The 288,358-nt window shown below is 41.2% G+C and overlaps 1 protein-coding gene across 1 annotated transcript; it reads left to right on the top strand.

The window, feature by feature from the left end:
• Window positions 1–134,490: 134,490 nt before the first annotated feature.
• Window positions 134,491–267,347, top strand: LOC126259831 (heterogeneous nuclear ribonucleoprotein A1, A2/B1 homolog). Its single transcript, XM_049956875.1, has 3 exons — window positions 134,491–134,648; window positions 147,720–147,873; window positions 267,141–267,347. Exons 1-3 carry the CDS (start codon window positions 134,634–134,636, stop codon window positions 267,248–267,250), a joined length of 279 nt encoding a protein of 92 aa, XP_049812832.1. The 5' UTR covers window positions 134,491–134,633; the 3' UTR covers window positions 267,251–267,347.
• The last annotated feature ends 21,011 nt before the right edge of the window (window positions 267,348–288,358 follow it).

The following is a 288,358-nucleotide window of genomic DNA, read 5'->3' as shown; positions in this document are numbered from 1 at the left end:
AGCCTGTTCTGTTGACGGTGCGAATGGAGCCGTCTACTGCTTATCACAGCTGGGTCCCCAGTTGACAGTAACTGCCAGAAGAAAGACTGCTCCTGCACTGCAGAAGCTGTGCCATTAATCAGTAACCCACTAATTCGTAGTTCTGTTCTCATCACCCTTATAGGCTGATCACGTTCATAGCAGTTTGTAGTAACCGTCTCTGGTTTGTGAATAGTATATTCAATGCGTGTTGGCTCTGTGAAGGTAGGGGTGCGGCGTCAGGTCATCCCGAGGCAGTTCTCGAGCTCCTGCTTTTACTAAAAACAATTCTACGTGACATACATCAGAGTCGCTGTGGATCACTAAGGTCGGGCATGCCGTGATCTGCTCTCTCTGACAGTGACAGTGTTTGTCCTCAAACATTGACACATAACTCTCCCTTTCTTTAGAATGTGAATGTACGAGGTTTAGAACTTAAATAGTGGCAACTATTTATTCACAACCGATACAAAAGAGTTACATTTTTGCACCTGTTATTGTGCTTCAAAGCAGTCACCAGCGTTGTGTAGAACCCGTTGCCAGCGATGTGGAAGGCGTAGTATACCGTTAGCAGAGCCTGTTCTGTTGATGGTGCGAATGGAGCGGTCTACTGCCTATCGTCTCTCTGGAACAGCTCTGAAGCGAATGCCACGAAGTGGTTCCTTCATTTTCGGAATCAAATCAAAGTCACAAGGACTTAAGTTCGGGGAGTATGGTGGATGGTACAGTACTTCCCAGCCCCATCGACCGAACAGAGCAGCAACAGCTTGCGCTGTTGGCGCCCGAGCATTGTCGTGCAAAATGATGGGTGGATTGCGCAGAAAGTGTCGCCGCTTCTTTCGCAAAGCTGGTCGCAGGTGATGCTCCAAAAACGAACAGTAATACTGTGCATTGACGTAATGCGTTAGGGTAACACCATCACAGTCGTACACGAGAATCACCATAACTTTCACCATACTGGGGCTCTGAGGCACTTTCGACTTTCGCGGCGACCCATAATGACGCCATTCGTTGGATTGGCGTTGCAGTTTTGGCTCGTACGATGTGGCCCATGTCTCATCCAGTGTTACGATACGGCGTAAGATTCGACAGGCAGTAGACCGCTCCATTCGCACCATCAACAAAACAGGTTCTGCTAACGGTATACTACGCCTCCCACATCGCTGGCAACGGGTTCTACACAACTCTGGTGACTACTCTGAAGGACATTAACAGGTGAAAACATATAACTCATTTGTATCGGTTGTGAATAAGTAGTTGCCACTATTTAAGTTCTATCCCTCGTATTTGGTGTTTATAATTAATGTGTAGCTACTCACGGAGGTCCAGAGTGGAATGCAATTATCATATGACAGCGAAACTTGGTAGATAAGCTGATGTGTTAATGTGGAACCGATTTACGCTGGGAAGAATTAGTCCCAATTTTGGCCACCAGGTGGAAATCTGGCGTTGTAGATTGTTCGTGTGACGGGACGACATCCACTCTGTCATTTGGTAAACCATAACGCGAATGAACAGCATGGTCATCAAGAAGAGAGACCGTGCACTGTTAGTGAAACGCCGGCCGCTGGTGGCCAGGCGGTTCTAGGTGCTTCAGTCTGGAACCGCGCGACCGCTACGGTCGCAGGTTCGAATCGTGCCTCGGGCATGGATGTGTGTGATGTCCTTAGGTTAGTTAGGTTTAAGTAGTTCTAAGTTCTAGGGGACTGATGACCTGAGATGTTAAGTCCCATAGTGCTCAGAGCCATTTGAACCATTTTTTTGTTAGTGAAACTGTTTTATGTGAACGGAAGCAATTACAATGCTGTACTGAGAGAATATCACCGACTGAAATTCTGAGGAGAGGCCAGATGTCATTAAATAGTTTAAACAAGATGATAATGAAATTCGTAAACAAGGGGAAGCTTGGTGTGGCACCTGTAAGACGAGGTGTCGTATCCGTGTGTTAGTTACTGACGAGAATGCTGTTGCTGTAACTGACCAGGCAGCATGTGCTCGGGTAGAGCTAGAGCTTGTGAAGTGTCACGAGAATTGTGCATCCCCTGGTCAATAGTGCAGAAAGTTTTTCGGTCTATATTACACTAATGTCCTCACAAGATCCTGATGGTGCAGCCGGAACCTCAGGGTCCGTATCAACGTTCTGAATCTTCCCTTTGGTTTCTGGTACAGATCAAAGTTGATGACATGTGGCCGGGCAGTATACTGTGAAGCAATGAGACGCATAACGAGGCAGTGGCTACACAGGACTGTCGAATTTGGAGTACTGTTAAACCGCGTTTTGTGCACTAAGAGCCATTGCACTCGCTGTATGCGGCTGTGTGTTGAGGATTCACAAATACATTTATTCTCGGCCTGTTCTTCTTTGAAGAGAACACACACAGAGAGCGTGTCAGGTGTACCGTGACATCTGCATGCTATCGAGACCTCCTTGTACAGCATGTGATTCCTGCTTTGAACGAGCGCAACTTTGTGAAAACCATTGTTTACCTATAAGATGGGGGAATATCTCAGGTCGCTCGCCCAGTGAAAGATCGGATTAATGCAATCTCCCAGAGTTTTTCCAGCTGCATGGCCCGCAAGATCACCTGGTTTGAATCCATGTAAATTTTGGCTCTTGGGACATTCAAAAGAACTTGTTTACAGGGAGCACGTTGCTCAGATCCCACCGGAGCTGCGGCAAGTAACTGTTGATTACGTCGTTTTACGGATACAGCATATCATCTGCTTCTTCAGTGCTTATATTGAATAAACTGTGTGAACAGCAGTTAATAATGAAATCAACATTATGCTTTACTCATTTGTTTGAACTTTTCTGCCCATGTCCCATTCCTAATCCGTTACATATGGAAACACCGCCAGATTTGCACCTGGTGGCCAAAATTGCAACTAATTTTTTCCAGCGTAAATGGTTTTGCATTAATGCATTAGGATATCTACCAAGTTTCGCCGCCATACGATAATTACAGCCCACACTGGACCTTTGTAAGTAGCTGCAATCTAATTATAACCATACGATGCTTCCACAGTCATTACCACTTTACTGTGTAAGTGTGGACAGTGAAACATTCGTGACAGAATAACTACAATCTCTGCCCATTTGCTGTAACTATGTATTTTAGTCGGTTCCTTATGGCTTGTCCATAGAACAGTCAAGAATTGTTCGGTGGTCAAAAGTGTAGGGCTCTACTGCCCATATACTGCATGCTGTGTTGCCTCCACTCCAACTTCTCCTATGCTGTCAACAAGTGACCGAAGGAGTTTTGTCACAGATTCTCTAGTATCTAACAGATATAGTCCTAAGATCACATTTAATAGCCTACCACATGTTTCCAACCATCCTGTCTTACAACACAGCAGCATGTGTGATATCAGATCTATTGGTCGGCATAACGGCTACCGTAATCACCCATAGGAGAAGTGTAGTCCACGGTACTCTCACCGTACTTTCTCCAACATTCCCCTCTTCTCGGCCTCAAGGTGTAAGCGAATGTCTTCTCCAATGTTCGTATGTCGTTCCTCACTTACCTCTCCCTCCGGTTGCTGATTCTGCAACACGCCTGTTCCTTCCGCACAAGTGAGGCGTAATTCTGCCAGAATTATGAAATGCATCATGGTCGTCCTTCACAGTAATACCATCTGGGGAAAGGAAGCCATAATCACACTCGCTCCCCCCTCTTGGAAAGACCAGATACTCGTGATCCATCCACAAACATTATGAATGGTATAAATTCTTCCATTATGTTAACACATCTTCATCTTAGTTCATTGCTTACAAATTAAACACTATGTCGCTTCTATTGCTACAAAGATAAACTCTATGTTATCCATATAGCTACAAAATACATTAAATAAATCCTGATAATAACAAACAATATCACAAGAAAAATAAGGAAAATTTCACGAACAAGAAATAACCTTCCACAATGTTTCCCGTGGGTCCTTTATTCGTATATAATCAAAAACCATGAACACCTTCAAGATTCGCATGGTAACCTAAATATCTATTTTTGCAACCTCATTGTGTATGGGTTGATATATGCCCTCCCCCCTCCCCCTCCCCGGCCTTCTTCCCAAGTGGTGGTGCTAGTATCAGTGGCAAACCATCTGGAGCACCTTTAAAAGGATGAAAGGATCCCAAGTGGACAATAGTTGTCCATGTTGGCAAATGCAATTTAACATTTGCCAGCGACACCTCTACTACAACTTGGTATGGCCCCTGATGCCATGTGATAAACTTCTCCATCTTACTCTTCAGGATGTACAGGTTAGTTAACATCACCCACTGCCCAGTCCAATGCTCAGGTAATTTACCACTTCACCATCCAGTTTTCTCCTGATGATCGATTGTCATAGCGTTCATCTGCTGGACTCGCTTCCACACATCCTTCAGCGTTCTAGCAAAGCTCCATATAGCTTCCCCATTTTTCTCCATCTTTGATTTAAAAACGCAGCTGGTGAAGGCATTTTCCTTCCATGCAACATGTTGAACGATGTGGGATCAATGCAGTCACGCAGCTTAGAATTTCACTCTACCAAAATGTATGGTAAATAAACATCCCAATCATTATAGGTACTATTGATGTAATATCTCAGCATTTTACCAATTGTTGGGTGAATGCATTCAGTCCCATCAAAAGGCTCTGGATGCAGTGGGATAGTTCTTAGTTTACAAGTCTATAACAGGTAACGCATCTGTTTCATAAGATCAAAATAAAGTCAGTGCCTTCATCCATGATCATCCTCTCAAAGACACCAAACTTCAACAACCAGTTTTTTACCATTGCTTGCTTTGCTGTGCAAGCTTGCTGATCATTGCAGCTTAACACAGGAAATTACGTACACAAACCAGAGTGTACCAGTTTCCCATGGTGTCTGGTTAAATGGACTTACGACATCCATTCCACTCATCTCGAATGGCTTGGATGCCTCTGGTGACCTCTGAAGGGTCACACACAGTGGTCCACATCCCCATGTCCTCCTTTTAAGGCTAACTCTTGTTGTGCAGCAGGCACTACAATGTATGCCTGAAAAATCGATTTTGATACATAACAATCTACCATGAATGGCGAACTGCAGCTATATTTGGCATAGCTTGCAGTATGCGTCAGTAATTTGAGCCTTCTGCCATTCAGTAAGTTTTCCATCAAGTGTCTGCATGACACAGAGGATCTGCTGGCGTTTACAGGTAACATATGTAGAAGCAGTCACATGGCCGCATTTCCGGATAGATCAAAAGCTATAACAAATGAACAAATTTTGGTTAACCGGTGAAGCAAAGACATAAAGGATGTATCACAAGGACATGATAACTGCATGTACATTACAGTAGACAAAGGAATATGTGATGCATCGCGAGGACTTGAGGAATACATGTACATTTCAGTAGCTTAAGGAACGTCTCGTGCAGCACTATAAGAAACAGAATAGTGTGAGGTTCTTTCACGAGCAGCTGCGTGGTTGCAGAAGTGATATGAATCAGCGGACAAGTTTTATTGACAAGATAAAAAAGATAAATGTTAATAGTTATGAGCAGATGGGGAATGAAGTAATGAACAATTTTCAGGAAACAGAACATACAGCCATGGTTGCTTTCCTAAGGGGGATATGTCACATTGTATACAAGAAATACACTAAGTGACAGGGTTTCTAAACAAAAGGGGTGTTTTCTCCAGATTTAAAATGTTATAGATGTGGGCACACGGGCCACATTCAGGTGAAATCTCGCTAACCACATTGCAACAAATGTGGAGTAGTAGGGCACCAGGAACAGAATTATAGAAGCAAAGAGTGAAATGAGCAAGAGCGAGGGAATCAGTCGTTAAATAGCAATAGAAATGCCATATCCCAATAAGTTTAAAAAGATGAATGCAGTGTATGCAAGTGAAGAATATTGCTTAGTTGGCGTAACAGATGGTACAGAGAGTAAGCTATTATTGGACACAGGTCTGGATCTATTGGGTAAAAGGTGGTTGAGCCTCCAAATTATAGTTAATGTGGGATAAGTTCATGATTCTAGGTTTTCACATTGGAGCAAAACAGTTCCGAGAGAGTATGTAAGTTTTTCCCCATGTAGATGAAGAGTACTGCACAATCCTCTGGTTGGATTTCTTAAATAGACATCATACAAAAATTGGTCTCTTACAGTATATAGTGGAACTCAGTTGTACATTGTTCTGGCTGGGAGAGACTGTTGCCACTGACGCCGTACTGTCGCATGGTTATCACGTGTGAAAAAACTAAAAAGTGTACAAAGTCATTGACAGGGCACAGAGCACAAGAAAATTGTTTTGAGTGAGCTTAGGCACAGAACTGCTGACCAGTGTCTTATCTGTGGTAGAGAAATGAGAGGAATATGAGAAATTAGATGCTTCACGATGTTTTGTATGCAGGAGTGTTTTACACGTACAAGAAGTAGATGGTGAACATTTTCTTTCTATCTGCGTGGATAATTTCAAAACCAATGAAATGACTTTGGCAAAAAGATTGCTAGTTGCCAGTTTGGGTGTAATGGATGAGAATAATTTCGACATGCCAAGCGTGGAGCTTAGCGGTAAGTGAACAGCCAGTATGGCAGCATAAGGTGTGAAGGTCGATCATTTGAAAGAAAAGTATTGAAGATCCATGGAGATGGTATTAGTAGAGTTCAGGGACATTGCCAACAACACCCGTAACACAGCATAGGATTCTCACAGGGGACAAATCGTGTTTACCAGAAACTGTACAGAATGTCCTATCACTTACAGCCAATAATGGAAGATTTATTAACCAGTAACTGAACGATGGAATGCCGGCCGCGGTGGTCTAGCGGTTCTGGCGCTGCAGTCCGGAACCGCGGGACTGCTACGGTCGCAGGTTCGAATCCTGCCTCGGGCATGGGTGTGTGTGATGTCCTTAGGTTAGTTAGGTTTAAGTAGTTCTAAGTTCTAGGGGACTTATGACCTAAGATGTTGAGTCCCATAGTGCTCAGAGCCATTTGAATTTTGAACGATGGAATAACAGAAGAAAGTAATAACCCCGCGGGAACACAAGTCGTTATTGCACCGAAAAAGTCTTCTGATGATAAAGTACAAGTTTTTTAAAAAATTATTGCTATTGGGACAAAAAATGGTAATAGGTCCTTATACGATACCAAATATTGCAGAGACCCTCGACAATTTGGGTCAGCGCAAGTACTTTTCCGCAATGGATGTAAAGAGTGGTTACCATCAGTTGGAAGTAGTGTTAGAGGACCGACCAAAGACTGTTTACACTCCCTTGGGGCCTTTACCAGTATCGGCAAATGTTGTTTGGCCCATTTTAATGGCATCTGCATGAACTGTTAAGGGGTTTAAAGATGCATGAATATGTTATGCACCTTAATTCCATTATTGTGTTTTCGAAGGATATGAAGGAACATGCACAAAAACAGAAAGAAAATTTCAGTTTGCGATCTACATGCCTTACGCCATTTTGTGTTAGGAGAAGTGAAACAACTGGGACACATGATCAGCGACGAAGATCTGAGATTGGTGCATCATAGTGCATAGTTCCCTGGGATCATAGATAAGGAGCTACAGTTATTTTTGGAATTAGCTAATTACTGTAGGAAATTTGTAATGGGATTTGCAGATATTGCATGACTACTGTAGAAGAGGTGTGTAAAATTACAATGGATCGTTAACTGTCAAGCAGCATTTAAAAAACTGAAGAACACACTAACAGCTAAGCCAGTGTTGGTATCTCTGAATCACGAAAAGGAATTTGTTTTGTCCTGTGACGGAAGCAACTAGGTGACATGGTGAGTTCTAAGCCAAGAAACGCAGGGTAAAGAACACCCAGTGGCTTATACATCAAAACTGAGTAAGGCTGAGAGGAGTCACTCGGCCACTGGAAAGGAAATGTTAACTTCGATATACAGTGTCACATATATTAGATGTTATGTATGCAACGAGAAATTCAAAGTGTTAACAGACCACCCATCATTAAAATGGTTGTTAGGTTTCAGGGATCCATCAAGAATGCTGACTTGGTGGACATTGACTCCAAGTGGATTTAACTTTCAAGTAATTTACAAACCACATAAAATACATGGGAATGCAGGTGGACCGAGCATGTGACATTTAACTGGTGCTAACTAGTCACATGGCATGCTGTGACTCAATAGGCTGCACTGTGTCCGCTTCCCTGGCTGCATGCAAGCAAAATCTTTCCTAGTATTTCCTCTGAACTGTGAAAGATCAGCAATTCCATAAATCTTCACAAGCTCTGCATTGAAGTTGCTATTACGGTCAGTTTTCCCAATCATTTTCTTTGCACATGACGAGGAAAGAGAAAAATAATAAGCCTACTTTCACCACAATGTATTGTTGAAGCTGCGAACTTGAGATGGCGATGATGTTCAAGATATAGCCACCTGTATCAGCCAAAAACTTCTGACACCACCTGTAGCAGCTACAGTTTCAGGATGTATGCAGTTCACTAACCAGGCCATGGTTGCAGTCGTTTGGAAGCAGCTGTCAAGCGGTGATCCGTCATAAAATTATTTTTGAATAATCCCTTTGCTTCAAAACAGGCTCCAGCAGCAAAAACAGCACAGAGAAGGCGGCCAGTGGCCTGTGTTTGTGTCAGCAGTGATCCAACGGACAGTGAGTGCGTGGTGTCTTCCTTCAGGTGATGCCATCGGCTGCGGTGTTGATTCAACAATGAAGCCAAGTGGCGTCCATGGAACATCTAGTGCTCACCACTAAGTGCATGAGGCCAAATTCAAACTGCTACCCACAGAATGGATGATGATGGTGACATCTGCAGACACAAGGCGATGAACAAGAGCAGTATTCTCCTACCAGGGCGGTGACGGCTGGGCAGCTAGGTGTCCAATGCTCAAACCCTGGTCCACCAGGTAGGCAACTAACAGCAGATGCCAGTCACCCACAGGATGGCTCACCAGTGGCAAGGCACCAAGTAGGCAGCATGCTGACTTATCACAGGCAGTGGCATGCTGCTAGAGAAGATGGTGACAAATAGGTGACTCGTCTGGTGTCGAAGACTCGAGTGGACTTACTCTCCCCCCACCTATGTCTGAGATTTGATAACTAAATATTACAGTGTATCTACACATCAAAAAAGTTTTACATCATCCCGGTTCCCAGAACTCCATAAGATAGACATTGATTGTGAATATTGTATCACAGACACAGTCCCTTCGGTTGTGCACAGATGTCATTAAAACTGCCCAAAGATCTAAACAACCATGCATGAGCAGAGCGTATTAGACGGAGGGGGTCAGACAGCCGATCAGTCCCAGTCATTCCACCACGAAGGAGGTACACGGCTCGTGTTGTCTGTAGTTCAACCATGCCTAGACGCTCACTACAGCGGTTCGATCGCGTCCACATTGTTACTTTGTGCCAGGAAGGGTTCTCGACAAGGGAAGTGTCCAGGCGTCTCGGAGTGAACCAAAGGAATGGTGTCCGGACATGGAGGAGATACAGAGAGACAGGAACTGTAGATGAAATGCCTCGCTCAAGTAGCCCGAGGGCTACTACGGCAGTGAATGACCGCTACCTACGGATTATGGCTCGGAGCAACCCTCACAGTAACGCCACCATGTTGAATAGTACTTTTCGCGCAGCCACAGAACGTCGTGTTACGACTCAAACTGTGCGAAATAGGTTGCATGATGCGCAACTTCACACCAGACGTCCATGGCGAGGTCCATCTTTGCAACCACGACACCATGCAGCACCGTACAGATGGGCCCAACAACAAGACGAATGGACCACTCAGGACTGGCATCACGTTCTCATCACCGATGAGTATCGCATGTGCCTTCAACCACACAATCGTCGGAGACGTGTTTGTAGGCAACCCGGTCAGGCTAAACACCTAAGACACACTGTCCAGCGAGTGCAGCAAGGTGGTTCCCAGATGTTTTGGGGTGGCATTATGTGGGGCCGACGTACGCCGCTGGTGGTCTTGAAAACTGCTTTAACGTCTATACGATACTTGAATGCCATCCTCCGACCGATATGGCAACCATATCAGCAGCATATTGGTGAGGCATTCGTCTTCATGGACGACAATCCGCGCCCCCATGGTGCACATCTTGTGAATGACCTCCTTCAGGATAGCGACATCACTCGACTAGAGTGGCCAGCATGTTCTCGAGACATGAAAAGGTCTGTTTATGGACGACGTGACGCACCAACCACTCTGATGGATCTAGGCCGAATCGCCGTAGAGGAGTGGGACAATCTGGACCAACAGTACCTTGGTGGACTTGTGGCTAGTATGCCACGACGAATACAGGTATGCATTAATGTAAGAGGACGTACCGGTGTGAACCGCAATTTAGACCACCACCTCTGAAGGTATCGCTGTATGGTGGTACATCATGCCATGTGTGGTTTTCATAAGCAATAAAAAGGGCGGAAATGATGTTTATGTTGATCTCTATTCCAATTTTCTGTACAGGTTCCGGAACTCTCGGAACCGAGGTGATGCAAAACTTTTTTTGATGTGTGTATGTAAGCCTGGTCCGTTATCGTTTCTGAAAAGGCAGAGGTTTTGCCCTCCAATTCGAGCCACAAGGCCCAGCTGTTAAGCAACCATGACATCAGAGAAGACTGACTTTGTCAGGATGGAGACGGTGGTCTTAATGTAATTTATTAAATAAAAACATTTTATTGTAAAAAGCAATTTCCAGTGTACAATTACTGCACAGTGATTAGTTTCGTGTGCTTTTACAATCAACTTCAGATCGTTCAAATCATAAAAAATCGGCAAATATGCGTTGAAAAACTTCATCATTAACCGTAGTCATGCAGCGAAATGCTTTCGCATTGTGGGACAAGAAGACTATGTCAGTATGTACACTCCTGGAAATTGAAATACGAACACCGTGAATTCATTGTCCCAGGAAGGGGAAACTTTATTGACACATTCCTGGGGTCAGATACATCACATGATCACACTGACAGAACCACAGGCACATAGACACAGGCAACAGAGCATGCACAATGTCGGCACTAGTACAGTGTATATCCACCTTTCGCAGCAATGCAGGCTGCTATTCTCCCATGGAGACGATCGTAGAGATGCTGGATGTAGTCCTGTGGAACGGCTTGCCATGCCATTTCCACCTGGCGCCTCAGTTGGACCAGCGTTCGTGCTGGACGTGCAGACCGCGTGAGACGACGCTTCATCCAGTACCACACATGCTCAATGGGGGACAGATCCGGAGATCTTGCTGGCCAGGGTAGTTGACTTACACCTTCTAGAGCACGTTGGGTGGCACGGGATACATGCGGACGTGCATTGTCCTGTTGGAACAGCAAGTTCCCTTGCCGGTCTAGGAATGGTAGAACGATGGCTTTGATGACGGTTTGGATGTACCGTGCACTATTCAGTGTCCCCTCGACGATCACCAGTGGTGTACGGCCAGTGTAGGAGATCGCTCCCCACACCATGATGCCGGGTGTTGGCCCTGTGTGCCTCGGTCGTATGCAGTCCTGATTGTGGCGCTCACCTGCACGGCGCCAAACACGCATACGACCATCATTGGCACCAAGGCAGAAGCGACTCTCATCGCTGAAGACGACACGTCTCCATTCGTCCCTCCATTCACGCCTGTCGCGACACCACTGGAGGCGGGCTGCACGATGTTGGGGCGTGAGCGGAAGACGGCCTAACGGTGTGCGGGATCGTAGCCCAGCTTCATGGAGACGGTTGCGAATGGTCCTCGCCGATACCCCAGGAGCAACAGTGTCCCTAATTTGCTGGGAAGTGGCGGTGCGGTCCCCTACGGCACTGCGTAGGATCCTACGGTCTTGGCGTGCATCCGTGCGTCGCTGCGGTCCGGTCCCAGGTCGACGGGCACGTTCACCTTCCGCCGACCACTGGCGACAACATCGATGTACTATGGAGACCTCACGCCCCACGTGTTGAGCAATTCGGCGGTACGTCCACCCGGCCTCCCGCATGCCCACTATACGCCCTCGCTCAAAGTGCGTCAACTGCACATACGGTTCACGTCCACGCTGTCGCGGCATGCTACCAGTGTTAAAGACTGCGATGGAGCTCCGTATGCCACGGCAAACTGGCTGACACTGACGGCGGCGGTGCACAAATGCTGCGCAGCTAGCGCCATTCGACGGCCAACACCGCGGTTCCTGGTGTGTCCGCTGTGCCGTGCGTGTGATCATTGCTTGTACAGCCCTCTCGCAGTGTCCGGAGCAAGTATGGTGGGTCTGAAACACCGGTGTCAATGTGTTCTTTTTTCCATTTCCAGGAGTGTATTTAAAAACTACATCATGAGCGAGCCAGGTTGTAAACCATAGTCTCGCAAAATAACGGTAATAAGAAGGAAAATTGCTAGTTGCTTTAGTACAACTTGCACTGCAAGCCCGTGATTTGCGATTGTACAGCAGGTATTATACTGAGAGCAATATATGAAATGGTACAAGTTCAAATGGTTCAAATGGCTCTGAGCACTATGGGACTTAACATCTGTGGTCATCAGTCCCCTAGATCTTAGAACTACTTAAACCTAACTAACCTAAGGACATCACACATATACATGCCCGAGGCAGGATTCGAACCTGCGACCCTAGCAGTTCCGGACTGCGCGCCTAGAACCGCTAGACCACCGCGGCCGGCTAGTACAAGTACTGTCAGCTGTTTTGTCTTGTACCGTTTCACATACTGCTCCAGCTATTATACCTGCTACACAATTGCAGACCACTGGCATCTAACGCTAGTTTTGCTAATGCAACTAGCATTTTTCCCTCTTTATTACCGTCATCTTGCGAGATTGTAGTGTAGAACCTGGCTCGCTCGTGATAACGTTTATAACTACGAATTGGCATAAAGTTGTTGGCTCAAAATACGAATGCATTCTAACGTTTTACAGTACATATTCATCGCTTTTTTACGATTTCAACGGTCCGAAGATAGCTGTAGAAAGAAACCGAAACTAGTCATCGTGCTGTAATTGCGTACTGAACATTGTGGTTTAGGCATAAAAAGTTTTTTACAATAAGAGAGATTTATTCTATACACCACTCCACCAGTGTTATTGCCTTATCAGCAACTCCACAGTCCTCGCGGTACTGCCAATGGCGTCTCAACTTCTCCTTTCAGAAGCCCTGGTTTCGACTTCCACAATGTCAGCATACTCAATGTGTGTTCTTCGCTGTGCCTCTAGATACTGAGGTGCCTTGTGACACCCTCCGTATGACGACGTACTGCTGAATCAGTCACAAGAGCCGTATGTTTCGTCAGGCAGAACCGTGGCGCAACAAAAGATACATCTGTGCACAAACACATCTCTTCTTTGAGAGTCACTACCAAGTTCGAGGCAGAGGGTAATTTTTGTTTTGCCACATGTTAAGGTCTTTCCTGTGACATTTACAGTAGAATATAGGCAGAATTACTCCATTATTTTCTGTATGCAGTGTACCGTACCGTTAATTTAAAGACGTGCTTGCACCAAGCATATTATTTCTTGATTTTTACTTTTATTTACCGAATTTTACACGAGTGGCCAATTTCTCAAGCGCTTTAGGTATCAAAGCACGACGGCATTTGTCAAACTCGTGTCATAGCTACCAATATCGCACAAGGTAGGTGGAAATCCGTACAATTTTTCCTATTTTAAGTAACACACGCACGGTCGTTTCGAAACCGGATATACTGGTGAAACCGTCAAATTTAAGACGGAAAGATAGTTACTGAAATAGTATAACGCACATTGTTGACGATGTTAGCGCTTTGTTAAAGTTTTTGTGTTCATATTCGTACTGACGAAGAAACTGTCAGTGTTCTATTTTCTAATAAAACCAACAACAGAATTTTGTATCTCTCGCGTCAAAATTAACCACCAGGAAGGTAGTAACTACTGAACGAATCATTCATTAAAATTTTCATATGGTACAGTTAAAATAACATTCCCGCTAGAGGAAGCTAACGGATAGCAGGGAGACCATACTGCTGATATGACTCTCTTCTTATCTAAGTCAGGTATACATACAGAATATTTGCTCAGATGTGTTGTGCAGTCTATTCAAATGACTGCAACTCTAGTTTATTCCAGCCTTTTATGCTAACAAGAGACGTTTGACAAATAACACCACGAAAAATTAAAATCGGAAATAAAAAGTGCTACGTTTTATGTGCTGCATCTAAGTGAACAAACACAATAGGTTACTTGCTGTTTCGACCTATGCTTTGCAAACTTCACAATATTCGCTTTTCAGTTGGGTTGAGCAGCAGTTATAAGTAAGAGGCGCTGACCTTCTTACGTCGTGCACTTAAAAATACTTCTGAATGTATGTCACTGTGGAGCACGGGACTTAACAAGGGCTTTTGCAATTCTTACGTGGAACGAGTCCAGTAAGACGTTCTGTCAATAAAAGTCTTACGTCTGTCCGGCATGCTACTCCTACATATGAAAAATCCAATCACGTCATCACCTCCTACGGTAACTTCTTGTATTTCTAAGCTTCACGGTTGTCATTGCGAAATGAGGAGAATAACGATTTCCTGTTGTGAGCTGTGACGTCCTTGTCTTAAACTTGTCTACTAAGGCACCTCGTGGCACTAGGCAAGCACATTTGACATGCCTCACTCACCTACGTTAGGTAATCCTCAGGCAGGGTTAGAATTTGCATGTCTTTCAAGTGTTGGAAATTCCTCTAGGCTTGTCCGAAATAAGTCGATAGTACTTCGTTCTTTTAACAACCGTGTGAAATAATTACACGGTGATGCTTCTTGCAGTGTCTCGATAAATAAACTTCACATTAGCACGGAATTTTTTCAAAGAGTTTAACAAACCAGTATCCATACAATGCAGTTGACGTAAAATAACGTTTTGTTATTCAGTAATGTATATTGCGAGCATAACAACAGCTTATAAGTTACCAAATTTTTCGAGTATGTTCCCTATCTATCTTCATCGGTGAAATATATGTGCCTAACTTGAAGTGTTTGTATTTGTACCCTTTAAGTTTCTGAACGCAAGATCATGACGACTGATCTTGTTATTGCTCGTTTTTCTCTGGAAAGGGAAATTAATTCGTCTCAGACTCTATAACTCACTTACCACATTCCTCACTGACAAAAGTTTTGCTTCATGTAGATCTAGCAACTGCATCTCTCATTTACTAATGTTTAAGAAAAGGAAGAGTAAGGACTGTGCAAGTACAGTGATAAGTTGCAGGAATTGTCTGAAATATTTTTATGCGTAACAACACGCTGCCTTAAAGATATTTGTCAGCTTCCATTGTTTTTTTCATTTTTAATTTGAATACGATCCTTGAATATTTTACCTCATAATGGACCAGTTAGTATCCGTTGAAAATTCAAGAAGTCTGTTGTCTTAGCGTTCGACACTTGTCAACTGACACGTGTAACACGATTTTCTTCTTTTTTCTGCCTGAATTATCCACTCCTACCAATGAAACTGGTAGGACGTATCTATCTGAGCTTTCAAAAACTACCTTTGAGTAGCGTTTCCTCTGATCTCAGTTCCTTCGACGTCTTTTCTAGATGTTAACATTATGCATTCTGAAGAGTACAAGCTCAATGGTCAAAGTTTGTCAAAATTTTCTCGTTGTACTCTTTCATCAATTCCGTCCTCGTAAACTGACATAAGGATCCGAGAGCAGTGTGCTGACCACATGTCTTACATATCCGCATCCAGTGACACCTGTGGGCTGAGGATGACACGGCGGCCGGTCGGTTCCTTTGGGCCCTCATGGCCTGTTCGGGCGGAGTTTAGTTTAGTTTGTCCTTTCATCATTAGCTGAAATGCCAACTCAGTTTTTCTTGTGACTGGTGAGTTTATCAAATTCATTTCCTTACATGATATATAATTTTTTGTTCCTGTCTTGATATGTGTTCATGTTCACACAAAATTTTACTAGTCGACGTATAACATTGGTTGAAGACTTTTCATTGATGCCGCCAGATCGCGATGAAAGAGCTTTGTTGTTGTTCGTATACATTTCTCCCACCTCACCTGATTTGGGAAGACAAATTTTCAGATACATGAGACATTTGGAACTTCCTGGCAAATTAAAACTGTGTGCCGGTTCGAGACTCGAACTCAGGGCCTTTGCCTTTAGCAGACAAGTGCTCCACCAATGGAGCTACCCAAGCTACCCGTTACGGCTTTACTTCCGCCAGCACCTCGTCTCCTACGTTCCAAACTTCACAGAAACTCTCTTGCGAAACTTGCTGGACTAGTACTTCTGAAAGAAAGAATATTGCGCAGATACGGCTTAGCCTCTACCTGGAGGATGTCTCCAGAGTGAGTGTTGGTCCTGAGTCGTGCTTAAGTATCTCACTTGTTAGGGCACTTGTCCGTGAAAGGCGAAGGTCCCGAGTTAGTCTCCATCCGCCACACAGTTTTAATCTGCCAGGGTGTGTCATATCAGTATACACTCCCCTGCAGAGTGAAATATTTATTAAATGAGACAGTTATCTTAAGCGGTTGGTCGGCGGCCGCGTCCAGGTAGGTTGACTAAGGCCGATGATCGGCAATAAAACAGAGTATGGGCCCTTGTTAGGCAGAAAGCGGATGAAACGGCTGAGAGTTTCTGCGAATTCTGTGGGACATGGCAGTGGCGCCCAAACATCCAGACTATGCTACAAAACGCATTTGCGAAAGCACAAGGCTTTTAGTGAGTTTATGGCCGTTCTTTGGAAATTTCGAAATGGTCACAACAGGGGAGATAACGATCTTTTTATGGAGGGCTGTGGTTCCATCCAAGTCACGCTTTTAGCAAAGACATGGTGTAAACGCGTGGGAAAGAGGCCGGGAAGCTGAATATTTTTCCCTTTCTCCCAATTAATTTTTAAGGTCGATGGTTGGTCAACTCTGTGTATACAGAGCAGGGGGCGGTCTCCCAGCTTCGAATGCCGAGCTCCAGCTCGTGATTGGCTTGTGCGAAAGTGGGTGTGGTCTAAACCTTCAAATGTGCTATGCTACCGAGGTGTGGAAGAAAGCTGTAGATAAAGAGAAGGACACTCTTGTACTGGCGCTTCGCTAGTAACGACAGGTCTTTACCTACACGGTGATTCTTGTGTCCTTTGCTAGTGTGCCACTTAGAGCCTGTGCCAGTCACAATCTGAACTGTCAGAGGTACTGGTTCTTGTATCACGTACACAACGAGTTATGCATGGGTGTACTTATTTGTTTTGAGTTGGCCGTCTAAACGCTTGACATATTCCATCATGCATAGTCGTGTCATGGAGTCAAACTGGTTTGCAGACCAGCAAATGGGTCCACCTGCACACTGGAATTCACTGGCGTTTCAGAGCCTTATAGGGAAGTATCTGCATTCTGAACCAGCCGAATGCAAGACCGTGTACTTGCACATATTTCCGGGGGGGGGGGGGGGGGGGGCGTTCAGTTACTGACAGATTTCCGGTGTCCGTGACTACAGTCAGTGAGCGTAGTGCTGTGCCGCCCTCACCTGCAGAAGGGTAAAATATTCGCTGCTACAGCGTAGGGCTACAATATAGGCTTGTCAGCACCCTGTTCTTTGGAACCATACTTTTCTTTATGGAATAGTAGAGTATACATCCCTGATAGTAGCGTAGTTTTCGGGCCATGCCATGGATTCACATTTATGAAGTCAGATATAGCGATTACTTCTGGTTAGTGTGGTGTGCTGATCCACAGCTGATCGTTTTGTTAACCACAGACTGCATGTTATTGACAGCGTTTGTCAAATAAAAATGTTTGTGTGACGTTTCTTTAGCCATCTTTTGTCATGTGATGTTAAGAATAAATAAATCAATTGTTATTTAGACCACAATCCTCCCAGTGTTCTGATTAACATTACGTTTTCCATTTTATTAAAGTCTTGGTTGTAAATAAAAGAGTCACAAGCTTGCAACCTATCAAGCATGTTCGAGCTCGCAAAGCAGGCATAATATTCCATCTCATTCACGCACATATCAAACTGCCTAGATTATATCACAAGGTAGCTTTCAGAGGATGTATGTGTAAGGACTTAGTTGCATGTAGACAAGTGAAGAATATGCCTGTTCCAACCTCCATGACAGATAACATCAACACTAGTTGAGAATGATGTCCGTGTTGTAGGGAACCACATGATTGGCTGTTTTATATTTATAGCAGTAAAATATTGAGCTGTTATTGGGAGAGCTAAATATGCATAAAAAACTGACTTAGAAGTTTTCTGATTTTGCTATTTTCAAGAGAGGGGCGTTGCTTCAGCAGGAGTTGAGACAGAACAGACTGAGCAATGATTGGGAGAGCTTAGTGTATTTGTTGACTTACAAGCTCTCTGACTGGCCTATTTCTAAGGAAGGTGTGCCATAAGAAGAAGCTCAGAATCCTGAGCTCTTATGTAGCTATTTATACACTCCTGGAAATGGAAAAAAGAACACATTGACACCGGTGTGTCAGACCCACCATACTTGCTCCGGACACTGCGAGAGGGCTGTACAAGCAATGATCACACGCACGGCACAGCGGACACACCAGGAACCGCGGTGTTGGCCGTCGAATGGCGCTAGCTGCGCAGCATTTGTGCACCGCCGCCGTCAGTGTCAGCCAGTTTGCCGTGGCATACGGAGCTCCATCGCAGTCTTTAACACTGGTAGCATGCCGCGACAGCGTGGACGTGAACCGTATGTGCAGTTGACGGACTTTGAGCGAGGGCGTATAGTGGGCATGCGGGAGGCCGGGTGGACGTACCGCCGAATTGCTCAACACGTGGGGCGTGAGGTCTCCACAGTACATCGATGTTGTCGCCAGTGGTCGGCGGAAGGTGCACGTGCCCGTCGACCTGGGACCGGACCGCAGCGACGCACGGATGCACGCCAAGACCGTAGGATCCTACGCAGTGCCGTAGGGGACCGCACCGCCACTTCCCAGCAAATTAGGGACACTGTTGCTCCTGGGGTATCGGCGAGGACCATTCGCAACCGTCTCCATGAAGCTGGGCTACGGTCCCGCACACCTTTAGGCCGTCTTCCGCTCACGCCCCAACATCGTGCAGCCCGCCTCCAGTGGTGTCGCGACAGGCGTGAATGGAGGGACGAATAGAGACGTGTCGTCTTCAGCGATGAGAGTCGCTTCTGCCTTGGTGCCAATGATGGTCGTATGCGTGTTTGGCGCCGTGCAGGTGAGCGCCACAATCAGGACTGCATACGACCGAGGCACACAGGGCCAACACCCGGCATCATGGTGTGGGGAGCGATCTCCTACACTGGCCGTACACCACTGGTGATCGTCGAGGGGACACTGAATAGTGCACAGTACATCCAAACCGTCATCGAACCCATCGTTCTACCATTCCTAGACCGGCAAGGGAACTTGCTGTTCCAACAGGACAATGCACGTCCTCATGTATCCCGTGCCACCCAACGTGCTCTAGAAGGTGTAAGTCAACTACCCTGGCCAGCAAGATCTCCGGATCTGTCCCCCATTGAGCATGTTTGGGACTGGATGAAGCGTCGTCTCACGCGATCTGCACGTCCAGCACGAACGCTGGTCCAACTGAGGCGCCAGCTGGAAATGGCATGGCAAGCCGTTCCACAGGACTACATCCAGCATCTCTACGATCGTCTCCATGGGAGAATAGCAGCCTGCATTGCTGCGAAAGGTGGATATACACTGTACTAGTGCCGACATTGTGCATGCTCTGTTGCCTGTGTCTATGTGCCTGTGGTTCTGTCAGTGTGATCATGTGATGTATCTGACCCCAGGAATGTGTCAATAAAGTTTCCCCTTCCTGGGACAATGAATTCACGGTGTTCTTATTTCAATTTCCAGGAGTGTATGTGTTGGCTTAGTTCTCTAGTTGACCTATTCCCAAAAAAAAGGTGTGGCTTAAATAAGGGAATGGGAGGGAATTGATGTGGATTGGGAATTGGGAGAGAAGTGATGGGTGGGAATGGTATGGAGGGTAGGGAAGGTGAAGTGTTACATGCCTTTTAGGCAAATGACATTTCACACTCATTGTGTAGTACATAGAAAGATGATCAAAACAGTATAATATTAAGTAGGGAGTAGGTCACAGAAAGTATACTGTGCATGGATGTTTGCTGTCCCATGTGAAGACATTAAATGGGAGATATGACAACAAGTAAAAGGAACCACACTGCCCAAGAACAAAAACAAAAGACAAGACGGTTTTTTGACAAATAAAATATATTGTTATCTTGAAGGTCATGTTGAGACTACGAAGTGTATGTCGTATGAAACGTTGTGTTCTACTCTAATTCACGAGTCACTCTAATGACCTGTACACCCATTAAAGGAAATATATGTTTGTAAAAAAAAAAGTGGACGTGTTTCATCATGCTGTGAGTAGAAGTTATCTTCTTTTGCTCCAATAACAGCTGCAGAACGTGAAGAAATCAAGACTGTCCTTGGCTACACATGGGATTTCAGTGACACTGATTAACAGGACCTCTACTTCGAGAAAATCAACTATAGCGACTGTATTTAAAAAAAAAGAAGGTAAATACGTCATATAGTATGTCCCGTGACAGATCTCATGAAGTGTTCTGGCTCAGCTTCAACTACAAGAGCGAGTCAGCAAGGACATAAAACCCTAAACCAAAAAGAAAAACGCATCGAAGGGGAGGAGCGAAACAGAATGGGCGTGACTTAGCAAGGAGGCATGGATTAGAAGATGGACTAAGAGGGCCTTCTTAGACGTTAGTCATATGGATTTGATCCAGAGAGTACTTTGCTCTGCTACTGTAGTGAGATATGTACTTTTAATGTAAAAATCATTCGTACATTGAGAGTTCCTGAGTGGGGAAAAAGATAGACGCTAATTAATAATCACTGGAGAAACAGAAGAAGGTAATTTAAAAAGCGAAATGGTCAGGAAAGGGGCTGTAATGCAGTAATCAATGAGTTTAATGAAAATTAATTCCCGATGATACAGACATATAACTGAGCACATAGATCAATATATCAAGGAAGAACTTCACTAGATTCAAGGCGACACGAAAGGACTCAAACACTGTCCAAAAGGAAGGTTGCAAAAGACATGCAAGAGCAACATCTCTGTGTGTTGTTGTTGATAGCAGTCAATGGAGAGGTCTACACGACGCCTTTATGAAGCAATGGACGTCAAATGTCTGATGATAATAATAATCAAATGCGTTCCTCAGTAAATGGTCGTCATAATTCCCAAATTACATCCTAAATCAGAAGCTTGTTCCAGTCTTTAAGTTTCACAGTGGTCTGAAGTAATGAAGTGACAAAGCAGTCTCTTTTGGCGCCCACCTGCTTTCCGCAGTCGTTAAATTCGTTTTCATGCAATGAATCTGCGAACCATGACGCTCGTGTCTTCTCAGAAAATTATGCTTCTGAATGCTAGCAAGCGGCAAAACTCTTTTCCCATGGGGAGAGCAGCGCCCTTGGTCATTAAGTCATTACCTTCTCGTTACAGTCGTTAACCGGTTTTCGTGAGACACCTTAATAAGAAAAGTATCGCACGCACCGGACGCTGTAGAATTTAAATGAGGCCCTGTAGTTTGATTTTGTAATTATGGCATTTATCCTTCCCTGCTTTGGTTCTTCACTGCAGGTTTTGCAAACTTGCATCGATAGGCCCTTCATACCATCTTCATTTTTCCGCGCTAGAAACAACTGAAAAGATGTTAAATCCCAAGAACACATTAGTAGATTAAGTTGCTGGTAAAAGAGGACAAAGGACCAAAACTTCCTCATTTCACGGGAGTTTTTGAGGACATACTTGAGAACGAACATCGATTTATGCATGGCTAATTCTTGCCAAATTATGAATTCTATGATGTAATTCAACACGTCTCAAATAGCGAAGAATCCACAGCGCTCTGCTAGCTATCAACGCAATCGTGTTGATAAGTGTGTAATGTTCGTATGTTTGATCACATCAGAACTTGCAATAATGAGTTAGTGTGGATGTGGCCGGAGAGGCGATGTGACCTCCACCTCTGCTTTCTCCGTCGATTCCTTAGTGACTCGTGTCATCAGATGTCATTCCAGAACGGATTTGTGCAGCATCTTGGTTGTATGTCTGCATTATTACCAAACATTTCTCTATCTCATTCTCCGTTTGAAAGATATGACTCTGAACCAAAGTATCCTATTATTCACTAGTAGTCTCTTTCAAACGGAGATTAAAAGCTCTATTTGTTATCATCTGCATAGTTTAGCTCTCGGCATTTCCCAGGTTTCCTTCTGTCCAACGGAGAATCGGTATGTCTGTTTCATTGTAATATGGCCCTTTACTTCTTATTCTTTCTACTAAAAGGTAATTCCATTTTCCACTAAGATCACAGTCATTTATTTTCACATTTTTCGCTGATTTCAGCGTATGTTCTTAATTTTACAAGGACACACCATGTGACTGTGTAAAGTGTACGATTGTTATTTTCATGTATAGATCTTTCGCAACATATATGAACGTTCTGTACTCGCCAACCATTTGGAAAACGCTACTACCGAATGACAGATCCTCGAAATCTTGACTGGGATCATAATACAGTCAAAGTGGAAAATGAAATTGCCGTTTAATAAATTTCTGGCTATGGCACCCAATACGAAAAAAGATTTTCATCTCTACCTGTTCAAGTTTTCTTTCTTACATATCTTCTCCTAATATTACCTTGCTATTTCTCTCTCTCACTCTGAACAGTCCACTTGATTCCTTCTGTGCTGCTACCCCACATTTCTGTTATATGTAAAACTCACATTTGAACATCTTAGTGAGGAAACTGCCCAATAAAATGTTAATATGACACATTTCTTTAAACTCCATTTAGTCATTACTATATACATTAAAATTATTATTACTATTACAGTTGTTATTATCATTATATGTGCATTCCTTTGTGAGTATATTTGAAAACAGTTTCCCTAAGGAAACAGTGAAACATGATTGTAAGAAACCATCTAAAAAGCCATGGCTCACTAAAGGGATAAGAATATCCTGTAAAAACAAAAGAGAGATGTATCTTATAGCTAGAAGGTGTAATGAACCACACACAGTCAAACACTACAAAACCTACTGCACTGCATTAAGAAAAGTTTTTAAAAATTCCAGAGGCATGTGCATTATGTCTGTGATTAGCACATCTGATAATAAAACAAACTGGTGTATTGTTAAAAGGGAAACAGGGCAACAAAGAGCATAAGAAGATTGTATTTCCTTGAAACTCAATGAAACGTTTGAGAAAAACATCATAAGTAAAAAAAAATTGGTAATCATTTTAAGTGTTGTAGAGAAAATAGGATCCAGCTGATCATTAGAAAATGCAAGGTTGTATATGGAAGAGGCAATACCTATGCAATTTGATAAAATTGAAATTGAACCATCTCTCCTACTGGAATTTGGAAAACAATAAATTCTCTCAAAAGTAAAAACTTGATTGGAATTGATAGCTTTTCCAACAGAGTCCTGAAAGCTTATTTCCGAAAGATATGTAGGATTCTCAGCAACTTGTATAGAAGCTCACTGAAACAGGACGTTTTTCCAGACAGACTGAAATATGCTGTTGTTAAACCATTGCATAAAAAGGGGGATAGCTATGATGATAACAGCTACAGCCCAATCTCACATCTGACAGTTTTATCCAAAATTCTGGAAAAAGTGATTTATTCATGAGTAATTACTATTAAAAACAGTCTTGATCACAATTTATTTAACAAGGTGACCGGTTTCAACCACTACTGTGGTCATCTTCAGACCATTGAGTAGGAACCTCTTTCCTTGAAGAAAGTAGTGATTCTTCAAGGAAAGAGGTTCCTACTCAATGGTCTGAAGATGACCACAGTAGTGGTTGAAACCGGTCACCTTGTTAAATAAATTGTGATCAAGACTGTTTTTAATAGTAATTATTTATAAGACATTGATCACTGTTGTGCCCATAATGTATTCAAAAGTAATTTATTCATGAGTAGTTTTACTTACTTGTAAAAATGAAATACTAACAAAATTTCAGGTTGGTTTTCACAAAGGCTTTTCGATAGAAAATGATATATATGCTTACACTGATCAAATATTAAATTCTCTGAATCGTTGTACATCACCCACAGTGATTTTTTGTGATCTCTAAAAGGATTTTGACTGTGTGAATCATGAAATTCTTTTATTTAAGCTTCAGTATTGTGGTAACAGTGAGACAGTGCACAAATGTTTTAATTCACATTCAACTGGAAGAATGCAGAAGGTTGAAATTAGCAGTATTCTGCATAAATCACAAGAGTCCCCTAACTGGGGAGATAACAAGAATGGTGTCCCACTGGGTTCACTCTTGGGTACCTTATTGTTCTTTATTTGTATTAACGACTTGCCACTATCACTACTTCTTTTTACTGATGACACAAGTATGGTAATCACACCCAACAAACAAGAGTTATCCAAGAAAATTGTGAATAATGTTTTCAGAAAATTATTAGGTGGTTCTCTGAAATGGACTCTTGCTGAATTTTCAGAAAACACATTACAGTAAATGGCATAACACCATTGATAAACATAAACTTTGAACAGAAGCCTGTTGCTAAGGCAGAATATTGAAAATTTCTGTGTGTGTACACTCCTGTCAAAGTGCATTGGAAGAAACACGCTGATGAGCTGCAGAAATGTTTGAATTCGTCTGCTTATGCTGTTAGGGTGATTGTAAATTCAGTAATAATTGTATCAATAAATTAGATACTATGCCTATTTTCATTCATTGCTTTCACATGACATCATATTTTGTGGTAATTCACCATTAAGAGAAAAATTATTCATTGAACAAAGGCGTGCCATCAGAATAACAGTTGGAGTCCACAAAAGATCATCTTACAAACGTTGATTTAAGGAACTAGGGATATTCACAGTACCTTCAAAATACATACATTCACTTATGAAAATTGTTATGAATATCCCAATTCAAAAATAATAGCTAAGTGCACAACTACAACACTAGAAGAAAGGTTGATCTTCACTGACTTCACCACAGGAAGGGGCGAATTATGCTGATAAAAAAATCTTTGGTCATTTACCAAATAGCATTAAAAGTGTGACACAAAGCCATGCAGCATTTAAAATAAAAAAAACGAATTAAAAGAAATTCTGAATGACAATTCCTTCTACTCAACAGATGAATTTTGAGCTATGGAGCAGTAATTAAAAAGCTTAATTACATCACGTAAAGAAGCCTTATATTAAACTTACATGTTCCACATCATTACGAAATGTCGTATACATGATCTGTGGAACAAGTATTAATGTAAGGTAATGCTGATTCACTAAGGCTCTCTGTTGAGAGGTAAGAGATGGACTGAAGATGGGTGAAATAAGTGTACAAGTATATGAGTGAGGCAGCTAATACCTAAAGAATTTCTTAACCTTGCTCATGACCTCGCGGAAAAATTGAAGTTGTCGGTATAATAGGAGGATGTTATTCAAAAATTCAATTTTAAGCACAATTTTACTATGGTTGACCATTATTATATGGAACTCTCTTACATTATCTCTGTGTCTTTGAGCATTAATAATAGTCTTCTGAACACCAGCGGAGACATGAAGAGCCACATGTACTCATTCCACGACGTTCCTGCTATTTTACTGGTTACAGTTTTTTTCCAGCTGAAATTACGACGATAGACGGCGACAGTTCCCACAGGCGGAGTTGTTTACAATGCAATAAAATCCAGCTATCAATTGTAAAAATCGCCTTCATGATACACTAAACTATGACACTTAAGTTAGTAAAAAAGCGAAACTGCCTGGCCGAGCTTTCCATTCAAAGCACGATGACATCACCTCGCCAACACTTCAGGGATGAGGTCCGACATTTCACACAACTTCAAACCAAATGCTATACTGAAGACGGCATCGGCGTGGATGGTGGGCAGTAGTTGATTCACTCATGGGTCAGTTGCATACTGCTGATTCCAGAACAAACAGACACCTTTTTGGACTACTATAGTTTGTACACGCTTCTACTTCTTCATCTACATCTACATCCCAGAAACCGACATGATGTGCAGTGGAGGGTACGTTATACGTTAGTCTCATTCTGTCCCCTACCCGTTCCATTCGAAGTTGGTTAACTGGAATTATGCGAAATGTATGCTGCTAGAAGTAATGCACTTCTTGAATCAATTTCGATCGTGAGTTCTCGGAATTTGGTGAATAAAATTTTCTGCAATGTAAATCGTCTTTCTTAGAATATTTCTCTCTTGTTTGATACCATTGAGCTGATTAAACAAACCTGTGACGAATCATGCAGTTCTTTTTTAAAACATTTCTATTCCTTCCTTTACTCCAACTTGTTAAGGGTCCCAGAATCGCGAACAATAGTCGAGGACTGGTTGACTTTGTGCAATGCTGACTCTCGACCTATAGTCTGACGGGAAACTACAGCTACTGAGGCACCTGTGTGTTCAGTAGACTTTCATGTTACTGACTTCGTTATACTTACTCGTCGGCAAGTAGTACTTATCACAGTATGTTTTCAACATCGTAACCTAATCTTAAGTGTGCATTCTGTATATCTGAGATCGGCTCCAAAGCCTTGACAGATATTTAAAATTTTAATAAATGTTCTTTAAAATGTTCTTTCAATGGAGAGTGAACAGCGAGCGGTGCAAAATATTAAAATCCCGTAAAGCAGTCTCAGTCGCAACAGATGTTTATTTTGATTGGCAACAAGTTTCATTATATAATTTAAACCATCTTCGGCTGAAGAACTGCAGTAAAACAGTAATACATATTCAGAAGAATTTCTGTACACAGAAATAGTAACATGGCTAAAAATATTTAAAATAAAGTCTATAATAACAAGGAAATAAGATGTTATGTCCATGATGGCGGCTGGTGGTGGTGACGGAGCTACATGCATAAGAACACGGACGTCAACTGCTGAAGAAGGCAACGTTACTCGTGAATATATACTTAAGCCGCACCCATCGTCTATGACACTACATCATTGATAACCAATCATATATTCATTACGTGACGTATGTAACATTAAATGGTATGGTTGAAAATTAAAAGAAAAATAGACATACAAAGTATATAAAAATTACATACATAGTGGTTGACAAGAAATCGTATCATAACCTATTTAAAACAAATAAACACAACAACAGACATGATTTGATCGGTTTTGTGTGTAGACTGTCATCTATGGGCATTTCTATGAACGTGTTGAAAGTAGTCGAAGTAGAGATGGCTCTGTTAGTTACCATGGCAGGGAGTTGCCAGTATCGATAGTTTCGCTCCAGCGAGGCTAACCCAGACATCGTGGCAGAGGACGGAACGCTGAGGGTTATCCGATGGCCTGGAAGTCGATCGACGCATTTCAGGTTTGATAGGTGATGGTAGCGAGGAAACTGACTGCCAAAATTCGACCTCCAGTGGTCAGAGGAACCAACTGAAGCGATCTCTCGGAAGAACTGCGCACTACTGTCAAACAACTTGGTTGTACAAGTAAAACTTTGACAGGTGCTAGCTTCAAAATCTCTAAGTGCTAATAAGCACTACATGAAATTTTTCCTATAATATAATAGCATAATGACCTTATAATAAATTCTTTGTGAGATAATGAAAGCAAGGTCCTCCAAAAATGTAAAATTGTCAGCACATTTAATGGCGACAAAAATAGTGTAATAAAGGAAGCATACTTAGTATACCTAAAACAGGCGCGAGTTACATTAATAAAAGAATGGATGGCTGCTATAGCAAACAGTTTGTCAAACCATGTAGTACTTATATTAAAATTATTAAAAACCTAAAATATTTACTTAAAAAAAGAGGGATAATTTAAGTGGCCATCCATGGGTATAATTATAGTACGATAATACGTACATCAGTCATATTCTGAACAGTATCGTTGATTCCAATGGTAACTGGTTATGAATGGAGCTCTTGAGTTTTTTATTATAAAAGTATAAGAGGAAGGCTGCAGCAGTGTTACAGTAAATCATTAAAAATGTTGTGCCACTTTAAACGCTGCTGGGGCCTTAGTCTAGACGGCTTCAGGAGATACACAAATTGTGGATCTAATGCATTGATTTCCATTACTTTTGAATCACATGTGTGCTTCAAGAAGGAAACTGTGTGAGCTGGTGAAGTGGTAAGTCACTTGTCTCACATTCGAGAGATACATGTTCAAAGCCCCGACCAGACATTCAGATAAATATTTTTCTCAGTAGCATATCGCCAATGGGCCATTTGGAACGGCACTGGCGATATCCTTTCCCATTTATCCGCAATCCGAACTTTTTGTGCCCGCTCTCTAATGATCTCGTCGTCTATGAGACGTTAAACCTTAATCTTTCCTATCTTCCCTTCAAAGAAGTAAGCGCTTGTTCGATATTCATAGAGCAGATTTACGGTCTGAGGATAAATTACTGACATCTTCTTTTTCGAGTTGACATTATAGTCTACTCTCAGTATTGTAGACGGACAATTTAACCCGACGAGCCAAACTACTGATGTTCTAAATTATTCGTTGTAAATTTAATGAGTGCTGTTAATACTTTTATTGGCTGCCATGGTACATTGGACAATCATACAGTTAATTTGACCGTGTGAATGATCCAGATGTTTAATTCTGGGATCTCAAGCAGCACGTCCTAGTTTTGCGATGCACTTGGCGTTTACCATTCGTGAGACCGCAGTAACCACATCATGCTGCGGGCGACGTTAAATGTCTTGGGAAAGCCACAGGTAGGCCATTTTGCCCGTCTCCGTCTCTCTTTATTTTCTTCTGTCGCTTTTCGCTGCCAGTCTTTGTCAACCGATGACCCGGCAGTGTTGCCGCTTCTGCATCTACATCTCTGCTCCGGAAGCCACCGCTGTGTGGCGAAAGGTATTTGTTCTAAACTCCTCCCCCCCCCCCCCCCTACCTGTCCCATTCCCAAATGGTGCGTGGGGAGAATCACTGGCATTAGGCATCTATATGAGCTCTAATTACTTTTAATTTCACGTAGCAATCATTTCGCGAGACGTTTGTGGGAACGAGTAAAATGTTGCCAGTCTGTTCTTGGAACACTGTAAACGTGTCGGTAATGTACATTGCCTCTCTTGTATGTCTGCCACTGGGGCTTATATAACATCTCTGTAAACCACTCGCGCGAACTGAACGTTCGCTACACCGTATGTGCAGCTCTTCATTGTAATGCAACTTGATAATGGTTCCAGAATGATGATCAGTACTCAGCAATGGGTTGGTTTTGTAATCTACATTTTTCATGGATTTACTACATTTCCTACAGATTCTCCAGATAACTCAACATTTGCTTTTTCTGCAAGTAGTGTTATGTTGTAAGGCTACTTCAGATCAGTCGCAACATCTTACGTATTTTACCGTTGTTACTACACGATCCACTCTTATTAATGTGCCAAGCGGCTATGTTCGACATCAACGTGAAATAACCACTTACAGCCGGCAGATGATAGCACTAGCAATGGAGGGTATATAAGGTCTGTCGGCTGGACGCAGAAACCAGTGCAGTCGCGTAATGCGGAAACGAAACGATTTACCTGACGTCCAAAATGGCATGATCATTGGGGTTGGGTTGTTTGGGGAGGAGAGCAAACAGCGAGGTCATCGGTCTCATCGGATTAGGAAAGGAAGTCGTCCATGCCCTTTAAAAGGAACCATGCCGGCATTTGCCAGGGGCGATTTAGGGAACTCACGGAAAACCTAAATCAGGATGGACCGACGCGAGACTGAACCGTCGTCCTCCCGAATGCAAATCCAGTGTGCTAACCACTGCGCCAGCTCGCTCCATCCAAGATCATTGGCTTTCGGACCAAGTGTGCAAGCAATTTGGAAATAGCTAAGTTTGCAAACTGTTCGTGCCGCCGTTGTTAAAGCATACCGTTGTCGCGTAATCCCCACCGCACACCCTCTTTACTTTACATGCAGTTTATATGGCATAATATTTTAATTAATTTTATATTGCTTGTTGTTGAGAGCACGACAGATAAAATACGATTTTCACTATTAGTTTCTGCAGTTGCAAATATTTTAACTTTATGCACTTTGACCTATTACGTGGCGATACGCACAACACTGATAGATTTCCTGCTATGGACGTACGATCTTTAATTTGCAAACTATTTTTATATAACACTGATCTGGCTTGTTAGTTATGGAACATGGTACCATTACTGTAAATAATTATGGAAAAAAATGCCCTTCGCTACTTTCATCTCTTGAAAGCACTGAAAATTACTCCTATTACCTGTACGGAAGTTACAGTATTTTATGTTCACTAAACGTAAAAGCTGCAGTGGATTTTTTTGTAATATATGAAGAATATTAACCGCCACGACTGACATGAGAGCATGAAACTAAAAAAAAATGAAATTTGATTTTTATGTTATCAGCCAGAACAGGTTTTGCACACACAAGTAAAATTTTATCACACATGAATTATTTACGTAACTGATAACATAATAGCAGCTGCCCATGTCCACCTGAAAATGACATAATAAAATCCACAATTTCCCTCTGAAGTCTCCAGGAAGCTGAAAGAGATAATCCTACCCGCTATATTTCGGGAAAACTGCTGTCATTCAATTTAATTTGAATTTGCCGCGGCAGCGGTTCCCATGATCGCCGCACGGCTCTGCGTCATGACAAATTCCTAATATGCTAAAAACGGCTAAGAATTTGGAATGAAATCTTGGGCAAGCTAGCAATAAATTATTACAGGGAATAATTTTAACAATTTCTATATTCAAAAAATCAACATAAATTGAAAGAACACACCTTTTACAAATATCAACCTCCAATGGCGTCTTTCTCGATCAAAGGACAAACGAAGGCTACCTAAGCTTTCAAGCGAGAGTCACGGCTCTTACAACTTCAACGGCTACAAGAAGACAGAGAGAGTAATGTTTTAACCTCCACCATTTATAGGCAATTTAATAAGCATCTTTGTAATTATTTTTCATTATCTGCTTTGATACATACATTCGCCGACCACAGACGTTATTTGTGAAATATAGATACATAAATATTGCACAAACACAAAAATGAAAAATAGCTATTTCCTTTTATACATAATCTACAACCATTCATACAGTAATGAAATAATAATGATAATACAGATAAATGTTTATTTTTATTATTTTTTATATATTGTAAGATGGGGCTGGACGTTTTAGCTGTTAGTGACATTCGGGTAAGGGGTGAGAAAGAAGAGGAAGTGGGAGAATACAAGGTCTACCTGTCAGGAGTCAAAGCAGGAATAGCACAATGGGGTGTAGGGCTTTACATCAGGAAAGAAATGGAACCCAGCGTAGTTGCAATAAGGTATGTAAACGAACGACTGATGTGGAGAGATTTGACAGTGTCTAGCAAGAAAATTAGGATTGTGTCAGTATATTCGCATTGTGAAGGGACAGATCAAGATAAGATGGATAGTTTTTATGAGGCACTCAGTGATGTAGTTGTTAGAGTAAAGGACAAGGACAGTGTTCTGCTCATGGGTGATTTTAACGCCAGGATTGGAAATCGAACAGAAGGGTATGAAAAGGTTATGGGTAAATTTGGAGAGGATATGGAGGCCAACAGGAACGGGAAACAACTCTTGGATTTCTGTGCCAGTATGGGCTTAGTAATCACAAACTCCTTTTTTAAACATAAGAACATTCACCGGTATACTTGGGAAGGCAGGGGAACCAGATCTGTCATTGACTATATATTAACAGATCAGGAATTCAGGAAGGATGTGAGGGACACACGTGTATTCAGGGGATTCTTCGATGACACTGATCATTATTTAATCTGCAGTGAAATTGGGATTGTGAGGCCGAAAGTGCAGGTCAGGTCCATATGTAGGAGGATAAGAGTGGAGAAACTTCAGGATAAGGAAATCAGGCACAAGTACATAACAGCGATCTCAGAAAGGTACCAGTTAGTTGAATGTAGTCAATTACAGTCATTGGAAAAGGAATGGACAAGGTACAGGGACACAGTACTAGAAGTGGCTAAAGAATGTCTTGGAACAATAGTGTGTAAAAGTAGGATGAAGCAAACAGCTTGGTGGACTGATACAGTCAAGGCAGCCTGTAAAAGGAAAAAGAAGGCGTATCAAAAATGGCTACATACCAGAACCCAGGTAGACAGAGAAAGTTATGTTGAAGAAAGAAACAAAGCCAAACAGATAATTGCAGCATCCAAGAAGAAATCGTGGGAAGACTTTGGAAATAGGTTGGAGACTATGGGTCAAGCTGCTGGAAAACCATTCTGGAGTGTAATTAGCAGTCTTCGAAAGGGAGGTAAGAAGGAAATGACAAGTATTTTGGACAGGTCAGGAAAACTGCTGGTGAATTCTGTGGATGCCTTGGGCAGATGGAGGGAATATTTTGAAGAGCTGCTCAATGTAGGTGAAAATGCGATCAGTAATGTTTCAGATTTCGAGGTAGAATGGGATAGGAATGATGATGGAAATAGGATCACATTTGAGGAAGTGGAAAAAATGTTCAATAGATTGCAGTGCAATAAAGCGGCTGGGGTGGATGAAATTAAGTCGGAACTCATCAAATACAGTGGAATGTCAGGTCTTAAATGGCTACACAGGACTGGACAAAAGCAGTAATCACACCAATCTTTAAACATGGAAACAGAAAAGATTGTAACAACTACAGAGGTATCTCTTTAATCAGCGTTGTGGGTAAAATCTTCTCAGGTATTGTTGAAAGGAAAGTGCGAGTATTAGTTGAGGACCAATTGGATGAAAATCAGTGTGGGTTTAGGCCTCTTAGAGGTTGTCAGGACCAGATCTTTAGCTTACGGCAAATAATGGAGAAGTGTTATGAGTGGAACAGGGAATTGTATCTATGCTTTATAGATCTAGAAAAGGCATATGACCGGGTTCCTAGGAGGAAGTTATTGTCTGTTCTACAAGATTATGTAATAGGAGGCATACCTTTGCAAGCAATTAAAGGTCTTTACATGGATAGTCAGGCAGCAGTTAGAGTTGACGGTAAATTGAGTTCATGGTTCAGAGTAGTTTCAGGGGTAAGACAAGGCTGCAACCAGTCTCCACTGTTGTTCATATTATTTATGGATCATATGTTGAAAACAATAGACTGGCTGGGTGAGATTAAGATATGTGAACACAAAATAAGCAGTCTTGCATATGAGGATGACTTAGTTGTGATGGCAGATTCGATTGAAAGTTTGCAAAATAATATTTCAGAGCTAGATCAGAAATGTAAGGACTATGGTACGAAGATTAGCATCTCCAAAACGAAAGTAATGTCAGTGGGAAAGAAATATAAACGGATTGAGTGCCAAATAGGAGGAACAAAGTTAGAACAGGTGGACGGTTTCAATTACTTAGGATGCATATTCTCACAGGATGGCAACATAGTGGAAGAACTGGGAGCGAGGTGTAGCAAAGCTAATGCAGTGAGCGCTCAGCTACGATCTACTCTCTTCTGCAAGAAGGAAGTCAGTACCAAGACTAAGTTATCTGTGCACCGTTCAATCTTTCGACCAACTTTGCTGTATGGGAGCGAAAGCTGGGTGGATTCAGGTTACCTTATCAATAAGGTTGAGGTTACGGATATGAAAGTAGCTAGGATGATTGCAGGTACTAGTAGATGGGAACAATGGCAGGAGGGTGTCCACAATGAGGAAATCAAAGAAAAACTGGGAATGAACTCTATAGATGTAGCAGTCAGGGCGAACAGGCTTAGATGGTGGGGTCATGTTACACGCATGGGAGAAGCAAGGTTACCCAAGAGACTCATGGATTCAGCAGTAGAGGGTAGGAGGAGTCGGGGCAGACCGAGGAGAAGGTACCTGGATTCGGTTAAGAATGATTTTGAAGTAATAGGTTTAACATCAGAAGAGGCACCAATGTTAGCACTGAATAGGGGATCATGGAGGAACTGTATAAGGGGGGCTATGCTCCAGACTGAACGCTGAAAGGCATAATCAGTCTTAAATGATGATGATGATGATGATGATGATGATGTAACGATTTAGTAAATGTCTTGCCAGGAGACGTCACACCGTGCATCGCGAAATGCCGCTATCCAAATCCATGGTGCACCATGGGTCATGGATGACAGGAGTGAACGACGGCTACAGTAATGTGTATGGCGAACAGACGTACAGTTGTTGAGCAGCTTAACGCGCAAATGGACGAAGGGGCTACTAACAGTGTATCCTCAACGTTCGTTCAGCTAACTTTTCTATGTATGGAACCCCGCAACAGGTGCCTGGTTCAAGCACCCGTGCTGCCTGCTCTCCATTGGCGATGAATGCTGGAATTCGCGCGCCATTACTGCAACTAGACGTGTACTGAATGACGATAGGCAGCCTTTTCAGATGAACCACGTTTTATGCTCTTTTTGACAGATGGCCGTTGATGTTTAGGGCGTGAAAGTACTGAAACAAACACCCTGCAACAATCGTCGGAAGGGTCCAAACTGTATGAGGGAGCAATACTGTTGGGGGAATGTTTTAGTGCCATTCCTGGGCGATCTTATCATTCTGAAAGGCTCAATGGATCAACACGGACTTCAATACGAGATGCTTGTAACAGTTTCCACAACGAAACTTTGTCTCGAAACCTGGCAGAAAATCCAAAGAGAATCTGGTGAAGTATGATAGCGGCAAGAAACAGTCAATGCCTTCTCTGCGCGATAGCAATGGAGATACTATCGAAGACAGTGCTGCCCAAGCAGAGTTACTAAACACAGCCTTCCGAAATGCCTTCACAAAAGAAGACGAAGTAAATATTCCAGATTTCGAATTGAGAACAGCTGCCAACATGAGTAACGTCAAAGTAAATATCCTCGGAGTAGTGAAGCAACTTAAATCACTCAATAAAAGCAAATCTTCTGGTCCAGACTGCATACCAAGTAGGTTACTTTCGGAGTATGCTGATGCATTAGCTCCATACTTAACAATTATATGCAACCGGTCGCTCGACGTACCCAAAGACTGGAAAGTTGCACGTGTCAAACCAATATTCTAGAAAGGTAGTAGGAGTAATCCACTAAATTACAGGCTCATATCGTTAACGTCGATATGCAGCAGCATTTTGGAACATATATTGTGTTCGAACATCATTAATTACCTCGAAGAAGCGGTCTATTGACACACAGTCAACATGGGTTTAGAAAACATCGTTCCTGTGAAACACAACTAGCTATTTATTCATATGAAGTGTTGAGTGCTATTGACAAAGGATTCCAGATCGATTTCGTATTTCTGGATTTCCGGAAGGCTTTTGACACTGTACCACACAAGCGGCTCGTAGTGAAATTGAGTGCTTATGGTTCAAATGGCTCTGAGTACTATGGGACTTAACATCTATGGTCATCAGTCCCCTAGAACTTAAAACTACTTAAACCTAACTAACCTAAGGACATCACACAACAACCAGTCATCACGAGGCAGAGAAAATCCCTGACCCCGCCGGGAATCGAACCCGGGAACCCGGGCGTGGGAAGCGAGAACGCTACCGCACGACCACGAGCTGCGGACAGTGCTTATGGAATATCGTCTCAGTGATGTGGCAGGATTTGTGATTTCCTGTCAGAGAGGCCACAGTTCGTAGTAACTGACGAAAAGTCATGGAGTAAAACAGAAGTGATTTCTGGCGTTCCCCAAGGTAGTGTTATAGGCCCTTTGCTGTTCCTTATCTATATAAACGATTTGGGAGGCAATCTGAGCAGCCTTCTTCGGTTGCTTCCAGATGACGCTGTCGTTTATCGACTAATAAAGTCATCAGAAGATCAAAACAAACTGCAAAACCATTTACAAAAGATATCTAAATGGTTCGAAAAGTGGCAGTTGATCCTAAATAACGAAAAGTGTGAGGTCATCCTCATGAGTACTAAAAGGAACTCGATAAACTTCGGTTACACGATAAATCAGTCTAATCTAAAAGTCGTGAAATCAGCTAAATACGTAGATATTACAATTACGAACAACTTAGGAAAGAACACCTAGAAAATGTGTGGGGAAGGCTAACCAAAGGCTGCGTTTTATTGGCAGGACAGACCTACTAAGGAGACTGCCTACACTACGCTTGTCCGTCCGCTTTTAGAATTCTGCTGCGTGGTGTGCGATCCTTACCAGATAGGACTGACGGAGTACATCGAAAAAGTTGAAAGAAAGGCAGCAGGTTTTGTATTATCGCGAAATATGGGAGAGAGTGCCATAGCAATGATACAGGATTTGGGCTGGAAATTATTAAAAGGAAGGCGTTTTTAGTTGCGACGGAATCTTCTCACGAAATTCCAATCACCAACTTCTCCTCCAAATGCCAAAATATTTTGTTGACACCGACCTACATAGGGAGGAACGTTCATGACGATAAAAATAAGGGAAATCAGAGCTCGTTCGGAAAGATATAGGTGTTCATTCCTGCCGCGCGCTATACGAGATTGGAATAATAGAAAATTGTGAAGGTGGTTCGATGAACCCTCTGCTAGGCACTTAAATGTGATTTGCAGAGTATCCATATAGATGTAGATGTAGTGGACTCTTCGCGTGCTACTGTCGTGAGCATCCGTGACAAGTGGTAGAAAGACGGCGAAGCCTCGAGCAGGCGACAAGAATGTTACACGTCCAAGCGTCAGCACAGAACGTGGACGTCGGAGGTTTGTTAGCACCTTAAAGCGGAATAGACAGTGATCTATGGCAATCATGACGTTACAGTACGATTATCGTGCAGGCACAAGTGTCTCAGAAGACGCCGTACAGCGCACCTTGTTGAAAACGGGGCTCCGCAGCAGACGATCCGTAAGCGTTGAACCCAATGACGTCGTCAATTACATTTATAGTGGACACGAGACCATCGAGACTGGACATTGTATTAATGGAAATGTCTCATCTGGTCGGATGAATCAAGTAACTTGCTACATGTAGTAGACAGTCGAGTAGTCATCAAAGTGAAGAGTTTCTTGAAACATACACGACGCCATGGATTGAGGCTGGTGGGGGCATTATTATCTTATGGGAGACATTTATAAGGGCTTCCATTGAATGTGCGTTAATAATCGAAGACTACATCGTCTGTGAACTTTCCTTTGTGTCATCAGTCTTCCGACTAGTTTCATGTGGCCCTCGACGCATTCCTCTGCTGTGACAATCACTTCTCTGAGTAGCATTTACTACCAAACGTCCTCAGTTATCATCCTACATTTATTCTTTATAATCCGAGAACTTCGTTCTTGGTCTTGCATTCTTATTGTTCCCCTATTGCTCCATCTTTCTATAGAGCTTACAACTAATTTCTTAAGAGTTTCGAACATCTTGCACTCTTTTAGTCTATCGAACACTTTTTCTGGGCCAACAAATACTATGAACGTGGCTTGATTTCTTTTAAATATCACTTCCATTATAAAGCACAACGTGCGAACTACCTCTCTGGTGCCTTACCTTTCCTAAAGCCAAACAGATCGTCACCTAAGGGAGCCTCATTTTTCTTTTCCATTTTCCTTTATATTCCTCTTTTCAGCAACTAGAATACCTCAGCTGTTATATTGAGTCTGCGATAGACCTCACACTTACCTGCCCTTGCTATCTTCGGAATTGTGTGGATGGTTCTAGGCGCTTCAGTCTAGGCGCTACGGTCGCAGGTTCGAATCCGGCCTCGGGCATGGATGAGTGTGACGTCCTTGGGTTAGTTAGGTTTAAGTAGTTCTAAGTTCTAGGGGACTGATGACCTCAGATGTTAAGTGCCATAGTGCTCAGAGCCATTTATTTGTGAACGGGATTTTTCCGTTAGTCTAATGATATGTCCTAAGAATCATGGATTCTGCAAGCTAACTTGAATAGTCATTTGGTTGTCATTTACCGCACTGATTTTAGAGATTCCGAAGAATGTTATCTACGACCGTAAGAGTTCCAAACTATCGTTAAACATTATTTCTCGATCCCATAAGTCTTCTACATCGACTGCCACTTCTTTTTCTATCAAGTGATCAAACAGGACCCTCGGAGTACGTAAACATTACTGCGGATCACCTGTTGCCCATCATGCTTGATGTCTTTCCCAACCGTGATGGCATCTCCTGTACGACAACTATCCATGTCATAAGATCATAATCACGATCCTGATATCTTGGCCACCGAAACCGCATGGTACGAAAACTGTGTAACATACTTACGACGTTATCGAGAGCCAGCTGCGAGTCTCACACAACAGGCTCGTAATTTACGGGAGCTGCGTGACACGTCAGTAGACATCTGAAACTACGCATCTCCATAAACCTACCAAGGATTTGTCGAATCCATGCCGAATGTAATCGCTGGTGTATTGCGCTCTATTGGTGGACTAACACACTGTTAAGTACCTGGTCATTATGTTTCAAGTGGACACTGTGTGTGTTATACACAATGTGAAGGCGCTACAACGCTGCCTTGGGATACCCACACAATTATCTTTACATCTATCGACATGGTCTCATCGAGAACGACATGGTAAGTTCTGATTGCAAGGAAGTCCCGAATACAGTCACAAATAGTCCGGTACACGATAAGCTCTTATTATTATTCACTAAACGTTCAAAATGGCTCTGAGCACTATGAGACTTAACATCTATGGTCATCAGTCCCCTAGAACTTAGAACTACTTAAACCTAACTAACCTAAGGACAGCACACAACACCCAGCCATCACGAGGCAGAGAAAATCCCTGACCCCGCCGGGAACCGAACCCGGGAACCCGGGCGTGGGAAGCGAGAACGCTACCGCACGACCACGAGATGCGGGCTCACTAAACGTGATTTCATATCTGTATCGAATCAAGAAGCACGGCGTCGACATGGGTGCCGTTGTCTCTATAGAATGTTACAGTTATGTCATTCTATCAAGATGCTTTTCCACTGCTAAGCCATTTTTGTTTTTAATTAATTTATTTATTTTATTTTTCAGTCATTTATCACATCATCTGCCATTTCCACTTCCTTATTGTGACTGGAAACAGGAAAGATACTACGATAATACACTGTGAAACATAATACTTCGGTTATGTCATCTTGCTCGTTGTTAATATGCACACTTAACAAATGAATGGACAATGTCAGTCCGCTTACTGATTTTTAGGTATGACTAAAAATCTTATAATTTTTCGACAGATTGGTTGAACCCTTCTCACAAAGCCTTCCTTGGGCTCATTGTGACTTCTTGAACTTCTGAGTTCACTTAAATCAGTGACAAATCTCTCTCTTTTTTGAACGTACAGGTCTAAGGTGTACTGTATAATCCATTGGACTCCTATTCATTTGTGTTCCATGACTTCTTGTCCAGAGACGAAGTATTCTGAGTTGACTGCTTATATATCGTTGCTCTATCCAAACTGAAGTATTTTCGCATTCAACCAATCGTTGCATCTCTTGAAATCTTTGATATTATAACTGGTTTATGATCATTAACTCCTTTCTCTGCGTTAAGTATTTCGAAAAGTTCGAGTCTGTTAGTTACTGGCAGCTCTAACACGTTGCCCTTCCTTAATGATTCTCTAAGTAAACAACTGCTACAAGTGTTTCTTAGAAAAAATCCACAATACCATAATCAGGAAACATGCGTTCATCTCAAAGTTTTCTCTGAAGTGCTCTGACGCTATGGTTCTTGAGGAAGGTGGTCTATGAAGATATCGGACTACAATGTGTGGCCTACCTGAGATCCCACCGAGGTTATTTCAGTCGGAATCTGTAATGACCTTACTGCATTCTATGAGGGCCGTATTCTTATTTTTCAATCTTCGATAGGCTATAAACAAAAGACAAGTTGATAGAAAACAATTATTTTATTACCAAAAGTTCTGTACACTTATGGTTACTTTTCAACATAAGCACTGATGACATTTATCGTACCTGTGGATAAGCTTTGCAATACCCTCTTCAAATAATGTTGCTGCCAATGATTTCAAATGAGCATTGACGTTGTTTTGAAGATCTTCATTGGTTTGAAAGTGCTGCCCTCCTAGCCATGTCTTCAGTTCAGGGAAAAGGTGAAAGTCGCTGGGTGAGAGGTCAGCAATGTACGGCGGATGATCGAAAAGGTCCCACTGAAATTGTTCAAGGAGCCGTTGGGTTGTGCCAGCAGTGTGTGGACGAGAGTTTTCATGGATCAACACAATTCCTGAAGTCAGCATTCCTCTTCGTTTGTTTTGAATGGCTCTCCACAAACGTCGTAAAGTTTCACAATAAGCAGCTGTATTGATAGTGGCTCCGGGTTGCATAAACTCTACAAGCAACACACCTTTATGATCCCAAAACACGGTAGCCATAACCTTTCTATTGTTGAATGTTTGTTTGAATTTTTTCGGTTTGTTTGTTGAATTTTGATGGATCCATTGTTGTGATTGTCTTTTTGTTTCCGATGAGTCGTATTGGATCCAAGTGTCATCTCCAGTAATTGACTTCTAAAAGTTCTCTCCTTCATCGTGATAACGGTCGAGGAAATTCAAAGCTGACGCCATTCGGTGACTTTTATGGGCGTCCGTTAATATTTTTGGAACCCAACGAGCACGAAGTTTTTTGTAGCCTGAATGTTCAGTAACGATAAAGTGTACGACAGATTTTGAAACTTTCGCAATTTCCATAAACAAAGCGGTTACTGTGAACCTACGATTTTATCTAACCATTCTGTCAACTCGTTCAACAAGGTCGGCTGTAACGACAGTCTTGCGTCATTGGCCCCCTTCAGCATGCACGCCGTTTCGGCCATCTTTAAACTTTCGGCACCATTCACGCACAAAACCATCAGTCATGAAGTTACCATCGTACACTAGGCTCATTCTTCAATGAATTTCTGCTGCACTATTCCCTTCTGCAGACAGAAACCGAATTAACCTTCGTAATTCACGCATGGTGGGAGCAACAATGACGGCAGCCATGTTTACGTGGCTGTCGTGCAGCGCTGACTGATGCCTTGAGGTCGTCTGTGGCGGAGTGTGTAGTGTGAGAGATGCACAGTAGCCTAAAGCGCATGTCGAATTTCTGCCTCTTACGTAGCTTCTTTACTAAGCGATGAGAGGTTGAAAAAAGGAGGCCTTCGTATATTCTTTCTGACGTACACAAGTAATTGTTGACGTTTATACCTGCCTTCGTATGTTCTTTCTGACGTACACAAGTAACTGTTGACGTTTATACCTGCCGATTTATGACTCAGACTTAAAAGTTTTTTGACATATGAGCGCAAATGATTGATAACATTACTGCAAATCACTCTCTTTCTGTCACGAGAAGAGATTTTACAAACGTCTACACTACAGTACCAAAGCATCTATCAATGTGCAAAATCAACATCTTGAGCATTTATGACGATACTTATAACAATCAACACACAAATCGTAGCTGAGTTACGTGTTCGTCTACATGTGGTAAGCTAGGGCTGACGTTTGTGGGACCTCTTCTGGGCCAGTGCTTTGTGGTGCTGTTAACTGGTTACTGCCTGGCCAAGTTCCACACATTCCTCCATCACAAAATAAATTTTATTGATAAATTAAAAAAAAGAGAGAGAACAAGGTCAGTGTCATAAATCGACAACAATAACGAGAAAAGTTACTCGTGTACGTCATAATGTAAGGAAAAGAATGTATTCTAATTTCTGTGTACTCGCCAGTTTTCACCCTCTACACCTCCCTTCAGTACCGTGGAAGTTACTCCCCTGTCTCTTAACAGGTGTGCTACGATCCTGTCCCTGCGTCATGTCAGCGCTTACATACACCGGTGTCCAAATTTAAAGCAACAAAAAGAAATTTTGAAAATTTGCGTTTATTTTGCCTCAAAATAGTATAAACAGGTGATAGTAATGTAGAACAACAGTAAAGAATACAAAACGTTAGCAACTACAACATGGCGTAAAGGTAGACAAAATTTTTCTCTGTTTTTTCCAATTTAACGGATTTAGACACACATTCCGACAACTGGTTAACGTGCTCAGTATGGGGTGTGACCACCTCTGGCAGCAGTATAGGCCTCACAACGATGGGGCATAGTGTAAATGATGTCATCAAGCTCATGTTGAGGAAATAACGCCCATTCTTCCTGCAGGCCTGCTCGCAAGTCTTGGAGAGTGGCTTTTGGATGCTAACGTGATGCAACCCGTGTCCCTGTTGCATCGACGACTTGCTGTATGGGATTCAAATCTGGCAAGCTAGCAGGCCACGCTATGGGTGCAAATTCTTCCGTTTCCAAGAAAATATCAACCACTCGTGCTCTATGAGGTCGGCATTATCGTCCACCAACACGAACTCTGTGGCCACAGCACCTCGCAACAACCACACATGAGGTCCCGAGATCTCGTCACGATACCTGAGAACAATTAAACCTTACCAGTCCAACTATACAAGTTCGGGAAGAAACGTTCGATTGGTCAACATAATCCCTGCTCTCATCATTAGGGACAATCCTCTTTCCACAATGTTTGGGTCCCGAAATAGTGTTTCACCTTCCCTCCAGATGCGAATTGGCCGATACCAAATCTCCAGACTGCATTGGGACTCATCTGTGGAAAGAACATTCGCCCCCGTTCGACTGTCCAGTTGGCATCTTGACGACTCCACTCTCAACGTTCCCTTCTGTGAACATGTGGCAGAGGTACACATACAGCAGGTCTCCGACAATAATGGCCGCTCTGCCGAAGCCATCTGTACACCGTTTGCCTCGATACAACACGTCCAGTGGATGCTGCGAGGTCAGACGCCAGCTGCCGTGGAGTACTAAGGCGGTACCGTCGTCCCCTTGACACCAAATAACGGTCCTCTCTATCGTCACGCATGATCGGCCCTGCTCTGGTCTTCGGGATACAGTTCCGGTTCCTGTAGACTGTCGCCACATCGAAACAACAGAACGATTCACGGTAGCAATCGGGCCACATCAGTTTGCGACTGTCCTTCCATTCTTCCTATGTCATTTCACCGCAGAGAATCTGGCAGGCGTCTTCACGATGCCATACAGCATCGTCTATGACTGAGTACACCGCGATTGTGGATTTGGAGTACCCAGAAAACACTGCCCCATTTGATAGGTACCATCACGTCCTCGTTGGCGTGGTTGTTCGTTGGCCAGAATGCTATCTTCCGTGCATAATGCGGACGTACGGACATCTGTTGACAGTTTGTATAATTATATCATGAATTAACACAGTACGCGGAGATAGTGGTTTGTCGTTTTAATTTTGGACACCAGTGTATATTCCTTTTCTCGCCGATTCTTCAGAGAACCTCCTTATTCCTTCCTTTACAGTCCACCTAATTTTCAACATACTTCAGTAACACCACATTTTAAATGCTTCGATTATCTTCTGTGTTGATTTTTCCACAGTCCACATCTCCCTACCGTACAATACTGTGCTCCAAACGCATGTTCTCAGAAATCTCTTCCTCAAAGTAACATCGATGTTTGATACTAGTAGACTTCTCTTGTCCAGGAATGCCCTTTTTGCCAGTGCTAGTCTGCTTTTTCTGTCCTCCTTGGTCCGCCCGTCATTGGTCATTTTGCTGCTTGGGAACCAGAATTCCTTACCTTCATCTACTTCGTCATCACCAGTCCTGATGTTAAGTTTGTCGCTGTTCTCATTTCTGCTACTTCTTGTTACTTTCGTCTTGCTTCGATTTACTCTTAATCCATATTCAGTACTCATTAGACTGTTCATTCCATTCAGTAAATTCTTTAATTCTTTTTCACTTTCAATGAGTATAGCAATGTCATCGGCGAATCTTATCATTGATATTCTTCCACCTTGAATTTTAATTCCACTCTCGAACCTTTCTTTTCTTATCTTCATTGCTTCTTCGATGTATAGATTAAACAGTAACGGTAAAACACTACGTATCTATCGTGTACCCTTTTTAATTCAAGCACTTCGTTCTTGGTCTTCCATTCTTATTGTTCCGTTGTGGTGCCTGTATCTGCCTCACCTCAACTTTTCTCAGAATTTCGAACATCGTTCTCCATTCCACACTGTCAGACTTTTTCAAAGTCGAGAGATCCTATGAGAATGTCTTTATTTTTCTTCATTCTTGATTCCATTATAAACTGCAATAGACTCTCTGGTGCCTTTACTTTTCCTGAAGCCCAACTGATCTTCATCTAACTCATCCTCAATTTCTTTCCCATTCTTCTGTATATTATTCCCGTCAGCAACTTGGATGCGTCAGCTGTTAAGTTGATTATGCGATAATTATCGCACTTGTCGGCCCTTGAAGTCTTAAGAAATCGCCAGGCTCCTACATTCCACATACTAACGTGAATAGTCACTTTCTTCCCTCTTCCATCAATGGTTTTAGAAATTGTGATGGAATGCTGTCTACCCCTTCCGCTTTATTCGATTCAAAGTCCTCAAAAGCTTCTCTAAATTCTGATTCTAATACTGGGTTCCCTGTCTATTCCCTGTCGAATTCTGTTTCTACTTCCATCACCTCATCAGACAAGTCCTTCCGCTCACTGAGGCCTTTAATGTACTCTTCCCACCTATCTCACTCTCCTCTGTCTTTGGCAGTGTAATTCTCTTTGCACTCTTAATACTGTTACTACCCTCGCTTTTAATTTCACCGAAGGTTCTTTTGGATTTCCTATATCCTGAGTTACTCCTTCCAATAATCATTTTTTTTTTTAATTTCTTCACATTTTTCACCAAGCCATTTCACCTAAGCGTCCCTGCACTTCCTATTTATCTCACGGTTAATGGATTTGTATTTCTGTATTCCTGAATTTCCGTGGACATTTTTGTATTGCCTTCTTTCATCGATCAACTGAAGTATTTCTTCTGATTCTCATGGTTTCTCCGCGGTTTCCTTCCTCGTACCAATGTTCCTCTTCGAACTTCTGATGTTGCCTTCTTTAGAAATGCCCATTCCTCTTCAACTGTACTGCCTACTGACCTATTCCTTGTCGCAGTATCTGTAGCCTCGGAGAACTTCAAGCGAATCTCTTCATCCTTAGTGTTTCCATATCCTACTTATTTTCTCATTGATTCTGCCTAACTAGTCTCTTAAACTTGAGCCTATTCTTTGTCAGTGCTTTATTGTGATCTGAGTCGGCAACTGCTCCTGGGTATGTCTTACAATCCAATACCTGATTTCAGCATCTCTGTCTGACACTGCGATGTAATTTGACTGAAATCTTCCCACATCTCCCGGCGTTTTCCAAGTTTACATCCCACTCTTGTGATTCTTGGACAGAGTATTCGCTGTTATCAGCTGAAGTTTATTTCAGAAATCAATCGCTGTAACCAACTGAAGTTTATTTCAGAACTCAATCAGTCTTTCTCCATTCTCATTCCTAGTACCAATCCAATGTTCGCCCTTACCCTTTCTTCCACTCCTTCCCCTACAATTGCACTCCAATCCCCAATGACTATTAGCCCTTTACGTACTGAATTACCCGTTCAATGTCGTCGCATACTCTTCCTATCTCTTCATCTTCGGCTTGCGACGTCGGCATATATAGCCGAGTTACCGTTGTCGGTGCTGGTTTGTTTTAGATTCTGATCAGAATAATCCGATCACTGAACTGGTCACAGTTACTCTCTCCCTCTCTTTCTGTCCTACCTTCCTATTCATAACGGATACTACTCCCGTTTGCCATTTTCTGCTGATGTTGATATTACCCTGTATTCATCTGACCAGAAATCTTGTCTTCTTTCCAGTTCACTTCAGTGACCCTCACTATATCTAGATTGAGATTTAGCATTTCCCTTGTCAGATTTTCTAGCTTTGCTACCACGTTCAAACTTCTGACATTCCGCGTCCTGACTCGTAGAACGTTATCCTTTATTTTGAGAGGCACCCACTTGCCTTACTCATACTGTGGCATCAAGCAGTCAGGCCTGCAAGATGAGTGGTTTGCCAAGCGAGTGGATTCTTCCTTAATTTATCGAGCAACATGAATTCTCGTATCTTACTATTTAGTTACAAATTATCCTCCTGTATGAATAATACGCAACGGAAACACGCATCTGACTATCAGTGATTTATAGAACTCTGACTGTACACTACGCACTGGCAATACCACATTTACTTTTTGTCTTTTATTTAACGGCTTTTATATAAATTCGGAACATTATGACAACATACAATTTAATGAAAAAGGCCACCAATCTCTTTCTTTTCACTAGCTGATTTATTCCTAAATACACAAATTCTACAACCTACAACAATATCACATGAGAAATTCCGCCCAGTGGGCATGGCTTTACATTAGTGAATCTCTATATTATGGTCTCGTAATTTATTTACCGCAACAGTGCACTTTCTGGACAGGATGGTGGATCTTTTATTATATCTCACGCTTCGACTCTCACAATCATCCTCACGAAACTTTCCTCCAGATCGAGCGATACCGAAGGAACAAGCATAACCCACAAATCTTTTGAAACTACCTTGCTACTCCCCCATGCAAACCACACATACCCAAATTACATGACATACACCACACAACAATATGAAATACTACATAAAGAATGGTTACAACATTATCACTTTCCGCTTTCCCACTTCAATTAATATTGATCCCAGTTTCACACGACACTGCCCCACTTTGTAATTCTACTTTCCTACTGTGAACTCTGGAGATAAACGCACGTCTTCCTGTGCAATGCAAGCCAAGTGGCGTTGCTGGATAGACGGCCGACTCACCTTGATTCTCTCTCAGAGTTTAAATCTAGCGTCACACGGAATGATATTTCTTAAATATTTCAACTTATGATACACACGCTATTTCTTAAATATTTCAGCTTATTGTACACACGCTAGTAATTCAGCTTATCTTAAGCACACGGAAGTATCTCAACTTATAACTACACGTGGTTTCATTGTGACCGTTGTTTTACTACAATCCCCTTAATATTACCTGCCTGACACTTAATTCTCCCCACAAAAGTTCCTGAGATAGAGAAATTATTAATTCAAACCACTCTTAAATATTCCACATCCATACCATGCCTCCACTCTTTCATCATTACGGAGCACTACAAAACACGTCTTAACAGCAGAAGATCCAGCGGCAGAGTGCTGAAACATGGCCGTATTCCGGTTCTCTCGCACCTCTGTTGAAGTGGGAGAAGCACCTTGCTACCTTATTGGTCAGCCACATTTCAGGCGCTCAAAGCTCTGGTAAAATTTTCATCTCTTTGGTCTCACCAAATGTAGCCAAAGGATCGACTCAAAGATGATCATATATTCCCATTCACTATCTGTGGTTAGCAGACGACCATACATTCATTCATTTCACAGATCTCACCAAACTGGATGTAGGGATTTATTGTGAGGGAGTGCACATGTGATCAATTAAATAAATAAATTGTCATTCTTTCCCACACTGGTATCCGGCTTCGCTGTATTAATTGAAATTGAGTTACTTTACAAAAAAAATGTGTTGTTCTGACAAAAATAATGAAGTATTTCGTACCTATTTTCAATGTCGGGCGGTACTGTACCCTTTCACCACCGGCTACCCATGCAGAAAAAAATGGCACGGTACTATCCTTGCAATGCGAGGGTAGTTCCGAACATTTTTTTAAGAAAACTGTATTAGAACAAACGTAGCAAGTTATCAAAATAACCAGGAGGAGACCTTAGCCCCTGGTGACCTCAAATTGACGACCAAATGTTGTTACTTTACCAAATTATTGACAGTTGTTGCATTATTGTACTCTCCACAATCCGGAGTAACGTACACATACAAATTTACAACAATCCACATGACAAATAAAACATTATATCATACAAATAAAAAAATAATGTTGAGATAAAAATTTGCTTAGTTACTGGGATCTTCGTTATTTTTATGAGTAATCCACATTTCAATAATTCTAAAACAAATAAAAAAATACTAATTGTACTCATGAAATTTTAAATAGCTCACCGTCCAAACACAGAACAAGTAATCTGACATTCATAAATTGCGTTGTAATAATCTTTACACGGCAATGTCTAAATACAAAACAAAATCAACAAAAGAAAAAAAATTTCGTACACTAGTTACACGTAGAATGTCAGGCTCCATACCATTACTCTAAAATATACCTCAAACCTACAGAGAAATAAAACTGAGAAGAAACACAATGAAATATACCACAAGTTACATACTGGTTACGTAATATAGTTCGTCTAAGACATCATGTCATACCTCATTAACTATCATTACCTAAGCAATTGCCACAACTACTCGACAGTGAGTTTAACCTTATCCTTATCCACCAGTACAAATACCTGCTGCTGAGCCAGTCAGTCCATCAACTTTGATCAATACACGCAGTAAATAGTTTAGCAATAAGTGCTTGAATCCACCAGTAGCTCTCTTATCTTACTCTACTGCTTATTTCTCTGTTGTCACACATATAGACGACAAGAACTTGCATTTCGACTAGCCTTCGTTACACTTTAATGTGAAATGTCACCACTGTGATAATAAAAATAAGTGGCTTCAGTCAAAACACCAACAAGATTATTACTATGCACGACATCAAAATGCATCAATTAATTCCGATATTTGTTGTGCAATGCCAACCCTTGTCCCCTGTGACAACCTTACTGATCAATGCTACAAGAGCCGGTACGTTAGTATTACGCCACTGGCTAATAATTAAAGCATTTCTAATAAACATGCTACGTGAACCTGATAACCCAGAACAAACAAACAAAAAAAACACTAACTATTCTAAACACAAATGTTAATGAAATACAATTACACTTGCTGTCCCTTCAGGAATGAAACATATAAAGAATTTACACAATTACAAATACATTATTCCCTATCTTGCGAGTCACACGGAAACATTTCATTCTGTGATTTTCTTGGGTCTAAAAAGTTGCTGATAGTTTTCCTAGAAACACTGTCTCGGTGTCAAAGCTCTCCCATGGTTACCCGGACGAAAGTCTTCGAGTCACTCAAATCGGCATTTTGAACACACACTGAACAGTAAACTGTATCTCACATTAAACACAAATGTCATAGTCACTCTCAGAGTACCATCCACACGAATCTGTTCGTCCAAAAAATGACCCTACAACTACTATTACCCACGGTTCTGTCCTTTCAGTTCATGGTGTAATTAAAAGTCGTAAGTTCCAACAAACAGCACTTATTCCCGCACCAGTTCAAGAAATGTCTCCTACTACAGACGCAAATGTCAATGTCCCACTCTAGTTTCTTGCGTAATTACAATAATTAGTCACCAAACGACAACTGTCCTCTTCAAGAATACCAAGTGTCCCACATGCAATTCACAAAGCCCACTTAACAAGTCACTGTCAAAAGTTTATGGATCCCACCGTTCAGTGGTCAAGACAAAACAAAACGATCGTCCTGTCTGCTAAAGACAAAATCTTTTCCACCACTCACAACGTGGAAACACCAGTCCTTCACTTTCCACCTTATGGAGACATACGAGCATTCATCTTGTTTCACGGCTCCACAGTCCAGTACTAAAGTGCGCGTCATATACCTTGGCGGCCGAGTTTAGGTTCGTTCTGCGCATCTGACGTCAAAACATACAGTCAGCCAATGAACAGAGAACGACGTTGCCAGATCTCGACTGTAGTACAGAGCACGGACGAGTGTCTTCAGTTTTAGAAACGTTCAGTCATAAATAAAGTAATAGAACAGCAATGTCTTGATAGCAGACTTTGTTTTTTGAAAGTTTGGAAAAACCATTCTTTATGCCAATTGCTTCATTTTCTATTAATTAATTAAACCAAACAAGCAATAAGACTCTTAATTCAGGCGATAGCAAGAAAAGGTGTTTGTATCAATTTCACGAACCGCTTTTTCGCAATAAAGAACAGCGGTAATTGTTTATTTCCTATTGTACTTCGACGAAGTGCGAGTAATTCATAGGCATACCAACAGTGTTTGTCAGAATTTTGCGTGACGGGTTAGAGTCCTTATGGAGAGATAAAGCAGCACGGGCTGCGTTATCGTAATGGTTAAGGCATTGGATTAGCAGGCGGTAGGTAACGAGTTCAAACCTTGTGCAACGCTAAATATTTTTTTTATTTTAAAACAATATCGAAGTGTCTTACTTCACGAATTTTATTCGTTTGAATGCAGTTTTTTGAAATTTCTAGTGCTTTGTCTCTTCATTAACCCTTTCGCTGCTGCAGTCACGTGCTCCCCGCATTCTGCACTGTGCGCGATTTTGTCATCACTGCACTGCTCGCCTGTGCAGACACATGGTGTTTCCACTGCTTTGACACACTTATCATTCGATTTCACAAAAACTATTTGGCCCAAAAATTAGATTTTTACACATCTTCTTGACTGATACCTTCCCCCCATAAATGACTTAATTTTGTTTCGATGTTCAACCCAGTTATTGTGCAGCATTAAATGTAGTAAAGCATTGCACGAAATTTTAAAGAGTTTGCAGAGGTAAAAGTCCATAGCTTATACTTTCTGTATGGTCGATTTTAGTTGCCACAATGTTGAGAATGAAATGTGGACAAGGTACCTAAATTTCATATAAAATTTACTGTATAACAATATCTCATTTAATTTAAGTACCACATAGGTGTCGTATGTAATATTGAGAAATATTCCGTCTTTCGCGACTGTAATAAAAGTTTTATTTACACCGGGCGCGTTTGGCTTTATTTTAAAGCACTTCAGTCAGTCAAAGGAAGTGGGGGGAAGGTATCAGTCAAGAAGATGTGTAAAAATCTAATTTTTGGGCCAAATAGTTGTTGTGGAATCGAATGATAAGTGTGTCAAAGCAGTCGGAAACACCATGTGTCAGCACAGGCGATCAGTGCAGTGACAAAATCGCGCACAGCGCGGAATGCGGAGAGCACGTCTCTGTAGCAGCGAAAGGGTTAATGCGGCCGTGGTGGCTTTACTTCATAAACTGCGCGCTCCCCCCTAAATGTAAGCTTGCGAACTATACTGTACTATGGCGCTGTTTCTCTTGGCGCGTGCGTCGTGTGCAACTGGAAACGCAGCAATCTCCCGCGTCTGGGCGGGCATGCGCGAGCCGCCAAGATAAAAGAATTCAACTATAGTTACTAGTTGCTGGTAACAAATGCCCGCCGGGCTCTGCCGCGCGTCGTCCATCCTGCCGTGGCGCCGCTGCGCGCGCCGTTGAGCAGAAGAAACCACCCGCTGTTGCCTCCGCGGGATACCTTCCCTAGTCGTAAGGGTGGCGGAACTTATGAATGGCCAGTGGTACGCACGTGTCGCCCCAGGCCGTTGACCTGCTGTAGCGGGCGCGTGGAGTGTACCTCGACCGACAGTGGAGTGGGGAGTGCCGCGGCTCTGTCGCCCGTCGCCATGGCAACGTCAGCTCGGCCCGCTAGCGGTATGGGCGTTACGACACCCAATCAGTCAGAGCCTTCCATGCATCTCGCAACATTACAGACAAAAGGATATTCTTACATTATTTAAATACTCATTGATTACATGCATGATCTATTAGATACATTGATAATAAAAGAATCTTTGTTCTAAAAAACATAAAATTATACACCCTAGTTTTCTACCCATACAACATCAACACTTATCCATCCCTTTTTTATAGACAGCCCACACTCGTGCTATTCATTGTAACTGTCGTCCCTCATACAAAACATGAAAGTGTAAAGAAAACAAAAGGAATAATAAGCAATCTATACTGCTCATAATTACAATATCAAATAACATCCTATCACAGTGAAAATATTAGAAACTTTAGTCTAAAACTACAATATACAATGAACTTTTGTGCTTGTGACAGACTGAAATTAAAACCCCGTGAAAGTGTTCTAACAAAAAAATAAGAAATAATCTACACAGCTCACAATTACCTACCACATGTTATTAAATAGTAAATTACTTTAACATCCTAACACAACAAACATTTTAGAAACTGATGACTCTAAATCTACAACATACAATGCACCTTTGTGCTTGTGACAGACTGAAATTAGTATCTTTCTATATATTTTACCTTTTTATTATATATAACAACATTTCTAGGACATGTATGAACCATTCACATGATGTCAGATCCTGACCTGCCATCGAGGTTCATCCCAATCAAACAATACATAATAATGTTTTAGTTACAGATCGGTAGCATCCCCTTTACAGGAGTGTGCGCATTGATCACACTACTCTACGACTCTCACTCACCAGACATCACATTTTCCTTCTCATTCATTCCATTAATACACTAACAGAATAGGTCTAGAAGTCAGCTAACCTTAACACCACCACACTCACTACAACATACCATACCTTTGCTCCCTTATACTCAACCACATAACACATGAAGCTGCTTCGGAGATAGCTTTCCAGTCTCCGAATTCGTCCTTTCACTCTGGCACCTCTCTCCATCGGCTTACCTCCGCATTCGCTTTACCCATTAATCATTCTGCTAAACACCAACTTAGAATTGCGACATTTCATCTAAGAACAAAAAATACACAAATTAATCAACCTGCAAAATAACTGTACACATTCTTGGTACCGTTTTGATTAGTTATACTGGTACCAGGCTCCAACAACAACAAAAAATATTATTTTTGCCAAATCGCAAATGTTGTGCTAAGAATTAGATCTACACTTATATTACATCTTACGTCAGTATTCCACAACGTTCACCATCTGGATCTCATACTCCCTTTATGTCCTTTCACATTGTGCAGTTGTCCTCATCTCTTCATTCGTATTTCGGCTCTCCGTCCGTCCATTACTCCATCATTTCCCGGTCTTCCTTCGCCATTGGCATCAATCTCTATTGCAGCATACACAGGCCTCTCTCTAACATACATCTAAGACATCTCCACATTATTCAATTCTACTCACCTTTATTTACCACTGTTTCATCACGTCGAATCTCTCTTTATTAATCACACTGCTTCACGTCGCTTTTCTCCTCATATACCACCTTTATCCACTACTATTTATCACGTCGCTTCTCTATCTACCATCTTTAACAACTCATTAATCATCACGTCGTTTCTGCTTGATCCTTATTCATATGACAAAAAATACGTACATACACCACTCTGTCGACTCCTGTTCATGACTCATTCGACCAGTCTATTCCGTCACACTTCCTGACATCCCGCCTGAAAATTCTTATGTTCGATTTGACCCTGCACAACGTTACACACCACAAATAAATACACTGACTATCTACCATAAATTGCCTACCTTAGATCTATCCTTAACTTTTCCATAATTTGATCTTAAAAATGTGATGAAGCCCACGAGATTGTTTTCCCTTGATCGTCTCAATCAGTACAGCATTTTCATGGACAATCCGCCTCACTCTGAATGGTCCACTATACACAGTAAAGAATTTGCTAGCTAGGAATCTGTACTTCTTTGATAATCGATGAGTTTTAATTAGAACCTTGTCTCCTACTGCCAATTCGACCTTACGGATCTTTCCTTTCTGCTTCTCCCGCCTATCCTTAGCTGCTTTCTTAATACGCTCTATCGCAACCTTGACAATTTCTGTGTGCCTCTGCTTTCCTGATCGCGGAAAATCTACCAGCTCCCTGACTCGATCTGGTGGTGGTTCATTCTTTAGTACCGTAATTGGTGATAAACCAGTTGCTCCATGTGGTAGCTCATTGAGGATGTCCTGAAAATCTTTGAGAAAAATACTCCAACTTCTGTATTGCCTATGGCAATAGATCTTACACAATTTTCCCAGTTCCTTTACTACTCTTTCACTGGGGTTACTTGCAGCATGGTATCGGGATATGAACACCGGTTTTATCCTTCTTCTCTTCAGTGTGTTTAGCCATTGTCTGGATCTATATTGCGGTCCATTGTCAGCAATGAACTTTTCTACAGTCCCTACTTCTCGCAAAAAGTTTTTTGCGATCGCTGCTGCTACTGTCCTTCCCGTCGCACGTTTCAATGCGGTAAAAGTCACATACTTTGACACCAATTCCACTGCTACTAAAACATATCTGTATCCTTGCACTGACTTAGGTAGTGGGCCAAACAAATCTGTTGCCCCGAATTCCCTCAATCTACCTGGCACTATCGGAAAAAGCGGTGCTTTGCATGAGATAGTTAACGATTTTGCCTTCTGGCACAATTTGCAACTACCAAGCACGTTCTTGATCCTCCTCTCCATACTAATGAAATAAACTGATTCCCTTAACTTCTTACAGCATTTCCTTGCCCCGTAATGCCCGTAACTTAGGTGAGTGTACCAGATCAGCTTGTTGACTATTTCATTTGGTATACACAACACCCAGTCCTGTGTGTTCGGATTTCTACGGTAGAAAAGGACCCCGTTCTGAATTGTATAAAAGCGCGCTATATTGGCATCTAAGTTCGCTCTAACTCTGTCCTTCACCATTCTCCATGACGCGTCTTTATCCTGTTCTTTCGCGATATTTGTGAGTACCGAACCTATGTATTTCTCGAACGGCACGCCCTGCATATACAATATGTCATATCTGTTCTCGTTTACCTCCTCATCAAAGCACTGACCGTGACCTACTGGATTCCTTGACAACGCATCTGCCACTATATTCTGTGGCCCAGGAATATACATGACCGAAAACTGAAACTCCTGTAAATAGAGTGCCCACCTAGCGAGTCGTCTATGGTTAAGTTTGGCCGACATCAGAAACTGTAGTGACTTGTGGTCAGTATAGATTTTAGTATGCCTTCCATACAAATAGTATCTAAACTTACTAAAACCCCATACTATGGCCAAAGCTTCAAGCTCAGTTACCGTGTAATTTCTCTCAGCTTTGCTAAGCACTCGGCTCGCAAATGCAATAGGTTGTTGTATTACTTCTCCTCCTTGCTCTTGCTCTTGGAACAATGTTACTCCAAGTCCACTACGGGAACTGTCCGTGGCCATACAAAACTCTTTCCCTAGGTCTGGATGCCCGAGAAGAGGTGCCGATAGCAGTGCCTTCTTTATCGCCTCATATTCTTCCTGCGCGACAGGGTCCCAATTCCATACCGTTTTCTTTCCAGTCAGCTGACATAGTCTGGGTGTCGCTGCACCCCCAATCTTAATGAACCTCCTGTAAAAATTGATTAATCCTAAATAACCCCGTAGCTGACGTTTTGTTCTTGGCACCGGAAAATCTCTGATTGCTTCGAGTTTGTCTGGATTTGGTCTTATCCCCTCTGGTGTCACAATGTGACCTAGAAACTCGATTTCTTTTCGTCCAAATTCTGACTTTCCCAAATTCACGGTCACCCCATGTCTCTCCAGTGCACCGAGCAATATGCCTAACGTTCTATTGTGGTCTTCCCAGTTTCTTTCTGCTATCAGGACATCATCCACGTACTGTGTTACCTTGTCTTTTATTTCATTAGGAATGACAGTATTTAGCGCTCTGATAAATGCCGCGGATGATACATTTAACCCAAATGGTAGTTTCCGGAATTGATACGATTTCCCGTAGCACAAGAAAGCAGTGTATTTTCTACACCCCCTGTCTAACTCCACCTGCCAGAAACTCATTCTCAAATCGACTGAGCTGAGAACTCTGATCCCGTGGAACTTTTGTAGCAATTCGTCAAGTGTCAGCGGCCGATCTGTCTCTGGCTCTATTATCTTATTAATCCTTCTTGCGTCCAAAACTAATCTAATTGACCCATCCCTTTTTTCAACACAAACTAAAGGGCTGTTGTACGGACTGGATGCTGGTTCGATAATCCCTTGTTGTAGCATGCTTTCGATCTCAGCTTCCACTATTTCTTTGTACACAACAGGTATCGGGTACACTTGGGCCCTAAACTGTTTATGTGGCTTGACCTTGAATCTATACACAAAATTTCTTATTGTACCCGCAGCATGTTTAAATACCTTTCTATTCTCGTATAAAATTTTCTGCAATTCCCCGTAGACCGTGGTCCCTCGTAAATGCCAGATTTTCTCCCTGATCTCCTCCTCCAAACACTTATGAATTTCCTTCTTCTCTTGTTCGAACCCCGTATCCTGTGCCTGTCTACCGGACTTTACCGCCAGACATAATGCTAAGTGTGCGTTTTCTTTACCATGTAAGCAATCGTCGAATCTTAATGTAATTTCCTCCGAATCTCGTTTCAACTCCATCGAACCATTTCTCATGTTAACGACTGCTTTATATTGGTTCAAAAAATTAACGCCTAATATCCCTTCAACAGTGAGAGATGACACAATCATGAACACTGTACTAAACCTCTTCGCCTGGCACACAAAGTCTACCTGCGCTTGTAACTTCACCTCAATTCCCTTTCCTGTAATTGCCCCTCTCACTGTTGTCCTTTGCAGTGGCAACGTTGGCCATGGTTTTGTAAGACTACAACACTTAAACACATCTTCCCTCAAAACACTCATTACACTGCCTGTGTCGATGACACAAGGTACGATTATATTATTTATTTCTCCGCTAATTATTGGGTGGACTTCACTCCCCACATCTCCTACCTCCTCTAACAGATTCTCCCTTAGTTTTCCGTAATCGATATACCTAATATTTACATAATTAATAGTCCTGGTTTGTACCCGTCTATCAAGTAGTCACCTTCTTGTCCCTCCGTCATTGTGACAATGATTGTCCTGTCGTGAACCCAATAACTGCCTATCCTCTCTTCGCCCATCATTTTCATTTTCCCTTCTTCTTCCATCTCTGTCCCATCTTCTATTTTCCCGGTTTGCTGGTCGATATCCCCATGAATTCTGCCCCCTATTTCCTCGCCATCTTCCATTTCCGTCATTCCTCTGATTCCATGCTCTCCTGTCATTCTGATAGTTTCTACCGTTCCTATCCTCAACTCTGTCTGACCTATGAGTCATGTCGCCGTTCACAATGTTGCTCTCATTACCCAGTTCCTGTAAGAAGTGCTGAAATGACGCAGAATCGTTCAAGCCTCTGCCTGCTATCACTATATCTCTGCGCAATCTCACTGGCAACTTCGTTATACAGATCCTAATGAGCTCCCCAGTTTCGTATGGCACATCCAAATACCTGTTTCGTCTCAGCATTTCCTGATAGCACGACACTGGATCTCTTATACCACCTTCTTTACAATTTGGCATCATCAATATGCTTTGCTTAACCTGGTCCTGCTTACTTTTCGACCAGAATTCATTTAAAAATTTGTCACAAAACATCTTGTAGCTACTACAGTCTTTAATAACTTCCTGCATTTTCGCTCTAGCCTCGTCCCTAAAAAATGGTTACACACAAACTTCATTTTGAGGAGCGGTCCCCACGATGAAGGTAATGAATCTTGAAACTGAGACAGCCACAGGCATGGATATTGGTAATTATCAGGATCCGGAAAACAAGTGTACGTTTGTACCGACACGAAGTGTCTCCTACATTCTTCTTCCGCATTTATGTTTTCCGACCTTGGGCTATACCCAGTTGGGTTTGCCACCTGTTTTATCCGACACAACCGTTCTTCTAACTCTCTGAGTTCGTTTTCCTCTTTCTGCCTATTTTCGTTTTTTGAATTTATCTCACTCTCCCTCTGCAGTCTACCTGGTGGTGTTTCACCTTCGCTTCTGCACGCTAATTGCAACTGTGCTAGTTCTTCCCTATGTTTCCTATTTGTTTCTAATTGTGCCTCTTTAAACTGTAATAGTGATTGTATCTCCTCCTGGTCGGCATAAACCTCTCGCTGCATACTGTCAGAGCCCGTTTCGCCTCTTATACTGATCTTTTCTACATCTGCGCTAATCGTATTCATTCTGGCCACTACCTCCGTAACTTCATCCCTGTGTTTATTTAGCGCCATTTCCTGCCGTGTGACTTGAGCTTCCACGCTGTCTAATGCCCCTTGTTTATCTGCAAGTAAGTCCTCCACTATCTCTTTGACTCGCTCATCCGGCCACATGCCCCTATGTTCTGTAATATCGCTCTCTATTGCACTTATTCGTACCTCCAAATTATTGGCTTTTTCTTTCACGGCATCACATACTTGCTTTACCGCACCCAAATTCTTCTCCCCCTCATCTATCCGATTATTAACTGCGGACAGACGCTCATCGATAACTGTGTGTAGCTTCTTCATTGCCTCTTTATTTCCCTTATCCATTGCCTCCAATTTTTCCTTATTTGCTTCCAATTTTTCCTTAGTTGCTTCAAATCGTTCCTTATTCTCCCTATCTCTCTCCTTATTATCTCTATTGATTGCTTCTAATCTTTCGTTATTTGCTTCCAATCCTTTCTTCATCGCTTCTAATCTTTCGTTATTTGCTTCCAATCCTTTCTTAGTCTCCCTATTCATCGCTTGTAAAAACTGTAGTATTACATCGTTATTTGTTACTTTCGACGCGCTCACCTCGTTCGCCTGAGAAACCATAGCTTCGCTAAGGGTGGCTGCACTTTTTCTGCATACCTGACCTAGTCCCTGCTCGCCCGCGTCGTCGGGAAAAGCCCGTGTTTGTGGACAAAGCCCGCCGCACAAAGCATCACCCAGCAGCGGTCCACTGAACAATTCAGCCCCTTCGGAGTGTTTGTCTTTCTCGCTCATTAACCCATGGTCAGCTGCTACTTCCTGCTGCACTGCTACGTTCACGCCAGAATCGCTATTCTCCATTGTGGCTACGTTTTTCGACTGCGACCTAGTTACTACGGACATTACGCAAAAAAATTATACCACGATCTTCCAGCCTTGGACGATATAGCAATTAATTACATAAAAAATAAATAAAAGATCCTCACCAATCCAGAAAGAAATTGCAAACAGAAAAAATTTTACTTCTTAGCGCTATCACAAAACATTCCATAAAAAAAATCTTAACAGCAAAATAATCCTGGCAAAGATATCCTGGCCAAATCATCCTGGCAACAAATTCAATATCCTGGTAACAAAATTATCATGGCAAAAAAACTGAATCCTGGCAGGGTCGAAATTATGAGAGGCACCCACTTGCCTTACTCATACTGTGGCATCAAGCAGTCAGGCCTGCAAGATGAGTGGTTTGCCAAGCGAGTGGATTCTTCCTTAATTTATCGAGCAACATGAATTCTCGTATCTTACTATTTAGTTACAAATTATCCTCCTGTATGAATAATATGCAACGGAAACACGCATCTGACTATCAGTGATTTATAGAACTCTGACTGTACACTACGCACTGGCAATACCACATTTACTTTTTGTCTTTTATTTAACGGCTTTTATATAAATTCGGAACATTATGACAACATACAATTTAATGAAAAAGGCCACCAATCTCTTTCTTTTCACTAGCTGATTTATTCCTAAACACACAAATTCTACAACCTACAACAATATCACATGAGAAATTCCGCCCAGTGGGCATGGCTTTACATTAGTGAATCTCTATATTATGGTCTCGTAATTTATTTACCACAACAGTGCACTTTCTGGACAGGATGGTGGATCTTTTATTATATCTCACGCTTCGACTCTCACAATCATCCTCACGAAACTTTCCTCCAGATCGAGCGATACCGAAGGAACAAGCATAACCCACAAATCTTTTGAAACTACCTTGCTACTCCCCCATGCAAACCACACATACCCAAATTACATGACATACACCACACAACAATATGAAATACTACACAAAGAATGGTTACAACATTATCACTTTCCGCTTTCCCACTTCAATTAATATTGATCCCAGTTTCACACGACACTGCCCCACTTTGTAATTCTACTTTCCTACTGTGAACTCTGGAGATAAACGCACGTCTTCCTGTGCAATGCAAGCCAAGTGGCGTTGCTGGATAGACGGCCGACTCACCTTGATTCTCTCTCAGAGTTTAAATCTAGCGTCACACGGAATGATATTTCTTAAATATTTCAACTTACGATACACACGCTATTTCTTAAATATTTCAGCTTATTGTACACACGCTAGTAATTCAGCTTATCTTAAGCACACGGAAGTATCTCAACTTATAACTACACGTGGTTTCATTGTGACCGTTGTTTTACTACAATCCCCTTAATATTACCTGCCTGACACTTAATTCTCCCCACAAAAGTTCCTGAGATAGAGAAATTATTAATTCAAACTACTCTTAAATATTCCACATCCATACCATGCCTCCACTCTTTCATCATTACGGAGCACTACAAAACACGTCTTAACAGCAGAAGATCCAGCGGCAGAGTGCTGAAACATGGCCGTATTCTGGTTCTCTCGCACCTCTGTCGAAGTGGGAGAAGCACCTTGCTACCTTATTGGTCAGCCACATTTCAGGCGCTCAAAGCTCTGGTAAAATTTTCATCTCTTTGGTCTCACCAAAGGTAGCCAAAGGATATTCCCATTCACTATCTGTGGTTAGCAGACGACCATACATTCATTCATTTCACAGATCTCACCAAACTGGATGTAGGGATTTATTGTGAGGGAGTGCACATGTGATCAATTAAATAAATAAATTGTCATTCTTTCCCACACTGGTATCCGGCTTCGCTGTATTAATTGAAATTGAGTTACTTTACAAAAAAATATGTTGTTCTGACAAAAATAATGAAGTATTTCGTACCTATTTTCAATGTCGGGCGGTACTGTACCCTTTCAATTTGATTATTCAGTCTTTTTCTCATGGTCATCTCCACTTGGCAGTCCCTCCCGGAGATCCGAATGGGGGACTATTCAGGAATATTTTGCCAATGGCGAGAGTACCATGACGCTTTTTCAATAACAGGCCACACACATTATTTGTCTTTAATGCAGTGATTTCCGTTGCAGTCTGCATCCTTATGCCATTCATCACTGAAATTCTTCTGCATTTTAGAGGCAGTTCCCTATCCCAAGGCCAAGAGAATACCCAGAACCTCTGTTCGCTCTTCCGCACACTACGTTCAGTACGTAGTCAGACACATTTGAGTAAGAACATATAGAAATAACGAAATTCTAACTACATTAACAGCTAATTGCACTGTACAACGTAATACAGAGACGATGTACTTAAAAAATCACCGGATATGAATAGTGAATTCAAAAAAGAGGTATAACAACCCAACGAAGTCGACGACCGTTTGACAGCGATGTCAGCTACTACGAAACCTGCAAACAGCTATCTCGTTCGCCACAGGATACAGAAGGCATAAATCTCCGTTACAACTACGGTGATTTCGTGTCGAAGCGCTATGGCGGCGCGTGTATTCACACGAGTGAACTCACACCAGGAGCAATTGGCGCTCCTCGTGGCGTTGCGTACCGAGACTGGTGATCTGGCTGGCCTTGACCCAGGGTCAGCCGAGGCTAGGGGAGTCCCCGGTGAAGCGTGCACTGCATACGGGAGCGTCGGCCGCTGATGTGAACGCAGGTTTTTGCGCCCTAGGGCCCGTGCCTTCAGCACACCTGCACCACAGTCAGACCTAAACAGTAGTAGATGCTTGCATATAAATCTTACATTATGTAACAAATTATGTGGCACGGCCAGTTTCACTACGTATCTTATTTTCTAAGAACATAAATGGATTTCTTGCATCTTTGTTCACTCTAGAACAGGGTTATTCAACGTTTTAGTTAACGTTGGCCACATTGGAAAAAGATGAATATTTTTGTGCTGCAGATAATATACTTAACACCAACAATAACCACTGAAAAAAATTTAAAAAATGGATGGTCGGCGGCATACATACTTAACCACGAGTCAACGCACTGGAGCCAACGTTGGTGGCGATAATTTGTGGATCATTGCAATAGCATTGGAACTAACATTGGTCCTAATGTTGGTACGACTTCGTTGCTTGTCGGCGTTTGAGAGACGCTGGACCAATATCGATGTAATGACCACACATTCGCGTCAACATTGTTTGTTTTCTGTCCTTGCCATTTGGAAACAGAATTTCTTTGTTCGTTTGTCGTCATCGTATTAATTTACAATATGAGTTTTTCGAAATGCCACAGAAACAGTGGAGGCTTTTTTTGACGTTCAAAACAGTGCAAATAACCCGGCGCGATCCGTCCATCAGACATCTTTACCTGGACTATATACAAATTCAACCGGATGTTGGCTCCAATGTGTGGGTGCTATCTCATAAACATTGGCTAATGTTGGCGCCGTCGTTGATCCCAATCTCTGGACGAAGGTAACACTTACCATCGTGTGGGGAGAGTTTCAAATTTAATTTATTCAGTTTATCATAACTTTACATAAACGAAATTTTATCGATGCGGCCCACGGTCCATGGGTTGGACATCCTTACTCTAGAAGTTTCTCGACAATCTACAGTGTTCTGTTTCTTCTGATCTACTAGACTTTGAGTCTATCAACAAATAACCCTACTGACACGTAAAGTCATGGCCTCAGTAGTACAGTCAGTTGTCTTGAATTAATCTTATACATCACTAACTTCTCATTTATCATTCATGTCCATATTGATGCTGTGTGCGTCCTGCATCCACATTTTCATCTCACAGATAAAAATCACGTGTGCATCAAGTTTGGTGGTTATTGGTTCACTCACGCTAGAATCATGCTTATCTTTACAATCCATGCCATCCAACCCCAGCTCTGGATGTCCCACAGCACACTATTCCAGTTATGATATCACATTTGTACTAAGCCAGGTTCAAAATTGCTCCTGATGTTCCAAAGCTACACTGTCTTGCACACGTTATCCCCTCTCCTCCCATCCCCCCACTTTTTTTCATACAGTGATACTTGTAACTAGTTTCGCTGAAACTGTTCTATGAATTCCAGAGTTCCTTTCCCAGTCTTGATCACAACATACACCCTGTTTAAGTAGTAAATCAAATTTATACCACATTTGGTTCAAATCACTGCACTTCGGAGTCAAGCTGAAATATAGACACGAATTTACATCCAAATATATCTGTACAATTATTATTTTATAAACCACACAGCACAAGATCATTAAAAGTTGAGTCAATATTCTGGCAATTTCCACAAAATTCTTCTGTGTTCAAATAATATTCTAAAATCATGAGCCAACGTTTCGTCAAATATTTCAGGTACCCATCAAAACGTTATGTAGTTCTGTGAGGGCAAGTATATACTACCTCTTGTTCATTTTCCGTGCGATCCATCTCCATGTCATCAAGTTTTTGTCCGATATGGTGTTAATTTGTTATTTCCTTTTCCCAAACTACTACGTTGAAAATTCTAAATTATTTTGAAGAAACCTCAGTTATGATCGAAACTTTGTTTTTGTTCAGCACGCTAAAAATGAGATACAGTACTCATATGTAGTCTAAACAGAGATAGTGAGATTATGAGAGTGCAATTACGATCGTTTTGACACCTAAATTACAAAATTTTCGGTCTGCAGTATTATTTCTATTTTCCAAATTCTTACTAGTCCACTTAATTATATCTCTTCACCCAAGTATTTACGTGGTACCTACTACCTGTCTGATTCTTTTATTATTTTCAGGTAATATGCGTGGACTTTCTTTAATATCAAACACCGCTTTCATTTTTTAAAATATTTACAAACCTTACTACTTTGCTACTTTCTTCAAGGCGCTGATGCAGTTACACTGGTTCTGTCATACCCGAACGAAGTGGCGCAGTGGTTAGCACACGGGACTCACATTCGGGACGACAGCGGTTCAAAACCCGGTCTCGCCATCCAGATTTAAGTTTTCCGCGTTTTCCATAAATCGCCCCAGGCAAATGCCGGGATAGTTCCTTTGAAAAGGGCACGACCAATTTCGTCCCAATCCTTTTGCAGTCCGAGCTTATGTTGCGTCTCTGAAGACCGCACTGTCGACGAATCGTTAAACTCTAACATACCTCCCTTCCTTCTGTCATCAGGTCTGTATCACGTAGAAACGCTATGCAAGTTATTTCCATTCCAACGTCATTCTTACGTACCATTTCGCAACCTGCAGTTTAACAATGACAACCCCACAGTTGAACTCCTGCATATATGGATCTTAAAGCCCACAAAGAAGCATTCTTTGTAATTTCACTTTGGACTTTATATTCTCAGAATTGCCCTTATTTTTATTAAAACATGTCTACTCTCATTTCTAAATGAATACTAAATTACGCAACGCATTTAGATAGTTGCACGTTTAATTATGTTGTTCACTATAGCTGATATAACCGTCTTCAGATCTTCAGCAAACTGTAATTATATTTAAGATAATTCTTATTTATTGTTCCATGTGATATGCACATTTTAATTAGATTATCCTACATGTGGGTAGATCACGTAACTAATGAGGAGGTATTGAATAGGATTGGGGAGAAGAGAAGTTTGTGGCACAACTTGACTAGAAGAAGGGATCGGTTGGTAGGACATGTTTTGAGGCATCAAGGGATCACAAATTTAGCATTGGAGGGCAGCGTGGAGGGTAAAAATCGTAGAGGGAGACCAAGAGATCAATACACTAAGCAGATTCAGAAGGATGTAGGTTGCAGTAGGTACTGGGAGATGAAGAAGCTTGCACAGGATAGAGTAGCATGGAGAGCTGCATCAAACCAGTCTCAGGACTGAAGACCGCAACAACAACAACAACAACAACAACATGTTTCGATAACTCTGGTTCATTTTCAGATCAAAGTAGTTACGTCAGAAATCCGTGCTTGCTACTGAGAACCACATTTCAGAGAACTGTACTCTGATTTACTGTAGTATACTGTCCAATAGTCTGGTATGTGGTTCTGAGTAAACAAGCCAGTTTGCTGACACAACTACTTAGATCTGAAAATGATCCAGAGTGATCGAAACATGTAGGCTAATCTAATTAGAAAGGTGAAACTCATACGGAACAATAAATGAGAATTATATTAATGTTGTTGCGATTTATGAAGCTTCCACCAGCACTTGAAGAGAACGACTACAGCATTCAGCGAAAATTTGTCCAGAAAAAAGGAACTGTCAATTCTGATGGTCACTGTGAGTGCTATTACTGTATCACAGCAATTCAAATGTTTCTGTGTCATTTATGCATTAAGTTATAATCATAATCGTAGCTGTTCCTATCTAGGAAGATGGAAGGTGGTATTTTAATGAGTCGTAGACAGTCATGATCATTGTAAATGGAGTAATACTACTACTGAATACGGATTGGGTAGAAAATTTGTCTTTAATGTTTCGTAAAAATTATTTCAGCATATGTTGATCCTGCTGAGTATCGCATTATTGTCAGATGTTACTGTCGGGTAACATGGACAGTTTAACGTTTTCACATTATCGTGCGGTGACAGAAAAAAAAAGAACATGCAATTTGTCCTCTCAAAATGAAAGAATTTTTTGTTAAAGAATCATTCATATTACCCTTTTACCAAAGAAGTGAAGAAAACGAAACGATGATGATTTTTGACACTGACGCTTCTCTAAATTTCTGAATATTGTGTTCAGTTCATGGCCATTACTTCCCGTATTTTCCTATCTTCTGTAAAGTTTGGCACTAGATTCTCACATCGAGTAATTCAGTAGCATTAATAATGTCGAACATGGCGATTTTCTTCGTTTACTACAAATAATTTGGCACTCACATAAAGTAATGTTACCTTTATGACTGCAAACTATTGAAACCTATTAAAGACAAATGATTTCATATAGAAACTTACATGATCTGATATCACAGATAAATGAAGATATTGTGTAGGTTACGATTTTTCGCTCCTCTTAAAGATTTTGCAGTTTTATCAGGGGTTTCGTCTTCCGATTTATCATTACATCTTACAGGATATCTTTGTTAGATTTAACACACTTCACGGAATTTATGGTGTTATGACTTTGTTTAGTGATCGGATAATAACTAAGAAGCTTGTGTTTCTCAGGAGTTGGAAGTTTCCAATTGAAGTGTTTCGTTTCTCGGTCATTTCAGTGACTTCTGATATATTTCGTCATCCTTTTTACTTTTTCTTCGTAAAAAAAAGTGAAAGGTTGCTGTTACAGTTGTCAACGTCTAATTTATCATGTTTTACGCATCTGTGTAGTCACTCCTCTCTTGACTATGGTGATTTGTCCTAACTGTGGTATCTGGGGCGAGCAGTGGCTCAGCCAGTGAGAACTCTAGGCAGTCAGAGCAGACAGCATGGCCTGTGGGTTTGAACAAGGACACAGCATCAGTTCTGCTCGGTTCCTGTGTATGTGAGTTACCGTGGTAAGAAACGTGGCTGCTGTGAAACATATATTGAAAGAGTGTTGTGTGACTGGAGCCTGGATTTGTATGTGTGAAATTATAATAAGAATTGCGAACAGCATTCCTCTGTGGATAAGTGCAGGAGAACAAGGTGATATTTGTTGGAAAAGTGTGCTTGGCGAGTCACATTGAAGCGAGGTGCTATTGTAGGTACCTGGCCATTGTGAGTAGTACGGTGGGACTTGCATTGTCAGCCACGTGGTCTAGGGTCGTCCTGTCACGGTTCGCGCGGCTCCTCCCGTCGGAGGTTCGAGTCCTCCATCGGGCATGGGTGTGTGTGTTGTCCTCAGCGTAAGTTAGTTTAAGTTAGATTAAGCAGTGAGTAAGCTTAGGGACCGATGACCTCAGCACTTTGGTCCCTTAAGACCTTACCAGAAAAAAAATTGTATTTTCAATTTGTTTTGCTAATTCATCCTTTTTCTTCATACGGTATGTGTGATTCGTAACTGAGATGAGTAACTACATTTTTCGTTCATCTAACATTTTTCCTCGTTTTCGTTGGTTTCACGAATACTTTGCAAACGAAGTCTTTGTCTTGGGGCGTTATAACCACCACGTCATTACTGTAACACTAATTATGGTATTTCATGTCAATTAACTGCATCTTATGGAGTCCAATAATCATCAAGTGACACCGTGATCTCTTGCATGTATTCACACACCACCCCATAATTAAACTGAGCATGTTTATTTATACGAAATTTATGTTCAAGGAGTCATGTGGCCATGGACTTAAACATTACTCATCAACAGGATCCACGTGAGATCTTGTCCTTAGCGCAGTTATCTGTTAAATGAGAATTTCTTTTAAAATGGTACACAAAGTCAGAGAGCGTGAGATTGTTTGAAATATCGGCAATAGATTTTTTTCCACGTCCGAGGGGGTAAGTTTCCGTCGAGATCTTTGGATCAGCATCTATTGTACTATTTTCCGTGCAGTTATCTGTGAAAATTTAATATTATCAAGTTCTTTGTAGAAAATTGTTCCGATTTATAGGAGCGTGCCAAGCATACTCAATGCGTATGTTTTTCGTATAAGCTGGAACATATGAAACTCTTGCAAGATCAGATGGCAATTATTTTGAAACGAACCTCAATGATTAACGAGGATTAAACAGTCCAGATGGCTGAGTTAACCGTTCAGGGACGTAAGTTTGTCTGTCTTAAGTTATTCATGAAATGAAGTAAGATTGCGTTACAATGCACTGACGGAAAAAGAAATCCCAACACCAGGAAATGAGTAATAAAGGGTAATGTAATTTCAGGAATACATTTATGTAAGTAACATATTTAAATGATTAACGTCACCGAGCAGTCTAAGGCGCTGAAGTCATGGACTGAGCGGCTGATCCCGGCGGAGGTTCGAGTCCTCCCTCGGGCATCGGTGTATGTGTTTGTCCTTAGGATAATTTAGGTTAAGTAGTGTGTAAGCTTAGGAACTGATGACCTTAGCAGTTAAGTCCCATAAGATTTCACACACATTTGATTAACGTTGCAAGTTCACAGGTTAATTTAGAGCTATTGCAAATATGAAAAGCTGGTACATGAATAACAGTTGTAACCGCCAAAGTGTTGAACGCAAGCATGGAAACGTGCATACATTGTACAGTACAGGTGCCGGATGTCAATTTGTGGGATGAAGTTCGAAGCATGTTACCGTAGTCGGTCAATACAAGGACGATTAATGCTGGGTCCGATGTCCTCTACATACTCTATTCGAGACAGATCTGCAGAACGAGCAGGCCAACACAACATGTTGACACTCTGTAGAGTATGTTGGATTGCAACAGCGGCATATGGGTGGGCGTTATCCTGTTGGAGAACACCTCCTGGAATCCTGTTCATAAATGGCAGCACAAAAGGTCGAATCACCAGAATGACATACAAATTTGCAGTCAGAGTGCGTGGGATTACCCCGGAGTACTCCTGGTGTCATACGAAATCGCACCCCGGACCAAAACTCCAAGTGCAGGTGCAGTGTGTCTAGAACGCATACAGGTTGGTTGCAGGCGCTCAAGCGGCCTCTCTCTAACCAACACACGGGCATCACTGGGACTGAGGCAGAACAGACTTTCATGACAAAACACAACAGACCTCCACACCGCCCTCCTATGAGCTCTCAGAAGTAGCAGACGGTGGTTGTTTGGAACAGTTGCATCCACGCTAAAGGGCGTCGGGGTCGTAGTGAGCGATCTGTAACAGATGGTTGAGTCACTGTGGTGCCAACTGATGCTAGAATTTTTGCTGCAGACGCAGCACGATGCACCACAGCCATGCGCCGAACACGTCGGTCTTCCCTTTCGGTACTGCCGCGTGGCTGTCAGGAACCCAGTCTTCTTGAGACCGTACCTTTCCGTGGTCACCGTTACCAGAAATCATGTATAGTAGTAGTTACATTCCTCCAAAGCCTTTCTGCAATATCGCGGAAGGAACATCCAGCTTCTCGTAGCGCTGTTACACGAGTGCGTAACTCAGTAAGCTGCTGATAAGGGCGTCTTCGTCTTCTTAAAGGCATTCTTGACTTACTTACTTCTTACAATATCAAAGGTAAAAGCCTGTTTTAAAGCAAACCTGATTTGCATCTTTCTAGTGGCGCTATTAGCGCCCGTTCAAATGTGATTGGAGTGAAATTTTAATAGATGTTATGTCTCAGACGTTGAAACACGCCTATCAGCATTCGTTTATGTTGCACAACTCCTTGGTGTTGGGATTTTTTTTCCGCAGTGCAGTACTTTTATGGGTCAATATTCACAGAGCACAAAGGGCATTTTAATCAAGGCAATTTTCTGTGGGTATTTGAATATCCATTCAGTTCATTTATAAAACACAAGGAACTTACAAGTGATAACCTGAAATTTTGTTACAGATTAAACAAACTGTACTGTATCAACAGATATTACGTTAACTATAGGGAAAACAAGATCTCTCCTTTTCGTAATCGACTCTTAGCTTTCTGCTACTTGACCACGCTTCATGAAACAACGATAAGCTGACTGTTTTAATGTCAGAAACATTCATAGCGGTACATGCTCCGCTGGAGAGGGAAACATTCATTCTTGACTCCATTCCCTGACGTAATGATCTGCCGACCCCTATGAAAATAGGAAATTCGTAGTTGGCAGTAATGAATTTTCTGTTGTAAAACATTTCTAGTCGTAGCCTATAGTGGCTCTTAAAACTCTCGTTTTTTTATGAAGAAAGACATCGCTTCAGATATGCTGTAGTATCGCCTATGGTCGAAAGTTGACCACCTGAGTCGGTGGACCTGATCTCTGATAAAAACTGTTATCTTTCTTAAAGTGATAAATTCCATGGTAAAACTGTGAAATGTTAGCCTCAGAACTGACCATGCAGAGCAAATGCTGCATTGTGGCTACGAGAATTCTTGAAACAGTTCTTTGATTTCTCTTTAATTGTTTCGTCATTTGAAGTGAGTTCTTGCTACTGCGCGTTGAAAAATAAATTTTGTGTGAATTTCGAAAAAATGACTTGGGACAACACAATGTGAATGCCGTTGTATCGCGCAAAGTAACTACAGATGTAAAATGATGTGCATTACAAAATCTGGTCTGTAAATCCATCAGACTGCAATTATAACTCTCAAAATTATTTGGAGTTAAGTTTAGTGCATATTTAAATATATCTTTCAAAACAACAGTAGGCGTCTACATTATTCTTGTTACTTTGTCTACGCAAAAATTGTCTCTCTAGCTCTTAGTCTTTCAGTCCGACCCGTTACCGTGCAGTAAGGGAGGTCGTAGCAATTCAGATTTCGTGTTGATGGCGAAAAACGAACACAAAGTTAGTTCTGTTTATTGTTAGACGAAAGTAACGAAAAAAACAACACTAATAAACAGTGATGGATACAAAAAAACCTCCAGGAGGGGGCTCTAAAGATATCTTAAGCTGCCTTTACTTTTACCAGAAGAAAAATTACTATGAACTACTATGATTAATACTTCACAATCAACTGATCACTCTCAATCTTGCCTAATCTTCACACTTGCACTTGCTACAACTAGGACTTTTTCTTTATTCATTCTTCAGTCTTAATATTTCTGTGAATAGTCCGTATTTATAACGCTAAATATCGAACGTTCTCTGTACAAGAAAACAGTACAATATTCGCTACGTTTCTCGAACAAATGCCAGACAGAATAACGTATCGAGGTTACTAGAATGGCGGCGCTTTTCTCATAGGTATGTGTTAACTATCTGTGTGCCAGACAGAAACGTATAAAATACGATGACGCGGACGCGCATGCTACATAGGAAAGTATAACTACTCGATAACTCTATTCTGTCAACTCGACTGACGAAAGAAATGAACGAATAGCGTTCGAGCTGATTGACGGGGGCGGCGCGGGTAGAATGCGGAGGGCCCCGCAAGGGGGGAGAGGGCGGGGGGGGGGCACCCCTCTCGCCCCCCAAATGTATCCACCACTGCTAATAAACAACGTTCGTTATCCCCGACTATTTCGTTGCTAAATTTCGTTTCCCAGTGCTGACATCTACGAGGCAGCAGTTGTGGCATTGTACTTGCCCTTTATGCGTGTGTTTCTGCAAATGAACAATGTGCAACATAAAAACATGAGAATCCCTAGAATGCTATTTCACGAGACGTTGTTACTTTCGTGCGTCATTTGTACCATAGCAGCTGCCTGGTACGTGTGACTGAAGTTGGTAGCATGTGAGAGACAGAGGAAAACTTTTCTCATGTGTCTACATCCTTTTACCTCTCTTAATGACTATGAAAAAATGGTTCAAATGGCTCTGAGCACTATGGGACTCAACTGCTGAGGTCATTAGTCCCCTAGAACTTAGAACTAGTTAAACCTAACTAACCTAAGAACATCACAAACATCCATGCCCGAGGCAGGATTCGAACCTGCGACCGTAGCGGTCTTGCGGTTCCAGACTGCAGCGCCTTTAACCGCACGGCCACTTCGGCCGGCTATGACTATGAACTCATATGACTGTTCTGTTCACATCTATGCCAAAGCACCTTTCGAATTACATGCATTTCATTGGGCTCCTTGTATCATTAAGTTTAAAAATCTGTTCTTTAGTTCTGGAAGTTCACGTATTAATATTATGATCGTTCAATAAAACGATGAATTATCATTGTGAATGCCCCCGTTATTCTTCTTTTCTCTATGCAAAAATTGTGTCTGAGTATCTCCCTCTTTCATTCCGACCTGTTAACGTTCTCCTCTTAGTCATAGCTTAAAACGAACGTAGCTTCCGTATAATGAGGTAACACGGAAGTCATTCAGAATGGCTTCAAATTTTCTGGTAGTGGCGGCCAATAACCACAACGTTACTCTCACAGAGAAGTAAGCCAAATAACGACGCGAATATACAACGTTATTTACAGACTTACTTACTACGATATTTTGATTTCCATTGCTGACGACATCAAAGACCTAGCACCTGCCGCACTGTAGCTGCCCGGTAGATGTGTGCTATTCCAAATGAACTAAATACACATGAACGTCACTAGAACGTGATTTCCCGAAAAGCTGTTACTATCGTGTATTATTTCTACCATAGCACGTGATCGTAAGCAGGGCAGAAGTTGGGATCATTTCAGTTGGCGAAGATCACGCATTGCAGATTTAAACGCGTGATACAGAATAATCAAAAGTATGCGGACACCCCGAGAAACTTACGTTTTTCATACTAGGTGCATTGTGCTGCCACCTACTGCCAGGTGCTCCATATTATCGGCCTCAATAGTCATCAGACACCGTGAGAGACCAGAACGGGGCGCTCCGCGGAACTCACGGACATCGAACATGGTCAGGTGGCTGGGTGTCACTTGTGTTATACGTCTGTACGCAAGATTTCCACACTCCTAAACATCCCTAGGTCCTCTGTTTCCGATGTGATAGTGAAATGGAGACGTGAAGGAACACGTACAGCACAAAAGCGTACAGTCCGACCTCGTCTGTTGACTGACAGAGACCGCCGACAGTTGAAGAGGATCGTAATGTGTAATAGGCACACATCTATCCAGACCATCACACACGAGTTACAAACTGCATCAGGATCCACTGCAAGTACTATGACAGTTAGGCGGAAGGTGAGAAAACTTGGATTTCATGGTCGAGCGGCTGCTCACAAGCCACACATCACGCCGGTAAATGCCAAACGACGCCTCGCTTGCTGTAAGGAGTGTAAACATTGGACGATTGAATAGTGGAAAAACGTTGTGTGGAGTGACGAATCATGGTACGCAATGTGGCGATCCGATGGCAGGGTGTGCGTATAGCGAATGCCCGGTGAATGTCATCTGGCAGCGTGTGTAGTGCCAACAGTAAAATTCGAAGGCGGTGGTGTTATGGTGTGGTCATGTTTTTCACGGAGGCGTCTTGCAACCCTTAATGTTTTGCGTGGCACTATCACAGCACAGGCCTACATTGATGTTTTAAGCACCTTCCACCTGTTGAAGAGCAATTCGGGGATGGCGATTGCATCTTTCAACGCGATCGAACACCTGTTCATAATGCACGGTCTGTGGCGGAATGGTTACACGATAGTAACGTCCCTGTAATGGACTGGCCTGCACAGATTTCTGACCTGAATCCCTTAGAACACCTTTGAGATGTTTTGGAACGCCGACTTCGTGTCAGGCCTTACCGACCGACATCGATACCTCTCCTCAGTGCAGCACTCCGTGAAGAAGGGGTGTCATTCCCCAAGAAACCTTCCAGCCCCTGATTGAACGTATGCCTGCTAGAGTGGAAGCTGTCATCAAGGCTAAGGGTGGAGGGTGGACCAACAGCATATTAAATGCCAGCATTACCGATGGAGGGCGCCACGAACTTGTTAGTCATTTTCAGCCAGGTGTCCGGATACTTGTAATCACATAGTGTATCATCAGACTTATGAACACAGTAACATCTACTTCCTTTTATCACTCTTAACGGCTACGTTTGCACATCATTATGACTTTGTGCACCTCTATGCCAAAGTACCTTCCGAATTATATTAAATTTCATTGGCCTCCTACTATAACTAATATTAAAAATCGGTACTTCAATTTTCTTGTTCACTTATAAATATTAGGATGATCTTTATTTACGACTTTCGGCTACTGTCGCCAGACAAAAATATAGAACTGATCAAACAACGCTCAGTGTCAATTTAAGTAGAACCTGTTCCTGAGCTTGATGCAGTAGCCGAATCGTCGTTATAAATAAAGAAATATATTGTGTGATCATTCACAAAAGTCTACAGTTATCACCGACTCATTTAGGAACATTTTTAATAAAAATTTACATTACTTTACTTTTTGAGCGTCGCATCTATTTTTTATCTCAGTGGATAACCCCCCATGACAATAGATTAATTTGTTTAGTACTGTCCGCCATAAGTGAGTCCCGGCCACTTAACTGACAATCTGCGGAAGGAAAATGAATCGAACTTCGTAAAAAGACGTGGTGACTGCCTGCAACATTTCCCGCTGTTCCGTGTACAACAGTGGAACAATCAATAAGTGCTTACAAAACCCACTGTACCGCGGTAAACGGAATTCTGTAGGACGAACCTTGGACAGTGGTAGCCAGTAAGATATGTAGCCGGTGTTGGCCTTCATCGTGAAGTATCCTTGGAACCGGTGCGACTGCCTATAGAAATGGGCGTTTCAGGGAGACTCCCGTACTCACTGATGTCATCAGGTGACGTCAGCTGGTCAGCATAACACACCACGAAAGCAGACCAGCTCACGCTAGTGAATCAGTAGTCATTTACTGTGTCGTCTGATCACCAGACAGGTAATAAATCTTCTAGTTCGTGTAGAAATTGCTGCTTTGCTCTGAAACTGCAGTTCTTATATTTTTCTTGAAGGCACCAGCGAGGAATACCTTTCAAATTTTAAGCATCTTTTGGAAATAATATTGAAGAGCAACAGTACGAGACGATAACTGCTCAATAGAACCCAGAGAGCTTCAAACGTCTTCGAGCAAAATGATAAAATAGTTTCTAAGGTACAAGAAAATAACAGAAGATTCAAAATGAACAAAGGTTCACACCCACTTTCCTCCAATACTTATTTATTTGATAGAAACTTGTTCTCTCAGATCTAGAGGAAGAAAGGAAAATCGAGGAAAGTGAAATGATCACCAGAATCATGAACGCAAATAAAATCAGAATAATACCAAAAACATTGATGCACTAGCTGTAGTAGATTCTACAGGCACCCATAATTTCCAGTCAAATAGCTGTATAATGAGAATAAAGAATTTGGAAAGCAACAAAAGTATACCTTTGAAGGAAAATAAAAGGAGGAAGAAAATGTCTGGTGAAAACAGTGAAGAGAGAAGTCAGGACAAGTGTCATGAGGTTGGATGAAGTGTAGGCGCAACAAATGTGAGATGACAGAAAGAAGTGATGAACTACAGTGTACCACATGCACGTAAGTCAAAGTCACAGATACTCATATAAAGCAGAGTCCTTTTAAAAATGTGTATCATCTTTTGCGGCGCAGTTATTACTATCCCTGTCGACTATTACATTCTGCACATTTCTAATTCCTTTATTTACTCAGAGGATAATTGGAGCTTAAACACCGTTTCTGTGTATAAAAAATATCACTATGTCGCTAATGAGTAGTATCTATAATCTTCGTTGTAAAACATAATTTAATCTGAAATTATCTCAACTGCTCACAAATACCGGTTTTACCCACTTCTGTAAAGGTAAAAATTATTTGGTTCGTCTTCTCCGTTTAAAGCAGTAATATATCTTTTACCCTCAGACATTTTCTAATTTCAAATTGAAGCTACAGTTTCATGTTGAATCAATTCTACTATGGAGCGACTACAGCTCTCAATTATTTCTGCCAAGAGGTTCGTATTTAGGAAACACAGCGGATCTGGTCTTACCTTATGAGCTCTCCTGGGCAAGCGACGTAGTTAGAAGGGTATTTTACAAAAAAGAGAGTTCTAGTGGAGTGGATGGTTGTGAGTCGTGACCTGCTGAACATAATGCAGAGGAAGATATTTACGCTGTTGTCTTCTCACTGGGGAACTCGCCATGGAGCCTTGTATGGACGTATGGGGGGCACACTCGCCATAGTATTTCATTCAGTCGTGCTGGAATGTAACTCATTATGCACTCAAGTACAGCCCTATTGGTACTCTGAGTAGTTTGCTGACATGCTGTGCTGAGCTCATTGACTGCATGTGTGCTCTGCCACAGTGCAACTAGCATTTGGAATACACCGTCCGTCTAAAACGTCCCGAGATTGATTTTGTTTCTGACTTATAAGCGACGGCAATTCAGTAACTACCGTAGCAGCTTGAACTAACAACTGTAGATAACAGATGTGCTTTCGCCCAAATTGTTTCGAATAGGCAGTGTGTCAATGTAGTTCACAAGTCGCAATGGACACGTGGACACCTACTGTAACTTGAATGAAATACAAAACGCGGACAATTCTTTTCTAGAGTACATCATCATGGGTGGCGAGACTGTCCCCATGAATCTACCACAAAGTGACAAAGTACAGCAATACACAGATGGGTGAGGACATAACTGACATTCAAGCCACCATGATGCGCGAGTTGATCAACGGCCCATAGAAGGACTTTTCTGAGAGTTCACATAGTTGTATGAACATTCTACTAGTTGTACTGAAGTTTTAGGAGACTATGTAGAACATCCGAAACATTAAAACCACTGGCTGACGTTTCACTTTATTTTATTAAACCATTCTCGAAAATTTTTGGGCCGTTTCATCAGAGGAAAGCGATGATAGATGAGAAAGAGATAACAGGTGAGGCAATATCAGAATACTAGCCAGAATTGTGTAATAAGTGGAAACGACAGAATACACTAGAATAGTTCATAATCTGTTCATAGAGTACAAGCTATTATAAATGTTTCTCTCTATAACCAAATATAATATATTCGTCGATTAAAATAGCGTTTGTATTGTCAGAGAGAAGAAAAGTATGCTGAAGTATAGAATGTGAAAGTCCATTCGTTGTGATTCGTCGAATGCAGCTCACGTCTATTTCGTCTTCGCTTTCTGCCACAGTGCCGGAAACTCTCCCTCTGAGATTTCTGGTCAGCAAGTCGTCGTACACTAGCCAGATCCAAATCCGTCAAACGACATCCTCCTCAGTTTCCTCAACCGACATCCGACTTGCTCGTCGCCATCACCTTCTCATATTGTCAGAGATGTCAGGAGAGAGACCACAAGTCGGAGCCCCGACGTACTCGTCAGCTAACTGCATCCATTGATCAGATTTAGTTTGAAAATACTTTTCCTTGTAGGATATCAGCAGGTACCAGTTCCCAAGCACACTTCCAGTCATCACTCCCTTGTGCGTGGAGTCCTGACCTCAAGTAGAGCCTTTTGTATCATGAATGGGACCTTACAACATAATCGCTTCCCTAAGAAGTGTCTTATCTCTAAAGTACATTTTTACAGACAGTAATTTACGGTGTATAAAGTCTGGTTGAAATAGGTCTGTGTTCCAGAGTTACGCTGACGTACCAGCACTTTCCCACCTCCCGTTCCGCCAATTATCTCTATGGTAATTGTCTCCTAGTACACTCATACGTGTACCAAGTTTGGATGGCCATTTATCATCTACTGCTGCATTTACACTCCTCTTCGAGACTTCTTTATACATTAACGATCGTCATCCAAGTTTGTGCTACTTGTTTCTATTGCAGACAATGCATTTGTCATTAGATTTTTCAAAAAGTACTTTCTTTGCATGAGGAACGCAGCACAGAATTACTTTCACTTATTGTCCATTGATGTGTCTTATTATATGCCTCGCCAAACTCTGTTTCAGTTTAATAACCTTCATCATCACTACAAACGCTTGGACACAGGATATAATGGATACAAGTGTAGTTTTCTTTATGAATCCTTAATACGTGCAGACATCAGAGTGCTGGTTGTTTCTTTTTCTGCATCAAACAGTCTTCCCACGAACACATCACATAATTGAATATCTGATGTTTTCTGCACGGTCATAACTGCACCACTGAGTTACGCCTGTCAGTACAGACTAAACTTTTGCATCCATGGGACCACACATCAACACCTGACCTGCTGCACAGACGAAAACAGCATTAATGGCTTGCTCTTGCCAGGCATACATGGGTGTACTAACCAACCCAAAAGAAATCAGCGTGCAACAGTTATAATTGTTGGCCTGCAAATGATGTAAATACTAATATAATTTTGTTCAGTACATTGTCCTCAGTCACCAATACGAATATGTGCACATATACCTGTTACATCCTTTATATGTAGTTTATCAACGTAGCACTAATATACAGTTAATGTAACAGACACTCCTATTCTGTGAGCATATTTACAAGTATCTTAATATACATAGCTTGGAACATGTCATTCACACTCCATGTTGCCTGCAGTTGCGTTTGTATTACTGAAACCTGTTTTTGGACACATTCAAAGAAGCAGATGAGCATTTGCGCAATACACTATGGCAAACTAGACAGGAAATAAAGTAATTTGTGTCTCTCGTGCTTAAGCTAGATATTTTAATACAGCCTTTAAATATTATATTTTTTGTTATCTCAGTAACACACAAAAATCTGATGCAGCAAACCTCAAGATAAAATTTACCTACTTCTTCATATTTTCAGTTCAAGTCTGTCTAAAAGTTCCTCTTGACTTCTGAAGTCAATGACACACATAACAGTCGTTAAATCTGTACTATACAGTCATCACTTTAACCATAATATTACCACATTATGTATACCCACATATTAAAGTCATCTACAGGATTAACACTAATGAATTAACATCCCAAGGTAATGTATGAACCAGTTTATATTGGCAGGATCTTGTAACTCTATATAACACATCTGAGTTTATCGAAGCACACTGTACCAGCAAGCATCCTGCACCAATACAAATGGCCATCTGCCTGTCAAATAATTACCTTCAAGCAATAAATATTTTTACCAGTACCCACCATCTGAAACTAATCTACTCTGTGCTCATTGTACCTTTGTCATGTACGCTTTTCTCACGTAGGCAGCAGCCATGCCACCAACACATTCCTCCTGAAGAAAATTTTCTAGATCCCCTTGTTCTTTTAGTATTGTTGTGTCTCTCATTAATACACGAGTATATCTATTTTCAGTACATGGAATGAAACGTACCATGGATAACAGACCGTGGTCTAGCCGACTCTAGTCATAAGCCTACGATTTTTAATAGAATGCGGGACTGTTGTTAGATGCAATGTAGCATACCGAGGATATTTATCCATACGTTGTTAACGAACTGAGTTCAAGTATGTAACAAAACTCGTGAGAATGAACGTCATAAAAAATCGTTATCTCCTGTATATCGGGTGGTTCCACGTGGTGTAACACGTTTATCACACATTTATCAACAGTCATAAAAAATTTACTACTGAGAAAGTAATTTGGCACATTTTATTGTATTCAATTTTCCCCATAATTTCATCTTCTCAATCATATATTATAACGAAATACATAAAAGAGAACAAGCTTTTTTAAAAAACAAATCCTGCATAGTCTAATTTGCGGTAATAGATGCCACAGTCACGAGGGATGTCGCAATGATATACTTCTAAAAAAAGCTTATTGTAAAAGTCTCCGTTGTAAAGTGTCACAAGTGAAAATCATATTCGACCCTTTAATGATCATCTTCAAATTTTATCAATCACAGTTCTGAAAATTTTGGACGTTTCACAACTCTTGATTAACCAGATCGGAAGACAATCATTAAGCGATGGAAACTACTTGTCATTTGTGAAAGTTTGTATCTGAGACTGTTACAATAAGCATTTTTAAAGCTCTAGTTATTGTTACTGTTAATGTTGGAATCCTTGCCCTTGTATGATCAAGCAGTCACTTTTGCATAACTGAATACTTGATGAGCGAAAATACTTCAAGAAACTGCAAATAAATACGTGACGACGAAAAAGTTATAGGCAAAATATCTACGTGTGCATCTAAATAAATACTCAGCAAGCCACCTGACGGTGTATGGTGGGGGGGGGGGGGGGGGGGGGTACTTCTGGTACCACTAACTGATCCCCCCTACCTAGCGAAATTCGCAAACAGCGCGTGGGAAAAATAGTTGTCTGTATTAGCTATAATTTCTACAATTTTCTTGTTCTGGTCATTACGCGAGATGTACGTCGTAGAAAGTAATGCGTTGTCCGACGCTTTCCGGAAAGTACAGTCTCGAAATTTCAATAGTAAACCTCTCCGTGATGTACAAGGACTCTCTTGTAGCGTCTGCCACCGGAGTTTGTCGACCCTGTGTGCTACACTCTCGCACGGCTAAACGATCCCGTGACAAAACGTGCCGCTCTTCTTGGATCTTCTCTATCTCTTCCGTCAGTCATACCAGGTAAGGGTCCCAGATCAATGAACCATACTCAAGAATCGATCTTATGAGTGCCTTGCAAGTCACTTCTTTAGTGGACGAATTAGATTTCCTTAAGATTCTTCTCATGACTCTGGCACCTCCTTTTCCTACTGTTTGTTTTCTGTGGTCATTGCACTTAAGGTCGCCTCTCCTGATAGAAATTCCAAGATGTTATAACGGTATATACCGTTTCCAGAAGTTTCCCATCAGTAGTGCAGTTGTATAGTAATGGCATTCTTTTCGTACGTATGCGCTATATGTTACATTTATTTACGGTCAGGGTCAACTGCCAGAGCCTGCACCATCCATTAATTCTCTGGCGGTTATTCTGGAAATCGCCACTATCCTCTGGCGTCGCTAGTTTGTCATAACAACCACATCATCTGCAAACAGCCTCAAAGAGCTTCCGGCTCTACTATATATATATATATATATATATATATATATATATATATATATATATATATATATTAAACAGTAACGCTTCTAACACACTTCCTTAGCACTTAGCATACCACCTAAATTATCTTTACATCTGTCGATTTTGTTCCGTTAAGACCAATCTGTTGAGGCCTGCGTGCAAGGCAAATCTGGTCGGGTGCTCGGTAAGTTTGTATTTCTTTCAATAAATGGTAGTGTGGGACAGTGTCAAATACCTTCATGAAGTTAAGCGACACGGCATCAACCTGAGCGTCGACGTCTACGACACTTTGCATCTCGTGGAGGAGCAGAGAAAGTTGAATCTCGCGAGATCTCTGTTCGCGGAATCCATATTGATTTTTATAGAGGAGATTTTCGTTCTCCAAAAACGTCATAATACATGAGCATCGATCATGTTCCATAATTATACAACACATCGACGTCAGCGTTATAGGCCTGTAATTATATGCGTCTGTTCTACGATCCTTCTCAAAAATAGGAGTGACTGCGTTTATTTCCAGCCTTCGTTGCTACAGCGACCTTCGATAAATTGCTTCTAGAAGGGGAGCAGCTTATTTGCCATGATCTCTATAGAATCTGGCAGGTATCACATCTGGTCCTGATGCCTTTCCACCACAAAGCGATTGCACTTTTTTTTCTATTCCGCGATCATTTCTCTTAATATGTACCTTTTCTAAGTTCGTACCGTGGTTGAAAGGAGGAAGCACATTACGATCTTCTGCGGTGAAACAGTTTCGGAAGATCTAATTCAGTACTTCGGCCTTCTCTCTGTCATTATCCATTTCGGTACCGTTATGGTCACTGAGTGACTGACTAGATAATTTCAAACCGCTTAGTGATTTTTTGTAATAAAATTTTAAATAAGAAACGATTTTTTGACAAATGTTGATGGTGTTAGGACAATAACCAGCCACAAATTTACTTTGAGTTCCTTTATTCAAAGGAAACCGTTACCGGTTTCGAATCGTTGCGATTCATCATCAGACGGTTTACCCGCTTTCTTTCTCACATTTGGTGTGTTTTTATAGATTAATTGTCGTGAAGCGTCGGTTTCGAGTGATTGTTTTCATAACGTTCATCCAAATGATGTAAAGGCATTCCCACTGCATCCTCGTTGTTGCACACGTAATAGTTCTCACTGTACACTTTAGATTTGTCGCTGACATCATTCCAACCACGCACCACATGTTTTGGTACATACAAAGAGCTGTTTTTGATGTTTTGCAGATCACCAGGAAAGTGGTTCCCATTTAAAATTGTTGTCATACTCTGTTAAACACCAACGAGAAATTCAGGTAATGCTAAATATTTGTCGGAAGAGAGATAAATTGATTTATTTCTCCTCATACTGATCTATCTGAATCCAAAACACATTCGTTTAATTTTTAACCTAGAAAATGCCCTGCAACCTCGACATACGTCTCGCATCATTCATCGTATTGGAAAACAGGCATGGCATTGTTACAACTATCGCCGATCACTTGACTTACTTTCTTAGTCGTTCTTGTATTTACTAGACTTTCACGGAGAACATTCTATGTCATAGTAGATTGTTCTATACCGGGTCACACATTCACAAAACAAATCTGAAAGTAAAGCGATAAAAGGTAGGCTAGCGCATGAAATTCTCGCAATAGTTTTATTTTTCTAAATTGTTCGATAAGATAACTACGTAGCCTTTGAAGTTCTGATTTCACTTGCTCTTGGAGAAATAAAGGAAATGAAACAAAAGACCCATGATTTCCTGTCTCTTAACAGTCGTCCACTGCTTGATCACACAAGTAGAATAGTTGTAGCATCCATAGATAAACAAAAGAACTTCATGAATGGCTTATTTCCGGCAGTTGGAAGATTGGTTAACACACGAATACCAGGGGAAGAACACAGAGCTAACTGAACTTCTGGAATGGACACTGAAGGACAGCGTTAAACATTTGCGTCGTGTTTGAAAGCCGCTGGCCTTCAACTTTTATTTCGCTGAAGGAATGCGCCGGACGACGCCTGTGTCGAAATAATAATAATGTTTGGCTCACAGTCAACCGTAACTTTCTTATTGCAAATACTGGGAAATACTCTTTTTGAACGTAAGGCTACCAGACGAGTTTATCAAGAACCGTTTGATTATTAGAATAAGAAAATTGCTCATCCAGCTGAAGTTTCAATTCATACGAGAACCTTCAGGCATGATTGTTTCACAACCCATGCCCACAATTTTCGTTTCGTGAGTGAGCAATGAACAGAGCCAGATACAACCAGAATGTGATTCAGCCTTTCCTACAACATTTATCTTTTACAATGAAGTACCACTTGTTACAACAGTTGGAAGTACCCTGAAACACTGAACCCCTAAAGATGAACAGTGGAAATGTGGCGTAGACGAAATTTATATTACTTGAAGCCGGCCGCGGTGGTCTAGCGGTTCTAGGCGCTCAGTCCGGAACCGCGCGACTGCTATGGTCGCAGGTTCGAATCCTGCCTCGGGCATGGATGTGTGTGATGTCCTTAGGTTAGTTAGGTTTAAGTAGTTCTAAGTTCTAGGGGACTGATGACCACAGATGTTAAGTCCCATAGTGCTCAGAGCCATTTCAACCATTTATTACTTGAAAATACAGTTTTTCGGTTGCACAGGTAAAAGTTGAAAATTTTTTACCTGTGCAACCAAAGAGCTGTATTTTCAAGTAATATTATAAATTTCGTCTACGGTTGCTGCATTATCGGCCATGTTCAAAATTGTATGATTTCTGCATGCTCAGGCATCAAAGGCCGTTTCCAAATATAAGGACCTTAGAAAGAGAATCGTCAGTACATGTATGGCTATTAATTTTAGTAAAGAATGTGAAAAAATGGGGCTCGTGCCTAGTTATGTGAAACCTAATCTGAACATTAATCGGTGCAAAAAAGATAAGAAAACTTTTAGTGTGCTAGTGAAAAATATTATAGCTAATCTCATCAGCTCTCTTTATACCAAAAAAGACGCGTTAAATGAAGAAGCGTACTATTTGTACTTAGAACTTACCAAAATGTTTCGCAACCATTATAACTTTCAAATTGATGACTTTTAGTGTAATATTAACGAGAGTATAGAAGTGCATAGGCAAGTCGTTTATAACAGACATAAGAAAAATTGGATAAACTTCTTCGCCTTTTACATGTAAACAAGGCACAGTGCACTGATAATGTTGAAAAAAGTGATATAAGGTTTTTAATAGGATTTTAAATAAAACTGACATAATTTTTACTAAAGATGAAATCTCTTTGTTAAGAAAAGGTTTAAAATACAATGTCAAACCAAACTTATCTGATCAGCATGTAATAGAAAATATCATTGTTGAACTTAAAACTGGTCTGGACAGTGTAAAAATCGAAAGATCATAACGGACCAGAATTGCTCATGATGTATGTAATTTGCTTAGTAGAAATGTAGTTCGCCCTGAAAATGTCAATTATGACAAAAAATTAATCAACTCTATTAATGTTAAACTTAGAGATAATGATGCTCTCATAACAAAATCAGATAAAGGTAATTCTCTTATTATTGCTACAAAAGATGAATATGTAGCAAAAACTTTAGAATTTTTTGAGGAAAACAATATTTCTGAGCTACAGGTAGATCCTACCCCAATTTTACAAAAAGAAATTAGATCCGCGGTCAATGATGCAAATTCCTTACTTAAGCCATTCCAGAAAAAACAGCTAATTAACATGAACCCCCAGCCGCCTAAGCTTCGGTCCCAGTTTAAGGTCCACAAAATAAATCACCCTATTCGGCCTATTTCTAATAGTATGAACAGCGCTTACCACAATCTAGCAAAATTCCTTCATGATAAATTAAAGAGGCCTTATGTTTTTCGAAATAATTACTCTATAGCTAATAGTCAGAGCCTTATCAACAAAATAAAAGACATACACTGCGACGAAAACACACAGATGTTCTCATTTGATATTAAAAACCTTTATACCAATGTACCTGTACTAACGACTTTAGATATCATAGAGAATAACTTACGCTTGTTCAAAAAAGAGCTCTCTGATGAACAGATCACTGATTTCATTAACCTAATGCAGATCGTAAGTTCAATTATTTCGAATTCAATGGACAGCTGTACCAACAACCTGATGGTCTTGCTATTGGCAATCACTTAGCTGGCATCCTAGCAGACATTTTTATCAACTCTCTAGAAGAGACATTATTCAAAAATGTTTCCACTACCACCTTAGGAATTGTTTCATATTCTAGGTACGTCGATGACATTTTAATCGTCTATAACGGGACGAACGATGACATTAACCACCTGTTCGAGATCTTTAACAAACTACATGAAAAAATCACCTGCACATGTGAACTTTAAAACAGCTCCCGTCAGTTAAATTATTTAGACTTAACTTTGACAATAGTGAATGACAAAATCTCTTTCAATATTTTTCGTAAGGATTCTTTTTCTGACAAAATTGTGCCAGCCTGTTCCACACACCCATGATCTCACAAAAAAGCATTTTTTCACTCTGCTGTTCATAGAGCAATCTCTACCCCTTTGTCCTCTGAAAATTTAAAAACCGAATTGAATCTAATTAAAACCATTGCAGTTAATAATGGTTACGAACCAAATATAGTAGATGATGTCTTCAGACAGAAAACCAATAACAGAATTACCACGCTTGGGCCCACTATTGACGAGCCTAGCGATTTGAAGAAATACTTCTCTTTACCGTATGTAGGGCCAATAACCTACAGATTGCAACGTCTCCTTAAAAATAAATATGGCTGCAACATAGTTTCCTCTACCAACAACTCTCTCAAAAATAATCTTATCCATAATTTAAAACCAAGACGGTCGCCTCTGCAAAACTCAGGCGTTTATAAAATCACCTGTGACACTTGCTCAGCTTATTATATAGGACAGACTGGACGAGCTTTTTCGATTAGATATAAAGAGCATCTATTAGGGAAAAAAGGTACGAACGTACATAATTCGTCATTCGCTGACCACCTTCTTATCACAGGAAACAAACGTAAAGATGTTCATGATATTAGTATCTTACATACGGAAAAGAAAGGCTTCAGACTTGATATTCTTGAACAGTTGGAAATTTTCAAACATTTTTCCCGTAACGACCATTTAATCCTCAATGAGCAATTACAATTACGTGATAAAAATTTCTTTGATGGTGTAAAGCCCTTGCTTAAAATCACTTAACGCGGAATATTGCTATTATGCTTCCCGTACTGTAGCCTTAAATATTGCTCTCTCTCCCTGTTTCACAGTATAATATTTTGTTCAACTTTTGATCTGTCACATACTATCTGACATAATGTAATCAGCACATTACGTGCACTCCTGTTCCAATGCTTCTGACAGCTGTTGTCACTGTAAATTACAAGCATTCAATACTAGATGGCGCGATACAAGGTGTCGACTTGCTAACATCGACGGCGCGCGCGCCTGTCAGTCTGATGCTGCTTACAGTGCCGGCCGCACACGCGACCCTTAGCGGCGCGTCTTAATCAAGTTGTGCATTCCTAGGAAAATTTTATAATGTACAAATATATTTTTATCTTTAACGTGAGCACTGTTGCTCTAAACCGTTTCGTAACTATTTACTCTATGTAAGTATGCTTTCTTTGTCTACTGTACCGTAGCAGTTAGCTATGATGTAATTTTATTCCATATGTTTAATTTAATAATTTTTATATTATTCCAAAACTCTGTTATAGGTAATGTAAAAATTTTTTACTTCTGATGAAGGCTGCCTTAGAGCAGTTGAAACCTAGGTAAAGTTGAAAATTTTTTACCTGTACAACCGAAGAGCTGTATTTTCAAGTAATATTATAAAGTTTAAGTAGTTCTAAGTTCTAGGGGACTGATGACCTTAGATGTTAGGTCCCATAGTGCTCAGGGCCATTTGAACCATTTTTTTGTCCTGTTCTTGTCCTTTCATTTGGTCACATTTCTGCACCGTATGTAACTATGTTCTCAATGATACTATGAAATATCCTTTTTTGTCTGTTGAGTGACTTCATTGCTCCACATCAATATATCTAGGGATTTCGTCGCTCATTTACCTGTTGATATTTTTGTCTCAGTATCATTGTCATACGTGCCGTCACATTATACAATAGGAGCTAAGAACATAAAATATTCACTTTTTTTTACTTTTTTACTCTTCGAGAAATTAACCCGTTCCTTGTTCACCAATATGTCTGTAGTCTATCTTAACGAAATTAATTTTGTAACCCCGTCTTGTGTATTCCTTCTACAATTAACCAGCATGTGTTTCATGTCTTGTCTGCTGTTTGTGAAAATTATGTGATTATTTTTACATGAGAATAACAAAATTAAATTCAATAAAAAAATTCACCTAGTACTGATTTCTGATTTTTACGCAATTCCTTTCTTGGGATCAAATGTTGGAAAGTTTGTTGTAAAATTCCCTGTGCTGTTGAGGAAGATACGGCAACTTTGTCAACAGGTATTTCTGTTTTACAGCTGGTAACCATGGGTGATCTTTCAGATGAAGCACACCATGGCGTATATCTGTCATGCCATTCCCGGTTTGCATACATTTTCCGCTCTTCTGTTTCAGAATAAAAAGTTTAATAACTATTTGAGATGGATGAGTGTGAGACACTTTGATCTTATTGAATTTTTAGATCTTACACGTATGGATTAACTATAAGCAGCATCTTTAAAATCAAAGAAGTTAGTTTTAGGCATTGTAATTACATGGAATATGTTCACGCTTTAGCTGACGGAACTCCTGAGTGAAACCATTCTTGTCACAAAGACTATGCACGCCGGCCTTTGTGGCCGAGCGGTTCTAGGCGCTTCAGTCTGGAGCCATGCCTCGGGCATAGACGTGTGTGATGTCCTTAGGTTGGTTAGGTTTAAGTAGTTCTAAGTTCTACGGGACTGATGGCCTCAGATGTTAAGTCCCTTAGTGCTCAGAGCCATTTTTTAGACCATGCGCCTTCCAGTAATGAATGTTTAAAACATTTTCTCCTGAATTTCATACTTGGAGCAAGTCTAAGAACATGAGACGGAGTACCTAGAACACAACAGCACTGATAATGCGTTTTGTGAATGAATGCCACCAGAACGTAATCCATTTCCACTCTTCAAGTCAAGTAACTACATTCTGAGGCATGAGGATGCTATTTGATACACTGAAATGGTTTTACAATGTCCTTAACTGTATTACTCATTGATCATATGAATAAAATATAAATAAATCTTCATCTGGGATAAGAGCTACAGGGCAAATGTTTTCCGCTTTCGTGGTTCAAATGGTTTAAATGGCTCTGAGCACTATGGGACTTAACTTCTGAGGTCATCAGTCCCCTAGAACTTAGAACTACTTATATCTAACTAACCTACGGACATCACACACATCCGTGCCCGAGGCAGGATTCGAACCTGCGACGTAGCGGTCGCGCGGTTCCAGACTGTAGCGCCTAGAACCGCTCAGCCACCCCGGCCGGCCCACTATATGGTGGTATACTTGTTCGCTTAATTTTTTCTAATTGTACCAATTGATTTTTCTCATATATTTTCTTTAATCTAGAGTAAACAATGTCATGGTGTTGAATAGTAATATTATGCAATATGAAAGGCGACCCACGTAATGTTTTGACCAGTTTCTTATCCACTATGTAATATCAGATCTTTTCATGAATATTCTACTCACTTTTCCTTTCACGAATAGTGACCAGGGGCTCATGAAAAAAGTGCGAACAAGTTTTCGCACCTTCGTCAATTGTGTAGGTGACAACAGATTACAAATGTACACTCTAAGACAAAAAAAAAAAAAAAAAAAAAAATGACGCGTCAGGAAGGAACTATCCGAAGTGGACGGAAATCAGTGGAAGTGACTTTCATGTACAAACAAACAAAAAACTGGATGATTTATTCAAGAGAAAATGCTTCACATATTGAGGAAGTCGGTAACATGTTGGTCCACCTTTGGTCCTTATGCAAGCAGTTATTCGGCTTGGCATTGATTGATTGAGTTGTTGGATGCCCTCTTGAGGGTTTTCGTGTCAAGTTCTATCCAACTGGTGTATCAACGTCAAAATCCCGGACTAGTTGGAGGCCCTGCCCATAATGTTCCACACGTTCTCAATTGGGGGGGGAGGGGGGGGGCGCGACTTTGGCAAGCACGAAGACGAGCAGTTGAAACTCTCGCCGTGAGCCGGTGGACATTATCTTGCTGAAATATAAGTACAGGGCCACTCGCCATGAAGGACAACAAAACATGGCGTAGAATATCGTCGACGTACTGCTGTGCTTCACGGGTAACGCGCATGGATGATAACCAAAGGAGTCCTACTATGAAATGAAATAGCACTCCAGACCATAACTCGTGCCGGACCACATGGCGGGTGACAGTCACACTGGTATCCCACTGCTTTCCGAGATGGCTTCAGATACTTCTTCGCTGGTCATTTGAGCTCAGTTCGAATTGGGAAGACAATTAGATTCCACTCCGTTTTGTCTGTACATCACATCTACCGAATTCCATCCCATTCGGATAGTTCGTTAGTGGCACGTCACTTTCTTAGAGTATATGCAACGAATAAAAAAAAATGGCGTGTGACGAGGGCCTCCCGTCGCGTATCGAACCCGGGCCCTTCCGATGGACAGTCTGTCACGCTGACCACTTTTTTTTATATTTTTATCGTTGTGTTTGCTTGTTGCGGACGTCACATGACATCCGGTCATGTTCGTTTGCCGATCCTTCCACTCAGTTTTACAACCGGCGCTCTGACCGAACACGCCGAGCTACCGTGCAGGCGCCACTCAGCTACGAATGAGATCTTACTAGAGGTGAATAAATTACGTGATTCGCCCTGCAGAGCAATATTAGTGCCGCCACCGGCACACGACGAAGGATTTTGCATAACCTACACAATAACATATTAAATTTTTACACTCACACATATGTCTCGACTCACAACTTGAGACGCGACTAAGTGGTTGAGCACCCACTCGCCTTTCGAAACGCTACTACCTGCGCCAAGAACGTCCAGCGCTCGTGTGACCACGTTTTACTTGCAGAAACGCCGCCTTTCGTCTTGTGAGCGGCTCGCTCAGAATGAGTGTTTGGATATCTCACGGTCCATATCCGCCCAGTGGCCTCGCAGCCCCGTCGTCAGTGTCCTCCGCCAGACATCTGCTACACCGTGACCAACAGCCAAGAGCAGGTCGCGTGTGCCAGCAGCGTCGTATCCTTGAAAAACAAACAAAGCGGCAGAGGCGCAGGAGGGAAGGTCCTCCGCCGTGCTTCACATTTACATTCCGGCCTCACGCGCGTCTTATTGCGTAACCTGCTTTTACAAAAGTAGGATTCCTGACTAAAGTTATTCACTGTCCTTCAAAACAAATGTTTGCTGGCCAGCCAGATAGCTTGTTATAGGATTCATCTTCTTTCCTTTCGTTTCACCTCTGTGTGTGTCTGGGCGGAAGCATCATGTTTTTACAAAAAATGGTTCAAATGGCTCTGAGCACTATGGGATTTAACATCTGAGGTCATCAGTCCCCTAGAACTTAGAACTATTTAAACCCAACTAACCTAAGGACATCACACACATCCATGCCCGAGGCAGGATTCGAACCGGCGACCGTAGTGGTCGCGTGGTTCCGGACTGAAGCGCCTAGAACCGCTCGGCCACAGCGGCCGGCATGTTTTTACAGTTATCAGCGTTCTTGAGAATGTAGCTTATTTTAAGATTCAAATAAATACACTACTGGCCATTAAAATTGCTACACCACGAAGATGACGTGCTACAGACGCCAAATTTAACCAACAGGGAGAAGATTCTGTGAAATGCAAATGATTAGCTTTTCAGAGCATTCACACAAGGTTAGCGCCGGTGGCTACACCTACAACGTGCTGACGTGAGGAAAGTTTCCAACCGATTCCTCATACACAAACAGCAGTTGACCGGCGTTGCCTGGTGAAACGCTGTTGTGATGCCTCGTGTAACGAGGTTCTGCGTACCATCACGTTTCCGACTTTGATAAAGGTCGGATTGTAGCCTATCGCGATTGCGGTTTATCGTATCGCGACATTGCTGCTCGCGTTGGTCGAGATACAATGACTGTTAGCAGAATATGGAATCGGTGGGTTCAGGAGGGTAATACGGAACGCCGTGCTGGATCCCAACGGCCTCGTATCACTAGCACTCGAGATGACAGGCATCTTATCCGCATGGCTGTAACGGATCGTGCAGCTACGTCTCGATCCCTGAGTCAACAGATGAGGACGTTTGCGAGACAACAACCATCTGCACGAACAGTTCGACGACGTTTGCAGCAGCGTGGACTATCAGCTCGGAGACCATGGCTGCGATTGCCCTTGACGCTGCATCACAGACAGGAGCGCTTGCGATGGTGTACACAACGACGAACCTGGGTGCACGAATGGCAAAACGTCATTTTTTCGGATGAATGCAGGTTCTGTTTACAGCATCATGATGGTCGCATCCGTGTTTGACGACATCGCGGTGAACGCACATTGGAAGCGTGTATTCGTCATCGCCATACTGGCGTATCATCCGGTGTGATGGTATGGGGTGCCATTGGTTACACGTCTCGGTCACCTCTTGATCGCATTCCAAACCAATAGTACGCGTGCCTAACTTTTTAAACTCTTTTCTACAAGATGATTGTGAGTGGGCACAACATGTTGTTTCACAGCGATTTTTGAGCAATGAAAACGTTCTTTCTTAAAGATGAGTTACCCCATAACATCATTCCAAACGATATTATTCAATGAAAATGCACAAAATATGTTAACTTTCTGATCTGTCTGTCCTCAACATTCGAAGTGCAAATGTGGCTGAAAGGAGTTGTGTTATTTCAAAACCAAATTTTTTTCAGTTCAAATTCTCATCAATATGTATACTCAAACATTTTTTAGTTTCCCCCGTGGTTACTATTTCCTCACCAGGTGTTTCATGTATCATTTATCACAGTACCTACAGATGAGTCAGATGACTAGAACTGAGCGCCTTGTTTTTTCCTTTCTTTTTTTTAAAAAAAGCTGTAAGTGAGACCAATTGCAGTAAACCACTCATTAATAGGTTTAAGGATATTAATTACCACTTCTGATTTTGTATGTATGTCCGGATTAATTGCAGTGCTAGTGCAATCTGCAAAAAGGACTAATAGTGCTTGTAGCATATTAGTTAATTCGTTTACTTATATTAGAAACAATAATAGACATTAGAATGAGCCTTACAGAACTCCATACGTAATTTCTCTCCTACTCTTACATTAGTTGAATTGTTAGGTACAAATGTCTGCATTCTTCTGGTTGGATACGACGTTATCGATCGGTTGCTACACCATTATTTCCATAAAACATCCCTTTATGTAGGAGGATACTGTGATTCACACAGTCAGATGTCTTGAATACGTCACAGATGATACCAACCAAAGTTATTTTGTTACAGCACTTGAAAATTTTGGTGAGTAAATATGTAAATGTTATTCTCAGTTCAGCAACTATTCTGAAACCGAATATTTTATTATTAGTTTGTGATGTATTACATACTTAAGAAAAGACAGTACTTATTATGTGGGAACAATTCTTAGCACTCTATTAGAAACCTCGTCAGATAGAGATGATCTTTTATTTTTCGGAGAATATATTTCTTAATTTCAGTAGGAGGGGTGGGAGGACATCTTATGACTGACTTTTGTGAGACTTGATTTTTCAGTATATTGTTTCGACATTTTTCGTGAACTGCTTGTTCCAATATTTTCTAACATACCTAAGAAATAATTATTAAATATACCTACTACCTGTGACTAATCATTTAACGATCTTACGTTTACGTTAATAGAGATAATATCCTTTTCTGTGATGTGTAGTCCCGTCTTTCATTCCACTACATTCCATACGGAATAATGTTTGTTGTCAGATTATTGATTTCAGACGTAACATGACTGTTCAATGATTTTAGCTACTTTTTGTTGTGTGCAGCTACTGCAGGAATTTTATTTGTGATTGCCAACTGACAATTCCCTTTTCTTTCACGAGAAACGGAACACAGCAAGTCGTCATCAACAGAGGCAAATCTTCATTGATAAAAATAGCTTTGCACATACCCCAAAAGAACGTTGTAGGACCATTCCTTTTCACGATGTAAATAAATTACCTACTGGATAACGTTGGAAGTTCTATGAGGATTTTCGTGAATGGTGCTGTTGTATACAGAGAATTGTCTAAACGTCAGCCTGTGTAAGGCCACCTTTTGAAGTTAATTTCTGATTGATCTAAATGAACTGATAGTGAACATTAATCCTTTGGTTGAACCATATGCTCATCACCGAGAACTCTTTCCTTTGCAGTCTCCTTCATTCATTAATCTATTCATATACTTGTATTGTTTTATACGATTTTCACTGATTGACTGCTAAATGTGCCTTATGAGTAATCAGTGAATCTATAAAAGCTTAAAGCAACAGTACATGACCGAACTCCTGGTATGAAGATAAGCCATACACAAATTAAAGGTCATATACTCTCCCTCTGGTGATTAGGTAGCAACCAAATGATCTCAGATGGTGATTATTTTCACAACATTTATCAGTTACCAAACCCCACTCCCATAGTGAAGTTTCAATTGGGCTGACTTTGTCTAGCATAGGAATGCAGTTGCAATTCATATAAAGGTATATTTTGGGATCGAATATCTCAAAAATGTGGAGTTCCCTTAGCAATAGACAGTTACTATGAGGGCTCTGAGATTTAGACAGTGTAGTACCAGCAGCAGCAGGAGAAGTGCAATCATCGTGTGTGGGAACACCTTTGATGTAGCAGTAGGCAGTAGTATACGCAATGCTGCAGAGTATCTCTATCGACTCTGTACCACCAAGTTTCTGTGCCACAAGTTCTGCGTCATAAGCTACATGCTACAGCATGTTCACAACATAGTCTTCACAGGGTCACTGCGTCGGATCCGCCACCTGTCTACTCCAGAGTTATCATAGGGTCGATGTGTTCATATCACCTGCCCACACTGCAATCTTCACAGTGCAGTGTCTCTGCACTGCACTCAAAAACATCACAACCTGGCGCCATAATGCGTCTTCACACTGTCCACGGCCTCTGCGGCAAATCTGCGCTGGCACATCACAGCGTCATTGTGCCTGCTCACGCTCCCTTGTGGCCACACTGCAGCCATCTCAGAACCACCCTGTCTGCGCCAATGTCTGTCCATGTGGCAGCAGCTCAGTGCCATCATACCCAACTGCACTGCCGCCTGACCATACCACAGCTGTCACAGGTCTGTTGCAGAGCATCTTCGCTGCGCTGACTCCATGTCGTAGCATCTCTGTCACCCTCTCCACGTCTCCAATAATCATTTTTTAAATGTTCTAGAGAAGATAGGATCTAAATGTTCATTAGAAGAAGCAAGGCAGTTAATGGAAGAGGCCTTACCCACGCCATTTGGTACAACTGAAATTCCACCCACCTCTCCTTCTGAAATTAGAAAGATAATAAACTCTCTCTAGAATAAAAGCTCACATGGAATTGATGGCATTTCCAGCAGGATAATAAAAGCTTGTTCCCAAGAAATACGTGGGATTCTTAGCCACATATGTAATAGCTCTCTGAAGCAGGGTATTTTCCCAGATAGACTGAAACATGCCATTGTTCAACCACTGCATAAAAAAGGGAATACGTCTGATGTCAACAACCACCGCCCAATCTCTCTTCTGACTGCCTTATCCAAAATTCTTGAAAAAGTAATCTATTGTAGAGTAGCTTCACACCTTTGTAAAAATAAAGTTTTAACAAAATGTCAGTTTGGTTTCCAGAAGGGTTTTTCAACGGAAAATGCTATATGTACTTTCACAAATGAAATATTAAATGCTCTGAATAACTGCAAGTCACCCGTTGGGATTTTTTGTGATCTATCAAAGGCTTTTGACTGTGTAAATTATGGAATACTTCTAGATAAGCTCAAGTACTGTGGTATGAATGGGACAGTGCTCAAATGCTTTAAATCATACCTAACTGGAAGAGTGCAGAAAGTTGAAATAAGCAGTTCACATGATAAGCAAAAAACTGGTGATTTCTCAAACTGGGGAACAATCAACAATGGGGTGCCGCAAGGTTCAGTCTTGGGTCCTCTTCTGTTTTTAATATATATTAATGACTTGCCATTCTATATTCACGAAGATGCAAAGCTGGTAATTTTTGCCGATGATACAAGTATAGCTATCACACCCGACAGACAAGAGTTAACTGGTGAAATTGTAAACGATGTTTTTCAGAAAATCATTAAGTGGTTCTCTGTAAATGGGCTCTCATTAAACTTTGACAAAACACAGTATATACAGTTACACACAGTGAATGGAATGACACCATTAATAAATATAGACTTCGATCAGAAATCGGCAGCTAAGTTAGAATATTCAAAATTTCTAGGTGTATGCGTTGATGAGGGGTTGAACTGGAAAAAACACACTGAGGATCTGCTGAAACGTTTGAGTTCAGCTACTTATGCTATTAGGGTCATTGCAAATTTTGGCGATATATATCTCAGTAAATTAGCTTACCACGCATATTTTCATTCTCTGCTTTCGTATGGCGTCATATTCTGGGGTAACTCATCATTGAGTAAAAGAATGTTCATTGCACAAAGGCGTGTAATCAGAACAATTGCTGGAGCTCATCCGAGATCATCCTGCAGATACTTATTTAAAGAGCTAGAGATCTTCACTGTAGCCTCACAATACATATATTCACTTATGAAATTTGTTATTAACAATCCGAATGAATTCAAAAGTAATAGCAGTGTACATGGCTACAACACTAGGAGAAAGGATGATCTTCACTACTCAAGGTTAAATCTAACTTTGGCTCAGAAGGTGGTGAATTATGCTGCCACAAAAGTCTTTCGTCACTTACCTAATAGCATCAAAAGTCTGACAGATAGCCATATAGCATTTAAAAGGAAATTAAAAGAATTTCTTAATGGCAATTCCTTCTACTCATTATATGAATATTTGGATATAGTAAGTGGGTAACTTCCCCAACCCCCACAAAAAAATTAAAATATTAAGTGTCATGCAATATTTTGTGAAATGTAATATCTTGATAGACACCTTTTATTAACCTGACACGTTCCACATCATTACGAAGTGTCGTATTCCTGATCTAATCTAATCTTCAGTGCTGCGTCCGCGCTGCAGGGCCTCCCCACCACTGGCTCTGTGCCACAGCATCTCCGTGCCACCATCTCCATGCTGCAGTGTCTCCATCCCAGCACTTCAATGCCGCAGCGTCTCTGCATCACAGCCTCCTTACCGGAATATGCCTGTGATGATGCCTCCATTCTGCATTGTCTCTAGAGTAGAAAAAACTCTTTCTCATTTAAAAGTTCAACTATTCAATGAAAGTCCCCCTGGAGATCATATAATCACCTATCATCAATCACGGAACTTGAGCACTTCTGTGGAGCATGGTAGCAATTTGTAGGTTAATCCACTCGTCCAGGGATAGTATGACTTTTTTATCACTATATTGAGTCGTTTTGAAAGCCACCACAGGGTACAACTGATGTTCTGACATCATTTCAAGACTGATGTGTTTCCTGTCACTGCTGTTTAAACTATGTGTTGAATTAAATAGCTTTATTGTCATGTGGATATCTTTGCATCACTTGCACAGAAAAAAATAAATGATAATGCGTTCCACTTATATGTTTAGCCACATTCCATTATCATCACTACTAATACTTCCATGACGGCTGCATATAGGTGGAGGGGAGCTGTGCTGTTGCTGCACGTTTGAATGTGTTGACACTTTGAGAGTTGTTATATGACAGGAAGAATGCTTTATCATCCACTGCTACTATTTGCAACAGTGTTTGCAAGCTTAAAGCATGAAGACGTTTCAGGTATGAAAGAAGTAAGTATTTATCTCCAGAGGGTGCATCACTCATGATACAAAAAAATTAATAAGGTTATGATCATCGACGCCAAATCTGATAAACACAGAACAATAGTACTAGTTGTGATTCTTGAGTTTCTCCCGGCATATTTGATAATCAAAATATCCACGGGTGTGCTGCCGGTCTATAGTGTCCAACGGGCACGGGTGTGCCCGTTGGACACTATAGACCGGCAGCACACCCGTGGATATTTTGATTAATAGTACTAGTTATTAATTTAATTGATGGTGAGGAGTGTAGACTGCAAGTTCTGAAGAATGAAGCATCAGTCATTATTTGCCCATTAAACTGCCGCTGAAAGAAAATGATGACTGGAGGATGTCGGTGTTTTCGAGATCTGCTAAGCCCAGATGTCTTAAATGTCCTGGAACAAATTAATCCCCAATACATCACAATGCTGCAAGTGCTTGTTACTTGTTTGAATGGCTTGAATTTAAAAATTTGTGTGAACTACTTCTTGAAATTTATAAAGCAATTGATAGAGAATTGTCATAGTTTGAACGCAACTATTATTTGTTTCCCAAACAACTGATGCCACTGTTATGTGATATTTCACACTGACTTTACAGGTTACCTCAAATGTTTCAAACTGAAGCTCTTATTTTTAAGTATGAACATTGTTATTACCATTATAATTTGAATTCATGATGTCAGACTGATGGCCCTTCTCCTATTAAACTTAACTGTGAGAGTTTTAAAAAGAGGAGCAGAAAAAGTGATTTTTTTCAATTTAATATGTGTTTTTCTTTGTAAAAAATATGCAGTGATTGTAGCCTAGCAAGCTGGTGGTAGGTGGATGGTAATGGGGCTACTCTATTCTTTTGTATAAACATCTGTTTTAGAAATAGCTACCTTACTTAGTGAACTGCAATGACTTCACATTTTTATAAATCTTTAACATGATAAGTATAAAAACGGTCTATTCCTTAGTTTTTCTCTATGTTAATATTTATTTATAATCTTTTTAGGTAATTTTGGGTTTTCTGGTAGTAACACCCATAGTTGGTGTTAATACCTGACAAAAGTATGATTTCGTTGCAACCAGTTGGCTGTTTTATTCTTATCATGTATTGTATGGATACTGTCTTACAGCCATCACAGGATGAGGTGGGGGAAATTAAAATACAATATTTCCTACAACTTTTTGTTACTGGCAATAGTTAAAAATACAGTCATTTATTTTTGTAATATTTCTCAAATAATTGTTTTCGTATGGATTAAATTCACATTTTATTCCATTCAAACCAATAACAGCAACAAAAAATAGGTGTTCCGTCCATACATTCTGCTTCTATGAATTTAATGCTTACGGGGGCAAGAGTAGTACAATTTGGAATTGTGTGAATACATGCATTTAAACACTGTTTAAATCACTCACATGTTGACTATCCTCAAGCAGATAGCTTACAAAATCACAGAATAGTGCCCTGACATATGGCCACCAGCGACTCAGCCTGTCTGTCATGTTCAATAATGTACTGAATATGTCACACAAGTTCACAACGCATAAGTGACGTAGAGAAAGCTAAGAATCTCTAGATGTTAACCTGAGCGTTTCATTTCAGTAAATATCGATAAAGGGCACCTTGCAGTCAAATACATGGATCGTGACACGAGTGTGAGAAGGGTCATACTCATTCACTACCTTAGTATAGATGTATTTCATCATGCTACACACGTAGTCCCACTCGGACCATTTGTGCTCCACTTAAGCCACACATTGAACATGCTCGATTTCAATTATTATGATATAAACACAATTTTCTGCTAAACTTACTTTCACATGTTTCAATCACATCACATGACACACTATGTTATCAAAATTATTCGGACACCCCCAAAAATATACGTTTTTCATATAAGGTGCATTTTGCTGCCACCTACTGCCAGGTACTCCATATCAGCGACCTCAGTAGTCATTAGACATCGTGAGAGAGCAGAATAGTGCACTCTGCTAAACTCACGGACTTCGAACGTGGTCAGGTGACTGGGTGTCAATAGTGTCATACGTCTGTACGCGAGATTTCCGCACTCCTAAACATCCCTAGGTCAACTGTTTCCGATGTGAGAGTAAAGTGGAAACGTGAGAGGACACGTACAGCACAAAAGCGTACAGACCGACCTCGTCTGTTGACTGACAGAGAGCGCCGACAGTTGAAGAGGGTCGTAACATGTAATAGGCAGACATCTATCCAGACCATCACACAGGAATTACAAACTGCATCAGGATCCATTGCAAGTGCTATGACAGTTAGGTGGGAGGTGAGAAAACTTGGAGCCGGCCGCGGTGGTCTCGCGGTTCTAGGCGCGCAGTCCGGAACCGTGCGACTGCTACGGTCGCAGGTTCGAATCCTGCCTCGGGCATGGATGTGTGTGATGTCCTTAGGTTAGTTAGGTTTAATTAGTTCTAAGTTCTAGGGGACTTATGACCACAGCAGTTGAGTCCCATAGTGCTCAGAGCCATTTTGAGAAAACTTGGATTTCATGGTCGAGCGGCTGCTCATATGCCACACATCACATCGGTAAATGCCAAACGGCGCCTCGCTTGGTGTAAGGAGCGTAAACATTCGACAACTGAACAGTGGAAAAACGTTGTGTGGAGTGATGAATCACGGTAAATAATGTGGCCATCCGATGGCAGGGTGTGGGTATGGCGAAGGCCCGGTGAACATTATCTGGCAGCGTGTGTAGTGCCAACAGTAAAATTCGGAGGCCGTGGTGTTATGGTGTGGTCATGTTTTTCATGGAGGGGGCTTGCACCCATTATTGTTTTGCATGGCACTATCACAGCACAGGCCTACATTGATGTTTTAAACACCTTCTTGCTTCCCACTGTTAAGAGCAATTCGAGGATGGCGACTGCATCTTTCAACACGATCGAGCACATGTTCATGATGCATGGCCTGTGGCGGAGTGGTTACACGACAATAACATTCCTGTAATGGAGTGGCCTGCACAGAGTCGTGACCTGAATCCTATAGAACACCTTTGGAATGTTATGGGACGCTGACTTCGTGCCAGAATGGTTTGCCATTTCCCAAGAAACCTTCCAGCACCTGATTGAACGGGTATCCGCGAGAGTGAAAGCTGTCATGAAGGCTAAGGGTGAACCAACACCATATTGAATTCCAACATTACCGATGTAGGGCGCCACGAACTTTTAAATCATTTTCGTGCCTGGTGTCCGGATACTTTTGATCACATCGTGTATGTGTTAGTGAAGAGCACTTAAGTGCAGCTCGGCAGGTTCAGGACATCGTGGAAACTCAGATGGCTGCTCCTAAATGTCAGAATGGCTGCTCCAGAATGTCAGGGAAAGTCAGAACCGATAAATAAGGTTGGTTGACTGTGTGCAGTGATGGTGGTGTAGACCAGCAGTTGCAGCATGTAGCCGCTGTACCTTCTCTTCACGTATTGTGACTGTTTTATAAATAAAAGTGTTATCATTTACAATTATTATAATTTCAGGCCTAAACGTAAATCCGAGTAAAAATGATGACCGAACGAAACGCCTGCCACAATGAAAGAAAATCGTCACCTGTGCACCACCAGAGCCAGCAGGTGTAGCAAGATGAGTAATTGAGCAATCACAACGCTGTACAAAACTAACAGTTCCTTTGTTTTGAATTTCGGCAAGTGTGAGGGTCCTTTTTATTATTTAACACATTTGAGTTCACAAAGCTAACAATTGTGTATACAACACAACAATACTTTTATTGATGCAGCGTTTACTCTGTGTTGAGCGCTTAATAATTTTCACTGCTACAAAATCTGTTGAATAAGAAATTTTGTGGTTTCAGGAAGGTATCTGTATGATGAAAATTTTTGCAGACCCTCTGTCGCGTCATATTGAGGATGTACTGAGTAATTTACAGACGAATGTGACTTATCTTGGGGCTGATACTCAAAACGTTTCTGTAGAATCAGTGACCTTGTTAAATTTTACAGCATTTTGTCGTCTCATTTTGGAGAATTGAATTTCCTCAGGAAACAATTGTAATTTTTGGCTGCATTTATATGAATAAAATTATTAAGTCTTCAACTACAGAAAAATAAGTATTGTTCTCACCTCTCAGACGAGTGTCTGAATGCCATGTTGGAAATTTTTATGACAGAAATGAAAATACACAAACAACCAGCCAAACACATCCTCAAAAATGATATTAAATTTTTACTCGGCTCATATGTATATTTATTTCGAAGATCTCATTTATTTTTTCTGTTTCTCTCACATTCTTTCTGTCATTGTTCCTACACACTAATAACATGATTAAGTGTAAAATGTAAAAGTAAATATTTGTGTTTTTGCATCTTTTATATCATTGGTATAGTTGTATGCATACAAAATTAGTGCAGCCTGCCTTTATTTCATTTTTCCACTGTATTGTCCTTGCCTGCTAAAAGGCTGCTGAGCACTGACGTAGAGAGCGTAAATTCAGAGTCTGGGAACAGTTCCTTCATTGTATCATCAGCAACTCATAGTGCTGTGGGAAAAATTGTAATAAATAAAAACACAAGCAATGACTGACAATAATAACAATAGTATTAATAATGAGAGAGAGGACTGGATTAGTAGTACTGTGTGATCAAAAAGTCAGTATAAATTTGAAAACTGAATAAATCACGGAATAATGTAGATAGAGAGGTACAAATTGACACACATGCTTGGAATTTTACCTCTCTATCTACATTATTCCGTGGTTTATTAAGTTTTCAAATTTATACTGACTTTTTGATCACCCGGTATTTAATACAAATGTGATATTCTTCTTGTTATTTTCCCTTGGGGTGGTGGCTGATCTCTGCTGCTGAAACATGTTATTCAACCAATGTACAGAGAATGAATGATGAGATAATCTCATGAGGGCTACCATGCCCCAGATGAGTCACTAGGGAGACTGGTGGTGGGTGTCAAACTCCACCAATGTGGTAACTTCCTGCCATTTTTTCCCACCAGTATGAAAAGAGAAGTTAGGAGTGGTGGAGGGGAGGGCTAGGAAGAAAGTTCAAAGTTTGAGAGTGGACAAGTTACACTCTCACCTATTTTTCGCATACAGAAAATTATTGAAGATTTTATTACAACCTGACGCACCTTGAGCGAGACTCGAGAAAGTTAACAGCCAAAGCAGACGTCGATGGAGCCTGGTAGGGCGCTAAAAGCATGAAGTACTTTTATGATTCTTAGCTCATAGAAACGGCATGTTGGGTGTTGAAAGCAATTGGCGGCGAGCCCATCCCTTAGTAAATCTTGCCGGACAGGTCCACAGATGTACAGGCAAGACAGGGAAACCCCTTAATGAGACAGGTCTCCAGCAGAACAATACCGCCCTACCTGCCACAGCGCCAGCAGAAGCCTGGGCTGGGGCGACGGTCTGAAGGAACACGTCTACACAGTGGAGTCGTAAACCAGTCATTGTGTGCAGAGCCACATGTAATAAAAATTCACCTGTTTTTGTGTTTGCTGTTAGTGCAAATAGGCCAGTGAACCACTTTCCCCAGCTGCCTCGGTTGTATAAGAAAAATCTGGCGTCTGAGAAATGTTTTGAGATAGAATCTTTATTACACCTCATACCTAGGGCCAACAAGCCAACAGGCGATTTAAATAAAGATTTTTGAGATTGTATCTGTTTGCCTGTTGTCATGGGAAGAGACATGACTTCGGAAAAAATCACCTCCCCCCTCTACGAAAACTTAAAAAAGCCAGTAATTGGCGTTTTCTTTTTTTTTTCAGAGACGCAGGTTTCTTAATTCTTCCCCTGTTTTGACATGAGTTTGCGCTGGCGTATGGGAGGGGAGATTTATCTACCCTAAAGCCTTGTGATTGGCTCAAGATGGGGTGAAGGCGGTCTCATTCATGCACTCTTCAGGAAAACGAATCTTTTTTTTTTTTTTTTAGAGTGGTGCGAACCACTTCGGTGCGGGACTCTGGTCTGGTAAGCACTTCTGGCCGAATCTCTGACATGTTTGGTTGGTACTTGGGACCTGTACTGAGACTGACTTCACTTGTGAGTAGTTTAGACTGGGGAGCCTGTGGTGAAGTTCTCACTGTACCGACAATGTGACTTCAAATGTCTGAGACTATTCGTTTGCCGAGGGTACACTTCGTGGCCGCGATCGACTCACAAGCGCTGCCTCCACGTCTCACGTCCGACGCACACATCTCGCCAGCTGCAAGTTACATCGCCGCACGAAGCAAACAGAGTAACGTACTGCCGCTCCGGTATTGTCAAGGCGTACAGATCTCAATCGCCACTTGTCTGCTCAGCGTCAGATCAATTCAGATTGCGTTATCCACATTTTTAGGGCCAGAGTACTTGACTCACTCCACTAGTTAAATCACCTGTTAGTTGTTTATGGTATTCAATCAGTAACTTGTTTAGCATAATTTGTGACTTGTTTTGGGAAAATAAATGTTGTTAGTACACTAACCTTTGCATACATTCTCACCCATTTAAATAGTCCCAGTAGGATTAACTTTCAAGTTTAGATGCATAAACATCTGCTATTTAAATAAATAAATGATAAGAGTGCAAGTGGCCATTTTCTTTACATAAGTGATATTTTTTGCATTAGGAAGAGCACGTCTGATTGACAATTTATATTTCAGCTAATACTGAATATATGGAAAGAGACTCTGTGAGCTTGTTTCTAGCATGAAATTTTCCTTGTTTCTAAATTCTAAAATGTTAACGGCCGAGATGAGACAACAGTAATTGTATTTAAATTCATACAAGAGAACATGGCAATAAATTCCATCAGCGCCTTGACAAGGTAGTTCAAGGAGTTTTACCTATACAGAAGTGAACTGTAGTAAAATATTGCAAGCCGGTTTTTTTTCCTTTTTTTTTATCAACAGTCATCTGGCTGTTTTGATGTAGTCCGCCACGAATTCCACTCCTGTGCCGACCTCTTCACCCCCAGCACTTGCAACCTACGTCCTCAATTATTTTCTAGATGTATTCCAATCTCTGTCTTCCTCTACAGTTTTTGACCTCTACGGCTCCCTGTAGTACCAAGCTGGTCATTTTCTGATGTCTTAACAGATGTCCTATCATCCTGTACCTCCTCCTTGTCAGTGTTTTTCACATTTTTATTTTCTCTCCGATTGTGTGCAGAACCTCCTCTTTCCTTATCAGTCTATCTAATTTTCAACATTCATCTCTAACACCACACCTCAAATGCTTCATTTCTCTTCTGTTCCGGTTTTCCCACATTCCAAACGTTCAGTCTCAGAAATTTCCTCCTCAGATTAAGGTCAATATTAGATACTAGCAGACTTCTCTTGACCAGTGCTAGTCTGCTTTTGATATCCTCCTTGCTCCATCCGTCATTGGTTATTTTCCTGCCTAGGCAGTAGAATTCCTTAACTCCAACTTCGCGATCATCTGTCCTGATGTTAAGTTTCTCATTGTTCTCGTTTCTGCTACTTATCATTACTTTCGTCATTCTTCGATTTCCTCTCAATCCATATCCTGCACTCGTTAGACTGTTCATTCCATTCAGCAGATCATTCTTCTTCACTTTTACTCAGGATAGCAATATCATCAGCGAATCGTATCATTGATATCCTTTCACCTTAATTCCACTCCTGAATCTTTCTTTTATTTCCATCATTGGTTCTCCGATGTACAGATTGCACAGTTGAGGTGGAAGACTACATCCTTTGAATCCGAGCACTGCATGCTTGGTCGTCCACTCTTATTATTCCCTCTTGGCATATGTTCATATTGTATATTACTCGACACTGCCTATAGCTTACCCTTATTTTCCTCAGAATTTCGAACATTTTGCACCATTTTACATTGTCGAAGGCTTTTGCAATGTTGACAAATCCTGTGAACGTGTCTTGATTTTTATTTACTCTTGCTTCTATTATCAACCGCAATATTAGAATTCCCTCTCTGATGCCTTTATCTTTCCTAAAGCCAATCTGATCGTCATCTAACATAGCCTCAATTTTTTTCCATTCTTCTTTATATTATTCATGTCAGCAACTTGAATTCTTGAGCTGTTAAGCTGATTGTGCGGCAAAACTTGCATTTGTGAGGCTCTTGCAGTCTTAGCAATTGTGTGGATGATGTGTTTCCGAAAATCAGATGGTACGTCGCCAGACTCATACATTTTACACTCCAACGTAAGTAGTCTTTTTGTTGCCATTTTCCCGAATGATTTTAGAAATTCTAATGGAATGCTATCTATCCCCTCTGCCTTATTTCACCTTAAGTCCTCCGAAGCTCTCTTAAATTCAAATTCTACTTCTGGATCCCTATCTCTTCTAAATCGACTCCTGTTACTTCTTCTGTCACATCAAGCAAATCTTCCCCCTAATAGAGACATTCAGTTTACTTTCTCCGTTTATCTACTGTCTCCTCTGACCTTAACAGTGGAATTCCTGCTGCACTGTTAATGTTACCACCCACGCTCTTAATTTCACCGAAGGTTATTTTGAGTTTTCTATATGCTGAGTCAGACCTTCCGCCATTATTTCTTTTCCGATATCTTCACATTTTTCATGCAGCCATTTCGTCTTAACTTCCCTGCATTTCCTATTTATTTCATACCTCAACAGCTTGTGTTTCTGTATTCCCGAATTTCCCTGAATATTTTTGTACTTCCTCCCTTCCTCGAGCAACTGAAGTATTTATTCTGTTAGCCATTGTTTCTTCGCAGTTACCTTCTTTGCACCTATGTTTTTCTTTCCAACTCCTGTGATTGCCCTTTTTAGAGATGTTCATCCTTCTTCAACTGTACAGCCTATTGAGATATTCCTTATAGCTGTGTCTATAGCCTCAGAGAACTTCAAGAAAATCTCGTCATTCCTTAGTACTTCCGTATCCCACTTCTTCGTCTACTGATTCTTCCTGACTAATCTCTTAAACTTCGGCCTACTCTTCATCACTACTAGATTGTGATCTGAGTCTATATCTGCCCCTGGGAACGCTTTGCAATCCAGTATCTGATTTCGGAATCTCTGTCTGACCATGACGTAATCTAATGGAAATCTTCCCGTATCACCTGGCCTTTTCGAAGTATACGTCCCCCTATTGTGATTCTTAAATAAAATATTTTCTATTACTAGCTGAAATTAGTTACAGAACTCAGTTATTCTTTCTCCTCCCTCATTCTTTCTCTCAAGCTCCTATTCTCTTGCAACCTTTTCTTCTACTCCTTCCCCTACAACTGCATTCCAGTCCCCCATAAGAATTAGATTTTCATCTCCCTTTAAGTACTGTATTACCCGTTCAATATCCTCAGATACTTGCTGTATCTCTTCATCTTCAGCTTGCGACGTCGGCACGTATACCTGATCTATCGTTCTCGGTGTTAATTTGGTGTCGATTCTGATATGGACAACCCTATCGATAAACTGTTTACAGGAACACATTCTCTGCCCTACTTCCTATTCATAACGAATCCTATTCCCGTTGTACCATTTTCTTCTGCTGCTGTTGATAGTACTCTATACTCATCTGACCAGAATTCCTTGTCTTCTTTCCATTTCACTTCACGGAGCCCTACTATATATAGATTGAGCCTTTGCAATTTACTTTTCAGATATTCTAGCTTCCCTACAACGTTCAAGCTTCTGACATGCCATGTCACGACTCGTAGAGCGTTGTCCTTGCTTTGGTTATTCAGTCTTTTTCTCATGGGCACCTTCCCTTTGGCAGTCCCCTCCTAGAGATCTGAATGGGGGACTATTCCGGAAGTTCTTCCCATTGGAGAGATCATCATGAAATTTTTGTCATTTACAGGCCACATGTCCTGTGGATGCACGTTAAGTGTCTTTAATGCGGTGGTTTCCGTTGCCTTCTGCATCCTCGTCACGTTGGTCATTGCTGATTCTTGCGCATTTATGGGCAGTTTGACATCCCTGAACCTCTGTCCACTCTTCCGCCCTCTTCGACAAAGCCGTTGGCAGAATGAGGGTGACTTCTTATGCCGGCAGTCTTCGGCCGCCCATATTGATTATTAATCAACGTTTAAGCTATGACGGGTTTAGAACCCGGGACCGAGGACGTTTTAATACTAACCAAAGACGCTACCCTTGACCACGTGTGCGTCCCTAAGTACTTATATGATGAATAAGCAAGTACCGTGCTTTACTAACTGGTTAGCTGAGAACAGTATTGACTTGGTGGAAGCGCCACTCAAAAGAAGATTCTAGTTACTAGTTTCATGAATTAATTAACAAAATGTGGCTCAAACAGTTAATCTGAGAGGAGAGCTGTAAGGGCAAAAGTAATGAATAGTGGTAGCAGAGCGTGGTTATGTTTTTGTTCTTGACATTCCAGTTACTGTCAGTTTCAATTTTATTTCTGTTCTGTGGCACCATATTGTTTTGGTTGTTGATTGTTTCAGGTGTATTGTAATGGCGGTCAGACAGTGTCCGGGGATGAGCCTGCTCAGGAAGGACCATCTTGTTTACGAGTTGGCAATAAGGCGCCAACCTATTGAGGGCAGTGCTCCGGATTTAGTGGCCCGTTTGCATGCTGGCATTCTTCAGCCGGTTGACGTCACGCCGGCGGTGGTGGGTGAGACAGGAGCGGCCATTGAATTTTTGTTTAAGGCTGTTAGGGGCCTTGAGGACACTATCTGGGTTTTGGAAGGCACTCAACCTAGTGACAGTCAATACGATAGGGTGTGGGCTCAGTTAATGCATTTAACTAATCGGATAGCGGATTTGGGCATGTTAGCTTTGGAAGATCATCATAAAAAATTAACTGTCGAATTGGGATCTTTGGTTAGTGCATTTCAGTTTAAGCCTACGTGTTTAGAGTTGGAGGGGAAGAGGACTGAAGAGCGGGACTTGCTGTGTCAGGGAGAGGGCGAGAGCCTGCCCGGGGGTGGTACTGTTACATCCTCTGTGAAGTTAGACGCAATATTTGCCAGGTTGCCTAATCCTCTGGCGTATTTCTTCCGAGATGTTACTGAATTAGTTGTGGAGCGACTTGAACAGGTCGAGAAATTATTATGGTTGTTGGTTCGCCTTAAAACACACGCGGCTGCCTGTCGCGTTCCGCGCCAAGTAATTTTGTCACTGTTGTACCTGCTGGCTGGAGGTGAGTTGCATAACCTCCTCTAAGGGTTCTACTTACAGCAATTGCGGGAGCTCGTGGTTAGGCAGAGGTTGACCACCGGAGTTCGAAAACAGATTGAGTGTCGTTACATTTGGGAAATGCAGCGGGATAAAGTGCAGTTACATCAGTATGTGGACAGAGTTCAGACGGCCTCCTTGGCCTTGTCAATCGATTTGCCTGAACAAGAGTTGGTGTCTATTGTTCTTAGGGGAACGCGCCTTCAACTTGGGAAGAGCTCCATGCCGCGGTTGTAGCGATATCGGCATTGCCGCTTGGGAACGATGTATGTCATGAAGTTAAGGGGCAGGCCACCGGCGCTGGCAAGGGAAATTTCTAAATGTCTACATCCGCTGAAGCTGCAAAAAGGGAACCGCGGCATTGTTTCAGGTGCGGTAGCACGGCTCATTTGGGGTGCTCTTGCGTTCAGCATCGCGCACGCAGAGCCAATAAATGACGTCGGGCTGGGCAGCTACCTCGGCAACGAGCCTTTAGACCCTGGCGTACCCGTGTTGTCGCTCCCTCATCACCGCCCTTGCCTTATGTTTGTTCTCGAGTAGGTGGGGAACCGATTTGTGCTCTATTGGATTCTGGTAGCTTCCAGTGGTTTTTGGAATTTGGTCATCTTACGAAACTTCTGCCGGTCCATTCTCCGGCGCAGAGATGTCGGGTGGCCAATGGCCAAGTGTTGCCTCTGTGTGGTTGGGTCCGAGGGAGAATATCGCTGGGGGATTTCTCCTGGTCCTTGTCATTAGCCTTGGTCAAGGAACTGCTGGTCGATCTAATTTTGGGGTGTGATTTCATCAATAGGACTGGGTTAGTCTTGGATTATTCTCGGCACACCTTTTTCCTTAAGTTCGCTCCTGTGGAGGAGTTTGATTTGTGTGAGTGCGCTAAACGTATTGTGCATCGAAATGCAGACGCATTGGCCGTTGAGGCTGTGGCTAATGAGTTTGATCTTACCCTTCTCTCGCCCATCAGGCTTCTCAATTACGGGATTTGTTACAGAGTTCTGCTGAGTTTCTTAGTGATAACTTGGGTGTCACTAATGTTCTTAATTACCATATCCATCTATCCGACGATATTCCTGTCAGGCGGTTCCCATATCGCCTCTCACCCCCTAAGGTGAAGATACTGAAGGTGAAAATATCACAAATGCTCCAACAAGGAGTTATTAGGCCTTCTACATATGCTTATGCTTCCCCCATATTCCTTGTTCCTAAGGATCAGGGGCGCAATATCAGACCTGTGGTTGACTACCGGCGCTTGAACGCTAAAGTTGTCCTCGAATCTGTGCCTCTGCCTGGTTTGCCTGTGCTAATTTGTTTACTGTTCTTGGTTTGAACCAAGCCTATTATCAGAGTCCATTAGCTGAAGACCGTAAACATGTTACCGCATTTTGTACTGATTGTAATCTCTCTGATTTTAACAGAGTTCCCTTTGGCTTGGCAACTGGTGCGGCTGTTCTTACTCGTTTGCTGGATAATATCCTTGGGGACTTGAAATTAATGGTTCAAATGGCTCTGAGCACTATGGGACTCAACTGCTGTGGTCATTAGTTAAACCTAACTAACCTAAGGACATCACACACATCCATGCCCGAGGCAGGATTCGAACCTGCGACCGTAGCAGTCGCACGGTTCCGGACTTGAAATTAGTGTGTGTGTATAATTATTTCGACGACTTAGTCATCTATAGCCGTTCGTTTCAGGACCATTTGGATCATATCCAGCAAGTTCTTTTGAGGTTGCAGGGAGCCATGCTGACTGTTAAACCCAGTAAGATGACGTTAGCCAGGCAGCAGGTGTCCTTCTTAGGTCACCTAGTGTCAGGTCAGAGTATTCGCATCGACCAAGAGCGAACTAAGGGCTTACGGGCTTTGCCTCCGCCTACTGATAAACGTGGAATTGCTAGGTTCATAGGCATGGCGAACTATTTTAGGCGTTTTGTCCCTAATTTTGCTCAGCTGACGGCGCCATTGAACGAATTGCACCGGAAGGGAGTTCGTTTAGAATGGGGACCTGCCCAGGAGGCCGCGTTTGAGCATATTGAGGCAGCTATAGCCAGTCCTCCGGTTCTCGGAGTACCAGACTTTAATAAAAGGTTTATTGTCCAAACTGACGCATCTAATGCTGGTATTTCAGATGTCCTCCTCCAGGAGTTCGAAGGTCAGAGGCATCCATTAGCTTACGCGTCTCGTCGGTTAACTGGTGCCGAACTTAAGCACTCCGTCTACGAGTGTGAGGCGTTGGCCGTTTTGTTTTCATTAGAGAAGTACCGCTTCTACCTTGAGCATCGGGTATTTCAGAAACCGAAAATCAGGCTTTGAGCTGGGTATTGGCTAGGCCCCCTAAAACTGGCCGTATTGCCAGATGGGCTGTACGCATTTCAATTTGAAGTTAAACACGTGAGAGGCACTGAAAATGTCCTTGCGGATGTCCTCAGCCGGATGTTCGCCGAATCTACACCTAGTGAGGAGGAGGAGGAGATTAGTATTTAACGTCCCGTCGACAACGAGGTCATTAGAGACGGAGCGCAAGCTCGGGTGAGGGAAGGATGGGGAAGGAAATCGGCCGTGCCCTTTCAAAGGAACCATCCCGGCATTTGCCTGAAGCGATTTAGGGAAATCACGGAAAACCTAAATCAGGATGGCCGGAGACGGGATTGAACTGTCGTCCTCCCGAATGCGAGTCCAGTGTCCACTGCGCCACCTCGCTCGGTACACCTAGTGAGGGAACCCGGGAGACAGATGGTCTTAGTTGTATCGTGTTGGGTGAAATTCCTCTTTTGTTTGATGGTGTCGCTCAGCATCAGGACCCTATTTGGGAGCCGATTAAGCAACGCCTTTAAGCTGGGGAATTGTCGGATGAATATATTATTAAGAGTGGCATTCTGTGTAAAAGGGTGGGGCATGTAAAGCAGTTCAAGATCTGTTTGACAATAGCTCTGATGCGCCCGGTTTTCGCTACTTTCATGGTTCGTTGGCGGGTGGTCACTTAGGTTACCGCCATAACGTTGCTAACCGCGCGGTGTGGCGCAGTGGTTAGACACTGGACTCGCATTCGGAAGGACAACGGTTCAATCCCGCGTCCGGCCATCCTGATTTAGGTTTTCCGTGATTTCCCTGAATCGCTCCAGGCAAATACCGGGATGGTTCCTTTGAAAGGGCACGGCCGACTTCCTTCCCCATCCTTCCCCAGTCCGATGAGACCGATGACCTCGCTGTCTGGTCTCTTTCCCCAAACAAACCAACCAACCAACCATAACGTTGCTGTCTTCTCTCCGTGAGTGGCAACAGCAGCGTGTATCGATACTGCCACTGCTATACTACCTTTGGTGTGGCGGATATATTTTCCAGCTAGGCTGTGTGTGGCAGTCGGTCGGTTGGGGCGGAACAGCGAGGAAGTCTCCGTGGCGCGTAGTCAGGCTGGAGCCGCTGGTGGCGTGCACGCGCGTTTGGAGTTGTGAGATGCTTCTTGCGAGCTTTACGAATTTCGTCGCCCACCGATCCTGGACACGAAAGTTGAGTGCTCACTTAACCTACTTCAGATCACTATTCAGTAATATTGAAAAGTAGTCCGAAATTTAAGAGAATAGGCCAAAATAATCGGTGTGGAAGGAAGTGAATGACTGCGGCATGAGAAGACAAGTCTGAAATTTGATAAGGGTGTGGTCACAGCGATAAGAAACATCATAGTAGGCTGTTCAGTTGAATAGGAGTGGACATATCTAACAAGAGCAGTTACAAATGTTGGACAGTCATATATGGGTACAAGAAAAGAAACAGAAGGACATACAAAAACGTTCAGGGAAACACAGGAATACAGCAACATAAATCCATTAGGAATGAAATAAGTAGGAAGTTCAGGGCGGCCTAAACAAAATGGCTTCTGGAAAAATGCGGAAGAAATCGAAAAAATAGTGATCGTCGGAAGGACTGACTCAGCATACAGAAATTCGGTGAAATTAAAAGCAAGTTTGGTGACGTAAGAGTCCAATGGGAACTGCGCCGTTAAATGCAGAAGAGAGAGAGAGAGTGGACAGATGGATAGAGTAAATTGAAGGCATTTATGAGGTAGAGGACTTGCCTGATGACTTGGTTAGAAGAAGAAAATAGAGTCGATATGGATGACGTAGGCCGTAGCGGGTCCAGTACTAGATTCAGAATGTAAAAGAGCTCTGGAAGACACGAGATCAAATAAGGTAGAAGGGATAGACAACATTCCTTCAGAATTTCTAAAATCATTGGGACCTGCGGCAACCAAACGACTGTTCAACTAGAGTGTAGAATCTATGAGACTGGCGACGTATTATCAGACTTTTGAAAAGTTTCATCCACACAGTTCCGATGATTACAAGAGCTGACAAGTGCGAGAATTATCACACAGTCAGCTTATCTGATCATGCATCCTAGTTGGTCACAGGAATGATATTCAGAAGAACGGAAAGAAAATTGTGGATCAGTTGCATAACGACCAGATCAGTTTCGCTTTAGGTAAAGCAAGACACCTGATAGGCAGTTCTGACGTTACGCTCCATAATAATGGAAACAAGGCTGAAGAAAAATCAAGAAACGCGCATAGGATTCGTCGACCTAGAAAAAGCGTTCGACAATGTAAAATGGTGCAAGATGTTCGAAATTCTGCAAAAGTACAGTAGGACTAAGCTACAGGGAAACACGGATGATATACAATATGTACAAGAATCAAGAGGGAACAATAAGACTAGAAGACCAATAACGAAGTACTCCGGTTAAAATGGGTGTAGACGGGGATGTAGTCTTTCGCTCCTACAATTCAGTCTGCACATGGAAGAAACAACGACGGAAATGAAAGAAAGGTTCAACAGGGGGGCTGAAATTCAGGGTGAAAGAACGGCATTAATAAGATTCGCTGATGAGATTTCTATCCTGAGTGAACATGAAGAAGATTTACAGAGTCTGATGAACAGAAAGAACAATCTAATGAGTACAGAATGTGGATTGAGAGTAAACCGGGAAAAGAGAAAGGTTATGAGATGTAGCAGATGGCGAGAAAGTTAAGAGCAAAATTGGTGATCACAAAGCAGACGAATTTATGGAATTCAAATACCTTGGAAGCAAAGTTACCCACGAAGGACGAAGCAAGAAGAACATAAAAAATCAGACAAGCACAGGCAAAGAGAGGATCCCTGGAAAGTCTACCACTATCTAATATACGCCTTAATTTGACTTTTGGAGCACAACATTGTATAATAATGAATCATAGACAGTGGGAAAACAGGATCAGAAGAGAATCGAAGCGTTTGAACCCTTGTGCTACAATAGAATGTTGAAAACTAGGTTGACTGACAAGATAAAGAGTTTGGGCGTTCTCCGCAGAATCACGAGAAAATGAACATATGTAAAACACTGACAAGAAAAAGGGACATGTGTTACGACATCGGGGAGTAACCTCTGAGGTACTAGCGGGAGATGTAGAGGTTAAGAACTGTAGGGGAAGACAGAGATTTGAATACATCCAACAAACAATTGACGACGTACTATGCAAGTGAAACTTCGAGATGGACAGGTTAACGCAGGACAGGAATTCAGGGCGGGTCGCATCAAACCAGCCAGAAGACTGATGACTCAAAATAATAACAATAATAATTTTTTATTTACAATCTTTCTTCAAATACATCTAACGGCTTTTGTTATCTCCTTTGCTCCGGAGGGAAATCTCCTGAAGCCACCGAACTTGACATTTCCATCCAACAGACGGGTCCTAATTGTCTGTGTTACATGCCCTAATATTATACTTGAGACAATAGTGTGAATAATGGCGTTTAGGAACCGCTGTAGCTCTATGCTTCTCCTTCTGACTCATTATCATCATTTCCTTGGGCCTTTGTCTCATTTCAACAGGGTGTCGGCCTTGTTGCTATGGATGTGGCGATGTTAGCGTCAGAGGGTGACAGGATGCCCTTCCTGTCGCCACCCTGTACCCCCCAGGGCGGAATTAGTGTGCCCCAGCTGTCTGCATATAGTGTAAGCCATGAAACAGTGCGAAGGTTTTCAAATGTCTGCGAGGCGTGTAACTGAGGTGGGACGTGGGGACCAGCCTGGTATTCACCTATGGGGATGTGGAAAACCACCTAAAAACCACATCAAGGCTGGCCGGCACATCGTTAATCCGCTGGGCGGATTCGATCCATGGGCGGGGCGCCTACCTGCGTCCAGGAAGCAGCGCATTAGCGCTCTCGGCTATCTGTCCATTTTTAAGTAGTTAAAAGCGTAACGTGTATGACAAAGTCAACAAGGAATGTACGAGAAAGCATCATCACTTCCAGCAACAATCCTTGTTTATCTATGGTACAAGATGCCCCATTATCTGTGGTGCACATTACGCTTTCAGATACGTGGTAATGACAATAACTTTCAATTTCAGTTTCGGGCATATAATTTGTCGGCAGCTATAAACGGAAATTGTCATTTTGTATTGTTGTATACAGGATATGAATCTAATCTGCATCAAACAGTTCTGAGCTTGTTACCTCAACACTGTCAGTTAAGTTCTTCTCGTCAGAACTCTTTAACAGCAGCTTCTGCAGTGAACAGGAAGACTGCAATTGGAAAAAGAAAAAGTAAGACAACTTCAGATTTTAATAAATATTTGTAAACCCTTGATACCAAAGGAACTAGATGTCTCAATTCCTCAGTTGCAGAGTGTTTCAGACGCCATCTCCATTGCCCATCTCAATATCGCGTTCTTACTGTCGGTGTCAAGCGGTAGCCACCTGTCTTCACGAGCGATCGGGATGGGAACCAACGGAGCGGGCGAGGAGAACATGTGCACATCTTCTCGGAAAGTCCCTCTGCCGCAAAAGAAACAGCGAGACCACAGTAATGGCGATAATGACGCAACCACCGCTCCGACAGAAATTTGTGGGAGCTTCTACGTGAGCAAAAAGTGCACCACTGCCAGTGTGGAGGCAATGGGTGGTAGGGGTGGTGTCAAAGGGGGAGGAGGTGGGAGGGGACGCTGACTCCGCTGACTCTACAGCCTGCAGAGTCCGCTCAAGGAACGGGTTGGACAGTGGTCCAGCACATCTTCGTCATCTACAAGAACGGTCGTACCAGTGCAAGCTAGGGCGGTGGCTAAGGCACTGGACTGACATCTGGAGGGACTCAAATCTCCGTCCTAACAGAGTCACATTTTCGGTACTTTCGCTAAACCGTTTAGATAGTTGCCTTAATAATGCAGAAGGTTTCATTTCCTTTCCCGAACTTCGCCAATCATAGCTTGTAAGGTGAAGGCGGGACACACGCTGCAAATTTCTCAAATTAATTTCTATTAATATATAAACATTTAAATCCCAATAAGTTTAGGCAAGATTTGTGGTTAGAACATTGTATATTGTTAAAGAAACTGTCGTATTACAAAAGACTTTACAACAAAAGAACATCTTTACGATATACAGTGGCTTGTAAATTTCAAAAAAATATTAAATGGCGGGCAAGATGTTGCAGTAAGGAGGGGCTGAAAATAACATTCACTTTGATTTTTTTTTCAAGTTTATTTTTAAATCGTCCACACAAGCAAACAACACATCTTCTCAGAGAGAGCGCATGATTCATGAATCCATCTAGAACATACTACACACTGACTCCAATCTGAGGTAGACGACATTTCTTGATAAAGTTTAAGGCATTCTACACATTCGTTTTCTTCAAAATCCATCGGAGGAATTATTGTATGAGCAAATACCATCATCTTCTTCTTCTTAAATTGTCTCTTCAAACAGACGTTTCTTTGGCTGGTTTTCTCCTCTGATTTTGTGGATTTGATTACATTTTGCTGCTACACTTTTTTTGTGCACAGGCTTTTCCTTTCTTCTTTCCTTGAGTGATATTCTTTCTTTTTGTTGCTATAAACTCGTTGCTATAAATTCGTCGATTGTTACGTCTATTGCTAACTCTTTTCTTTTGGATTTACTTCCCTGAGATAGTGCAGAAATAGGTGAAATCTGTTCCTGCAATTTACATTGCTGTTTTCGTGTGCAGGTAGTCGGACAGTAACCAAATTAAGGCAATATTTGCAATTATAACCGTGGCATGTAAACAAATTTGTTTCAGTTGTCGGTGTTGTGCCGGCCGGCGTGGCCGTGCGGTTCTTGGCGCTACAGTCTGAAACCGAGCGACTGCTACGGTCGCTGGTTCGAATCCTGCCTCGGGCATGGATGTGTGTGATGTCCTTAGGTTAGTTAGGTTTAATTAGTTCTAAGTTCTAGGCGACTGATGACCTCAGAAGTTAAGTCGCATAGTGCTCAGAGCCATCTGAGCCATTCGGTGTTGGTGACTGACCTGGAGTCAACTCGTTAGCAACTTTTCAGTAGTTGGGAGTTCAGTCTCAGTATTATTAACGTCAGAAAAAAGTTGTTAGGAATTCCTTCTCTATCAGGCAGAGTAATTCCAGTAGCTCTAAATCTACATACACCAATCTGGACAGTTGATGCACGAGTCCACGGTTTGAAGAGCAACTGTCCAAACTGCTGCCGTATAATACTTCTGTCTTCGGTTGCAGTAGCTACAATCTATGAATGACAAGCCTCTTTCAAATAAGATTTCAGCTGATTGAAAAATGATCCGTCTAGTGATTGTAAAAAGTTTCGTATGATTAGACCAACAAGCTATCGGCACTTCTTTTTCAACATCTAGATCCAAAATACTGACAGAAATCATATAAGTGGCATGAACATCTAGCAGAAGCAGTGCAAGATCAGGTGCGCTTCTAAGAAGGAAATCGTTTTTGAACCAATCCGTGAAAATACCAGTGTTGACATAAGTGGATACTCTTCTCATAACAGCTGATCCTGGAGGCATGTTATCTTCAACGTCTTGTTTCTTATTTACCCCTTTGTAAACGCAGTGAAGTGGTGAGGAATTTCCCTTGCCGTTATAGCAAGCAGTAACTATTACTGTCTTTATTTTTTCAGCAGAAGTAATAACACGGATGTGTCTGCTTCCATGCTCATTGCTTAGCTGTAGACCAATTTCGTCTACGTTGAATGCCAGTCGGATTTGCTATTATAGTATTTTGTATCCTTCTAGTCTACTCACACTGTCCACTATATGCATACTGTAACTCTGTTCCAACATAGGGGCCAATGTTGACTACGTGGGTTAAGACAAAGACAGGTTAGTACAAAGTTTAGAACAGTCAGGAACAATAATTACAGCACAGCTTGAAACGCCTAATGGTAATTGTAAATGAACGTACACGGCTACAATTACTCTTTATTGTACAGCCACAGTCACTCCTAACGTTATATTACGTGTTAGTGCCCTTCGGCCGACAGCCGTTTAACGGTTTCTCTGTACATTGGCCAGTGCCACTTGTTTTAAGGTGGTGGACGTCAGTAAAACAAAAGAAGAATCGTCAGTCGAAGAGCCTGAAATCAGCGATAACAGACAACAAGGCAAGTGACAGCAAGAGGAACGTCTTTGGCTCGTAAGAGCCGCAAGATACTCATATTATCGTGCTTGAATGTATGGTAGCAGCACATACGAGAGCGAGCTTTTCCCTTCCGTTAGGCACTGCAGACCAACCTCATCATATCATTACATCCCTGGCTTCCAGAAAAACGTTACATGACCATGCCACTAATCAAACTCCTGAGACAGAATAGAAACCACCTACCGTTTATGGCATGACCATCGAAACAAGTCGCGGATGTACATAAGCAGCGACTACGATTTCTTTGATAGCAATCAATCCTGTTCGAAAATCAACAAATTTTGTACGAAATAATAGCGCACGTTTTCGTACATGTGCTCCGTTACTTCGGACATAAGGATGCCACATTTGTCAACCTCTTGAGTCTTCTGCGTAAAATCAACGAAATTAATATCTTTTTTAATGACATCCCGCCATCTCTGTTTAGATTCTCCACGTGCTGGTCTGTTACTCGTTTCCAAGAGGTACGCGTGCTTAGGCCCTGTAGGAAACCTTTCGGGACGTATTCAGGCCTGAAAAGAGGGGCTTAGTCTTGTTTTTCTATAATGTGAGAAATGCCACCTCTGTCACATGTTGGCCGTCCGCTGTGGCCGAGCGGTTTTATGCGCTTCAGTCCGGAACCGTGCGACCGCTACGGTCGCAGGTTCGAATCCTGCCTCGGGCATGATTGTGTGTCATGTCCTTAGGTTAGTTAGGTTTAAGTAGCCCTAAGTTCTAGGGGACTGATGACCTCAGATGTTAAGTCCCATAGTGCTCAGAGACATTTGAACTTGTCACATGTTGTCGCTTGTGACATGAGAAGTACGGAAATGTCCATTATCTAACTAAACACATTGAATTACATAGCATGAAACCGTGTCCATGGCCAGTGTTATTGCACTATACTCATATAACCTGGCATTCACGGATATTGGTAATTACGGCGTTTATGAGAGATTTGTATTCGAAACTGGGACTCAGATGGATCCATGTATCATGGGATCACTTTTTGTCTCATAGACTCAATGACAGTCGCTTGTTTTCCCTGCACGTCCTCCAAGCCCTTCTCACGTTGGTTGTACCTGTCACACAGCATCCTGATGAACTGTTGCCATCATAACATAGGACACATCACTACTGACACTGCCATCACTTCGTGGATAAAACTCAAGGTAGCCACCTTCTTGAGATTATGTTAGTTGACTTTGAAAGTACTAGGATTGGAACTTGCTTCTAAGGACTCAGGTTTTCAGAACTTAAACAAATTGTAGTTGACTGTGGTGGTCATGCATGGACGTGCCCCTAGAACCCAATCTTGTGAAAACAACATTCGTGACATCATCGTGCGAAAAAAAAAATCTCAACAGACAGAACATTAGTCATCCATTTAAAAGAGTGCACTGACCATTTTAGAGCTGATAGTAGGCTATCATGTGACCGCACTACTGACATACATAATAACAGTGAAGTTCTGTGTATACTGCATCGGTTGTATGCAATTAGCTTAGGAAGGTGGGTCTATCCAAGTCGTTTGTGCTTTAACTTTGCAGATATATTTACCATTTTATCCATCCACTTTCAGATAAGGTTAACTTGAAGTTGGCAAGAGCTGTAGAGGGGGTAATCCAGTAGTGGAGCTGCCACTTCACTGCTCTGGGGCCAGCAGGATGTTTTATCAGGGTTTAGTTAAGGCCCCCATACACAGGCCTACTCGACAGTTGACTCCCTGCCAGGTGGGTCTGCCCTGATTCTTTCACTTTTGTGTGAGCTATTTCATAGTGATCAGCTCCGTGGCCCTTGTGTGTCGTTTTGCTGGTTGGCCTGACTTCTACCGACCAACCCACACTCAGTCGTTGCAGGCAGGTATGGTCTGGTATACAGTCACAGTGTGCCCACATACAGTCAGACGGGTTGGCGACCTGCTCATTGTGGGGTGGGGGTGGGGAGAAGGGTTGGCTGATCTGTTGGATGTGAAGGGCAGCTTTCAGGATCCTGGCTTCGCTATGCTTCTAGAGTCGTCCCTGCCCTACACTGTGCGACAAACTTCTTGTGGCTCCTGTGTTAAGGCCTATACAGACTGGATGGCGGCTAGTTACACTAACGCCAGCACAGCTATCGACTTCATCGAAGTGCACGAACCTTCCAGCCCTGCACTGAAGCTGCTTTCGACAAGGTTGTGTCCCACAGCAGGGCTATATGAAAGTGAAAACTGGATTATGTAGAACACACTGTTGCCTCCAAGAAGCTGAGATGAGAATTAGGAGATAATAACAAGAAAAAAAAAACAGATTAAAATTAAACCATCCATAAGTATGTAGGAAATTACAACTTAAATGAAAACCTAAGCAATACTTAAAAGATAAAACGAATGAATGATGAACCTATTCTAAAACAAATGCTGCAGTACATCCCTTAAGGAAGAGGGAACATTGATAGATACAGGAGAAGATGGTTGGATCAAAATTGGGGTTACTGGTCTGATACTTGAGAGAAGAAGAAGAGGAAGAAGAAGAAGAAGACTGGTCGACATGGAGATGTGTCAGAGAAGTTATCGCCGGCCGCTGTGGCCAGGCGCTTCAGTCTGGAACCGTGCTGCTGCTACGGTCGCAGGTTCGAATCCTGCCTCGGGCATGGATGTGTGTGATGTCCTTAGGTTAGTTGGGTTTAAGTAGTTCTAAGTCTAGGGGACTGATGTCCTCAGATGTTAAGTCCCATAGTGCTTAGAGCCATTCGAAGAGAAATTATCGTGGCTAGACATACCTATGACCACACCGTGAATGAAGTCACCCAATTTGTTGGTGTATTAATGCTGACAGCCCAACGTGTGTACTAGGGACGTTGTGGCTATCGTTCTCAGTCGTGTATAATGACGCAAGAGCAATAATGGTCATTAAAAGATTCCAACCGATAGGGATCGTAGACGAGCGTCGCACCTTGCCAGTGTTGCTTGTTTCCCAGCGAACATAGCGATGGAAACTGCATGCAGTGGACACTTGAAGTCCAACATCTTACCAAAGGTTGTCACAACGGCACATAAGACTGCACATCTTCAGTTAATCAAACAATGCAGAGACTAGGCAATAGCTGTCTGGGGGCGTGAAGTGGTCGACGGGTCGCGATTTTTCCTGTTATCAAACTATGCAGGACGTTGAGTGCACAGCACTACAGCTGGCAGCTACACTAAAACAGAACAGTACCGAGTATCCTTTGCAGGTAAAATATTGTCAGAGCCTCATTACAGAACGCATTTGAAAGCAGATTTCCTTGTTGCTTACTGTGAAATAAATTAGACGCGAACGCAGTCTCGACACGCAATGCATAGCCAGTGTGAGTCAGCATTTCCGCGACGTGTTTAGTTTCATTTAATTAGATACTTTCCACAATTTCTCATCATTAAATATTTTTCATGTTGTACTGGATATCTAGAATTTGAATAATATGCTCATTCACAATAATTACTTTCTAGTCTGTAATTGAAAAATTTTAAAAGCATGTAAAACTTTACTAAATATTTTTCACAGGCCACAGTACCAACCTTTCTTTTTAAGAACGTGAAAAAATCTTCATTGCCATTGCCAATAAAGATCTTGAAAAATTCTTGTGTTGTAGGTAGGGTGTTATGAAAGTTTCATGTTAGGAGAAAGCCACCTACTTTGCATGATATAGGAATATTTTGTAGATCAATTTGACTTGTATCATAGAAGAATCTTAGGGAAACACCTTGTCTACCACTTATATCATTAAGAAATTTTATTTGCAAAAAATAATTTGTTGACTGTATTTGTAATGTATCAATATACTGCACTGTATCGATTTATAAAGACATAATTTTCCATAGCACGAGTTTATCAGTCACTTTTGTAACAGAATGACTGCAAAGACTTTAACTTCCGTAGATACATTTATAAAGTTTTGACACGTGAAAGAATTCACTGTCTTTGAGTAGTATGAAAACCATTAGTGAGAATATAGCATACGATACGCCCAACATTGATAGCAGGGAGAGTGAGTCGTAGTCGAGCCTTGGGGAGGTGTGATAATAATCTACTGGCTTATCTGAGGAACTCTGAGTCAGGAAAGTGGTTCTCTTTTGAAGATGACAAATTTTGAGAAGTGGAGAACAGCTAAGCATTGAATATTATTTGAAGAAAGATTTTTGGAATTTGATTTTGATGCAGAAACGAATCAGCAACCAAAAGATATTTGCCTCATTGTTTTGTGTGCATTTAGCGATTATTTTAGTTTGCTAATTTTCACTGTTCAGCGATTTCGAGTGTTAGGTAAATGATACGAATTATCTGTCATATATCCAAGATGTTAGCTAGTTCTATCGACTTCTGTTAGTTAAAAGAAGACTTTGATTTAATAATTTAAAAGTAAAAGTAATAGCAATTTTGTACTTCAGTAATACTTGGCGTCTGTGATAACGTTCAAAATAATGAATAATTTTATTAACAAGAGTTTAAATGTTAGATTTGTAGTTTTGAGAAAATTTGATAAGTTGTGATTTCATTTTATTTCTAATTTATTATCATCTTCTCCGTTTTCTTAGACTAAATACATTTTGAATACAATGATAACTTGAACATTGTCAGAAAATGAACAGAACGACGAGTGGATAGGGTGTTGTCTTTCTTGACAACTGATAAAAGACAGTATGGAACGCAGCGCTTTTCTCTTTCAGCTTATTATGTTGCAACGCTGATACTGAGCCGAACCGAGCGTCCGTTGCTGGTAAGAAATTATCAGCCCCTAATTACAGAACTCATTTGGAAGGAGATTTCCCTGTGTGCTGTGAAAAAAAACTGGGCGTGAACACATTCTCGACACATAATGTATAGCCACTGTGAGGGAGCAATTCTGCGACAAGGTTCGTTTCATTTAACACTGTCAGTGTTCAAAGCCCCTTACATTAGAAATTTCCAAACAAAATAATTCTCGTTTTATTAGGTACTTTCCGCAATTTTCCATCATTAAATATTTTTCATTAGATGCTTTCTCCGCTAATTTGGCACACTCGCTCAGGCACCACGAACATGAACCATGATGCCTCTCGCAACATTCTTGATTATTAAGTGTCACATTTCCTTCTACACCTTCATGATGTGTATGCACAAATACTACTGTCTTAAAAGATGACAACGATCTTGTTCACAGAGCTGCAAGCATACTATATTGTATTAATCCAACAGAAAAATATGTGACTATTTAGAACAGCGGGTATAAGAGAAATCAACATATTTGAAATTTGGGAAATATACTTGATCGAATCATGAAAGAATGCATCCAGCAAGATATGCTATGCCTGTAAAAACGGTTCTGCACTCTCTTTCTCGCTGAATTGAGATTTATCAAGACTAAACACGGTGTTGCATGTTATTAGGGATTCCCGGCGGGGTCAGGGATTTTCTCTGCCTCGTGATGACTGGGTGTTGTGTGATGTCCTTAGGTTAGTTAGTTTTAAGTAGTTGTAAGTTCTAGGGGACTAATGACCATAGATGTTAAGTCCCATAGTGCTCAGAGCCATTTTTTTTGTTATTAGGGTAAAGTCCCCAGAATATATACGTTCTTTTGTAGGTCTTGTGTAATGTCATAACTGAACTACAAGCTCAATAATTGTCGCAATGCATCCAAGCTGTCACTGGGACCTGTTGGATAGGTCAGCTGTTAACGAATTGCTTGTCACAGTCTGACAACGGATTATACGTTCAATCGCCTACGACATGGGGAAAAATTCTATTGTAGACATTTCTTGGCATTGAGGACAGAGGCTTCCTGACGTTATTCTAATGCCGTTCCAAAATTCATAATTCTTTTTCTTGATAGTGACACTTAGCAAGGGGTGGGGGAGGGGTTTCCGAGCAGTTGCGTAAAGTTTCTTTCCTCATACAGATAACTGCAGTTTCCGTGTGTCTACTTTCTCGTTCAGCGAAATATATTCTCCTGCGTATAAACGTCAGCTTTTCCCTAGAACAACGTAAGAAACAGCACACGAAGTCAAGTCCAGACACAACAATGTAGTTTAAAAATATGTGACCCTGGCCAGTTGGCAAATGATCTGAATACACTGTTCGACATGGGATCTATTTCTGATATTAAAGTATGTGCTTCTAGACCATTTTACAGTGGGAAATTCAAATATGTAAACAAAATATCGTTGTCAGGGATACTTTTTATGTAATACGTATATATATGTATATTCACAATTCATGGCAAACACAGAGACGTTATAGAAAAATACGGTTATGTTGCCGCATCCAATAGTGATAGAACGTGATAATTTCTTGTGCAACAGCAGGTGGGAAGAATCAGACATCATTAGGTTACCGCTGCCACACCTATGTCATTAAGACCACCTGAAACATCTCATTAACTCGAACGGCGACAGCCAGTCGCTGCCTCGGCAGTAAAGCTTCACGCCTCCTAGGGGCAGTTGCATCGAGTTTACAACAGTGGTGTTAGCCGCAATTTGTGCCAGTCTTAACAAGTGGGTGTTTTGTGACTGTCTGTCATATTTCTGAGCACGGTTGAATTTTTTAGTTCCTGTGTGTAAACTGATTGAGCCTGGTGCTGAAGGTAAAACGACTGCTTGTTTTTACACATCAGCGTTCCTCTAGTTCCCTACTATTAATTTAATACAAGTGTATTACCAAAGTGGTATTTTTAAATTTGCAGAAATGCCACGTCATCGTGGATGTCGATATAAGCCGGAAAACTTCTGCTACATCTGTGGGAAGTTCACTTTTGCCAGAAATAGGAAGAAAATTTCTTCAGTCATAAAGAAAGCATACAAACATTACTTTGGAGTAGAGGTAGGAGACCAAGATAAAGAATGCGCACCACATTTTTGTTGTGCTACATGTTACTGCAAACTAATTCAGTGGTGGAAAGGTAAAGAGAATGTGGCGTTGTTTGCTGTTCCCATGGTGTGGAGGGAGCCTAAGGACCATGTTACTGATTGTTATTTCTGTCTAACAAAACTTCAGGGTTTTACAAGCAAAAAGTCGAAGAGGCACATTGTTTACCCAGATCTGCCTTCAGCGAGAATGCCAGTTCAGCATTCCGACAACCTTCCAGTACCTTCAAGAGCTCGAGGTCAACTTCTGAGTGACAATGAAATAAGTAGTACTGAAGAAATCACAGATGATGATTCTTTATATCACTGCACAAGTGAGTCATCGCCACGTTTGTTAACACAGGCAGATTCAAATGATTTAGTACGTGATCTAGGACTAAGTAAACAAAAGGCGTAGCTGCTTGGTTCAAGATTACAAGAGTATAATCTACTGTACCAAAGTACTAATTTCAGTGTGTTCAGGCACAGAGAACATGCCTTTATTTCTTATTTTTCAACTGACGAAGCACTGACGTTTTGCAATGACGTTGCTGGCCTGATGAAAGTGCTGAACTTCACTTATATTTCACTGGAGTGGAGACTTTTCATAGATGCATCAAAAACAAGTCTGAAGGGTGTTTTGCTCCATAACTGAAATAAAATACCCTCTGTTCCAGTATCTTACGCTAGTTTGACAAAAGAGAATTACGAATTCGTACAAAGGATGCTAAATTCATTAAAATACAATGAACACAAATGGAAAATATGTGCAGATTTCAAGGTAATTGCTATGGAACTGGGAATGCAACAAGGCTACAGAAAGTATGCCTGTTTTCTTTGCGAGTGGGATAGTCGAGACCAAAATTCTCACTACGTGAAAAAGAAATGGCCTAGGCGAAGAGGGAAAGTTGGCGACAAGAATGTACAACGTGAAAGTCTGGTAGCTCCTGAATATATACTACTTCCACCGCTTCACATCAAACTTGGCCTGATGAAACAATTCGTGAAGGCCATGGATCCAACAGGCTGTGGGTTTGCATATCTAGCTACCAAATTACCCCGTCTTTCAGCTGCAAAAATAAAGGAAGGTGTATTTGTGGACCCACAAATCAGAGAGCTGCAGAAAGATGCAAATTTTGAAGCATGTTTAACTGATAAAGAAAAAACCGCATGGGACTGTTTCAAGATGATGTCGGAAAACTTCCTCGGAAGAAGAAGAGCTACTAACTACAAAGCAATGGTGAAGGATATGATCAAAGCATATCAGGATTTGGGGTGCAATATGTCTTTGAAAGGTACATATGATGGACTCTCATCTGGACTACTTCACAGAGAGTTGTAGTGACGCATCGGATGAATATGCGGAAAGATTCCATAAAGACATTTCTACCATAGAAAGGCACTATGAAGGGAAGTGGGTACCTTCTATGTTAGCAGATTATTGCTGGAATATCATTCGAGAGAAGAAAGATTCACAATACAAGAGAAAAAAGTGATGTGGATTACAAGGCAGTGGCTCTTTGTTTGTCCATTTTCTGTAATTTCTCATGTCAAATAAATGCTTCAAAGTGTATACACAAAGGTTACTGTGTTATATGTTAGATCCCACCCTCCATTAATGTGATGAACTTATAACATCATAAAGATGTGCATTTGTTTGTCGAATTTCACCTCACGTTTGCTGCACTATATCAGAAACTGAAAAGAGAAATAAAATTGCGATTACTCATAAACTATCCCTGACAGAAAAAAACCAAAAACAGTTTTCAATTCAGCACTCAAATTACAACTAGGATCACAATACTTTTTATCAGAAATAGAAAAAAAGGTTTTTTTTGTAGAACAGTGATATTTGTTTCATTTACTGCCTGCACATGATTTAGCACTGTCACGCTTTTGGTTGCACTTCATAACGAGCATCGCACATTCGAAAGAACTCGATTCAGTGTGAGAGTACAAGCATCCACCACTGGAACCACACAGTGTCCAATCACATTCAACAGCGTTTCCGGGATCTCCGCCAAGAAGACTGTAGAAAAGGTCAGAGGCCGAGTGAAACAAAAACGTGCTACACGTAGGTTCACGGTGTCGTTCTCGAAAACTAATGAATCTGCACGAAGTTCCAATGACGTTTTACGCCCGTCTGACGGAAGTGATATTATTTGTCAAACTGAACGCTACTGTGCCCTTGCCATAACGAAATACAGCTAACGACGTTGTTTAGGCAGAGACTCTCCAGACGTTTTAATATGGCTAAAGGCGCGCACACTCTGTCCTTGTGTAGAGCTGTTTACCTTGTATGTGGATTCTTCTCTGGTCACGAAATTTCCGCTACTGAGTCGTCACAAAATGACGAAACTCAAGAAACACAACCATATCGAAGAGCTGATGTAATCAAACTGTGATGGACCAGCAACAAGTTTTTTTTTTTTTTAATAGAGTCGCCAACTTTTAATTAGTATTTCTGTTCAGTGTCACGTTCCAGGTACGAAACTGTAGGAAAAGCTTATCGAATCCAATGATGATGTTCAATACCACTAGACCACTAGCTTTGCACACCCTGACCAGCTAGCTTTTCACATATTACTTCCTTACTTTTCTAATGAGCTGAATTCTTCCACTCCGACTACGAGGGTAAACCTTCCTTTCTTTCGTCGTTAGGTCTCTGTGCCTGTGAACTTTGGTATTCGTGTCCGATTTTCATTCAGATTTTACTATTTTGTATACAGTGTGATTTTGCTATATGGAGACAAACTGCAGGAGACAATCCCTGAAGGTATAAGAAGTAACGCAGATTTTATTGATGGGAGTGCGCTTTTTAGGGCGGTACCTACACACTTGAAGGGGTGGTAAATCTTTGACAGTGACACAGTATCAGGCAGATAATTCGCGAGCGTGGGGTAAGCCAGACTACCGTGATTAAAATTCTACACAATAGCCACGATCCGTATCTCCTACAACGCGCACAGTCTTATTACCTATGAGCTTGCCTCCGAGGAGAAGGTTTTGAGACCACCACTCTGCTGGGGATTCTGTCATCTATCCTATTCACAGATGACGATACTGCTACAAGGGGCCTTCACTACATCCCTCACCGACCTGCGGGTTACAGAGAATCCCCATGGTATGGTGGCAGCGAACCTTTAGCACTGGTCCAGCTTCAATGTGTGTGTGTGTGTGTGTGTGTGTGTGTGTGTGTGTGTGTGTGTGTGTGTGTGTGTATGTGTGTGTGTGTGTGTCGGGGGAGGGGGGGGGGGGGGCAGGGCGGCGGCTGTTATCGATCAGTAGATCAGTCACCCTTCCAAAATCACCCATCCAAAATGCCACTTAGTTTGGATGTATTTACACTTCATGTGGGAAGCTGTCCGAAGAATAATGTGCTCCAGCTAACTTGCGAGCTAAAACATTAGTACAGTAGTACAGACTGAACATTCCCACCCACCTGGTGTTTTCTCACGTGTACTTTTCATCACTGAAACCTACCCTGTCAAATATCTTTTATTTTCACCTTCAAGTGGTACACCTCCTTCTCAACGCATTTCCAGCCATACGTCCGTATGGCCTTTTTTCTCCGTTATGCTCTCAGGGATCATTCCCTGTAGTTCGACCCCATTCAGCAAGTAACTCTTTAAACTGACATTCATATCTGAAGGCAAACTTAAGTAAGGAGCTTGGTGTAGCTGGCCAGTGTACCAAACTAGAGTCAGTTCACGTTAGCACCAATCATGTGTACATATTCTGTAAACTGGTTCATCCCATGTCATTTCTATAAAAGAATCTTTCAACTCATCTATGGAGCTTGAAACAAACTTGTTTCAAATAACACCTGTAAACCGAAGAATAAAGGATCTTTTTTATACCTTATCACTGTGTTACCAGTCTCGATGTACAGCAGTGAGGTGTCGAATTTTCATTCGTAACCACAAATTAGGACCATCGGAGAGCAATGGAAATACGCATTTCCGGAATTTCTAGAACAGCCAAGAAGAGAAAAATATGGACTAGGCACAGACCAGAACGTTGTGCTTTTTTACGGCTGCAACGAAACAGAAATGTTTGTGAGCACGATAAACGTCTTGGCGGATAGGTGATAGACGAAGGAACTTGTGTGGTCTAATTGAAGAGATAAAAAGTATGGAGGCTACGGGCTAGTGGAAGGTGCGTAGATAACATCAAAAACGTGCAGAAACAAAGTTGATGGTAATAACTGAAGATAGCAATGCATGAAAAGTGTAGAAACGGCCTTTATCCAGCAGTTTATGTCAAACGGATAATTTGACAATGTTGTACAACGGATAAACTAAATTGATCTATAAATGCATAACAAGCAAGGTCTTTATGTACGAGAGCGTTCAATAAGTGATGCAATACTTTTTTTTCTGAAAGCAGATTCGCTTTATTCAGGATCCCAGTACATCATATTATTCCCCACTCTTTTGGGTGCAAAACCCTATTTTCCAACGTAGTCAATGCGACGTCCTTACGCCATCTTGATGGGAGTGCTTATATGCCCGCAATGTACCACTCTACTCGTTGACGTCGGATCCAGCATCTTGCTGCATCAATAAATTCCCCGCTGCCCATGTACTGCTTCCCATAGAGTACATCCTTCCGAGCAGATGGAAGTCGTAAGGTGCGCAGGGCTGATGAGGAAGAGCAGTTCAGTGGAGTTTTGTGAGCCCGTCTAGGGTACACAAACTTTTTGAAGCCTTGCATTGTCATGGGAAAGGAGAAGTTCGTTTGCATTTGTGTGACGACGAACAAGCTGAAGTCGTTACTTCAGAGTTGATCGCTGTACCATGACGGAGGACATCAAACAGAATGACCCCTTCAGAATCCCAGAAGACAGTCGCCATGACGTTACCGGCTGAGAATGCAGCTATGAACTTTTTCTGTAGAGGAGAGATGGTGTGGTGCCGCTCCGTAGATTGTCATTTTTTTCCGGTTCAAAGTGATGAACCCCTATTTCACCGTCTGTGACGATGTTCGACAATTGTCACGATCAGCCTCGTAACGTGCAAGCGACTCCGTACAGATGGTCCTTCGTTGCTCTTTATGGTCTTTGTTTGGCGGCAAGGAATCCATCGGGCACACACCATCGAGTACCGTAACTGGTGAAGGAATGTGTCAGCACTACCAACAGAGACGTCCAGTTGTGTAGTAATATGTTTGTTGTGATTAACCTATCACCTCGAATGAGAGTGTCCGCACGTTCCAACATTGCAGGAGTCACAGCTGTGTGCAGCGGGCCGGCAAGCGGGAGAGCGGACAGGTTCGCGAGACCTTCTTTCGATGACGACAGACGCCTCACCCAACGACTCACCGTGCCTTTGTTCACTGCCAGCGCCTATGAATATCTGCGAGACTCTGGCTTTCCGCCAAAAGAAACTCAGTGACAGCTCTCTGCTGTGGACGCAACTCCGTTAAGCTTCGACACACGGGACGAATTAGCTAACGTCGACTAGACGGGATACGAATTTTGTGACGCCACTTCGTGCTATATCGCGTCGAAGAGTCATTTCGTCACCTGAAACACAAAATTAGTTCTGTGATTTTTCGGCAACGTGCCACGTAATGTAGAAAAATAGGAAACGAGAACGCTCCCTATGTCACAAGCAGAAAGGAAGACGTCATACTGTATGGTTCGTGTTCAGTAGAAGCCCATATTCAGTAGGTTTTATTTTATATGTTAGCCCTTCGATTATATGCTGTTCGTAAGCGCCAGCGTAAGCGTTATTGCTACTGTAAGTATTTGTTGTAATAAGATGACGGCAAACGCCAGCACATTGAATGTCTCGAACGAATCGTTATTGGTTGTAATAAAGTGACGGGAAACGCCATATTGGTGGTTAAGAAATTTGCACATTAAATTTTTTTTCGCGTTATATCTCGCTAGTTATAAGACAAAATCATTTTAAGAAACGGCCCATTGAAGACTCGTCGTTCTTGTTATGATTTGTTATAATTAAATGTAACGAACTGTTTGGCAATTAAAGCATTTAGAATACTGTAATATAAAACACGAGATGGACCGCAAGTGTGTTTCTGCATAGCGTAATGGGTTGAGGCAGTGCTTTATGGAACTGAGGATGGCTTGGAAAAAGATTCGTGTCGTGCTGTGTCCAATTTTTCTTTTCCATCTCCGTGTTTTATAAAAAGTTATGGGAGTTTCCTATGAAAATACAGAAATAATTCTGTAATATTTGGTGTCATGTCATTGTCAAGTGCGCTCTGTGTCAGGAGTAAGTCTGTGCCATTTGGTGAAGTTTTGTAAGCTGATGTCCTTCATGACTGGACATGTATCTTTCATTTATGTCTTATTGCATATCCACAGTTATTGTAGTTTTTATTTATGTATACCACAAACAGAAAAATGCGACTAGTATACGGTCAAGAAAGGTAACATGCGTTTTAATAGAGACAACGTAGGTATTCTACGTACGTCCATTTTCGTGAACAAACTGTATGGCTTGCGAGCCAAATAAAGCTGACAACTGCCGCTGGAGTTATGTCGACAGCGCAAAATCGCGTTAACTTGCTCGCGGCGTGTGTCGACGGGCTGTCTCTCGTGATGTAGGATATCCCATCTGAGTGTACGTCAACGTCATCTGCGTCGTTCCGTGTACAGCGGCTTTACGGACGCCATTTTGAAGGCTATGTGAAACGGTGCCACCAATCGAAACTTCATGAAACGATAGGGACTGAAGCGGGTATGTTCCACTATGTCCCAAAACAAATTCCGTATTTATTTTCTAACCGGAAACTACTGAGAAAAAAATATGTTGCATTAGTTATTGAACGCGCCATCGTTATGAGGGCTTCTCAAAATAACATACAGAATGACCTCATCGATTCCACTGCTGAAGTCATTCGTACAGAAATGTCGGACGTTATTGTGGATGGAACGGTAAATGTTTCAAGCCAGTCCCAACTTTAAATTATTTTGCGATGTTTTGTCAACTGGTAAAGTGTGTGAGAGAATTTTGGGATTTGTTGCTGTCAGTGATGACCGAAATGCTGTTAGCTAAGCGGAGCATCTGTTTGGCTGCATAAGTGCATCTGATCATGGAAGAAAACTTATAGCTCAGACGCAAGTTGGCTGTGCTATCATGACTGTGCAACATAATGAAGTACAAGAAGTTGTTCAAAAATGGTTCAAATGGCTCTGAGCACTATGGGACTGAACTTCTAAGGTCATCAATCCCCTAGACTTAGAACTACTTAAACCTAACCAACCTAAGGACATCACACACATCCATGCCCGAGGCAGAAATCGAACCTGCGACCGTAGCGGTCGCGCGTTTCCAGACTGTAGCGCTTAGAACCGCTCAGCCACCCCAAGAATTTGTGAGAGGCAAATATCCCTCAGTTCTCTTAGTGCATTTCAACGCTCATAAGGTGAATTTATTACTGAAACAGTCTGTTGAACATACACTCCTGGAAATGGAAAAAAGAACACATTGACACCGGTGTGTCAGACCCACCATACTTGCTCCGGACACTGCGAGAGGGCTGTACAAGCAATGATCACACGCACGGCACAGCGGACACACCAGGAACCGCGGTGTTGGCCGTCGAATGGCGCTAGCTGCGCAGCATTTGTGCACCGCCGCCGTCAGTGTCAGCCAGTTTGCCGTGGCATACGGAGCTCCATCGCAGTCTTTAACACTGGTAGCATGCCGCGACAGCGTGGACGTGAACCGTATGTGCAGTTGACGGACTTTGAGCGAGGGCGTATAGTGGGCATACGGGAGGCCGGGTGGACGTACCGCCGAATTGCTCAACACGTGGGGCGTGAGGTCTCCACAGTACATCGATGTTGTCGCCAGTGGTCGGCGGAAGGTGCACGTGCCCGTCGACCTGGGACCGGACCGCAGCGACGCACGGATGCACGCCAAGACCGTAGGATCCTACGCAGTGCCGTAGGGGACCGCACCGCCACTTCCCAGCAAATTAGGGACACTGTTGCTCCTGGGGTATCGGCGAGGACCATTCGCAACCGTCTCCATGAAGCTGGGCTACGGTCCCGCACACCGTTAGGCCGTCTTCCATTCACGCCCCAACATCGTGCAGCCCGCCTCCATTGGTGTCGCGACAGGCGTGAATGGAGGGACGAATGGAGACGTGTCGTCTTCAGCGATGAGAGTCGCTTCTGCCTTGGTGCCAATGATGGTCGTATGCATGTTTGGCGCCGTGCAGGTGAGCGCCACAATCAGGACTGCATACGACCGAGGCACACAGGGCCAACACCCGGCATCATGGTGTGGGGAGCGATCTCCTACACTGGCCGTACACCACTGGTGATCGTCGAGGGGACACTGAATAGTGCACGGTACATCCAAACCGTCATCGAACCCATCGTTCTACCATTCCTAGACCGGCAAGGGAACTTGCTGTTCCAACAGGACAATGCACGTCCGCATGTATCCCGTGCCACCCAACGTGCTCTAGAAGGTGTAAGTCAACTACCCTGGCCAGCAAGATCTCCGGATCCGTCCCCCATTGAGCATGTTTGGGACTGGATGAAGCGTCGTCTCACGCGGTCTGCACGTCCAGCACGAACGCTGGTCCAACTGAGGCGCCAGGTGGAAATGGCAAGCCGTTCCACAGGACTACATCCAGCATCTCTACGATCGTCTCCATGGGAGAATAGCAGCCTGCATTGCTGCGAAAGGTGGATATACACTGTACTAGTGCCGACATTGTGCATGCTCTGTTGCCTGTGTCTATGTGCCTGTGGTTCTGTCAGTGTGATCATGTGATGTATCTGACCCCAGGAATGTGTCAATAAAGTTTCCCCTTCCTGGGACAATGAATTCACGGTGTTCTTATTTCAATTTCCAGGAGTGTATATGGGAGGGCAATTTTTTTCATACAGTTTCCGGTTTTGTTTTTCTTCTCCAAATCGTCTAAAAGGTCTATTGCTTTGGATGAATCGATTAAATCACGTTTACCTGCATTATCCAACACCATATAGTTATATGAGCAGATAAATCGAGCTAGTGGCGAACTATAAGATTGAACTCTAAAAGCTTTTCAAGTTTATGAAAGATGCGTGGGACGGCGAAACGAGGGCCTTTTATCTGACACTTAAGCAATTTGTTTTCAGTTCATTGCCTAATGTTTTTTAGTGTGTGCTTCCCAAGTCAGCAGCTCTTTCAAAATACTGCAAACTAAACTCTTTGTTGTCGACTATTGCTTCAAGAAAGTCGGTCAGTTTAAGACTGAGTTACACGAACTAGGTGGTAAATCTGAAGAAGAGTGATCTAAAACCGAGCCAGAAGAAAGTGCTAGTGAGCTTCCAAAAAGAAGCAACGGTGTGGCGTCACTGACAGAGAAACGCCGAACCGTGCTTTGTTCTGCGAAATTGTTGATACTGTCTTGTGTCAGTTGAGTGGCAGGAATGCTGACTTGGATAATTTGGAGTTTGTTTCACGTATGAATTATGAAAAGTATAGCCAATATACAGATAACTTCCCTTGGGCAGCATTTAATTCCTGGAAAGCATCCTACGGTAGACATTTTGATATCCTTCGACTAAGGACGGAACTGTTTGTGTTATAGTCTTCAGACGAATGCCGGAACTAGCCAGTATTTACGCAAAGTCAGTTTCTCACCTCCTGGAGTACCTGAAGCATCAAAACAACTGAAATTAATTTTAACAATTCTTGCAACCAGTGCTTCGGCAGAAAGATCTTTTTCGGGCTTAAGAGAATCAAAACTTGCCTTCGAAATACACAGCCGCAAACTGGACTTTCTCACCTTGCTATTTTGTCCACTTTAAAACGATTGCTCAAGTACGTGAACAACAAGTATCATTCTAGGGTCCGTGACTGAAATTTTTGGCAAGAAGGATCGCCGAATTGACATCAAATAAATAAATGTCTGAGAAACGGAACTTTTAATATCATCCTTATTCAGGTAGACAAAGTGACAGGTATTTTCTCAGTGTCAGGCATCGCTCAGCCGGCCAACTCTTTACACGAGGTTGGACCACCTTGTACTTTAATGGACTGGATTGAACATTTTTCAGAGCAGTACTAGGGCGTGATAGGATGCAATAATGGATAATCGCAAACAATAACATATTAATAATAGCAATGACGACAATAATAATAATAGTTACAACAAACAAAACGTCGACTTTTTTAAAAAGTTGTTACAGTTGCGAATACCTCACGCCTCACCACTGAACTGCATCATCTATAAATAGCCTGTTTTTACCGTAAATATCCTCCACAAGTTCACTAACAAACAAGAACAACAAGAGTCCCAAAGCACTTCCCTGGGGAACACCCGAAGTTATTCCTAGATCTGGCGACGACTCTCCCTCCAATATAACGTACTGCGTCCTCCCTACCAAAAAAATCGTCAACCTAGTCACAAATTTCGCTTGATACCGCATTTGATTGTACTTTTGACAATTAGCGTAGATGTGACACAGGGTCAAATGCTTTTCGAAAATCAAGAAACACTGTATTTACCTGACTGCCTTGATCCAAAACATTCAGTACGTCACGTGAGAAATGTGTGAGTTGTGTTTCCCATGGTCGAAGTTTTCGGAATCCACGCTGGCTGGCATTGAGAATGCCACCCTGTTCGAGGTACTTCATTATATTTGAACTAGGAATACGTTCTAAGATTATAGAACAATTCGATGTTGTGGGTATTGGGGCGCTAGTTTAGTGTATCACTTCCACTTCTTGCTTCTAAACGGGTGTGACCTATTCATTCTTCCAACTACTGGGAACGGTTTTTTATTCGAGGGATCTACAATAGGATAGAGGCTCTCTCTGCTGCAGATTTATTATAGATTCTGATAGGGGTTCCACCGGGCCCTGGAGCTTTGTTCAGTTTTTACAATTTCAGCTCTGCCTCAGAACATCGTTTCAGTGCTATTAGGCTTAAATTGGGTTTTCTGTTATAAAGGTCAATAGCAAACCGTTAAATTCCGTCTACGTATTGAAGTCGGGTGGAACCACTCCAGGCACTGAATATGTCACATGACGTCTTTCACATTGCCATGCCACGCAGGTTCTGGAGCTGGAGAACGTTGCACAATGTTTTCAACGGCGGTCGGGTGTGAGTCAGACGGGCATGCTGGCAGCTCTGCCTTCCTCCGGACGAGCCCTTTCTGCCCGGGGCAGAGTGAAGGAGACCGACAGCCGGAGTTCAAGGTCCCGGCAACAGCCTCTGCTGCGGTCCCTCCCCCGGGCGTTTCTGGGAGGGGGGCTCGAGGCTAAGTCCCGGCTTTTCTTCCACCCCTCCTTTTGTCTGTACCTGCGTGTATCTGTAGGCACGGTGTGGGAGGAGCTAAGCTCTTGCACGCTTCCAAAGCGACCGCAATGACTGCCCCATGACGGCACCCCGGCAACGTATTTAAGGTTCCGCGGTTCGCTGCTGGAGGCAGAGCGTGTGGCGCTACACCACACCACACTAGCAGCTTGACCTGAAGCAGACGACAGACTACGCCATGTTCCGCCTGTCGGTGAGTGCCGTGCAAACTCCTGCCTAACTCATCTACATCTACATTTACAGCCATACTCCGCAAGCCACCTGACGGTGTGTGGCAGAGGGTACTTTGAGTAGCTCTATCGGTTCTCCATTCTATTCCAGTCTCATATTGTTCGTGGAAAGAAAGATTGTCGGTATGTCTCTGTGGGGGCTCTAATCTCTCTGATTTTATTCACACCTTAATAGTGGGTCACGTTGACATTGTGTTCCATTCATTCTCTCATAGAACGCGTCTGATTGATATATTTCGTACACAAATCTTCTTCTTACACTGCGATGTGTTTGACTACATAATTGTTGTCCATATTCCTCTATTATCCGCAGGTAACAAATTTTCCTATTTTTCTTTACCGCCCGTTTCTATACCTCCATTCCTCTAGTCATTAGTTAGTAGTACAGAAATATAAGGAGACTTTTTCCGCAAATTTTCATTCGCACTCTGAAAATGTTCACTATTCTCATGTTTTCGTTCGGACCGTACATCTTATCATCTTCAAATATTCACAGTAATTCTACGAAGTAAATGGATATTAAACGGTGGTAACTCATAGGGCAACCAAATAACTAACACATGGCCTATTCTATAGAGAAATCGATCTTATATTCACAGATTACATATACAGAATGTTCGCTCTTACTTCACAGAAGTTTCATGCAGAATGCACAAACCACTTTCAAATATATTTTGATCCCGTCATCCCTATAGTGAAAAAATTTGAAAACGAATTTCCTAGAGCGAAATATTCCAAAACTATTTCTCCTCGAAAGGAATAGCAGTTTTCAGTACATATCGTAAATGTGACTGGGATTTTTGATGGCCTCGATGTTTCCCCGAAAAAAAGGAAAAAAGAAGTCGTAGTTGTCGCCTCGTACTTTTGTTTATATTTCAGACCGAAACTAAAAGTTTGCTGTGTTTATCACGTTCTTACAGCGAATCTATCTGAAGGAGAATTTTATAAGTCCAAATATGGGATATAGAAAAATATTTTTCCTTTACCTGTGAAGCAGTTTTCTGTGCATCTCCACAATCTGACTGGTACTTACTTGCAGTATGAGGCTTGTTCAAGTCTAATAATGCTTCCATAAAGTGTACTTTTTACCCAAAGCCTTTGTGCTGATTCAGTTGAGACTGCAACTTTTCTCACTTTTCAACTGACATTTTGTTTGTCTATTCTGAAAAATACGTATCTTATACAACCGTCTCTACCTGTGTAATAAGTTTCTCAACTTAAACCTTGGGACTTAGTTTCCCGTTATTTACAAGATATCTTCGGGCACTACATGTCTCTGAGAGTAATTTTTTATGTTGTATCCTAAGAAGTACATGTGCCTGTGAAGATGTTTTCAAATTCTAATGCACTGAAATGAAGGTAATTTGTTACACAATGAATGATGTTACAATAAACCTCATTGTTCGTTAACATTATGAGCAGTGTATTCCATTCAGAGTCTGAATGCATTTCACGTAGATCGCGCAACAGTTCCTTGCATGCTAAAAATTGATGAACTAGAATATTGAGTATGTACTGCATTTTTATTTCAGTTCTGGTACGTCCTTTGTGATTTATCGTTTAGCTGCACATATAGGACAAAAGATATCTTCAAATTACTGTCGTCACTTTTAGGATACAGGTATTCAAAATATATGGAGAGGTGATAGATGAATCTGAAATAGGTTCTTTCCAACATCATTCAAGTCAAAGTTAGTAGCTAACATTCAAATCAATTTTATTACCTTTGTCTCTCTCGATGTATCTTGTAAACAAACAATGAGGCTCTAAAAGTGCAAACGGAAAATCTGTAGTTAAGTCCCCAGATTCGCCATCTATAATCACATTTACAGTTACATAGCTATATCAGTTATAGAAATGGTTGTTTCACCAATCTCAAGACTGATTTCCGCTCGTCTTATTCCAGTCTGAGCAAGTACACAGAAAACTAAATGAGGATGTCAACTCGTATACTCAACTTCTATGCTGCATTGTGTTATTAGGTACAGAGTTTTTCCTTTCATCGTAGTTGTTTTTCTCTTTTTTGTATGTAGTTTTCTAATGAAAATGAGACACCCAACTATTCTATCAAGAGAGGCTACTCGTAACAAGTGATCGAGCGAGGTGGTACCGTGGCTGAAGCAACTTAAATTTTCAAGGATCCGGAATAAAATTCCTATCCGCCCCCCGGCGACTTGTATTTTACATTGGTAATAATATTGTAAATGTGGCCAAAACGGACTGCATAATTCTTGCAGTGAACACCGATTTACCCTTAGGTAACACACGTTAACACGTTCATGCGCTCTATTGTACAGGGTGCATTCTCAACACGCTTCCAACGGAAATTAAAGCTGTGAATGATGCAGCATATATTTTCAAATAATGGTTAAAAGGTTTCCTTGTACTACACCTTTTATATTCTGATCCTCGTATTAATGTCGAATCATTTACGTTATGTAGTACTCAGACCTTTACGGTTCCTTAAAGTTTTGTTCCGTTCTGTAACTTAAAAATTTGTACATCAACCATCGTCGGTTTTGGTGTTAAAAGAAGTAGATAAATAAAATAAATAAAAATATACCGAACAGTGTGCAAATTAGAATAATGCAGCTGCAGCTGACTATTCGCTTAATGTTGACCACAATGACAGAGGAATGTTACTATTGTATCTTCGTCTGATCATCTTGATTTGGTCACAGACTTGCAAACACAGTTACACGTCTCGCAGTGTATTTGCAGCAGAGTTACCTTATGCCATTTACGAGATAAATGATTTCAGTCTGCACAACCGTTTTTAGATCTGGAGATGGTCGAGTAGATTGAAAGTGCCCATCTTGTTATTGACGTGTGCAATCGGGACTGCAAGTGAAGAGTGATTGTTGGTAAGGCTCTGTATTAGCCTCAATGTCTCTAATTTTCTCGTGTGGTCATACGTCCCTCAAAATGACCACCACAAGAAAGTTAGAGAAATTAGAATTATTACAGAGTTTCACCGACGATCATTCTTCCCACGTGTCATTCGCAAGTGGAACAGTTAAGGGGAAGGAGGGGTCAGTTTGTGGTACCAGAAGTTGCCGGCGCCACCCATAGCCATAGGTGACTTGCAGAGTAGATATAGATACACCAAAGGCTGCTGAATCTCTATGTGCAATACCGTTACATGGCCCCTAATCAGGATTTAGATTTCCATCGATGTCGATAAACCTTTGCAGGAAAAGGTAGAGAGAGCTACGGACGATTCTCCAATCCCTCTTTGTTCCAGTGAAGGCACTGTTCATTGTCTAACCACTTAAACGTCAAAGAGGCATTTGAGCCAAATCTTCCCACAGGGGGAGACTGAATAGCCATTCACAACCACTAGTAGCCCTTCAATTATTTATCCATTAGTTTCAGAACCACCGAACATAAACGGCATTGCTTGTTGGAATACATAAACAGGCTGTGGAAGAGTACGCACTGTCAATGATCTATAGTTTCTCGCTGTTGGGTACCTCCACGTCAGTTTACTCACGGAAGCCCGCGAAATTCGTAGGTACAACAATATTTTCAACAAGAAAAAGGGGGCAATACAGTGACCGCGGGCTCAAGTCTAGTCTGACACTGGCTACTGTCGGACAGAAATCCGGTGACGTCCAAGAACAGGCAACGCGTCACTTTTTTTTATTTGTTCTCATTTCGAGAGATTCAATCAGTTATATCACTAGGGTCGTTAGGATAGATGGTTGCAAATTATATGGAATTATGCAGTGCAACTGAACGAACATTTTTGTATGTTACGATCATCAACAAATCTCCACGTTTCTAAACGAACTACAACCCTTCATGAAGTGTGTATGCGAAGCACTCAAGCTCTTTACTAACAGTAAGCGTATGGTGCTTGGAGCGCGATCAGTTACGTTATGGGCAGGTGACTAAAGTGGTGACAAGTGCCTGTAGTTACTGTCTCGTGTAATAGACAAGGCAGTAAAAATGTAAACAAATGAAGAGCAAGAATGCAGCTGCAGCAGGTAGCTGCCCTGTGAGCACCGGTTCTCCAGGTGACGTGGCGACAGACAGACCTCTTTTGTTTTTATGAGAGTGTTAAAAGGATACCTGGGCTGTTGCGGTGGGGGGCGGGGGGGAGGGGGGCGTCAGTAGGGGGTAGGGGTCAGCCCACGGCTCGTCAAGGCGTCCTTGGGTGTACGACCTCGTACATGATTCACTGCGGCTGCCTCCAGAGCAGCTATGGAACGCAGCTGCAGGTGCGTCTTCTGCCGGCACGGCAGCCCTGCCCCTACGCGCGCCAATACTTTGCTGGTTTCCCCCGATGAGCTCTCGATGTGCGAAATACTATCAGGCCCACGTTCACCAAGCATTCAGCTGTGTTTTGAAACTACAGGTCACAGTCGAGCGAGCTGGTGCTGGGGTTCAGTGGACACGCACTGGGGAGGACGTTCTCCTATCGCTATATTTTCACACTATCACTTGAAACTGAAAGAGGCAAATGTGAAGTAGCATTTCACATAAGCCATGGTGACCGCAGCGGTCGCGCAGTTCCAGACTGTAGCGCCTAGAAACGCTCGGCCACACCGGCCGGCGGGATTTTTGTGTTTAGTGCGCTCTTAATGTTCTTTCTGCGATATAAGTATGGTTAAATAATTTAAAGTCTTCATCCTCAGTGCATATTACAACATGTGACATTAATCCAAAGTGTCTCATAGTAAACAATATTGGTTACCATAGAGCATACAGAGGTCTAACGTGAACCTGTTTTTCGTGACTGATTGCTGTTCTTGACCCCATTGTCCATGCTCCATTGTATAAAAATGTCTTGTTTAAACCATGTATAAATGAAAAGACGATAGTCAAACGTACAAAACAATGAATGTGGTAAGTACAGTTCATTAGTGACTGATGAGGAAATATGAACACATCCCGCTCGTAACTAACAGTTTGAGCAGGTATACAAATAATACAAACAGTTTAGCATCTCACATTCAACTCAACTCATTTTTTCTTCAGGTAGACGAAGTGATATCTTTAATAAATAAATGGAACTGGATGACAAATAAAAAAATATGAAGAAATATTTGAATGACATGCTTTACGTCTTTTAAATTTTCCTTATGACTTCATTAGCATTATTACCCATGCAGATCCGTAACACGTGATTACTTGAATACGAGGACGAAGGTAACATCATAAAAATAAAAAATCTCTCGCAGTATCAGTTGTCGATTACTGTGCAGACACCACAAACTCTGAACAGTATTAACTGAACAAAGAATAAGAAGAGCTTAATCTTTTTACCCTTGTAATAACTCGACGATGCAATTTTAATATGTCTGAAAGCTCAAGTAGTAAATCAACGATCCTATATCTGATATTCTTCGGTACAATAAAATGGAAATTTCAGAAGTAGCAGCCAGGACTCGTACCATTCTCTCTAAATTGAATAACGAAATTAAAAGGAAAGCCGGAACATGGACTGGCATCAGCAAAGTAATATCTTTGTCTGCACGTCTCGCGATGTTATTTAAATAGCTATAATTTTCTAATAAAATATCGATTAATAAACTAACGTGTGTCGAAATGGATACTGCAAGGGCAAATTAAGCCTCTCTTTGCTGAAAATAGAATATAGTTAAATACGATATGGAGCATGGTATCTGGCATGTCTCAAGCAACGTAAACAGGTACTTGTTTTCCCTGGGGGCGACCAGTGCCGCAACTGCTATCCATCTGAGTGACTAGAAATACGCCCCCTTTGCTCTTTTACTGGGCTGCATCTGGTGTCACTTGGCGCGTAGTATCTCCATCTGCTTATTTTCCCACTTACACGCGACTCTCTTCATGATTGACGGAACACCATTTCGCCACATTCTTATCGGCGGTGCTGAAGCATGAGCTTGCTTATTCCCATTTTTTCCCGAGAGTGCTCGTAGCCAGTAGGACAACACATCGTTCCCTTGACTCTGCGGCAGGACAACGTTATCGTGCAAGCTGTGGGCCATTTTTTGTTTGCTGGGTAAATCTGCTGAATATTCTGTAGGTGGTTCTGCTTTCGAATTCCAGTATACAATTTAAATTTGTCAAATGTTATTCTAGCAAAGCTTACACAAGGCTCAAGCTCACGTTATCACCTTTCCAGAACTCTCCAAATTTAAGTTCGTGCGTCTTCCATGAAACTGATTTAATGCTTTCATCCTACCTTATGTCTCTTCGCAGCTTTAGCTCGGCAACGTCTCACAGGAAGACAACATAGGTGCTAGATGCGTCGGTACTGTACGTGAGAGCTGTGCATGTGAAAGGAGTTCATGTGAAGAGAAAACAGTGCACGATGCTCAATGGGAAGCATCACTTGTAAGAATCCGCAGATACGCAAGGAGTTCAGTACCCTGCAAGAGGTGCGTTGCGCTACGGGTCGTGGGACTTTCTGTGCTAAATCAACGCCCCTTTGAACAAAGGCTGCAATTTGCGGTAATCGCCGAGTAATGCCACTTAAGCTTGCGGCTGTCTTCTCGCCTGTCTGTATAGGGATGACTAACCGCGACGCGTGCCACGTAATAAACGTAACTGCTGTTTTTTGCAGCGACTGTAATTCTGTCTGCAGTAATAGCTGGAGTTCCGAAGTCACGGTACTTGATCTCTCACTCTCACTATTACATTACTTAAATCCGAGTACCCTTGTTGTCTTCCAACAGTCTGAGTTAGTTGGTACAAAAGCCAACGTAAATTCTGTTGCGAACTACATACTGAAGGACTACAGAGTAGTTGTAGTCTGGTAGTAACGCGCAGTCGCGATACTTTTTTTCCTGATTTATACAGCGGCATGAGATCTCTCAGTTTGTTCACAGACAACACTGTAATGTACACAAAAAAAACCGTGACGGGGTAAGTAAAAGATTTTGCCGAGAGACGTGGTATTAGCAACAGGTATAATGAATGAAAGCCCCCATCAAATGTGTGAATTCGTTTATTCAATCCACACACCATGTTCTGCGTACCCCACCGTGGAGGAGAGTTTCCAGAGATGTGAAACAAGAAGAAGTGGGCACAGCAGGCTACTTCAGCTGAGCAGACTAACAACAAAATTATTAGCAGAGTTAGGTATGAGTTTCTGAGTCGCTCTATGTTGTCCTAGATGGCGAAAGCGACCACCCAAAAGTAAACGTGTTTTGTGTCGCGTCAGAAGGACGCTCTTCGGAAATATATATGACATGACAGAACATGCCACAATTCACTATCTGAGATACCTCGCTGAGATACCTCTCATACGCTCGAATTCTTTTCCTAACCTATAGGATCATCATTAGTCTGTTAATGCATTGCTCGGTATCGTTACCTCTTTTCACCAGTTTCTTACGTGGTTTAATCTTGGACTACACGTCTCCACTCGCAATTATGTTTATCTCTTTTAACATAACGTCAAGAGGCAGATTGGTAGTATTGTTAGCTTGATCCAACCATCTACTGGCTGCTGTTCCTAGTTGTCATCTGCTTTCGATTTTTCCTTGCTAGATGGTCTTTTCTAAATTGTCGACTTCTCTTCTCACAATGTATCCACATATCCGGAAGTATCTTCGGATGGCACAGATATTTTAACTTTTAACTCGTTTCCGAAGTGTTTGACTTCCTCACCAGAACAGATAACGGCGTAGATAGAAGGAATTCAGAGGTGTGCCGCTAGATCTGTAGCCGGCAGTCCAACCAGGACCAATCATAAGAAATGTTTAGGAATCCGACAGGGGAACTCTGAGAAATAAAAAGCGACGTTAATTTCATCAAACACTGTTCGACATAGTTAATATTACATACCAACAGAATAACGGCTCTGTTAGGCATACATACAAGGTGTCTACAAAAGGTCAAAACTGTAAAGATGGATTTTTTCGTCAGTCTTTTCTGGTTTGATCTGAGCCACCACTCATTAGTTTCCTCTTCTAATCTCTTCACCTCAGATTGACACTTACACTCAACGTCTTTCTCTGTTTGTTTTGTAAATTTTAGTATCTGTCTTCCTTACAGCTTTTTCTCTCTGCGGCTCACTTTAGTACATTGGAAGATATTCTTCGATATCTTAGCAAACGAAATGGCCCATTGGTCAGCAAATTATACTCGCAATTGGGAGAACGCCGGTTCAGATCCCCATTTGGTCATCTACATTTAAGTTTTCAGTGATTTCCATAAATCACTTAAGGTGAATGCCAGGATGCTTCCTTTGAACGAGCACGGCCGATTTTCTTCCCAATTCCGAGTTTGTGCTCCGTCTCTAATGACCTCGTCGTCGACAGGACGACACACTAATCTTCCGTTTCTTTCTTCCTTGATGTCTCAACGCTTGTAATAACATTCTAGGCCTTCTTACGGTTGTGTTTCCCATATACTCCTTTCTTCGCCGTCTCCCTACAGATGATGATAGACGATCCCTAACAGATGGATTTGGTATAAAAAATAAATGATCAGAAATTAACATCTATTCGTAGGCCTAACCTACTCCTTACAGCAACGACTTATAGCATCTGTTCAAGTGACGGCGGGTAGTGGGACTGACGTTATTCGTTGACAGAAATAGCCCAGTTGTTAGCTCACGTTGCTTATGGCTGTGGCATAGCTTCTGCTCCAGTAGGACCGTCATGACTGTGTTTCATGTTAAAGTTGACGAATCTTCTCTTAGACGATCTGTCTGTATTTGAACGTAACTTGTGAATATCTGACATCATTCGGGAACATGCTCATAGTTTCGCCAATCTGCAAACAAGGATCAAATATTTTAGCGAAACTCACGACATCTTTATCATGCCAGAATTAGGTAGAAACAATACCTCCGTCTCCAGGAATGATTGTAATTGCCCCGGCGTTGCAGATCAACTCAGAGTACCGCAGCTGGAGATAAAGTGACGTAATCCAGTGGTAGATCGTCTCCGCGAGCCGCATTTAGGAACCTCGATCAGGAGTGTAGTTTCAAGAGTGTAGTTTGTAGACGATTTCTCACATTCTGAGCAACCGCCATGGTAATTTCTGATCGCAGCCTTGGAAAGAGAGCGAATATACATTAAAATACGTACACACACAAAGACAGGACAAAGTATTGGCATTCGTAAAAATTTGGCGGACACGATTTTCGTATCTTAGGCTAGAAGATTTTGGTGCAGACAGAAAAGATATTATCTTACCTGATCACACGCGTAATAAAAAAGTGGTCATGGCTGGACGATTATCATCAGTAGCGGACTGTCTCTCGCGGTACAAACGGTGAAAGATCAGAGGAAGATGATACACTTGTCATATTTATGTTTTAATTTGTTGTACTCAGTTAATCAAGCTTAACACCCATACTCTACGTCTTCAGTACTGTTGACTTCATTGCTATGTATCTGAAGCGTTATATGTACAAGGCACGCATCAATATCATGTACATTTCGCACTCACACATTAGGTATCAACAAATATATGAGCACAAGTTGACGAAATGCCCACAGATCAAAAAAATTGTTTGTCACTGAAAGAAAAGAAAGACGAGTTACGTTTTGCGCAAGAGATACCATTATTAGATATATATTACATGACTCATTTCTATATTTATGTTACGAAAAATGTTCGTATGCAGTGTTATAGGAGCCTTCTTCTAGCCACAGAGCACTTTGCTCTCCGGAAGCTAGTGTGGTACCTACCGCACCAGACATTCTGATTTACCTTTACCAAAATGTTTCCTTCAATAAGTCAAGTCAGTTCTAGACGATGTATTACTTGTTTCTTCCCTATCTTTGTTAAGTGTGTTACATTATTGTTACTGAGACGTAAAGCGCAAGGTAAGACTACAGGAAATCTTTTACAGAATAAAATACTCAATAGCGTATTTTATTGTGTAGTAGCCTAACCCAGGCTGATTTTGTCAATACGACAATACTTCGGCCACCAGAGACGTATTTCCCGAAAGTTATCTACAGTTATTTTTACCTCAGTTTTTGCGTCTGACGTCGGAGGTACTCTTTCCGTAGCTCCCAAGGTCTCTTCCTCTTTAAAGCAACGCCACCGCTGCGTCAGAAGGTTGTGCGCCGCTTTGAAGAGCCCAGAGACACTCGCCCACTAATGGAAACGTCGGCTTTCGTATGGTAATGAGGATCCAAGTCCATTCAGCGTGAATGCGGGGCCGCAGAGACTCGCGTCATTTGCAGTCAGTGCGATGGTGCAAGTCAGCGCCGCGTTCATCCGCGTGCAAAACACTGGTCGGCTCTCCAAGGTTTACTCACTGATGACTTGCCATCAACAACAGAAAGTCCTCATTTCAGCCAAATGCGCAGATTTTGTTCCCAGTGATAGAGGAAGGAATTTACACCTACTACCATACTGTAACGGGAACATAATATATTACTGGCCTCCTCCTTACTCCATTCACGTGTGGATAACTGGAAAAAACTATCTCTACACTTCCAAAGATGCTCATTTTTTTCAAATATTGGCTTCACTGGCGGCTGTTTTAAGGTATAGGGAACGAAATAATACTATCCTTCAGTTCTGGGATCTGCGTTCCTAGATATAAATCGTTTGACTGACTGATTTGGCTCAGCTATTCATTGATACACCCATTTTACATACGATTCAACCGGGAATGTACAGTGTCTGAATTTGATTTCTGTATGCGTAGTTTTGATCCTACAGAATTTTGTTTCAGGTGATATACTTAATCTGTTCCGATTCCAGTCGGCCGCGGTGGCCGAACGGTTCTAAGCGTTTCAGTCCGGAACGGCGCGACTGCTACGGTCGCAGGTTAGAATCCTGCCTCGGGCATGGATGGGTGTGATGTCCTTAGGTTAGTTAAGTTTAAGTAGTTCTAAGTTCTAGGGGATTGATGACCTCAGAAGTTAAGTCGAATAGTGCTCAGAGCCATTTGAACCATTTGTTCCGATTCCAATAGTAACTCTCGCTAATATTACTCATTCTGATGGATTATTTTACTCAGATACTGAATTGACCAATTTGCTGGTCTCATAATTAATTATCAACTAACCTATCACAGAAATTTCTTCAGTGAAGGGAAAATTGAAACCTAATATTTTCATCTAATTCATTCATCTGTCTTATCTTGCTTGCTGTCGTAGTGATCACCCTAGTGAAGAAGGATACAGCATCCGTAAGGGCCACGCAGTCAATATACATCTCTTTGAGCAACAGAGATAACCTGAAGTGGACATCTTTTTCTTCTTCTTTGAGCAAGTTATTGAATGAAGGTTCCCGTACTATCAATTCCAATTTCTTTCTTTTTATGGATAAATTCTTCAGTTTTCAGTAAGGACCACAATAGTCACACAATAGTAGCTGTCCACTTCACAGGCGATTACAGCTTAAACTCAGTCACCAACCCTAAGGCTAGATTAGATATCACTGTTGTTTATTGGGCAGTGTACTACAATGATGACATGGCCCTGGCTTGTTCTGATTTGAAAATCGACTCTTCCATCATGCCAGGAAGAACATGCTTTCTGAAGTGGAATCCTTCATGGAGCAATTATCTAGTTTTTGTTCAGTTTTGATGTATACAAGAAATTCAAAAACATGAAATTCATACTGTAGACGCTATTAGAATACACGTTAAATGACAGGACATATTCCATACGTGGTAACTCTGATGTCCCGTCGGTTGATCACGCTGCAGCAGATGCATAGTGACGCAAATATTTTTCTAATATACTATATAGAGCATACGAATTACTATTTTCCAGGACTAACTGAGCAAGAATTACTTCACTGGTGGAAACTGATTTTTCCATGCGTCTTTATTCACCAGCTGTAGACTGCCCAAAATAAATCTGAATTTCCGACACTTCAGGATAGAGCTCAGTGCTCTGTTGGATATGATTTAGGGCGTACTAAGAGTTTCCTACCGAGTTAAAAATTCCATTTTTTTGCACAATATTACGACAAGTGACTCAGTCGTCTTCGTGAGATGTTTGGAGCTGTATGGACTCCAACAGAACTGTGCACAAAAATAAAATTATCAATTCGAATGGTTCAAATGGCTCTGAGCACTATGGGACAACATCTGAGGTCATCAGTTCCCTAGACTTAGAACTACTTAAATCTAACTAACCTAAGGACATCACACGCATCCATGCCCGCAGCAGGATTCCACCTGCGACCGTAGCAGTCTCGCGGTTCCACACTGTAGCGCCTAGGACTGCTCGGCCACAGCGGCTGGCTTATCAATTCGCCTGGTAGCCTGAAAATATGTCATCTACCAGTCACCCCTAGAACACATCGGAAAAGTTCTGGACGTATTTCTATTGCGTCTGTGTAGTGAGAGAGAGGGCAGCAGATACACTTTTGACATTTCAGTGTTATAACCTGATCTTTGATTACGAAACTTTAGGAGCATGCTACGGCACTACTGATATCATAGAACCCAGACGCATTCACCATTGAGTCCCAGTGTCAACTCTACAGTGTGTATAAGATTACCATATCCACTCTCATTCACACCATATGATGTCCTGCCACCGAAAGTCTTACTTTTTATCTTTTTTTTTCAGATGCATTACAGAAACTAAATTTCGATTGTAAGAACTTCGTAGTAGAAGACATTATAAACAGTACCTTGTACTGAATTTCGGAAGTTTGTTGGCTGGTTAAGAGCTTGTTTGGCATCAGAGTATCACAATATAAATCCCGAACGTCCAAGACATAACATAATATTAGAAGAGAACCCAGCACATTACACTTACGAACCTTTGCAGTTTAAGATAATTTAAAGACTACGAGGTCCTGAAGGCTTGCTAGTATTTATTAGGTAATTACAGGCTGAACACATCACATCTGGAAAAAGAACACTGGGGAAAATACCAGTTAAGGGGGTTCATATCATACTGAAATCCATCTGAAGTGGTTTCTAGTAGAAAGAAATGGAACGGTTTAAGTAGAACAAGTACTCGTCCTTCCAGATGCGGAACTAAGATGGACATGTCTGTGGTCTGGAAGCGAACCGTGATCTCTGCATGCTTCCCAAGTCAGGCTGCAGATATTTGCTTCAACACTGGCGCCAGGAGGTGTTCTAAGATTCGTGCTTTGTGTTTCAGTTGCTGGTGCTAGCGATGGCGGTGACGGTCGCCTTCTGCATCCCCGCAGACGTCGATCCACAGCCAGAGGATGCGCAGGAGACGCTGGGAACCGCCGAGTCTGCGTGGGGCGGCCGCGGCTGGGGCGGCGGCTGGGGGGGCCGCGGCTGGGGAGGCAGAGGCTGGGGAGGCGGCTACGGGGGCAGAGGTTGGGGGGGCGGCTACGGGGGCAGAGGCTGGGGCGGCGGCTGGGGCGGCGGCGGCTGGGGAGGCCGCGGCTGGCACTACGGCTGAAGCTGAAGCCTCACCTGCCACTGTTACTCACTCACTGTTGCTGCCAATAAACTGCTCTCTGCTTCCACTCTAATTTGTGTTTGAATTTTGTATCACATCTCCCTCACTTGTTTCCACCGCCTACAGCCTCTAAAGATACGTTATACTCTCAAAATAAGTATACCTATATCTCATTACGTGCTGACTGTTTAGTGTCATGATGTTTTTATGTGGCTGGAATTTAATTAATTTATTTTATTTTATTTATTCACGCATTTATTTTACCTGGCAAGATTAGGACCTTCAGGCCCTCTCTTACACCTAACCAGGCATACTCAAATTGAACGAATTTCAGTTTGTACAGAACATTATGGACATACTACGTGTTATACAGTATTAATGTTAAAGAAAAAAACAGAGATTATAACAGTAGTACAAGGATAATTATAACAACCAAAAAATAATTATAACAATCAATAATAATAATTGTAATGACTACGTATATGAAGTAAACATATTTTTCTTTTATGAATGTCAGTCCTATTGCTAGTTGGGAATTTTCCCGTTATGTTCTTGCAGCGTGTGAGTTATTCACATCGAGCAGAGACATAAGACGATAGAACAGGGTGAAAGAGATATAGAAGAGGTAGCTAGGTTAGAGGAAGAGAAATAGAATGGTAAAATTCGAAGCTATGATGGAGAGGAGAAAGAAAGAGATGAGAGGGGCACAACAATGGTGGCTATACCGTCCCTAATGTGTAAGTTTTGAGTTCCCTCTTGAATGTTGAGTGGTTCAGGATAAGACGCAGATCACAGGGGAGCGCGTTCCATAGTCGTATGGCTGAGATGGAGAATGACACGGAGAAAGGTTTTGTGTTATGTAGAGGTACAGCCGAGACGCTAGATGTATCCGATCTGTATTACGGTTGTGGAATGATGATAGGTGTTTAGTGTGAAAGGTAAGTATTGGGGGCACCAGTGACTAAGATATCGATGAAGTAAGCACATCGTGTGGAGATCGCGTACCTTATGTGGGCGTATCCAACCTAGTTGAGAGTATGAAGGACTGATATGATCATACAACCGTATATTGCACACAGCTCTAATGCAAGCATTCTTCACTAGCTCGAGGCATCTCGAATTTTTACTATTTGTGCCGTGTTGAACTACATCACAGTAGTATAGATTAGGCAAGACTAGTGTTTGGACTAATTTTTGTTTAACATGGGTTGGAAAAATTTTTCTAAATTTTTGGATTGCTCGTAGGGAGGCGAACGATTTCCGGCAAGCTGTGACTGTTTGTTCTTCCCAGTGTAGGTGTTCATCCAAGATTATTCCAAGGTCTTTTACTGTTTTTTGATATGGTAGCTGGGTATCATTGAGGAGTATTTGAGGGACTGTTTCGCGAAAGTACCGGCTGATTAACTTTGGTTGAGATATAAGAATGAGCTGGGATTTCTTGGGGTTTAGTTTCAGACCTAGGTTCTGTGCCCATCGAGAAACAGTGCAAAAATCTGTGTTCATACCCGCTAGTGCGTCAGAAATATTCTTGGGGCTTGCATTTATATTCAGTTGGATGTCGTCGGCATATAGATGGTAGTTGCAGGAGTGAATCACTGAAGAAATATCATTAATGTACAGTGAGAAAAGTAATGGACCAAGGACGGAGCCTTGGGGAACTCTAGAGCGCAGATTTTTTCCATGATGACTTCTCCGACCTACAAATGACTTGTTGACTTCTGTTTTTGAGGTAGCTCTCGAACTAGTGTATTGCGCTGTTTCACAAATTCAGCTGTTTCATTTTAATTAGTAATATATCAAAGTCAACTGTCTCAAAAGCCTTGCTACTAAATTTACTCGTATGACATACAATAAAGAGGAGCATAAGCTAATAACTCAATAAGTACTATAACAAAGCACCGCACGAATATATTCTACACATTCCTTTAGCTTATACAGCAAAAACAAACTGCAAGGTCTTGGTACACTTTAAGTTGTCTTACGTGATACAAATAGTCACTTCTCAAGTATGCCATCATAAAGTTCATGATCAATTTATGCAACAAGTACGTACATTTTATAACATACTTTTAACGAACTATTGATCGACTTCCTCCTATACAAGTCACATCGTCGATACTAGGCAGGCAGAGCCACTCCCAAACATAAACAGTGTATGGATTAATAGTTGTAGTGGACTGAGAATTCTTTGTTGTACCGCGTAGTATGCAAATTACCAATGAGATTTCCCTATCCTAGGAGTCAATAATACAGTGACAGTAATAATTTAGTGAACTCAAACAGCAAAAGGTTATGAGAATAGGGTACCGATGTACGAATGGGATACTTTAGTTATAGTAATAAAACGTGATATGTTTGCATTTACTGCAATGCCTTTTACAGAAAAAGGAAATTACAAATCTCAGAGCCGATATGACTAGGTGCGGACACGACTCAGTTATTAAGGGACGGTCATTCATAGTGTGGTGATGTCAGCGGCGGACGGTGTGTCGGTACGGCGCATCACTAATTAGTGGCAGCAGCGAATCGGCAGCTGTCTTCGGCGACCCGTGGCTTTATGGCGAGGCGGCGTGGTCCAGGTACAGTCTCTGCATTGACAGCTCGTTGTGTGTTGAGTGGCCAAAGCTGCGATGTCATGATGTTGGGAGGCGAGTATAGGCAACGGATCGAAGAGCTCCCATGTCCTCTTGGCTTCCGTATTGTCTCACCGACTATCTGATCATCCATCTTACTTTGCTAAACTCAATAGCTCCTCGAAATTTTTTTGTTCTCGACATTTTCATTGGCGGACTAAATTTGCAGTGCCGCCCAATGACTAATCACTGTTTCACTACAAAACCTTCCAGTGCAGGGAAATTTTCTATCTTCTGTGGGTTGGTGTGTGACTCGAAAATTTGCATCTTTCTCACGACTTCACTGTCAAGGCTGCTCAAAGCGTTGGTCACACACTGTTCCATTGTTTGCTGCGAAAGCAGTCACACAACACTTATCTGTAACAGTTATCTCTGTCTGAGACCTGGACAGTCTCAAGTTAATGTCTCTTTTAAGAGTATTCTGTTGTTTTTATTTATAATCAAGCTCCTTACTGTCCAAAAAACATTTTTTAAGCAGGCTGACTTCTTCCACAGTTTTTTAGTTTCACACACCTCCACTAGTGCATTCTTGACACTTTTGTGTCTATGCTTTTTCTAAGTCAATGCATGAGTCCCCCAATTATCAGCACTTTCCACGTCGTTCACCAGGCTCTACGCAAGGTGCCCACTCTTAAGCGAGGCAAAGCCATCCACTGGGTTACCCCCTGCATGGCTGCCGAAAGCCCCCATGCCCACGTCCTTCCCGGCCCCTGAAGGAGGACCGACTTTCCCCCTTATCCTGGCCCACTGGCGCGGTGAGTCGTCGAAAGCGGCCACCAATGAAGATACTACGTAGTAATAATTTAGGTGAGATGTCTTTTTTTTTGAACTCATCAGTTCTTATTGGTTCTATCAGTACCGTATGCTTAGAACTGCTTCCCTCAATAACAGAGAAAGAAGACCTTCACTCTGATTTTTACCATTTGTTTCATCAAAGAAAGTCACCGACAAGACTTTCTCTCGATAAAAATTACCCAGATGGCTGAGTGACCGAACGTAACTCTCAACGATAATTAAATAAATTGTACTAAACAGCGTATAGTAATAAAAACAGTATCCAGTCGGTTCCTGCCGCTGAGGAAAAAGGTGAGTGAGACATTACAATTTCTTCGAATCGCCCGGAAGCAGTTGAAGAAAATATGTTCAAAGCTTTTAACGCAAACAGTGAAGAAGATGAGTGTTAACCAGTTAAGATTCATTTTACAAGTCATGAGGAAACAGTTTATAGGCCATGGTATTTCTCTATGGTAAACTCTAATGTAACACACACACAAATACACATAAATGGCTGTAGTACTCTAATAATTTGTTCCTTTCCGTGATACGGATTAAATCTCTTCTGTACATTTCGTATGTTTTTTGTTGTTGAGTTGCTTTGGAACATGTTCATCTTCCAGAAACTGTAATAATTTGTTTCTGTTTGTTATGCGTTTCCAGTTTAAATTCTCTGTGTTTTTCTGTTAGAAATTTCAATGATAAATAGCCAACAAAGCATGATCATCATTTTCGTAAGTCATTTTGCTCCTCATCCATGTTAGGTTCATAGTGTCTATACAGTTTATTTTTGACGATGTTGGGATAAATTTTGCATGCCAAGTTCAATACACTTATTCCTCGATAATCACAATCGGTTAGTATCCTTTTTTGTAGACTGGAGTGACAATTGTCTTAGTCCAGCTGTCAGTTATATCATCTCCCGATCAAATCACATGTAACAAGTTTAGGAATCTGTATATAAATGACACGATTGCATATTTAAATATATCTGGATATCACCTCCTCTTGGGGCTTTATTCACTTTATCTTACATGTGGAAGCGGCCTTTTCGACCATACACTTGCTCAACGAGCTTCTTCCATTTCTTTCTGTCGAATGCACTGTCTTTAGATTCGGTGATGATGTTCATTCTAGCTGTGTCCTCGCGGATGTTGTCTCGCCACCTAGTTCTGGGTCTTTCTCTCGTTCCATCTACTGTCCTGTCGAATGTTATTTTAGATTGCATATTCTTGTTATATGGCCTGCCCAGTTCAACCTTCCCTTCTTTAGTACTTCGACTATATTAGGTTGTTTGTACAGTTCTCTTAATTCTTCATTTCTTCTTGTCTCCCATTCCATTTTATTTTCAACATACACCGGTCCAAAAAATTTTCTTCATGTTTTTCTTTCATATAAACATGAAATGTAGTAAAGGAAACGAAAGAGAATGCATGGTTGGGAAATCGTGACGGCTGGCCGCAGAGGACGTTGTGGTAATGTCAAAAGTTGAAAATTTTTGCCAGATCGCAACTTGAACCCGGATATATCGCTTCTCATGAGCGGTTGCCTCCTATCGAATACTGACCTTTTTTCTTTATCTTTGTTTCTAAATATAAATACTTCACACCTGTATGTTACGGGTATAATGGTCGACTGATACAAGCGGGCTTTGAAGTTAGTTTTAAATGATCTTTTCTTTAAGATTTTTATAAAACTAAAAAGAGTTTTCTTTGCTGTTGCTACCCTTATATTGTTGTTATTAAAATGACTCCCTAATTACTTAAGGCAGTCAGCTGTTTTGAAAGTGAATCCATCTACAATCTGGATTTTCCAATTTATGACCAGATACTCCGTCTTTTCTTCACTAACGCGTAATCCTGTTTTCTCAGCGATTTTCTAATAGTTTTGTATCATTCTGATTGATTCTGTTTTGGAATTGTTTATTAACGCTACATTATTTGCGTAGGTAGGTCTAGTAATGTTCACCTCCTGCATTGGAATCGCATGTGGATTAGTTTTACTAAATTCTCTATCGATCTTCTGTATGATGAGGATAAATAAAGCAGGTGAAATGGTGTTACCTAGTCTCAGTCCAGCGAACATCTTAAAATTTGCCGTTTCTTCTACAGGTTTCTTTACGCGACATAAAGTTTCATCTATACTCATTTTAAGTAAGCTGATTTGGTATTTCAGATTCCCTTATTATATTTAGGAGCGTCTGCCCGTGTATGCTAGCTTAAACTTTTTTGAAATTTAGGAATAATATATGGACATCAAAACTGAGTTCACACATCTTCTCAGCCATTTTGTATTAGAATGAATAAATGCTGTAATGTGGATCTGTTTTTGTGGAAACTGCAATGGTAGTCACCAGTTAGTTCTTCAGTTACTGAGATCAGTCCGTTTAATAAGCAAATCGATAGAATTTTACAATTGACAAGCAGTAAAGCAATTCCTCTGTAGTTATTGCATAAAAGGGTATCATTATTCTTAAGTACTGTGTATATAATTGTGGTTTTTCAGACAGCAGGCATATTGTCTTTGAAATACTTTCTATTAAAGACAGTAATTTCAATTCCGGTTGTGGTTCTCCATTGTTTGGTAACTCAGTCTATATCTGAGCATTAAGGCAAGTCTTGTTATTATTTAAGTTCTTTATCATTTGTTACATTTCATCTACTGATGGTGTGGTGACTTGTACATCAACTGTATGAGGTTCTTCAAATTGCAAGTAAAACTATGGATCGTTGCATTTGAGTAGCTGGGAAAAGAACGTCTTCCATCTTTTTTGTATGACACTCTTGTGTTGGTCAGTATTTTCCGACTCTGATTCTTTATAAACTGTTTCATTTTAGTAAATTTACCAAAAGATTTTCTTCTATTTTGATAGATGTGCCTTGTCCTGTGATACTTGGATCACCCTCACTTTCTCTCATCATATTGTTGTTTGTATTCTCTTAGACTTCATTGTGTTTTCTGGCGGAGTTTATAGTATATTTCCTTCAGTTCCTTTATTGAATCCACCATTTCCTTTCATTTCTTCACTCTGACACTTTTTTCTTGGCATTTTATGTTAAACTAAATTTTATTAATTCATACTCTTTTTCCTACAAATTTGGGAATTATTTCATGAATATTGTTGTTTGTGTCTCTATCTTCTTTCAAGATCTTCTTGTTTCCTATTGGCCAGTCTAGTTTTTGTTAGGTTACTTTCGATTCCTTTTATAAATTTTTTTTGTATTTTCTTCTACCAGATTTCCTATGTTGTATCTAGTAATTTTCAATTTCGACTTAGTTTCCTTTTGAGTTTTATTTTCATTTTTTTATATGATTAACATACTTATACGGTCTGTGTCACAATCTGCACCCTTAAAAGTTCTAACGTCTTTAATATTGTTCTGGATTTTTTTATAGCTACGTGGTGCATCTGATTCACCACTTCACCATCTTGTTATATCCATGTCCCTAAATGAATCGTTTGTATTGAAATTTTGTGGTGCTTTGCGTGAGATCATTTACCATCGCAAAGGTTTATAAGTTGAACCCCATTATCTGAACTTTCCTTCTGCTAGCTGAAATTGCCAATAATTGATTTGTAAATCTCCCCCTTTCGTACTTTGGCATTAAAATCTCCTAACAATACATTTACATTAATTCGACTTAGTTGTACTTGTGTTCCACTTGACTATAGAATTCTGATGTTCGAGACAATATATTCGGAAACTACTGCATCAGTTTACGTAAAAGGATAGGATTCACATGCGCTTTGTCTTCTGTGTCACTGTTTAGCTTTTTAAAAATTTTGAACGTCTGTGGTTGGAATATGTATATATCATGTTCTCAACTGCCAGAAAATTCTTCCAAACTCTGTCGTATTTCTCTTTTAGCAACTTCTTTTCAAAAATGAAGAATGAGCACATACAGATAATAAATTCAACGTGCACTATCTTAGAACAGATGTGATTCGGCAATGTTTGCTAAATTTCAGTTAGTAACTGTTTAGGATGGCGATAAAATTAACTGGTGCCAGAAAGCATCTTGAAAGGGCGACGCCACACACAAAATGCATCGTTGGTTCCCAAAGAGTGCTAACGTCAACGGTCCCTTAGTGATGTAAGAAAGGGAAGCTTCTAAGTCAAAGCAATCAAAAGATACGGCTATTTATCTCACATATTTTCATACTCGCAAACTCACTCGTTAAAACCTACATGGTACCTCCTCATGAAGTAGAATCACGACGTTAGGCAAGAAGTAAGGTTTCACACTACAAGTAGAGAAAAAAAATCGTAAAATTGTTAATCTGCAATTATATCACACGAAAAACTATTTCTTTTGTCATTAGTTATTCGACTTCAAACATGAAATGAAAACATTCTCGAAAGTCTTTGAATGCCTGGGACCGATGCCTTGCCAGTACCAATGTCGATAACAGACAAAAATCGTCATGAACCTCGATTCAAAGAATGGATAAACTACATATGCACATAATTAAGTTTGCTTGGAGCGCTAGTGACTGAGTGCTACTCGCACCTGGCCGATACTTTGCATATTCGAGACAGTGATGAATCTGCGTTCTCATAGTGGTGAAAGCTATAGCTGAATGTAATGTACCATGGAAAACATCGCTCATGAGCTCATCCTGTGTCAAAGTGTTCAAAATTTGTTATGATGGACGATTTGAGTCATATAGGTATTTTTCTTTAACATAAATGTACACAGCAGGACTTATATCTCTTTAAGTTGCGTGGTGACTTGCTGCTGCTCGCTATAGGTGCTGGAAGTGGTAGAACATATTATCACCAGAATGTTTCCAACGAAAATATGGCAGGAACCTCTCACATTGGTATTAATGTCTGAACTTAAAATGACAGTAGTGCATTACCCAATATTAGAATCCAAACACAAATTTCTGTTTACCGGCTTAGGGCACAAAGAAAGAAAATATTTACATCAGCTCTAGTTTCTTTATGATAATATGATATGAAGATCTAAGAATCTCCTCAGTAAGCTCGCAACAAAAACCAGCACTGAAACATTGAAAGTGCTATTGTTGGCATTTAATAGCAAAGATATTAGAAGATAAGTACATCTGAATAACACTCTAGCACTGTTATCTTATTTTCAACGATGTATTTCCAAAATCTATTTTCACTGAGCAGTGGACTTCGCTCTGTTTTGAAACTTCTTGGCAGATTAAAATTATGTGTACAACCGGGACTTCAACCTGGGACCTTTGCCTAAACCGGAGAAGTGCTCTACCGACTAAGAGGCTCTCTGACGGGCAGCTGGACACCCACAGGCACAGCTGGGCACTGGTGGACATTTTCATTTCATTTCATTTATACCACATTTAAAGACCTGCTGATTGATATTTTAAAAGCAGGTCACACATTTTAAAATTTCACTTGTAATAATATACCAGCGGAAAAAGGCGGATATGCTCCTGTTTAATAAAATACTCTTACTGGTCAGTTGGCTTAAAGCTGCCTTATTCTGCCTTCCGCAGGACCTTTAAAAATTTTCCTAAAAATTTTGGTGTGCCAAAATATTCGGGTTCTTATTAAATTGCAAACTCACCTCTCACTCCCACAAACTTTCCTAAATGAAACTCGCTTATACTCGCTAGTCCACCGCTGTAAGTTGCTCATACCCATCCACTCCCATATACCCATTCTCACTCACTCATTCATCCCAGTTCCTCGTGATTATCTATTTGTGTGTCTCTAACTGTGACTGTCTTCTGTCTCACAGCCACGACCTTTTTCGTTCTGCTCTACTACTACGTCTCCTGTCGCTGTCTCCCTCTTGCTCTCTCCTACTATTAACAGCTCATTCATTCCTTCACACTGCTGCTGTCTCTTCGCATTGTCGAGTACGTTCCACTGCCATGGTGACCCTCTCTTTCTCTTACACAGCCATTGTCTCCTTCGCTCACTCTATACCACAACTAGTGTCTACTATCTTCCAGTATTTATTACTTTCCCACTCTTTCAGACTGCCAGTGTTTCCTTCTCTCTCAACATAAAAAACGGGAATATACATGCCAAACTTTTTGGGAAAATATTTAAAGGTGTAAGTAGGCTGTTTAGGTTTTTTTTTGGTAACGCCACCTCTGTATGAAAATCACTGGCTGTGCTGTGTGCAGTCTGTGGCTGCTTTGCATTGTTGTAATACTCGCCATTGTAGTGTTAGGCAGCTGGCTGTGAACAGCGCGTAGCGTTGCGCAGTGGTGGATGTGGGGAGAGAGATGGCGGAGTTTTGAAATTTGTCATGAACTGCTATATATATATATATATATATATATATATATATATATATATATATATATATATATATATATATATATATACATGATATCAAGGTAAATACATTGTTTGTTCTCTATTAATATCTTTCATTTGCTAACTATCCCTATCAGTAGTTAGTGCCTTCCATAGTTTGAATCTTTTATTTAGCTGGCAGTAGTGGCGCTTGCTGTATTGCAGTAGTGGGAGTAACCAAGATTTTTGTGAGGTAAGTGATTTGTGAAAAGTACAGGTTAATGTTAGTCAGGGCCATTCTCTTGTAGAGATTATTTAAAGTCAGATTGCGTTGCGCTAAAAATATTGTGTGTCAGTTTAAGCACAGTCTTGTATAAATTGTTCAAAGGGGACGTTTCATATGTCGACCCTTAGCCGAGGATACCTCACTGGAATCTTCTGATTTTTTCTTGTAGTTTGTGTAATTAGTGTAGCTTTTGTTTATTGCTAGCGCGTAATTGTAGAGAAAATCTCCTTTGTAGTTGAAATCTTTCATTGTTGTACAGTAAAACAGTTGTGGCGTGCATGTAGATTTGCACCAAGTATTTCGCAGCTGCAATTAACTAGATATTATTTTCAGTGTTATGTTAATGTGTTCTCTTATTTTAGCTCTTCAAATTGTGTTTTTCTGTGTTGTCGTGTGAAATACTGTGACAATAATGGCGTGTGAAAAACGTAACACTAGGCTCCAAAGTAAACTGAGAAATGACAGCGAAGACGAAAGCAGTATGTTAGTGCCGCAGAGTAATGAATTAACTAATGTTCAAAGTAGTAATTTGGTAATTGCGCATAGGGAAATGGAGCGGGTTGCAAACAATGGCGTGGACAGTGAAACAATTAGTGAAGAGGGAAGCATTATCGATCGATCGGTCGGCAACAGCTCGCCTCAGGAATCCGAAATGACAGGACACAATTTTGCAAATACTGTAGATTCGGGTTTTGCGTCCTCACCGTTTTCTCAAATGAGTCAAGACACATTTTCCGCTTGTCAAAATGTGAATGTTGCCAGTGCAAATTCACTGCCGAAAAGCACTGAGGAACATGTTTCAGACACCAGTGCATTGTTATTACTATTAATGCAACAAATGGGACAAAAGCTTGAAAAGTTAGACACAATGGAACAAAATCAGAGACAAACACAGCAAAAGCTACAAAAGTTAGACAGAATGGAACAAAATCTTCAAAAGTTACACACAATGGAACAACACCAGAGACAAACACAGCAACAGTTAGACACAATGGAACAACACCAGAGACAAACACAGCAACAGTTAGACACAATGGAACAAAATCAGAGACAAACACAGCAAAAGCTTCAAAAGTTAGACACCACACTTGAACAAACACGTGAAGATTTAACTAGTGAGTTACATAACATTGAATCGAAATGTCAAAAAGTCTGTAATGACGTAAAAACACAAATTTGTGAGCATTTTCAACCCATTTTTTCGCGGCATGAAAATGCATTACAGAATCACGAAGCAGCCATAAAAGAACTGCAAACCATTGTTCATGAAAATCACGACATCTTGCAAGCTAAAATTGACTCAGTTGCATCTACCGATTCGGTTACGCAACTTGCAAAAACTCAGGAAAACTTAAAGGACACAGTAGATACTCTGATACTTGGTTCAGAAAAACACACTGAGGAAATAAGTACACTATCGGAGAAAGTAGCCGAACTTTCGGATCAGTTCACTAACTTATCTACAAAGGTAGATGAGTATCTGAATGACACAAGACCTGTAGCCATCACTGACACAGAAGACTATGAACCAATTAAGAAATTCAAACAAAATCAGAATCAAATTAATACGCAATACAAAAGAGAAATCCGGGAAGTACAAGATCAGTTGGCGCAAGTAATACAAAAATTTCATATTTCAGAGGACACTCGCGCTCCAACACGGGAAGAGGGACTTAGAAATACGGAACACCCACAAAATAGTAACACAGGACACTTCGGAAATTATGAAAGAAATTGGCAAGGTACACCGAATTATGAGATGGAACCGCCGAAACGACGTAACAATGACCGCTATGCGTCTCGCCGACATGATGATTTTGACTATAAGCTGTTCATTACTACACGTAAATTTAAAACATTTAAGAATTCTGCCAACGACATTCATCCACAAGCATGGCTCCATCAATTCTCTCATTGTTTTCCTCCCAACTGGTCGTTAGAACACAGATTAGAATTTATGTGCGGCTACTTAGAGAATGAACCAGCTGTAAGAATGCGATCGGTCATTCACGATTGCCACAGTGAAGGAGAATTTTACCATGCCTTCCTCTCAGCATATTGGTCTCAAGCCACACAAGACCGAGTAAAACACGGCATCATAATGATGAAACATTTCGAACAATCTGAATTCTCCAGTCTTGTGAAATATTTTGAAGACATGTTGCACAAAAATCAGTATCTGTCAAACCCATACAGCCCCTCAGAACTCATCCGCATTTGCTTAATCAAATTACCTGAACATTTACGACATATTATTTTGGCAGGACGTTGCAAAGACGACATTGAAGCTTTTCAGGGACTGTTACAAGAACTGGAAATTGACACTGACAATCGCGGAACGCAGGAGCACAACAATTACAGATCACATCCGTCGCAATTCCGCGATGAAAGAAATAATAACTGGACGCGACAAGGCTATTCTCACAACACAAATCGTGACCGAAACAGACACCACCCGTATAACAACCGTTGGCAAAGTAGTAATAATTACAGGGAAAGATCACCTCTCCGCGGTAATGACTATCACAGAGACAATCAGAGAAACAGACAATATGGGAACCAGAACAATTATTATTACGAGAGACAGAATAACTTTAGACGCAACGGTCCAGCGCGCAGTTACGATTCAGGGAGAAATTCTCCACCACTTAACCGACAAGAAAGAAACCACAGGAACTACCGACATGACGATAGACGATATGATCGTAACGACAGACCTGAATTGCATCAGAACTGGCGGGATTTAAACAGGGCAGGGCCCTCTCGTCACGGTGAATTTGTAGAAGTTAGGTCTCCAAATCCCAATAACGACGCGCTAACGACGCAGCTGCCGTAGCTAGTAATTACGTAAAAATGGAAGACATTAGGGACATCTTACTCCAAGAACACGACGTAAAACATAACAACATTGCATATCCTGTGATTCACATTACAGTAAATGACGTAAAATTTACGGCAGTACTTGACTCTGGCAGTCCCATTTCAGTAATCAGTGAAACAGCCTTTAGCAAATGCAACAAATCGAACGATTGCCCCACACTTCCGTTACGTAAGATTAAATTACAAGGTGCAATCTTTGGAAAAAGTGTAGATGTACGCCAACAAACCAATTTAGAATTCTTTTGTCAAAGCCACAGCTTCTCTGTGAACTTTCTCATTGTTCCATTATTGTCGACGGAAATTATATTGGGAGTAGACTTTTTGAATGAATACAAAGCAATCTTAAACTTTCACGATGCTGAAATAAGTTTAGAGAAAGAAGGTAAGTCAATAGCTTTGAAATTTGAAGATTGGCTCTCAAACCATGACGAGGAAATTAATCGGCTTTACCTTCTGTTAGACAACAGTTCGGAATTTTCTACGGAACTAGACACTACCAATCACTCTGCAAGTACTGACAGGGATGATATCGACGGCATATTTGAAACTAATGAGTTAATTCAGAATAAAATTCAAACAATTTTGAATTGTAATGACACTGATAGGCAGGACCTTTTTGAGATTTTACAAGCACATTCCACAGTTTTTACTCACAAAACAGGAACAATCAAGGGATTTCAATACCAATTTCGTGTTTGTGAGCATACTAAATTTTGTGTTAGACCATATGTAATTCCAGCACATTATAGGGACCGTGTTAGAACAGAAATACAATCTATGCTTGACGAGGGCATTATTGAGCCTGCAGTAAGCTCATACAACAATCCATTACATGTTGTTGAGAAGAAAAATGGATCGATCAGGCTTGTCTTAGATTCGAGACAAATCAATACTATCATCATTCCTGAAACAGACAGGCCGCAAACGTTAGAAGAGCTTCTTCAAAATTTTAATGGTGTAAAAGTGTTGTCTTCCATTGATCTCAGATCCAGCTTTTATCAGATCGAACTTCATCCAGAATGTAGAAAATACACAGCTTTCCTTTGTTTCGGCGTTTGTTATCAGTTTCGGAAACTTCCCTTTGGTTTGAACATTTCTTCAGCAGCATTCATTCGCGGGCTAAATTCCATATTACCTGAGTTCTTAAAACGTCACATCACCTTATATGTGGACGATATTCTAATAGCAGAAGCTTCATGGGAACAACATAATCGCATCCTCAACAGTTTGTTACGTATTTTTGCAGAATCTGGAATTACAGTTAACTTGGAAAAGTCTGAATTCGGTAGGTCAAAGGTGAGGTTTTTGGGACATATTATTTCTTCTGAAGGCATTCAGCCGGATCCTGAAAAGTTAGAAGCAATCAGAGCCATTCCAGTTCCATCCACAAAAAGACAAGTCCGCAGTTTTCTGGGTCTCGTAAATTTTTACCGGCGTTTTCTGAATATGCAAATTCTTGTTACACCAAAACTTTGTTCTCTCACTGGAAAAAACACTATTTGGAACTGGGACGAACAAGCACAATTGGAATTCAATTCTTTGAAAGAATCGCTACTTAACGCGCCAATACTAGCTCATCCAGATCTGTCACAAGATTTCTGCCTTAGCACGGATTCTTCTAAAGTCGGACTTGGTGCCCATTTATTTCAAGAAGCCATAGAAAATGACGCTACTGTTCAGAAAACCATTGCTTTTGCTAGCCGAGTGCTAGCAAAATCTGAAAAAAATTATTCCGTTACTGAATTAGAAGCTTTAGCTATCGTTTGGGCATTTAACAAATTCCGTTTCTTTCTTTCTGGTAAGCACGTAAAAGTATACAGTGATCATCGTGCATTACAATTTCTTATGTCTTCAAAATTAAATCATGACAGGTTAAAACGTTGGGCATTGTTTCTGCAAGAATTCCGCTTCACAATAGTCTACATTCCCGGCAAGGAGAACATTGTTGCGGATGCACTGTCACGCGCACCGGCTGGGCTTGAGAAAAGTAACACAGAAGGCAACCTCGAGAAAAATTTCAGTATTCTTTACATTCAGAAAGTCGCCTTTGAAAACTTCATCACCACATCTTTAAAGGACATTGCTCATGAACAAGATGAAGATCCGATTTGGAAAGACATCTAAAGCAAATGGCATGAAAAGAAACACACACAGATTCGGCATTATTATCTGGTTAGAAACAACATACTGTTCAAACGCTGCACTGTTGATGACAAGCTATGGGTACTTTGCATTCCTGACGATTTTGTTAATAAGCTCATTTGGTACATTCATTTCAGCTACGCACATTTTGGTCCACGAAAATGTTATCATATTCTTCGAACGACTTGTTATTTTAACAATATGGAAAAGAGAATTCGAAGAGTCCTGTCTATTTGTAAACTTTGTCAAAAGGCGAAACCATCTACTGTCTCACATCGTGCTCCGTTGTTTCCTATTATTCCTTCTAAATTAAAAGAATTTGCTGCTGTTGATCTCTTGGGACCGCTTGTCAGAACATCTAATGGATTTTCGTACGTTCTAGTCGCTGTTGAACTTACTTCAAAATTTGTTTCTTTCACTCCGTTACGTAAAGCCACTGGACGGTCTGTATCCAACGCCTTTGTTAAAAATTTCTTACGTGAAGTTGGACACGTTAGTAAAGTCATTTCAGATAACGGACCGCAATTCAGATCTACTGTTTGGTCACGCATGCTTCACAACCATAAAATCAAACCTGTTTTTATTTCATTGTACTCACCACATTGTAACCCCTCCGAACGGATTATGAAAGAAATCAATAAGCTTTGCAGACTTTATTGTCACAGAAAGCATCAGCATTGGGACAGATATTTACACTTATTTCAAAACGTGCTGAATGAAATGCCTCATGATTCCACTGCTTTACCACCTACTCTTGTACTGAAGAATGAAAAACCACCAAACAGAATCAGAGAGCTTGTACCTTTCCCGAATACACGTAAACTTCGACACAAAGACATAATTGATTTGGCTATTAAAAATATAAAATCTGCAGCAGACAAAAGGAGAAAACTACACGGTAAAGCAAATGTAAAGAAATTATATATTGGTCAGAAAGTTCTCATTAAAGCTCATTCATTGTCACATAAGAAGAAACACTTGAGTCACAAATTCTTTCTAGTTTACAATGGACCTTACAGAATCCGACGTATACCATATGATAATTGCGTTGAAGTTGAAACTCTGCGTACTAGGAAGAGTAAAGGTTCACATCACATTTCACATGTAAAACCGTTTATTGAAAGATAATCTGCTTTTTAACTTTGTCTTTGCCATATAACTTTTCACTTTACATTGCTAGTAAGCTTTGTCAGACTTAGAATCTGTTAACATACAACAATGTTTGAAGTCAAATATCCAGTCTAGAACCTAGGGAACATTTTTAAACAGAAATTACGAATGCATTGTTATTGTGAACATACGACACAGTGTTATTGTGTGTGTGCATTCTTGCTTGTTTGTTGCACGATTACGTAACGACTATAAGGCTCACATACTTAGAACATTTACCAGTACTGTTAATGAGATTTTAATGCTACATTTTGGTTTATTTTAAAATACATTCTGAAATTAAAGTGCTTTCTGAGAGATACCAGATGACACAGAGGTTAGTTTATGTGACAGCTACACGATTTTATCACGACGCTACTAATGAGTGACAATTTACAATGTTGCTTTTGCGGTGTATCTGTTTTATATCTGCACAGTTTTCTGAATTCTTCTGGAAAGAAAAACATGTTTTAGTAGTAACTTTTGTGGTATAGCAACAATGAGACAGCCTTTTTCGTGGCACAACAATACGTTACAGTACAGTACTTTCTTCATCACAACAATAAGCGTAACAACTACGATATCTATACACAAAGCATTTCATTTTTGTTTATCATGAGGTAAGTACATTGACTTCTGCAGAACTTAGCTTTCGGAGGACGATAACTACGAGACTTCCACAGAGGTTATCTTACAACATGACGCACAGTTTAGCGCTACAGTACACGTATTTGAGTGATTAATTTCGCACTTAAAAACATTTATTTTTTTAAGATATTTGAAGTACAATGATACAAGGGTTTTCTGTGAAATATTTCATTCCATTGCTGTAATCTGTAACACCTGAGAGTATAATTACATTAATCCTCAGGGGGGTACACGCCTACTTTGTGTACCATGTGTTTGGCAAGCACAAGGAGCCCTAGCTAATATGGTATTTGCTTATACAACTTTACACGTCGGTACCATATTTCTCCAACACAGAATTACACAGCTATCTGATTATTTAACAGAGAAACAAAAATTTTTTTTCTGTCAGTGACACATGTTTACGTAATTTCACAGTTGGATAACTTCACACTTATGAAATTGTATTTTGTCAGTACTTTGTGAACTCTTCATATTTTTTTGGAACCATTGTGATACTATGAGAGCTTTGAATGAGGTATTTGGTATGGGATCATGATTTTTAAAATACGTTTGAGGTAGATGACACTATTGAAATGAGCAGAGAATTTTTTTTAGGTTTTGGCATTATTGCAGAAAGCCACGACGTTTTTCAGATTTGACTGAGGTGTTTTGATGTTATTTTTACGACGATGATGTGTATTATGCTGTTGAGGTATGTTTATGATTAATAAGCTGATGTTATATGAAGAATTTGATTATGCTATGCATTTGTTAAGATGAAATATTGAAGAAGTGTCGATGAATATGTATATGTGTAAGAAAGTAAGGAGTAATGAACAGTGGTTAGGGTCTCTGATACGCGAAAAAGGATGTTGGAAACCAAGAATCGTACTTTAAGAGTTATGAAATGTGTGTAAATGCGTGAATGTATCACAATGCCGGCGAAAAATTTTTGGACACTGTTATATTTATAGGATTTTGTTTCTACACATTTGCAACGCAAATTCTTGACCTGTGAAATATTTTTATATGAGACTGTCACTGTAGCGGAAACTGGTGTCGTAAATATTTCGGTAAGAAAGTTCAGTGACCACCTGCACGTAATGCGTCATGGGCACCCAGCTGAGTGGCCAGGTGTGTCAGACGCCTGGAGAAAAAGCCATTATTGCGAGCCCTTTTCAGCGGCACAGGTAGAAAAAAAAGGGTGGCCATTATCCTCGCTATTGACGTTCCTTTGTAGAAAGCATCGCAAAAACGACACGGTCGAACTTTGAAACATATGATTACACTGTGGAGCTCTTAATTTATGATTTCCTAAAATGCCTAATGAAACGATGAGAAACATTTCACAGCTATTGTCTTGCTATTGCTTTATGTATTTTTTTACTCATTTTGTTTAATATCTAATTTCTAGCTGCACTGCAGCATTGGTTAAAATAAAATTTTATAGATGTACTAATACAAATATTTTCTGTCTACAGATCAAGTAAACAATAATTTTTTTCAAAAAACGAGGGCACATAAATAGACATTTCCCTTCACAGGAATTGCATAAATAATTTCTTTACGATTTGGTAACTTATCTGCTAGTGTAAGTTCTCGTGATGCATCACTCTAGTGTTAAGATGTGACATAGGTATTAGACATGGCCATTTTTAGTGTAATACTTTTTCTGTTTGAACTTTGTCATGTTTAGGTATAAGTTATGCTGTTTGCCAGGAATAGTGCTACTGAATTTTAATTTGTGTTACTCTTCTAAGCCAGTTTTACTACTGATTTATTTTTCTTGTTTGCTGCTCATTGCCTTATATTAGTTGTAATTTATGCTGCTTGCTTCGCCATTTGTATTTTTGATCATTGCTGTTTGTGTTAATTGTTTTGTGCTGCTGCATTTCCTCGTCCCTTAGTTTAGCATCTGAGCTCAGTACATTTAAGTTAGCTTAAGAGGGGGTAGACTATATAAGAAACTAACTATGATGAATTGGAAGAATGCTTTGAAAGTTATATGAAAACGATTTGGGCCTAAATGAGTATTGTACATTGAGCCATATTTATTTTGAAAGAAATATGCTTAGAATACAGAAAAGAGGTACAGATAGGACTTTTAGGGAATAATGATGAATGAAGGGAGATCTCCAAGAACAAAAAAGGTTCTGTTCGCAAAATACTCCAGTACCAAATGTTACACTGAAAACAAACCCTGTCCTTTCCTCCTGTGTTATTCTGGTATGTGTTTATGTACCCTTGTGTATTTGTCTTTTTCCTGTCTTTATGTGTTTAGCTAATAAGATTTATGTTGTAGAATTTTTCAAATACTATGTTATTTTCTTTGTAAAGATGTTTAGACATTATTTATTCTGTTTTATTTTAATGCTCATGTGTGAAGTTATTGTTTCAAAAGTTATTCTGATCTTTTATGTATGTACTTATGTCATAATTCTTGTAACACTGATGTATATGTTTATTTCTATTCTTTTGTAAAGCCTGTACTACTACAAATTTATCTGTATTGTTATGTTCTTTAATGATGTATTTTGTACCCTTGTTATTGTATTCTTATGTTATAAAATTGTAATTGACACCAGTTCATCAAATTAAGCAACTTGTAAGTTACATTTAACTGCACACGTTTCTGTTGGTCATAGTATATGGACAATATGTGAGAAGTAGGGACTGTTAGTGTTTGCATGTGTGTTAATAATTCAGCAAGGGACTGGATAACAGCATTGCTGGTTCTAAGGACAATTAAAAAAAAAAAACTTTGTGAGTGCACAAGTGGTGGTTTATGGACTTGCTGTATTGTCCGCAAGACTCTTCGATGGTGATTGTGCACCTGCACATTTGCAACAGATGGCTGCTGGCCATCTCTACAAGGACTACAGTGGGTCTACATCTTTGATGATCCATCAATACCATTATTTCTACAAGGACTGCAGTGGGTCTGCACCTCTGGTGGCCCACCAATACCATAATCTCTACCAGGACTACAGTGGGTTTGCTCTGTGATGACCTACCCACCAATACTCTTCAAAACTTCGAATGACTCCGCTGTGGGTTTGCTCTGTTGTGGCCCATTACCTGTCAGCATGTCAAGAGTCAGCACTGTCTTTCCGTTGGAAGGACAACACTACTTCTTCAAGACTGCATGGAAATCCACTACTTCTGTGTGCAATTTCTTTTACTAATGAGACTTTGAGAAAAACACCACTATTTTACCGTGATGAATGATTAAGACTGTCTTTATGAACTGTGAGAAAATTTTAGCTTTTGACCAACATTGTATCAATAAGTGTGTGCATTTGATTTCTTTGTTATTGTAATTATGAAAATTTTTTTTCAAATCTGTATTGGCCACTGCCCAAACCAATTTCTAAAATTTTTTTGTGGGGAGCATGGGGGCTATGTAAGTAGGCTGTTTAGGTTTTTTTTTTGGTAATGCCGCCTCTGTATGAAAATCACTGGCTGTGCTGTGTACAGTCTGTGGCTGCTTTGCATTGTTGTAATACTCGCCATTGTAGTGTTAGGCAGCTGGCTGTGAACAGCGCGTAGCATTGCGCAGTTGGAGGTGAGCCGCCAGCAGTGGTGGATGTGGGGAGAGAGATGGCGGAGTTTTGAAATTTGTCATGAACTGCTATATATATATATATATATATATATATATATATATATATATATATATATACACTCCTGGAAATGGAAAAAAGAACACATTGACACCGGTGTGTCAGACCCACCATACTTGCTCCCGACACTGCGAGAGGGCTGTACAAGCAATGATCACACGCACGGCACAGCGGACACACCAGGAACCGCGGTGTTGGCCGTCGAATGGCGCTAGCTGCCCAGCATTTGTGCACCGCCGCCGTCAGTGTCAGCCAGTTTGCCGTGGCATATGGAGCTCCATCGCAGTCTTTAACACTGGTAGCATGCCGCGACAGCGTGGACGTGAACCGTATGTGCAGTTGACGGACTTTGAGCGAGGGCGTATAGTGGGCATGCGGGAGGCCGGGTGGACGTACCGCCGAATTGCTCAACACGTGGGGCGTGAGGTCTCCACAGTACATCGATGTTGTCGCCAGTGGTCGGCGGAAGGTGCACGTGCCCGTCGACCTGGGACCGGACCGCAGCGACGCACGGATGCACGCCAAGACCGTAGGATCCTACGCAGTGCCGTAGGGGACCGCACCGCCGCTTCCCAGCAAATTAGGGACACTGTTGCTCCTGGGGTATCGGCGAGGACCATTCGCAACCGTCTCCATGAAGCTGGGCTACGGTCCCGCACACCGTTAGGCCGTCTTCCGCTCACGCCCCAACATCGTGCAGCCCGCCTCCAGTGGTGTCGCGACAGGCGTGAATGGAGGGACGAATGGAGACGTGTCGTCTTCAGCGATGAGAGTCGCTTCTGCCTTGGTGCCAATGATGGTCGTATGCGTGTTTGGCGCCGTGCAGGTGAGCGCCACAATCAGGACTGCATACGACCGAGGCACACAGGGCCAACACCCGGCATCATGGTGTGGGGAGCGATCTCCTACACTGGCCGTACACCACTGGTGATCGTCGAGGGGACACTGAATAGTGCACGGTACATCCAAACCGTCATCGAACCCATCGTTCTACCATTCCTAGACCGGCAAGGGAACTTGCTGTTCCAACAGGACAATGCACGTCCGCATGTATCCCGTGCCACCCAACGTGCTCTAGAAGGTGTAAGTCAACTACCCTGGCCAGCAAGATCTCCGGATCTGTCCCCCATTGAGCATGTTTGGGACTGGATGAAGCGTCGTCTCACGCGGTCTGCACGTCCAGCACGAACGCTGGTCCAACTGAGGCGCCAGGTGGAAATGGCATGGCAAGCCGTTCCACAGGACTACATCCAGCATCTCTACGATCGTCTCCATGGGAGAATAGCAGCCTGCATTGCTGCGAAAGGTGGATATACACTGTACTAGTGCCGACATTATGCATGCTCTGTTGCCTGTGTCTATGTGCCTGTGGTTCTGTCAGTGTGATCATGTGATGTATCTGACCCCAGGAATGTGTCAATAAAGTTTCCCCTTCCTGGGACAATGAATTCACAGTGTTCTTATTTTAATTTCCAGGAGAGTATATATATATATATATATATATATATATATATATATATATATATATATATATATGATATCAAGGTAAATACATTGTTTGTTCTCTATTAATATCTTTCATTTGCTAACTATCCCTATCAGTAGTTAGTGCCTTCCATAGTTTGAATCTTTTATTTAGCTGGCAGTAGTGGCGCCTGCTGTATTGCAGTAGTGGGAGTAACCAAGATTTTTGTGAGGTAAGTGATTTGTGAAAAGTACAGGTTAATGTTAGTCAGGGCCATTCTCTTGTAGAGATTATTTAAAGTCAGATTGCGTTGCGCTAAAAATATTGTGTGTCAGTTTAAGCACAGTCTTGTATAAATTGTTCAAAGGGGACGTTTCAAAGGTTCTGAAGAAGCCAGAATGAGGCACCTGGTACCCCACAGTTTAAAAGTAGTATATTTGCCTTTTTTGCTCCGACAGGAGCACTTTTCCTCTGTTTCCCTTCTTTTGCTCGTTACAGCTGGGCTGGTAACACATACGAAAAGAACCTTATGGATCAGCAAAATTTTGGTACTTACTTAAGTGAAACGGAAATAATGCAAAACTAATTTTACACCTCAGATCAAATTTTAGAAGCACAAAAATTTTGCACATCCTTCAGTACTAAATGATGCGGTTTCCAGAACCCTTCTCACGATAATGGAAATGCTTTACAGAATATTCCTCGGTTCTATGTCACTTTATAAACTTCATTTACGCGTCACACGCGAGTATAAGTGCGTATTTTAGTTCTACAAGTAGAGCTAATTTTGAACATCTGTATTTCGGAAACATATACGGAGATAAAGAAATTTTCAGATCGGACTGTTAGGAATATATCGTAAAAATGTCAGCCACTTGCTGTACATAGCCGTCATTGAATCCTCAGGTCGGTTTTAGTACACAAAAAACACTTTTTCGGGTTTTCTCGTGAATTCTGCTAGAACTAAATCGTGTCTTCATGAGCCCCTTAAGGGGCACCATAGACCACATTTAAATCAAAATCCGATTTGCTCCATTTGTCTAATTTGGAGGAAGTGTGTAACATCCAAACTTTAATGCTGTACTGTAGGATAAAGTAAGACAATTCTTCTGTTGCTTATACAAATGGTCCCTAAACCCAAGGTCTATCCAAAGCAGTTGGCCTGCCTTCCTATCACCAATGGAAACGGAAAAATCCAGATTTCAGGAGTGGTGTTTTGTAATATGTTAGGTACTGCCTGTGTACCGATTGTACCAAATTACAAGCAAAAGATTGTTTGAGAAATAAAATCAAGATTATTAGCGATGAGTAAGACATAAAATTAAATTAGCTGAAGGAAAATGAAGGTATAATAAAATAAATATCAGTAATTTAGGAGAAAATAATAGAAAGGTAGGCAATGGACGATCTACTGTTACTGTTAAAACGAAATATGACATGTAAATTGTGGTTTGTGAGCAAACAGCTGACATGTGGGCAGTCTTGCTGCCAGGCGGTAGAGTGCACAATTGTGCTACACCAGCCAGGTACCTGCAAGTAGGTGTGGCCAAGTGGCTAGCGCATGCACAGAATGTGTGCAATATGGCACATGTCGGGTAGCCTATACAAGCTGACTCTATGGGGCAGCTTTGGATAAGCCTCACTAAGCTACCCAAGCACAAATCATGACCCACCCTCACAGCTTTGGATGGTAGAGAGTTATTGGCGGAAACAATTTTGGTGATCTTTTCCCATGTTCCGATGGCAACTATCCTATACGCTTGCTAAGCCTTGTACACTGATGAAGTGAGGTTAAGTCGTGGGACGTTGCCTTTTGCAACCCATAGTCAGGAGATGATACTGTTTATAGATTGCATGATTACTCGCCGATTGTTTTGCCCATATTTGAACTGGCAAATTATTTGCCACTTTGTGGTCTTCTTCCTGCTGTTACCATCTGTGACAGTCGATGGTACCCTCGTCATAAATACGTTGATCGCCGTGGCAGCTGACTCTGGCAGTCGCCTATCAATCCAAATCTAGATACTCATCATACGCGGTTTTACTTACTGGCATGCAAAACGAAGTGTTAGCGAGACCTCAGTGATAGGTCCATAAATCAGGTGGACTCCCGTCCTTGTCGTGCTGAAATGTGCAGATTTCATGCACCTTTGTCATTCTACACACAACTGTCCACGGACAGCGAATACAAATTCCGTAGACGTCTGAATAACGTAATGTAATACCATACTTGGGAATCTAACAGCACATAGTAACTTTCTGTTAAGAACTAATTGTAAGACACTTGCATATAAATCCATCACTTCAAACAGTCTTTTACCATTTACCACTGACTGACTTTTCAATTGTTCAACAGCCTGGCTGTAAAAGCAAATACTAAACTCGGTCGCCTTTATTCAATACAGGTATTCGACTATGAAGTATGCTGTAGTTAGACCACTTTACTTATTCAGCATCCGTTCCTTTGCATATGACCATGTAAGATTCAAAGCACTCTCGATTAAATTCCACAAAACCACAGATAATAATGTTTTATTACTATAGTTTTTACGAAACTTTGAGAGTTAACTCTAACCACTTTGCAGTTCTCATTCTGATTATTACAATCGGCTGACGTGGAAGTGTGAATGAGGCAGTATATGAATAATTACTTGTCGTAGTCTCCAGTACCAGTCCCGTCCTTGCAGCATCAGACTGATATCTGTGCAATCACATCTACATTTGTGTGTGGTTGGTTGACAATACAATCCCTACTTTTTTCTGTTAACCCAGATAATTTGATATTGATCACAATGGCACTTTTAATTAATAAAGAGACAGAAACATCTAGCCAAAGTATTGTAGGCGCCCCAGTGGTCCTGGTCGCCTACGGTAGATTGGAAGCCGAGCGGTGACCTCTCCAGTTGTCAGGATGCTAGGAAATGACTGTGGACGCATCAGAAACGCCAAATAAACATTATTAATTCATGACACCTTTATTCCTGCCGAGTACAATGTGGCCCGCGTAACACAGGCTGGCTGAGCTTGGTGATATCAACGACCTTCCCCGAGTCCTCGCTGACTCGGAGCGATGACACCAGCTCCGGGCCGCACCAGTCTTGCTATCGCAGAGCCGCATGCTGTGACGTAATGGTGGAATGCCCTTACTTCGGCCGCACGTGGCCGGCGGCGCTAGGCTGGCTGGCTGGCTCATTGGTAGACAGCAGGTCGCTGAGCGTAGGAAGCTCCGGGTTGTAGTCCCGGCACTGTCGGCACGAGAAGCATTCTCGTAGTGCGGAGTGTACTCTATCCCACCCGTTTTCTTCCTTGCTCCTCCTGGTGGCTCGTCAGCAGTGGACGGGCGGAATGGGCTGCAGTCCCCCAGCATCGTCGGCTCACCCGGTTGTGACGGCAGATGCACAGGGCCTAGGCCCCGCACGATCTCGACGACGGCTCACTGATATGGTCAGCATTGGCGGCAAGCGAGTCTGCCGTGATGTCTGCTAATCCTGGGTTGATGATTGACAGCGGCAGCAGAGAGGACCAGAGCTGGTACTGTCCCCTCACGTCTGCTGCTGGATGAGCCGCCCTTACTGCAACATCTCCTTAATAAAGATTAACATGTCGATCACCGAGCTGAGCGCTATGCAGCGACCCAGTACAGATCTAACTGCAAGTCTAACTGCGAGTGCCCTGTTGCTATCAAAGCTGGCGTATTTAAAGGAAGCAAGAGCGACGTCGTGACGTCATGCTCGTTTGTAATGAACGCATTCGTTCCACTTATACTGCTGATTTATCTGTCGTACTCGCCCCTTAGGTGTTCTTCTGACAGAGCTATGTGTTGTTACGGCAGACTTACACGAAGTTATGAAATGCAGTACAGCTGACGCTATACCTCTGTCTTACACTCTACGAAAGTCTCCGTCTAACACAAACCCTGTTGTGTGTAACCAGGCCACTGCCCCTGCGTGACGACACATTCCGATACATGTGCAATCCTCTTACCTCTTGGCTAACCTACTGCCTCTGGCTCTCGGCATAGGCAACGAAACTTCGACAATATTCCACGTTTCCAACTCTTGACTATTCCGCGACACTACAGTATTACTTTTCTTCTCATGTCAGAAACATACAGGTACATGTACACACATTTTATACAGTTATGATTAAATTACTTTTGACCAAAACTTGGCCACTTGCAGTGCATTTTCTGTTGCTTGTTGAAGATCATCTTCTGTACAGGAGACTGGACACAATCGACACTGAGGCATGTGCCGAATTGTCTGTTCTTCTCCACAGTCACACCGAATATCATTTGGATCAGTGTATCCCCATCTTTCCAAGTTAACTTTTGATCTTCCAACTCTGGATCTCAGTCTATTCAGGGACTTCCAAGTTGTCAATTCCCCATCATGGCCTGGAATAAAAGCTTCAACAACTCTTTTCCAACCAGGGCCAAGGCAGGTCGTAGCCCTCCATAGCTGTAACTTGGCTTTTAGTAGTGGTACTCAGTTCCTTCAATGTCCTGTGGAAACTCTTCCTTGACTTTAGTCATTGCGGATGCGGTTCATGGCCATACAGCGGATGGGTAATTTCCTGTTCCACTATCTTTATATCCTTGTTTGCAACTATCTCTCTTCGAACAAGTGGTGGTGTTATTCCCGTGAGGTGGTAAAACCATTCGACTAGAGTGGATTTCAAGCAACCTGTTATAATTCTGCAGGTTTCGTTGAGAGCTGTATCCACCCGTTTAGCATGAGTTGAATTATACCAAAAGGACAGGCATACTTTGCCACAGAATAGCATAGTGCCTTCGCAAATGTTCGTATTGTTTCAGGTTGACTACCCCACTGTGATCCGGCCAGTTTCCGTAAGAGATTGTTCCTGATGGAAACTTTCAATTTGCATTTCATGCATTGCTTTTTGAAAGTGAGAGTTCTGTCAAGTGTCTCTCCTAGGTATTTTGGAGTCTCTTAGTGTTCCAATTCGACCCCCGACCATACTATTTATAAAAATAGCACTAAAAATATTATTTGTAAAACACAGTGCATGACAAATATCAGGGCTGAAACAACACAATATATAAAGAAAATTATTCTGAATGCACAGGAGAGTGGATAACGAGCAATATAACAGAGGAGATTGGAATAGATAATGGAGTACATACAACGGAAAGGGCCCACTCTATGACAAAAGATATAACAAAAAATCCTTGTCGTGAGATACGAAACTAAATTTTTTTAAAAATATTGGTGGCACACAGCTGTATGAATCAGTGTATCTTGTCGCAGTAAATAAGAAACTCAAATCCACCGAAATAGAAATTGAAGCTGCATGTCAGATTCTTTGGGCAAGACTCAGTATCAGGGGTGGGCATTAAAATGATAATTGATCCTTCGCCCACCACACTCATCTCGCGATGTAACCGAAAACTTTAGAAAAAACCTCAATTCATTTTCACGTAAGTTCTCAAATCATATTATAATCATTGGTGGAGACTTTAATCATCCAACGATTAACTGGGAAAATTACAGTTTTGCCAGCGTCGGGCATAGTAAGACATTGTGTGAAAGATTGCTTCTCTGGAAACTTACTAAAGCTAAACTCCACCTGAACAGGTCTCGGAAGACACTAACTGTAGTGATGGGATGTCCTCTCATCCCCCCGCCCCAGCCATTATCAGTTTTCGTCACCGGGGCCGCTACTTCTCAGTCAAGTGGCTTCTCACTTTGTTCCACAAGGGCTGAGTGCACCAGGCTTGCCAACAGTACCTAGCAGACCGGAGGGTCATCTATCCAAGTTCTAGCCAAGCCCGACAGCACTCAGGGTTACCAGTGCGACAAAGCCGTTGACTCTGGAAACTGACTAGAACAAATAACAGAAACCCCTTTCATGATGGAAATATGTTGGATCTAATGGAGTACATAGTGTCTTCCGAGACCTGTTCAGGTGGAGTTTAGCTTTAGTAAGTTTCCAGAGAAGCAATCTTTCACACAATGTCTTACTATGCCCGACGCTGGCAAAACTGTAATTTTCCCAGTTAATCGTTGGATGATTAAAGTCTTTGAAGAAGAACATATCGAAATTGGGATCAGTGACCACGACGCGGTTGTGGCAACAAAGATTACCAAAGTACGGAAGGCAATTAAAACAAGCAGGAAGACATACTAAATGTTCTGTAAACTAAATAAAAAATCGGTAGTGTCATATCTCAATGAGGAACATTAAACTTTCAGCACAGGGCAGGAGTATGTAGAGGAACTCTGGCTGAAGTTTAAAAGAATAGTTGACCACACACTGGATAGATATTTATCCAGTAGATCAGTTCATAATGTGAGGGAATCTTCATGATATACAGTCACTGTAAAGAAACTTCTAAAGAAGCAGATCGTCCTGCATAATAGATGTAAAACGGAACGTAGAGCTATAGATGGAGACATTCTGAATGAAACCCGTTTTGCTTTCAAGAGAGGAATACGTGAAGCCTTCAGTCACTACCGTAGCAAAATATTGTCAAACGATATTTCACAAAACCCAAGGAAATTCAGGTTGTATGTAAGGCTGTTAGTGGCTTCAAAGTTAGTGACCAGTCCCTAGAGAATGCTATAGGAACTGAAGCTGAGGTTAACAAAACAAAAGTTGAAATGCTTAACTCCGTTTTCAAATGTTTCTCTACAAAGGAAAATCCAAGACAACTGCTCCAATTAAATCCTAGTATCACTGAAAAGATGAATGAAATAAGTATTAGCGTGAGTGATGTTCGAAACAGCTGAAATCATTAAAACTGAACAGAGCTCCAGGTTCAAATGGTTCAAATGGCTCTGAGCACTATGGGACTTAACATCTATGGTGATCAGTCCCCTAGAACTTAGAACTACTTAAACCTAACTAACCTAAGGACAACACACAACACCCAGTCATCACGAGGCAGAGCTCTAGGGCCAGATGGAATTCCTATCAGATTCTATACTGAATTTGCAGCTAAGTTAGCGCCTCTTCTAACTATAATCTATCGTAGATCACTCGAAAAAACGCACAGGTCACACCCGTGTGCAAGAAGGGTAATAGAAGTGATCCACAAAACTACTGTTCAGTATTGCTGACATCGATGTGTTGTAGGATTTTAGAACATTTTCTGAGCTCAAACATTAATCAGTATGGATTTTGAAAACATCGATCATGTGAAACCCACCTCACATTTTTCTCACATGACGTACCGAAAGCTTTGGATCAAAGCAGTCAGACAGATGCAGTATTTCTTGATTTCCCAAAAGCGTTTGACTCAGTACCACACATACGCTTATTGTGAAGAGTACGATCACATAGGGTCTCAAGTGAAATTTTTGACTAGGATCATGACCTCCTCGTTGGAAGGACGTAGCATGTTATCTTGGATGGAGAGTCATCGTCAGATGTAGAAGTAACTTCGGGTGTGCCCCAATGAAATGTTTAGGACCCTACCTATTGATGTTGTATATTAATGACCTTGCAGACATTGTTAATAGTAAGCCTCAGAATTTTTGCACATGATGCAGTTATCTATAATGAAGCAGTATCTGAAAGATGCTGCATAAATATTTAGTAAGAGCTTGATAAGATTTCAGAGTGATGCAAAAGCTGTCAACTTGCTTTAAATATTCAGAAATATAAAATTGTGCACTTCACAAAAACAAAAAAAACGTAGTATCGTATCGCTATAATATCAATGAGCCACTTTTGGAATCGGCCAACTCGTACAGATACATCGATGTAACACTATACCATATTGCCTAAGTGTGTGGGACCTGTACCAAATAGGACTAACAGGGGATACTGAACGTATACACAGAAGGGCAGCATGAATCGTCACAGGTTAGTCTGATCCGCGGGAGAGTGCCACAGAGATACTGAATAAACTGAACTGGAAGACCCTTGATGATAGACAGAAACTATCCCAAGAAAGTCTATTAACAAAATTTCAAGAAATGGCTTTAAATGATGACTCTACGAATATACTGCAATCATCTAAGCATCACTCACAGAGAAATCGTGAGGACAAGATTAGATTAATTACTTCATGCACAGAAGCATTCAAACAATCATTCTTCCCGCATTCCATGTGTGAGTGGAATGGGAACAAATCCTAACAACTGGTGCAAGGGAACCTACCCTGTGCCACGCATCTCACGATGGTTTGTAGAGTATAGATGTAGATGTAGATGTGTGCTCTACGAATTTCAGCAAAGCTTTCGGAACACAAAAATCAAAACCTTTCTTTAAGTGTTGTACAATGGTCCACTCATACTTTACATCCCGCCAACACTGTGTAATAATCTAAACAGAGAGGTCACAATGGAGGAATGTAGTATAAGGGGCCCCATCAGGATCAGTACTGGACCTTCTACTTTTATCATTATATACCTGAGTGCAAGGCCAACAAATCTGCGCAGTCATCCAGCACATTTATGCTGACTTACTTCCCTAATCTCTTCCATGCTAAACAGCATGGAAATAATCTTTCCTTCTTCTGCAAAGAACTTGGAGAGAATTCTGGACCTTCACTTAGGCTGAACTGAAAACACAGCTGCAATCTGTAAGGAGTCAGCATCACTTCATTCACTGCAGAAATATAAAGCAGCATTTCCTCTCAAGTTTAAAAAGATACTCATAGAGTCACTAATGCTCCCCATCCTTGAGTATGGCGATACTACTCCCCTAGAACTTTCGTGTGAGAGCTCACACCAGCTGGAATTGGTCATGAACGTTTGTGTGTGATACTTTTGTGACATAAACTGTTTTTACCATCTAATTTCTGCCTACAAACAGTTACCATGGCTACAAGCTAATAAGGAGAGAGAGCATCGTAAACTGTGTTTGCTCTACCGTCTTCTCAATCGTTGCACTCCCTGTTATTTATCTTCGACCATTACATTACTGTCTGAAAGAACAGCAGAAATACTCACACTCAACTAAGTACGCTCTGTGTACCATTACAGAACACTGCCATTTTCTAGGTTGCCACTTTCTCTGAATCATTTTCTGTAGCAGGTATCCAACTTTGGAACAATGTTGCTCAAAATATTATAGAAATCAAAGTCGTTTCAAGCTTCAGAAGACAGCTGATGCCCTATTTTATATCACAATAGCTATTTCTTCTGTATACCTGCCTGCAGCTCACTCATGTCAACCCTCTCTCCCCCCACCTCTTTTCCCTCCCCCTCTTCTACAAAGACCTCTAATGAAATTCTCTTATTTCCTAACAGCCATTGTCATTTTCAATTTTCTCCTCTTTTATTGTCCACTCCACCTCTTCTAATACCAATCAAGGTGTAAATAAGTAATATCCTGACATTAACACATGGTAAGTTAAGGTATCAGAATACAACATTTCAAACTCCTGTAGCACTACTATTGACACTATATTGACTATCCTTACCACTCAACAGTGCAAAGTACAAAAATGATTAGCCCTGTAAGAACAACATATTTAAAATATCAATTTTTTTCAATCTCTTACTGCATGAATAAGAATTCTACTGTGGATTTTGAGCATAAGGCAATAATATCTCACAGAAAAAGTTAACTATCAGAGTTACATATACTGTATATATTCTGTTCCCACAAATGTTATCACTGTGAATTCAGTGTTTATCACAAGAAAGGTTCCATTCAATCTGTATGTTTTGAATATAGTACACCATTGTAAAATGAGAACATATTTGTACAACTTCAAAAGTTATTGGCGTAAACCACAAATTGTTATACAGCATTCAAATATTTCTAAGACATGCATGATTCAAACCCTTTATTTGAGAGGTGATATACAGTGAAAATATATAATAAGGTTTTCACTCAATTCAACCACAATAAATGCTATATTCACTGCATAATAAGTGCTTTAGCTACGTATTATATTTCTTGGTACAGTGAGGTCACACAGATTCCTAATCCAAACCTGTAGCAAGATGAAAATCCAAGCCTAAATTGAGGTTTCATTCCTTACAGTCTAATAAGTGTGCATTATGAAAAATATTAGAGTCTTTCTATTTTTTATGAGTTAGGAATTAAATTCTGTGAAACCTGAGGCTATGGTGATGATATTAAATGTTTTTTTTAATGTGTGGTGATAATATTGTATAGTAGGTTTCAGTATCAGGTTCATGTAGATCTATGTATATCCTGTAGCATCAACAATTACACTGTTTGCATTTAGCTTTAACATTAACCAGTAACACTTTATTAAGCATCAGAGTTACACAATATATGTACATCCTGTAACATTTGCAGTGGCACTTTACTTCAGCTTAATCACTGGACAGTCTAACATTATAATGCATATTATGAATGTAATAAATCATAGTGCAATGGAAAACATATTCCTTAGGTTCAGTGCTGATTGAGTAATGCCACCAATTTTCGTGCATTATTTCAAGATTTCTGAGATACAAAAGAACAAAGTAGTTATATACTATTACAACAGCTGATGTGGATGGCACATGAGTGACTTACAGAAAAGAAATTTTGTGTCATATCAGAGGAGCTTGAATAGATCCTTAATCCAAACTGGCAGTTGGATAAAATACAAACAATAAGGTAAGGTTACATTCATTATGTTATGACTGATCTACCTTATGACACCACTAACATACAATACACTATCAATGGAGACAGTGACTTACACCATCTATTCCAATTATTACTGTTCAAAATCAAGGATGACACAAGCATCAAAAGAAGAGCATAAAGGAATGTAGGTGTAGGCATATATATGTGCTTAATAGTTGAAAAGGTCACAACAGATGACATAATTTTAAAGGAGATCTATTGTATTGACGGATATAACTTATTATCAATCAAGAACATTAAAAAAGTAACACACTGACGATTTTTGGATCATTCACAGCTAACATGACATGTTACACTAGCTAACCTGAGGTAATTAAGATTTCAGCAAACCTGTCTAGGTAGTTTCACATTCTTAACATCTGTCTGTTCAGACAGCATATTATTAGGGCTGAATTTCATATGTGTGAAAATATATTCTAAAATATCCATATACTCTCCATTCGTCATCATAATTAAAAAATTTATGTCCTCTTCCATAGTGGCAGCATTGTATGTAAGCTGTTTTAAATGTCCCTCAAATATAGACTGTTTATATTGACTTAAATGATCATGATACTTTATTTAATCTTTTGTGCCCCTCTGCCCTATATTCCTGACTCTATACAGGTGGAAATCTTGTGAACTATGGGTGTAAGTTTACTTGTAGTCTCACTGCTTGTCTGGAACGCAACCTGAACGTTACTGTGGTATTTCTAAAACGTTGTCTAGTTTCTCTCACAATTTCCTAATGTAAGACAAGGTTTCAAACCTAGTTTTATTTTCTTGCTTTATATTTTCAAACTTTATTTCTCTAAACTGTTTCTTTTATTTTATTTTTACGAAAGGTAAAAATTAAAAAGAACATGATCAACAACAGAAGGATTACGCCCATTTCTGCTGGCAGTGTACCAAAGTGTGTTAAGTTCATCAGTAATATGTTCTCTGTCTCAGAATTCTGTCAGTCACAGAATCGAAGGTTGCTTGTATCTGAAATGGTGGCATGAAAACTAAGACACTATCAGACAGCGGTAAGATCCAAAACACCACACGCCGCAGAAACAGCGAAACTAACAAGAGTTGTAGATCTTGAAAAACGGTAAATAACTGAAAGAAAATTTTAAAGACAAAAGCAATAATATTAATACTAAATACAAATTAAGAGCAAACAGTGACATCTGTTTCAAAATGGAAAAAATGATGTAATGAGTAAATGAGGGCTCAGGAAGTAGATCTTCCACATACTAAACAGATGCAAATTCAAAGCCATAAGGTTCACTGAAAGTTACAAAAATACGAATAATGCTGAAATTACATCGGAAATGGTAGACTACAGAACAATTTTTAAAGAGGTAAGACAACAGGCAGGAACTCAGGAAAGAAAGACGTCAGCATGTGGAAAGAAATGGACCCCAAGAAGCAAAGAAAAGACGCTCTCGTGGAGTGAAGGAAGTTTGGAAGAAAAGAAAATCTAACACAAAGTAGCGTAGCCATAGTTAAGTTACTCCAAAAGTTTATTCGAAACAATAAATATTAAAGAGACTTTCGCTGAGAATTTAACTAATTTCTGTGAGATATTTTGCGTATAATATAAATTAGAAAACATTTAATTCGCGGTCCACAGCCATCACATCGCCACGTTTAGAGCTTGTCCGTTCCAACGCTTGATCGCACGCTGACTCAGCTGTCTGCCCCTGTAGCACGCATGCATCTTTAAATTAATCTTTTCTGATGTACTGAAGGCGACTTATTCCAATGCAAATAAAATTAAGTAACAGGGAAAGAAAGTTCGGGTTCTGAAGAAAATGTCAGGTGACACGCCAGATTTTTCTATTCGCCCTTGTTATATGGAGTTCCTGTGATGACGATATACACTTTCAAGGATGGTGTAGAATGGTGAATATATCAAGCTGAGGTAAGGTGGAGGTTATAAAGCTAAATGTGAAGGTGACTATCTCTGTTAGTGAAACACAACAATTTACCAGTCGTTCTCTACGCACTGTAATAAACTTCTTTATTCGCTCATGAATTATTTCATCCGGCAACGTTAGGGGTTTCAATCCCTTCCTGTGTTCTAATCACACGTACTTCGTAAGTTAATGTTACAGAATGCGCAGTACAAGAGAAGTACATAACGAAAATAAATCATATAGTAAACATTAAACGTTAGCCTTATTAACGCTGTGTAAAACGATTTCCTCATTAATTTCTTATCGAATAGAACTAATGATACGAAACAGAAATGTATGTCCGTAAAACAGAGGAACTTAAAAGTAACTAGGAATTTAAATGACCAGGAGAAAAGCGAGAAATTATAGGGCAATGTTAGCAGACGAGGTGGAAGGAAGGAAACAGGAAAAGGCAGTGATGAGAAAAGCGTGGCTAGAGTGCACAGAGTGATAGAAATACTACTTCACTGAAGGAAGAAAGCTCGTGAATGCCGAGAGAAAAGCACAGCTGATGACAACAGCTATAGACTTCATCTTCCTTCGATGCAGAGTAGTTTCGGATAAGATGCAGATTACTAATTTGTTCCAGAGTCGTATGGCTGAAACGGGGAAGGCAATGGAGAAAGTTTTGTGTTATGCGTCGAAACATCCAATATTGTGGACGTATCAGATCTTATACCGTAGTTATGGAATAATGATAGTTATTTAATATGCGACGTGTAATATAGAGGGCAACAGTAACTAACAAACCGAACAAGGAAACAGTGAGTCAGAAAATCAGGTCGCCTATCAGATCTCATCCAGCCTAACTGAGCATATAAAGGACTGACGTGATCAACAGCATGTTGATCATATATTGTACGTAGGTGTTCACGGTTAGTTTGACTATTCTTGAGTTTCCAATTAGTTTCGTGATGAACTACGTCATTGTAGCTAAGATCCTGCAGGACTAAAGACTGAACTAGTTCTTTGATTGTTTTTGTTTATTTTTCTTTGTGAGTTTCCTAAATTCAGTGACACTTTATTCTTCCTGATTCAGATACTCATGCAAGTATACTCCCATGCAATTTCTTTTGTTGGTAGGCAGCTCAGTACCGTCAAAGGCTACAACGGGAAGTATTTCACGAAACTGGTGATGTGTGACTTCTCTGTGCTTATTTTAAGATTGGAATCGTAAGGTAAGCATCCTAGTTTCGCGTCATTCAAGTCTTGGCACGTTTGTTGTACAGGTCGATTAGGTAGCTCTTTTGAGTTGTTGTGTGTAACTGTCTCATGCGAAAGATCGTAAAATATTTTCAATCTCATGAAAGTAGAAAAGCAAGAAGAGACTAATTTCTACTCTGACAGTGTAACAGCATGGAAGGTAAAATGATGTAAAACAACCCGCTTCTGTATTTGGAGGAATAGAATAGTGTTGGTCAGTTATATAGAACTGATGCCGCTATCAGATACTACTTAATTAATCGACTGCTTTAAACGAGACAGCTTCTGTGGACACCTCTACCAAGAGAAATTTTAACATCCCACCACTATTAAAAAACGTCAAATTATTTATATATTGATTTGGAGTGCTGGGCACTGGTGTTAAAAGACTCATCAAGATACTGAACTAAGGCAGTCATTCATACTTGATCCGGCAACAACAATTATCTGAGTGCTGGTGCTTGGGTACAACATCATTGTCATTCGTATTTGTAGAAACTATTTTTCCAAATATGTCTATATGGTTTTTTACTACCGTAAAGACAAACACGGTAAATTAGAAATTTACGTTTACCACCAAATTGACACATTTGTCCTTCTACATAGTACCCAGAAATTGTATCGCCATTACGGAAGCATGAAACTCTTTGGTCATACGGTATATCATTTCCTGCAGCTCTTCAGCTTAATAGCGTTTTGCACTGACAACTTGTATGTCTCATCTTGAAGTTAAAGATCTTCGGCGTATTTTACAGTACTATTGTATACGAATTCTCAGAACAGTAAAATCAACTCTCTCTCTTAGCTTGTGACATATACTTCTTCTGATGTATGGTGTGAGTGTATAGATGTTGATCATTAATAACATCTACAGGGTGGTCTATTGATCGTGGCCGGGCCAAATATCTCACGAAATAAGCGTCAAACGAAAAAACTACAAAGACGAAACTTGTCTAGCTTGAAGCGGGAAACCAGATGGCGCTATGGTTGGTCCGCTAGATGGCGCTGCCATAGGTAAAACGGGTATCAACTGCGTTTTTTTTAATAGGAACCCCCATTTTTTATTACATGTTCGTGTGGTACGTAAAGAAATATGAATGTTGTAGTTGGACCACTTTTTTCGCTTTGTGATAGATGGCGCTGTAATAGTCACAAACATATGGCTCACAATTTTAGACGAACAGTTGGTAAAGGGTAGGTTTTTTAAATTAAAATACTGAACGTAGGTACGTTTGAACATTTTATTTCGCTTGTTCCAGTGTGATACCTTTGTGAACTTATCATTTCTGGGAACGGATGCTGTTACAGAGTGATTACCTGTAAATACCGCATTAATGCAATGAATGCTCAAAATGATGTCCGTCAAACTCAATGCATTTGGCAATACGTGTAACGACATTCCTCTCAACAGCGTGTAGCTCGCCTTCCGTTATGTTCGCACATGCATTGACAATATGCTGACGCATGTTTGTCAGACGTTGTCGGTGGATCACGATAGCAAATATCCTTCAACTTCCCCCACAGAAAGAAATCCGGGGACGTCAGATCCGGTGAACGTGCGGGCCATGGTATGGTGCTTCGACGACCAATCCACCTGTCACGAAATATGATATTCAATACCGCTTCAACCGAACGCGAGCTATGTGCCGGACATCCATCATGTTGGAAGTACATCGCCATTCTGTCATGCAGTGAAACATCTTGTAGTAACATCGGTAGATCATTACGTAGGAAATCAGCATACATTGCACCATTTAGATTGCCATCGAAAAAATGTGGGACAATTATCCTTCCTCCCATAATATCACACCCTACTTTAACCCGCCAAGGTCGCTGATGTTCCACCTGTCGCAGCCATCGTGGATTTTCCGTTGCCCAATGGTGCATATTATGCCGGTTTACGTTACCGCTGTTGGTGAATGACGCATCGTCGCTAAATAGAACGCGTGCAAAAAATCTGTTATCGTCCCGTAATTTCTCTTGTGCTCAGTGGCAGAACTGTACACGATGTTCAAATTCGTCGCCATGCAATTCCGGGTGCATAGAAATATGTTACGGGTGCAATTGATGTTGATGTAGCATTCTCAACAGATTGAGATTCCCGATTCTCGCGCAATTTGTCTGATACTGATGTGCGGATTAGCCGCGACAGCAGCTAAAACACCTACTTGGGCATCATCATTTGTTGCAGGTCGTGGTTGACGTTTCACATATGGCTAAACAATTCCTGTTTCCTTAAATAACGTAACTATCCGGCGAACGGTCCGGACACTATGATGATGTCATCCAGGATACCGAGCAGCGTAAAAAAAATGTTCAAATGTGTGTGAAATCTTATGGGACTTAACTGCTAAGGCCATCAGTCCCTAAGCTTACACACTACTTAACCTAAATTATCGTAAGGACAAACACACACACCCATGCCCGAGGGAGGACTCGAACCTCCGCCGGGTCCAGCCGCACAGTCCATGACCGATCGGCATACATAGCACACGCCCGTTGGGCATTTTGATCACAATAGCCATACATCAACACGATATCGACCTTTTCCGCAATTGGTAAACGGTGCATTTAACACGGGTATTGTGTCACGAAGCAAATACCGTCCGCACTGGCGGAATGTTACGAGATACCACGTACTTATACGTTTGTGACTATTACAGCGCCATCTATCACAAAGCGAAAAAAGTGGTCCAACTAAAACATTCATATTTCTTTACGTACTACACGATTATGTAGTAAAAAATGGGGGTTCCTATTAAAAAAACGCAGTTGATATCCGTTTGACTTATGGCAGCGCCATCTAGCGGGCCAACCATAGCTCCATCTGGTTCAAAATGGTTCAAACGGCTTTGAGCACTATGGGACTTAACATCTGTGGTCATCAGTCCCCCAGAACTTAAAACTACTTAAACCTAACGAATCTGAGGACATCACACACATCCATGCCCGAGGCAGGATGCGAACCTGTGACCGTAGCAGTCGCGCGGTTCCGGACTGAGCGCCTAGAACCGCTAGACCACCGCGGCCGGCTGCTCCATTTGGTTTCCCCCTTCAAGCTAGACGAGTCTCGTTCTTTGTAGTTTTTTCGTTTGACGCTTATTTCCTGAGGTATTTGGCCCGGTCACGATCAATGGACCACCCTGTATATATTTCAGCTATGTGAACTTTTGAACGATGTTGTTTATATTACGCTTGTGGATTTAAATAACTACTGGAATGATGGTTAAAATTGGTCCATAGTTAGGGAACATAGGGTTGAATGTAAAAGATTTAGGGATGACCCGCACCTACGGAAGTAGCCTCGCAGAGTGGAAAAGGTGTGGTTGGCGCGCAAGTGGCAACTCGACCTTTGTGACGGTTAAGGAGTTTGGACTGAGCAGTGCTGTGGTTAACACCTCGCTAGCAGTAGCGGATCATATGGCTCACATTCCTGGAGTTTGAGGCCAGAAGAGCTTAAGGGCAGTATTTATGGGCCTCGGATGCTGCATTTGGTGATACCATTATCATGGCTAGGTTTTTGGCCCTATAAAAATATAATTCCGACGCCAAGAAGATACCTAACAGCGAGAGGCCAGAGTATTGCTATGATTGCATCGCCGCCAGGTTAATAGCGACTGCAAGTTGCGCCACCAGTGCCACCAGCCTACCACTAAATTGTTTATATTTGGTACCTTGTAACTGGACCAGATATTTGTGAAATTGGGTTGATTTTAATAATAATCGTGGTGTTATTAAAACCACTATCTTACACCTGTGATTATCCCAAATCACAAACCTGGACAGGAATCCCATACTAATGAATTTAATTCATAGTTCCGTTATTTATTATGAAAAGACTTATTAGGCAGATATAAAAATAGTTGTGATTGTTTCCTAATGTGTGGAGATACAGTTTTTAAAGTTCAGTTATTTGAGAAATACTCCACTTCCAGTACAATTTTAAATCAATCTGCAGTTACTTTCTTAAACAGTGTGCCTCACTTGAAAAGCTGCCTGAAAAAGATTATTAATTGTTGCATTTATGCACTTTGATCAGACTCCCTTCATTTTATGAACAAGTGGCTGAACTTGAATTTAATGCTGTGTTCGTATTTGCACAGCCAAGGTTAAAAGACTGCTTATCAAAGCACATTTGTAACTTAAAGAGATATAGTTTGTTGTACTTTACTTAATTAATAATGTATGATGAGAATACTTACCATTTCTCAAACATACTGTTGTAGTTTTGTTAATGAGCATGGTTCTTCAAGTCATGAAAATTTAAGGGACTTCATGTACAAGGCTACTTAGGTAATGGTTTAGTTGCTTCAAACCAGGTTTAAGAAATAACTATTGACTGTGTTATTTATTCTAACGCAAGTTGGTTAATACACTGAGCAATGAAGTTATAGAGTATGATCATTAGCAGACTCCCTGATTTAAATTCAGAATCATTTCAAGCTTTTCCCTATTCAGTATTGCTGCTAGTTTCATGTGTGTCAGTAACTGGTTTTACAAACTGTTGCACCTACTTCATTTGACGTACGTGTTGTTGGGAGGAATATGTTGTTGTTTACTGTCTAATTGGCCATTTGTTTGTTAGTAGCACATTTATCTGCAAGGTTAGGTTACTGTGTTCTAGTACGAACAGATATAAGGAAAGAGTTTAGTGTGTGTGTGTGTGTGTGTGTGTGTGTGTGTGTGTGTGTGTGTGTGTCAAAGAAGGTTAGGTTAGCCTTAGCACTGCCTTCTGTTGTATCATTTTGCTTGACACAAGAATGCCTAACTAGGATGGCGATCAGTTTTAATATGTACCGTTACAACTTGGTTTTGTGCTGAGAGAACGTCTATTCCCGACCCACCGTTTGTTATTACTGTTATAACTGTTTCTTATACTCTGCTGGAGTGTTTTGGAAAAGAATCTCAGTTTGATTGTTCTGTTTCCATTAGGTCATCTCATGGACAACTCTCTCAAAAATTCCTAGCAGAGGTATTACGTTAGTATCGAATGCCGGTTTGAGTTGACCGATGTTATCGTTACAAGCAACCTGAAGTCTATCTCTATAGAGGGTTCTTCAGGTAACTAAGGCATACACTAAGGTTAGCTGCATAATAATTGTAAAGAGTGGTCGTAGTGTGAACTGAAATACTGACATGTATAATCTAGTAGGTGCCATTTCTATAGACAAGCCATTATTTGTAATACTGGTACCAAGCTTTGTTCTTGTTGTTGTTGTGGTCTTCAGTCCTGAGACTGGTTTGATGCAGCTCTCCATGCTACTCTATCTTGTGCAAGCTTCTTCATCTCTCAGTACCTACTGCAACCTGCATCCTTCTGAATCTGCTTAGTGTATTCATCTCTTGGTCTCCCTCTACGATTTTTACCCTCCACGCTGCCCTCCAATGCTAAATTTGTGATCCCTTGATGCCTCAGAACATGTCCTACCAATCGATCCCTTCTTCTAGTCAAGTTGTGCCACATACTTCTCTTCTCCCCAATCCTATTCAATACCTCCTTATTAGTTATGTGATATACCCATCTAATCTTCAGCATTCTTCTGTAGCACCACATTTCGAAAGCTTCTTGTCCAAATTAGTTATCGTCCATGTTTTACTTCCATACATGGCTGCGCTCCATACAAATGCTTATACAATTATAATATATACAATTATAATATGTTCTGATTCATACACGTGCCTTATTGTAATGTATTGTTATTTGTTTTCAGCACTGATGAGATCCTCATAGTGGTTGAACACTAGATCTGCAACAAATAGCTTATCTACGACTAACTACTGTACATTTCCTTATTTTTAAATAAACACAGTCGCTAAGCATACCCGTTCCATGCGGAATCGAAATCAACGAGCACTGCGTAGGACGTGGCCGAAAATAGGTTATTACTCATAAATACTAGTAACGGGGGAGGGGGATGGGGAGGGAGGGCCAGTGCTGTTAATTGGTTGTTACAACACAGTCCGAAACTTACGGCAGCGCGCTGAAGTCAAGTTCTGGCTCATTTAGCATCCACAGCTAGGCGTCTAATTACTTAGTACAACACATTCTGGAATGTGAGAAGCTGTTAAAGGCTTCGTTTAGACCAGTGTTCGTCAAACTGACCTGCGGGCCGCATGTGGCCAGAATCAAGTACTCATGTGTCTCGCCGTTCTCAGCCCTATTTTACAATCTACATCTACATCTACATTTATACTCCGCAAGCCACCCAATGGTGTGTGGCGGAGGGCACTTTACGTGTCACTGTCATTACCTCCCTTTCCTGTTCCAGTCGCGTATGGTTCGCGGGAAGAACGACTGTCTGAAAGCCTCCGTGCGCGCTCTAATCTCTCTAATTTTACATTCGTGATCTCCTCGGGAGGTATAAGTAGGGGGAAGCAATATATTCGATACCTCATCCAGAAACGCACCCTCTCGAAACCTGGCGAGCAAGCTACACCGCGATGCAGAGCGCCTCTCTTGCAGAGTCTGCCACTTGAGTTTATTAAACATCTCCGTAACGCTATCACGGTTACCAAATAACCCAGTGACGAAACGCGCCGCTCTTCTTTGGATCTTCTCTATCTCCTCCGTCAACCCGATCTGGTACGGATCCCACACTGATGAGCAATACTCAAGTATAGGTCGAACGAGTGTTTTGTAAGCCACCTCCTTTGTTGATGGACTACATTTTCTAAGCACTCTCCCAATGAATCTCAACCTAGTACCCGCCTTACCAACAATTAATTTTATATGATCATTCCACTTCAAATCGTTCCGCACGCATACTCCCAGATATTTTACAGAAGTAACTGCTACCAGTGTTTGTTCCGCTATCATATAATCATACAATAAAGGATCCTTCTTTCTATGTATTCGCAATACATTACATTACAATAATATGCATCTAGCAACCGACATTCGAATCCAAAACTTCAAGTAACGTTAAGATTTCGTTAAGAGTGTAGTTTTCCTGCCCACTGCAGAAACAAAAATACTTGCTTGGTTTCCTTATACGGGTACCATTTTTGTACGGACACTATGATCCACGTGTAGATACTTACGGGCTCTTTCTGGATTAATGAATTTGTTATTGTCTTGTACATATTGCTCTTGTATTTTTAGGGATACAGTAATATGCTGCAAGCATCTAATTATTTTTTAATCTCGCTAATAGTGCGATAATTATCAGTATGTACCATATTTTTGTCATAATACTTTTAATCTTTTATTTCTTAAATTGTACTTATTCGTGATATATCTTTCTGTACAGTCTTTTGAAGACGATGCCTGAAACCACAAAAGATTTTTTTTTTTTTTTTTTTTTTTTTTTTTTTTTTTTTTTTTTTTTTTTGCAGCTGGTCTCTGACTTTCTCAGCAAATAGAAATACTATTGCCGAAGAAAGTATCAAAATTACAGAGGCTTAATATTTTAAGATGGGCTTAATTTTAATTGACGCTGGTGAATTTAGCCGCTTACCTTACGTGCGTAGCAAAAGCAGCGCGGATACTGCTGACTTATAGGACGTGAGAGGAGTGAATGTTTTAATTTTTTACTTACAGTACTGAAAAATCACGGGCGTAACAATCAGCTGTTATGGTATCAATTTCAAACGGAAATGACGTGGATTCGTGAGTGCACTTCATAGAGACAGTCATCTTCAAATGCAGTACATACAGAGTGATGGCGCGATGAAGTTACAGAGTTTCAGAGATGATGGAGTAAGTTACCTACCCTACAGTCTTAGCAACAACAGTCTCGTTATGCAAGTATTCCACTGTTAACGAGCATCAGAAGATTTTCGCTTGTAAATCTCGACTTGGTCGTATCTGGACCAGGGTTCGTAACCACAAAACGATACATCTACCCTTCTCCAAAATCGCTTCAGGCAAATGCCGCGACGGTTCCTTGGAAAAGGCACGGCCGACTTCCCTTCCTAATCTGATGGGTCCGATGACCTCGCCATTTGATCCCCTCCCCCAAATCAACCAACCAGCCAACCAACCAGCCAACCAGTCAGCCAACCAACCAGCCAACCAACCAGCCAACCAACCAACTAACCATTATCCTTCTCCATCATCGCTGACAGTTTGTAATATCATGACGGAATCACGCTGAATTTGTAGCAAGGAATATTTATTTTCTCTTACTCTCCTGGTCTCAGAAACCAAAGTCGGTCTTTGGCCTCGTCAGATATCCTCCTCCACAGCATTCTGTCCTTGACATCTCCTTCCCTTGCTACAGGTATCTGAAGAACCTTGGCCATCTGGTCTCTCCACCTTATTTTCGGCCTGCCTAAAGGTCATCGCCCTTCAGGTTTTTTCTCCAACACTTCTCTCAGTCTTGATCCCTCCTCTCTTCTATGGACGTGCCCGACCCGACTCAACCTACTTGTCTCCGCTTCCGCAACAATATCTGGTTCATTATACACCTCCCTGAGCTCCCAGTGTTTCCTTCTTCGTCATTCTCCTCCCTTGTAAATTTGTCCAAATATCTTCTAATACTGGTCTGATTATGGTTTTATATATCCTTATTTTGGTTCCTCTTGATAAAATTTCGGATGATACTAGTTTGTTGAATGAATATGAAGCTCTGGATGCCACAAGCAATATGAAATCAATTGAATGCACTTGTAGTACAGTCCGCTTCCGTAGCTGAGCGGTCAACGCGGCTATCTACCATGCGAAAGACCTGAGTTCGATTCCCGGTATTGCCAGGGATTTTTCTCTCGAAAGTCTGCAAAATAGCTGGAATAGCGGTGTGCTGTCTACATGCCCTCCCTACTGCATCCACATGACGCCGCAATGCGGAGGATGCTAGGCAGCTTGAAGATATCCTATGGGCCCTCACTACCTCTAAGAGTAAAGAAAAATTACGGTCAAAACATTTACTAATCATTTGAGGTCCTGTCTCATATTGCACACTGCACTGAAATATAAGTTGTTAATCAGTTAATCATCCGCTCTCACGAACAATAAAGACCTCATCAATTTCGATCAGAACAGTCTAAACGAAGGGTTCCTAATGGTGTCGACTTTAAACAATGCGGGCCGGCGGCAAAATATCACGCCTTTATTAGGGGCTCATAACGTACTAATTTATGTATGTTACCGATTCATAATAAAGTCGGTACACTGCGGACCAAGGTACTGTCCCACAACGTCAATATTTGCCCTTGAGCAAATAAGTCTGACGAACACTGGTTTATACTGTAAAATGTGAAAATTTGGGGGAATATGGGCCTTGAGAAAGAGCTGAGTGAAGACTACAGGATACGTTTTATTATTTAAGCTAGCAACAAAGCCTTCTTATGACCTATTTTATTCAGTTGTGAAATGCAAAAGACATTAAACTAAGTCTCATTCAGATGATTTTATAATACACAGCTGGAGTCAGCCGAAACAAATACTATGCATCAGGCCTCCGATGCGTCGACGGAAAGCGTTGGTTTGTTTCCTATTACAAATAGATTTTGTGAGCAGTATTTCTTTGTGCTGAGTCCAGTTACACATTTCAAAAATGAAATTGCAAGTATCTGCCGAAACACCAGAGAAAAGGCGCCTGATGACTCGGAGTTAAAATTCATTCTGGGTGGCATCTCGGCATCCGCTTAGTTAATTTAGGAAAATCAAGTAAAAACTAGATCTGGATGGAGAGATAGCTCTGTGAACACCCCTCTTCCCCATCAAGAGACTTGTGTCTTAGCACTGTGCCATCTCCTTCAGTTATATTAAGGCAGCAATAACTCAGAAACGTGTGTAGTGGTGCTGATTTGTATTGCTTATTTTAAACAATTGTAAGGTAATGTTGGTCTAGTTCCTCTTTGGTCAGTTGTCTTAACCTCCATGTTATGCCGAGGGCATTTTAATTCATTTACATAGTTTTTGCTCAAAGACAACAGCTTATTAGTAACAGTTAATGATTACAGACCACCAGAATATTACGGTGTGCAACTTGAATACTGAAACAAGTTGACAATTATCGACAGGTAAGGCAATCCGGCGGTGATCTGTTAACTTCCACCTCAGATCAAATAAATCATGTCTACGTTCCATTTTTATTTTTTTTCGTTTCTTTTCCTTGATGCCTGTGGACAATTTGTTAAGGAGTATGGCTGGCGAAAGCATCAGAAAAATCTTCGTAAAACCTCTTGAGAATGAAGTCTTGATAAAAATCAATTTTCTGCCACGTATATTGTTTGTGTTCCTCATGTTTATTTTTAAAACCATTCTTGTAGGCACGCACAAATATCTATAGGAACTAAATATTTTTGAAAGCATTTTAAGAATTGAAAGATCTTCAAAGAAATATGACTTCCGCATCGTACAAAATTTACTAACTGTCGTTACATTAGTACAAAACATAATTACATAGGACAACAGAAAATAATGAAGATGCAAAACCGCATAGAGTTCCTGTTCTCAGCTGTTCTCAATGACATACACTACTAAGAGTTAAACAATCTGAACTAAGCTACTTAAGCAGCTTTTCAAAGAGCAATTTTGGAATATCAACAGAAGTGAAGCCAAACTGAACTCACAACCGGAAATGAGGGTATCATTTTATGTGACGGTCCGGACATATCGGTTATATTTAATTAGAATATTCAGAGTTCACCAGGAATCGGCATTTTGGAATAAGAAATTATAAATATAGCTGAAACGGGGCAATCAGTGTCCGAAACTGGGGCTAGTTCTTATATTAATGGAGGTTGTAAAGTGTTACGGAAAGATTAGTGTAACCTATGGATCGACGCTGTAGCTAAACCTCAGCGCACTGCGTAGCTGATCAGTAGCAGCGGGCAGTCGACGGCCGGAATGTGATGAGCAGCCACCAAAGAATCCCGGCGCAGAAAAATATTTACAAAAAAAAATATTACGTCAAATTATCACTCTATTGTAATACATGTGTGCATTGCTACTGATGTATTCCGCGCCTAATAGACTCGATCGGTTTTTGTGAAGGTACTGAATCATCACAAACACTCCTTAGTGACTATAAATAGCGCTTGTCTGTATAAGTTATGGGAAAGCATTGTTGTTGCAAGGGATTTAGTATTTTGGTTTTTACTGGTTTATATTGTGGAACGATAGAGAGGACTTATCATTGACTGTTGGACTGATTACTCTTCTGGGCGGAGAGTAAGTGGTGTACTTTCGTAAAAAAAAGCAATTCTTCTACGCGACACAGGAAGACTTTACACCATACTTGGAACATTCACGTTCGCCATCAGCAATTCTGCATAGTCAGATATCTTGGCAAGGAAGACTGTGTACTTTTTCAGTTCTACTTGCTTCCTGCGTCGCAGTCCATAATGTGTTCTCATTAGGCTGTTCATTCCATTTATCTGATATCCTTTCATTCTGAATTTTGAATCCACTCTTGAACCTTACTTTTATTTTTATACCCTTCCTAATCCGAGCACTCCGTCCTTATCTTCCTTAGAACATATTACATATTCGAATACTGACGTGGACGGATCCTATCCACGTGGTTTGATTTTCCTTGAATCTTGATTCCATTATTAATCGCAACGTCAGAACAGCCTCTCTGGTGCCCTTACCCTTCCGAAACGCAAACTGATTTTCATCTGATAGATGTGCAGTATCCTTTTTCATCCTTCTGTATATACTTCTGTCAGCAACTTCGACGCATGAGCTGTTAACCTGATTGTGTCGTAATTCTCTCACTTATCTGCCCTTGCTGTCTTTCTGATTGTGTGAATGATATTTTTTCAGAAGTATGAAGGCTTGTTTCCAGAATCATAGATTCTACACACCAACTTGAATAGTCGATTGGTTGCCACTTCCCCCAACGATTTCCGAAATGAAACCTTTTCTTCTGCCCTAACTGTTCACAGATCTTCCAAAACTCTGTTAAATACTGACTCCAATACTGAATCTCCTATGTCTTCCATATTCACATTTCTTCTCCTACCACATCAGAGGCATTTAATGTACTCCCTTACCTACCTGTTTGTTTCTCTGCATTTAACAGTGGCATTCTTCTTGCAGTCTCTCCTTTTAATATCACCGATGGTTGTCTTGACTTTTCCATGTGCTGAGTCTAACAACCATTTCTTTTATATTTCTTCGCATTTTTCCTGTAGCCGCTTCTCCTTGTCTTCAGTGCTCATCATATTTTTATTGTTAAGTGACTTGTAGAACTTTATTCATGAAAGTTTTATGTACTTCTTTCCTCCGTTGATGAATTCAAGTATTTCTTCTGTCACACAAGAGATGTCTGTTCCTCTTTAATTGTACTGATTAATAACGGTATTCTTTATTGCAGCATCTACAGATTTAGATAAATGCAGCTCATCATTCCCCAATGTTTCGGTATCTCACTTTTTTCCAAGGCCATTCTTCTAAAGGATCAACAAGTTTGTCCTCTTTTTTTCTTCATTTTTTGAGTCGCTGGTTGAGAAAGCCTGCCGGGAATTTCTCTCTTCTACCAACATCTTCAGCTCAGGTTATTACTTTCCCATACGTTCTCAATTATTTGTTGGATGTATTCCAACCTGTCCCTCCCCTACATTTTTTACCTTTCTCGGAAGCCTCTACTACCATGGAAGTAGTTTACTGATGTCGCAGTATATGTCATACTGTTCTGTTCCTTTTCCTCGTCAGTGTTTTCCGTATTTGCCTTTCTTCCCTGATACTACCGAGAACCTCTTTTTCAAAAATGGCTCTGAGCACTAAGGGACTTAACTGCTGTAGCATCAGTCCCCTAGAACTTAGAACTACTTAAATCTAACTAACCTAAGGACATCACACACATCCATGCCCGAGGCAGAATTCGAACCTGCGACCGTAGCGGTCACGTGGCTCCAGACTGTAGCGCCTAGAACCGCACGGCCACTCCGGCCGGCACCTCTTTTTCCTTAATCTTATCAGTCTACATTATTTTCAACTTTGTATTTTCAACTTTGTTATATAGCGTTGCGTAACATACAGATTCTTAGATTCTCTTATTTTCTGGTTTCCCACAGCCCACAGATCGCTATCATACAACGCCGTGCTGAAAACATACATTTGAAATACATCTGCTATAGACACTTTTCTTACTATGTATTCGTACATATATCGATAAGCAGTTGCATGTCTCAAAGAACATATAGTCTTCCATCTGTTAGAGTAGCTTCATCTTTGGTTGACAAACTCAAAGACATGTTTTAAGCAAGCTACTTAAACTCTGAGATTAGACATCCAATAGTATTGCTCGCCACAGAGAGCGTTTAGTGAGGCCTCAAATGCCTATTGGACAATGGGGACACATCCTTCGCTTCTGCCGCAGTCCTGAAAACGTTCTGGACATTATGGCGGAGCTCTTGTCCATGATAGGTTTATGTATTATCTTTTATCCATGACTTATGGTTTTAATGCAGATTTAGAAGTAATATTTGTTTTAGTTTTTAATGCAAAACCTAAATTGCAACATAAATGTAAATATAAACAAATCCAATATAACTTATAAATATATACGCTTGTTGTATTACATCTGTTATCATATGTAACATTCCATGTAATATCAGCTGTAAGAAGAAAGTGCTAAGGTCCGGTAGGCTGCAACTTTACCTTTGCAATTTTATTGATACGCAGGAGACAGTTGACAAGAGTCTGACGCGAAAAGATGGGCAAATAGGACAGGACAGGACGATTTGTATGAGGAGAAATATGCATTATTTCGTTTAAGGGACGTTGTTTATTTGTGGTAATGTTCGGATAGAAAAGTAGGGAGAGGAGAGTCGAAGTATTAAGCAGGTGAGGGGCAGTTTTGGAAGTTTTGCGATGAGAGGAAAGTAGAAGTTGCTAGAGGATGGTTGGTGGAGTCATTGTGTAACGAGGCATGGAATTTTTACGACGAAACATCGCGGTTTTAAAGTTTCTATGGGGAAGAAGACCTGACGAAGGAGAAGATGGAAGAGAGAAGATGGAAGAACTAATAATTATTAGGGCAGAAAGTCTATCAGGAGTTGGCACAGAAGAACTTCAAGTGCGAAGAATTCAAGGCACCGGAAGAACTTGAATTGTATTTCTTCTTCAAAGGAAATTGAGTGTATAGAAATACAACAATGACTGTGCGTGGAGAATATAGCTACTGTTTCTTTTGACCAGAAGACAAACATCACCAACTAGACCCCATACTTTAAGGAGAAAAAAGTACAATTGCAAAATATCATACGCATCAATTCATTTGGACAATAATTCTGATAGTACGAAGTTACAACCTTCTGAAACCATATTTTTAAACATTCGTGTGCATCGCCTGGTTCTCAATTGCTCCATCCATTGCCTGAGCGCAAAGTACTGTAGAGTATAGGTGTACGAAGTTTGTGGAATACCGTTTCGACCTTGGTAACATGCTTTTTTCATTGTGTCGAAGTCCACAGTTTCTAACCTGTACCTGATGCCAGAGATATCTTTGCTTTGAGCATTTTTACGTTGCGATTCACAAATGCAGCGTAGTGGATTAAATGAATTAGTGTGCCGTTAAAAAAGTAGAGCACGGATAATTACTTATTAAATTATCAACATCGCTGTTCTTTGGATTTTAAAGATGGGGCTGTTAAAGTGAAGTAGATTTGCATGAGATCCGTTACTCTTCAACGTGATTGGCATGCTTGAATAAAATACGAAAATCATTAACATCATTTCATATTCATTTTTCAGCTACTTAGTTTTATAAATTTTGGTTTTGAGACTTGCATATAGTTGCAGAATTCCAGTACGAAACTTTTGTTAGAATGGTATTGAATATACATGCATGTAAGGTTGAAGTATTAAATATTCATATTATTTACTATTTCTTGCGTAGAATAATGTGATCGTTTCTGAATAAGATCTCAGAACATGTTGGGCAGAAGAGTCGACCTTTCTCCTCCTCTTCCCTAGCCTTCAACACCCCACAAATAGGCAGATACTTGTTGTCACTTCGCCGTGTAGTACTTCGTGCTCGGGCATCAGGCGTCTGCTATGGGGGTGAGCGAGTGACGAACAAGCGGTCTACGTGAAAGCTTGTTAGCCTGTTTTTTTCTCCTTAAAATATAAGGTTGAGTTGCTGATATTTGCTTGTACGAGACGTGCAGGGACGGCAAACGTTAATGGAGAAGTGGACTGAGTAATCAAAAGTGACTCTTACGGAAATATTTCGTGGTGAGCAACTGACTTGGAATGATCACAGCATTTATTGTGGGAGCCTAGCACTACTTTAGTTTGAAAGTAAAAACGTTCAGTCAACTTTCATCTCGTTTCATAAATAAATTGTTGCGATAGTGTCAATTGTTGTGAATATAAACAGCTTGATTCGTGAATTAACCCTGTGGATCCCATTTAAATATTCCATCGCAAATATTTTTTTAAAAAATTTAGATTACTATATAAGATGATGGAGTTGCAGTTGAGTTATTAAATATTTTCAGATAATTTGTTCAATTACGAAACTGATCGCCATCATATTGTCAGCTTCTAGGAACAGCGCCATGGATAATCAGTGATCTGCAACTGGCGCCATTGCTACAATCACGCGAGGAAAGAAGTTGTACATCCCTTGAGGCAGCCATTTTCACAAAAAAACAGAAGAATGCTTATATGTAAACTCAATAACACGCTACATACAGTATTTAAATACAGATAACAACAAAGGTTTTATAACAATATCAGCTATTCCGAACTGTAATAAAAAATCCAAATACTTATCGGCGGTAAAATTAAGATGTTACTCGCATTCAGATCTCTTGCAACTTTCGAGTAGTGTATCATTGTTTACATGGAAGAAGAGTGTTAAATTCAGCTTTTACGTTTTCAGTATTTATCTGATAATATAACTTTGCTTAAACATTAATTCAGCTTTGTCATTATGTTAACATATTAATGAAAGACCACACTTCGCATATATGACTATATATGCAAACCTACGTGCATGTAAAATGGTATTCTGATCCAGAAAATCAATTAAGAGCATGACACGCCTTGAAGACCCTAGCTGTATTTAGTGCGCACAACTTTAATGGCTAATGTTATTGATTTACGGCTCTATCTGTGGATCCTAAAGTGGAGGAATGCAACCAACTTTTTTAGTTGGGTGGAAGATGTTAACGGAAAGAATCTTTGGATTAACACAATGATTTATTCTGTTAAAAAGAAAATTAATCCCATCAGATCGTGAAAGAACATAACATGTTTTACAAACTTGTTATGTAAAGTCTAACTAGTGGATTTAGAAGTCTTCAGCATTATTTGAACCAACATGACACAGCCCCTCTGACGCAACTGAAGCTCTGAAAATTGTTCTCAAACTCTTTAACCAAACGGAAAACAGTTACTGTTGTCCTGATAGATGTATTAAGAGACTCACAGAGCCACCAGAGCAATGCTGGACCTGAGACAGGTGATAGCAATGAATTGAGCGATTGTGGACCAAGAAATGCTCTGTCATGCCAGTGCAGGTAATTATACTCACCTTAATTGTTCGCCAACAGACGTGCAGAGCGTCGCCGTCACAAGGGTGGTTTTGTGGTAGAAGACGAGGGTCAAGCTGCCGCTGTAACAACTGTGGAACCAGCTCTTCTGCTAACAAGTCCCTCGAGATGCACAACGCTATCTGTCTCCAAATATACACGGCTGATATGCACAAGATGCTCACAACTCCAGATCTCCGAACGAATTTTAAAAAAGTGCCCAGATGCACACACTTCCTTATCGCCGGCCCTTGTGGCCGGGCGGATCTAGGCGCTTCAGTTTGGAACCGCGAGACCGCTACGGTTGCAGGTTCGAATCCTGCCCCGGGCATGGATGTGTGTGCTGTCCTTAGCTTAGTTAGGTTTAAGTAGTTCTAAGTTCCGGGGGACTGATGACCTCAGAAGTTAAGTCCCATAGTGCTCAGAGCCATTTGAACTTGAACTTCCTTATCTCTACAGCAACTCCTCAGACATCTCTCCCAGAGATGTGCTCGCTTTCCAATCTCTGCACGAACTATGACTTTACTAACTAAATCTTACGTCCTTCTATTTATTCCTGCCAAACGGGACACAGCTTCCAATAGCCGAACGTGCATATTCAGGCGGGAAATAGCGAGGTTGCTTCAAGCAAACAAAATCTTGCAGAGACAACGCGTCATGATAAAAACGCATGACATTACAGTACGCCCTCCTACTTCTGCAAAAAAAAAAAAAAAAAAAAAAAAAAAAAAATTGCCGTTTCGGCCCACATTCTACTACAACTCTATTCCTTCCCCTACTTCACCATTCCAGTCATCCATGAATATTAGATTTTTCATCTCCTTTTACATAATGAATTACACGATCAATACCATAATGTATTGTCCCTATCTCTTCATCGTATGCTTGTTACCTCGACATGTACACCTGAACTATTATTGTTGGCATTGGTTTTCTGTCAATCCTGATGAGTGTAATACTCATATCTTCACAGTAACTCACTCTCTGCCCTGCCTTCCTATTCATAACGAGTCCTACTGCAGTTAAACCATTTTGTGCTCCTTCTGATAGACATTATACTGTGTGATCAGAAATCCTTGTCCTCTTTCCATTTCGTTTCAGTGGCCCCCCACTGTATTTAGACTAAGCGTTTCCATTTCTCCTTTTCAGATTTTATAACTTCCCTAACACATCCATACTTGTGACATTCCTGTTCCGTTGGTCATTCAGTTCTTTCTTCTTCTTTTTTTTTTTCTCATGAACACCTCGCCCTTGGCAGTCACCTCCCAGAGTTCCAAATGGCTAACTAATCCGGAATCATTTACCAATTGAAAGACCATCACGATAATTTTTCAAATACAGGTTGTAACAGAACATATTAAAGGCTTTACTTAACCGAAGTATGCGATACCCTCCAAATTCAACCAGTTTAACGAGTATTTATGATTATAGAAAAGTTATTGTGTATGTTAACAATGATTGCATAACATGTCTACATAAACAGTCAACCCATTAAATTATACTGAATAACTGACCCACACAAATGTTAATATCACTTGATCACTAATACAGCAAATGTCATCATGTAAAAACACTAAGTTCATCTTAAATAATTAATATGAAGTACGAAAAATAGTGACCAACTTAGGTATTTTGGATCTCCTTAAATAAAAATCACCCAGTGAAACCTATTTGTTCACTAGGAGCGTTTTCACTCAGTATTCAAGTAATCAATCCTATTTTAGACGAAAACCAATGTAATTCTTAATCATTCATGTTATTTACTTATTTATGCAAATTAGAGAAGTCAATTGACAAACTTCTACAAAACGGCCTTTTCGTAACACACAATTATTCTGGCAAGTCAACAAATCTGTCTGTCATTTTAATAACATTTTAAATTATGTCACTCGATGCAAATTAATAACTTTTCTGCACAAATTATGATAACAGATGTACATGTGACTTATAAACTATATCTCTTTTTAGTAGTTCTTTGACAATGTTGTAAATACAAGCAGCAAGAAGGGTCGGGGCGCAGTCGGAATGTCACTTTGGTAAAGTGTGTTTGTGTGTTATTGTTTGAGGTGGATAAACAATGAAAAGAACATGTAAAGGAAGTACTACTTTGTGATGTGTCATGGTCTTTGGTGGACAGTGGAATTAAGATGGCCACCAGAGTAATAAATATTTGATGTTTACATATTTGTTGGTTTCGCTCGTTCTTTATCATCAACAGCACATAAAAAAACACGGAACCTCACGTTTTTAACCCTAGACAACCATATTTAGAGCCAGCATCAGCATCGAGACACAGCATCGATCCAGCAAGCAGCAGCGATTATCACAATGCATTTTAATGGTGCCAACCTAACATCAAGTGCTAACAAGCTCCGTAAATGGGAGTGAAATAGTGCGATTATAGCAATTAGCAATATCTACGACTAGGCGACCATTACAAAAGTGTGGGCTCGTCCGGGATCTTTAAGTGCATCGATGATAATAGTGCAGCGATAAATTTCGTAAGTGCTTAGCACTCCAAAAAAAGTTTATTTGTGCAGTGTGGCAACAGTGAAAATATGTCAAAGTAAAAAAAAACATGTTTATGTGCGACTAGTGACTTAGAAAAACTGTCATCACACAGCTCGGAAGATTAACGTCTGGATTATGTCAATGGAATTCATCAATCAAGACTTCAGCTTCGAGAAAACCGAATAAAAGTGAAGAAAGCCAACAAGAACACCGACCAACACATCATAGCATAGCTACATAAAGCAAAGTATTTTGTTGTTGTTGTCATTTTAAAAAAAATTAATAGTTAACATGTCTCTACCTGAGAGTGATGAGATCGTAGGAAATGTAAAAATTAAACCTGGGGATGGTGAACAATTAAACTTAACAGAGTGTCTAGCAGAGTTTGCAACTCAAATAAGCTCACAACTTAAACAATCGAGTGAACAAGTAAGTTTGAAACTTAAAGAAAACACAGATAGACTGGATAAGTTAAGTTTGAATTTTGATCTATTAAGTACTCATCTCAATGAGAAGTGTGAGGAAATTAAAACTACCCTCAGTAAGGACACTAGAGAGCAGTTGATACACTTCAGAAAAGAATTTAAGTTAAAGTTGAAAGCTTAAATGAAAACATACAAGCTAACACAGACAGCATTGCTGTCATCTACAACAGAGTAGATACTGAAGTTGAAAGATTAGATCAGAGAATAGACAAAACATCACAAAACTTTAAACAAGAATACAACCTGTATACCACTAATGTAGATACAAAAGTAGAAACTATATACTAAATATACACAATTGGACGACGCATTGATGTCCAAACACACGATTTACAATCAAAATACAATGTATCGGCACATCCAAGTGAAATGCTTTCCTGGTGAAAATCTGCACCCTATTGACTTTATTCGTCAATGTAAGGATATGTTTGTTGTAGGAATGTCAGATAACATAAAAATTAAGATAGTAAAACGGTTTCTAGAAGGGGAGGCCCGATCCTGGGCAAATGAGAATAATGATTCTTGGAATACTTTTGAAGAGTTTGAAGCTAAATTTATTTGTAAATTTTGGTCACAATCCATACAAGCCAGATTAAAGTCAGAATTTCTAAATGGACCAGTGTATAGAGGGAAAGTAGGGGGAATGCAAAAATTTTGCAGAGATCAATTGAAAAAACTTGCTCACTTGAATGACTCTTTTGATATTATGACACAAATTGATGTTTTAAAAAGAAGGTTACCAGAGAGACTTCAGTGGGAATTGGTCCATGGACCAGATGATTCAATGGAAGAGTTCCTGAAATTTGTAGATAGATTAGATAGGGCCTTGGAAAGAGAAAATAATCAAAGTTTTGGCTCTGGCAACAACCAGTATTGGGGGGTGGAACAGGAATGTAAATAGAGATTATTGTGGGAGGAGAGACTTTTAAAATTCTGGAAATAATGCTCCAAATAGGGGAGATAGGAGATATGAAAATGATTTCAGAAACAATATACAGGAGTGAGGATGGAGGAGAGATAACAGGAGTGATAGAAATAGGTATTGGGGAAGAGAACAAGATAGAAGGGGGTTTGTTGAAACTAGTGAACAAAACGACAACTACAAACGGACATACCAAGGGAACCAGCCGGGAAACGGTGGACAGTCCCACTAGATGTCCGTAGTTTTGGGGTTAGACAATATTATGGCAGGACAACACATAACCGAAACTGGAAAAGAGAGGATACAATGTAAAGAGTAAGTACCATGAAAATACTGATGTTGTTAGAATGAATAAATTAGAATTTAATAAAAGATTTTGGGATACTATGAGTAAAAGTGATACAGTTAATAAAAACAGTGTTCAAGCACAGGTAGTTGGTGAAAGTGCAGAAGTTGAAGGTATTGCAGAGTTCCATAGTTGGGCTGAAAAAGATACTGGTGTTAATAACAAGTCAGACACACCACAAATAGAATCTATTTTGTGGGGTTTATTTGATAAGAAGGGGGATGACAAAGTGTTTAATGGAGACAAAGACTCAATTGCTGAGATTCAGATACATAGGGGGAAGCTGAAGATGGGGTTGTTGTGGAGAAGGAGGAAGAAGTAATAGAGGGACATTTAAATAATGATCCTAAATCAAGTGATGATATTGATGTGAGTGTGGAGGAAGAAATAAAAGTATTTGTAGAATTGAAAAGTGATTATGTGGTGAAGGTAAGTGATGTGACAAATATGGGTAATAATGAGGTTAATTTAAGTGAAATGCAGACTAGGGAATGTGTATCTGATGACAAGCTATTGCCTGTTGGGAACTATGAAACACTAATCTATGAGAATGGTAATAATAATAATATTAAAGAAAATTAAAGGGATGGAATGTAAATGTGTGTTTTCAAGAAAAAGGGGAAAAGTTTTTAGAAGTTTTGTGGAACAACTATGGAAACTGTATAAACAAAGATGCCTTTTGGAAAGAATTAGCAAAGGTAAGTGCAACCTTGTATCCTACATGGTGGATAAGAATCCGTAGTGGACTTTATAAAAAATGGGGTGAAAACAGTAGTTTGTTAAGTGGCAACACAGTGTTCAGAGGAACAGATGAAAACAAAGGTTTAAGTTTAAATGTCAACGCTTTTCAAACAGAGAGGGATGTGTCTAAGTGTAGGAAAGAGACATTAGACTTAGGAACTAAAGAAATTGAAAATGATCTATTGTTTGAAAATACTGAAATAGACAAAGATGTTGAGCTAGGTTGTCTATATGTTAAAGTTAACACTGACATTTGTCCATTTGAAATAAAAGAAAGCCCGCATCCTAATGCATATCGACTTATCTTTCCCAGATCAAGAAGGTTATTTGGATTAAGAAACATCACTGAATTGAAACCATATAAACATAATTAAGCACATTTCCCTTTTTGAATACAGTTATTTACCCATTTTCCGTAAAGCATTTTACCAGCAAAGATTTTTACTGGATGTGTCAGATAGCAACTACCACTCATGCTATAGACCCTGGAAAAGTTCCAGATCTCTGAGACAATGATTTTATATTTTTATTGTCACTATTGAATATTAAATTTAGAGACATCTTCTTTACTTGCAAGGAGCAAGTTTAACCATGCACCCAAAGAGGTGACAAACATTTATTACTTTCTGTTTGTATTGTTGAATATGGGACATACTTGCACCAAATATAAAAGACAATGTAAAATTGTTGAGAAAGACCCATCATTTTGTTACTATTCTTTTCTTAAGCATAAGATTTGTGAACAATTTTCTACAGCTAATCAGATGTTCACCAAGTTTGATGTTTGTGTTATGTTGTGACCAATTTAAGTGTGCAATTTTGGTATTCATATGTTCTTGTACTATCTTGACTATGTGTCTCAATGGGAGACAATATTTTTAAAAAAAACTTTTCTTTTTTTCAAATGCATATTATATTCATACATGTGACTTCTCTAGTGTTAGTGTTTATATATCATGTCCATACTTATAATTATGTTCTTTGTTTTCATTTCCTTTATGTGGCCCAAAAAGAGCACACAGTTGCAATATTTTCCAATGGACATCTGACCTGTCCATCTATGTAATATATTTATGTTCCTTCTATTACCTTGATTATTCTGTGACTCAATGAGAGCTGACTTTGAAATAATTTACATATATTTTTTATATATCTTAAAATCGCATGTGATATATTTGTATCTGTTTTTGATCATTTTCTATGTGGCTCAGTGGAAGCAAAGATTAACAATTTTTTTACTTTCATATATTACTAAATATTTTTATTATCCTGTCATACTGAGAGCCATAACACAAAGTGCATTGGAAACAACACAACTAAAATATTTGCAGGAAAAATTCATTTTGAAACGGTGTAACGGTCATTGTATACATACACATTATGCATAGTAAAACAAAAAAAATCATTAAAGTAGTACTTTTCCAAATTTTAACTATTTGACACATTTGTCCTAGTCGGCTAATATCATTAACATTCTGTAAATGATATTACCCGATGGGGGTATTGTAATGGAACATATTAAAGGCTTTACTTTACCGAAGTATGCGATACCCTCCAAATTCAACCAGTTTAACGAGTATTTATGATTATAGAAAAGTTATTGTGTATGTTAACAATGATTGCATAACAACATGTCTCCATAAACAGTCAACCCATTAAATTATACTGAATAACTGACCCTCACAAATGTTAATATCACTTGATCACTAATACAGCAAATGTCATCATGTAAAAACACTAAGTTCATCTTAAATAATTAATATGAAGTACGAAAAATAGTGACCAACTTAGGTATTTTGGATCTCCTTAAATAAAAATCACCCAGTGAAACCTATTTGTTCACTAGGAGCGTTTTCACTCAGTATTCAAGTAATCAATCCTATTTTAGACGAAAACCAATGTAATTCTTAATCATTCATGTTATTTACTTATTTATGCAAATTAGAGAAGTCAATTGACAAACTTCTATAAAACGGCCTTTTCGTAACACACAATTATTCTGGCAAGTCAACAAATCTGTCTGTCATTTTAATAACATTTTAAATTATGTCACTCGATGCAAATTAATAACTTTTCTGCACAAATTATGATAACAGATGTACATGTGACTTATAAACTATATCTCTTTTTAGTAGTTCTTTGACAATGTTGTAAATACAAGCAACAAGAAGGGTCGGGGCGCAGTCGGAATGTCACTTTGGTAAAGTGTGTTTTTGTGTTATTGTTTGAGGTGGATAAACAATGCAAAGAACATGTAAAGGAAGTATTACTTTGTGTTGTGTCATGGTCTTTGGTGGACAGTGGAATTAAGATGGCCACCAGAGTAATAAATATTTGATGTTTACATATTTGTTGGTTTCGCTCGTTCTTTATCATCAACAGCACATAAAAAAACACGGGACCTCATGTTTTTAACCCTAGACAACCAGATTTAGAGCCAGCATCAGCATCGAGACACAGCATCGATCCAGCAAGCAGCAGCGATTATCACAATGCATTTTAATGGTGCCAACCTAACATCAAGTGCTAACAAGCTCCGTAAATGGAGTGAAATAGTGCGATTATAGCAATTAGCAATATCTACGACTAGGCGACCATTACAAGGTCACATGCTCAGTGGAGGATAAACGTTATGTTTCTTTACTGCAGTGATATAGTTTGCATAACCATCCCGTTGATCATTGCTACTGCTTTTTAAGGGCAGTTTTCCAGTCCTAAGGCTAGGATGCCCTCCGCTCTCTTTCATAAGGTCACTGGCTAAATGAGGGAGCCTCCTTATGCTGGAAGTATTCAGTGCCATTGTTGATGGCCTTTTACTCAATCTTTAAGCAGTGGTTGGAACCAAGGACATTTTGATTACCAGCCAAAGACGCTGCATCAGATCATGGTAAAATTTTAATTTATCTGAAAGAAATTTTAAGAAAATTTGTCATCTATTACACTACAATAAGCTCGAGCTGTACAGCACACTACGGTCGCAGGTTCGAATCCTGCCTCGGGCATGGATGTTTGTGATGTCCGTAGGTTAGTCAGGTTTAAGTAGTTGTAAGTTCTAGGGGACTGATGACCTCAGATGTTAAGTCCCATAGTGCTTAGAGCCATTTGAACCATTTTTGTACAGCACATCAGATATCGACAAGCAATCACTGACCAAAAAAGGATTCCGAGTATTCAGCACAGGCACAGGTGCGAAACTCGGACTGTGCTAATGCGTCATACTGGGGCTAAAATGGGAGAGTATCGCAGAAATAGAAATTCCAAATAGTCGGACAACTGTGTACCATCGGCTGATAACCGGACAAAACAAATTTCGTGCCTGTGAAAATTAAGATCAGAAAACAATGCATCCAGAGGTTCAGAAAAATATTAAAAAGTAAAGACAACGGCAGCAGTAATTTTCAAGGACGTGCATACTTGTGCCTATCTATCATCACGTACACTGCTGGCAGTGTATACTTGACAAGAACACTGACGACCGAGCGAGGTGGCGCAGTGGTTAGCACACTGGACTCGCATTCGGGAGGACGACGGTTCAATCCCGTCTCCAGCCATCCTGATTTAGGTTTTCCGTGATTTCCCTAAATCGTTTCAGGCAAATGCCGGGATGGTTCCTTTGAAAGGGCACGGCCGATGTCCTTCCCCATCCTTCCCTAACCCGAGCTTGCGCTCCGTCTCTAATGACCTCGTTGTCGACGGGATGTTAAACAACACTAAACTAACCTAAGAACACTGACATCACTGACATCACTGTGACTATGTGATGAACAACTTCGACAGGAATAAGAGAACTAATAATGATTCGTCATACGTTACAATCTCTCAATGTTGTACTTGCCCAGAAAACCAGATGGTAGAGGACTTCTGTAACTTAGTCAACCAGTAGAAACAACTATTACACCAGGAGACTGTGAGAAAGAAATCGAGGAAACTGCTTTTTTATAGAAGATAACCACAAGAAGATACTAAAGTGTAACAAACGAAAAATCAGTACTGACTAACAATACCAAATGCGGATGGACATTTGATGCCATGAAGCACAAAACGGCTAATTCTTGTAGAAGATCGAATGTAAAGTAGACTGGGAAATTGAAAATACACGATTTCCTTGACGTATGGAAGTCTAAAAAAATGAAAGACTTACTATTGCAGCGCAGGAAGCACCAACCAAAACGAATGTTGTCAACCAGAAATGGGTAATCAGCGAAGTCCCGTTTTGCTGACTTGGTAAATCGTTGATTTAACAGTCGATTACATCCTGGGTAATAAATAAAACGATTTGCCACGTGGGAATGAGTATTCGCTATTTAAATTAGGCAGTGGATAACACTGAATGAACATTTAAATTTTGGCTCACATAACACAGTCTTATAGTTCATGAATTTAAATAAGAGTATGGTGGAGATTTGTAAGGCACAACAGCTTAGCTTCTTATGTCTGTTAATAAGTAAAAGCACATCTTGTTGAAGAAAGAGGGCCGGCCGCGGTGGGCGTGCGGTTCTGGCGCTGCTGTCGGGAACCGCGGGGCTGCTACGGTCGCAGGTTCGAATCCTGCCTCGGGCATGGGTGTGTGTGATGTCCTTAGGTTAGTTAGGTTTAAGTAGTTCTAAGTTCTAGGGGACTTATGACCTAAGATGTTGAGTCCCATAGTGCTCAGAGCCATTTGAACCATTTTTTGAAGAAAGAGGCCATATACTCAGACAAGTAAAACTGTCCCATTTGTGACAAATACAGTGAAGCCTGGTATGCGTGAATGTTCACAGTAATGTACCGTATTAGGAACGTTGGAAAAATGTACATGGTTATACATGGGATCAGTATTCAAAGAGAAACAAACATACATTCACTCGTTCAATAAATCACGATAGCAAACGATATACTCCACTACAAACAGTATCTACAAAAATTATTGCGTACTCGGTAGAGAAGTGGGACCTCAATCGTGGACACGTGACAACCGACGAAAAACACTTTAAATTGAAAATTAAGAAAACAAATAAAATTTGTTCACACATATAAGTATTCTTTCGACGTAGAAAAGTATTATTCATTCACTAAAGAGAATACCAGCTCATGTGCAACCAGAGAAGCACAAGAAAGTACATGATAGTTGCCTAGACAAGAAAAACCCGTCTTTTCCACCATAGAAGAAAATTTTAATTCAGAAATCCACACATATACTGCGTGGACACAGAAAGCACCAATCTTTATTACGGATCTAAACTCTACTACCGCTCCATGGGACAAGTGGCACAAGAAAGGACAAATTTTCCCACTAATTGCTAAAAATAAATATTTAATACCACGTCAAGCACAAATACTTCCCTTGAATTTACTTGATACATTGTCTATGAATTTACTTCAAAAGGATGTGGTTTCTTTGTACTGTCACTGCACATGAAATACTTCCCACTGAAGTTGTAATTATCTGTCCAAACATAAAATTTTACCCGAAATGTCTAGCATAATTGTCCACTAACGTTTAAAAACAGAAAAAAATTATTTAACACAATCATAGCTCACTTATGAAACATTACAATACCTGTACCCAAACCTGATAGAATTATTACAAAATACATCCATCCTTTAACGTAGTCTCGTTGACAGAGTGCCGGACAAAAGGACGTTGTCCAGTAGTCCGGCTTCGAAAGCATGGCGGGAGAAATTATCCAGAAAGGATAGAAGCACCCCTCGCCAACTAAACGTCAAGCCCCTGTCGAACATCCTGCCTGTCGATATGGCGAAACCTCTCTGCCTTTCTGCTGACAGCACTCGAAGTTCCCAAAATTGTTGTAGCAGGCTACAGATTTCAGTCACCCACAATAAATGCATATTCAGATCGAACACAACGATACACTCTGCTTTTTATCTCAGGATTAGGATAAAGGGAACACAAAATGAGGATGTAATGGCTGTGAACAATGATTCATCTCATTTCCATCGCTAACAGGCAGTCAGTGGCAACGAAACACAGAAATAATTTGGAAATTTGTGGTAAGATATTATGGGACCAAACTGCTGAGGTCATCGGTCCCTAAGCTTGCACACTACTTAATCTAACTTAAACTAACTTACGCTAAGGACAACACACACACCCATGCCCGAGGGAGGACTCGAACCTCCGACGGAGGGAGCCGCGCGGACCGTGACAAGGCCCCTAGATCGCGCGGTTACCCCGCGCGACTAAAACACAAAAATAATTTAACATCGAGACTTAATTGTGTGAAGTGGATCTAACTGCAGTACCACAAGATCTCAATAGGCATTTAAGAACCACTCTCATCAGTAAAATATTAATCTCCCAACTATAAAGTTACTTCCCTGGAAGCTGCAAGCTTTATCCCACGGTACACCACATAGCTCTATATCCTTCGGAGGTATTTCTTTAATCGTATGGTGATTTTGTACAATATACAGTTGATATAAGACAAGTGATTTTATACATTATATATATATGATAGAAAATAAGATTTAACCTTAAAGTCTGTGTTTTTCAACCAATTTATTAAGCTGGGCGTGAGAGTGAACAAGTCGTCGGGAATTTCAGGGTATGAATGAAGTGGACAGCTTTGGACTAGATGTTCAATAGTCTGTTCTTCTTGATTACATTCACACATTGGTGAACTGATCCAGCCCCATTTGTACCTGAAGTAGCTACAACAATCATGTCCAGTCCTTAACCTGTTGAGGCGGCACCAGAGGTTCCTCGGTAGGTCAAAACCTTTTGGCTTCTTTGTGGGATCAAGGTGATGGGCTCTTGTTCCCAATGTTTTTGTTGACCATTCATGCTTCCAGCTTTCATTTAGATTCCGCGATGAGCTGTCCTGCAGTAAGACTTGCTGGTCTTCTTGATCGCAATCGTTGCTGTGGCGGATGACAGAATTCCTGGTGCAGTGGTAGAGAGGGTGATGCAGAGATTTTCTTGGCCTCCCTCAGTAGAGCTTGTTTCCGACTTAAGTGAGATGGAGGGATGTGACTCAATACAGGTAACCAGTGGCATGTGGTTGATTTTATGGAACCAGTAAAGCAGCGCATTGTGCCGTTCAGTTTTGTGTCTACCTCCTTCACATGTACACCTTCGAACCAGACTGGTGCACTGTATTCGGCAGCAGTGTATACAAGACTGATGCCAGTTAAACGCAAACAGTCAGCAGAGGTTCCCCAAGTGGTACCACTGAGCTTATGTAGTATGCTGTTCCTTGCAGCAACGTTATGAGAAAGATTGGTGATGTGCTTTTTGTAGCTCAGGGTTCTATATAGGTTCCGAGATATTTTGGGAAGGATTGTTCCTCAACATTTGTCCATTGAGTAGAACTCTAGGTTTGTAGTTCGCAGCAAGATTCGCTAGATGGAAACAAGAGACTTCGGAGGTGTCCGACTGGTGATAATTGCGAAATCCGGAATATTGATTGTGTTTTCTGTGTTTATTGTTACCTTTTAGGCTGTTATATCAGGTTTATACTATGCTAGATAGAAAGAGAAAAGGAAGTTGTCTGTCGAGCTTGGAGAACTTACTTAGAAATGGAAGAAAGGAAAAATCTGGCCTCTGATAAGACTTGTTTCCTTCAGAATGGTAACGAACTTGTATTGAAGGTTAAGAAGAAGGATTGCGGCTCTTAAATTCAGTATATTACGTTGAAAACTCGCCCTTCTCTTACTCAACTATCTTTGCTTTACTCCCTCATGCCACCTTCCTTGCCTGTTGCATTGGCGAGTACGATGAAATCACAACGAAACACTGCCCAAAGAACGGTTAAACAGATTTCGCGCAATAGAAAATGGTTGTGGAAAGTGTCCTGACAGAGTGCATACGGGATTCGTACCTATTTCACATAATTCAGTTTCGACGTGGATGAACACTGAAAAGACATCACTATGCAGCGCCACTTACTCTTTCTCATTAGACAAATTGCAGTATGAGAAAGGTCACGGAAATCCCCGGGATTATTTACGTAAACGTTGGAATGGCTCTGTAATTTTCAATGAAAACTTTTTATTTTCCTTTCTTAGAACAAAGACAAACGGTTCAACTCGTCTTTACATTAAATATCGGAACATTCACAGTAACCATCAAGAGCGCCCCTAATCACAATGGTCTAGACTTTCAAGGGAACCTCCCCATCGCACCCCCCTCAGATTTAGTTATAAGTTGGCACAGTGAATAGGCCTTGAAAATCTGAACACAGATCAATCGAGAAAACAGGAAGAAGTTGTGTGGAACTATGAAAAAAATAAGCAAAATATGCAAACTGAGTAGTCCATGCGCAGGATATGCAACAACAAGGAGTGTCTGAGCTCAGCAGCGCCGTGGTCCCGTGGTTAGCGTGAGCAGCTGCGGAGCAAGAGGTTCTTGGTTCAAGTCTTCCCTCGAGTGAAATTTTTTATTTTCAGACCATTATCAAAGTTCAGGCACTCACACATTATCAACTTCGCTCTCCAAAATTCCAGGACATGTTCAGATTTGCTTGAACATATGCAGATTTGACGGTCTACACACGGAAAAATTTGAAAACGTTAAAAACATATGTTTTCACAGGGCGCAGGGTAAACTGTGCGACTGTGCAACTGTTGCATTCATTTGTTGCAGTTTACGTGACAATCTCTTATGTTTTCATCACTTTTTTGAGAGTGATTATCACATCCACAAGAGAACCTAAATCGGGCAAGGTAGAAGAATCTTTTTACCCATTCGCCAAGTGTGGATTCACAACATATTCCTGTCATGTGACGCACATGCCGTCACCAGTGTCGTATAGAATATATCAGACGTGTTTTCCTGTGGAGGAATCGGTTGACCTATGACCTTGCGATCAAATGTTTTCGGTTCCCATTGGAGAGGCACGTCCTTTCGCCTACTAATCGCACCGTTTTGCGGTGCGGTCGCAAAACACAGACACTAAACTTATTACAGTCAACAGAGACGTCAATGAACGAACGGACAGATCATAACTTTGCGAAAATAAACTTTTCAGTCGAGGGAAGACTTGAACCACGGACCTTTCGTTCCGCAGCTGCTCACGCTAACCACGGGACCACGGCGCTGCTGAGCTCACACTCTCCTTGTTGTTGCATATCCTGCTCATGGACTACTCAGATTGCATATTTTGCTTATTTTTTTTTCATAGTTCCACACAACTTCTTCCTGTTTTCTCGATTGATCTGTGTTCAGTTTTTCAAGGCCTGTCCACTGTGCCAACTTATAACTAAATCTGAGGGGGGTGCGATGGGGAGGTTGAAACGTCCCCTTTGAACAATTTATACATGACTGTGCTTAAACTTACATACAATATTTTTAGCGCAACGCAATCTGACTTTCAGAAATCCCTACAAAAGAATGGCCCTGACTAACATTAACCTATGCGTTTCACAAATCGCTTACCTCACAAAAATCTTGGTTACTCGAACTACTGCAATACAGCGAGCACCACTACTGCCAGCTAAATAAAAGATTCAAACTACGGAAGGCACTAACTACTGATAGGCATAGTTAGCAAAATGAAAGATTTTGATAGAGAATAACCAATGTATTTACCTCAATAGTCATAATATATATAGCAGTTCATGACAAATTTCGAAACTCCGCCATCTCTCTCCCCACATCCACCACTGCTGGCGGCTCACCTCCAACTGCGCAACGCTACGCGCTGTTAACATCCAGCTGCCGCTGCCCAACACTATAATGGCAGACAACAATGCAAACTGGCCACAGACTGCACACAGCACAGCCAGTGATTTTCATACAGAGCGCTACGTAACGTTGCCAATAAGAAAACATAAACAGCCTACTTACATAGCCCCCATGCTCCCCACAAAAAATTTTACAATTTGGTTTGGGCAGTGGCCAATACAGATTTGCAAAAATTTTTCATAATTACAATAACAACGAAATCAAATGCACACACTTATTGATACAATGTTGGTCAAAAGCTAAAATTTTCTCACAGTCCATAAAGACAGTCCTGATCATTCATCACAGTAAAACTGCCGTTTCTTTTCTCAAAGTCTGAGCAGTAAAAGACAATGCACACGGAAGTAGTGGATTTCCATGCAATATTGAAGAAGTAGTGTTGTCCTAACGGAAAGACAGTGCTGACTCTTGACATGCAGACAGGTATTGGTCCACAACAGAGCAAACCCACAGCAGAGTCAGTCGAAATTTTGAAGAATATTGGTAGGTAGGTCATCACAGAGCAGACCCAGTGTAGACCTGGTAGAGATTACGGTATTGGTGGGTCACCAGAGATGCAGACCCACTGCAGTCCTTGTAGAAATAATGGTACTGGTGAGTCAGCAAAGACGCAGACCCACTGTAGTCCTTGTAGAGACGGCCAGCAGCCATCTCTTGCAAATGTGCAGGTGCACAATCACCATCGAAGAGTCTTGCGGACAATATAGCAAGTCCATAAACCACCACTTGTGCACTCACAAAGTTTCTGGAATTGTCCTTAGAACCAGCAATGCTGTTATCCAGTCCCTTGCTGAATCATTAACACACGTGCAAACACTAACAGTCCCTACTTCTCACATATTGTGCATATATTATGACCAACAAAAACGTGTGCAGTGAAATGATACTTAATTTGAAGAACTGGTGTCTATACAATTATAAATTTACAACATAAGAATACAATTACAAAGGTACAAAATACATCATTAAAGAACATAATGATACAGATAACATTTGTGGTACAGGCTTTACAAAAGAATCGAACTAACATATACATCAGTGTTACAGGAATGATGACATAAGTACATACATAAAAGATCAGAATAATTATTCAAACATCGACTTCACACATGAGCATTAAAACAGAACAGAATACATAATGTCTAAACATCTTTACAAAGAAAATAACATATTATCAGAAAAATTCTACAACATAGCTCTCATCAGCTAAACACATAAAGACAGGAAAAAGACAAATAAACAAGGGTACATAAACACATAGTGGGATAACACAAGGAAAGGACAGGGTTTGTTGTACTGCAGTATTTTGCAAACAAAACTTTCTTTACTTCTCGGAGATCTCCCTTCATTCGTCATTATTCCCAAAAAGTCCTATCTATACCTCTTTTTTGTATTCCAACCATATTTCTTTCAAAATAATTATTTCTGATTGTACAATACTCATTTTGGCCCAAATCTTTTTCATATAACTTCACAATGCATTCTTTACCTATTCCCCATAGTCAGTTTCTTATATAGTCTACCCCTCTTATGCTAACTTAAATCTACTGAACTCAAATGCTAAACTAAGGGACGAGGCAATGCAGCAGCACAAAACAATTAACACAAACATCAATGACAAAAAATGCAGATTTGCGAAGCGTGCAGCATTATAGAAATTAGCAAAGCAATTGCAATATTACAACTAATATAAGGCAATGTGCAGCAAACAAGTAAAATAAATCTGGCTTAGCAGAGTAATACAAAGTCAAATTCAGTAACACTATGCCTGGCAAACAGCAGAAGCAAAGGTAATAAATTGTATCTAAACATGACAAAGTTCAAGCAGAAAAATCTTACATTAAAAATGGCCATGTCTAATACCTATGTCACATCTTAACACTAGAGTGATGCATCACGAGAACTTACACTAGCAGATAAGTTACCAAATCGTAAAGAAATTATTTATGCAATTCCTGTGAAGGGAAATGTCTATTTATGTGCCCTCGTTTTCTTGGAAGTAGATCATGTTATTTTTCTCTGAGCCAGCCGGCGCAGGTGGCTGCCTGCGGTGCGAGTCATTGTCTGTTCCTTTATTGGCGCGCGTCGTTATTGGGATTAGGAGACCTAGCTTCTACAAATTCACGTTGTCGAAAGTGCCCTGCTCTGTTTGAATCCCGCCAGTTCTGATGAAATTCAGGTCTGTCGTTATGATTATCTCGTCTGTCGTCATGTCGGTAGATTTCATAATTTCTTTCTTGTCGGTCATGTGGTGGAGAATTTCTTCCTGAATCGTAACTGCGCGCTGAACTGTTGCGTCTGAAGTTATTCTGTCTCCCTTGATAATAATTGTTTTGGTACCCATATTGTCTGTTTCTATGGTTATCTCTGTCATATTCATTACTACGGAAATACGATCTTTCTCTGTAACTATTGTTACTCTGCCAGTGGTTGTCATATGGGTGGTGTCTGTTTTGTTCACGCTTTGCGTTGTAAGAATAGCCTTGTCGTGTCCAGTTATTGTTTCTGTCGTCATGGAATTGTGACGGATGTGATCTGTAATTGTTGTGCTCCTGGTTTTCGCGTTCCGCGATTGTCAGTGTCAATTTCTAGTTCTTGTAACAGTCCCTGAAAAGCTTCAATGTCTTCTTTGCAACGTCCTGCTAAAATAATATGTCGTAAATGTTCAGGTAATTTGATTAAGCAAATGCGGATGAGTTCTGAGGGGCTGTATGTGTTTGACAGGTACTGATTCTTGTGCAACATGTCTTAAGTAGGCTGTTTATGTTTTCTTATTGGCAACGTTACGTAGCGCTCTGTATGAAAATCACTGGCTGTGCTGTGTGCAGTCTGTGGCCAGTTTGCATTGTTGTCTAACTATTGAAGATTTTGTTCCATTGTGTCTAATTTTTGTAGCCTTTGTCCCATTTGTTGCATTAACTGTAATAACAATGCACTGGTGTCTGAAACATGTTCCTCAGTGCTTTTCGGCAGTGAAGTTGCACCGGCAACATTCACATTTTGACAAGCAGAAAATGTTTCTTGACTCATTTGAGAAAACGGTGAGAACCCAAAACCTGAGTCTACAGTATTTGCAATATTGTGTTCTGTCATTCCCGATTCCTGAGGCGAGCTGTTGCCGACTGATCGATCGATAATGCTTCCCTGTTCACTACCTGTTTCACTGTCTACACCATTATTTGACGCCCGCTCCATTTCCCTATGCACAGTTACCAAATTACTACTTTGAATGTCTGTTAATTCATTACACAGCGGTGCTGGTAAGCTACACTCGTCGTCACTATTATTTCTCAGTTTACTTTGGAGCCTAGTATTACGTTTTTCACACGCCATAATCGTCACAATATTTCACACGATAACACAGAAAAACACAATTTGAAGAGCAAAATAAAATAACATAGCAATGGAAGTAATGTCTACTTAATTGCAAGCGCAGCTGCGAAATACTTGGTGCAAATCTACATGCGTGCCACAACTGTTTAACTGTACAACAATGAAAAACTACAACTACAAAGGAAATTCTCTCTATGATTACGCACTAGCAATAAACAATAGCTACACTAATTACACAAACTACAAGAAAAAAATCAGAAGATTCCAGTGAGGTATCCTGGCAGGGTCGCCATATGAAATGTCCCCTTTGAACAATTTATACATGACTGTGCTTAAACTTACATACAATATTTTTAGCGCAACGCAATCTGACTTTCAGAAATCCCTACAAAAGAATGGCCCTGACTAACATTAACCTATGCGTTTCACAAATCGCTTACCTCACAAAAATCTTGGTTACTCGAACTACTGCAATACAGCGAGCACCACTACTGCCAGCTAAATAAAAGATTCAAACTACGGAAGGCACTAACTACTGATAGGCATAGTTAGCAAAATGAAAGATTTTGATAGAGAACAACCAATGTATTTACCTCAATAGTCATAATATATATAGCAGTTCATGACAAATTTCGAGACTCCGCCATCTCTCTCCCCACATCCACCACTGCTGGCAGCTCACCTCCAACTGCGCAACGCTACGCGCTGTTAACATCCAGCTGCCGCTGCCCAACACTACAATGGCAGACAACAATGCAAACTAGCCACAGACTGCACACAGCACAGCCAGTGATTTTCATACAGAGCGCTACGTAACGTTGCCAATAAGAAAACATAAACAGCCTACTTACAAGGTTCCCTTGATAGTAGTACGGTAATATAAAATGAATGGAAATGCACTCATCATCAAGAGATTGAGGTAATCATTTGTGATAAAGGAAAGGTGTCTTATCCTCTGTCTTTTACTTAACAAACACAGGGAGAGCATGCTGCACTGTTATTTACTGTTCAGTACAGCAGATTTTAATCTGCCAGGAAGTTTCATATGGTGTTAGAGATTCAGGCAAGAGTTCACTTTTATTGGGATACAGTGAGATGTGAGGATTGTATTTGGACATTATATATAGGACTGTCGGAGATATTTCAGATTTTTGACGAGACTTGGGAACTCTAGCAGCTGGTATCTCATATGGACAGAGGAGAGAACTGTATATGGATTCCGAGGCGGAGGCATTTCGTGGAAGTAGTAACTTTTGCGTGGGGAAGGATAGGTCTGGTGAGATTGGTTCATATGACAGTCGAGGGATTTATCCCCGTATTAGGCCGGTTAATTTAGTTAACTATGGGCTTTCGTTTGAATCTGCAGCCATGACCGATACAGAATCGACGGTGCCTCTGGTTGAGACCCTAAACTTGGCTCCAAACCGAAAGGCCTCAATCGATTCTAGGTAAGATGATGCAAATTGTAAACTCTGCTAGCACTCCACGAGCGATGCCAGCAGTCTTAAACACTTCTGCCAGCCATCCATAGCGTCAAGTGGGCTGCTTCTGTGTTGGCAGCGCTGTGTAGCTCTTTGCATTGGATCTCTGACTGCGCTTTCTTTGTAAGAGACTCTGGGGCTGGTTGGACTCGTTCTTGGAAGTTAATCGCCAGTAGTGTTGGGCAGTTGGAAGTTAGTCGCCAGCAGTGATAGAAGTACTGTTGGGCAGTTGGAGGTGAACAGCCACCAGTGATGGATGTTAAATGTGAGAAGTTAGCATTGATGGAGGGTAGAAGTCTGAAGTGTTAGCGTAGGCTAACGATTTGGAAATATCCTACTTGGAGATTGAAAATTATTCATGATTATGTATCTTTGTACTGGACGTCAATGACGATTTATATTCTTGTTTGAACTGGATGACCCATTATTAAGGTAAAAAATACATTATTTGGTTTGCAACAAAATCTTTCCTTTGCTAACAACATGCCTATTAGTATTTAGTGGCTTTAGTAGTGAAAGGGTCCTGTAGCCATCTTTCATTAGTCCGGTAGCCTATTTTCACTAGCATTTCTCTTTCTTTTCCTTTTTTCTCTTTTCTCATAACTCTCATAGTGGTGTGATTGAATGAATGTGGTTGTGTGTCACGTTGCTAGACAGTGGCGTAGTCTGCTGCAGAAAGTCTGCGATAGTCGTACAGATTCAGCAGCAGTTGTAGAGAATAGCCAACTCTCCTAGTAGGCAAAGAGGTTTGCGCTACTTGTGAGAAATCCACCTGCGTTAGGTTAGTGGCGGAAATGGCATTTTTGGGTTTTCCGGGCCACGCGGAGCGTGGAAGAGGCTGGAGAAGAAAAAGGGAGGCAGTCTGCCGCCGATACGGGAAGCGTCCACAGCTGTGCTCCAGTCGAAGAAGGGTGAGTTAGACTGACCGCGTGGCGCGGTGTTACTTGGCGAGAGGAGAGCTGTTAGCTTTTGGTCTCGCTTTTCAACTCTGAAAGATTGCTTTGCCTTGTCGCGGCAAGGAATGCAAAACTTTGGCACATTTTTCTTTTAGTAAATTTCTGTAGCGTACTTGGATCCGCCGGAAGAGCGGCACACAAAGCTGTCGATAAGAAGTGAGCATTCGCTTCTGTATGAATGTCTGTTTGCCTTAAGCTGTGCCTGTATAAGCTTTCATCTTTCTAAATATTAATAGCTTTTCCTTCTCGTAAATTTTCCTCGCTTTATGTATCTTTCGTCCGTGGGGAGCCAAACACGTGGTTGAACATTAGAGTTTGTTGGGCTGTCCGATCTCATGTTTGTTTTAAAGAATGTTAACTGTTCATGATTGTGTGATGTGATATTGTTGCAACTTGGCCACGATACCTAGAAATTGCGTCTCCACAAACCACGTGGGCACGCTGGTGTATTGCGAAACGTGTACCGTTTCACGAGTTATTGCGATCAGTTATAGGCAACAGCAATTGTGTAAATGACTCATAACAATGATTTTAGGTGTACATTATAACGGTGAATGTATCGATGCTTTTCTTTAATGTTTTCGGAATTAGTGTTATCGGGAATTGTGTACATGCCTCACATCCATATCTTAGGAATAAATGATTTTATCCACAATTTTGTCTTGTATTCCGAGGTTACGTTTTTGTACCTAAGTCACTCACCTCGTAGCTTTCCCGTTAGCACATCCAACGCGTTTCCTTACGCATTGGTCCAGTGTTTAGTTTCCCCTTTTATTTTAAAACAGATGCTTTAGATTAAGTCTTATTTTCAGGTGTGTTGCTGGGAGCTGATCTTATGCACAGTGTTCATGCATTTTCTATTTTTTTTTTTAATGTTTGATTCTCGTGAACAGTGCGCGGTCAAGGCTATTAATTACATCGCATCCCCTATGAGCGATATCATAACGTATGCATTTTTATGAGTTTTTGGTCTGTGATCAAATTAATTTATTTTTGTGAGGTAAGTGCTTAATGAAAAGTATGGGTTATTGTTAAGATTTCTTTTTAGTCAGGGCGATTTTTTTGAATTAATTATTTGAAGTCAGGTTGTAAATTTTTTTTTTTTTGTTTTTTTTTTTTTTTTTTTTGAGTGTTCAGATTGCGTTGCGCTAGAATATTGTGGGTCAGTGTTGAGATAATAAGAAAAAGTAAAGAGAAAGAAGGCTCAGTACGTTCAGTTTTCCTCAGCTGTTTCAGAATCAAATAACGTAGAAGTTTCATCTTCTCAGTCATTCAGCAATTTAAGTACAGGGGCACTCATTTTAAAAAAGAAGTTTCAATAGGAATTGAGGATGTCCTCAGAACCAAAGCGACAGGCATCATTGGTGCCCACGTGAGCCAAAACTTGCAGACGACTGCACCTTGCACCTTCGACCGCCGCAGGCAGAGGCCCTCCACATCTCGGATGAGGCAACCGACAACACACCGAGTGCACAATGGAATTCCTTCACGACTCAGGCGCTATTATCCAAAGGGGCTCCGTATCGCGCCTAACACTGGAGCTGCCGATAACTACTAAAACCCTCTTCCCGTGTACCTATTCGGACTCTGTGAAGGAGTGGCCACATATCCACTCAGGGAATAAATGGGTGAGGCCAAACGCTCAGCCTCCACTTTGCCTCTCCGCCTGGATCGACGCCGCGTAGCAACCCGACACTCACCCTGCAGTGAGAGCGCAGCCCCAGTGTTAGAAACACTCGGAGGTGGCCCGCCAGCACAGACCATAGGCGGAGCAAGTGACACCTGAGGTGTCTCGCGCGATGCGGCGGTTTCTTTTCTGCCGCCACACGCTGAGGCAGCAGCCTGCAGCCGGCCGAGCGTCGCCGTACGAGGCCTGTTCAGAAAGTAAGCTCCGATTGATTGCCAAATTGAAACCACAGTGAACATCAGAAATGTTTTACTTGTAACAATTAGCTACACCTTTCAGCTACTTCTCTACGTAGTCGCCGTTCTGACTTAGACTTTTGTCATAGCGTTGTACCAACTTTTCAATAGCCTCATCATAGAAGGCAGCCGCCAGTGCTTTCCGCCAATTCTCCACGCTGGCCTACACCTCGTTGTCTGTGTCAAAATGTTGTCTTCAAAGACAGCGGTTCATGTGACCAGAGATGAAACTCAGGGGGAGACAATTGCGGACTGTATTGTGGGTAATCTAACATTTCCATTTGAAAACTATGCAGGAGCATCTTCATTGCCCCTGCAGAATGCGGCTGAGAATTGTCTTGAAGAAGAAACAGCACGACAGTTATGTAATGTTAGCTGCATAGCTTCAGGCGAAATTTCTCACCAGGCCCTCGTACTTGGCGGCAGACACTATTTTCTAGACATCTTTACGCACTCACTGCGAGCTCAGAAATGAGAAGAGCGACGTGATGCTAACTGGGGTTATACTAGAGACACTACCCAACACATCTGTGCAAAGCTTTATCGGATTTTCATAGTCGTTTCCATTTCGCGACCGATCGGAGCTTACTTTCTGAACGCCCCTCGTAAATGTCTTCAGCTTTCGGCAACTGCAGCCAGCTCCTCGTGCTTCCGCGCACAGCCAGCACGCACATCCCCTTTTCGGAGACTAGCAGCTGACTGAGCTGTGGTCGATGGTTACTGACCGTCCAAAAAAAAAAAAAAAAAAAAAAAAAACCATTGCGTGAATGTACTCGTTACCATTCCTAAAATGCGTTACTATACCCATGAAATACGAAAATAGACAGTGAACCTGATTTAAAAAGACAGTAATAGTGGTAATGTCCTATCACCTTCTTCTTGTCTATTAATAGGACGTGCTTATGTAGAGTTTGTATTTCGTGTGTGAGATGCAGTTTTTGGTGGAGCGGTGAGAGCCGAAAAAGTAGCGGTAGGCTTCATAACGATATGTTTACGTAATGTGTATACATAAACATACAGTTATAAATGTCCCCGTTCGTAGTCGCTAATTATAACAATATGTTTACTTTTTTGCTGTAACATATAGCTATAATCAGCTATTTGGGAACGCCGACCGTGTGCGGCTGTTTCTTGTTGGATCGTCTGATCAGTCGGAAGCTGCATTGCAGAGGAGAGTAAATGCCTATTCAAAATATAATTATTTTTGGATAGCTCAACATGAATTTCCTAAGGGACCGTAGTTTATCATGCATTTACTAGTAGAATATGGCGCGGAGAAAATATTTCGCCGCATACAACTTCCGTCCGATTTCGACGAAAGAATTCGTGACTGTGAACTCTCTATTTGGCAGAAACATAAAGAAAATTAAATAACTTCATGAAGGAGTGAGACATAGATTCTATGTTAAATAAATAGTCCATACACCAGTTCCATTCAACTCTGAATTTATGGCAATTAATAGATGAACTTACACTGCAATGAAGGAATTAACATGGATGCCGTTTTGACTGGCACTTCTTTTCTCGTAACGAAAATAATTCCTTTGACGTTTTCACATACACGTCGCACAATAAATTTACTGCTATGCAGTATTGCACTTTTAGTATTGCACTTTTACTTTACACTAAAATAATATTATTTTTAACGATAATAATACGGCGGCAAGACATGCGCGTCCGGCACAAGTTACAAGAGACATTTCGTACATCAAAAGAATGTGTAAAAGTGTTCTTCTTCTGTCCATTTTTCGCGCCGCGGTTTTCAAAGTCAATAACTCACTGCATCTCTGACGGCGCTCCGACAATAAACACGTTACGTCTCAGGTCGTTCACCTTTTACATTCTCACAACATTATTTGCTAACTGTAGCTGTTGCCGAGCGACTGCTCGATTAGTGAATGATTTAAAATGAAAAGGCAATCACATAATGTTACAGCTTCCAGAGTGCGGATGCACCATGGGAAGGATGCACAGCATGAGGGCGAGTTGACCGTCCGCAGAGGCCAGTGACTCCGCCAAACCATAGGTAGCTGCCCAGCAAATGTATTCCGGTGTGACATCACTGTGTGGCTTGGGCCAGCTTTCGCAAGTAAATAACAACAATAGCAGACTCGTCCCCCATTAAAAAGGCACAGGAGCGTATCATCCCAGCAGAGGAGCGATTACCTTTACTGTTCGGCTCTTCTACGAAAACACCTTTGTTGAACGTTTGACGAATTCGCAGAAGACGGGATTAGGGGGACCCATTTCTTCATATATCTACCTTTTCTTCCAGACTGAAAGCCAGTAAAACATTCCGACAGGTTTCTTGTGTGTCGCTTTAACCACCAGGTGTAGAAGCGACAGAAGTGACACGACAGTGGGATAGGGGGAATTTTGCCACTTACATACAGAAAGAAACGTCCTGAAACTCTAGAAAAACAAAATGCAGTTTTCAGCACTTTTACTTGCGGAACGACCAATCATTGGCTGGGCAGAAAACACGCGTTCACGACGGAGGCTCAAGGCCCAGAACTTTCACAACAGATCAGGCTGACAGACACTGGATTGGAAGCTGTGTTTTGCTGAATCCATGGTGGGAGTAAAACTACAAACTAACAACTATACGAGGGGCGTTCAATAAGTAATGCAACGCATTTTTTTCTCGGCCAATTTCGGTTGAAAAAATGCGGAACTTGTTGTGGGTCATCTTAAAATATTTCCGCTTCAGCCGTTACAGTTTAGGAAGTTCAGACAGATGGTGGCGCTGTACGTAGCCTTCAAAATGCTTCTACACCTGGTGGTCAAAACGACACACTAGAAACCTGTCGAAATGTGCGTTCCAAGCAGAGCGCTTCCACTGAGGTCCTCCTTTTTTTCGGAAAACCAGAGTATCGCACATATTCAAAGACGCTTGCAGAATGTCTACAGAGAACTGGTAGTAAATAAAAGCACGGTAAGTCATTAGGCGAGCCGTTTGTCACCATCGCTACAAGGTCGTGCAAACCTTCCTCATACACTCTATGGACTGAATTTCACTGCTTCGATTTCCACCTGTTCGGACCAATGAAGGATGCACTCTGCGGGAAGCAGTGCGTGTATTATGGGGAGGTTATTGATACAGCAAGACGTTGGCTCCAACGTCGACCAGTAGTGTGGTACCGAGATGGCGTGAGACACTGAACGAAGATTATGTTGAAAAATATGATTTTGTAGCCAAAAAAGTAGAGAATAACATGGTGTATTGGCCAGCCGAAGTGGCCGCGCGGTTCTGGCGCTGCAGTCTGGAACCGCGAGACTGCTACGGTCTCAGGTTCGAATCCTGCCTCGGGCATGGATGTGTGTGATGTCTGTAGGTTAGTTAGGTTTAACTAGTTCTAAGTTCTAGGGGACTAATGACCTCAGCAGTTGAGTCCCATAGTGCTCAGAGCCATTTGAACATGGTGTATTGGAAGTCTGAGTAAAACCAACCTGCTCACAGAGAAAAACGTGTTGCATTACTTGTTGAAAGCCCCTCGTACTAATGGCAGAATCTTGCCTTTCGCATACATAGCTTCTTAGCACGATATCCCGCGCAGAGCAGATGCTGGGACGGTGGTAGACTTAACTTCACCTTCTGGTACAGTTCAGGACATTCGACTAGAGGCCGGCCGCGATGGCCGTGCGGTTCTAGGCGCTGCAGTCCGGAACCGCGGGACTGGTACGGTTGCAGGTTCGAATCCTGCCTCGGGCATGGATGTGTGTGATGTCTGTAGGTTAGTTAGGTTTAACTAGTTCTAAGTTCTAGGGGACTAATGACCTCAGCAGCTGAGTCCCATAGTGCTCAGAGCCTTTTGAACATGGTGTATTGGAAGTCTGAGTAAAACCAACCTGCTCACAGAGAAAAACGTGTTGCATTACTTATTGAAAGCCCCTCGTACTAATGGCAGAATCTTGCCTTTCGCATACATAGCTTCTTAGCACGATATCCCGCGCAGAGCAGATGCTGGGAGGGCGGTAGACTTAACTTCACTTTCTGGTACAGTTCAGGACATTCGACTTGAGGCCGGCAGAGATGGCCGTGCGGTTCTAGGCGCTGCAGTCCGGAACCGCGGGACTGGTACGGTTGCAGGTTCGAATCCTGCCTCGGGCATGGATGTGTGTGATGTCTGTAGGTTAGTTAGGTTTAACTAGTTCTAAGTTCTAGGGGACTAATGACCTCAGCAGTTGAGTCCCATAGCGCTCAGAGCCATTTGAACATGGTGTATTGGAAGTCTGAGTAAAACCAACCTGCTCACAGAGAAAAACGTGTTGCATTACTTGTTGAAAGCCCCTCGTACTAATGGCAGAATCTTGCCTTTCGCATACATAGCTTCTTAGCACGATATCCCGCGCAGAGCAGATGCTGGGAGGGTGGTAGACTGAACTTCACTTTCTGGTACAGTTCAGGACATTCGACTAGAGGCCGGCCGCGATGGCCGTGCGGTTCTAGGCGCTGCAGTCCGGAACCGCGGGACTGGTACGGTTGCAGGTTCGAATCCTGCCTCGGGCATGGATGTGTGTGATGTCTGTAGGTTAGTTAGGTTTAACTAGTTCTAAGTTCTAGGGGACTAATGACCTCAGCAGTTGAGTCCCATAGTGCTCAGAGCCTTTTGAACATGGTGTATTGGAAGTCTGAGTAAAACCAACCTGCTCACAGAGAAAAACGTGTTGCATTACTTATTGAAAGCCCCTCGTACTAATGGCAGAATCTTGCCTTTCGCATACATAGCTTCTTAGCACGATATCCCGCGCAGAGCAGATGCTGGGAGGGCGGTAGACTTAACTTCACTTTCTGGTACAGTTCAGGACATTCGACTTGAGGCCGGCAGAGATGGCCGTGCGGTTCTAGGCGCTGCAGTCCGGAACCGCGGGACTGGTACGGTTGCAGGTTCGAATCCTGCCTCGGGCATGGATGTGTGTGATGTCTGTAGGTTAGTTAGGTTTAACTAGTTCTAAGTTCTAGGGGACTAATGACCTCAGCAGTTGAGTCCCATAGTGCTCAGAGCCATTTGAACATGGTGTATTGGAAGTCTGAGTAAAACCAACCTGCTCACAGAGAAAAACGTGTTGCATTACTTATTGAAAGCCCCTCGTACTAATGGCAGAATCTTGCCTTTCGCATACATAGCTTCTTAGCACGATATCCCGCGCAGAGCAGATGCTGGGAGGGCGGTAGACTTAACTTCACTTTCTGGTACAGTTCAGGACATTCGACTTGAGGCCGGCCGCGATGGCCGTGCGGTTCTAGGCGCTGCAGTCCGGAACCGCGGGACTGGTACGGTTGCAGGTTCGAATCCTGCCTCGGGCATGGATGTGTGTGATGTCTGTAGGTTAGTTAGGTTTAAGAAGTTCTAAGTTCTAGGGGACTGATGACCTAAGATGTTAAGTCCCTTAGTGCTCAGAGCCATTTGAACCATTCGACTTGAGAAGCAGACAGCGCGGTGTTCATTGCACTCCATTTGCAGGGCAGTCTTGGACTTAGAAATGGAGAAATGCAAGGTGATATCTGGAATTGCACTGGTAACAGTCTGAATTCTGGTGACCTCTGCCTACACGTCTCTAGCCATAACGTCTGTTCACAGTTACGGCAAGACCGTACATCAGCTTCGGCAAATTACGTCGCAATAAAGTTTGGCTCTTGCTAATCTCAAGTAAATTCATGCAGGCTGTAACATCCCCTTTTATTTTTATTTTATTGTTCCCGCTCGTTCGGGATCTTAATAGCAGCCCAAAATTAGATAATTAATTAATGTGACCGTGTACCTAATGGGCTGGCAATCGGATTGGACTGCTCAGGAGATGTTACATTCCGTATTGTCCTTCGCAAACTGTAATACGTACTGTTTGGTGGTAAGAAGGACCCAACACAGTTTCACAAACAAGATCTATATTCTTAGCAAAAGCACAAAATAAGGAGACAGCCACTGCCTTCGTCAATACACTGTTAATGACGGCTAATCTCAGCACAGGTTTCTTTATTTATTCTTAATCGTCACACGCAACATCCAATCACTGTAATCCAAGTAATGCCGGCGCGGTAGACGCGGAAGTTCAGTAACGGCACTTAATATCACTGAAATCACTCTGTAATTAAACTTTCTCACTTTCCCGTATAATACTAACACAAGGGGTTAAACCGCGGCGATGGCCACTCCCTTTGTCGATACTTTGCATTAATTCAACTGCTGGCTTCTGCACAGCTCTGCCCGCCTCGCGGGAACCTACCACACCCTTACTCGGCACTCTCCACACTAACTGCTCTCCGCCCAGTTCTTCCCGCCTCGCGGGAATCTACCCAAGCAGCACTCGGCACTCCGGTGAACCCCCTTTCGCTCTCGCGACCTGCACGCACTAATCGATAGTTGCCCTACCGACCTGTGTGAGTGTAAACTTAGTAGTAAGGGCCTGCGGACCCCTTACATCCCCGCCCTCAAAAACTTCTTTTGAACCGCAGGCGAAAAAGAATCGGCAAGGGATTAAAAACATGGTTACATTTGAACAAAACATGCAATACAAATCATTAATGAAATTACAAATTCATCAAATAATCCTGGACTCCGGTAGTGGGCTGTCTCCACAATAATTTTTTACAAAAGGTTATTACATCGCATAAATGGCATTGTCCAAAATTTACAATTTTTCATCTCAACCAGCAATAGTCCTCTCTGGTCCAATATCAGATGACAACACACAACATATATACTAAAAAATTCTTACCTAAACACAGAACATATGAATTCTACACTACCATTTAGCTATTACAGGTTTTATATCCATCCTTAGATAATCTTTGACATGAAATATGCAACTCTAATTGTAATACATCACAAAACACCATGTAAATAAACACTTCCCTTTTTCAAAAGTCCATTTTACAACTAAATGTTCTAACCCTGTCCTATGCCACTACTTCAAGGAGCTTAGACACTCTCAGTTCATTCATTTGCCCTAGTCGAGTTCCTCTTCCTCATCTGGGTTATTTCTGCTCTCGTGGGAGTAGTACCTTTTTATGTTTTCCACATGCTCTTTACCGTGCACTCTCTTTGTCCGTGCATATTCCAACTCCACAGTGTTAGGATGACCAATTTTTATAATTCTGTATGGTCCTTTATAAACGTGGTTAAACTTATGTATTTCAGAGTTTATTTTCTTTGATCTAGCATGAACGTTTACTAATACCAGATCTCCCACTCGGTAAGTTATTGGTTTCACTAGTTTGTCGTGTCTTTCCTGTCTTTTCCTAGCCTTCTCCTTCATACTTAATTCCACCAGCTCCAATTTCCTTTCCCAGGTCAATGAACTTCCTGGTGGGTAGACTACCAACTCACGAAAAATACTCTCGGGTTCCTGATTAAGCAATACCTCACATGGTGCAAACCCTGTAGAATCATGTGGGAGGTGATTCCTAACCCGCTCAAATTCTTCCAGATATTCCTTCCATGAACCATGCTTCCTATGACAGTAGGTTCGGCATAAACGGTTCAATTCCTTCATTGTTCGTTCCGCTGGGTTAGAAGCTGGCCTATACCTAGAAATGGCAATTTGCTCTATTCCGTGCTCCCTTAGCATCTCTGTCCATTCCTTTGACCTGAACTGTGACCCATTATCACTCAATATTCGCTTAGGTATACACACCTTTTGGAAATAGTCTTTCTCAAATTGGTTAATGATGACTCTACTAGTAGCTTTCTTCAACGGGTAAAATTTTATGTATTTGGAAACCAGTTCTTACGCTACTAAGATTTGTGTGTAATTCCCTCGTGAGGCAGGAAGTGGCCCAAATAGATCCACTGCAACTATGTCTTTAATTGCTGTTGGTACAATTGGATGCATATATCCTTTGTGCTGTACTGTGGCCGTTTTAGATTTCTGACAGGTGTCACATGTACTCAGTATTTTACGTATACGCCTTCCCATGTTGTTGAAAGCACAATCCAATTTCAACTTTTCCAGACACTTCTTCGGTCCATAATGCGCATTACTATAGTGCGTATACCAAATTAATTTTTCTACCACATGCTCAGGCACACAAAGTTTCCAGTTCTCCTCACTCTCCTTGTTTCTTTTATAAAGTATCCCATTGTGAATATAATAAAATGTGCGAATTCTTTCCTCTCCTGCACACCTGTATTTGTTTTTAATTGTCTTTAATTTCTCGTCCTCGTTCTGTTCCCTACGCACATTCCTTAGGAACTTCCTTATGAATTCTTCATACTGTACTCCCCTCATCAGGTTAATTCTAACTCCTTCTCCTTCCGGCCTGTCCACCAACATTCCTCTTGAGTCAGCTGGTAATCTTGACAACGCATCAGGTATTATATGTGTTGCTCCTGGTTCATAAATTATCTCGAAGTCATAGTCTTGTAATGCTGGGGCCCATCGCGTTAGTCTGCTATGCCTCAATTTACTTGTAGTCAGAAATGTCAGGGCCTTATGGTCAGTCACGACTTTCACATGTCTCCCAGCCAAATAATACCGGAAACGCTTAAAGCCCCACACAATTGCCAATGCTTCCCTTTCCGTAATCGAGTATTTCCTCTCCCAAGCATTTAAACTTCTGCTACCAAATGCTATTGTTCTCACACTCTCACCATTTCCGCTCCTCTCTATTTGGTACAAATGTATTCCTAGTCCATAGTCAGAGCTGTCTGCCCCTAAATAAAACTCCTTGGAAAAATCTGGGTGGTACAATATATCTGCATTATATAGTGCTTCCTTAATATTCTCAAACTCGGTTTGGCACTCTGCACTCCAATGCCACGGCATCCTCGTCTTGGTCAATTCCCTCATATTCGGGGCATTAAGCATAGGTCCTTTGACAAACTTTCTATAAAACTCGCAAACCCCAAAGAATGCTCGCAACTGCTTCTTACTATGGGGAGCCGGAAAATTTTTAATAGCCTCCATTTTACTAGGATCAGGATAGATACCCTCCTCGGATATTATATGGCCCAGAAATTTTATCTTTGATTTGCCAAATTCCGACTTGTCCAGATTTACAGTTACCCCTGCGGTTTCAAAAGCTGCCAAGATTGCATCCAGTCTATCCAAATGCTCTTCCCACGATTCGCTTGCTATCAAGAGGTCATCCACGTAGACAGTGACTTTCTTAAGTAACTCCTCGCCTAGTATCTTATCCATTGCTCTTATAAACTCAGACACTGACACATTAAGTCCAAATGGCAACACCCTAAATTGATAGCACCTTCCTCCATAAGTAAATGCTGTATACTGGCGAGACTCTGTGGCCAACGGTATCTGCCAGTACCCAGCAGTCAAATCGATACTACTAAGCACCTTTGCTCCTCGGAATTTTTGAATCAGTTCTTCTATAGTTTCTGGTTTGTCCCTCTCCGGTTCGATGATTTTGTTCACCGTCCGGGCATCCAAAACTATCCTTACTTTTCCATCCTTCTTATCAACAACAAATAGGGGGTTGTTGTATCGACTATTGGCCCGCTCTATAACCCCAAGGTCCATCATCCTCTGTATTTCTTCATCTACTGCTCTTCGTTTCGCCTGGGGAATGGGATACTGTTTTATATTGAACGGTTTATGGTTCTTTATCTTTAACTTACACTCCACTCCTTGCATGATACCTGGCCGTTGAGAAAATACTTTACAGCGCCTGTATAATACTGTAGCTAATTTCTTCTTAGTCCTCTCATCTAGTTGCGTCATCTCCTCCAATTTTTTTCTGATGTTGTCCTCTTTATGTCTATCCTCTCGTGCTAGTCCCTCAAGGTATATCAACACTTCTGCTCCTGGTTCCTCTTCCCCGTATCCCGTGGTGGGTTCCTCTTCGTGACACAAATTTATTCTTCTGAATTCTTTCTCTTCTTCGATTGCACTCCCCTCAGCAAATTTCAACCTCTTCTCTTCTCCCTTTCTTAATTTGACTTTGATAGTACCTTCATCAAAATTCACTACTGCATCAACTTCGTTCAACCAATCTATCCCTAAAATAATCGATGTGTTCAATCCATCCACCACCAAAAATGTTGCTTCGTATTCTTCTTCCTCTATCTCGAATGTAATTAACACTTGTTCTTTAATAGGTTTACTCCTTGCACCCAACGCGTTCACAATTCTCACTCCACTCACTGGAAAACTAGGCAAGCTAACATTCGCTTTTAGTATCTGTTCATATAATCTTTTGGATATTGCACATGCTTCACTTCCTGTATCGACTAATGCCTCGATATTCAGTCCACATAACTTGATCCCTATCATGGGTAGCCTGGGTTCTCTGGGAATCCCACTTCTTTCCTCCAGTAGATCTTCTCTGAGGTCTCCACCATTGTCGTGTCTTAGTAGGTTTATTCTGGTCCTCGTAGCTCTCACTCCCGATCGGACCTCATCTGGAGTGTCATTCAGTTTTCCGGTCTCTCCTCCTCTTCTATATGCACCGTGTCATTCATTCGCCTATCCCATCTTCTCTCATGATCTCTTGGTTCTTCATTCCTTCTCCAATCATTTCTCCATTGACGTTCACCACCATGGTTCCTGTATCCATGACCGCCACCTCTTCCTCTATAATTAGATGAATTACCAAAATGATTCCTTGGGTCATTACCTCCCCCTCGGTTTTGATCATTAGGTTGGTTATGTCCCTGCGATCGAACAGATTCCAACTGTTCCAGTATTTTCATCAAGGCCTCCCTATCTTCAATTAGGCTCCCGGATATAGTTTCTTGCATTTTCTGATTCAATCTTCTTTTTATCGCAGATATCATTACGTCATCACTCAGGGGTTGTTCCAGGGTTTCGTTCAATTCCCACAAATGTTCAGCAAACTCTCTCAACGTTCCCCTCCATGTACTAAGTGACTTGCGATGGAGTAGGTCCTCAATTGCTGCACATTGATGGCTTTTGGACCAGTATTTCTTCAAGAATTCCTCTTCAAATTGGTCATAACTCGTAGTCCCTTCCTTCTTCCTGACTCCCCAAGTGAAAGCCTCACCTTCCATTCTATCTATTGCAAATTGAATCTTGTCTGAGTCCTTAAGATGTGCTGGGAAAACTCCTTTTAGCCATTTCATAAATATCATTGGGTGCAATCCTCCTTTCGGTCTAAATTTCTGCCCTGTATTACTTTGGATGCACCGATTATCACTGCTCATCAATGTAACGACCTTACCTTCCCCAACGGCTAAGGTGGCATTGCTAATTCGTCTATCAATTTCTTCTGTTTTGCTTTCCAATTGCTGCACTCTCTTGTTATCCTCTTCTCGTTGCACGGCTATAGCATTTCTCAGATTGACTAATTGGTTCTGCCTATCTCCTATCCCCGTAACCGCCTCATTGCATTGTTTCTGCATCTGCGTCACCTTGGCGATTCGATGATTGCAATTTGTTTCCACTTCGTTGATTCTTTCTCCCAATTCGGCTTTCGTTACTTCAATACCATCTTCTACCCTTTTTGTTAATTTTCCTTCCACCTTCTCCACATCTCCCTGGACTTGGTCTATGCTCTTCTGTAGCATCTTCTCTTTCTCGTTGATGTCCATCTTCAGTCGTTCCTGTAATTCCTGCATCTCCTTCTTCAGATTATATTCTATCTTCATTTGCGATGTTTAGATCTCTTGGGCTATAGTTTCCTTAAATGACTCCAGGCTTTCTTTGGTTTCTTGTGAACTCTTTTCTAATGATGCGTTACTTTCTTGTAAACGCTTCTCTAATGATTCTCTTGTTTCTTGTGAATTCTTCTCTAATGATTCTTGTAAATCTTCCTTTAGTGATTTTCTCGTTTCTTGTGAATTCCTCTCTAACGATGCGTTAGTTTCTTGTAAACGCTTCTCTAATAATCCTCGGAATATTTCTTCCCTTTTTCTAGCTTCTTGCGAACTCCTCTCTAGTGATGTGTTAGTTTCTTGCGAACTCTTCTTTATCAAGTCTACCAACATCGACCACATATCGGCATCTTCTGAAACTGACTTATTTCTCGTCGTTTGTTCCGGTGTCTCAGGATAATTAGTTGAATGGGCTAGTGGGCTATCTAATGACACTCTATAATCACTGAATCCTGAATCATCTCTATCTTCCTGTCCTATCCCTTTCCTTTCAACTACTGCCTCACAGATCTGCTTATCTTCAGAAGACATGTTTGGTATATATTTAATGCCCAGGCAAGTAATACAAAATAATCTCTAATAACCCAAAACACTCCTAATTACCAGGAAACTAATCAAACAGTACCTGCAATCCTTTCAGTTAATTCCCAAATTGATACAACATGCCTGAGTACTGAACATAACAGCTCCCAAAAACCAAAATTTCCAATACCATTTTCACATACACAATTCATGTAAAAAATGTTTCACAACAAGATAATCACAACACTCATAAATCTATAAATGCAAAATTACCCAAAACAATTATCATTTATCCAGTGCAGTGTGCATAAGTAAGCATGCTAGACTTCAGAGTATGTTTCGCAACTTTTTTGAAATTACTGCAATTAAGCACTTTTCCTAATGTAAATACCAGTTAAAAACTGTTTATTTATCGCGAATACTGCACACTGCAATTTACTGTTATGTTAACCCGTCGTCTTCACTCACCAACCGACGTTACCGCGAGTCGCGATGTTTTGACGTTTGAGGTGGGTGTGGCTGTGCCGCTGCTGGAGCTCGCGTGAAGTTGAAGATCAGCTGCAAGGCGACGTAGTTCCCCATCGGCCGCTCCGTGGCGCTGCAGGCGGGCGTAGTTCGTAGTTCGGCCGCTAGATGCCGGAACTGCGCTCGTTGTCTCGAAGTTGCGTCGCTCCGTGGCGCTGTAGGCGGGCGTAGTTTGGGTTCGGCCGCTAGATGTCGGGATTGCGCTCGGTATCTCGAAGTCGCGTCGCTCGCCGTGGTGTCGTGTGAAATCACCTCGCGGATCGAAGCTCTTTGGTGCAACTGCTACACGGCTCTGCGTGACGTCACTCATTAATTGCGTCGCCACAATACATAATCGTCAGCATACCAGTTTACGGGTCCACATTAAACTGTCCGATTTTCACCGTTCAAAAAATAATTTCCGTCAACATGTTATCACTAAACACCTTTCTAACAACTTGTATGACGAAATCTTGGCTCGTTTTGCTATTTTACTGTTCACACGTGTCTTTCTTTAGCGTCCACTTTTCACAGTTTTTCGCGCGGATTTTCGCATTTGCACTTTACAACACAGTTTATTGACGCCATTTGGCTATTTAATATGGCAAGAAAAACAGTTTAGTCACAATCGTGCGATATTATTACTTCGTATTGTTCAAAAAATGCACTGTTCCTTATCGCGATTTTAACGTTCATGCACTGTCCCGATTCCACATTGAAAAATTAGTACGACTCGTCCGAAAATTGCACTTGTCCTTTCACGGTAAGCCAAGGGTGTAACATCCCCTTTTATTTTTATTTTATTGTTCCCGCTCGTTCGGGATCTGAATAGCAGCCCAAAATTAGATAATTAATTAATGTGACCGTGTACCTAATGGGCTGGCAATCGGATTGGACTGCTCAGGAGATGTTACATTCCGTATTGTCCTTCGCAAACTGTAATACGTACTGTTTGGTGGTAAGAAGAACCCAACACAGGGTCACAAACAAGATCTATATTCTTAGCAAAAGCACAAAATAAGGAGACAGCCACTGCCTTCGTCAATACACTGTTAATGACGGCTAATCTCAGCACAGGTTTCTTTAGTTATTCTTAATCGTCACACGCAACATCCAATCACTGTAATCCAAGTAATGCCGGCGCGGTAGACGCGGAAGTTCAATAACGGCACTTAATATCACTGAAATCACTCTGTAATTAAACTGTCTCACTTTCCCGTATAATACTAACACAAGGGGTTAAACCGCGGCGATGGCCACTCCCTTTGTCGATACTTTGCATTAATTCAACTGCTGGCTTCTGCACAGCTCTGCCCGCCTCGCGGGAACCTACCACACCCTTACTCGGCACTCTCCACACTAACTGCTCTCCGCCCAGTTCTCCCCGCCTCGCGGGAATCTACCCAAGCAGCACTCGGCACTCCGGTGAACCCCCTTTCGCTCTCGCGACCTGCACGCACTAATCGATAGTTGCCCTACCGACCTGTGTGAGTGTAAACTTAGTAGTAAGGGCCTGCGGACCCGTTACAAGGCTGAGCATTATCTGAGTTCACAGCTTCAGCGCACACATATTTCTTCTTCTTTCCCTCGATCATGCAGTTACTGTATTCACCCGGCTTCCATTACGTTTAATGAATCTGTTAGGATGTGGTCTATTATTGCCGTAAGTAGCCCCATCAGATAACCTTCCCAGACCATAAGTGTTCTTTCTCTTGCAATCGATTTCATGTGCCAATTAAATGTGCTTTAAGTGGGTAACTAAATGTTTTTTTAAGATGGCTGTCAATCAGCGACTGTTGTACGAGGTGCATTCAAGTTCTAAGGCCTCCGATTTTTTTTCTCCGGACTGGAAAGAGATAGAAACATGAGCATTGTTTTAAAATGAGGCCGCGTTCATTGTCAATACGTCCCAGAGATGGCAGCACTGTACGGCAGATGGAATTTTACCGCCAGCGGCGAGAATGAGAACTGTTTTAAATACTTAAAATGGCGACGTTTTTCTTACTTGAACAGCGTGCAATCACTCGTTTTCTGAATTTGCGCGGTGTGAAACGAATTGAAATTCATCGACAGTTGAAGGAGACATGTGGTGATGGAGTTATGGATGTGTCAAAAGTGCGTTCGTGGGTGCGACAGTTTAATGAAGGCTGAACATCATGTGACAACAAACCGAAACAACCTCGGGCTCGCACAAGCCGGTCTGACGACATGATCGAGAAAGTGGAGAGAATTGTTTTGGGGGATCGCCGAATGACTATTGAACAGATCGCCTCCAGAGTTGGCATTTCTGTTGGTTCTGTGCACACAATCCTGCATGACGACCTGAAAATGCGAAAAGTGTCATCCAGGCGGGTGCTACGAATGCTGACGGACGACCACACGGCTGCCCGTGTGGCATGTTGCCGAGCAATGTTGACGCGCAACGACAGCATGAATGGGACTTTCTTCTCGTCGGTTGTGAGAATGGATGAGACGTGGATGCCATTTTTCAATCCAGAAACAAAGCGCCAGTCAGCTCAATGGAAGCACACAGATTCACCGCCACCAAAAACATTTCGGGTAACCGCCAGTGCTGAAAAAATGACGGTGTCCATGTTCTGGGACAGCGAGGGCGTAATCCTTACCCATTGCATTCCAAAGGGCACTACGGTAACAGGTGCATCCTACGAAAATGTTTTGAAGAACAAATTCCTTCCTGCACTGCAACAAAAACGTCCGGGAAGGGCTGCACGTGTGCTGTTTCACCGAGACAACGCACCCGCACATCGAGCTAACGTTACGCGACAGTTTCTTCGTGATAACAACTTTGAAGTGATTCCTCATGCTCCCTACTCACCTGACCTGGCTCCTAGTGACTTTTGGCTTTTTCCAACAATGAAAGACACTCTTCGTGGCCACACATTCACCAGCCGTGCTGCTGTTGCCTCAGCGATTTTCCAGTGGTCAAAACAGACTCCTAAAGAAGCCTTCGCCGCTGCCATGGAATCATGGCGTCAACGTTGTGAAAAATGTGTACGTCTGCAGGGCGATTACGTCGAGAAGTAACGCCAGTTTCATCGATTTCGGGAGAGTAGTTAATTAGAAAAAAAATCGGAGGCCTTACAACTTGAATGCACCTCGTATAATGCAAAATTTTGAAAAACACAGCCCTCAGTCGCGAACACAATTAATTTGTGACCTAGGTTTCGGTGTCACCAGGGACACCTTCTTCGGACAAAATTAAAACTAAGTGTTATAGCATAACGAACCAAAAAATACTTAAGCTGCGGTCATACCTGACAGCGTCAGATAGAAATAAAGTAAAATGCAACCGAGGTGCAAGCCACTAGGGGCTGTCATGTGTCCCCTGCTACAGTAGCTCTTATGAAAACAATCAGTACAAAAATAAATTGCAGAATTGTCAGTAATTGGAATTCAGTGCTACAGCCACAGTATTAGTAAACTGTGTTAAATTTAATTCCGTTCTGTAAATTAATTAGGCATTTAGATTTCAAGGTCCTACCTGCCTCTCAGTAGGTCCAGTATACTCAAATCTGACGCACTCACACACGACATTTCGCAGACTGCATTATGTTTCTATGCAAAAGTCGCTTTTATGTCCTACGCTGCGTTATGTGTGTTTAATTCTGTTCGTGGTGTTGAGAGCAAGTGTTGGAAACTAGAATCAAGGATAGCAGCAGATTTGTCTGTGCGTTCATGGAAGCATGAGCCCAAATTGTTTTATATCTTATTTGGATCTTATGTCGGATCTCGTCTTTAGAGAATGATCATATTACTGTTGTAACAATTAATTTACGTGAAATACAGGATAAACCCCTCTCTGCTGTTAGCATTCTGCTCCGTATGTCTCATATTTCAACACATGCTCTCGCAAAAGCTCACATGTTGCGAGACGAAGTACTCAAAGAGCTGCTAACTAACTGTACCGCAACCTGGTGACGGCGAAAAACAAGATGGGGAATCCAGACCACCCCTGATGACGACATAACCATATTAACGTTTCCGTGAGTATTTCCAACATCTCAGGCGGTAAGCAGTTCTAATCGGTCCGCGTCAGTCTATTAGACCCTAAGAAACAACAGTTTGCACAATTGGAGCTACAGGCCGTTGCATTTCTTTGAATAGACCTCCATATCCCGTCTTGTAAGAGCAAACACCTTCCCACCTACGATTTATTTATAAGAGCTTCAGAGAGTCTCACATGGTGACAACAGCTAGATGCAGTTTAAAATCGTTAATAGGTGGCCACTACTACTACAAACGGCTCTAAATCATTAAGAAAATTTCGCATTCAGGAAATATTTTACCGTACTCACATAGTAATGAGTTCTTCGAGCTAAAACGGTGAAAGAAGTGGAAATGCGGTGTAATGGTACCCTCCCTATTCAATCATCTTCATTTCCGCGCAATTAATTGTTTGCTATGATGCTGTAAAATTATTGTTATGGCTTTTCCTTAAGTCTAGCCGCCAGCTCCCTTCCATCATACAAACAGTAATATTATTAAATTGATGGAAGAGGTTGAATTGTGCTTTTGCAGTAACACAACAGTGGGCATAGCTCTGCATTCATTACATACGAAGAAGAGCGAACTAGTTTGCTGAGCCTTCACATTCTTTTTTAATTAGGTTTGTATTTAAATACTTTATTTGTGCGGATCACACAAAAAAAATTGTGATTCGTAATCACCAAATACTTTTGCTCTTTGCACGAGTCACAGATGCTCTATTTTTATTGTATTCCATTGTACTATTGTAATATAATTTCATCTAACTAACTCAGACGAAGAGTAATGTTCACGTATTTTTTTAATCGTGTCTCTTAATGGTGCTTTATTTCGTCATTAAGGTTATTTGTGTAATGCTAGTCTGAAATGTGACTATAGATCCACCTAAAAACCATTTGTTCTTGTCTGTCACAATGTTCAGTTGATCAAATAGCTTAGAACTGCCTAGCAAGCTTTTAAGAAGTACAGGGTGGTTACAGTTAAACTTTCACTACCTGAGAGGACCTCCATAAAAACGAATGATCGTAGAACAAAGAAACTTGGAGGAAACATTTGCAAGGACATGCGGAAGAGAAATAACGAATGAACCATTCAAGGAAACACATTTTAATTGCCACATGAGAGGGTAACGTTTGTTAATTGAGTCTACGTTTACGGTTGAGGTTACAAATGGTGCTTCCACAACAACTTGGAAGTTCGTATGGATACCTCTTCACATCTGTTTGCAGCACTTTTCGAATGGTAGACAACAGAATATTTAGATATCGTGACACACCTCGTACACTGATTCAAGGTCGCACATTGCGTCCAAGATTCTAAGCCAAGGCAACAGTAACTTCTTCAACAACCTGGAGCACCGTTCTCTGTCAGTCTCTCCCAAGAGCAATTACTAATCGCCTGTTAATTCGTACTACCGTATCATGTTCTTCAATACCGGTGCGTAAATAGGACCTCTCTGTATTCCTTTAATGCGTCGATTTTCGCACACGCACTCGAGGTCTAAGAGTAATAAAAAGGCTGAGTGAAAAGCTCAACGATAAACTTGAACAGGTTTCATGTGACGTCCGTCGCGACCAAATGCAACGAACAACAGCGAATAAAGTGAAAAGACGAAAAGGGGGTGGGGACTGCCAAGGGACAGGTGACCACGAGAAAAATGTTGAATAACCAACGAAAGGAAAGCTTTCTACGTGTCGACGTGAAATGTCAGAAGTTTAAACATGGTGGGGAAGTATAAAATCTTAAAAGGGAAATGTTAAGCCCCAGTCTAGATATAGTGGGGTCCAGTGAAGTGAAATGGAAAGAATAAAAGGATTTCGGGTCAGATGACTATAGGATAATATCTACACCAACAGAAAATGGTTTAATGGAAGCACGATTCGCTACGAACGGGAAGGTAGGGCAGAGAATTGGGTACTGTGTACACTTAAGTGATAAGAGGTGTTCTCATCAAAATCGACAGCAAAACAACACCGACAACGATAGTTCAGGCATACATGCCGATGTCGCAAGCAGAAGATGGAGGAATGGAGAAATTGTATGAGGGTATTGAATGAAGAGAGATGAAAATCTAATAGTCGTGACATATTGGAATGCGGTTGCAAGGGAAGGAATAGAAGAAAGGGTTAGGGGTGAATTTGGAATTGATAGTAGGAATGAGAGAGGAGGAATACTGATTGAGCTCTGCAATAAATTTCAAATGGTAACAGATCCTGTTCGAGGATCACAAAAAGAGGAGATGTACACGGAAAAGGTCGGTGTATACAAAAACATCACAGTTAGACTACGTCGTGGTCAGGCACAGATCCTGAAGCCAGATATTAGATAGCAAGGCAGGTGCAGTTATAGACTCAGACCACCATTAATTAATTATGAAGATTAAGGGAATCGTCAGAAGGAATCAGTGTGGAAGGAAACGGTTTACTCAAGTACTGAGGAATGAAGAGACACGTTTGAAGTTCGCTAAGGATATAATTATTGCAGTAAGGAACAGTAGAGTAGGCAGCTCAGTTGAAGAGTAGTGGACGTCTCTCCAAAGGGCAATCGTAGACGCTGGAGAGACAAACGTAGGTACCAGAAAGGTAACTGCGAAGAAACATTGGGTAATAGATGAAATACTTCAGGTGATCGACAACAGAAGGAAGTACAAAAATGTTCGGGGAAAGACAAGAATGTAGCTACATAAATCGCTTAGGAATTAAATAAATACAAAATTCAGGGCAGCCAAGGCGAAATGCCTGCAGGCAAGATGTGAAGACGAAAAAGAAATGGTCGTCTGGAGGGATAATTCAGCACATAGAAAAGTCAAAACAATCTTCGGTGAAATTAAAGGCAAGGGCGGTAAAATTAAGAGTGTAATGGAAATTCCACTGTTACACGCAGAGGAAATAACAGATGGGTGGAAAGAGTACACTGAAGGCTTCCATGAGGGGGAGGGCATGTCTGACCATGTGTTAGAAGAAGAATTTGGAGCCCGTAATGATGACGTAGGGAATCCAGTATTAAAGCCAGAATTTAAGAGAGGTCTCGAAGACTTGGGATCGGAAAACACCTAAGGGATTGATAGTTCTCCATCGGAATTTCTAAAATCAGCGGGGAAATGGTAGACAAGCGACTAGTGAAGTTGGTGTATAGAATCTGTTAGTCTCGAGGCATACGATAAGACTTGCGGGAAATTATCATCGATTTACTGCCGAAAACAGCAAGGACAGATAAGTGGAAAACCATCGACCAAACAGCTTAACAGCTGATGCATCCAAGCGGCTGACAAGAATGATAGACAGAAAAATTGAAAAGGAAATCCAGGATTAGGTAGTTGACGATCTGTTTGACTTAAGGAAAAGTAAAGGCATCAGAGAGGCGGTCCTCACATCGCGCTTGATAATGGAAGCAAGGTTGAGGAAAAATTAAGACGCGGTGATACCAATCGTCAACAATGAAAAAGCTTTCAACAATGTAGAATGGTGCAAGATGTTCGAAATTTTGGAAATACGAGTAACCTATAGGGGAAGACGAGCAATATACAGTATAACTGCGTAGGCTTCCGTGGCTACAGTCAGTTGACATGTTGTATAAAACTACTGCTGGAGAAAACCAACGTTTCAGTCAAGTTTGCAGCGACCTTCTTCTGGATCTACTGAAGCGTTCTAGCTATGCAGTGTCCCTTATATTTTGTTATTACTGTTCACTGCTCATGCCATTACGCCATAATTTTAAAAAGATAGTTCATTTCAGTGGTCACTTAAGATCAGAGCCCAAAGACTGCACTGTCAACACGAGACGCGAGCACTACCGGCGAGTAACTGCCGCCGCGCGGCCGACGTCTAGCATTTGGTAAAGAGGAGCCAACTTCTCTTCCGCTGGTGACCACCAATCATGGCACATAATACAACAGCCAATAGACAACAAAGGTTACTCTCTCCCTCCACGGCAGTAACCATTTAAATGAAGTTCCTTCTTGTGATCAATGAAATGAACCACCTTTTTAAAATTCTGACGTAATGACATGCGCAGTTAACAGTAATAACAAAACATAAGGGACACTGCATAGATAGAACGCGTCAGTAGACCCAGAAGAAGGTCGCTGCAGCCGTGGCCGAAACGTTGGTTTTCTCCAGCAGTAGTTTTATACAATATGATGCGTACCATACCCAGAAAACTTAGTCGATTATACAATATGTACAAGAACCAAGAGGGAACACTAGGACTGGAAGACCAAGAACGAACAGCTAGCTACTCACACTCATCCAGTATAACACAAACGACGTATATGTAGAGATCCCACGGTAATGGCAACTCATCTAGGCAAACAACTTCGGTATACAAATCACTGCTGCTTTTTAAGCGAGTGGGACAGAAAAACCACTACTACGGGGAAAATGGGCTGCCCGAATGAACTACTGCCTAGATAAAAGAATACGGCGAAAATTCCTGTTGTATCTACTCCGCTGTTCACGAAATTGATTCTCGTCAGAAACTTAGTGAAATCCGGAGTAAGCTTTTCGCTGATTCACTTAGTCGCCAGATGCTTTGTCAAAGATCAGTGAAGCAAAAATAAAAGAAGGGAGAATATTTCTAGGACCGCACACTAACGAAATATTGTCTAATTAACATTTCTTTTTTCGTTGAGTGAGGATGCCATGGCTGTCTTTCAGTTAGTTATTTAGTTAGTTTTATATTCCACAGATCATTTCTACGATTAATTGTAATGATGTGAAACGAGTAATTTTACATTCATATTACACATTCATACGCAGATGTGGCCACATGCTGACCATTTACAAAAGTAAGTCAACAATAGGTCAGATAAATGTCGCAGTATTGTACAAGAATTACTGAGCCCATACAATCTGAGACCGTACAATCTAATGGCAGTTGAACTACCTTTCTTGAACGATCATTCGGACTTCTTCTCATTTACACTCGGCGCTGTTAGTGACGGAGATCGAGAACGTACCTCCACGACATATCTCGGATGGAAAAGCGTTGTCAAGGGAAACGGAGCACATTTTCTTTCCTCTTATCTTAATCATCATTTGGTTACTTTGTGTTCTGACAGATTGTTTTTCCGTTTGCATTTGCAAGACCGTGTCATTTTGTCAGATACATATAACACATAAGCTTTTAAAAATACGATTAATACAAGGAAACTGAGGCTCATATCTTTGTAAATTTCGTTGCGCACAATAACTTTTGCCAAGCAATTAAACAGATGAAACAGCAGCCACATCTCAAATTCAGTAACTTCTATCCTCTTCATGTTTGTAGGTTGTCCTCATTGCACTTCCATACAAGGCCTCATTCCAGACAAATGCTTTCAGAATAGACTCCTCACACCAAAATTATATGTTCATATATTTCTCTTTTTTTAGAAAGGTGTTTCTTGTTACTGCCGGACTGTGTTTTATACCTTCATCACTTCATCCATCGCCTGTTATTTTGTTAGGCAAGTAGCAAAACTTCTCTACTGTTTTCAGCGCCTCATTTCGTAATCTGATTCCCTTACCGTAGCGTCATTTAATTCGAATGCTGTCCATCACTATTCTGTTACTTATTTTGATTTTCATCTTATAAACTATTTTCAATATTCCATTACATGGGAACTGATGTGCCGTCTCAGACACAGCATCATCGGAAGACCTTAAAAGTTTTAATATCATCTCGCTGAACTTTCATTCCCTTTCCTAATACCTCATTGGCTTTCTTCATAGTTTGTGTAATATATAGATAGATTAAATGGGGGATAGGCAACAACCATGCCTCACTGCTCATTTATTGTCTCCTTTCATGTCCTTCGACAATCTGTAACTGCAGACTGGTTTCTGTTCAAATTATAGGTAACCTTTCAAAATGGCTCTGAGCACTATGGGTCTTAACATCTGTTTGTCATCAGTTCCCTAGACTTAGAACTACTTAAACCAAAAGGCATTACACACATCCATGCCCGAGGCAGGATTCGAACCTGCGACCGTAGCAGTCGCGCGGTTCCGGACTGAAGCTCCTAGAACCGCTCGGCCACAGCGGTCGGCGGTAACCTTTCACTCCAAGTCTTTTAACCCCCGCTCCCTTCAGAATTTCAGTGTGTATTCCAGTTACTATTGTCAAAAGTTAACACTAACTCTACAAACGTAGTTTTGCCTTTCATAAGTAAAGATAGGATCAGTATTATTTTACTCTTGTTAATCTGAGCCACATTCAACCTGATCGCCCATAACTGATAATACGTCTATTTAGCTGCATCATTAACACTAACCGCATATTGCTGGGTGTGTGAAGTGTTGAAATGTTTGCAAAACTGAAGAATTTCACGAATTTGTTATGAGCTGGTATGACGGCTGTGCAGCTCCGGGACATCTGTGCCTGCACCAGTATAGTACTCTGTAGTCAGGTCTGCCACAGGTCGCCGTCTGTCATGGCTTACAGAGTGGGCAAGCCTCCACACTCCACGTTCTGTGATGAGATATGGACTCCAATACTTCGTCTCCCACTAGTGGTTTCACAGTCTTTCAACCAGTTTCCATATATGCTCACGACAACAGCACGCTACCAGCCTACCAGTATCGGTGTTTCCGAGATGCTCACCCCCAGGCACTGGCAACAATAGCTTGACATGTGCATATATGTAACTCATTTACCGTAAATTATCACTCTGTCAACCTGTGTTTACAATAATCACATATCATACGCACAGTTTGAACATGTATTATTATGTTCTGTGAAGAAGGTATTGACATCAGCTAAACCAATACTAAGTAAGTTCCTGTAATGCACTTCTTACATGTTTATATGAATCTAACGTTTATATTATGCCTAATTTTTTACGCTTGTGAAGATGACAAATTAACTTGTTGAAACCGGTAAAGCGAAATAAAATATCTGTGCAACTTTTGATCTGATGGAATTACATTTTCCTGGAGTCTAATGAGTATCAACTTCATCTTCGATCCTTATCTGTGTAACTGACGACTAAATTTTACTCTGAAATATATATTATAGTTGCTAAACAAACTTACGAATTAAGTATAATTTATTCCCCGAACCCGTCTCTGTAACAACCTGTGTGTTGTTGAACCCTGATAGTGGAATATTTTCATATTTTCAGTGCCGTATTTGACCAGAAAGTGGAGGAGAGGTGGTGATGGTTCAAATGGTTCAAACGGATCTGAGTACTAAGGGACTTAACTTCTGAGGTCATCAGTCCCCCAGAACTTAGAACTACTTAAACCTAAGAACATCACACACATCCATGCCCGAGGCAGGATTCGGACCTGCGACCGTAGCGGTCGCGCGGTTCCAGACTGTAGCGCCTAGAGGTGGTGACGTGAAGTTCCTGATCACCAGTCTTTGCGCTGGTGTCTTGGTTCTAATGGCTCTGAGCACTATGGGATTTAACATCTGTGGTCATCTGTCCCCTATAACTTAGAACTACTGAAACCTAAATAACCTAAGGACATCACACACATCCATGCCCGAGGCAGCATTCGAACCTGCGACCGTAGCGCTGGTATCTTGGATTAAATTCCAAACCTCTCTGCAGTGTCTCATGAAGTGAGGGCTTGTGGTACTCAGTCTGTTGTATGGAGACATTAAGCGAACCCTTTGGTGGTGGGCAGTGAATTAGCGGTTCAGGACAAACTTGAAGTCCCACTCCATTGCTGGGTACGTCCCCGCCGTACCAGAGAATGTGCAAAACTGCAAAATAGATGAGCCCAACGCCACGGTGAGGCCAAGATCGGCCGTGGGTATCAGCGAAAACTGGTCTTGTATGGGGATGTTCTGGCGACTAAGGTGTTACTTATTTGTTCTGCAGAGAATAGCTTGTCCATGATTTTTAAATAAGTTTCACTCATAGCAAAGATACAGATCGAACAAAAAAGGAAGGATCATACGTAATAACTAAGCTTATCTCGGAAGACAATCAGGCCTTACCTTTTCCATTTGTTTGCATAAAGAAAGGATATTTCCTGTTTCTTGGAGCCAGTGCAGGCATCTCACAACAGGAGATATTTTGAAAGCTACATAATACCTTTCTAAAATGATTTCGACATCATTATGTGTTTGAGGGATGCAAAAATGAATTCGACATACATACAGAGCGACTGAAGCAGAAAATCGATTTTATTTATACATACCACACCGTTCGGAAAATTCTGACTACTAGTTAACAAACTCGGACTGTCTGGCTATTCATGATGCCAATTTTCTATTAGAAACGAAAATAAAAAATGGCCTGTATTTGTAGTGTAATATCTCGGACACTTTCTGTACGCTGGGCACTGCTGCTTCGCATCTCTACAACGCGATTTTGAAAAGGTCTCTATGGCGACGTCTCTTCGTAGCTCTATACACGACGACTGTTTTCGCCTACAGCCGTTTGTCTTTCGCAATTTAAAGCTGTTAAAGCGCTGCAAGGTGTCAGGGATTTCCTTAGACTCGACTGTAGGAGTGTTTAAGTGGTAAAGAATAAATGTATTAAAACCTCATGCATGATGCGGCATTTTTTCACGCACCTCTGTGTTTACCGCGCCATATCTCTTGAAATACGTGTCGTTCAATTACATATTTTCTATAGATTTGATCAGCAGCATATGTGGATGCTATATGCAGAATGTGTTACGAATACAGTTAGTAGCACAAAAAAATGGTTCAAATGGCTCTGAGCACTATGGGACTTAACTTCGGAGGTCATCAGTCCCCTAGAACTTAGAACTACTTAAACCTAACTAACCTAAGGACATCACACACATCCATGCCCGAGGCAGGATTCGAACCTGCGACCGTAGCGGTCACGCGGTTCCAAACTGAAGCGCTTAGAACCGCACGGCCACACCGGCCGGCTTAGTAGCACAGAAGTAATAAATTTAAACATGTATGATGTGGCAGTTTTAACACATCTCACTGTTTATGACGTCATATCCATCTACTATGATAGGTAGGTGGCTCTTACCCCAAGAGCAATCGCTACCGGATAACAAGGGATATGTGTACCAAGTTTGGTTCAAATCAGTCCAGTGGTTTAGGATATGTAGAACATTCACACACACACACACACACACACACACACACACACACACACACACACGAGCGGGTCCGCGCACTCACACACATATATACATATATTTTACAATATGTGTGGATGCACTTCTGTGAACTCTAGCCCAGTTTCTCTCCAGATACCCGCATTTTCCTCTACGTCTATTGGCTTGATACTAAGGTATTTTAGAACTAGAGTTATAAAACTTTCAGCATGCACACACACTACCACAAGTTACATGCAGTCGAGTGCGTCTATAGAAAGGTCCCAGAACTACTCTCATTAATAAACGGTCACAATGCCCACATAGTACTAGGGACAGAAATTTGGGTGAAACCAGATGTAAACAGTAATGAATTTCTTAACTCAGATTGGAATGTATACCGCAGAGACAAGCTGGATAGTGAAGGAGGAGGCGTGTTTATAGCGATAAAAAGTGCAATAGTATGGAAGGAAATTGACGGAGATCCGAAATGTGAGAGGTTATAACAATGGAAAATCGTGCTGAAATGCAGGAGGTTCTGCAACGAAATGACGCATAGTGCAGGGAATGGCAATTGAATTTCAATGTAGACAAGTGTAATGTGCTGCGAATACATAGAAAGAAAGATCCTTTAACATTTAGCTACAATATAGCAGGTCAGCAACTGGAAGCAGTTAATTCCATAAATTATCTGGGAGTAGGCATTAGGAGTGATTTAAAATGGACTGACCATATAAAATTAATCGTCGGTAAAGCAGATGCCACACTGAGATTCATTGGAAGAATCCTAAGGAAATGCAATCCGAAAACAAAGGAGTTAGGTTACAGTACACTTGTTCGCCCACTGCTTGAATATTGCTCACCGGTGTGGGATCTGTACCAGATAGGGTTGATAGAAGAGATAGAGAAGATCCAACGGAGAGCAGCGCGCTTCGTTACAGGTTCGTTTAGTAATCACGAAAGCGTTACGAAGATGATAAACTCCAGTGGAAGGCTCTGCAGGAGAGACGCTCAGTAGCTCGGTACGGGCTTTTGTTGAAGTTTCGAGAACATACCTTCACCGAGGAGTCAAGCAGTATATTGCTCCCTCCTACGTATATCTCGCGAGGAGATCATGAGGATAAAATCAGAAGATTAGAGCCCACACAGAGGCATACCGACAACCTTTCTTTCCACGAACAATACAAGACTGGAATAGAAGGGAGAACCGATAGAGGTACTCAAAGTACCCTCCGCCACACACCGTCAGGTGGCTTGCGGAGTATGGATGTAGATGTAGATGTAGAAGGAAGAGTACCGAAGTTTTTAAAAGTTTCATAAGAGGTGGCAACGCGGTTTTTCCCGTGCGGTGACTTCTCAAAGTCTTGACAAAGCTGTTCTCTGCGTGAATATGCTGCGTCAGCCGCCTCTAACAGCCGCTGATCTGTACCGCTCACATTCCTCGGAACTGCTGGTCACTGCGAGGATGCGCACTTTCTGGGTGGACGGCGGCAGTTGAGCCACCTCGGCCAGGTTCAAGGCCACAGCCAGTGACTTCTGCCGGGACCAGGTGGGAGAGAGGGAGACACTCGAGTGTCCACTCTGCGCTGGGCGCTTCTGTCACTGGTGTGTGTGTGTGTGTGTGTGTGGAGGGACGCAGTGGGCGGAGCCAAGGGTCCAGTCATTCTGAACGCAATCGCCCGCCGCGTCCTGGTCGCCAGAGTATTTAAGGCCCCTCGATGCGATGTCGGCGACAGACTTGTGGAGACCACCAGTGACGCCACAAGAGCCGAAGCTGCGGGAACGACCACAATGCTGCGCTTATCGGTGAGTGCCTCATCTGCTCCTGAGCGCGCAGCGCAAAATTAACGTCGGCCTTAATGTACTTTATACCACTAAATTTACATCTATACCTTTTTAGACATCGCGTAGTGTGTGGCACAGGACACGATTTAGAATGACGTGTATGAAAACATACTTCTGTTCCGATCACTAGTGTAGTGTGAACAGAAAGGCGGATTATTTGTCACTGTGGGGGCTGCTGTTTAGTCTAATCTTATCTGCACATTCCCCAGGGAAGCCATATATCGAGGCTTAAGTGAAATTTCTGACGATATGCCAGTGGCAAGACGCAATCAATACCTTCACTGCACGATGAAGTCACTGATGACAGTGCCACTAAAGCAGAGTTATTAAACACGGTTTTCCGAAACTCCTTCACCAAAGAAGACGAAGTAAATGTTCCTGAATTCCAATCAAGAACAACTGCAAGATGAGAAACATAGAAGTAGATATCCTCTGAGTAACGAAGCACCATAAATCACTTAATAAAGGCAAGGCCTCCGGTCCAGATTGTATACCAGTCAGGTTCCCCTCAGAGTATGCTGATAAAACAGCTCCATATTTAGCAATTATATACAACCACTCGCTCACAAAAAGATCCGTACCTAAAGACTGTAAAATTGCTCAAGTCACACCAATACCCAAAAAGGGAAGTAGGAGTAAATCGCTGAATTACAGCCCTATATCACTAACGTCGATTTGCAGTAGGGTTTTGGAACATTATGAAGTACCTCGAAGAAAACGATTTATTGACACATAGTCAGCACGGTTTCAGAAAATGTCGTTCATGTGAAACACAATGAGCTCTTTATACTCATGAAATAATAAGTGCTATCGACAGGGGATGTCAAATTGATTCCATATTTTTAGATTTCCAGAAGGCTTTCGACATCGTTCCTCACAAGCGTCTTCTAACCAAACTGCGTGCCTACGGAGTATCGCCTCAGTTGTGTAACTGGATTCGTGATTTCCTGTCAGACCTTTCCTGTCAGAAAGGTCAGAGTTCGTAATAATAGACGGAAAGTCATCGAGCAAAACAGAAGTAATATCCGGCGTTTCCCAAGGAAGTGTTACAGGCTCTCCATTGTTCCTGATCTATGTTAACGACATAGGAGACAATCTGAGTAGCCGTCTTAGATTGTTTGCAGATGATGCTCTCATTTACCGTCTTGTAAAGTCATCAGATGATCAAAACGACTTGCAAAATGATTTAGATAAGATATCTGTATGGTGTGAAAAGTGGCAATTGACCCTGAAAAAGGAGAGGTCTGAAGTTATTCACATGAGAGTACTAAAGGAATTCAGCTAAATTTCGATTACGCGATAAGTCCCGCAAATCTGAAGGCTGTAATTTCAACTAAATACTTAGGGATTACAATTACAAATAACCTAAACTGGAACGATCACATAGATAATATTGTGGGTAGAGCAAACCAAAGACTGCGATTCATTGGCAGAACACCTAGAAGGTGCACCAGGTCTACTAAAGAGACTGCTCACATCACGCTTGTCCGCCCAATTCTGGAATATTGACCGAGCGAGGTGGCGCAGTGGTTAGCACACTGGACTCGCATTCGGGAGGACGACGGTTCAATCCCGTCTCCGGCCATCCTGATTTAGGTTTTCCATGATTTCCCTAAATCGCTTCAGGCAAATGCCTGGAAACAAAGTCGTTTTTCGTTGCGACGGGATCTTCTCATGAAATTTCAATCACCAGTTTTCTCCTAAGATTGCGAAAAAATTCTGTTGGCACCCGTCTACATAGGGAGAAATGATTATCACGATAAAATAAGAGAAATCAGGGCTCACACAGAAAAATTTAAGTGCTCGTTTTTCCCGCGTGCCGTTCGAGAGTGGAACGGTAGAGAGATAGCTTGAAGGTGGTCCATTGCACCCTCTGCCAGGCACTTTATTGTGAATAGCAGAGTAATCACGTAGATGAAGATGTAGATAAGGTTCTTCGTATAGTTCAATTCGCGCTCCCGCCAATGTTCGCTTGTACTCCCCTGTTAGCCCAACAGTACACGTTCACCCGCACATCAGCGATATGCCTAAGTAAGACAAGGAAGAGTTTGATACGTAAGGAAGGACAAATATTTTCCACATCGATTCACAATCTTAGAGCGTAATTCATTACATACATTGATTTACAGAGCGTTTAGAACATTGAATGTTTCTCTCTATAAATTTATTGGGATATACACCATTTATGTAAACATTTAATAATAACAATACAGTGACGCTCAAGCCTTTCAATTGGACGCCACTTCGGCGACTGAGTGTCCCGACCCAACCACGTAATCCGACCGGGGAGAGAGGACCTACAGTTCAACTTGGAATCCGTACCACACGTCTTTTCTGGCGAATCTTCACATCGTTGAGAGTTGGAGACTAAGTTAAAGGCAGAATGAAGTATTCCGTGCTCCGACCGGAATTCGATCCCGCGACTATCCGGCTTCCAGAAACACGTTTTACCGCTAGACCAGCAGGCCACAGCATTTTAAGTAACAACGGACTGGCAACTAAGCTAAAAACGAACGACCAACCAACAGTTCATTTGAACTTGGTTGCTATTTTTCTAGTTTTAAACTTATTTTTCAGTATTTCTTAGCCTGCTTCATAGCATGAAGTGTTATAAAACACCTCGCAGACAAAATTGTAAGTAACGTTTGAACATCGTTACTGGCGTGGAAAATATATGAAGTCGTTATCAAGCTGGAACTTTCTGGTGGATTAAAACCGTGTGCCGGACCGAGACTCGAACTCGGGATGTTTGCTTTTCGCAGGCAAGTACTCTACCAACTGAGCTAACCAATCACGGTTCACGACTCGTCCTCACACCTTTCCTTCCGCCAGTACCTCGTCTCCCACGTTCCTCCCGCGAAAGACAGAAGTCCCAAGTTTGAGTCTCGGTCCGGCACTCAGTTTTAATTCGCCAGGAAGTTTAATATTAGCGCACACTCTGCTGCAGAGTGAAAATCTCATTCCATTAACAAGCTATTTGTCAGAATACATCTCTAGATCGGTAAAAGAATCCTTATCACTCTTATATCCCTCGTAAGAAGAATATTACTTTCCGTTTGCAGCTGAACAGGCAGCAAGGTATAACTGATGGCCACACTTTTAACACGAAGAGCCAAGACATCGGAATACTCCAACAGCAATATCAAAGGGAAAACTAGCGCGCTACGTCTCAGGTGGCCAACAAGATTTCTAGAGACAAATTTCGGACTAGAGAGTGGAAAGATAGAATATTGTTCAAGGGAAACGTATAGGCTCTCGCCTAAAACGATTGCCGGAAATCTTGATGACTGAGGTCTTACCCAGCCTAAACTACAACTACACGTGCAGTTTATTTGGAAACTCTTACTAATTTTTGGAGATACTGCCAACGAATTTCATCAAAAAGGTTCTTTCTTTCTTTATGGTTGTGAGCATGTCTGTAGTATTTACCCACTTCGATGTTTCAGGGCCTTACTCCCTTCACAAAGAAAAAGTGAAATTTCTGCGGATAATATAATGTGAAAGGTACCTAAATACTTTAGAAAGCTTCTTTGAAGCCTGATCCTGTTAGATACAGCAAACTTTCGACCTGTCAGTCAGCGAACAAGCTCAAACGAATGTGATAACTAAAATGTTCTTCGCATTAGACTATGTCTGCGCTCGACCTCTGACGCGGTGGGTTTAAAGTAAGTTTACCGAGCGAGGTGGCGCAGTGGTTAGACACTGGGCTCGCATTCGGGAGGACGACGGTTCAATCCCGTCTCCAGCCATCCTGATTTAGGTTTTCCGTGATTTCCCTAAATCGTTTCAGGCAAATGCCGAGATGGTTCCTTTCAAAGGGCACGGCCGATTTCCTTCCCCATCCTTCCCTAACCCGAGCTAGCGCTCCGTCTCTAATGACCTCGTTGTCGACGTTAAACAGCACTAACCTAACCTAACCTAAAGTAAGTTTACTAAAGATCCAGCAAAGATATTCTTCATATTCTGATCTCCATGGTGCTTTGTTACGGAAATTAATGATTCACAAGCGAACAAGTTCTATTGGTCACATTATTGTAGGTACTACGAGGGCAGTTCAATAAGTAATGCAACACATTTTTTTTCTCGGCCAATTTTGGTTGAAAAAACCGGAAATTTCTTGTGGAATATTTTCAAACATTCCCGCTTCGTCTCGTATAGTTTCATTGACTTCCGACAGGTGGCAGCGCTGTACGGAGCTGTTAAAATGGCGTCTGTAACGGATGTGCGTTGCAAACAACGGGCAGTGATCGAGTTTCTTTTGGCGGAAAACCAGGGCATCTCAGATATTCGTAGGCGCTTGCAGAATGTCTACGGTGATCTGGCAGTGGACAAAAGCACGGTGAGTCGTTGGGCAAAGCGTGTGTCATCATCGCCGCAAGGTCAAGCAAGACTGTCTGATCTCCCGCGTGCGGGCCGGCCGTGCACAGCTGTGACTCCTGCAATGGCGGAGCGTGCGAACACACTCGTTCGAGATGATCGACGGATCACCATCAAACAACTCAGTGCTCAACTTGACATCTCTGTTGGTAGTGCTGTCACAATTGTTCACCAGTTGGGATATTCAAAGGTTTGTTCCCGCTGGGTCCCTCGTTGTCTAACCGAACACCATAAAGAGCAAAGGAGAACCATCTGTGCGGAATTGCTTGCTCGTCATGTGGCTGAGGGTGACAATTTCTTGTCAAAGATTGTTACAGGCGATGAAACATGGGTTCATCACTTCGAACCTGAAACAAAACGGCAATCAATGGAGTGGCGCCACACCCACTCCCCTACCAAGAAAAAGTTTAAAGCCATACCCTCAGCCGGTAAAGTCATGGTTACAGTCTTCTGGGACGCTGAAGGGGTTATTCTGTTCGATGTCCTTCCCCAAGGTCAAACGATCAACTCTGAAGTGTATTGTGCTACTCTTCAGAAATTGAAGAAACGACTTCAGCGTGTTCGTAGGCACAAAAATCTGAACGAACTTCTCCTTCTTCATGACAACGCAAGACCTCACACAAGTCTTCGCACCCGAGAGGAGCTCACAAAACTTCACAGTGGACTGTTCTTCCTCATGCACCCTACAGCCCCGATCTCGCACCGTCGGATTTCCATATGTTTGGCCCAATGAAGGACGCTCCGACATCGACCAGTGGAATGGTACCGTGCAGGCATACAGGCCCTCATTTAAGGTGGCGTAAGGCCGTAACATTGAATGGAGATTACGTTGAAAAATAGTGTTGTGTAGCTAAAAGATTGGGGAATAACCTGGTGTATTTCAATGCTGAATAAAACAACCCCTGTTTCAGAAAAAAAAGTGTTGCATTACTTATTGAACTGCCCTCGTATTTCAAACGCTTGAGCTGTCTCTAGGAAAAAATGTTGAACAATTTTTAAATCATTAACATTCGAACAGAGGAAGAAATCAAACACTGATTTTTCTCGAGCTGAAGGTATCAGCGTGATAGCGTTACGGAGATGTTTAGCAAACTCAAGTGGCAGACTCTTCAAGGCAGGCGCTCTGCATCGCGGTGTAGCTTGCTGTCCGGGTTTCGAGAGGGTGCGTTTATGGATGAGGTATCGAATATATTGCTTCCCCCTACTTATACCTCCCGAGGAGATCACGAATGTAAAATTAGAGAGATTCGAGCGCGCACGGAGGCTTTCCGGCAGTCGTTCTCCCGCGAGCCATAAGCGTGTGGAACAGGAAAGGGAGGTTCAAAAATGGTAAAAATGGTTCAAATGGCTCTGAGCACTATGGGACTTAACATCTATGGTCAGCAGGCCCCTAGAACTTAGAACTACTTGAACCTAACTAACCTAAGGACATCACACACATCCATGCCCGAGGCAGGATTCGAACCTGCGACCGTAGCAGTCGCGCGGCTCCGGATTGAGCGCCTAGAACCGCGAGACCACCGCGGCCGGCGAAAGGGAGGTAATGACATTTGCACGTAAAGTGCCCTCCGCCACACACCGTTGGGTGGCTGCGGAGTATAAATGTAGATGAAGATGTAGATGTAGTGGTGAAATTCTTACGACTGGCAGGTTTAATGTTTAAATGTGTGCAACACAAAGTGATTGTGGGGACAGTTCTCCCATAATAATCTGCCAGAACACAGTTACTAGTTAGTAACAGTAACAGACAGTGAAAATTTCCTAGCAACTCATATGTAGGCGTTTGCTGAAAGTCCTGAGTACGAACCAAAAACTGCATGGAAGTTAACGAATTATTTTAAAAGGCTGACATATTTATACAGGAAATTACAGAGGTAGACAAAAATGAGGAGACATCAGAAACGCAGGATATTGCCATGCCTAATACGATGTAGGAAAACCATTGGCATTCAGAACAGCTTCTAGTCATCTCAGAATAGATTAATACGGATCCTGTATGATTTTCAAAGGATCATACTACTCTTCTTGTAAAACAGTGGCCAGTTCAGGTAAGCCGGCCGTGTTGGCCGAGCGGTTCTAGGCGCTTCAGTCCGGAACCGCGTGACTGCTGCGCTCGCAGGTTCGAATCCTGCCTCGGGCATGGATGTGTGTGATGTCCTTAGGTTAGATAGGTTTAAGTAGTTCTAAGTTCTAGGGGACTGATGACCTCAGATGTTAAGTCCCATAGTGCTCAGAACCATTTGAGCCATTTTTGAATTCAGGTAATGATGATGGAGTTGGATAGCGAACACGCACCCTTCGCTCCAAAGTAGGTTACGAAGGCTCATAATATTGTGTTTGTGGAGGCCAGGGGAGATGTGGGAATTCATCCTCGTGCTAATAAAACCACTTCTGGACGATGCGAACTATGTGAACAGGGTCTTTGTCGTCTTGGAACAAGTGTCACCATTGGGGACCAAACTCTGTGCAATGGGATGGACTGGATCATCTAAAATGGTCACATAATCCTTGGCAATAATGCGGCCGTGAAGAGTAGCCATGGTACCCGTGGAATACCACGATATGCTTGCCCAAATCAACACCGAAGTCTTGGGACGTAAACTCGGCCACAAGTTGGAAGCAGTTAGAGTTCAATTGGATCCTACCCAGTGCACTAAAAACTAAACAGAATAGTGTTCTGGCCACGACTGACACCTGTAACGTTTTGAGGACATTGTATAGGTGAAACTTCTTGGCAGATTAAAACTGTGTGCCGGACCGAGACTCGAACTCGGGACCTTTGCCTTTCGCGGGCAAGTGCTCTACCATGCACAGATGCCGTTCGTGGTCAAATACAACAGTGCAACGTGTAGGCTCGGCTAGCATCTGCATTTATGTTCAAACACGCATTTACCTGTGTAATTTCAAGAAACTGCTTTCTGTCGTACACAATGAAACTGGTCTGGAGTAAATATATGTAACACTCGATGACGTATCAACAGACTGCACTGACTTATGGAATTGTTAATTACATTGCTGAAGTTCAGGCAGTCACTAAGTTACTAAAAATAGAGTATTTTCTTTGAAAATCATTACTCCATTATTAAACAGAAACCCAGTTAAAACGGCAGGACAGCGCGAACTCGAGCAATATCGTAACTACTGCAGGAGCCGCGTGTTACGTTGTTAGACGCAACGTTAGGCCAGAGGCGCGTCAACAGTTGTGTGTCCAGGTGAAAGCTCTGTCCTTGGAAGGCCAGAGACCCAGCAGAGGTTTCCGGCGCCGTCTTTGCCTCCATTGTAAATACAGCGTCATGCCAACACTGCTCAAAGCCTTTTCTGCGCGCGCTCATTACGTATGTGGCTGGCGTGTGCCTATACTAACAACGTTTCTTTCCAGAACAGCACGGGACCTCTCCGCGCTCTTTTGAAAAGATCCGATGTACATATATGATCCGAAGGTGTCCTGTAGCCCTATATATACATGCTAAACTTACGCATTTTTCTCTGAGCGATGGACAGGAGCTACTTCGTTTGATTCAGCTACAGTTGCAAGCCGCGTTAGGCAGCGTTAAATGTAATTTGCATTTATAAAACTTAGTTCCAGCGAGGGTCTTATTCCCGACATCATGCTGCTAAAATATAAACCATTTGAATTCATCTTAGTTGCAGAAGGTCAGAGGGTATGCCTACAACGTTCGGTACCTGGTTTCGATACTTATTACTGTCACGCAGTATTCATTTGCAGAAATGGCAGCGAACGCGCAGCTGTAGGAATTAAACTGTTGAATTGCCTAATAGTGAAGTAGTGGTTTCGCTTTCGGTATCACATTAACGGCCTTAGAGAAGACGACATAGCCGCCAACAATATTGTTTCTTGAAACCTTAGACTCAGGATAACACGCTGATCCGTCTGCAGGTTTTTTTCTCTTACAAGACTAAGGTGTTTAATTCTGTAATCTGATTTACACGTTGGTGGTTCATATCATGTAAATCTTGCCTCATTTTTGCTTTTCAAAACCGCATCATGATTTCAGTTTCGCATATTTTAATGCAAATATTGTTCCACTGACACTTTAGTTGTATAAGACTTACATCGCGTTCGGCTTACAATGGCATATCTTGCTGACAATACTTTCAATCTTTTCAGCTGCTTATCGATATTCAGCATTTGCAAAAGTATCGATAATTATTGTGAATCGGTATATCAGGTTTCGAAGTCGAATGTTTTCTGCGGCCGTTTATAAACCAAATCGTGCACAATTTAACAGTAGTGATTCATGTTGCGTTACAGAGAATGAGCATGATGCAAAGAGAATCAGCAGTTCAGCGATTTAAAACATTTGGTGAAAAACAATATTAACAATTATTCCCATGGGTCTCTTCATTGAACGTCGCTCTGCAAATTAGAACTGCCATTTACATGATATCTCCACATTTATAATCATTTTCCCCGATTCCTTTTTTTCTTTTTAAGAACAGCTGTAATTCCTCTCATCCTCTCATGCTTTATCAGACGTGTAAACGGTGACTACCCACACAAAATTGGATTGGATTGGATTGTTTGGGGGAAGAGACCAAACAGCGAGGTCATCGGTCTCATCGGATTAGGGAAGGAAGTCGGCCGTGCCCTTTCAAAGGAACCACCCCGGCATTTGCCTAGAGCGATTCAGGGAAATCACGGAAAACCTAAATCAGGATGGCCGGACGCGGGATTGAACCGTCGTCCTCCCGAATTTGAGTCCAGTGTAAGGTAAGGCGCGCCAGTCCATGCTGCCACGTAGCTCGCTGTCAAGTACATCGATCACGGTATACTTACAGCACCTTTACCATTACATTCCGTCCCGTGAAGCGAGATATTTGAAAATAATCCGATTTTAGCACTTACTTTATACTCAAACGGTATGTTTTTTGGACAAGGGTTTCTTATCAAAATCGTATCTACTAAATTCCTTCTACAACCCCTAGAAATCTGTAATGAAATTTGTGAAACAACCTCTGTATGTTCCTGGTAAATCCTACATCAGCTAGGGGTGAGTTCAGTGCCTGGTGTCGTTCTTCCTCAGAGGTGAAATAATCTATTGTATTCTGTCTCATTGGGTTACTGATGTTATCGTGCGGTGGAATACTGCAACCCAGTACGACAACTACATAGATTCACGATAGCAAAAGCTTCATTATAGGAACCAGGCCTATTGAACCATGCTTTCACGCTGTTGTTGTTGTTGTGGTCTTCAGCCCAGAGACTGGTTTGATGCAGCTCTCCACTATGCAACGTAAAACTTAAAACAAAGCATCGCACTAAATGTCCATCACATATTGCTTTTCCTTCAAACAAGTCTTCAAGGTCGCCAATACTTTCATAGCACTACCTCTGTATATTACAAAGTTGTTTGTTTCTTTGACACGTAGCACTATCAAAATATTACGCACTTTCATTTTAACTACCGGTGTAAATAAAGACGTCCGATCTTAAGACGTCACACTTTGACAGCAGTTGTAGTCTTCTAACAATCGGGAAATTTCCTGCTGTCGCAGTTTACTGCTGGAGTCACGTACAGGAGCAAAAGTATTCCGATGGACAATGAATCCCAATGGTTATTTCCCTAGCGCCTGAGGTGGCTCTTGCACAATCGTCTCATTAGTGCCTCTCCAGTCACAAAGTGTGGAATGACTCCCCGTCGTGAATAGAGTCGCTTACATTAATGGCACATCTAACCGTTTTCCCTGTGGTTCTTACACTTCTTGCATCCACTACTCACACCGTTGAAACTATGTTTCTAAGTGCAATTTAATTTTGTACATGTAATTATCACCTCATTTGGGAATATTACAGAATTTTCCCGTATTTACTCCTGGAGACAGGAGAAACAGTCACTTGAAAAAGAAGTAATATTTTAATTCATGAGGCAGAACAACAAACACAAACCTGAGAATAATTAAGGAAGTAGAATACGGAGGCTAACGGCATGATTTTACCAGACATTCCACAGTTTTAGATGGAAAAAATGCTGCGTCCATATTTACACACTAGACCACTGAACCCTTCCAAAATGTACGTTGCAGGATCATATTCTAAGCTGAAACATTACTCCATGCCTAAGAAAAGAATTCTCTCCAACAAACTAGTAACATGTCAGAAAAGAAATATTGGTATGAACCACTCATTCTTTTTAGTAGCAGTATGTTTCAGTGGGCGATGTAGGGGAACAAGAAGACAGCAGGATCTCCCTAGAATTAGAAAAGCGTTCGAAGGATTTTTGACCGATGGAGCCAACAGTGTTATGCTGTACAGAGAATGTTCATCAAAAGCGAACGAAACACCGGGTGTGCTGCAACGAAACTTAATAGGATCTCCGTTGTTCTCACTGTACATAAATTTATCAGGGAGAGTTAGCGGCTAAGTCATGACGCTGTTTAACATCGTTTAAATATCTATAAATAACACTGTTCGATGAAACAAATTGAGACGAACATGCGAAATCACTTGTAGTGGAGGAGAAACGAACCCTGATTTCTCGAAAGGATCATAGGAAAGTAAGGTTCACCTCTAAAGGAAACGTTCCTACGACCCATATTCTAAAGTTTGACGCTTTCGCAGTACGCTGTTTAAGCGCTTCAGCACTTTTCTACACTGATACAGGTGAATTACGTAATGGTCACTCTTTCTTAAACAGTTGAAAACAGCGCTCAAGACGTCTGAGTTTAAGGTATACACACTTTTCATTTCATGTGATAAGGTTAAGCCATAAATTCACGCTTATCTCTCTTTCTAACGAGTGGCACATTAAAATTAATTTTAGATGCTCCATGTAAGTAATAAGCACATAAATACGTCTTAATAGTTCATTGACGTAATTGCAGTTCATGCAGCTTTAAATCGCTAGAAACGAGTGAAATTACTTACTCTCGCATGTATTAACGTTGTAAGTAATTGACGATGTAAAGTGCAACATTTTTTCCACATCTTTACATCTAGAATACGTAAAAGATAGAGTGACTCCAAAAAATTTATTTTTTCACAAAGAACAGTTGCACCATTTAAATTTGAAATAGATCACATTACGACAAAGATGTAACTGCATAAATGCACTTAATAACTAACTAAGTGTTGAACGCATCAAGCCCCAACTAAAATGTAAAATACAGCTGCTTGTTGTATTTCTCAGATGATTTAATCTGAAAGTATAATGTTCGCCAACATTATAGTGGATAAAATATTACTATGAACGCGTGCTGTAGATGCTGTTCTAGTGCATTCATTTCTGCATGCTACTAAATATTACGATTTCGGGTGCCATAAGGTACCGTTTATAATACATCCTGATTGAGATTGAAGGAATTAATAAAACTGACCAATAAAAGAGACCAGCTTTTTACTCAGTAAGCTCTTATCAAGTCCCTACGCAAAACTCAAGGTCAGATTACTGAACTGTTCGTTCATGAAATGTGTCCCTCCTCATTTCGCTTGCCTGAAGCTTACCCTTCAAAAGTATTATTTTACTTCCCATATGTGTGCCTTGCATGTGTGTGTGTGTGTGTGTTAGTGTGTGTATGTTTGTGTGTGTGTGTGTGTGTGTATGTGTGTGTGTATGTGTGTGTCGATATCGAGGTCTTAACGCACAGAGAGAGAGGGAGACATAACAGGACTCTTTTCTATTGGTTTGGCCTACCAAGAACAACATGAAATAAGTTATGTCTTCCTTATTTTCTCCTCTCTTTTTTCTTTAGTTTATCATTCTTTCCATATGTTTTTCTCTTCTTTCTTCTGTCTATAGCGCGCCTGCCTTTTTCTTTATTTTCTTCTGGAACCTCTAGAAACGTTTTACTTTTGCGTTAAACTTCTATCTTTCTCCTATTTCTTCCTCCGTTATTTCTATTCTCTTAGGTCTACTTTAGCTTCTTTGATCTAAGTTACCGATTTTTGGGGTTCTCTCAAAGAAGTTAAAAATTCTTTTTGTCATCCTATTTTCACCTAGCCATTTTAGGTGTCCGCAGAATACAACTCTCCTCCTCATTGCGTCTGATGTTGGCTTGGTTCCATTTTTTTTATAAATTTCTTTATTACTTCTTAGTTTCCATTTCCCGTTCTCTTATTTTGGTCCCAAGTCTTTCCTGGTTGTTTTCCTTCCCATCTTTTCTTAAACTGTTTGGCTGTATATAACGAAAGGCATTCTGACTTAATGGCTGTGTTGTAGTGCCGGAGTTTCGCCTTAGTGGAAATTGATTTCTTGTTACATAGATTTTTAATAGTTGAAAAGCCGTCTTCATTTTCCTCGTCCTTGCTAAATGAGCTTCTTTGTCCAAAGCATCTGATTGTATCATTTCAGCTAGATGTTTAAATTTTGTAGTCTTTATTATTCTTCCATAATCAGTTTCCATATATTTCTGTGCCTCCTTCTCATCTGTCACGTACTCTGTTTTTTTTTTTTTTCAAAGATATACGTAGACTTGGACTTTATTTATTCTTGTTTCTTTCTTCTGCAACATAACAACTCTGTTACATGATTATGATCACACACGGGCCCTTTAGTGTCATTTTATTCAGCTGTAATGGTAATTCCTCCGTTTATTGGCGTTTCTTTAGATCTGCTGGTACAGCTTAACTCGCAGTATGTTAGCTTGAGAAACTATGAGGAGAGCCTGATGTGTATCGAATCTGTGCGGTGTTAGTTTAGAACAATGGACAGCTTGAGTGACTTTTGCTGACGGTTACACATTTTCTTTCTTCCAAACTCTGGTCTTCTTCCCAATCTCTGCCTCAGCAAAAACAATACACAATCAGCTAAAATACGACACAAAACGCACGACAAATTTAACATCATTCACAGAGATGACGTGCACGACCTCCCTCGCTCATGATTAACGACTGTGACTACAAGAAGTACATCCGACCACATAGCTAAAATAAAAACAAATTTGCCACCCACGGAGAGGAGAAGACATCGTTCGACGGGATAAACGCTAGGAAAGAGAGCGAGAGAAGTGTTTGCTACCCCTGCAAGACCGCCGCAGTTGCCTCACACACTGTTTTGGAGCAGAGAGGCGTACTCTGCCAACGGGCCTTGGCTTTCCTGTTGCGAAAGCAAACATTCAGATGTAAATGCGCCACAACACTGATCTGTATGCGAGGGAAGCTAAAAGTCACTTACTCACTTTGTTTGCACCGGCCAATCGCGTGTAAAATCGCTGATCATTGTCGCCGCAATGTCAGCGATATGTCTTTCGTGTCTGCAGTGACCGCTACAAGGTCTTCCGTTGGAATGTGGCCAGTTTCTGCGCTAGGAACCGCGAGAAATTGCGTCGCGTCAGAACAAACTTCATTTCGTCTATCACCGTGGATAAGCACTCCTTTATTATCAATGACTCGAAGTTTATGTGCACCGCAGCAAACATTTGAAGCTACTCATGGTTTATATAATAATCATCATCAAAGTTCTTATTTTTTTCTACCCCTCTCATAAATTACATGAGACCACTTAAGCCATGCCAGAGATACTTTGTCCAGTAATGAATTATTCATAGAAAGTGCACAAAATTCCATTTAACAGGATGCAGCTTGCGTCAAAACTCTAAACAGTTCAAATTAAAAGTATCATAAAAAGATGTAACCAATCAATAGAGCTTTTTTATCTGCACATGGCAGTGTTCAGTTAGCAACTGCCTTTATCATTTCTCTTTCCTTGCTATGAACATGGCTGCCCATGCATATGTGTAATTTGATTATCATTAGTTTTAATAATAACAGTAATAATAATAATAATTATTATTATTATTATAACAGTTACTACCAGTATGGATTAACGCACTAACAAGACAGTACAACTGTAATAAGTACAGACGAGTGTAACGATTAATTAACATCAAGATTGCCAAACCTTGTAGAACAGCCAAACGAAGGGCTGTGTTTTCTATCGGTTCTAAAACCAATTATTGTTAAAATAAACGAAATGGTGAATGAATACAAAGAAATTAATACCTGAAATACTAAAGAAATATTAGAAAGTGCTCGTAAAAACTGGCCTCATTCAGCTAAAAATATTGTCGTCCTTAACAAAAGAAAAAAACAGGAGGCACTACTTGACAGGAGTATCAAACAATGACGACAGTAAAACTGAAAAAGGAGTCGCATCAGGCACAGCAATTTTCGTCAACAAAAAGCAGACATAGCTGACGAAATATAAACTGGCAACTGAATGTTTAACTAATCAGTCAGTTTAAAGGCCACTTTAAAGGCTCTCGAAAAGCTAAACGCGTTAGATGCCTTACAACCAACAGCAGTGAACAGACCGATAGTAAAACAATATTACATTCTTTGGGGAATCCAAACCATCACAATACAAAATTTAAGAAACAGGAAATAGGACAAAAATGATGAAAAAGAATAACTGAGTTATCTACTTTCCATGGACTAAAGCACACACAGGAAATGAACTTGCAGACCATCTGACAAAAGAGGCATCCGTATCACAACAGAAACTTAGCTATATCAAAAGTCAAAACATTCGCTTAACAAATGTCACGAAAAGCATCTCTGAAAGAAAGGGAGAAAGAATGGCAAACACACTACAATAGGAATCATTACCAAAGAATATTTTCTAGCGGTGCACCAAAGACTGGCGATCAGACTACCGATCTCTTCCAATTTCACAGCGGTGCTAACAGGACACAGAAAGTTGAAGGCTTACTAGTATCGTTTCGGAGTAACAAACGACGCTGTGTGGCCATGCACTGGAGGTAATGAAACCGTTGATCAAATGTTACTGGAATGTAGCAACTTGAGCAGGCAGAGAAACGTACTAATGGAAACTGTAATGATGAAAGGCGGAAACTGGCCAGCTAGCAAACCTGAACTAACACAACATTTCTTAAGAGACATTCTATAAGTTCTGTAATTCAATAGAATTTCCAGATGTTTGATTTTCAGAGACCAGCTGCAAAACAAACTCTATACAAATTTAAGGGCAGTAACCAGTGTAAGGCAAATTATGCAACATTTAAAATATCTTTTCATATCTACAATAAAAGTCGTAATTAAATAAATCAACACATGTATCACTCTGTGCACTGTGTCCTGTTAATAATAATAGTAGCAACAACCACAACCACAACAATAACAACACTAATAATAATAGCAACAGTACCTGGTATTGCAGAATTTGACTACTCACAACGTCTCACTACTGGATTTTAAGAACATGGAGAGAAACATATCCACTTACTGGTGCCCATTTCCTTTGTTTCCTAATTGGTGATCATTTTATAGTCGCAAAAATGAACGATAATGGCTTGAACTTGTCTTGGAATTTTCCTTGACACGCTATTTTAGCCCCTAATCCCCAAGAGGAGTGTATTTTTTGTAGCTAAAAGCAGGGAGAAACGAAGTCAATGTGGCAACTGCTGGCTTGGCCCGGAGGGGCGTTGCAGCCTACACCACACTTGAATGTGAAAGTGATCGAGCGACGTAGCGCTGTGTTAATACATTCGGTCGCATTCTGACGCTCTCTGGCCAGATTTATGGTTCCCACGGTTTCCTTAAACCAATCGAGACAGTTGCGAGGACGTATTCTTTCAAAATGAACCGATTGTTTTCCTTTCTCGACCCTTCCCCAGTGTGAGTTGGTGCTCCGTCTCTGATCACCTCGTTAGCGACGGAACATTAACTCCTAATCATCTTTCCTTCCTTCCTTCCTTGAATGTAAAAGAATCGAAATATGCGATGCAGCTCGCAAGTGTCCTCATTCAGTGCCCTCAATGCTTACATTTAACTCCCTCACGCATCCTATCCCATCCGAAAACGCTAATTTCACTTTCCCAATGTTTTCTCCTCATTTCCAACTCTAGAATCCTGCTGCACCTAGAGAGATATATTACAAACGACTCCTACTCATAAATAATGATATCTACCCGAACCCCTGACATGTACCCAAATATTTATCCGCTGTATGAGTTCTAATTCTCCTCCTCCCCTGTACTATACCACAAGCTCCTTCTCCACTTTATGTCTTCCTTTCCTCTTCGTGACATGACCCTGACCGCAGTCTAGCCCCCTACTCCATTCCTGTCTCCTACCATCACCTCTGCACACCTATCCTGATGTCTGTATTATAAGCTTCTTGACCATTTACTTATTCCTACACTATGATGTATGCACCCATGAAACTAACCTCCCCTCGCCTAATGGTACATCTTACTTGTGATAGTCCCAATAATTTTAAAAAATGTATAGTGCTTATTTTAAAAGCAGCTTTATTTTTCTGCACCATGATTTTATTTTTATTTCTGTTTTATTTATACTCTTTTAAATTTAAAGAATTGACAGTTTTTTTTACACCATTACTAAGTTTATCGAGTTCTCATAAAAGTTATATGGGTATGATGCCACTTAATTTGCAAAGTAACTGGGACTGCATAGTCTGGCATTTCACTCACGGTTACAGAGGCCTTTCTCTAGGTCTTCTCATGCATTGTTTCAAAGTTATAAATGTTACACCCATTTAGCTGAAGAGTGGGATGCATGTAGTAATGCTGACAGTCCACCCTCAGTCGATGTGGGGCTAGGGGACAAAAACAAAAATAAATTATAATGAATTAAACTATCCAACGATGGATGAAAAATTGATGACGATGAGGATATTACTTCTTACGAGTTTCAGATTGTAGCTACTTGAGATGGGGGTTGGATAGGAAGGATAATGTATGTGTGACAGTGCTATCTGAACAATCCATGTGTAAGCTAAATGTTTAAATATAAGACTAAATTTGACAAATCCAGCATGCAGTAATATGATGTGTTTATTGTTCCAGCTGTTGCTGCTAGGACTGCTAGCGGTGGTAGCCATGTGTGCTCCACCTCTTGACATGGCGCCTGCTGACGCACCACCACAGCCAGAAGGGAATGGAGAGTCCCTGAACACCGCCGAATCTGCATGGGGCGGCTGGGGAGGCGGCTGGGGGGGTCGCTGGGGAGGCGGCTGGGGAGGCTGGGGCGGCCGCGGCTGGGGAGGCGGATGGGGCGGCGGCCGCTGGGGGGGCGGCTGGGGCGGTCGCTGGGGTGGCGGCTGGGGACACTGGGGCTGAGTCGTCTCTTCCCGTCCTCACTCCTGCTGCACCGTGACGTCACCGCCTGTAACCTGCCATGCTTCTTATCTCAATAAAGTTCTCATCATATAAACTACTTCAGTGTTTTTATTTGCCTTTTTTCTGTCTTCTCCTCATGACAAGTAAATGGAATGATGTTTTTTATTTGTATCAGAAGCATCAAAATACACACACACACAAGTACAGAATATATATAACAAGTAAGTTAAAATGTTTCGGTGCATGGAAGATTACATCATGTATCGACAAACTGGGCAACCTCAAGAGCATTTGAAGGTGCTCAGAGAAGGTCTTCGTCAGTGCAGGTTGCAGGGTATAGTTAGTAGCAAAGCAAGTGGTCCATGGTAGTTGGTAGCGATGTCTATAAATCCCCGTTTGTGGAGATTTTCCAGCCCCAGGGTGTAGGCGACTGAGAGTATACCATGTATTCCACTTCTCTTGGTGGGCAGGAGGGGTATTTTTGAGATGCTTAAGGCCAGTGAGGATCCATCATAATTTGTGTTTCCCACATTTCCATTCTTGTTATGGAGTCGTTTGCAAAATGCTGTTAGTTTTCACAGAGCTTTTTTTGGCCCTCTATCTCTGGAAACTTCGTATATGATAACATAATGGATTGCTTGCATTGGTGACAAGGCTCTTTCCACACTGACATCAACTTCATGGTGCAAATGGTCTAGACTGCAGACATCTATCAATAATCCTAAATGTCTCATTCAGTACCTTTTCGATTTGTTTGGCGTGGCCTGATCTGCACCAGATGGGCATATGTATACCACCGTGGAGTGGAAGCCTGAAATTACCACCATCCCATACTTGTAGCTGAGGACTCCATATCCCCATGATTATCCTCTTTAAGATGTTGTAACTATGAGTATAATGCAGTTACGGCTAACATTGGTACAGCAAGTGATCTACAAGCTTCTGCACACACACACACACACACACACACACACATATATATATATATATATATATATATATATATATATATATATCGCAGTACTCACCACTGTTAATGCAAGTAATAAAAACGCATGTTCCGTCACCTTCTTCTCTCTGCAGCACTCATTCACTACATTCCAAACCATTAGCAGTCTGCGCTGTACTGTGACCCTTCAAATAAAACAAATACTCCATTTTCTGTTACATGAAAATTCTTGCCCTATCACTGAACTCATATAGGTACCATGATTTTTGCATGCTCTCAAGTAAATCCCATCCTTCTTGACTCTTTCTTTATGCACTACGATACCCAAAAGAACAGAACTCAATCTTTTATTAGCCGGTCGTTGTGGCAGAACTGTTCTAGGCGAACCGCTACAGTCGCAGGTTCGAATCCTGCCTCAGGCATGGATGTGTGTGATGTCCTTAGGTTCGTTAGGTTTAAGTAGTTCTGAGTTCTAGGGGACTGATGACCTCAGATGTTAAGTCCCGTAGTGCTCAGAGCCATTTGAACCACCATTCTTTTATTGATTTTCGAAATTTTTCATTATTTACCTCAGGTATGACACCAATCAACAAGGATCCTTGTAACTTGTCATATACAAGACGACAAGCAACTGCATCAGAATAAAACAAACATGGAGATCTGCTGGAATAGGCTATGACCGCCATAAATAAGAATTTACTGCTCAGTGGTCACTTGTAAAAGGATGTGCACAAAGGAACTACATTAAAGATTTAAGTATTTAATAAACTAAAATTAATATAATTCTTTTTGAGAATCAGTTTACCTTAGGGGACCCAGAATACTTCATATAAGTTAAAAGGAATATAAAAAAAGGGAGGAAGGTTTATCTGTTTAGCAAGAGTAATAGAAGGCAGATTTCAGACTACCTAACAGATCAAAACGAAAATTTCTGTCCCGACACTGACAATGTTGAGTGTTTATGGAAAAAGTTCAAGGCAATCGTAAAATGCGTTTTAGACAGGTACGTGCCGAGTAAAACTGTGAGGGACGGGAAAAACCCATCGTGGTTCAACAACAAAATTAGGAAACTACTGCGAAAGCAAAGAGAGCTTCACTCCAAGTTTAAACGCAGCCCAAACCTCTCAAACAGAAGCTAAACGATGTCAAAGTTAGCGTAAGGAGGGCTATGCGTGAAGCGTTCAGTGAATTCGAAAATAAAATTCTATGCACCAACTTGACAGAAAATCCTAGGAAGTTCTGGTCTTACGTTAAATCAGCAAGTGGCTCGAAACAGCATGTCCAGACACTCCGGGATAATGATGGCATTGAAACAGAGGATGACACGCGTAAAGCTGAAATACTAAACACCTTTTTCCAAAGCTGTTTCACAGAGGAAGACCGCACTGCTGTTCCTTCTCTAAATCCTCGCACAAACGAAAAAGTGGCTGACATCGAAATAAGTGTCCAAGGAATAGAAAAGCAACTGGAATCACTCAACAGAGGAAAGTCCACTGGACCTGACGGGATTCCAATTCGATTCTACACAGAGTACGCGAAAGAACTTGCCCCCCTTCTAACAGCCGTGTACCGCAAGTCTATAGAGGAACGGAAGGTTCCAAATGACTGGAAAAGAGCACAGGTAGTCCCAGTCTTCAAGAAGGGTCGTCGAGCAGATGCGCAAAACTATAGCCCTATATCTCTGACGTCGATCTGTTGTAGAACATATTTTTTGCTCGCGTATCATGTCGTTTTTGGAAACCCAGAATCTACTCTGTAGGAATCAACATGGATTCCGGGAACAGCGAACGTGTGAGACCCAACTCGCTTTATTTGTTCATGAGACCCAGAAAAAATTAGATACAGGCTCCCAGGTAGATGCTATTTTCCTTGACTTCCGGAAGGCGTTCGATACAGTTCCGCACTGTCGCCTGATAAACAAAGTAAGAGCCTATGGAATATCAGACCAGCTGTGTGGCTGGATTGAAGAGTTCTTAGCAAACAGAACACAGCATGTTGTTATCAATGGAGAGACGTCTACAGACGTTAAGGTAACCTCTGGCGTGCTGTAGGGGAGTGTTATGGGACCATTGCTTTTCACAATATATATAAATGACCTAGTAGATAGTGTCGGAAGTTCCATGCGGCTTTTCGCGGATGATGCTGTAGTATACAGAGAAGTTGCAGCATTAGAAAATTGTAGCGAAACGCAGGAAGATGTGCAGCGGATAGGCACTTGGTGAAGGGAGTGGCAACTGACCCTTAACATAGATAAATGTAATGTATTGCGAATACATAGAAAGAAGGATCCTTTATTGTATGATTATATGATAGCGGAACAAACACTCGTAGCAGTTACTTCTGTAAAATATCTGGGAGTATGCGTGCGGAACGATTTGAAGTGGAATGATCACATAAAATTAATTGTTGGTAAGGTGGGTACCAGGTTGAGATTCATTGGGAGAGTCCTTAGAAAATGTAGTCCATCAACAAAGGAGGTGGCTTACAAAACACTCGTTCGACCTATACTTGAGTATTGCTCATCAGTGTGGGATCTGTACCAGATCGGGTTGACGAACGAGAACCATACGCGACTGGAACAGAAAAGGGAGGTAATGACAGTGGCACGTAAAGTGCCCTCCGCCACACACCGTTGGGTGGCTTGCGGAGTATAAATGTAGATGTAGATGTAGATATCTGCTATGTTCAACTTAAGCAACATTTTCCTTGCCATCACATACACTATGAAAATTACTGTTTGGAGTAATATCATGGGTATGTTAGTCATCTTTTGTTCTTAGAATGAAACAATTTTAATCACTGGGAAACTTAAAACGACTTTTTTCCCAACTTCTGTAGACACAAAATTTTTAGTTTTTGACCTATTTTGAAAAAGATATGAAAGCAATATCCTATAAAAACATTGAGAATTTAAGTTTTTTGTCTCCAATAGTTCTCTCGAAAATATTGCTCATTTTTCAAAAAAGCACGTTGTCAATCAATGGTACTTGAAGTTTAAACAACAGTTTAATGAGGCCCCAGACCCTAGGAACGATTTTCTAAGTCGCTAGGCGTTTTTTCAGCCATGTGTCTTTTAGAAGCTTTTATCCTTTGTGTAGTTGCCTCTTCAGACCCTTTTTGATTCTTCACAGCATTCCTCCTCCTCTCATTTTATATGAATGACATAGCACTGATCTGATATTTTCCAGACTATACGTCACTTAATAGTTCTTCTTATGTTGTATGTGGAAATAGCATCATATACTCCAAAGAGTAAAGTGTAACATAGCCAGCTCACAGATCTTGACCTTTACATGGATTAAGTCCAACACACATAACCACAGTCTATAAAAAGCTGTCAGAGATATTTTAAAGCAAATTTTCAGAGATCTGTCCGATACTGAGTTATTGAAGAAATGTATTTTACTGTACACGGAATTTGTTGAGGCCAGCAACTACTTCGCATTCGTTTTTTGATGTATCGCAGTCTCTGTCCTCCCCTTCAGTTTTTATCATATGTAGCTTCCTCTAGCACAATGAAAATTATTCCCTACTGTCAGAACACATGTCATATCATTCCATCCATTCTTCTTGTCAGAATTCTCTGTAGGTTCCTTTCTTCGTTGATACCGCAGAGAACATCTTCATCCCTTATGTTATCAGCTGTAACGAAACAGCAGCCTGTCTAATATTACTTCTACTAGAAATGACAGTGTTCACACAAAAGATTTAAGAATAAAAACAATCAATCTTTCAAACTGGAGCGGAGTTTGTCCCAAAGAATATGTTTGTAGCGCAATGAGTATAAAATCTCTAGCACGTATCTTGAAATAATTAGAGACATAAAATTTCGACTGTTCCCAGAATTCACCGAGTATTGCATTCATACTGAAAAAATTACTGATATTCACTACAATAGGTAAGAAGATCCTCAAAATGGCTTTGGAATACTATAGTATGAAGAGTTCTGAAATATAAACAAACCGGCAGACATTAAAAAATGCTTCACCAATGAAACGCCATCTGTTTTTTCCTAACTGATCGTAGCCAACTGATATAATGGTGGGCATGATTTGATGCTCATGTTTTTACTAGCACATTACGTTAATCAGCACTTAAGTCGACTCACAATATGGATAAACATCCAAAAAGGATGGAGCAACACCCACGAACAGTGCAAAAACACAGTTATATGTAGTAAAAGATGAAGAAAATATAATATGAAGAAAAATTCTGTATCATTAAAGGTGGGACACATAAATACTACAATAATGAAAGGAAAGTCAATAGAGAGACTATTCGCAAATATGTAATAATTTATTATCAAATATTATTTAATAAACGAAATTAATACGTGTTTATTCTTTGTGAGTTATTGAAAATATGAAGTTACTGGGATTTAAGTAACTTGAAACAGATAGAAAGAGTAAGTACTTCAGCAAAATATTATATGTTTATAAAATACGTCTTTTTCAGACATTTTCGAGAAAAAGGCTTTGTGACGGTCGTAATGTCCGACGAAGAAACACTTAGCTACGGGTAACGGCTTGCCATAGTCCCATGTGGGCAGTCCATAATCTATATTAGTGAACTCCTTATGGAGAAATGCTGCTGTAATTGTCCTCTTGAAAGTGACCGTTTGTAAAGAGATGCGGTAATACGTGAGTTACTTAGTCTCCTTTTTGATTGAAGTATCTGTCGTTGGCGACGCAGACCAAACGTGCACCATATATACAGTTCCCGCATGTGCTCACAATCAGTGCTAAAAACAGTCCACCTTGTAAAGATGTTACCGCACTGTACCTGCATCGTAGCTTTCGAATTACTTAGTTAAATATGAGCCCATGGGAAGAAGAGTAATTGCACTTTAACCTCCATGTGCATTAAAACCAGTCCACTTGGTAAACCTGTCTCTTTTCTCTTTCGATTTTATAGTTTTCAGATTACTTTTACGACAGGAAAAACTTTAATTTATTAATGCTTTAAGTTCACAGTCTGCAACATGAATCGGAAATAGTTCACAAGGTAAACACGTTGCTCCAGTGTCCAATCAATGTAAGTTTCAATTTATTTTGTTACATGTTAGTCCACAACAGTAAGCATTTTAATGTATTTGTCCTTTAAGGTCACCGTCTGTGCGACCGTTGTGGCCGAGCGGTTCTAGGCGCTACAGTCTGGAACAGCGTGACCGCTACGGTCGCAGGTTCGAATCCTGCCTCGGGCATGGATGTGTGTGATGTCCTTAGGTTAGTTAGGTTTAAGTAGTTCTAAGTTCTAGGGGACTGATGAGCTTAGCAATTAAGTCCCATAGTGCTCAGAGACATTTGAACCATTTTTGAACTACTACTCATTGTTGCTACCTACTGCACGAGACTTAAATCCCAGTAACTTTAATTCATATTTTCACTAACTGAAAAAGATTAAATAGGTATTTGTTTTTTTTATTAAATGGTGTTTTCGTAGCAAATTATTACATATTTGCGAATACTCTCTCTTCAGACATTGCTTTCATCGTTGTAGCATTTGTGTGTGCTACGGAGTCATCTGCAATGATACGTACTTTTTCATTTCATGTTTTCTTTATCTTTTACTACAAAATAGTGTATTTTTGCAGCGTTTGTGAGAGTATTTCTTTTCCTTTGAATGTTTAAGTGTCGTGTTATACACTGAAAAAAGAAGTTTGAAAACTGCTGCTATAAACATTCCATGCTCTCGCTTATTCGCGAATAATCAGTCTTTCCCTTCTCTTCAGACTCCCTGTTGTAGCTACACATGCTGACATATTGATTACATTTTAGAGCTCAAGTCTCTATCTTGACATATTACATTAATTACAATTATAAACAAATATACAATTTATTATGCTTATCCATTACGGATATTTTAGAACCGTCACTGTATATTAATGTAAATATGTTATACACAACTGCAACCAGTCACTTTTTTCAATAATAATGCTTTATTACATTAACCGGTTTTCGAACCCTTTCAGGTTCATCTTCAGATGATTTCGGGAGGATCCGGGAAGTAACATCATTACTGGTAGTAGCATAATGCTGGGTGCTGGTTCTATGGCAGAAAGATGGGTCGCACTTTAATGTATCGCCATGACTATAGCTTATCTGTCGATATGTTTACATCCATATCGACAGATAAGCTATAGTCATGGCGATACATTAAAGTGTGACCCATCTTTCTGCCATAGAACCAGCACCCAGCATTATGCTACTACCAGTAATGATGTAACTTCCCGGATCCTCCCGAAATCATCTGAAGATGAACCTGAAAGGGTTCGAAAACCGGTTAATGTAATAAAGCATTATTATTGAAAAAAGTGACTGGTTGCAGTTGTGTATAACTTATTTACATAAATATACAATTTTATGCATGCAGAAATATTCTAAGAACACATTAGCAAACACGTAACCACATAACAGAAGATGAAAAATAACGATGCCATAGATGGCAGTTACAGAATATATGTAGAAAGAAACAGAAAGCCTGCTCTATGGCAATTCTAGATTTGACGTGAAAATAAAATTAAAAATAACGAATAAATTCTATCGGATATTAGTAGTATCTTCACATGTGCCCCTTATTTTGTCATATTTTCTCTTGAACCTCTCATGTTTAAATGTGTCAAACACAAACGAATTATGTTGGTTTCATGTGTTCATGTGATCCGACATAACTTGGACCCTATAGTTAGACAGGGCTAAATAAGAGATTACATTTTTGAACATATTTTACACAACAAAATTTATAATAATAACACGCTCATTTCTTCTAAATCCCTAAATAGGTTTATTAACAATACAACTAAACTGGTCTAGACTGTGAAATCAAAAGTGACACAGAATGAACTAAATTACACTAGCGTACAGCAAATAATAATATGATTATGAGTTTAGATATAGTCATAATGTTCACTTTCTCCTTTTTGTTTTTAGTCCTTGCATATAAGTTTTTTTCCTACTTCAGTTCTTCTTCCTGCAATCCTCATAGACAGATTTTAACTTTCTACATGGTCATATCTGCATCATAAAACAAAAACTACAGGCAGCTTCTCAGCCTATTCCTTATCACAAACTTATACGATTAATTCCGTATTACAGATTTTACAAGTCCTAGCTTCATCCAAAATAACCACTACTGGCGATTAAAATTGCTACACCAAGAAGAAATGCAGATGATAAACGGTATTCATTGGACAAATATATTATACTAGAACTTACATGTGATTACATTTTCACGCAATTTGGGTGCATAGATCCTGAGAAATCAGTACCCAGATCAACCACCTCTGGCCGTAATAACGGCCTTGATACGCCTGGGCATTGAGTCAAACAGAGCTTGGATGGCGTGTACAGGTACAGCTGCCCATACAGCTTCAACACGATACCACAGTTCATCAAGAGTAGTGACTGGCGTATTGTGACGAGCCAGTTGCTCGGCCACCATTGACCAGACGTTTTCAATTGGTAAGAGATCTGGAGAATCTGGTGGCCAGGGCAGCAGTCGAACATTTTCTGTATCCAGAAACCTGGATTCATCCGAAAAAATGACGTTTTGCCATTCGTGCACCCAGGTCCGTCGTTGAGTACACCATCACAGGCGATCCTGTCTGTGATGCAGCGTCAAGGGTAACCGCAGCCATGGTCTCCGAGCTGATAGGTTATGCTACTGCAAACGTCGTCGAACTGTTCGTGCAGATGGTTGTTGTCTTGCAGACGTCCCCATCTGTTGACTCAGGGATCGAGGCGTGGCTGCACGATCCGTTACAGCCATGCGGATAAGATGCCTGTCATTTCGACTGCTAGTGATACGAGGCCTTTCTCATCCAGCACGGCGTTCCGTATTACTCCACTGAACCCACTGATTCCATATTCTGCTAACAGTCATTGGATCTCGACCAACGCGAGCAGCAATGTCGCAATACGATAAGCCGCAATCGCGATACGCTACCATCCGACCTTTATCAAAGTCGGAAACGTGATGGTACGCATTTCTCCTCTTTACACGAGGCATCACAACAACGTTTCACCAGGCAATGCCGATCAACTGCTGTTTGTGTATGAGAAATCGGTTGGAAACTTTCCTCATGTCAGCACGTTGTAGGTGTCGCCAACGCCGCCAACCTTTTGTGAATGCTCTGAAAAGCTTATCATTTGCATATCACAGCATCTTCTTCCTGTCGGTTTAATTTCGCGTCTGTAGCACGTCATCTTCGTAGTGTTCCAATTGTAATCCCCAGTAGTGTAACTGATTTTTTTTACTGCTACTTTTCCAGCACTACTCATCCATTTGCACATTTAAAAAAAAAATGAAGAATTTGAAATAGTAATACATTAAACGTCTATGATACTGTAAGGCATCAGCAGCCTTGAGGAACCTAGTAAACATTACTTCAAAAATTACACAATTACATCTTCAAAAACAAACATACGCACTCTATCGCAGTTCCTATCTCCTCCTGGATCCCAATTTTTACAATCGACCTTCACCCCACTCATCAACTTCACAACCTTTGCTATTTTCATTCTCGCCTTACGTTGCTTGAAAGGTATCACATTCCTAAAATTGATTCGAAGATCAAACCTGCGGTATGCCAGTATATGTCTTCTTACCATACAGACTTCGCATAAGCTTTCATACACTGGAGTAAGGGTGGAAGGCTACGACGATGTGAGTGATACCACAGAAGCGTTAATAAATGCTTGAGGCCTAAGCGTCAATAGTGGGGAGACAGTCACGTCAAAAGGAATTTGCGGAAGCAACCGTGGGCTTTGACTTGTAACATCCAGCCGAAGGCTGCTCTGACGTCACTTCTTGGTTTGCATTCTGAATTGTATTTCTTTATAGCTCAATTTTTCAACATATTTTCATTGCTTTCTAGATAAAATATGTTTTTATTCTCGTGGTGAATGAAGAAAAATATTGTCTTTCCTTTTTCGGTGGGAATATATATATATATATATATATATATATATATATATATATATATATATATATATATATATATATATATGGTGGTCCATTGATAGTCACCGGACCAAATATCTCACGAAATAAGCCTATCGAGACGAATCCAATGATATGTAACACTAAGGTCTTTGAAGGTCAACGAAGGTCACAGAAGTGTCATGAACGTCCATTAACAGAAGGTGTTCAAAGTGTTGACCATTGGTATCAATGCAGTGCTGCAATCTTCTTATCATGGATTGAGTAGTATTCCTTATCACATCGCCGGCCGAAGTGGCCGTGCGGTTATAGGCGCTGCAGTCTGGAACCGCGAGACCGCTACGGTCGCAGGTTCGAATCCTGCCTCGGGCATGGATGTGTGTGATGTCCTTAGGTTAGTTAGGTTTAACTAGTTCTAAGTTCTAGGGGACTAATGACCTCAGAAGTTGAGTCCCATAGTGCTCAGAGCCATTTGAACCAACCTTATCACATCCTTTAGGAACAAGGAACAGAAAGTGGTAACAACACGATGGATGCCATGCACATTTTTCTCTGATGGCTAGAAAAGACGTGCAGACATTTTGGAAAGTGTTAGTTTCAGAATATGAACTCTGGAAAGTTTTAGAATTGGATCTGAATTCTGCAAAATGTTTCCAAAAGTATTATCTGAACTTCGATAGGCAGGACCTCTCGCAAATGTTAAATGTGAGATCTATTCAGTACTGAATATTAGATTTCTTTAATAGTTGTGAAAGTACAATTGTAAATCTCACAGTTAACGACATTCTGTGATCTAGGTCGCAAGTCTGCGGCAGTTTAGGCAGTTTGCGTGGGGGCTCTGAGCTACGAATTTTGCAACAGTTGTGTGCACCGTGTTTTAGCAGTGGTTAGGAGTGATAAAAAAGTAACGCGGAAGAACAGGCCACATCGAAAGCACGTGGTTCCAGCCAGCAGCGGCATCTTCCACGGTGATTCATCGTACAGCGGTGGTTGAAGTACCACAGCAGAGGCTACGAGATGTTCAGCGCCGGCTTCAACTGCAATAACAGCGTCTTGAAATGCATCGTGTTTCCGCCAAGTGCGTCCCACAGCTCATCAGTTAAGAGCAGAAATACTTCCTCCTCGCAATCTGGGAAGAACTTTTTGATCGCGCAAATGAGAGCGAGATGTTCCTTAAGAGAACGTGTGTGGAACGTGGGTCTACGACTATGATGTTGAAATCACCGTTCAGTCTTCATAATGCGTCGGGAAACGTTCTTCAAGGACAAAAAGAGCTCGTCAGGTCAGGTCAAATGTCAAAGCCATTCTGATAGTTTTATTTGACTTTGAAGGGTTAGTTTATCATGAATTCATACCACAGGGACAAACTGTTAATCGATGGTACTATCGGGACGTGTTGCAATTCTTGCGAAAAACCGTAAGAAGGAAATGGCATGAAATGAGGCGAGACAAGTCATGGCTCTTGCATCACGATGGCGCACCCGCACGATCATCCCTGTTGGTGCGTGACTATTGCACAAAAAGAGAAATAACTGCGCTGCCTCATCCTCCGTGCTCTCCAGACATGGCTCCTGCGGACTTGTTTTTATTTCTAAAGTTGAAAATGCCGTTGGAAGAACGAAGATTCGTAACGATAGACGAGATAAAAGAAAATTCGCAGACGGCGCTTCACACGATCCAGCAAGAGGCGTGCCAAGACGGGTTCCGGACGTGTAAACGGCGTTTAGAGCGATGTATCGGTTGTGGAGGAGTGTATTTCAAAGGATACCATGCACAATAAGTGACAAGTAAGCGTAGAAAAATTTTGTGGAGAAAATCAGATAGCCCCAGTCCAGCTGCTACTGCTGGAGACTGTCTTGTAGAGTCAAACGCCTTACGAGGCTGTCTTGAAGAGTGAGTGTAGAGGTCTACATCTACAGCTACATCTACATGATTACTCTGCAGTTCACAATTAAGTGCCTCGCAGGAGTTTCACCGAACCACCTTCAAGCTATTTCTCTACCGTTCCACGAGATTCCTTATTTGAACTTTTTCTATGTCCTCCGTCAGTACTGTTTGATGGGGATCCCACACCGCGCAGCAGTACTCAAGAGGACGCACAAGCATAGTCTAGGCAGTGTCTTTAGTAGACTTGTTGCATCTTCCAAGTTTTCTACCAATAAACCGCAGCCGCGTGGGATTAGCCGAGCAGGCTAAGGCGCTGCCGTCATGGACTGTGCGGCTGGTCCCGGCGGAGGTTCGAGTCCTCCCTCGGGCATGGGTGTGTGTATGTTTGTCCTTAGGATAATTTAGGTTAAGTAGCGTGTAAGCTTAGGGACTGATGACCATAGCGGTTAAGTCCCATAAGATTAAAAAAAAAGCCGCAGTCTATGGCTCGGTTTCCCCCCAACATTATCTATGTGATCGTTCCAGTTTAAGTTATTTGTAATTGTAAACCCTAAGCATTTAGTTAAATTCTCAGCCTTTAGATTTATGATTTATCGAGTAATCGAAATTCAGCGGATTCTTTTCTAGTACTCATGTGAGTGACCTCATTTTTTCATTATTTAGAATCAAGTTTTCGGACCATACAGCTAATTTCTCTAAATCACTTTTCAACTGGTTTTGATCATCTGATGAATTTACAAAACGATAAATGACAGCATCATCTTGCAAACACTATGGAAGTTGCTCAGATTGTCTCCTAAATCGTTTACATACATCAGGAACAGCAGAGGGTCTGTAACACTACCTTGGGGAACGTCAAATATTACTTCTGTTTTACAAGATGACTTTCCGCCAATTTCTTCGGACTGTGATCTTTGTGACAGGTATTCGCGAATCCAGTCGCACAGCTGAGACGATACTCCATAGGCCCGCAATTTGATTAGAAGTCACTTGTGACGAACGGTGACATGAGCCATCTGGTAATCTAGAAGGCGGCCGCGGTGGCCGAGCGGTTCTAGGCGCTTCGGTCCGGAACCGCACGACTGCTATGGTCGCAGGTTCGAACCTGCCTCTGGCATGGATGTGTGTCATGTCCTTAGGTTAGTTAGGTTTAAGTTGTTCTAAGTTCTAGGGGACTGATGACCTCAGATGCTAAGTCCCATAGTGCTCAGAGCCATTCGAACCATTTCGAAATCTAGAAATATGGAATTAGTTTGAAATCACCTTTTGATAGCAATCATTACTTCATTAGAATAAAGAGCTAGCTGTGTTGCACAAAAACGATATTTTCTTAATCCGTGTTGGCTATTTTTCAATATATCGTTTTCTGCGAAGTGATACATAATGTCTCAACACAGTATAAGTTCCAAAACCTTACTGTAAATCGCCGTTAGTGATATGTGTGTGTTTTTCAGCGTATTAGTCATTTTCCTTTCTTTGGTAATGGTGTGACCCGTTCAACTTTCCACTCTGCAGTTACGGATCTTTCGTTGAGCGAGCGGCTGTACGTAATTATTCAGTACGGAGCTATTATATCAGCACACTTTGAAAGGAATTTAACTGGTATACAGACTGGACAAGAGGTCTGGACTTTATTAAGTGATTTAAGCTGTTTCGCTACAACGACGATTTCTAAGTGAATCAGGTCGGATGTTCTCCTTGATTTGAAGTCTGGAATACTTCGTCTTCTTTGGTGAAGGAACTTCGGAAAATAGTGTTTAGTAACTCTGCTTTAGTGGCACTGTGATCAGTAACGTTATAATTGCTGTCATGTAGTGAAAGAATTCATTGCGTCAGAATACACTCTTCCAGCTCTTCGCAACTCAGGAGAAACCATGAGGCTAATGAAGATAGACATTCGAGTCGCACAGTCTAAGCAAGATTGCTCTCTGAATTGCAATGTCAGAACTGCGATGACATTTTCCATAACAAGTGGATGGGTATGGATGGATCAGTTCCATCTCCCAGACCTTATATTTCTATCCATGGGAACATTAATAGTCCTCCCGTATACAAACACGAGTGACTGTGAAAGAAACTTCTGGATTGATCATAATAGCACCCGAAATCATTCGCTACCAACTTGCAAGTTTTGAAGTTTTTTTTTCAGAAACAGTATATTCACACACTCTTAGCTTAATTTTTAATCATATTAAAACCTTATCTTTGATAAACTAATCAACCATGGAAAAGGGAAAGGCTGATATTAGGGCAGTAACAGTAGGAAATGCATTGAAAGCCAATTTATTGACACGCCACAAAAATACCTAGGAGGGATAGTCATAACGTTTTAATATCATCTCGAAAAAATAAAGTACTTTATTAGTTTGTTTGTTTGCTGTTACATGTTTCTAGTCCAGCTACACACTGATATACCCGCGCCACAATGCCGTAGCTACAGGAGCCAAAAAGAAAATGGCGCAACCAATTGATTTAGTGACATGGGGTAATTCGTGTTCTGTAGTTGAAGGGGAAAATCGCAGCCCTTGCTGAATTGGTGGAAGTATAGAGCAACAGTTCACCACCGTTATGACATAGTGGTCAGGTACACAGACCGTTTCACTGTAATCAGTCATGTCTGAACAATGAACGGAGAAGTGACACTCTACCACTCTGCGAAGAACTGATGGTATAGATGTGGAGGAGCTGTTGCTCATAGACCGGTGTATCGCAATCAATGCGATAATGGATGAAGTGAAAATTCAGTCACTCGCCGTCTTGCCTCACAGCAGAATAAATGTATTAACAGATACGGCGATTACTTTTTAAATCTGTTTTGTTTCCATTTGTCTGAATCTTATCCATTTCACGTAAGGACCACTAAGGTAGGATAAGAGAAATATTAAGCCTAGTATGGGGACATGTAGACAGAAGTTTTCTCCTCGCTCTATTTGCGACCGGAAAAGGAAAAGAAATGACTGAGGTTTAGGCTTTAAGTGAATATCATAGTTGGTAGGTGATGGGGGCGGCTTTCAGTTTGCAGCTTACCTCGGGAACGGCGAATGCACCAGCCTCTGATATTTTATGTTTCATGGTTTGAGTTGACAATGCACGTGTGCAGCTTGTTTTTAAGTTGTGGCGAAGCCTAAGGGAATACAAAATCTTTTAAGGTAGGTTATGACTTCGGACGTCTATAATCCCTATATGTCCGTCTGTATAAGGAGGATTGTTTCACCTGTTTTCCAGGTTTTTCGCACTTCAAAATAGGATATTGCTGTCCCTAAATATGTTGTGGCAATAAGCACACGATTGACAACTGGGTTAAATATCCTCAATATTGCTTGAATAACAGTTGTATGAAAGCTTCACATCAGTAATAAAAATGCACTGGGTAAGATACATTGGCGATTAACAAGTTTTATTTATTATACCACATTTTGTAAGTGCAATGGTCCCCCAGATTAAATACTTTCACATCTAAATTGTCTGTATCCCTTATGGAAATACACGCAGTTCACTTACTGGTGCAACTGAAATAAATTGTGAGGTAGGTGACGAGCATATTTTGATCTTTCTTTCATGCATTAAAGAATCAAAAATACATAAAAATTTGTTCCATAACACTCAAAAACACACATGCTGATATAACTTACAGTTTAATGTGCACTTATTGAGAAAATTTGTTTGAGCTTTGTACCACAGTAAACAATGTTGTTCCCAGCTCTAAATTAGACAAAAGTTCGTATTGGTCCAGCTAAAATTGATATCAAAGTCAGCCAAACCTAGGGTATTAACTTCATCTCACTCTACGAAATGTTTGTCACCTTATGCTGTCACACTATGGAAACTACATGACATTTTGATGAAATGCATACTCAATAGTTGGAATACATACTTGTAAAGGTAAAAATATGGTTGCTATGCTTTCACCTAGCCACTTTCAAAAGAAGCCAAACCTTATTGTGGCCCCATATAGGGTATTGACTTTTACTTGCCGTTAAAAATATTTGTCATTTTCTGCTATTGCATTGTGGAGACAACATGACACTTCACCCCATACATCGCCATTTTCCAGGAAAATTGTGACATATTATCCTGTACATCATGAAGTTACAGGAAAATTGTAACATACTGCCCTATACATCGACATATTACAAAGAAAGTGTAACAAATTCCCCACATTATAACAAAAATGTAGCAAAATGCGCCTGCCGGTGTGGCCGAACGGCTCTAGGCGCTTCAGTCTGGAACAGCGCGACCGCTACGGTTGCAGGTTCGAATCCTGCCTCGGGCATGGATGTGTGTGATGTCCTTAGGTTAGTTAGGTTTAAGTAGTTCTAAGTTCTAGGGGACTGATGACCTCAGATGTTGAGTCCCATAGTGCTCAGAGCCATTTGAACAATTTTTTAACAAAATGCTGCATACTTAATGATATTACAGGAAAATTGTAACTAATTGCTCCATGTAGCAAAAATATAACAAATTTATGCATTTCGCAGCAAAAATGAAATAAATTGTACCACGTTGCAGCAAAAACTGTAAAAATTGTCCCATAAATCAACATGTTACAGTAAAACGGTAACAAACTGCCAGATGCTACGGCAAAATCGAAATAAATTCAGCCATGTTACAGCAAAACTGTAGTAAATTGTCCTTCATGCTGCAGCTTAAAAGGAACAAATTGCGCCTCTTACAGCAAGATGCTAACAAATTGCCACATAAATCAGCTTATTGTAGCAAAATTGTAACATATTACCATGTATATCATCATGCTACATTTTTCAGGCTTACCACCATTACTCCCTGGTCAATGCTATTCAGTTATCATCGTGACCAACACTATCGCTGGGGGGGGGGGGGGGGGGGACAATAATGCTCCATTCACAGGTGACCACCATTATCCCTGGGGACAATGATGGCCAATTTACAAAGAGACCAGGGGGGCAATGATGGTGAGTTTGAAATGTTACCAGCAACGCCACCGATAATTATTGTCAGTTACAAGGTGACCAGTACTGCCGTGACAATTATCACAGGGGACACTGATGGCCAATTTACGTGGATACTCCCTTTACCCCTGGGGACAATGATGATCAATTTGCAGGGTGGGGTAACTACTGTTAATTTACAAGGTGGCAACCATTACTACTGGCGCAATTAGAATCAATTTAGAGGGTGTCAACCATCAACTTCAACAAATTATCCAGTTATGTAGCAAAAATTGTAACAAATTGCTCTATGTTACAGCAAAATTGTAGCAAATGCCTAGTTTGCAGCAAAAATTGTAAAAAATGGGCCTCTATTACAGTGAAAATTGTAAGAAATTGTTGCATGTTACAACAAAAATCGTAACAAATTGTAACAAGTTTTAGTACAGCTACTGACAGTGTCAGCTACTGCGGGTGTAAGCTACTGGGGAGTGTCAACTACTAGTGGTGTCAGCTACTGGGTAGAGGCTGGCTATGGCAAGAAAAATGTTTCTAAGAAGAGAAATTTGTTAACAGCGAGTACAGATTTGAGTGCCAGAAAGTCTTTTCTGAAAGTATTTGTATGGATTATAGCCATGTATGGAACTAAAACATGGATGATAAACTGTTTAGACAAGAAGAGCATAGAAGCTTTTGAAAAATGGTGCTACAGAAGAATGCTAAATATTAGGTGGGTGGATCACGTAACTAATGAGGAAGTACTGAATAGAATTGGGGACAAAAGGAATTAGTGAATTTGTTGCACAACTTGCCTAGAAGAAGGTATCGGTTGATAGGGCAATTTCTGAGGCATCAAGGGATCACCAGTTTAGTATTGGAGGGAAGCCTGGCGGGTAAAAATTGTAGAGGGAGACCAAGAGATGAATACACTAAGTAGATTCAGAAGGATGTAGGTTGCAATAGCTACTCGGAGATGAAGAAGCTTGCACAGGGTAGAGTAGCATGGAAAGCTGCATCAAACCAGACTCTGGACTGAAGACCACAACAACAACACGATGACGAAAAATGAAAAGCAGAACGATACTTGATACAATATGTCCCGTCTTGTGAAAACTAGAATGCTTTTTTCTGACTGGTTTGATGCCGACTGCCAGGAATTTCTTTCCTGTTCCAACATTTTCATCTCAGAGAAGCACTTTTACGTACATTATTAATTATCTTCTTGCTGGACGTATCCAAATCTAATTGTTCCTTTACAGTTTTTCCCCTCTGAAGTTCCCACTAGTACCATGGAAGTTATTCCCTGATGATTTAACAGGTGTCCTATTATTCTGTCCTTCTTCTTGTCAGTGTTTTCCACATGTTACTTTCCGCGCCGATTCTTTGGAGAAGTTCCTCAGTCCTTACCATATCAGTCTATAAAATGTTCAACAGTCTTATAAAACACCACGTCTGAAATGCTTCGATTCTCTTTTGTTCCGGATTTCTCATAATCCATGTCTCATAACCATAGAATGCTGTGCTCCATGATTTAACATCTGGCCAGGGATTCGAGGGTTCATGACTGAGCAAACTTTCTCATTTGTACGGGGTTTTCGTATGTCTTTCTGGCATGATCAGGCTAATCACTGTACACCCGCCCATGGTTATGTATTTTGGAGAACGAGAAGATGATCACTCCCATTGAACTTGTTCCTTGCGGACTTTGCCAAACAGTCTACCTCTAATTCAAGTGCATTTCAATATTCATAGCTGGTAGTTCCTCGCACTCTGTAATTTATTGCTTACGTTAATGTGTAATTACTGCTTCCTAAATTGTACTTGCATATGTACTTCGAGCAATGGCAGTGATAAATTGTTGTTAAATTAGGCGAAGACTTTTAATTCAGTAGTTAGTTTAAACCTCTTTACATTATTAAATCTTTAAAGCTCGTAAGATTAAACAACCAGGACTTATTTAGGAGGGCTATTCTATTTATATCGTTCAGTTCGTTGTGTGACCATATCACTTACGTACCTGAGTTCGTGGAAGGCGATTTGTGTCTCACTCGATCCATCCAGTGTAGATCATTACAGCAGCCAAAAGGCTTGCTGCCTTGGTTGTCTTCTTATACCGTTCATAATGTACTAATACAGCATCCTGCTGAAAAACCAAAGGCGACAGTGCAATAAAAATTAGCATACATATTAATATTCACAAGATATGTTACGACATAACAAAACGTCATAGACAACACAAGTCGCAGCACATGAAATGGCTATTTCTAGCTTGAATTTTGCTTAAAATTTAATAACTTTTTTAAACAAGTGTGCACCAATTAGCTAGATAAGCATGCGAAAATAAAAAATTTCATCTTCATCAGGTATATTATAAAATTCAGCAATGTAGATATGAGAGACATAAATTTCAGGCACGGTAAATATGCGTAATGTATCAGCAGCATGCTATTGAAGAGAGTCCAAATCTTAATTATAGTATATTCGAAATAAAGGATAAAGAACATCCAAATTCGAAATCTCATAGTTGCTTTCTGACACCAAATGCTATGCAAACTAAGTGTCACAGTCTGTTATGATACCAGTTCACTCGATACGTACGTCTCTATTGTCAGCAGCCTAACTACCAGGAAAGCACAAAGGACAGCACGTTGGCGAGCAGTCATTTGCACTTAGGTGATTCACGTCGAAAAGTTTTCGTCGTTATTCTGGCCGCACGAAAGGATTAATAGACTTTGAACGCGAAATGGTAGTTGGAGCTAGACACATGGGACATTCCGTTTCGTAAATCGTTAGGAAATTCAGTATTCTGAGATCCACAGGGCAAGATTGTACCGAGAATATCAAATTTCAAACATTACCTCTCGCCACGGTAAAAGTAGTGGCGGATAGCCTTCACTGAACGACAAACATCATCAGTGTTTGCGTAGAGTTATCAGTGCTAACAAATAAGCAACATTGAGGAAATAATCGTCGAAATCAATGTGGGGCGTACGATGAACGTATCCGTTAAGACTGAGGCGAAATTTGGCGTTAATGGACTATGGCAGCAGGTGGCCGACGCGAGTGCCTTTGCTAACAGCGCGAAATAGCCTGTAGCACCTTTACTGGTCTCGTGACGATGTCGGTTGGACCCAAGGCGACTGGCAAATCGTGTCCTGGTCAGAAGAGTCTCGATTCCAGTTGATGAGAGCGGATGATAGAGTTCCGATGTGGTGCAGACCCCACGAAGCGATGGCTCAAAGTTGTCAACAAGGCTAGTCGCGGCTCCATATGTTGTGGGCTGAGTTTATATGGAATGAATTGGGTCCCCTGGTCCAGCTGAACCGATCATTGACTAACTGGTAATGTTCGGCTACTTGGAGACCCTCTGCAGCCATTCATGGACTTCACGTTCCCAAACAACTGTGCGCACATGTCACCGGGCCACAATTGTTCACGATTGGTTTGAAGAACATTCTGGACAGTTCGAGCGGATGATTTGGTCATCCACATCGCCCGACATGAATCCCATCGAACTTTTATGGGACATAATCGAGAGATCAGTTCCTGCAAAACATTCTGCACCGGCAACACTTACGCAATTGTGGACAGCTAAAGAGGCAGCATTACTCAATATTTCTGCAGAGGACTTCCTACCACTCGTCGAGTTCCGACGTGATATTGGGAAGTATCCCACGACTTTTATCAACTCTGTGTATTTGTCCCATACCCAAAAATGTTATTTCTGAGTTAGCTGTAAACATTGGAGCATATTACGAAGTAGGGCTTTTCTATTGCATTTGGCTGTTGTTTCCTACCACGTAAATATCCTGAGCAATATCAGGATGTGAACTCGCTTTTTCATGTATGTAGGGGTTTGTAACCCTGAGATGTGTGGTAACACATCTTGTTAAAATTTACCCGTATGCCAAATTTGCTTGATTTATCACATCAGTTCTTCTACTGATCTTTGATTAACACTTTTCAAATAAGGTAACTTTGGACTTCCTAATTCCTTCCAAGATGACTTTGGATCCTATATTACCCTATTTATTTTCCGAAGGTATCTCCTCATGGTAATGCGCAATAAATATGCATATAGAAGATAGTCTTACTACTGTACTTCTTGTTGGTGACGCTGATGAGGAAACGGCGTGGTTTAGAATTTGTGGTATACCACCTTCATATTTTGTCAATACGCCATTTTGTTAATATACCATTACGGCACCAACACCAAGGAATAAGAAAGTTGTGTACATCACCCAACCTTTAACTTTAGTAGATCTTAACTACACGATTAAGGAACCAGAAATATATACTGTCGAATTAAAAATATCTAGGAGTAATGCTGAATGTAGCTGCAGCAAAACACAGTTATTGCAATGTTTGCATTTTACAATGTCTGTTTAGCTCGATGCAAATGTCCTCCAGATGTGCATTCATGTC

The sequence above is a fragment of the Schistocerca nitens genome, chromosome 5 (genome assembly GCF_023898315.1).
Source record: "Schistocerca nitens isolate TAMUIC-IGC-003100 chromosome 5, iqSchNite1.1, whole genome shotgun sequence".
In the NCBI taxonomy this organism is placed as follows: domain Eukaryota; kingdom Metazoa; phylum Arthropoda; class Insecta; order Orthoptera; family Acrididae; genus Schistocerca; species Schistocerca nitens.
This window is presented reverse-complemented; position numbering and strand designations above follow the sequence as displayed.

Excerpts from the sequence above, each read along its gene's own strand:
- LOC126259831 (XM_049956875.1), top strand. Across the intron at positions 147,874-267,140 it reads GGGGGGCCGCGGCTGGGGAG|GCGGCTGGGGAGGCTGGGGC; the intron begins GCAGAGGCTGGG and ends GTCGCTGGGGAG.